Below are 279,045 nucleotides of genomic sequence, written 5' to 3'. Positions count from 1 at the left end.
TACCAATATATGCTACCAAAGGTATGAAATATGTGGAGTGCAAAAAATATATATCCATCATACAGAGTTGGATTTCTGCCCTGTTTTGATACCATCATGTCATTATTTATCCCTCCATGTGTGTTTGTTAACAGGTGAAATGGTCATGTTGTCATAGTTATGGCAGAGAAGACCCTACCTGACCCTGTTCTGTACTCCATTCACAGGAGAGAGACAGCACATGGACTGGTGCTCCCCAGCCAAAAGAAATGGATGGTGAGGATGAGGAGGTGGATGATCATGAAGAGCAAGCAGTGTGGCCAGATGAAGCTGGGATGTTTCCCTTGCAGTCCTCCAGCTCCCCTTCCACAGACCACACCCCCAGGGAGGATGGACCAGGTGAGGGTCCATGTGGTAGTCTGTTCCCACTTCCCATCATAGTGCTAGCGTTGCCACACAAACATCTAAGTGTGTGTTATATAATCTGCCCAAACCTCCCGAGTTGCCAAATGTTTCATCAGAACAGCTTCAGGAAAATCTAAAAGTTACTCTCCATGGCTTCACCAGACTCTTCTCACTCAAAGGCTTTTGTAAAAGGTGGGGCGAACTTCAGATAAGGTTCATAGGATCTAATCCTCAACCACAATCCCAGTATGATCCCTCAGTTGCAGCCTTGTTTTCCTGCCTGCTGGGTGTCTCACAGCTTTGTGCTGTCACCTCCTCTGTTTGGTCCCTGCAGCAGTGTGTGAGATGTGTGGAATAGTCGGCACCAAGGACACCTTCTTCTCCAAGACCAAGCGCTTTTGCAGTGTCTCCTGCTCCCGCTCCTACTCGTCCAACTCCAAGAAGGCCTCCATACTGGCACGGCTACAGGTGAGGGAGGGCCTGCTGAGTCAGGTAGGGCTGTAGTTGGTGCAGTGCTGGATCTGGTACCACTAGGTAGATGCCCATGTGTTGTCTACACCCATATTTGTAATATGATCGTTCATAGTGGGTTACCCTGAAGGTTCCATGTAAGCACTATTAGTGTTGGGCATCTGTTGTTTTGAGACTTGTTGATTTTTTAAATAAAATAGATGACCAGTTAACCTAGTGTTATTATGTCTGCCTTAAGCCTTGCTTCAGAGAGGGATCATGGATGAAGGATAGTCAGGGAAGAGGAGGGGAACCCTTGATGATGATGATGATGATGTATCATTCAGAATGTTAATCCCTGTCTAACCCCATCCTCACAAAGCCCCTCAACCAAACTGGCCAGGGCAGTGGTTCTAAAATGACATTGGCGCCAAACGTTTCTGCTGGATCAAGACTGATGGTTTTTCTGTTGTGGGGTGCATTGACTGTGCCACATGACCACTCCAGGGGAAACCTCCCACCAAGAAGGCCAAGGTGCTGCACAAGGCTGCCTGGTCCTCAAAAATCGGGACATTCCTGTACTCCCAGGGAGTTGGACAGCTGCTGAATGGCACCATGACTGGGCAAGACGGTGAGTGGCCTCTGGGGATGCGACAACGTTCAAATTCAAATGTTGTTGAACTTCAAACGTTTTTGGCAGACCCAAAATCTGTCGAATTGTATCAGTGCTTTTTCGGTGGATGCAAATTTGATGAGGAAAAAAGTAGCCAAAGCAACTGAGCTCATTAAGAGCTTTATTTTATACAGTACTGTACAAAAGTCTTAGGCACTTAGATGTTTCACAAATATGTTTAGACGATTATTTAGTGTCTTCTGCGTTTGTGTCAATGGGAAAGAGCATGTTTTAGATTTCCAAGCATTCTTTTTGCAAAAAGTTACAGTATTACAGTAAGGGTTTTGTGTGTCGTTAAAGAAAGTAAAATAGTAATAAACCACTTTCTAAATAGAGAACTTGAGGTCTTTGTATGGCTCACCAGTTAACTGAAGCAGAAACAACTGTATAGAGGCAATAAAACAGTGAGGGACAAACACGCAGAATATGTGAGGTTTTGTCAGATGTGACCGTTTAACTCTTATATCTTACACCATGGCAAGAGTGACTACAGCAACAAGACACAAGGTGGTCGTCCTCGGGACAAGCGCTTGACGATGGATGGTTACTGAGCTTTGTAGGAAGTTTATTAATAAAGAGCGTTATTTTTGAATCATTCTAACTTTACAGTATGGGTTGCACAGACTAGTCAATTTGTCGGCTTTACTGCTCTGTGATGACACTTTAAACTTAACCTGGACTAGTCGCTGATCACGTGATTATGACACTAACAACATGGACGCCTCCGAGAAAACAACAGGTGAGGAGCCTGGTGGGTCACTGCAGTAAACCAGCAGCGGTTCATCAATTGTGTGGAAATACTTCGCTAAAGATGAAGCCTGTGCTACTGTCACTTGACAGCAGTTAGCGACTTCACCAAACGCCCTGCCGTAATGAAGACAAGACGGCTGCAAGTCATCAAGTTGCTGGTGAATTTCATTGTCAAAGATATTAGACCTTTAGCTGCAGTACATAGATCATGCGTCAGTTTTGTTTTCCTCCCCAAGTTGGTCCGTGTCCAATGCCTTCATTAATTTTTTTTTTTTTTTTTAATACTGAAGGCAGAAAAATGGCTTTTTATTGTTGCTGAGCACACACAAAAAGAAAAGGACTTGGCTATTAATTTTCTTTTTGTTTAATCATGAGGGGGGCACGGTGGCGCAGTGGGTTGGACCAGGTCCTGGTCTCCAGTGGGTCTGGGATTCCAGTCCCGCTTGGGGTGCCTTGCGATGAAGTGGCGTCCCATCCTGGGTGTGTCCCCTCCCCCTCCAGCCTTACGCCCTGAGTTGCCAGGTTAGGCTCCGGTTCCCTGTGACCCTGTATGGGACAAGCGGTTCAGAAAGTGTGTGTGTGTTTAATCATGCAAACTGTAGAAATCAAAATCTCACAATACCAAATATGATGAATATCCTAAAGTGCATAATATTTCCAATCTAACGGCACAGCACTACAACTAGTAGTGCTGCTGTCTCACGGCACCTGGGTGGTATGAGAGAACATGGGTTTGATCCCCACTCAGTCTCTGTGGAGTTTGCATGTTCTCTGGGTGCTCTGGTTTCCTTCCACAATCCAAAGACATGCTGTTCAGGTTCACCATAGTGTGCGAGTGAGAGAGTGAGTTTGTTCCACTGATGTATGGATGAGTGACCCATTGTAAGTAGTGTATCTAGCAGTGTAAGTAACCTTGCTGAATAAGGTGTGTTGGCTGATAACACTACATAGAGTTCATTGGTAGTCGCTTTGGAGAAAAGCATCTGCTAAATAAATGTAAACTAGCAGTTCACCATGCTTTTACCACCTGCGCTTAATAATTAGTAATAAATTTAAGAAGTAGCACGTGAAAAATACTGCCGATTTTCTCAGTGGACATGTCATCGTCCCTCACTGTCACTCTTGCTGCTTTGGAAAAGCACCTAGTGATCCATTATGAACTTATGATCAATAACTTGGAGCGAAGCCAGGATGTTCGATGAAGCTGTGATGCATGATGAGCGGTTTCAATTCGTTTACATGTAGGTTGTTCAAGAATACCACAAAATGAAATAATTCAAAGTCAAAAAACAAGATGGCAAGAAACTATAAATGAGGCATAATTTAAATATTTTACATTTTGAGCAAAAAAATGGTTTTTAAACAACGTTAATTCATAATTTGTTTTTAATTTTTTAACAAAAACGAATGAAGGCATCGTAATTCGCTTTTTCTTTTTCAATTTTGAATAAAAAAACACATGAATGCAACGTACACAGACCCAAGTTTTATAGCGTTACTTATTTTGCATCAGTCATTCTTTTGCACTTAAATGGGAGATGTAGCATAAGCTTATTGTGTTGCTGCTGAGTTGCAACCTGTTTGTTTGTGTGTGTGTGTGTGTATATATATATATATATATATATATATCCTATGTCTGAGCTGTCTGTTGTGAGCATATGAATTCAGTTTGAGAATACAGGTTGTCGATTGTTGCAAAGGGCTGTCACTATTGATTATTTTGGTAATTGAGTAATCAGACAATTTTGGCGAGTACTCGAGTATTTTTTTTTTTTTTTTTTTTTTTTTTTTTTTTTACAATAAAAATAGAATCAAGTGAACAATATGTCATGCTTTGCATTTCAAAATTGAAAATAAAGCCGTGGTTAATTTTTGTAAGGGTTATAATTCCTTGATTTGTGTGATTAGTAACCATCAAACATGCTAACCCAAGCGGGAGTTTGAGTTATGAAATCATGATGAAAAATAATGTGAACATTTGAAACGTGGATATATTCACGCCTTAAACTCCGACAAAATGTGAAGTTATCATCATCTACATTCCATTAAATTGTGTTCTCTGACGGGTGTTTAAGTGGTGAAACTCTTTATAATGCAAATATACATATATCATGTTCGGTCGTGTGTTAAACGGAGTGCAAATTAAGAGTATTCAAAATTATTAAAGTAAAGCACGGCACGGCAAATTGTACTCAAGGATTTTTTTTAAACCGGGTACTCGAAATTAATCGAGTAATCGTGACAGCCCTATTGCAAAGCCTTCACTTCTCATGTGTTTTTATTCATGACGTCATCAGCGATTAGTCGACATCGACTTGACTTTCATCACATAACTGTCGACTCGAAAACAACTCTGAAGTTGTGCAACCTCTACTTTACAGCTTTTTTTCCCAAGTTCCTAAAACTTTTTCACAGTACTGTAAGTATATGCATCACTGTCTGACAGTGTAGGGGCACTTGGGAGAGACTGTGACAATTAATGATTGTATTGTACTACAGAACTGTACTACACCACTATACACATCTATATCTGTAAATGGCTACTCAGTGATTTGTGTATATTTGCATATTGATTGTGCAGTGATAAGTATTACTTTAACGTTTTGCAATCCATGTGTTTCATTGTCTTTTGTGTAATGTAAGATGATTTACGTAAGTTCACATATATGCAGCTTGTTTTGAGATTTTAAGTGGAAATACTCGTACTGATGTTAACGAATGCTTATATTCTTACTAATATTTAATTTGAGCATAAACTGGTTTTTTTTTTTTGTTTCTTTCAAATTGCTGAAAAGAAAAAATTACTCCTGTGTGTAAAGTTTAATGCATATAAGTATTTACACACATTTTCTGAACCGCTTGTCCCATACGGGGTCACGGGGAACCGGAGCCTACCCGGTAACTCAGGGCGTAAGGCCAGAGGGGGAGGGGACACACCCAGGACGGGACGCCAGTCCATCGCAAGGCACCCCAAGCGGGAATCGAACCCCAGACCCACCGGAGAGCAGGACCCGGTCCAACCCACTGCGCCACTGCGCCCCCATATAAGTATTTATTTTCTTTTAATTTATATGTGCATCTGGATTAGTAAAAACATTACTTTCCATTTTAATTTTCATTAAAAAAACCCGCATCTGCTTTCACATCCGTACGGATTTATAAATTTAGATCCGTATTCAGCGGATTTGAATTTTGATCAGCTCCCTCACATCCCTAGCCAGTCTCCTACATGGAAGGAGAAACCCAAACGATGAGTTTGCCTATCGTACTCTGTATTGCCCCACAACCTCCCTTGGACAGGAGGTACATGGTAGGTATGGTCAACAGACTTGGATCCTGAAGATTGCCATGTTACATTTGTGTAAGTGTCTTGCTCTTGTACCCTTGAGAAAGGTGTCTAAATTTTTCCAGTGGAATATTTTGAATGAATCCTACTGAAAACCGGTGGTCAAAACTGAAGAGCATTGTGCGTTATATTTTGCGTTCGAGGTGCATTGCTGCTGTTCGTGGTGTTTCGGGTAAGTGTAGTTGTTTTGCTACCGCTTTTTCCCGTTGCGCATTCGTGTCTTGTAGCTGTGCGGGTTCATAGATACAATCGATTGTGTGTTTGTGTAGCGTTGCATGGCACTGTAATTATTTTGTTTAAATAGTATTTAGTGGCTTGTTAGGACAACCGTTCTCCGGATCATTTCTGTGTCCCGTAGCGGGAGTGGGTGTGACTCTGTGGTTCGATTAATTGCGTCTGGTTGGTTGTTTTGGTCGCCATTGTTGGTGTAGTTTTGGTTTCGATTAGGAAGTCAGCTGATAGGCAGTAGCCCGGTTTAAATAGCAGCTGGTGACCCATAGTGGCAGCGGTTGCGGTAGCCTCTTGGTGCGAAGCCCCGGGGTGCAAAGACAAGGGAGTCTACCTGCGGGAGTTCACCAAGGAAGGCCACCATTACAGCTGTCCTCAAGGGATCATGCATCCAACATGTCGGCCATCAAAGTCTTCCATGGTAAGCAAGCCATGCGATTTCGCCACTGCCAGAGACCTGGGTGCTTTCGCTGCTACAGTAATCTGGTTTATCCTCACGTGTCAAACCTTCCATCTTGCTTGACTTTCTCTATGGGACTCTGGAACTGCCAGTCTTCTGTGAGAAAAGCTGACTTCATACCAGCCTATGTGTCCTATCTCTCACTGGACCTCCTGGCCCCAACTGAAACCTGGATCACCCCAGACAACTCAGCCACACCTGCAGCACTCTCAACTAATTACTACTCCTCTCACACCTCTCGTTCCTCTGGCCGAGGTGGAGGCACAGGCCTGCTCATCTCTCCATGGTGGGAATACGCTATTCTTCCTCTTCACTTGCATGATCTGTCCTCCTTTGAACGGCATGCTGTCTCTATCACCCCCCTAATCACTCTTGTTGTGGTTGTCCTTTATCGTTCTCCTGGCCCTCTTAGCCGCTTCTTGGATGACTTGTTGAGCTCTCTGCCAGGGGACAACTCTCCGCTGATTCTCCTGGGTGACTTCAACCTGCATGTCGATGACATCCATGCAAGCGGCCTTCTGTTGCTCCTACAGTCCTTTGATCTCTCCCTGTCCCAATCCCCTGCTATTCACAAAGAAGACAACTGTCTTGACCTTGTATTTTCCTGCAACTGTGGCTGTCCCGTCACTCCACTGCATGTCTCTGACCACTTCTTCATTTCCTTTCAACCCTCCCTCACCACTAACACCTCGTCTCTTCCTGCACCCATTGTCACCTTTCGCCGCAAGTTAAAATCTCTCTCACCTTCCTGCTTTGCCTCTGCTACTCTGGCCACTCTCCCTTCTGCTGCGCAATCCTCGGCTGTATCTGCAGATGATGCCACTAACACTCTCTGCCCTATCTTCCTCCCTTGACTCTCTCTGTCCTCTGTCTTCTAGACCAGCACACCCCATTGCTACCCCATGGCTATCTGATATGTTACGTGCTAACAGGACCAAACTGCGGGCTGCAGAGCGAAGATGGCGTAAATCCAAAACTCCATCGGACCTGGATGCTTACCAGTCACTCTTAGCTGCTTTTCAGTCTGCCGTCTCTTCAGCTGAAACCTCCTTCTTCCACAACAGAATACAGTCTGCATCCAAAAAAACCACACAGACTCTTTGCCACCTTCTCATCCCTTCTGTGTCCCCCGCCACCTCCTCCTCCCTCTTATCTCATTGCTGAAGACTTTGCTTTGTTTTTCAGAGACAAAGTCAAAGCGATCACTGATAAATTCTCACCGTCAACCTGCCCGGTTCACGCTGGACTTCCCTGCGAAGCTATCCTCTCCAACTTCAAGCTGCTCTCTGAATCTGAAGTCGCTGACCTCCTGATATTGCGCAGAGCCACCACCTGCTCGCTTGATCAGATCCCATCATCACTCTTTCAGAACATTCCCCTGCAACTCTTCTCCTTCATCTCTACAATCATCAGCTCCTCATTCTCCTCTGGCTGTTTCTCAGCTGCCTTCAAGACCGCTCTAATTTCACCTCTGTTAAAAAAAACCCTCCCTGGACCCTAGTCTGATTGAAAATTACAGACCCGTCTCTCTCCTCTCCTTCCTGTCTAAAACCCTAGAGCGGGCAGCCTGTGATCAACTGTCTGATTTCCTCACCTGGAACCATCTCCTCGATGGTTATCAGTCTGGTTTCAAAGTTGGTCACTCCACTGAGACTGCCCTTCTGGCGGTATCTCACACTCTCCAAGCTGCTAGAGCTGCCTCCCTCTCCTCGGTCCTCATCCTTCTTGATCTGTCTGCAGCATTTGATACTGTCAATCATCGGATTCTACTCTCCTCTCTTAGCCAGCTTGGGATCAAAGGTGCAGCACTAAGATGGTTTGAGTCCTACCTCTCTGACAGATCCTATCAAGTGGTATGGCGGAGCTCTCATTCTTCTCCTCTGCCTCTCTCAACCGGTGTTCCGCAGGGCTCAGTATTGGGTCCTCTTTTCTCCATCTACACCTCCTCCCTCGGTCCGGTCATAGCCTCCCATGGATTCAAATACCACTGCTATGGTGATGATACCCAGCTCTTCCTCTCCTTTCCACCTGGTACGTAAGATATCTCCGCACGTGTTGCTGCCTGCCTGTCAGACATCTTTTCATGGATGTATAATCACCACCTCCCACTCAACCTCTTGAAAACAGAGATTCTTTACCTCCCAGCTGGCCTGTCCTCCTGTCATGACCTGTCGATCAAACTGGACAGCTCACTCATTTCGCCTAGCTCCTTCGCTAAGAGTCTGGGAGTAACTATTGATGCGAGTCTGTCATTCTCTCAACATACCGAAACCACAACCCGGACCTGCAGAGACATCTTGCATAATATTCGTAGGATCCGTCCCTACCTCACTATTGACTCCTCCCAACTACTTCTCCAGGCCATGGTGACTTCCCGTCTGGACTACTGCAACTTCCTCCTGTGTGGCCTTCCTGCTAATGCCATCAAACCTCTGCAGCTTCTACAGAATGCTGCTGCATGAGTTGTTTGATTTGCCAAAGTGTTCCCATGTATCTCCTCTACTCTTTTCTCTGCACTGGCTTCCTATAGCTGCCTGAATCAAATTCAAAACCCTGGTTGCTGTGTACAAATGCATCAATAGAACTGCTCCCGGCCATTTACAAGACTTAATAAACCACTACATCCCAGCCAGGCCCCTTCGCTCATCTACTTCTTCTCGCTTGGTGGTCCCATGCACGAAAAATAAAGCTCGGAGGTTCTCAGTTCTGGGTCCGTTGTGGTGGAATGACCTTCCCCTCTCACTCAGAACTGCGGAAACGCTGTCTATATTCAAGAAGGGTCTGAAAACTCACCTTTTCCAGATCTACTTTGTCCAAGATCTCTCCAGCTCATTTACGGTGTAACTGTTCATGCATCGTACGTGACCCCATAAGCATCCCCAGATACAACCTTTATTCAGCCACTACTCTGGCATTGTACTTGCTTATTTGTGTATCTTATAATATTTAAAAAAAAAAAAAAAATAAAGAAAAAATTGGTAGGAGGGTATTGGGATTTGACTGTCCTGTGTTTTGTGCACGTACTTGAACGATGAATCTCTGTGTATCAAGTGGTAGGTAACAAACTTGGTTTGCTTGAGACTTTCATGTCTGCTGCTATGTCTCCTTCTGTTAATGTAATGCATAAATTGTACTTTTACTGAGATATGTCGTTTTGGACAAAAGCATCTGCTAAATGAATAAATGTAAACGTAAATGTAAGAGTGCAGTCCACAAGTGCAAAAGTAGGACTCTCAAAGATCTTGAAATGTTTTGTATGGAGGAGGTATCCAAGAGCCCTCCAAAAGTCCTCTAGCCTCACACTACAGGAAGGGCCTCAGCTCTATTATCTTCTCCAGGGGAGGCTTCACCAAATATTAATTGCAGTGGTGTACATTTTGAGAAGGCATTTTAATCCACAATGAATGAGCTACTGACATGTTGCTTTACCCTTTCAGCGGTGGCTACTGGCTTCGACTGGGGCACCTACCTCACGGAGAATGGCTTCGATGCCGCCCCCGTCACCTGCTTCAGACACGTGAGTCCCTCTGTAGGCTCTGTCTTGGGTACTGGATTGATGCTTTATGTCCGAAGAATACTTAGCTGTGGTGGTGCAAATCTCAATGGAAGCTTGAAACATGACCATCAACATGGTCCTATCTTTAAAAACTTGAGATCTTTCCCTGATATGCCCCAGGTTCCAGTCATGAATTTTTGTGGTCATTTACATACTTTTGAGGTTATATCAGTGATCGTGTACATCTTAGCAGTTTTGCCATGTGATCTTCAAGAAACCCCATATTTGAACAGTGTTGTCCCGCAGGTACCGCTTTACTCCCAGTGGGATGATGTGACGGTGGGGCTGAAGGTGGAAGTCCTGAACAGCGATGCCGTACTGCCCAGCAAGGTCTACTGGATTGCCTCCATCATCTGTCTCGCAGGTTCACCATTGGGGGGTGCCGATGGGCGGAGCCACAGTCATGTATCACAGTCTGGTCCCCCTGTGTGGATTAAAAATATGGGGCACACTGTGTTGAGCCTGTTGAGCTGTGTAAATGACCGAGTGGAGCCCTGAGAGCTCACCACTGTGGCCACTTGCCTTCCTGCCAGGTTACAAGGCCCTCCTGCGCTATGAGGGCTTTGAAGATGATTCCAGCCATGACTTCTGGTGCAACCTGGGCACTGTGGACATTCACCCCATTGGCTGGTGTGCTGTCAACGGCAAACTGCTCGTGCCTCCTCAGTGTGAGTGGCCGGGCTTGCCCTGTCGTAGGCTTTGGGAGTACACATCAGCTTCTGGATGCCAATGTGTTTCTCTGTCCTCTAGCCGTCCACCAACGCATCAAAAACTGGAAGAAGTACCTGATGAACCGGCTGGTGGGAGCGCACACCTTGCCTGTCGACTTCTACATCAAGGTGCTGACCAGACCTGTTCAGACCCCCATGCTGGCCTGACCCAACCTGACTGAATAGAAAGTAGTTAGGCTGTACACTCAATGACCACTTTATTAGGTACACATGCATAGTACCAACCAGGTGTACCTATTAAGTTGGCCAGAGTGTCCGTACAGTCTAGCTGATTGTGTCATGAAGAGGAGCGTTAGGGCTTTACATTGTCCATTCACTGTGTGTTTGTATTGTTGGTCATATTGTTGTATTGGTGCTCAGAACTGTCGAGTCAATTACAGCCATGAGGGTGTAGGAGTAGCAGGGGTGTAGTGGTTAGAGCTGTCACTTTGTAATTGAATTCCCATGTTTGAAACCCCCCCCCCCCCGCCTACACTGTTGTATGTTGGTCTTGGTGTCTACCCTGAATTGATGTATTAAAGCAGTATATATGGGTAAATCGTTGCAAGCAGCTTTGTGTACAACGCTAACATCGTAAGGTGCTGTGTTGTGTGAGCCCCACAGTATTGTGCCCAGTATGGATGCCTCTGTGTTTGATTCTTATTCCCTCTTTTCCCTTGCAGATGGCAGAGAACATGAAGTACCCGTTCCGGCAGGGCATGCGCGTGGAGGTGGTGGACCGCACGCTGGTGAGCCGCACGCGCACTGCTGTGGTGGACACGGTGATCGGCGGCCGTCTGCGGCTGCTCTACGAGGACGCGGGGCTGGAGGCTGGCGGCGAGGCACTTTCCGACTTCTGGTGCCACATGTGGAGCCCGCTGTTGCACCCCGTAGGCTGGTCCCGCAAGGTGGGCCATGTTATCAAGAGCAGCGGTAAGCACTGGCTGTGGGGGGGCCTTGACATCTGTTGTGGGCGAGGAAAAGGAGAGGAAAGGGAAACGTTTGCTCTCTGTTTCAGACAAGCGCGTGGACATGAGCAGCCACCCAACTTTCCGCAAGATCTACTGCGACAGCGTCCCCCACCTCTTCAAAAAGGTCAGGCTGTCCATGTGTGGACCTTGAATGTCTGGGTTCATACAGTGTGTATGTGTGTACGTATATACACACACACACACACACACACACACACACACACACACACACACACACAGGTTTGTGTAGAATGCTGTATTTCTGTTAGTCTATTTCATGGTTTCATATACTGTGTTTATGGTGTCTGTCTGAAATGTCTGTATGTTGTCAGTCGTCGTTCTGTGTGTGTGCTGAGTTATTGCAGTACACTGACTTGAAGATTTGTGTATTTTGCTGTGATATGTATTTGGGTTGACTGTGAGCGGCTGTGCGTTTCAGGTCCGGACTGTGTATATGGAGGGGGGCTTCTTTCAGGAGGGGATGAAGTTGGAGGCCATTGACCCTCTCAACCTGGGCAACATCTGTGTGGCAACTGTGCGCAAGGTGCTCCATCTCTCTTTCTGTCTCACAAACACACTCTGCAGTCACTCTCCTTATCCATTCTGCAGCACCTCAGCATACTCGTCCCACACTAAGTACTGTGTTCCCCAGAGAACATCCACCCTCGGTCTGTTTTACACCCTGCTGCTCCATTGGCTGAAATTTCAGGGATTTTGTGACCTAGAATGTGCCGTGTTACACAGGACATACGTCCACCATCCTCTCTCACCATCTGTCTGTCTCTTAGGTACTGCTGGATGGATACCTGATGGTGGGTCTCGACGGGGTGGAGACAGAGGACGGCTGGTTCTGCTACCATGCATCCTCCCACGCCATACTGCCTGTGGGCTTCTGTGAGAAGAACCAGATCCCCCTCACGCTGCCCGCTGGTATGTCCTGGCTCACCTCCATGTTCCAAACAGACTTGTAACCAAAAGGTTTTGATCTCTGCTGTTATACCCTTGAGAGTGGTGTTGAACCTGAGTTGAACAGGACTTGAACTGGTGTCCTGAAAAAGTCACGTTTTTAAAAACTGCTTTTGTTGTCATGCTCTCTGCAGCATCCCCCAGCATGTCAGTGAGACTTGTTTTGTCAACACTGAACCTCATGCAGGCAGGTGTGTAAATGCCACATGTCTGTGTCACCAACAGGTTATGACCGGGTGACCTTCACCTGGCCCAAATACTTGGAGGAGACTGGAGCCATCGCTGCACCGGCGAGACTTTTCAACACAGTGAGTCCAGTAGAAACACCTGTCCTTGTATACATGGGAACCCTCTGAGACTGCATTCCCAGTCCATATACTACTGGTGCAACTCTGATGGCTGGGTGAGGGTGGGAAGGGCTCAAAAACAGATAATAGATCTTGTTTTACTGTGACGACTCTGTCTTCTCCTGAAGGACTGCCCCGGCCACGGCTTTGCCCCAGGGATGAAGCTGGAGGCGGTGGACCTGATGGAGCCGCGGCTCGTGTGCGTAGCCACCGTGAGGCGCTGTGCCGGCCGCCTGCTTCTGCTGCACTTTGATGGCTGGGAGCCCGAGTTTGACCAATGGGTCGACTACCAGTCCCCCGACATCTACCCCGTGGGCTGGTGTGAAATCACGGGCTACCAGCTACAGCCCCCCATTGCCTCCGGTAAGGGCAGGACTAGTGCAGGAGGAGAGGGGAAGGTGGGGACACCACTGCAGCTTTTCCAGTTAAAATATATACATACAGAATGTGTCAGTGGTTGTGGATAAGGAGGCAGCAGAATGTTTGGGGTAAGTAGATCTGTTGTTGGGGGGTATTCACGTATGTGAATATCAAATGTTAAGTCTTGTCGCCTCCATGTGCTGATGTGGTGTGTTGGTTGGGTTTTGGTTAGTTGGTGGTTAACGGATGGCTGGAGTGGGAGGTTTCTTGGTGGGTGGAGTCACTGGGACTACGCCGCGAGCATGGAGGGGGGTGGGTCTGGGATGCCAGATCTCACAGTTGAGCCTTCTGGAGATGTCGTGGGCTCAATTCAATGAAACATCAACAAAGGAAGGTGCCCACTTTACAACCCCAGCGAAATGCTCGCTGTGGCTCCTAGTGAGGAGGGTAGTACCTGTCCATGATGTGGGCTGATTTGTAGGTGGAGGGAGATATTCTGAGGTTGGTTGGGTGGTATATAGGGTTTTAGGAAGGATGGGGTACTGGTGGCATGGTTGGTTTGTGTCCAGCCCCCTTAATTTTGGCACATGGGTTTGAACATCTTTCCCTGTGTATTATTGTATTGGGTCTACACTGTACTTTGGGTAAGAAGCTATGATTTTTAAATTAATTTTGTCCTCGTTAATCAACGGCAAGGAATAATTGATCTAGTCCTTCAGTACTGGTTCTGGCTTGGAAAAATGCTCAACTTGTTGGTCACAATCCTGTTACTACACTGACATATCCTTTCTCTCCCAATTGCAGAACCTGCACCAAGAGAAGAAGCGCCCAAGAAACCCAAACTCCTGGGTAAAAAAAGTATGTTCGACTATCTCCGACATCGCACATTGCCACTTGCTCTCTTATTGGCTGAGCTTTTGAAGTTCATCTTCGTTCGTGTCCCGATCCTCCGATTCATCCGTCCACTCCTCCCAGCCTCTCATCCTCGTCACCACTCTCATGCCATTCCAGAGAAGAAGATGGTGAAGAAGAAACTGGCTAACCTCATCTCCAAAAACTTACCCCCACCTCGAGCGCGCCAGCGTTCTCCAGGCAGTGACCCGTCTCTCAAAGCAGAGGAACTGGGAGATGACAGTGAGTCACCTTTTCCAGCACCACCTTTTTTTTGCCAGGGTCTGGATGCGCCATCATACCGTAGAAGCAGTACTAAGACCACGTCACAAGATTCTTAAGGAACTGTTCCCTTACCCCTCCGACCACTTTAATAAATAGTGATGAGAACACCAAATCATCATATTTTCTAAAGTGGCACATTTTTCCACTCTGTTTATTTTTAATTGCGATTCCCCCTCCCTTCCACTTACCTGTTTTCTATGATTTCTGCTTGATGCTGCATGAATGCAACCCGTGTTTGTGTCCATGCAGTAGAGGGCAGTAAAGAGCACCAAACAGAGTGATTGTTGTGCCACCTCCAGTTCAGATTCTTCCTACAGTGTTTACAGCTCCTCTTTGGAGTTCTAGGGTACTGGTGATTAATAACAAGCCAAGGGCCATTGCATGTTTATGACATGAACTGGTCAGCAGTGAAGGAATGCCTTTATTCATAATTCTTTATGAATTATGATTTACAAAAAACATATTAGGAATTGTGGAATAATAATACAAACACTTGATGCAAAATAAAGACTGAGAGACCTCCGTTTCGGGTTGAAAATGTCCTGCACTGGCCCCCGCCAGTGGAAACCTGTGCCTGCACTATGTCAGCCCACAGTGACTCTCCGAACGGCGCGAAGCGGCGACCTTTTATTCAGTGTTTTTTACACCCACAATCATGTAATGAAAACAGTTCTTTGTTCTTTCATCGCACCATTTATTAGTTCCTGGGACCTTGGCTGGTACCCTGCTCATCTTAACAACCCACACCTGGTTTTTTCCTTTTTTTTCCTTCTTGTTTTATGCCTCTTGTCTGAGTTTTAACGTATATAGATTACTGCAAGTACTTAGACAGCTCTGCCCTTTGCGCTACATAATATAATATACCAAGATACATTTTACCTAGTAAGCCTAGTAAGTTCAAGGAAAGTTTAAAAGGTAATGTTACATTTAGAAATTCTTCTCTCTTTGATCCCAGATGTTTGTAAGCTGAAGGCTGCCGTACGACACATTCACATGTACGGCAGTCTGTAAATAAATTGATACTGAATAAATTCACCACGGTTTTTCCCCACCAGTCATTGCCGTGAAGGTGAAGGTGGAGGAGGTGGAGGAAGAGATTCCCAGTGGACCTGAGCCGACCGTCGTGGAGACAGAGGGCTTGCAGCGATCTGTGGAGAACCTCAAGCAGGAGGCGGAGTGAGCCTCCCCTTGGAACATATACACACACACACACACACACACACACACACACACACACACACACACACACACCTCCTGGAGTGTATACAGGGGTACAGGACTCTCAGAGGAGGCCACATCAGCTTGGTGTTACTGTAGTAACACAGAAGCATGTTCTGGATCTCCACAGGCTCATGAAAACTGTCGAGAGCTAGACTGACAGCTGACTGTGGAACACGTGTGAATAGCAGTATGAGTCTAGACGGGGTAACTTGGACGGGGTAACTTGGACGTATAGACACCACCTGTGCAGGCATACGCACCCTGTACATCTGTATAAACCTTGTGGATAGATATTTATACATCAAGTAACATTTAGCATCAAATGAAACATCATGTATTGTGATTGTGAAATTCTTACCTGTTCTTGTCCATCATCCATATGTGTCTATGTAGTTTTGAGTTTTTGTCCTGTAATATGCCTGCTGTCAGTTCTCTCAAATGCCAAACACTATCATGGATTCAGAGTGTAAACAACCAGAACTCTTAAAAACCTTTATTTTTGGTCACTAAAGCTTTTATGATTGAAGATGCCTTTTTTAAATAAAACTGAGCTCGAAGCAGAGCTCAGATACAATTTTTTTTTATTTGTGCCAAGGGTATTGATACAACAGTGCTGGAATAGAAAAGAGAGCTGCCCTTGACTGCTGACCAGATCCTCTGTATTTATTTTTCATCAGGTCTTTGACGGTAGAACAGCTTATAATACATCAAAAAACTTTTCAAAATTCAATTACACTTAAACTTTTGTATAATGATGACATTATAGCCTTTCACTCACAGACACCCACAGTTTTACTAGAAGTATGGGTTACTTATGGCTCACCCAGTTTCAATGTTCTTGTTTAGGGTCTTGGAGAAACAAGTTTTGCTGCATTTTCTGTGCTAAGACAGCACAGAAGCACAGATCACAACCCTAATCATTACGTTTATTAATTTAGATGATGCTTTTCTTCAAAAAGGCAATTTTTTACTCATTTTCAGCTGGGTATTTTTTTTACTGGAGCAATTTTAGGGCAAGTACATTGCTCAGGGGTATTGCAGCCAGAGGTGGAGATTGAACCTGCAACCTTTGGATCCAAATGCAGTGACACTAACCATTATGCTACCATCTATCATTATTAATGAATGTGTCGCTTGTGTGCTGGCAAAGCTATGGTGTTACACTGATTTTAGGGGCCGGCTGCTAATTTTACCCATGGCTCTTGTGTGCCTTTGCTTTGGGGGTCTTCAGGTGTGTTGGGTTGGGTTTGGTGGTTTTGGGCACCTTAATTTGTGCTGGTTTGGCTTTAGTAGACTTGGGGGTCTTTGCATGTGTGGATTTGGGTTTGGAGGTCTTGGAAGCCTTTTGTTTGGTGGGGGGCGACCCTTCGCCAGGACAGCTTTTGAAGATCTTGACATCCTTGACCTCTTGACCCCGCAGTTCTGATGGGTGTCCACAGGTGGCGCTCACTGTCAGGTTCACCGTGTCAATCCACCTGGGCCAAGTGAGAGAGGGGAACAGGTCAGAAAGGTTAAATTAAAAAAAAAAAAAAGGGACTTGAAGAACAGCACAGTGCCTACGGGGACTTTGGGGAGGGTAGAGTTCGACAGGAAGGCAAAGAACTGAATCAGAGATTTCTAGAACATTGACTGACAACTGCACGAAACCCCAGTGCATGTATGCACACAGGTATTTGTGTGGAGTCTTCACAGAGGGTAGGGCATTGCGGGAAAAGCACAGTCATGCATTTTTATGGCTGAGATCCAACGAGCCTTTTGTCTAATGTGGCAAAAGGGGGGCCCCCCACCCTCCTACCCTGCGTACAGATCACTACTGTACATCGTAACTGTGCGCCTGCAGGTGTACAGAAGTGTTTGGACTGTGCACAGACAAGGCGCTTGGTATATTAATGTGTGAGGTAGAGGCAGTGCTCTTCCGTCCCCTTACTTGCGCAGGGGCAGTAGTGCACAGTCGCACAGCAGGGGATTCTCAGCCAAGTTGACCACCTTCAGCCCCGTGAGGGGGCTTAGCAAGGGCACCTCCTCCAGCTGATTCTCTTCCAGGAACAAGCTCTGCAGCCCAGGACCCAGGCCTGCCAGGGCCTCCTTGGACATCTGTAGGAGAGCCATGGGATGCACACAAAGTTAATATTTAAAAGTTATTTATTTAGTTATTTATAGTTACTGACTGAACTGGCATCTTTCTCCAAAGCAACTTGTGCCATTAACCTGCCTACAGTTTATACAGCTGGGTAATTTTTACTGAAGGGAAAGGGTAAGTACCTTCCAGAAGGGTACTACAGCAGGAAATAGAGATCGTAGGTTCGAATTCCGAGTCCAAAGGCAGCAGGTACACCAGTAGCCAGTGATTGATTGTTTACCATAATTATTACAGCTGACATTCAACAGATGCTTTCATCTAAAGTGATGTATGCAGGGGACAGTTGTAATTTAACCATGTACAGTCTGAGGTTTACTTGGGATTAAGCACCAAGCTCAAGGGTATAATAGTATAGTTTTTCTTTTGAGCTGTTGCCTTGTTTAGTACCTGCCATGTAGTATACTTATCCTGAACTGATACAAAAACATTACGCATCTGCATGAAAAGTACATTTTAAGTTGGTTAGTGTACAAACCCTACTTTGTAAGTTGTTCTGGAGAAGAGTGTCAGACACATTGAAAAATGTAAAGAGAATTGGGATTTGTACTGGAAATGGTTACCAGCCATGATACCTGCAACCTTGCAGGAAACTAAAGGAATTAACACTGCAGTCGAAAAATTAACTTATCTGCTAAACGAAATGTACAAGGTACAGCCCATCCTCTTACCTTCTCCAAGCCCAATCCATTGAGATACAGATGTTTCAGACTGCCAGCCAATGGCAGAAAAGCACTGGGTCCCACCCAGCGAATGGGGTTCTTCGAGAGGCGGAGCTCAGCCAGGTGAGACAATTTGCCGAGTGCCTCAGCTGGCACCTCTTTCAGCTGGTTCGAGCCCATGTGGAGGGTATCCAGAGCGGAGGCGGAGTCAAAAGCATTGGGGGCCACCATGTTGATGACGTTACCTGTCAGGTAGAGCTCCCTCAGCCTCTTGGCCCCAGCCAGCACTCCCTGCTCCAGCCTGCTGATGGCGTTGTGCTCCAGGTGGAGCGAGAGGAGGTTTGGCAACAGCTTGAAGGCTTCCCAAGGAAACCGGGCAAATTTGTTCTTCTCAAGGTGGAGGTAGGTCAGTTCTGGGGCACCACGGAAGGTCTGGGCACTCAGGGAGGAAAGGTCGTTCTCGGAGAGGTACAGGTAGACCAAGGCCTTCATGCCCGAGAAGGTGGCGCCCTCCAGCTCGTGGATCTTGCAGCGTTGGATGTGCAGGGAGACCACCTGGACCAGGCCACGGAAGCTGTGGCTGGGGATGTAATGGAAGTGGTTATCCCTCAGATCCAGGAAGCGGGTGTCCGGTGAGAAGCCATGGGGCACCTTGGTGTGGCCACGGTTCTCACAGCTGGAGTGGTGGGTCTCACCCTGGTGGAGGTGGAAAAGTAGGTTAGGTTTGATACCAGCTCTATCTGTATGAAGCTTGTATGCCCTCCTGTGTTCACTAGGGATTCCTTCCGGTGCTCCGGTTTCCTCCCACAGTCCAAAGACACTGTCCTCTTCAGGTGATTGGATGCTAAATTGTTCTTTATGTGTGACTATGTCTCTGACTGTGTCTGGTTACCCTGCGATGGACTGGCTCCCTGTCCAGGGTGTACCTCCCCGACCTTGTGCCCCGTGATTCCAAGATTGGCTCTGGATCGCCACGACCCTGACCAGGACAAGCGGTTAACGAAAGTGAGTGAGTTGCTGCACTTATGAACAATTCAAGCTAAGAATAGACTTCCAGTCCAAACTGTGTTTGTAAATCGAGGTCCAAATGTATTTACTGCAACAGCGGATTGGTCAAAGGGCCTTCTATGTTGAGCTGCTCCTGACCTTGAGCGTGAAGCTCCACAAATACCCCATTCTCAGCGGTTTTCCCTCCTGTTTGGTTAAAGGCCAACTGTTCTCACCTCACAGTCGCAATTTGAGGGGCACTGGATCTTGTTACTCGGGACAGGGGTGGTGGTCAAGGTAGCCCTGTTTATTTCCTCCAACTCCGCCTCCAGCATGGCCTCCTGGCTCTGGCACCGCAACTCGGTGGGGTGCAGGGCCTCCAGGTTCTCCCCAGAGAAATGAGGAGGTCTGGCACACGCACCTGCCAAGCGCACGAAGCCGCTGAGAGCCCACTCCCTGAGGGGCCGTAGGTAACAGCTGCAGTGGATTGGGTTGCCTGTCAGATTGAGGCGGGTCAGCTGAGCAGGTCCCACCAGGGGCTGCAGAACACGCAGCTGGTTGTGGCTCAGGTCCAGGTGGACGAGCCGGGGGGAGAAAGCCAGTGCTGCCATGGAGAAATCCTGCAGGGACATGTGGTCCATGAAGAGGTGCGTGAGCTTGGGCATGGATATAGTCTCCTCCCCCAGGTAGGTTATGGGATTGTGGCCTAGATCCAGCCGGGTGACTTGTGGCAGCCTGTAGGAAGAGGAGTCAGCTGCAGAGAGGTGGTGTCCTCACCTGTGTCAAGCACCTGTAGCCATTCAATGGTGCAGCACTCAAGTTTTTGGTTAGCTCATGTTGAGCAGCAAGTCAAAATCTTTCTTGTTGGGAGACTTTGAACCAATAATGAGCCGATGGAGAAAAATGTAGCATGTAGCAAGAGCAGTGCCACTGAAAAGTGCGAGTCCACCTGAGCGACCTGGACAGCAGCTGTGCGGGAGGATCTGGACAGGAGAGTGAAATCCAAACAAGACGCAGGTGTCTTACATCTCAAGGATCTGCTGTAGATGAGCTGGGAGGACACGGTGTCTCATCTGCTCATCACATTTGTTAACTGAATGCCTCACGAGCGAAAACTAGTCTCCAGCAACATGTCCTCGGTCTTTGGACTTGTGCTGGACAATCACGTGATCAGGAGCGATGGGGTGCAGTGGCACACCGGGCTTGGCCGGGTCCTGCTGTGTGGCGGGTCTGGGGTTCGAGCCCCGCTTGGGGTGCCTTGTGATGGACTGGCGTCCCATCCTGGGTGTGTCCCTTGCGCCCTGTGTTAGGCTCTGGTTCCCCACGACCCCGAATGGGACAAGTGGCTTCAGGTGTGTGTGTGTGTGTGTGTGTGTGTGTGTGTGTGTGTGTGTGTGTGGGGCTTCCTGTGTTCTCTTTGCAGTCTTCTGAACCATCCCATGAGTGACCTGAACATGCAGGTGGTGGTGGACTCCTGACTGACTGCAATGGCCACCTACTGCAGAAGTAGACCTTACCTGGTCATGGTCAGGGTGGGGAAGAACTGTAGTTCGTTGTGGTCCAAGCTGAGGCGCGCCAGGGTGAGGAGACTGCCAAAGGCTTCTGGGGCCAGGTTGTTGAGGGAGTTGTGGCTGAGCCGCAGCCACTTGATGTTCTGCAGGCCCTGGAAGGCCATGTTGGGCAGGTAGACCAGCTGGTTGTGAGTGAGGGACAGCAGGTTCAGGAAGCCCAGCTGGCTGAAGGCTCCAGGTTGGATCTCCTCCACACGATTGTGGTCCAGCAGGAGCTGCTTCAGGGAGGAAAGGCCATCGAATGACTCCTGTCCACCAGCAGAGAAGGAAATCAAGCTGTAAGATGTGCCAGTGAAGGGGAACCTACATAAAGCCCTGGACCACCCAGTTATTCAGAGTGGAACACAATGTACTGAACATCTTTAAGTAGCACACCTTGGTACAGGGATAACGTCCATTGTGGGAAAAATGCATTCCAAGATTACTCAAATTAGATTTTTATTATACTGTACGTCTAATGAAAACATGGCACGATTCGTTTTAGAGTGTGTGTGTAACAAGCAGTTGTGGATAATGAATGAATTATTGTTTTCGTGATAATAAAGTTCAACATGGGAATATTTCTTCAGTCATTTTTCACACACCCGTTGCCCAGTGTAGGGTCACGGTGCTATGGAGCCCATCCTGGAAATATACTGCGTGAAGCAGGGAACAGCTTGGATGGGATCAAGTACATTGCAGAACAATCATACACTCATTTGATGACGCATGCAAATATAGAATCACCGGTTCACCTGAGATACGTCTTTGGCCTGTGTGAGGGAACCCACCAAGCATGGGTATAGGATTTGATCTCCACACAAACTAAACTGGATCTGAACCCACAGCCGAGGAGATGTGAGGCACTGGCAGTACCTGCTGTGCCACCATGCCAACCCTACTTGTTTTACTATACACTATTAAAAACGTGAGGGGGTGCTGTAGTGTAGTGGGTTTTTCTGGGTCCTGCTCTCTGGTGGGTCTGGGGTTGGAGTCCTGCTTGGGGCATCTTGTGACGGACTGGCGTCCTGTCCGAGGTGTGTCCTCTCCCCCTCCAGCCTTATGCCCTGTGTTGACGGGTTAGGCTCTGGCTCACCGCGACCCCGCTTGAGACAAGTGGTTTCAGACAATGTGTGTGTGTGTATTAAAAACATTAATGGCACATACGTTTTTGTCTAAACACGTTCCCAATAGAAGAGAGGCAACTCACTTGATATAGAATCTCGATGTTGTTGTTGGCCAAGTCGAGGAACACTAGGCGCCCCAGACTGCGGAAGGCTCCCTCCTGCACCCTTTGGATGGCACAGCGGTGCAAGGACAGGTGGGTGAGGTAAGGGATGTGCCGGAATGCCCCCGTCGGCAGCTCCTGGATGTTGTTGCCCCTCAAGTCCAGCTTCACTGTGATCTGGTAGGGATTGGAACGCGGTGAGTCCGAAGTGTGTGTTTGCATGTGTTGAGGGTGTGGAAGATCAAACAGTGGATGTGGAGACGGATGGATGCCGAAGGTTTATGAAACGCACGCTTGACAAAGGGAACAGAAGCAAAGGTTGAGCGAAGGCTTTGTATTTAGGCAGGTGGGCTGTTATAGAAGCCCCCACACGTGTGTCCTCGTCCCTCACCTCGCTGACAGCGGTGGGAACTCGTGTCAGATTTTTCCTGACGCAGGCCACGGTGAGCTTGACATCGTCACACACGCACGTTCTGGGACATTTTCTGAGATGTACTGCCTGGGTGCTGATGAGGAGGAGCAGCACGACCAGGTCGGACGGAACGGCAAAACCCATAAGACGCACCTGGCGACCAGAAGAGGGATGCAGTTCAACATTTACTTGCAAAATTGCAAGGAAACGGTTTCCTGTATCTAAAGCAGAAGCGAAACGGTCCCTGCATGTCTGAACCCTTCTAGTTGTACTATACTGAGGTGTGTGGGTGAAGGGCTCTGGTGCAAATGGTGGACATTCCACATCTTCATTTACATGTCAGTGACGGCAGTTTCACACACTCGTAAGTTTTGAACAAACTCGCATGGGCTGCTGGGTAACGGAGCCTGCCACACACACAAATATACACACACGACTTGCCTAGATACACACTGGCCCCCTATTTGACAACATACTGCAGTGGTGCAGCCAGCTAACCTTTGTGGACGAGACAAGGGGGGAGACCTTAATTTTGCAACTGAACGAACTCCAGGGACACGATCAGATCACAGCAACATCTCTTCTCAGGAGGCGGACGGAACAATGCAAAGTATAAGAGAAAGACGATTATTAGAAGATGACATATTGAAAACAAAAATGAAACATGAGGGAAGGGTATCGCAACGATGCTTTTTTTTTTTTTTAATTTTTTTAAACGTTCATCGGAAGAGGCTTCTCCTTGGTTGTGCTCGTCTGGCCCACGTGCCCCCTAAAACGAGGCTCTAGGCTCAACAATCGTGACCGACTGCCCTCTTTCAATCCGTTTCATATACAAATTTTTCAGAAACATAATACATTTACATGTATTCATTTAGCAGATGCTTTTCTCCCAAGCGACGTACATCTCATGGAAAATACAATGTGTTCATTAGGAGAAAGACTTGGATGCAGATGCATGATTCTTAAGTTACTTTCCACCACATGAATCAACATTCATCGCACGAGTAGCTGCATAAAACTATCCAAATAGCCACGATTCCAGATCACCTCCCTAGTAATTTTTTTTTTTTAAACATAAAATAATTTCCTTAAAACATTGACAATGCGTTACATGTATTCCTGCATCCCAAACTATGTTTATGTTGCGACACACAAGTTGTGGGATACCAAATGTGAAGATACTGTAGTTCATGCACCAGCTCTCGTCAGTAAGGTGTGGACTGGAGAGTCTTCCGCAGAACAGCCACTTCCACTCACAACCGATCAAAGGCATCCAAATATTAAAAGCAACTTACACGGTATGAAAGATGAGACTATTCGGAAGAATCGGATTTTCTCCTGTCCAGCCAAGGTAGGAAATCGCAAATCTGGCCAGCAAGAATGAATAAATGAGGAGCTCCCCTGGCCGTCAGTCTACCACACAAAGAAGTGTCGTGTTTCCATGTAGACGCTGGCCTCTCAGCTACTAACAGGCTTCTGCAAATAAACGATGAAAAAAACCATCCAGGTCTCTTCCCTTCTTCCCTCCCCCACCTCTCACCGCAGAGTGGAATTCTCACCTTCAACTTCTGGAGTTCAGCAACTGACAGTACCACAATATACTCAAAGCTTCTCAGCAAGAAATACAATCAACTGGAAGAAACACCAGACTCGATGTCCTTGCTGCCCCTGTATGTGTCCATGTAAAATTCACCTCAACCTAAATAAATTCTACAGCTCATCTCCCCAAGACTCCCATCTTCTTCACCCAGTCTATATAAAATGGATCCAAGGTTAAATGAGAAATAGTTACTGCTCCACATGTTCCATAACCACCAGTGTAAAAGGGACATTGAAGTAAGGTGGCCACTGGACAGTTGCACTATGGTGATGCAGGACAGGACTCTATGCATTAACTCTCAAGGGCAAACTCATGGATGCATGGTGAGCAGAAGACCGTGGTCAGCTTGGACACTGGCAGAAACTGTGCAGGTGGGTAAATTAGAACTGTTTAAAAAAAAAAAAGCCACATAAAAAAGGAACATCATTGCTTGGGGTAGTGTGATTTATGAGTAGTTTGTTATGATGGGCATTGAAGCCTTCCTGAAATAAGACCATATATTGTCTGTACATGGTTATGAAAAGAGTGTGCTACATAACCGACATCCCTTCAGTTTTTTTTTTTGCACATGGTTAAGGATCTCTCCAACATTCAGCTTCAGACCTGCAGCTGCATGGAAACCCTAATTCAGCATGAAACAAGTAGAACAAAACTTCACTTTATTCATGTGGGCAGTCATCAAAATTCGCTACAGCTACAAACAATTGTTTTAGATCAATTCAGTAGGTCAACAACATGAACACAAACATCTACAGCGAGAACCAGTGTACATAAACACCAAACTAACTTACATAACCTCATGTTCCCTTTATATCCTGAGGTGTCACATGATCTACAGCAGACCATCATTTTTCCTCTATACAAAACCAAGACATCCACCAAAGCCCGAATGTGCTATTCCTAAATACATTGGTCATTTCTTGTTTTTCCAAGAACACTTTGCTAAGACATTGCCAATCATAGCCTGTGTAGTAACAGTGGAGAAAATGGTGCAGGAAGATCCTGTGCAATGTGGTAGCCTCACTTCTACAGCTGCCTATTCTGCTCTTACATATTCTGTACAGTTTACACCTTTACAACATCATGTATACATATTATTTAAAAACACACAGAAGAAGAAAGATACAAATGAGTAACCACTCTGGTTTTAAGACACGGAGTCTGTTCTGTCCCTTATTTCCCGTGGGGATCTCAATACAGTCTGGTGACCTCTTGTTGTCTGTTCCCAGCAGCGAAGTTCATCAAGATGCAGCCAGTATGGGTCACTGTGTACATACGATGCAGTAAGGTGGCCTGTGTGTCCGTCTGTCCTGAGAAGTCGATACCCTGGAAGGCATATTGGAGCCTTGGTGTGCTGGGAGTGCCAGCAGTCCCAAAACCTGAGCCCATTATTGTTGACTGATCCGTCTTTGCAGGGTGGTGTGTAGGTTGTTTCGAGCGCTGGCACAGGATTCAAAGGCCTGGCTGTGCCTTTTAAAAAAAGAGGGAGGGGAAAAAAAAAACCCATCCATCAAGTGCAGATTTATGATATCCCCAGTCAGTTATGTTCTTATCTCTACAACTGTGTAATTGAGGCAGAGAGAGAGAGTGGGTGGAGACCTCTAACCCCTTACCTGGACACAAGGGCCTCTAACATGCTCATGTGCTCTTGGGGAAAGTAATCCTGTCGCACCGCATGCTCGAGGGCTACCAGATGACCTGGGACCACGGGAACGCTCTTCGTGCCATCCTCAATCTGGTAGAAGTGCAGATAGAAGGAGCAGGGTGTAATGGGAAAAGTAGGAGAAGGGTCAGGGTGGTAATACTGACACCCGCATTCAGCTCATCATGGGGCGGTTAAGGAAGGGCAAGAAGGTATGGGTCTGATATGTTGGTGAAGAACACAGAGAGAGGAGTGAAACATAGCCTTCCAAAATTGTCAGTGTGTATTTGTGCTTGTGGATGTGTATATTCAATGTACCTTGTGGAGGCCCAACATCACCATCAGAGTGGAAATGAAGCTATAGGTCTCAAAGGAGGAACTGGCAAAGGCATTCTTCAGCAAGGCATCTAGATGACAGAGATCATGTCAGGTACCGGTACACAGCTGAGAAGTGATATGGACAGACTGCAAAATAGTGACTATATGGATGTCTGAAGGGAAAATGGGAACTGTTTATTCACTTAGCTCATTCCTTTCTCTAAAGCAACTTACATCATCATGTTTACATAATAACCTACTTCTGTACCTTTGTATACAGAGGTGAAGTTTTTACTGCATCAATTCAGGGTAACGATTCAAACCCAGGTCCTTCGACAGCAATGTGTCAGATGTGAACAGCACACCACCTATTGATTTACCATGTGCATGAAATGTGAAGCACCTGGCTCACTCCAGTAAACATCCATCTGACTGCACAGATAACAGTAACAGCACACGCTGTGCAGGTCGGGACCTGGTAGCTGTGTTGGTCACTCACCAATGCTCTCCAGCACAGCCCTCCTGACCTCTGGCTCCTCCTGGTACACGGATGAGATCTTTAGAAAGGCCACAGCGGTCTTGCTGGTGTCTGACACGTCCACCTGGAGGATGGGAGGAGCGCCGTTAATAGAAGGAAGGCAAACTCCCTGTATAACCCCTTTTTAAGGTTTACTTGTTCTTACATGTTTATAAAAATCTGAACTCACCTGCTGTTCAATAAGCTGTGTCCTCTTGGCCCCAAGGTTGAGCAATCTGTCAGGGGATGGAGCGCTGAAGAAGGAAGCCATATCAAGGGTTCGAGGAGATGAAGGGGGGCTGGGAACCTGCCAGAGAATTGATAGGAGGTACTCCAAATGTTTTTCCATGTGGTACAAAACCAGTGTTCTTTACGGACTTTCTCTTTGAAATGACAAGGTCAGATCATTTCGGTTCTGGTCACCAAAGTCTGAGAATGTGAGTACAGCAGAGCAACCGTGTATGTCAAGGTCCACTTTCACATAAGGGTCTTTCTTGTTCAAAAAGTGCTTTTAGTGGCATTAAGTTCAAAATTATTGTAGCATGAAAACATCTGATCCATTAAATATAAACTTTAGCACTGAAAGGTACATTGATATTAAATCTCATTCTACAGTTCTTAGCTTTCTTACCCCATTCTCCTCTGTCTCATCTGGTTCTCCCGTCTCTTCCTCCTCTGAATCACCACTGTCGTCCTCCTCTGAATCACCACTGTCGTCCTCCCCCTCATCATCACTGCAGACAGTGTAATTCTGGATGTGAGTGTTCCCATATTTCTCTCTGGGACTTCCCTATACACCCTTTGATAGCAGTTGTTTGAGATTTCCAACAGCAGCTCTATATGCTACACCTTTGGTTTTGATGTCTGCAAATGATTTTGACCATGCAGGATGAGCCATTTCTCTCAACTACAAGTCAATGCAATGGGTCAGATCCAACAACTCTGGATTATTTAAATTATTATTTCAGTGACAATATTCCATAATGAACAAACCAGAGCTGCTTCAGAAGATGGTGTTAATTACAACTACATTTCAACAGATGAACCATAAATATTCATTTTTACCATCCAGAGCCAAGCGAAACACAAATCCATACAACTTTAGCACCCCACACTAAGCCAGAGTACCGTAGAATATGAAAGTGGTTGGTACCTGAGAGAGCCCAGCATGTCACCCATGTTCATGGTTTCCATGGCCTCTTTCAGAGCTATGCAGCCATCCTCACCCAGACAGTTACCTAAACACCCAGAAAGATGTATTCAGCACACTACTGCAGGAAAGTTATGCTTATTGTTTATAGCTATTTACACTTATGTTAATCTATTCCGTAGTCAGTAGACATTTTGTAGTGGGAGGGTACCATTGAGGTCAAGTTTCTCCAGCTGGGCCTTGTCCTGTACTGCACGAGCCACCACTAGAGCCGCATCTTCTGTTATCTCTCCAAATGACAGGTTCAGCTCCTGCACACAGCGCAAAGAGGACTAGATCTCCGGCTTATACAAGACACCTGGTTTTTTACGCTACCATAAATATTTCCATTTAACTAGATATACTGATGAATTCACATTAAGCAGCTTCTACATAACTTTGTCTTTTACTCTATGTACCCAATTACAGGTATAAAAGGTGATGCAGGAGCTATTCATTACTATGGATATCCCATAACAAGTGTTCATGAAAGAAATGGAAATGTGCAAATAGAGGGGCATCCAGAGTGGGAACAGAAACAGGCAGTACCTTGAGGATGGGCAGCCCCTCCCTCAAGGCCCCAGCAATAGCCACAGCCCCCTGGGAGCGCACCAAGCAGTCGCCAAAGTTTATCACCTGAACGTTGCGCAAATGCTTTAGGGCCTGACAGTGAGAGGGCATGAAAAAAAGAGGTGTTAACATGGTACAAGACACAAATAACTGTTTGGCTACTTGCTGCATGGTATGTTTGTACAAGTGAGAAACTAAGCTTGAGACCAACAAACCAAAAGGGGGGTTATGCTTATAAAAGTCTGCTGTATATAACGAATTCTGTATCTTTATAAACATCTTTATTTGGAGGATTGTCTTACTGTACTCATGGCTCTTCCTACAGACACAATTAATCACTCTTGACTATGAGCTGTAGCTGCATTGCCCTCCTTGGACTACATTACCTGGGCCATGGCTATGGCACCTTTTTTGGTAAACGTGTTGTCGTTGAGGTTGAGGACACGCAGTTGGGGGTTGTGCCGCATGGCACTGGCCAATGCCGACACCCCAGGATGGTTAATTCCATTCTGAGGCATGTGGATCTCTTCTAAAGTGCCAATGATCTGCATATCAAGAAGAATATCAGAAATGCATGTGCACCATTATATACACTGAAGTAGAAACCTTACGCAACTGGAAAAATCAAATGAAATTTCTCCATGAAACAGCAGCACTTCCCATGATGGGATCTGAACACACCGACTGAAAGCAACACAGTCCATTTGTCATAAAGGATGCAATGACCACCGTCAGGGCCTCAATACCTTGAAAGCCTGAGCCAAGGCCGTGGCCCCCTCATTCTCCAGTCGATTCCGGCCAGCAACAAAAACCTTCAGCTGGAAGAGTGATCCTACCAGCTTGGATTGTCTGTGGCACTCAGTCAGGGCTGCAGCAAGGATCTGTTGGAAAACACATGGGCAACTCTGCAATAACAGACATTGGCACAGCCTCCCACTCCAAGTTACAAATGACAAGCTGGTCAATTCATGTTCCGATCAACTTCTAAAGATGTGGCACAACAAACAGAACGTTACTTTGCCCCCTCCGATGCCCATGCCGCAATTGTTCAACCTCAGTTCCCGCAGGGTGTGACATGCTGTGCTCTTGAGAAGAGCCTCAATACCCCTCACACCGTCAGGTCCAAAGGCGTTGTCACTTAAATCCAGTTCTACCAGCCGGGCCCCTGCTGTCATCAAGGCAGTACCCAGGGACATCTGGAACAAATAGAGAAGAGAACTGGGCTCATAATACTACCATCAAGAAAAGCTCAAACTGATAACACTCCTAATAACTCTTTATGGTAGAGAAATTGTATTTTTCTCTGAGATGTACTTCGCTTTGGAGTAAAGCATCTGCTAAATGAATAAATGTAAGCGTAAATATGCTTCCTCTATATTTAAACAAAAATGACTTACCAAAGCTGCTGGGATCTCGGACCGCAGGCGACCAGTAAACATGTCACTCCAGTAGCAGCACTGAGACAGATTGAGACAGTAAAAACATATTCACACATCATTGCTGTAACATTTAAGCCATTATGGAAGCAGTGGACCAGGGACAGAACCTTTGGTTCTGATAAGGTATGGGCAAGACAGATTGAAACAAATGCAATGGCTTGAAATATGTCAATATTTTAATATTCTTTCATCATAAGATGGCAACCAGTATTCTGAATGCCTTCAAAAATATGATACATTTGTGAGGCTACATTTCAAAAATAATGTCTGCATTGTCACTAAAACAATATTAGCAAGAATATTTGAGCATCTGAACCCATGACAATAATCAAGGTCAACAATTCCAGCAACACCCAAGCAAGCCATGACTGAAATCAATCAAATTAAGGGAATAAAAGCAGTTAAGCTTGGATAATATTTTGACAGATAATCTCATTGTGTGAAAGAAAAAACTGAGTTAAAAAATAATTCCTCCTGCGTCGTTTCCTGCAACAGTTTCATCACTGTGTGACAAAGACCTAATATTTATCACAAACACACATACAAATCAACCGAATGCTTTCACTTATCCATCAATAACTTTCCACAAGCAAGTAAATGTCCTACATTGAAATTAAATGACTAAGCATGCTAATTTCATCAATGCGAGGCTGGGATAACTGATTAGAACAGACCTGAGGGTAGACAAAACCAGAACTTCACACTGAATAAGTTATTGTCCATCCATCCATCCATCTTCCTCCGCTTTTATCCGGGGCCGGGTCGTGGGGGCAGCAGTCCGAGCAGAGTACTCCAGACTTCCCTCTCCCCGCACACCTCCTCCAGTTCCTCTGGGGGAACCCCAAGGCGTTCCCAGGCCAGCCGGGAGACATAGTCTCTCCAACGTGTCCTGGGTCTGCCCCGAGGCCTCCTCCCAGTGGGACAAGCCCGGAGCACCTCCCCAGGGAGGCGTCCAGGAGGCATCCGGAACAGATGCCCGAGCCACCTCAACTGGCTCCTCTCGATGCGGAGGAGCAGCGGCTCTACTCCGAGCTCCTCCCGGGTGACTGAGCTCCTCACCCTATCCCTAAGGGTGCGCCCAGCCACTCTGCGGAGGAAACTCATTTCTGCCGCTTGTATCCGCGATCTCATTCTTTCGGTCATGATCCAGAGTTCATGACCATAGGTGAGGGTAGGAACGTAGATCGACCGGTAAATTGAGAGCTTTGCCTTACGACTCAGCTCCCTCTTCACCACAACAGACCGGTACAATGACCGCATTACTGCGGACGCCGCACCGATCCGTCTGTCGACCTGCCGCTCCATTTTTCCCTCACTCGTGAACAAGACCCCAAGATACTTAAACTCCTCCACTTGAGGGAGCAACTCCCCCCTAACCCGGAGGGAGCAATCCACCTTTTTCCGACTGAGAACCATGGCCTCGGATTTGGAGGTGCTGATTCTCATCTCCGCCGCTTCGCACTCGGCTGCAAACCTCCCCAGTGCACGCTGCAAGTCTTGACTTGATGAAGCCAACAGGACCACATCGTCCGCAAAAAGCAGAGACGAGATCTCGCGGCCACCAAAACAGACACCCTCCGTTCCCTGAGTGCGCCTAGAAATTCTGTCCATAAAAATAATGAACAGAATCGGTGACAAAGGGCAGCCCTGGCGGAGTCCAACATGCACCGGGAACAGGTCTGACTTACTGCCGGCAATGCGAACCAAGCTCCTGCTCCGGTCATACAGGGAACGAACAGCCCGTAGCAACGAGCCCCGAACCCCATAATCCCAAAGCACCCCCCACAGGATGCCACGAGGGACACGGTCGAATGCCTTCTCCAGGTCCACAAAACACATATGGACTGGTTGGGCAAACTCCCACGAACCCTCCAACACCCTAGTGAGGGTATAGAGCTGGTCCAGTGTTCCACGGCCAGGGCGAAAACCGCATTGCTCCTCCTGAATCCGAGGTTCAACTATCGGTCGGATTCTCCTTTCCAGTACCCTGGCATAGACTTTCCCAGGGAGGCTAAGGAGTGTGATCCCCCTGTAGTTGGAACACAATCTCCGGTCCCCCTTCTTAAAAAGAGGGACCACCACCCCGGTCTGCCAGTCCAGAGGCACCGTTCCCGAACTCCACGCGATGCTGCAGAGGCGTGTCAGCCAAGACAGCCCCACAACATCCAGAGACTTGAGAAACTCGGGGCGGATCTCATCCACCCCCGGAGCCTTGCCACCGAGGAGTTTTTTGACTACCTCAGCAACTTCAGCCAGGGTAATGGACGAGTCCCCCTCCGAGTCCCCAGCCTCAGCTTCCTCTACGGAAGGCATGTCGGAGGGATTGAGGAGATCCTCAAAGTACTCCTTCCACCGCCCGAGAACATCCTCAGCTGAGGTCAGCAGCGCACCACTTCCACTGTAAACAGTGTTCGTGGAACACCGCTTCCCCCCTCTGAGTCGCCGGACGGTTTGCCAGAATCTCTTTGAGGCCGACCGAAAGTCTTCCTCCATGGCCTCACCGAACTCCTCCCAAGCCCGAGTTTTTGCCGCGGCGACTGCCAGAGCCGCGTTCCGTTTGGCCCGTCGGTACCTGTCAGCTGCTTCAGGAGTCCCATGAGCCAGCCAGGCCCGATAGAACTCCTTCTTCAGCTTGACGGCATCCCTTACTTCCGGTGTCCACCACCGTGTTCGGGGATTGCCGCCGCGACAGGCACCGGAGACCTTATGGCCGCAGCTCCGAACCGCCGCACCGACAATGGAGGAGCGGAACATAGTCCATTCAGACTCGATGTCCCCCACCTCCCTCGGGACCTGGTTGAAGCTCTGTCGGAGGTGGGAGTTGAAGACCTCTCTGACAGGGGCCTCCGCCAAACGTTCCCAACAGACCCTCACTATGCGTTTGGGCCTGCCAGGTCTGTCCAGCTTTTTCCCCCCGCCATCGAATCCAACTCACCACCAGGTGGTGATCAGTTGACAGCTCAGCCCCTCTCTTCACCCGAGTGTCCAAGACATATGGCCGAAGGTCAGAAGAAACGACTACAAAGTCGATCATCGACCTCCGACCTAGGGTGTCCTGGTGCCAAGTGCACTGATGGACACCCTTATGCATGAATATGGTGTTTGTTATGGACAAACCGTGACTAGCACAGAAATCCAATAACAACTCACCGCTCGGGTTCAGATCAGGGAGGCCGTTCCTCCCAATCACACCCCTCCAGGTGTCACTGTCTCTGCCCACGTGGGCATTAAAGTCCCCCAGTAGAACGACAGAGTCCTCAGTGGGAGCGCTTTCCAGCACGCCCCCCGGGGACTCTAAAAAGGCCGGGTGCTCTACACTGCCACTAGGCGCATAAGCACAAACGACAGTGAGAGACCGTTCCCTGACCCGAAGGCGTAGGGAGACGACCCTCTCATTCACCGGGGTAGACTCCAACACATGGCGGCTGAACTGGGGGGCTATTAATAAGCCCACACCAGCCCGCCGCCTCTCACCTTGGGCAACGCCAGAATAGTGGAGAGTCCACCCTTGATCGAGTAGAGTGGTTCCAGAACCCAAGCTGTGAGTGGAAGTGAGCCCGACTATATCTAGACGGTATCTCTCAACTTCCCGCACCAGCTCAGGCTCCTTCCCCGCCAGTGAGGTGACATTCCAAGTCCCAAAAACCAGAGTTGGCGCCCGAGGTTTGGGTCGGCCGGGCACTCGGCCCCGACCACCGCCCAAATCACAATGCACCGGCCCCTTACGGTTTCTCCGGCAGGTGGTGAGCCCACCGAAGAGCGGCTCCACGTTGTGGCTTCGGGCTGAGCCCGGCCAGGCCCCGTGGGCATAGACCTGGCCACCAGGCGCTCGCCTTATAAGTTATAAGTTAGGAACTTATAAGGAATAAGTTATTGTGTCCATTTCAACAGGCTATGTCAAACCAAGTGACATTTTAATATTAATTCTTTTAAAAAAAAGTTTACATTAAGCCCTTACACAGCACACAGGAAATTACAGAGTATATTAAACATGTAATTCCAATTAGTCTTAATCTGAATTTCTCCATTAAAGATCACTACTACAGTGTGAGTCAAGGATCAATACCTGCAGCTGGTTCTTGGTCTCAAGGGCCCCAGCAATGGCATGCGCTGCCTCCACCCCAACTGTATTCCCCTCCAGCCTCAGGGCCCTCAGCCCTTGGAACTCCTTGATGTCTTGCACCAGCTCTTGCGCTGCACATTCACACATAATTCACATGGCTGACTCTCCCCCCCCCCCACTGCAGTTTATGACACAGGTACAGTAAACAGCTATATGAATATTGAACTGCAAGGAAAAAACAACAGTATTCAGATTAAAAGTCACAGCAAGCTGGTAAATTAATAAACATCCGACTAGTACAAGTACTGTTCAGTATGGTGCAAAAGATAGAGCACAGAATAATGGACAGAAGCAGACAAGAACACAGATCAGCGCTACCAACTATTTACAATGCAAATGACAGCTCTTCAGGACATTGTCCTTGTGCCAATTCAATGGTATTGTGTTTCTTCTTTTCAAAAAAAAAAAAAAAAAAGTGTGTGTTTTTTTTTATGATAGACAGTGATCATTTCCTACATTAAGAGAATTTATTCTCACCAGACTGGGCAGTATCCAGCTTGAGCCCTTGGCCTTTGTAACTCAGCTCACCATCTCCCACCTGGGTCCTGGCCAGAGATTCGGCCAGCTGGGCAATGTCATCCGAAGCCATGGGGTCACCTGAAAAACACCTGCAAGTCCAGTATACTGTTTTAACTGGTTTGCAGAAAGGGAGGGCGATATTCAAAAGTAATAAGCATGCAACATAATTAGTGTATTAATGAGATTAGTAAACAGGTTTACCAGTAACAAGTTAAATCACCAATTACCTCAGTTCAGGGACACAAAGCTGAACTAGCCCAATTAAAACAACCACAAGCTCAATATTACTGTAAGTATTTTAATGTCAATCCAATGTGTGCATCTATATAAAAAGCATATTTATTATATCAAATTGTTAATTAGATGCATTTTTTTGAGCCGGTACAAATTTAACTGAATGGAACTTCATTAACAATGAAAAGCTAAACATTCATTAAAGTGAAATCCATTTCTATTTCTATTTAACATTTGCTATTTCCTCATTTGTAATTAGATTCCACCCAAATGATTAGAAAATTATGTTCAACATTACTCAACAATACTTCTTTTAAAAGATTTCATCCTTCAGGAGCTTGGAAAAAGAGATGCTAATAAAATCTAATTAACCAGATTAGTTTAATTGTTAGGATGAAAATGCAAAATATAGTTTTAAAGTGAATTTTCCTTGATATAAACACACCTATTGGATAAACCAATTTCACAATAAAACCCAACTAAGACCTCACATAAATCAAACAGGACTGTATAATAGGTACTCTAGACAGACAAACTAATAATTTATATAATATATACACACACGTATGTGTGACACAGAAATAAAACAGATTGAAACATTCTTACGTACAAGTTTAACAAGTCCAGGATTTGCATCTGCCTGCTAACTCATGTAACATTTCATTATTATGGATCATTTAATTTTATAACCTCATCAATGGAGATTATGAAATCAGTTTTAAGCAACTTGATTGAATATATTATTTCCTCTTGTAACTAACAGGAGGAAAGCTAACAAATTGACACACAGCACTGATTGAGTCAAGAAACAATTGTTAATAATTAATTGTACTCTGATTAGCGATCAGTTCGGATTTTGACAGAAATATTTCAGTGCCGAGATAGAATTTCAGTATTTAGTTAGTTTTAATTCCAGAGCAGAGGAGTTCGAATCTCAAATCTGTCAACGAGAGACCGGCTACGTCACGTGAATAATCAATAAAAATAAATGTACCGGAACTTTCTTTCACACTCAGAACACACACAGCACATTCCCCACCAAAAAGTCTAAACACAGACTATTTATTTATTTTTTTATTTTTTTTTTTTTACACAGAACTAAAACACAAAAGCTGGAAATTAATGTAAATTAGGCAACGTCGAGCACCTACAGCTCTTTAAACAGCACGGAACCGCAGCCGTCGATTCTGCCGGCGCTCGCGACCGGCTCGGCCTCCCGCGCGCCACGCGCGCTCTCTGCCGCCGGTAGTCAATAACACACGGAACGAGCTATCGACATAAACGTCTTATTTAGGTACCTATAAAAATAACAAAATACTCAGCTTATCAGAAATGGATAATCACCCAAAACAGTCGTTTTTAAAACACTTACTTTTGAATAAGGTTTTCCTTCTCTATTCACGCCGCCACCCGCTCGCTATTGCTCTCTGACGTTGAACCGTTTGAACCCGGCAATAGCAACCCGCCGGAGGCTCACGGGACTTGATGTTTTGTTATGACGTTGTAGGGGGTAGCTTATGGGAGCTGTAGTTCCCTAGATCCTGGGAGATGTAGTCATTCAGATAAAGTTTTACGAAGTCACGCCTTACAATTTTAATTTTGAATCAGTCATTTCGTGACAGTTTTTGTGTGTTTCTGTGAAGTGTAACATGCTGGGCAATTATTATATTATTTAATAACTACTCTAAATCATTTACGATATCCAAAGATAGCTAAATATATAATGAAGTAACTTAAATAATTGTCCTATAAAATATCGCAACGTTAGAAAGGTATTTTAATTAACTTCCAGAGAGTGCCACATCTCAGCATTGTCACATTTTGTCCTTGTGTTAAAATATGTATCTCCATGTACATATCTACAATTTCTTTCTCACTTCTGCTGTTCATTGAAAAGTGTAGATGATAAATGTCACAACTTATTTTGAACTGAAAAAGGGGATGCGGTGGCGCAGTGGGTTGGACCGCAGTCCTGCTCTTTGGTGGGTCTGGGGTTTGAGTCCCGCTTGGGATGCCTTGCGACGGACTGGCGTCCTGTCCTGGGTGTGTCCCCTTCCCCCTCCGGCCTTACGCCCTGTGTTGCCGGGTAGGCTCCGGTTTCCCGTGAGGGACAAGCGGTTCTGAAAATGTGTGTGTGTGTGTGTGTGTGTGTGTGTGTGTGTGTGTGTGTGTGTGTGTGTATTTTGAACTGTACAGGAAAGGTCTGCAGACCACTCTCATATTTTACCCTAGTGTGGGGTACCTTCTAGTGTAGAGGCTGGAGCTGCTGCTTTTGGACTCCAAGGTTGCAATTTTGAATCCCACCTCCGGCTGTAATACCCTTGAGCAAAGTACTTACCCTGTGAACCTGCTGCAGTAAAAATTACGCAGCTGTGTAAATGAGTAAATAACTGTAAGTAGTCTAACATTCTAAGTTGCTTGGGAGAAAAGCATCAGCTGAATGAATAAATCTGTGTTTACTAAATGAGAAAGGTGGCTTTGAAAAGTTGTCATTGAAATCTTCTGTATAATGGGTGTAATACAATACCATGGTTATTCTAAAGCACTTACAGCACATTGGACAAGGAGTTTTTTTCCTCTGATGTCAAAAATTTATTTGTGTAGCGCACTGTTTAAATGTGACCTTTTCCGCTGGTTTTCCACTACCTCCTCTACAGATCCACCCTCAAAGCTGGATAAAGTAGTGCTTGGTGCTGCTTGGTCAAGTCATTTGAGGAAAAACAGGTGGTTGTCTGACCGCTACTATTTTACGCTGATCTAACACTTTTCTCCAAAGTATCTTACAGTGTTAAGCTACTTACAATCATTTACCCATCTGGGTAATTTTACTGGAGCAATTTAGGGTAAATACCTTGTTCAACAGTCCTACAGCTAGAGGTGGGATTCAAGCCTATGACCTTTGGACCCAAAGACAGCAGCAGCACCTCTAACCTTTACAATACAACACACACACACTTGAAGCCCTATAATGTGAGTCCTTGCAGGTTATGGGCTGTTGGAATGCAACCGCAAATTAGTTTGCCAAGAAAAGCCTTAATCGGTCATCATCTGAAAGGTCCTGATTTACAAGCAGTGACACTGGATGCTAGAAGTACACTGTTGGAGTTTGAACTCTGATGAGATAAAGAGGTCTTTTTATTGATGTATAAAAGTTCCTGTTGGGCTGGGTCTATAACAGGAGTAGAAAGTTAAAATGTTCTCTGCTCCGGCATTCACTTTGATTACATGAGCCCCCATATCACCTCAGCTTTTACTGTAGTCTAACTGAGAGCCTGTAAGTTGTGTGGGTCCATCTGTGCACTAACGTGCAATGCTGTCTCTTGATTCCATGAACCATTCTGCCTGTTAAGGAATGAAGCTTGTGGACCTACATGAAGAACAACTGTGACTTCCACCCTTCGCCATTTACCCACTTTTTTCTTTCTGTATCACCCTTTACCATGCGCAGGACTCAATGAATCTATGCCCCTCCCACTTCTAACTGTTCTTGCAATGTAATTTCCTATTTTCTTAGCTGTTTGAGCTATATTAAAAATCCCAAGAATAAGAATACATCTCCACAAACTGATTTAACACCAGTTGTTGATCTATTAATCTCATAAACATGTGTAATGTTCCTCATCTTATTATTGATCAACATTAACAAATGTCTCACATGAGCTGGAAACACCGGCAGTGAGATGAGTTAAGGTGATCTCACGCTCCTGGTCTGTTTTAATAGGAATTACTGATACTGATTGGCTGTCTGAGTACATACAGGTAGCATTTGGTCCACTGCATGCAGAAATTTCACAAATTTATAGATATGAAGAAAAATACACTATGCTACTGTGTGCATGTCTGGATAACCTCTATATGTATCACATGTTAGGATTCTGTATGTAAATGTGCATGTGTGTAAGCATTCTCATCAGGTGGTACTAGTGGCAGTAATACATTTCCTTGGAGAAACACAAAAACCAGGTGTTCTAGAGTGAGTGGGAGGGCACAGCTTTGCTTTCCCACACTCTACATTATTTTCAGCTACGTGTGTCCTGGCATATGGCACTGGTCCACGCTGGGATGCAAGATCCCTACTTATTTTGTCTCCCATTCGAGTCATTTCTCATATTGTAACAAGTGGAAAATTGCAGTTGATCAGTAGCTCCAGCTACTTGCAGCACGGGTGAAATTGAATATGCCATCAAGTCAACCATGACTCTTAGCAATCACTCCCCACACCAAGAAGCAGGTGGCATAGTGGCTAGAGCTGTTACCTTCCAACTGAAGGACCTGTGTTTAAATCTTCACTTCTATATGCTACCCTCAAACCATAAGTACTTACTAGGATAGCTTGTTACCTCATTAGTAGTGACAGCTGGTAGTGTAGTGGTTTGAGCTGCTGCCTTTGGACCCCACAGGTTTGAATCTCACCACAGGCTGTAGTACCCTTGAGCAAATTGCTCCACTGGAAAAACACCCACCTGTACAAATGAGTAATTTTAGGTAGATCAACACTGTAAGTTGCTTTAGAGAAAAGCATCAGTTAAACCCTAACCCTGAACAGATGTAGTAAAATTTCCCAGCAGGAAAAATAGATAAGTTGTTGTAAGTTAATATACAAACCTAATATTAAGTCACTTTTAGCAAAGGCTAAATAATAGTTTGCACCATTAATTTCTGTTGATCACACATTTATTAGAGATCTTGCTGCATCAGATCCAATAATTATCTTTCATATTAAGGACCTTTAAAAAGGTCATCTGTTACCTATGTGTCTCCTCCAGTCATTTTTCTGCCTTTCATGACTCATGAATACATGAGTATATGTTGACTGATGACCTGTTAGATAGCAGCTGTCCAGATGTGGAGACCTCTGATTATATCCACAGCGTGGAGGAACTGGACAAAAATGGAGGGACTTCCTGTGGTGGAAGGTGGCCAGTGCCCTTGATGTCTTGGTGACCTCATGTGCCATCTGCAGCTTTGGGAAGAAGTTCCTCAATGACCAAAACTTTGGCTAAAAAACTGATGGTGTACATGTACCCTGCACCGTGGAAGAGCTGCTTTGCAAGGAGTCAAAAGACACAGTGAATGGGAAATAGAAATCAACTTGTATACAAAACCACATCCCCACAGCAGTGTAGTCTGGTCTCTTCATTTGGACATTATTTCCTCTTAATATACTATATATAACACATTTTTTCTACAACTTCGCAGCATCCGGACTTACAAACGTTCATATACCTCTGGTCTCCTCTCGCAACTTTCAGCAAACACAAAAATGGAAAATACATGAGATGCTGATGCAATTTTACTCCCATCCTGCTCATCTTGACTGCAGGTATGGTGTATCAGGAAGTCTGGACAAAGAGGACAGCGACTGGAGTCTTCTGTGCCTGTTAAGTCCTATTGTGGGATTGTCACATCATCAATGATTTCACCATTCCATGCATGACTTTTGGAGACAGTTCTCATAGCGATGATGGATTAGGATGGTGAAGCTGAAAACCGGAAGGGCTCTGAGGGCATTACAGGCCACAAAACCAGCTTAATTGCTCTGTCTGAATGGTGGAGGTTGAGATATGGTCAGTGTTGTTAGCAGAGAAACCAACAGGCTGTCTCGTTATCAGGCCTTCTCTTAGGAATCACGTAGTAGCACCTTGCTGAGAAGAGTACTCAATGAAAATAAATTGAACTAATGTCACTTTTCCTTGCACACATTGCATATAGATCATTTTGGTGGTATGGCGATGCGGCAGGTTGTACCGGTGCCTCACAGTTCTTGGGCTGTAGGTTCACACTGGGTTTGGAATCCAGGAAACAGGAATAATAATAATAATAATAAAGGTATAAGTAATAGGAAATTAGAACTGGCTAGTTGTGTGCACAAGCAAGTAATGTTTGAAAGCAAAAATAATATTACTCCCACTGTATTCCATTGTTGTTTAAGGTAAAAAGTAAACTGCAGTCAGTGATGGAAGAAGGTGTTTGTGGGTTGCTGGACCAGTTTACCGAGTTAATAAGCTGTCAGTTCTCATTTCAGACCAGGATGCTATCAACTGAAATTCTGGCACTGGTCTAATAACCTGGAGTAAGGTATTTGAGATGTGTTCCTCCAGTAAAAATATCCATATACCTAAAAGTTGGGTGTGAACATCGTAGTTACCGTGGTGTTTCTCTCACATCACCAAGACTGGGAGTGTGACCCTGTGCCATGAACTGTGTTGCAGTGTTTACTGAACATGCCTTGTCACATTTTTTAAATCTCAATGTAATTTACATCTAACTGTCCATGTAGAGTATGCAGCATAGGGCAGCAGGCTGCGTAGCCAGTAAAGTCATAACCTTGTAATTAAATGCCTCGGGTTCAAATCCTGATCATCTGGTATTCAGAAGGACACTCCTTCTTTTGCTATTTCAGCCTTCAAGTGAAGAGTGTTTCCTTCACACCTCGTTTAAACCTCTCTGTTGCACTCTCTTCATAAAATGCTGTTTCTCCAGACCGACATCCAGACTTGTACAAATGAGGTGGAATCTCTTCTGGCAGGGCAAATAGGAGAGGTGTGGTGCAAATGTAGTGTGTTATACACCCATGCTTGCACTGACTATCTTGACTCATACAGATGCGTGCCTTCGCATTCCAGCACAGATCGAGCATTTCAGACTTGCTTGTTCACACTACAATAGAAAACTTAGGTTCATTCAGGAATGCTTTTTAAATATTTCTTGTGTATGTATTTCTTGTTACATATTAGCATCCTGAAGTGCCTGGTATGTAACTCATTGTGTGCAAGCACAAAATGTCAAAAATCATTAACTAACATGTTTAAGCAGCACACCTTAGCCAATTTCTTTACCTAATTAAAGGTTCTTCATCTGTATTAAGTAAAATGAGACCTGAAAGCATTGGGGGGGTGCAGCGGGCTTGGTTGGGTCCTGCTCTCTAGCAGGTCTGGGGTTCGAGTCCCACTTAGGGTGCTTTGTGATGGACTGGCATCCTGTCCTGGGTGTGCCCCCCAGCCCCACACCCTCCGTGCTGTTGGGTTAGGCTCCAGCTCACCGGGACAAGTGGCTTCAGCCAGTGTGTGTGAGAGAGATCTGAACGCGTTCGCTTCTGGCCTGTGTTTGCAGATGTCTGCTGCAATAAATTCCTCTGAAGAACAGCTAGCGAGTGACTCGCCAGAACAGTACTCAGATCCGGCAGTGTTGAAACTCTGGAGGTTTCCAGCACTTTTAAGGAAATTAAAAGTGTTGACAGGCATGAAAATGAGTGTCATCATTGAGTGAAAAACTGTGATTCCCTTTTGTTGCTCCTTGTTTGGTTTGTTTACTTTGGTTGTTATTTATTTATCCAACAGCATTGCCTCAAGTAGCTTCACCTGCCACTGCATTTTTTTCGTATGTTGCAGATAATTGAGGTGATTACATGTAGCACAGATTTATAACCCAAATGCTACAGGTTCGAGTCCATGGACACCTCCTGATGCACTGTGTGGTTAAGGTTGCTATTGGATTTGTACTTAAAATCTATTTTAAACACAAGAAGAGAAAGCAGTCTAATAAAACAACACTTTGATCTTAGCCAAGGCCGAGAAGCGATAAGTTTAAAACCACAAATACGATTAACGCCGATGCTCACAATATATTATTATGTGGCGAATGTGATGATGTGAAATATTTTATTATCCATCTAGGAGGGGAATGATAGTAAATTGCGTTAAACACCTACTTGGTTTGCGTGTGCTTCTTTATTCTACGATAACTTTATATTAAAAAAAAAAAAACTTTAAGAACCCTAAAACACTCCTCAAATAACACACGCACCACTCGTTCCGACCCCGCCGTAATTTCACAATACGCAACATTTATTCGCGTTGGGTAACTGATCACATGACACCGTATCGCTTTCCAGTTGGCTCCTGCTCACCTACTTCACGGCTAGTTTAACCAATAGAAAGTGTGGCTATTTGGATATTAATAAGAAGGCGCATCGAAGGCCTGTGATTGGTCAGTCCCTAGACAATGGGCGTGGCTAGTTGAGTAACTGATTTAGAGCAAACCTTGTGATCGTAAGCATTAGTGACAGAGTGAATTACCACATTTTATGAGGGAAAAGTCACGCGGAAACTGTGTGAGAAAGGGTTGTGACTGTGGGGGCCCATAAGAAACAGTAGTTTTTTTTTTTTTTTTTTTTTTTTTTCCTTTTTGCCACTGCACGACTTGTCGCGAGTTTGACTTTGTGTCACTGGTTGTCGAAGTTTTCCCAAAGTTTTTGGAGATGTCGTCGATAGCGAGCGAGGTTCCCTGCTTCGGAGTGACGAGCGACATCCCGGAGCTGCTGAAAGCGCTGCTCGAGTACCCGTTTCCGGCGGCGCCCGGAGAGGACGACGGTGGGTAAGGAGGTCCGGGCGGAGCTCTGCTCTGCACACTTTCCACTCACCCCCGCTGGAAGCAGACAAAATAATTTGCATTTATTCACTAGAGCGCTAGCAATTTATTTATTTTTTAACCCACTTTATACCGCTGGATAATTTGTAAAGGCAGCTCCTTTAACCACTGCGCCACCTGCTGCCCAGTGAGGTGCTGAACTTCACAATTTACTCCCATTATTATTAACAGCACCCATGCCTGCTTGCTTCTAGTATGTTCATACCTGTATCTCTATGCATATCTAACATTTTGCTGCTTTATTGAGCACATTTGCCAAATGATTTGGTCAAATTGAAACATTTTGATTGCTGAGACTTATAGAGAATTAAAGGTAGAGAAATGTTTTCGGATAAAAATACTGCGTTTAAACAGTCCTGCCGTATCGCTTCTAATAATATGCGTAGTGTCATTTTGTTACTGTTACTTTGCAATATCTAGATTCCGGTTGGGGTAAATTTTTAATCTTACAAGAACTTTTCCTTGTTTCTGTGTATTCGGTGCACTGCTGCAAAGTCAGATTTTTTTTTTTTTTGGCCTTAAGATGATGAGGAAAGGGAATGCTTCTTGTAAACATGTGTGGTAAAATGAATATCACTATTCTGAGGCATTGTTCTTGCTGTTTTCTACGGTTTAATTTCTTGTACTGAGAAAAAAGGGGGGGAAAAAAAAACAGAACATATTCTCGCCGGTTAGAGCTCAGTCTTTCATATGGTAGCATGTATGGACTTGTGTTCTTCATTTAGCTGATGCTTACCTGTTATTTAACGTGTTCCACGTGATGCTCGGCCTCTCATTGGGTCCCCTCGACATCTGAGCAGCAGCTGGTGACGCTTCCATTCCGATACTTGTGCTGTTGAGACCCCAATCCCAGCTGTGGTTGAAGTACCCATGAGTAAGGGAGTAATTCCACTGAATTGCTCCAGTGAAAACATCCAGCTGTTCGGTGCTTAGATTAGACAGGTAAGCGACGTGGTACCTTTTTCCCCCATTAATCTTACTCGCTACACTTGCACCATAGTGTGTCTGCAGAGGTGTGCTGTTCATCCTGTGGTATTTCAAACCCAACACCCACCCTCCACATGGAAAAAACAGTTGACCAGACTGAAAGGCACCAAAGTGATCCACTATGCTGTACAAACATGAGCTTTACAGAATTAGCTCCTCTCTTACCTATGGTAAGGTCCTGCACAATGGTCATGGCATACGCCCCCCACTCAAAAAAAAAAATTACCTACTTGAACAATGAACATCGGTGCAGCAAGTGGAAGGTAACAGACTAGGTTTACTTGAGGGTTACATGTCTGCAGGCATGTCTCTTTCTCTTAATGTAATGCATAAATTGTATTTTTGCTGAGATGTACATCGCTTTGGACAAAAGCGTCTGCTAAATGAATAAATTTAAAAAAAAAAAAAAAAAAAAAATCTCAAATCTGAAAAGTAGAATTGTATATACCCTTCCTGGTATTCTGTTTTTTAAAAAAAAGAAAAAAAAAAAAAAATCCTAACCTGTGGAGGACCATCTATGATCTTATCACTATTCACGCAGCCCGTGTTGGGCAAGTGACTTGTAAGTAGTTCACATTATATTGACATTATACTTACGGTAATCTCATTTGTTTTATTGTTTTTTTTTTTAAATTTGTTACATTTGAGATATGAAAGTTACATTTATCCATTTAGCAGATGTTTTTCTCCATAGCAAAATACAATTATTTACCCTTTTACACAGCTGGGTAATTTTATTGGAGCAATATAGGGTAAATACCTTGTTCATGGGTACTAGAGCCGGAGGTGGGATTCAAACCTGTGACCTTTGGGTCTGAAGGTAGCATCTCTAAGGTCCACTACGCTACCTGCTGTTGTATAGTTACAATATAAGACAACAGAAAAAGCATAAGGAAATGTACTTGACCTTATAGGATAAAGGAATCGATTTAAAAACATCCTGTAGAGAGAAAGTTAATATTGTATCTGAATGGTAAAGTTCTCATAAAGTCAAATAGTGAGTTGAATGGCACTGACTGTTGGACCTTTAACTGGTGAGAGGTGCGCTCTGACGCTGACCGCCAGGTGATGCTGTTCCTGCGTGTACACAGTAGTGCGTTAGGGCGAGAGCATGTAAAGGTACTTTGTTACAGTGGCTTTTAACTTCTCTCTCTAAGCATAGTGGCTCATTTCACTGTTGAAAACATGTTACTTAAAGGATCCAGAAAGAACAGATTGCAATAAAAAGTCCATCAGTATAAACTAATTATAACCGTACAATTTTCAAAAAGGGCACACCATGCTAAATGACAGAATACGTAGGTGTAAGGGTGCATTTCCCCCAGAATTATAACTAATATTACTAATATCTAATTGACATATTTCTTCAGCGTGATTTACAATGTTATGTCTGAGCTACTTACAAAAGTGTACTCATTTATGTATTTACTAGGGCAATGTCAACACCTCTAGATGTTATGGGGCAAAAAAAAAAGTCCAAGGAAAGCTAAGTATGTCTCCACTGAGTACTTCTGCTAAAACATTCTGGTCCCCTCCAATAACTGGAGGGTTTTTGTGCCACGGAGTGATTGATTCAGTTGCTTCGAAGATAAACGCGCCTTACTTTGCACGCACAGACATCGACGAGCATCATGTTTGCAGGAGCTTTGCATGTTCTTAATAAATGTTATGGTCTGAAGAACAGAGTAGCTCACACTGTGCATGCTGACCTAATGCAATGGTCTCATGTCAGTTTACAGAAATGGAAAATGCACACCGAACATATCACTTTATCAATTTCCAATACCATCTATCAAACCAAGCTGGAGATTTTATGATGGAAGGTGAAACATCCCTTTCATATGGCTGAAATGAAGCCAGTTTTAGCAACCAGACTGGCTGTTGATGGAGAGTCGCCACTTGCAAAATATTTACGCCATATTACCGAGTTGAGGGTATGAGTCAGCTGTGGCGTGTTCCTCGGCTGTGCAGAGACTGTTTGGCCCCCTCGGCGGTGCCGCTGATTGGCAGTGCAAACAGAGAGCGGAAGAGGCCCTTTGTATTGCAAGGGCCATAGCATCTTTGTGCGTTTGTACACACAACGAATGGGATCCATCGAACCCTGGGCTTAAAACAGGATGCGAAGCCAGAGAACTTCTAAACACCAGCTTTAAGCCAAAGATTCATCTTCCATTCTTTAAAAAAAAAAAAAAAGAAATAAATAAAAAGAATTAAATTAGATTTTGAATTCCATGAGACCCATAATAAATGTCCAGATAAAAAGTAAAAAATGTGACTGATAAAGTGCATAGACAAAAAAAAAAAAAATTAAAAATAGAAAATAAAGTTAAATAAGTAAACAAAATGACCAGTTTAATGGAACCTAAAATGTACAAGTTTGTCTTCTGAGCTGTTGTTTTTCTTGCTGCAGGGAAATATGAACTTTTACAATATTTTTCAGTGCTCAAAAATAAATATACTGATCATGCATAACCCAAATCTGCATAGTTATTTGTGGGGAAATAACTTTTAGTTTGAAATAAACAACTAAGCAATGGAAGAGAAGAAGCAAGTAAAATGCAAAATAAATGGTCAACGGTCTACAGGAGAGCTCTGCTCCTCGTGTACCAGAGTGAGGAAAGTGAAAACCATGTGTACAGGCATCACTATAGAATCCCTTTGAATCCCGTGGACCGCCCGTGAGGGTCGGTGCCTCGGAACACAAGGCCGACCTGCTTTGTTGCCTTCTGTGGCCCGACTGCCTTTTTCATTGTACTCGGGAAAAGATACGAGGGAGGATTTTAAAAAAAATTTGATTTACTTTTTTTCCCTAGGATGATTTCTTTAGTGTAAATAGAATTTATGTACATCTTTCAAAAAATGCATTATTGTCACATATCACATCTGACATTTCTTCTCGCCATATTCATCTAATTGGAAGCAGCCGGTTAGACTGGGAATGCAGGGCTGTTTGTGTTTTGCCGCATTGTTTTTGGCGTCTCTCACTTCCAGGACAGAAAGAGAAGTGCTGGAATGCGGTCTGGTACACAGTGTTCTCTTGCACTTCCTGCAGAAAACCACAGCAGCATCCCACCGCGCCCCACTGCCCCAGCGCCCTGCTCTGTTACTCTCGCTCTACTCGCTTGAACTCGCTGCTTCGGACATACAGTTTCTGTAGAGCACATGCTTCTCTCTGCACCCATGCATCGTAACTGTGTCATAACTCAAGCACTTCGGTGATGAACGAGCCGGGTACTTGACGCTGTAAAGGTTACGGCTGCTGCCCTTAGACCTAAAGGTTGCAGGTTTGAATCCCTGCTGTACTACCCTTGAGTCAAGCATGCAAGGTCTTTACAGTAATGTTTCCCAGCTGTATGGGTAAATAATTGTAAGTTGCTTTGGAGAAAAGTATCAGTTGAATGAATAAATGTAAATGCATGATGATTAGTATGTGATCCTTCCCCTATCACGGAGTGTTTATATGTCAGATGTCAGACTTTGCACGCATGTGCTAGTGCACGGTGAAGTCTGTCGTGCTGGAACAGAAAGCAGGAAGTATATTCATCTGTACTTCACAGTTTAATAAACTGTTTCCACATAAATTGCCCCGATATTGAAAATAAATGCTGCTGGTCGAGATGCGTGAGAGATGAATAACAACGCTCGGCGGCACCTGTCCCGAGCCACACGTGACGCGCCTCGTCTCATGCGCTGTAGCTCCACCCCACACGTGTGCAGTCTGTACAAGCCCCGCCTCCTCTGCCTCGTCATTGGCTGCGGGGTGTGCTTGAAGCGTGTGCACGAGCACGTGAACCAGTTTACCACTTTCTTCTAAGTCAGGCGCACTCCGAATTTCTCACATTGCGTCTTGTCGCAGGTGTGAACAGCTACAAATATTTCAGGAAACCGGTCTATCAACAGTAATTAATATGTGGCTCGGTGTTAGGTAAAATTCCTTAGGTATTGTACTGACGACATCGAGATGTCTTTCTCCACAGAATTGGGAAATGCATGATGGGATAATGTTTCAGACAAGCTTGAATTTTTTCATCCACCGTAAACCCTAACAAGAGAGTGATTCAATAAAAAGTGTCGTTTCTTATCCACGAGCTTAAAGTACTGGACTTCGAAGTTCATTATTACTTAACATTACAATTATTTACCTTTTTATTTTGCACGCGCGCCAGCTTGTGACAGAAGTGGGCGATACCCATTACCTTCATTGGTTCGCTATACTTATAATATATTCAGTTTGCATGCATAATGAAGGCGTCCTCCAATCGCCTACGGGGGTGTGGAAACAACATCCTCTGTAGGTGGGGTTTATGTTTAATATTCATAATAAATTAGGCACGCTTGTCCAATCACTGAAAAGGAGACGTGTTATCTCATGAATAATAAAATACTGGCGACAATCCGGGATATCGGGTCAAGCGTTGGAGTGGCTGTGCGGTGTCGCTGTCTCAGTTTCGGGAGGTTAATTCGAGCCCAGCAGGCTTTTCAAGGACGCGCTGAAATCAACACTCGGAGAGGCTGTTCACGCATTCCCCACGCGTGTCCTGCCCGCCGGTGGAGCTCGCGCAACCAGGGGAGGGAGTCGTTTCGCAGGTTTACCACGAACCCGTCGCGCCAGCCGATCGGTCCGCGTCCGCGATGTCCGGGGACTCGGCCGTCACCGTGGCGCTCGAGTCCGGCTCCGGGCCGCCGAGCTCCTTTCCTGTCGTGCTCAAGAAGATCATGGAGATCCCGCCGCCCAACATCCTAGAGGAGGGCGACGACGGTAAGTAAGAGCCTGGTGCGCGGCGCCGACATCATGTCATGGCCGTGACAGGCAGGGCCGGGTGCGCTCGGCGGGGCGACGGAGGGAGAGAGAGAGCCGAGCAGCCGACATCTTGGCAACGCAAACAAGTGGAACAGGGAGCGACGCTCGGGCCTTTTAACCGGACACATTCGCGTTTCAGAAAACGCGTGGCAAACGTGTGTTTTCGCGAACCAGCAGCCTGGCTGGTCAAGAAACAGTGTAACCGGCCGCTCTTCCGCACACGATAAATACGATACGCGCTCCCGCTTTGCTTGTGAGCGTGTCGCGTCGCGTCGCGTCGCCGTGAGTCGCGTTGTCCTCGCAGATACGTGGCGAGGCGCGCGGGGACGCGGGAATGTCTCACGCTGGGAGGCCATCTAGAAAGTACGCAAAGTGAAAACTGCACAAACAACAGCCCGTGTTTTACGTTTCACTTCAGGCGCTCTTAATTAGTTAATATCTCACGGTTGTTGGTGTTGTTGTTGTTTGAAGAACTGGTGTTTTTTGTGGAAAATCCAGTTTATTTCACTGTGCTGCCATAATCATGCATCGCTTAGTTTGCTTTTTGTTCTCCTACCCATACAGGCCTTACTAAAAGTGTCCTCCAGCAAAGTTATGACCCCAAAGTAGCTCAGCGCACAAGTGTCTCATTGTAATGCAGTTTGGAAAAGAGTGTAGGTGAAATGCGGAAATAAATACGTTTGCAGTATGAGCATCGCATTGTTTTCTCTCTACCTGATACCCCTCACCCTGTAGAAAAAGAGAAGGAGCTGTTATGCTCGGCAGACGGCGGAGACTGCGGCGGAGGGGGCAGCGGCGGAATGGGTCCCTCGGCCGCCCTCACCCCGGCCATATGGGACAAGACCATCCCGTACGACGGGGAGACCTTCCACCTGGAGTACATGGATCTGGATGAGTTCCTGTTGGAGAACGGTATCCCCGCACCCCTGGAGGAGGAACTGTCTAAGGATGCGAGCAAGGAACTGTCCCCAGAGTTGGCAGAGGTGCCCGCCGCCACCGAAGCGGTCCCTCCTTCCACGGTCGCGCTGCTGCCTGTTGTGGAGCTGGATCAGAGCGAGGAGGATCTGGTGACCGTCGACGTTTCGGAGACCGACGGCACGTCTGCAACCAAGAAGAGTGCAGGTGAGGGACGAACACCTGGACCGGGGTGCAAGTGCCCATCCTGTCCTCGTATCGCTAAACCGGACAGGCGCATGTCCATAATAAACAAGCGGGACACTCGGCTCTGTGGCCAGGAGAGAATCATGGCATTATGAATCGGTAGCTCAGCATCGCTGTTACCTTTTCAGAGGCGGACGCAAATCCGGAGCGAGCAACACCCAGTCCGGTCGACCCCGAGGACATCGAGGTGGAAGTGAACTTCAATCCGGACCCCACCGACCTGGTCCTGTCCAGCGTGCCTGGCGGAGAACTGTTCAACCCACGCAAACACCGTTTCACTGAGGAGGAGCTCAAACCGCAACCCATGATCAAGAAGGCCAAGAAAGTGTTTGTGCCTGAAGAGCAGAAGGTAAATTGTGGTAAAGCGGGTTGTAGCTGTGGGCGAGCGAATCTCGGCACTCGCGTGAAGTGTGTCGGTGCTGTGAGAACGCGGACTTGCGAGTACGCGTCATTTGTGTCACGAAGTCCGTGCGTCGCTTATCAGCTATCAACACTAGCATGAGAGGCACTTTGAGATCGGTTTTCGGTGCAAAACGCGAGCCGTGGTGATGACGAGCGTCAGTCACGCAAGGTGAGAGCGGCCTCCCCTCCCTCCAGGTTGAGCGTGGTTTCCGCTGCACGTCTCAGTTGCTTCGCAGCCACGTACGTGCTCGCAAGTGTAAAACCTTAATTTATCGTAATCGAAATTTTATTGAAAATGCTTAAGAGGTTGAAGAGGCCAAGCAAAGCCTTACCTATCGGTTTACTTGCTGAAATGGTAAAAAAAAAAAAAAAAAAAAAGTACGAGAAAGGTGAGCGAAGCAAAGACAGCTTTCGTTTGTCGAGTTTGTTGGTTAGTATCGTGATATTCTGGACTTGGGTTCGGTTAAATTTTCTCCATGTTTAAAAGAAGAGTTTTGCAGGTTTGGTGGATCTGAAATACATTATTATTCTCTTAAATAAAAGGTAAAGAGGAGAATTGCGCCTTACTAGCAGGATTCCTAGGAGCAAGTTGCACTCGTGCGAGAGAAGTCTGCATCGCTCTTCGGCTAATTGGTACCAAACTGTCTTCCTTCATCCCCCCCGTTGCGCCACTTCAGGATGAGAAGTATTGGCAGAGGAGGAAGAAGAATAACATGGCAGCCAAGCGGTCACGTGATGCCCGGCGGTTGAAGGAGAACCAGATCACGGTGCGGGCGGCCTTCCTGGAACGGGAGAACGCCGCTCTTCGGCAGGAGGTGGCCGAACTGCGGAAGGACTTCGGCCGCTGCAAGAACGTTTTGGCCCGCTACGAGGCCAAATACGGACCGCTGTAAGGGATAACGAACGCGATCTGATGGCCACACACCCAGCACAGACCGATGAGAAGCTGACACTTAGGCTAAGGCAGGCACTGGCACCCTGGATCACTGGTCTCACACACAGACACACACAATGAACGCAAGCCGTTGCCTCGGTCAGCAAGTACAACGGCTGATGTCAGAAGTGGGTGCATTGGGGTCACACCAGAGCTTCGAGTGGTAGCAGAGAGTGAGTGCATGGACATAAAGTGTTTTTTTTTTTTTTTTTTCCATAATAAAAAATAAACATTAATACAGAATATGTAATATATACTGATGCAATTCAGGAAGAATGCTTTTTTAAGTAATATTAAAAAATAGCACGGGCTGCTAAAAAAATGAAAAATCTTCCGTGTCAGAGTGCCAGTTCAGGTCACATCAGTTCCCCAGAGATGAAGTTGGCAAAACAAAATACGCACACATCATCTGAAGCTGCTTGTCCCATACGGGGTCGCGGGGAGCCGGAGCCTAACCCGGCAACACAGGGCGTAAGGCTGGAGGGGGAGGGGGGACACCCAGGACAGGACGCCAGTCCACCGCAAGGCACCCCAAGCGGGACTCGAACCCCAGACCCACCGGAGAGCAGGACCTGGTCCAACCCACTGCGCCACCACACTCACCACAAAAACACCAATGTCAATATTTATTACTTTTGAATACTTGTTTATGGAACAGAATGTTGCCTTTTTTTTTTTTTGTTCCCTTGTTCTATAAAAATGATTTAATACCTTCAGTGATGTGACAAATTAGTGTTGCACCTTAACCCTTTCACTGCCCCGCACCCCTCATTCTAATGATTGACACTCTTGTTTCTCTCCTGTTTAAAGCGCTCCAGTGGAGGCAGAGGTGGAGGACCTGTGAGAGTGTTTATTTATTGATTTATTGATTCATTTATGACAGGGGCGAAGTCAATGAATGAATGAATGAATAAATAAATAAAGACGTGGATTTTAAAAGCCTTGAATGGAAGGTGGAATCAGGGAAAAGAAGAGGATGGAGAAGTGACAGCGTGTGTGAGGAACTGTACGTGTGGATTTTTGTTTTGCTCTCATCTTTGTTGATACTTGTATTTTTCAAATGTTTGCCTTTGGCATTTGTGAGTGCTTATTGAATGAATGTTCATTTTGTTTTTTGTATATAAAATAAGTTTCTTGCCAGACAGCAAATGGGGAAGCGATGCCTTCTGTTCTCATCTACTGTTAATCCCATGAGAGTACTGGTATAGGATGGGGTGTAATTTTTTTTTTAAAAAAAAGTGCATTTTTCACTGTGGGTAGAAGTTGAAAACAGTGTGGCCACAAAGGCAGTTATTTTTATCTTTGCAATAATTTTCCTTCCAAACCTACACTTTTGGTATTTTTGTACAGTTTTTTTTTTTTTTTTTTTTTTTTTTTTTTTTTTTTTTTTAAATGGGGAGCAGGTGGAACTCTGGTCTAAAAATGTTTATTGTTACATATTGTGTAGCAAATTAGTAATTACAGACGGTTCCTGATAACTGATGTTAATACATGGAAGGGAATTGGGCAAATATTTAAAAGTACTACAGAAATTTAGTGCTTTAATATTTCTGTACAACTACATGCAGCCATCTGTTCCAAAACTGTAAATATGTAATTGTTTTTCTTTTTTTTTTTTTTTTTTTTTTAAAAAAAAAAAAAACTTTTTGACTATGATTGTCCACTTAACACTTCCGGTGTGTGGATAATTGCATTTTATGGGAATTGAATCTTAGGTTTGTTTTTTTTTTTTTTCACCCTCCTCTCTTTGCATCACAACTAGTGTAGTTGAGTATTGATCTGAAGCATGTGTCTCAACAAGGTTGCAAAAATGTTTTTAGACTGTTTGGGGGGGGGGAAGAGAGAGATGAACCAGATTATATAAAATAGTAAACTATGCTTTGGAATACGGAGTGCTGCTTTGGCACATGTCGGCACTTAACCAGACTTTTGATCCAGCTGAACTTTAGTATACCTCATTGCACCTCGTTTACCCTTACATTTTATAAGGCGTCTCCAGATCTCAAGCTGTACATATACGCCGGCTCCTCACCCTGTGAACGTTTGAGTAATTTTATTTTTGAAGATACAAATGTTTTCCTGAGTATTTGTAATTGCGCTTTCTTTTCTTAGTTTCCAAAAGCGTTTTCTTCAAATTTCCCCGCACAGCTGGAGAGACCCGTACCTATGTGACCAGCTGGTAGATGTCGGTAAAGAGCATGTGTGTGACTGCGTGGATCCCACTCCCTTCTGGTGTGTACAGCTCCTGTCTTGTGGTCTTGAGTGTCTGTGATCAGTAATGAGATGAATGGTGCACATTGGAATTATTTATTTTTATTTCAGTCATCAGAAATGAGGTTCAATTGTATTGTAACCCCAAGTTAGTCTTGGGAAGTATTATATTAAGTATGTATAATCTTAAGGATTTTGTAGAACCGAGCACATAAGCTGAGAGATGGATATTTTTAAGCTTTTATTGATTTTATGTTTCTTTGGATTTGATGCAGACTAATCGAGTTATGGACAGACTTGTTGTCCCAGTTGTTCGTAAGGTGAGGGGCCAGTGTGCTGTAAAACGGATACATTTGTGGTAACCACAGTATTTGTCTGCTCGAGTTCAGATTAGGACCCATAGATGTCAGTTGAGTTGGATCAAAAGGCGAGAAGCGAGATGCTCAGATTGATTGCTGCCGTGTTGCAGTTGTGCTGGCGCACGGGAAACGGCTCGCTCGCGTGTTAACGTGAACCGGACATCTCGGTTTTACAAAGAACCCCCCCCCCCCCCGGATCCAAACCTTCAAGTGTCTTCAGCCGACATGGCACAGCGCTCCGTTTGCCCGCTAACAAGGGCGACTTGTGTAACATATCGGAAAGCAAGCTCAAGGCGAAATCAGGGCCCCTTTTTGCTGTGTAACCCGTTCTGTGTTTTTTTTTTTCCATCTCACTTCTTGGCCTTTGTTCTGAAACTGTTGTGATCCTCCCTTGTAAATATTTTAGTAATATTCTGCAGTGCTTCCACTTCACATGACGGATGTTTAAGATACATGCTTAGCCATTTAACTTTTTCTATGTATGACTATTAGAATCATAGATTGCGGAAATACAGGTTTGTAATGTAAAATATTTCTTAAAATGACTTTTTATCAGAATTTCTAATTTCCCGTATTTGAAATCTAAATTTCTTTTACTGTAGAGTGAATAAAAGGGCAGCAGGTAGCATAGCTGGAAACAAGACTTGTGACTGCAAGTTGCAGGTTTAAGGCTCAGGAGAAACTGTGCTGTTGTACCCTTGAGCAAGGTACTTAACCGCATTTGCTTCAGTAAATGCCCAGCTGTATAAATGGGTAACCTTGTAAACTGTTTAAGCCGCTTTGGATAAAACATGTCTGATAGGCAACTATAAAATGCTAACTCTATTAATTAAGAAAGCATTAGCAATGTACACAGACAGCTCTTGCAGAAGAGATGTTATATGTGGATTCTTTTGGAGAAGATTGACCATGCTGACCAAAGCCTGTACCAAATTAAAATTCCCGAATGACCCAGTGACATATAATATATATATCTATATATTTTTTTCTGCACAGTTATTTACTACATAAGTAAAGAAATAGCGCATGTTTGATCTCATCAGTTCTAGCGCTGGCATTTTATACTGTACTTGTTATATCCCTGACATTTCATATGTTAAAAGCTGTCGGCAGTTTTTAGCCTATAGTTTTACTCCCGGTACTTCGTGTGTTGAGGCAGCTGTACTTTTGTGTGCCACGAAAATGAACCTTGAATTTATTTTTTTTTAATGTTCCATTGCCCAGCCCCCCCCCCCCCGTATAAGGGTAGTTCTCTCAGTGTGGGTGTGTAATGGGGTCAGGTGTGGTAAATTCACACAGCACTCAAAAGGCCCATGAGTAAAAGCAGAATCGAATAACAAATCCCAGGGTTCTCCCATTACACTTGACACCTCCCAGCGTGTAGCTGTCAGCATTTCTGCATTTTTTCATTCTCTGATAGCTGTATAAAGTTGTACATGTTTACTTAAAACATTCACGTTTCCTTGTTCTATGGTTTTTAAAATGTCTTTCTTCCTGTACAAATCCCTGTTCAATACCGGAGTGTGACAGCAGTATGTACTGACTTGTCTGTGTTATACATATTAATAAAGACTTAGCAAAAAGGATCAAGATGCACTTTGTGGTTTGTCCCCAAACCGGTTAACTATTCAGTTCGGTGCCATTGTTGCATTCATTTCCAGGAAACGTGGACAAGCTGAGACACACACACACACACACACACACAAAGGGTTCCTCCATCAGATTCTAGATGGGGGAAAACGTGGCCACTTCTGCACCCACCAGCGTTACTTGGGAGGGCGAGAATGGAGGGCAGAGTGAATTTTGGGTTTTTGGGATTTTAGGTTTCAAGCCTAAGTAAATGGGAGCATGAGCAGCCAGTAGTCGTCATGTGTCAGAGAGAACCTCTTGCTATGACCAACACAAGTACTGAAAAGACGCAGATAGGCGATGGAATATGAAGAAAAACCATGATTTTAGTGTTAACCCTGCCAGCAGTAGGTGAGCCCAGGCTTGTCCTAAGTGACTTATTTCACTCCATAATACAGCATTTCAGGGTAAGTACCCTGATCAAAGGTACCACACAGTGCTCTTGGTGGGACTAGAACCAACAGCCTTGAGGTTACATACCCATCTCCCCAACCGCTGCACTACCTAGTGGTGGAGTCATCTCCTAGTCCTTCTGGCACAAGTACAGGATGAGGATCTAGATTTTCACTCTATCTACCATGGGACACAACTAAGAACGCAAAGATCAACACACTTTGCATGCTGCAAACAAGACTCTTTCTTCTGTCTTGAGTTAACCAGCGACTCTGTGCTTTATTACTTAGTTCATTTTTCATTCCTTCCTTGTCCTCAATGCCCAAAGACTGAAAGTAGTTATTTAGTACCTGTTAGTCAAACCATGTAACCTATCCTGGAAGGTGACACGTTAACAAACATGCATAGTATTTTTAGCCAAAGTAACACCCAAGGGAAAAATAAATCTCAGATTTGCTAAATGAACTAGGTTATTAATTCCAAAGTGGGCTATGAAAGTGGGCCCGAATACCGGAACTGAGAAGAACTGACATGCTTTCAAAGTATGAGGTCATCACTGGAACACACACTCTCTGTCACTCGCACACTATGGGGGAAAACCCGAACAGCATGTCTTCAGACTGTGAGAGGAAACCAGAGCACCCGGAGGAAACCCACATAGACATGGGGAGAACATACAAACTCCACACAGACTGAGTGGGGATCAAACTCACGTCATCCTGCACCATCTAGGCGCTGTGAGACAGCAGCACTACCCACTATTTCACCGTGCCATAATAACAACAATAATAATAATAAACAAGGAGGAAGAACACGTAAGTCACACAGCCCCATCTGAGTACATCAAAGTGACTGGTTATATATGTTTGACAAAGTGCCCAAACCTAGGAGTCCAAGTGACTGATAGGTACTACGAACATAAGCCTGACAAGGTGACCAACATCAAAGATACTATAATCACTTGGGACTTACTGATAGTCACGTATTGTGTACAATCTGCAAATTGTCCTGCTGCACAATAAGAAAAAGAAGACCAACCAACTGAGCGGGGTCGCAGTGAGCCAAAGCCTTGCCGGGTGGCGTGGGGCTGGAACACACCTGGGGTGGGATGCCAGTCTATCGCGGAGCACCCCGGGGGGGCTCGAACCCCAGGCCCGCCACACAGCGGGCACTGGCCAAGCCTGCCGCACCACCATGCCCCCCCCCCAAAAAAAGAGAAGACTGATATACACTACCGGTCAAAAGTTTTAGAACACCTCCATTTTTCCAGTTTTTATTGAAATTCATGCAGTTTTGTTTATTTGGCTCAATGTACTCTGAAATTAAAGCATAGAACAAATAAACAATTGGACATAAAGAAATCATGGAATCGTTTTGTTTAACGAAATTTAATCTAAATTTTTGACTCATCAAAGTAGCCACCTTTTGCAGATATAACAGCCGAACACACTCGGGGCATTCTTTCTACAACGGAAATCAAGTATCGTTCGGAACGTTCCATCCTTTCGCCCACTCGACGGCGTACAAAAACCCTGCGTGATAAACCGAAGATTTCAAATTTTGATTCATCGGTCCATAAGACCTTCTTCCAGTCTTCAGTAGTCCAGTGGTGGTGCTTCATGGCCCAGGCAAGCCTCTTACTTGCATGCTTTCTTACTGCCACTCGACCTGTCAAACCTGCAGCTCGAAGTCTTCTCTTCACAGCTGAAACTGAGACTTGCTTTCTTCCACCAGTGTTAAGCTGTGCTTGAAGCTGTTGTCCTGTGAGCCGCGTATCACGCGAGCTGTTGACTCTCAGAAACTTTTGTCTTCTGATTCTATTGTGGCTTTGGGTCTGCCAGACCTCCTCCTGTCTGTTTCCTCCAGTTTCCAAGTGCCTTTTGATGGTGTAGGAAACTGTACTCACTGACACCTTGGCTTTCTTTGCAATTTCTCTAAAGGAAAGACCTACACTTTTAAGGGTTATAATGCTGTCTTCCTTTAATTGCCTTTTTCTCGCCATTATGAGAGCAATATACTACTTCCTGCAGTACGATACTGTCCAAATAATGCTTAAGAGGGTGTAATAACACAGTCTGTTCCAACACTGCTTTTATACAGACAGAGGGTTTGTAAGTAATCAACAAAAGCTGTAGGAATTGTTAGCATCAACTTTCAAGGCTTAATTTACTCCCATTGCTGCAGAACAGCTGTAACTTGGTAACCCATTACTTCTTCCCTGAAAAAGGCCTTTTAGTATATCTCTGAAATGCACATTATTTTTCAGTTTTTTGGTAACCTAAACTTTTTTTTTTTTTTTAACCTCTGGCAGTTTACCGCTTACCTTTGTACCATTTCAGGTTATTCACTGGACTTGAACTGCTCAAATTTCAATAAAAACTAGAAAAATGGGGGTGTTCCAAAACGTTTGACTGGTAGTGTAGCTATATTGATCAATATACAGTAGCTATCCCAGATAATGCAAACATGATGTTGAAAAAGAAACTTTGACATTATAACAACCTAGAAAACTGAGGTCAGTAACATGTGGGATGTCAAAATCAGGGTGGTACCAGTAGTGGTGCGCTTCAAGTACCAGTTGAATTGTTTCACTAAGAGGAATGATGAAATATTATAACAATGACTGTGTCCTAAAAGGAAGGGAGACAATGCAGAGGAGTATATACACCAAAAGATATATGATTATATATACTTGTAATATAAAGTCTGTTCTATTGGTATATAATGGATGACAATGTCCTGCAAGTTACTGTATTGATAACTAAAGATTTAGTTTTACATTAGCATATACATAGCTCTTATATATATATATATATAAATAAATAAAACCACAGGCAGCCAGAAAACAAACAGATAGATCTTGGCAGTGACAGTGGACACACCCCTTTCAGCCCTGGTGGCACAAGTGAAGAACAGAACTTTCTGGAAACATTCTATCCATATGGTTACGGAGGTCGATTTGATAGCACTAAACAACTTCATATAAGTTTCTTTGTGTACTATTGCCCATAATACATATTAACACTTACTGACACCTGGCTTGATGTTACTGTGCAGTTTTATCCCACTACAAGGATGAAGGAAGTCAAATTTAATTGATAATCAGATGATGCGATAATTTTAAGTATTTGTCCAGACCATTCTCTTTCAATTGGTCACAATGTTTTGAGCAGAAGAAAAAGTCACATGCAGCACTTCACAAAAAAACAATTTGTAACCTGTATATATCAGGGAATAAACACTGCCTAAGAGAAATAGATCTGCAATCTAACCTAAGAACTGAGTTTTACACCTTAAGGATGCATTATACCTCATCTCTACACAAGAACTGTGATGTTGAGGTTCTTTAGATCTGGGTCAAGGGCACCACACAGGTGCATCAGGCTAAAAAGTTAGTTATATATTTGGGAGGTCCTTTTCTCCAAAGCTGCATGCATTTACAAATATTTATTTATAACCACAAAAAGACATGGGTTATATTTCTCTTGAAAGAGTAAATCTGACAGTAAAGGGAGTGCTGTATATTTTACTACAAAATTTTTTTTAAAAAGCATTGTAAAAAAATTGCCTCTACAGGGTTAGTGGAAATATTAATGTATCTGCTGGGCATAATTTTTTGGTAGCTATCACTATTCAGCAATACTGCAGTATAAAAAAAATAAACTTACTGACAAATTGAGATTGACATATACAGTTAGACAACCCAACTGGGTGAGGCAACAATTTCACTAAGAGTGAATTGCAATCAAAAAAGTATTTTTAAAAATGCCTATTGCTACCACCTTACAAACATACCACAAATATATAACAAAATTGTACCACAAAAATGTTTATTAAATCAAAATCCTTTGCAAATAAGAGTGAAAACAGCTTCAATTCTAAAAGCATAACGGTCAAAATTCAGAGTCCAGTTAATCTGGTCTTCACCTCTTCTTGAAACCGTATTTTTTTCGCTCATAGAAGAGATCAGTTTTAGAGCTTCCCAGGTTCACAATCTTAGGGCAACCATCTCTCTGTGCAACAAAACAGAAAGAGAGAAAAAAGTAAGCAAGCAAAACTCAGAGCATGTAGTTAAAACCAATAAAATGCCACTTAAAGGTTTACTGTTCTGCTCCCTCCCCAGTTTACTTACGTCTTTCTCCTGGATGGTACACTCCTTGCAGTAGTACGCATCAGAGACTCCGGGTCCTCCGCAGATGACACATCGTCCCTGGTATGATCCGTAGTTACACTCGTCGCAGATACGGACTAAGGTGCAAGGCCTCACATACGAGTCACAGATCACACACTTGCCATCACCTGTGAGAGTGGGGATAAGAAGTGCACTTAACTAAAGGGACAAGTTCAGATTTCTGGATCTTTTAGGTAATTCATGCAATTTAAATTTAATAAATAATTCAAAAGACATGCATAACAATCAGGAATTCTAACAAAAAGTAATCAGTAACATAGGCTAGGAAAAATGATCCACGTTTAAATTCGCTATTCTGAGTGCTTGAAACCATGTCACCCAACAATATTTACCAGAATGTAAAACAAAGATTCTGAATACATGGAACACAACTAGTTATTAGGAATTTAACGACATTCACCTTGCATTACATTTGCATGAATTAATGGTTTTACTTACATTTTTCACACAGTCTACCGATGGCTGAAAAAAGAACAATAAAATAAGTCGTTAAAACATTATTTTTACAGTCTTGCAAAACGTAATTGGATACAGCGGTGCCAGTATTGTTGTCCATATTTTAATATCATTGCAAATGTCAATTGTTAACTGTACCTTCTCGTGGATTAGGCTTAGACATAAAATGTCTGGTCTTATTATTTTCACCTAATAGAGTTATAGACCCAAATTACAATTTATTTATTTATCAGATGCTTTTCTCCAGTAACTTCCAATGAACTCTATGAAGTGTTACCAGCCCACACACCTTCACCAAGTGACTTACATTGCGAGATACACTACTTACAATGGGTCACTCATCCATGCATCAGTGAAACACACTCTCTCTATGCCACACAAAGGGTAAACCTGAACAGCTTGTCTTTGGAGTGTGGGAGGAAACCGGAGCACCCAGAGAGTAAACCCACGCAAACTCCGCACAGACTGAGCGGGGATCGAACCCAGACCCTATCATATCACCGAAGCGCTGTGAGACAGCAACGCTTCTCGCTGTACCACCCGTGCGTGCCACGGCAACGAATTAGCTACAGCTAAAACTAAACTGGGATGATGTTAGTTAGTGTTTTCCTTTTTAATCCTCGCTCCTTTGCTCCTTTCTATACAAATATTCAGAATTTGTACAAACTGCTATTTTACCAACAGACACACGGAACCAGCAGTCAGTACAACTCACCAACACCGGCCTGTTTCCTACAAAAGATCAGATCCGGATGATGTTTCGCCATTTTTCACCGTACACAAGTACGCGCAGCCACTCTGACCTTTCACCTTTCAACTTACACTTTCCTGTGAACTTTGAACTAATAATGATTAAACGTTAAAAATATAGATTTAACTACATTAAATACACATCGACAGCGATTGAAGTTTTATCGCAAATATTTTTCATTTAAAGTAAATTTTCGACTCTGTTGCTGAATTTAAGTCGTAAGGTTATATTGCCTGATTGCGCGCGTGATCGTGACTTCGTAATGCGCATGCGCTTGCGCTGAGAGCCGTCGTGATGTCATTCTTTTTCAAGCGGCTTTTGTAGCTCATTGAATCTGCGCAGAACTGAATGCTGCGCCCTATCGTAGGTATCCTGCATAGCACTGTTTTCTCCCACACCAGCACGGATTAATTCCAGAACCCATTTAAACACCTTCCCTTTGGTTCAGAGCAAAATTCTGAACCACAGAAAAAGAAATTCTCATTCACTGAATGATTCAGTGTACAGTACAGTATTGTTCATTGGCACTGACTGCTGTTCTCTGTTGAATCCCAGCTGCTATACTGTATAGCCTTGGTCAAGCTATTCAACCTGAATAAATACTGTATCATTTTTCTGCATGAAGCCAATAGAAAAAATATGGTAGACTAATAAAAGGTAAGTGCACGCTGCTTGTCCGAGCAGGGTCATGGCAAACCGGAGCCTAACCCAGCAACAGAGGGCGTGAGGGGACACACCCAGGATGGGACGGCAGTCCATCACAAGGCACACTAAGCGGGACTCGAACCCCAGACCCACCAGAGAGCAGGACCCAGCCAAACCCGCTGCGCCACCGTGCCCCCATCTAAAAGGAAAATGGTTCATTCATTTTTGACACAGTTAAGTCACAACATGCTGGTATCTGACCATACCTGTGATAATACAGGAGGAAAATCTTGTATTTTATTGACAAACACTGCTCACTTGGAAAAGCAATGGTGAACAGGGAGCATAGTACTTGGAACTACAGCCTTTGATCTGAAACCCATATCCTACTGATCAAAGTACCTAACCTAAATAAACCTAACTTAATAAAATAAAGTTACCCAGCTGTATAAACTGATAAATCATTGTAATCTGCTTTTGAGAAAAGTGTCAGCTAAACAAATATAAAAAGAATCCATCTGCTGAAATACTGATACTTCTCCTGACTCCCGTTTCAGGGATAAATTTACAGTTACATTTATTTATTTAGCAGATGCTTTCTCAAAAGTGATGTACATCTCAAAGAACAATACATAAAGTGCATTACATACACTGGAATAGTTTGAAACAGCACTGATTTCTCTGACCCTTCATTCTGTGCCGTGTCTCAGTAGAAATTGTATAAATTTGTAAAGATAACTGCATGTCTCACCAGGTGTTTTGGCATGTGTCCCTGACTTCCCCTCAGTTTCCCTCAACAGGGGTTCCTCTGGGCTCAGCACTAAGGCCCCTATTTTTTTCAATCTATATCTCTGCCCTCTGTTCTTCCACTTCACAGCTTCTGCCATCACGCTTATGCTGATGGTACCCAGTTCTTCTCTTTTTCTCCTGCAGGTACAGGCCAGTGGTGACACACGAATCCCGTGCTGACAGACAAATCCGTGCTGACAGAGGATGATGTCCATCTGCCATGACGATTGAGACGTTCCATGCCGAGCTGGGGATCCAAGATGCCATTTACCAACATTATCATTATTACTTGTTACACAGTGGCTTATAAATTGTTACTTTCTAGAAAGCCCAGGAGTGGTGGGCAACCACTGGCCCGTGGACCCCCAGAGGTTTTTTTTCTCTCTCAGCCTTCAGTTGGGAGCTTTTGTTCCTTTCCCCAGTGGCCAGTAGGTATACTTATAGCTCTCTAATAAGTTCTTCATTATGGTAGCCATTAGTCGACTGTCTTCTTTCTTTGTAGCTGTTTTTCTTGCTTTATGCCTGTGTTAAAGCGCTCTGTGTCACTGCGTGAGAAGAGCGCTCTATAAAAATGAATTGAATTGAATTGAATTGCCTGTCCTGGGTGTGTCCCCTCCCCCTCCAGCCTTACGCCCTGTGTTGCCAGGTTTGGCTCTGGCTCCCCGCGACCCCGAATGGGACAAGCGGTTCAGAAAATGTGTGTGAATTGAATTGAGGTACAGATGCATTGTCTCGTATCACCACTTGCCTCTCAGACGTGTTAAACAATTATGCCTGGAAGCCCCCAGGTTCTGCTTGTTTGCGAGAGCATATTGTGTACAACACAAAAATACGAAATACAACAGCAAAGAGAACATTATTTATAAAGATACTATAAAAAGAAAAGAGGCAGGATAATAAGAATACAGATTACAGTTTAAATTAAAATCTTGAACAATTTAGAGTGTAATAGTTGTAATTGCTTTTTTTATTAGTGGAGTCTTGGATAGTAGTAATGTACTGTTTGATTTAATTTGAGAGTGCTATAAAATCAGGCTTCATATCAGAGAATGTGTGTTTATGGATATGACATTTGGTTAACAAATAAAATGTGATCAATTAAATAAAATTGTCCTCCTTGCAGGAATCAAAGACACCAAACCGCATATTTTCCTACAATCGTGACAAAGGTTTGCAATGATAAAAATATTCATTTTCCAATGAATATTTACACTGATGACACTTTGCAGTTTTTTTCCAAAGTATTACAGTATAAGAACAAGTCCAGAATAAGTGCAAAACAATTTCAGATTCCTCTTCATAGAATACACAGTTTTTGTTAATGGCTTTTTAAATTTATGAAGACAATGACTTGCTGGATAAATTCTGTAGATCAGTATAAAACATACCTCTCTAACTTTGTTTATAAACAGATACTTCTGTCTGTAAGGATTTTGCTTTGCACTATGAATATGTACTGTTTTGGTGCTTTCATTTTGATAAAAGTACAAAGGAACAAGCATATATCATTAATTTATTGATCATTTTAGCCAAATATCATATACACAGGTCCAAATTTGTTAATAAAAAAAACTGTTTTCGCTTATTCTTGAAGAACTTAAGAAGAACATAAACACTATCAAGGAATGTAATAATAAGGCCATTAAAACTGTACATTATTGTAATATTTTTAAGGTGTTGATGTAATGTCTCTGGTTGTTGGAGTGTTTTGTAATTTTTTGTGTATTTTTTTAAATTTACTTATTTATTTTATTTATTTTTTGTTTATTTCCCCTGGATAGGATTGTTCTGGTTCAATGTTCTTGTATTGTGAGTGTTTGAATTGTTTAATAATTTTTAAAAAATTACATACATTTATTTATTAGAAATTATACATTACACACTACACAACAATTCAGTATGTATGTATAGATATAAAATGAGTTCCTCTAAGCTACTGCGCGTCTTGCCTCAAAACGGATGTCCTTAAAAATTTCCCCCCCTTTTTTTTTTTTTTTTTTTTTTTTTTTTAAAACGAGCTTTATTGCAAAAGCGGTAAGCACAAAGGTTAAGAACCAGCTCCTTAGTGCTTCAATCACGTTACCGCTGCGTCATCTTACCGCGATACATCTTTGTCAGTGCACAAAATGGCAGCGTATTGTCTCACCGCCGCCCGGCTTCAGGTAAGCAAGAGCTTTTTATTTTTTTTATTGTCAGGCGCGGAATACATTTGTATTATCTGGAAATTTTGTTTTTAGACTGAGGGTGTTTGTGCAGAAAAAAAAGGTAGCAGAAAGGTACACGAAGGAGAGTGTGAGAATCGCCTCAGCTGGCCTGTGCACCAGGTCACTGCGCCCCCGTATGTTTCCGCTGCTGAGCTCCTCTTTAGCGCTTTCTCGTAATCATGTGCCGTGGGCAGAGAAGAGAGTAAAAATCTGTGCACACACTTATTGGCATAGGAGGAGGCCGTTGGAATACTATCTTAGAGTAAAAATGAGTGTGTTGAAGGAGACACTGCTCGTTCAAGGTGAAGACAAGGTTACTAACTGACGAGCTTCCCGCTGTCCGCTTACGAGTCTGTCAACCGCGGCAAACTTGACGTAATAAAACGCATTTTTTTTACACACCTTCCGGTTCCTCAGGCACGGATTTGAACACTGATTTTGTACGATTGCTAATTGAGAGCCTTCAATACCTAATACGATTTTATTCTCCATACTCTGCTCTGGTGGACCATGACCCATCATCGCATTATTTATGCTTGTGCCAGACCTGCTAAGTATAAATCATCATGTCATCTTACTGCGATGACAGGGCAAGCTCATGCTCTTCTCATTTTCTTTCTTTGGGCTGCCGCTTCTTCTTCTTATTATTATAATAATATGGGGAAGCTGGTAGTGTAAATGGTTCGAGCTGCTGGTTGCAGATTCAAGTCTCACCACCAGCTGTAGTACCTTAACTTAAGTAAGGTACTTACCCTATTGCTCCAGTTAATTACCCAGCTCTAGTATGGGTAAATAATAAGTAGCTTAACACTGTAAGTTACTTTTGAGAAAGGCATCAGCTGAATGAAGTAACGTAGTTATATGATTGTCATCTGATGCTTTTATCCAAGGTGAACATTGTTAGATAATCAGTTTTACAATTATTTACCTATTTATGCAGAATGGAATTATTACTCTATCGCTACGGGTTATGTGCCTTGATCAGTTCTGGACTCTAAATTCATAGTATTACATTAGTCAACTAAATTCTGAATTGTGCTAAACTAAAGATTTATTATAATTTGTTACATGCATTCTTTGTTACACACATTCTACTCAGACCAAAGTGAGAACAATGTGATGGGAAGGTGGAAGGGAGCTCCTTTATCCTTGTGTAGTTTTTCAGCTTATCAATTTTGCTGCCATTTGGCATGAAAGCCTTCATGTTATGTAGTTAATATTTGCCCATAGTAGCTGTCTTGCATTATGGTTGCATTTTTTTATTTTCATAGACATAATATTTAACCCCCCTTTTTTTTTTTTTGCGCTCACTTGATACTGTTCATTGTGAGCAGTCTGAGTGGAAATATTAAATCTAGAATCCACTGATGATGTTGCTTGTGCTTTATATCATTTTGATTACATCAGATTTATTTTGTCTAAAGGCTAAGGGAGTTATTCATTTACATTTTACAGTTTGTTAGACATTTAGTTTTATGATTTGAGCAGTGTTTCAATGTAATATGAACCATGACCTTCTTAGCATGTAGGGGTAGTTTTATGTGCTTTCACTGAGCATTTTTAAAGCTGTTTTTAATGATTTTGGGTTAAATATTGCATAATCTTAAGCCACTTTATGTACTTTATTTTTGTAGCATGTGTTTTATTTTGATCTTAGTTTTTTTCCTCCTCCAGCTTGCTTTAGGGCATGGGGTGCGGCGGCTCCATGTGTCAGCGGCCCTCTTCGTCAAGGCAAAGGTGGCCATGAGCCGTTATGAGCCCACCACTTGCGTCAACTATCAGAAGCTGCGCAGCAACCTTGACATCGTCCGTAAGCGGTCGGTCTCCTGCTCAGTACAGGTTTTCTGTGTGTGTGTTTGAAGAATTAAATGTTAAAGTAGTAGTAAATGAGCGGAACTTCCTGTTCATTGAACTTGCGTTCCATTATTATGGGCTCGTTGCTGTAAATGGTGCAACAAGGTTGCAAACTGAAAAGGTGCGTGGGGATATTTGAAATGCCCAAAGAAAGGTTGCCTTGTTCTTTTTTCTCCTCAGACCTTGTAATGAATGATGAAATTGTCTTAGAATATAACATTTCAGTGGGTTGGACCACAGTCCTGCTCTCCGGTGGGTCTGGGGTTCAAGTCCCGCTTGGGGTGCCTTGCGACGGACTGGCGTCCCGTCCTGGGTGTGTCCCCTCCCCCTCCGGCCTTACGCCCTGTGTTGCCGGGTAGGCTCCGGTTCCCCGCGACCCCGTATGGGACAAGCGGTTCTGAAAATGTGTGTGTGTGTGTGTGTGTGTGTGTGTATAACATTTCAGGTCGCAGAGTTGCGGTTTGCTTGTTTGTAATGGGTTAGAATCACAAAACGACTAATTCCGACGTGGCACGTTAGTTCTAATGGAACAGCAGCATCTTCATTTGTGTATGCCACATGAGTTGTGGAATTTTTTTAGCTTTTAAATGGTCACTTTATGTACTTCTAATTTTCTGTTTTTGTGGCACCTAATTTTCCCTTCCCAAGCCTGAGTTTTTTTTGTTTTTTGTAGTTTTTATGATTAGTGTTTTGGGCAGCTGAGGGTTTCTGCATAACTCTTACCCTGAATCTTCTAATGACATATGACAATGTAAAGGTTTGAGGTTCTGTAAAAGTGACAGTCAGACACTGACAACCACATTTTATAGAATTTTTTTTGATGAGACAAGAGCATTTAGCTTTGGTATCATCTATAATTTTAAGGCATGTTATTTTAATAAACAACTCCCTTGAAATTTCAGATTTATACACAGTAGGTATTGGACTGGTACAACTTCTGTAACATTTATTTCTACTATGTGGAAATCTAGCCTTGGGAGGGGGGTGACAGTGTAGAGTTTGTACCCTCAATATTTGAACACCTTTTCATGGAAGACACAGGTTAGAGGTATGGAAAGGGTTTTTAAAGGGAAACACATTTTATGTTCTTGTTCTGCTGTTTGTTTATATGTGATCGAAGTTGAAATGAATGAACTAAGTCTTATCAACTTTATTTAGCTCTTTGTTAAAATGTTGTAAGGGATGGCAGGCTATTTTTAACCTATCTGTCCCAGCGTTACCTGTTGCCCGTTTAAGAAATGCTCCTGTGTCTAAGGCTAAGGAGACAGGTAAACAAGAAACTGGAACAGTAGAGCTAATTTAGAGGTTTAAACTCAAATCCACAGCAAATGATGGTTGAGACAGACAAGTGGATGTCCAGGGGTTTTAAAGGAGTATTGTTGAAGGAGCTGTATGTTCCTGATATTGTCTGCTGAAGATGCAAAAGGATGATGACAGCACAGCACCTGTTTTAATAAATGATTTGGGCAAAACTGTACCAGCTAAAATTTAATAATAGCAAATCCCCCCCCGCCCCCCATGGCCATACTACAGACTGGACCGTCCGCTTACTCTGTCTGAGAAGATTGTGTATGGCCACCTGGATGACCCATCAGGGCAGGAGATTGTACGGGGACGAACCTACCTCCGGCTGCGTCCTGACCGCGTCGCCATGCAAGATGCTACAGCTCAGATGGCCATGCTGCAGTTCATCAGCAGTGGGCTTCCGCGTGTAGCTGTGCCCTCCACCATTCATTGTGACCATCTGATTGAGGCGCAGGTTGGGGGCACTCAGGATCTGCAGCGGGCCAAGGTGAGTGCGGGGGGGGGATCAAGGATTGAGGTACAGAGGGGTTTGATATTAAATTTACCACCATAGAAGTAAAATCATGAGGTCAAGTGGACTGGGAAAGCTGTTCTGAATGTATTTATGTCAAAGAAGAACTTGACATATTTGAGCATTTTTTTTCCAACCTCCCACCCCTTTGTGTGATTTAGGAAGTGAATCAAGAGGTCTATAACTTCCTAGCTACTTCTGCAGCCAAATATGGAGTGGGCTTCTGGAAACCTGGCTCTGGAATCATCCATCAGGTACTAAACATAGATGTTGTATTTGGGTGCAGAAATCTCTCAAAACTGAGGTAATGCCGACTAGTTTGTGTTCCGAAACTCCTTGGTTTGGAAGATTTTTGTTCTAGATTGGCACCTGGTTCAGCATACTGTCCTAAATGAACCAATTTTTAAGCCTTTCTGAAAATTTGGTGGATTAAGTGGGGACAGCAGTTGGTGTAATGGTTAGAACCATCACCTTGCCATCATGCAACTAGGTTTTATCTAGGTTTCCTGCTCTTACTATAGTACCCTTGAGAAAGGTACTTACCCTGAACTGCTTCAGTAAAAAGTCTTTGGCTTTATAAATGGGTAAATCGCTGTAAGTAACTGAGTATACAAACCAAATGTTGTAATTTTGATAAGAGAAGTGAGCTTATTAACTAATTAGGCAGCAACAGCTTTATAACCTGTAGTACTTGGCCCTCTAATTTTATAACTGTTTAAGCAGCAAGAAATGTGTCTGGACTTATGTGCCCCTGAAAGTGAGTGCCTTTGCTTTGGATTATTGAGAAAAGTGTAACTTGTTGTATTGATGTGTATGTGGATTTTAGAGTATACCACATGAATCAAGGAACAGTGACAATATGAACTTTAACAGTTTCACAAGTATAAGAACTTTAATTGCATTGACTTTATCACCCTCCTTCCCAGATCATCTTGGAGAACTATGCCTACCCTGGGGTCATGGTTATTGGTACAGACTCGCACACACCCAATGGAGGTGGACTTGGCGGCATCTGCATTGGAGTGGGTGGAGCTGACGCTGTTGACGTTATGGCTGGCATCCCCTGGGAGCTCAAATGTCCCAATGTGAGTAACCCCACAGACCTGCTCCTTGAATCTGCTAACCACTCCTCTTTGGACTAGCCCATGTCCTTCTCTTGTTGCACTCAAATGTTTTCTTTCCTTTGTTTCCTTTTCTTTTTCTGTCCCATGACTGTTTGTTCCTGTCAGTCTCAGTCACCACCTTGTTCACAAGGATGCTCTGCTTCATGTTTCATGATGGTTTAAAATGATGATTCCTACTGCACTCACTACATACTCTTGCCCTCCTCTCAGGTGATTGGTGTAAAGCTGACAGGTTCTCTCTCAGGCTGGACATCTCCAAAGGATGTCATTCTGAAAGTTGCTGGGATCCTAACGGTGAAGGGGGGGACAGGAGCCATTGTGGAGTACCATGGCCCTGGGGTGGATTCAATCTCCTGTACGGGTGAGCACTGCTTTAGATTCCCTTTTCAGTACCATGTTCAAAAGAACACCAGTGCTGGTCTTCCTGCTGTTTGGATCCATGTGTGGTGAACTGCTGCTGGGCTGTAGTTTGCACAAAGATGGGCATACATGTGGCGGAATGAATCTGAAAAACATGTTGCTGCTGCCATTTTTAAGCTTAAACAAAGACCGTGTTTTGCTCTAAATAAGGATTGTGGAAAACAAAGCCACGTAATGTGAGTGTCACAGGAGCTACTCTTAACTACAAATTTTATTTGACAACCTTCAGTTGAGTAAATGTGGAAGATCACACCAGTTTTGCAGAAAGTGATGAACATTCCAGTGTGTGTTTTCAGTGCCTGTCTTCTTTCTGTGTATTTAGGTATGGGCACCATCTGCAACATGGGGGCCGAGATTGGGGCAACCACGTCAGTGTTTCCTTACAACCACCGCATGAAGACCTACCTGGAAAAGACTGGCCGTGGCGGTCAGTACTGTCTCCTTTGCCCACGTCTTGCTCAACCCTGCCAGCTTTAGATATCTTTACTTCCACTTACATACTGTCTTATATTCATTCACTTTACATTCGGTCCTTCCTTGATCCTTCCAGAAATTGCTACCCTGTCAGAGGAGAACAAAGACATTTTGGTACCAGACCCCGGTTGCCACTACGATCAGCTCATTGAGATCAACCTCAGTGAGGTGAGGACTGACTGAGGGGAAAAGCCCCACCACACAAGTGTGCACACACAGCTTACTGTGTTAGGCTCAGTTCCCTTTAAAATATGGAAGCACTGCACCTGTCTAAGCTGGTTATGATGCTGATGTCCTTCTTTCGAACTTTGCTTGACAGCTAAAGCCCCACATCAATGGACCCTTCACCCCTGACCTGGCCCACCCAGTGGCGGAGATTGGGGCAGTGGCTGAGAAAAGTGGCTGGCCCCTTGAGGTCAAAGTGGGTCAGTAAAAGCTAGACCAATGGGGCATTAGCGTGACTGTAGTGATCAGTGTACTCCTTTAAATCATTTTGGCTGCTTAGTGTTGGTACCTCTGAGAGCCACAAACACAGTTAACTGTAACTCCAGTTTGTACTGGAACTGTGCTACCTATTAATTCACTTTTCTGCATAATAGTCATGTGATAGTAGTTCATCTTTTAGTATGGAAAAATACAGGAGGTTTAAAAAGCTGTGTGATGGTTGTTGAATGCAGTGTGTGTACCTTCTTCCCCACCTTCCAGGTCTGATTGGCAGCTGCACCAATTCCAGTTATGAGGACATGGGACGAGCTGCCTCACTGGCCAAGCAGGCTCTGGACCATGGGCTCAAGTGTAAGGCCCAGTTCACAGTTACACCTGGGTCAGAGCAGATCCGTGCCACCATCGAGAGGGACGGATATGTAAGTGGACTCATGGGGGGAGTGGTGTTGAACCAGTAGATCACTGTGCTGTGGGTGAGATGAAGAACTGGCATATTTGTGTCCACGTGCAGGCTAAAATACTGAGGGATGTAGGAGGAGTGGTTCTTGCCAATGCTTGTGGACCCTGCATTGGACAGTGGGACAGGTAACTCCATCCCCAGGTGTCAGGCCTGCTACTCCAACCTGTGTATGCACATTTCATGTACATGATCTCTTCGTTACATGCAGATTATCTAATTTTTTGTTTTTCTTAGGCGTGATGTAAAGAAGGGAGAGAAGAACACAATCGTTACGTCCTTCAACAGGAACTTCACAGCTAGAAATGACGCCAACCCAGCTACACACGCCTTTGTTACTTCCCCCGAGGTGCCATACTCAGCCATGCATTAATTGACCAGTGTGTCACCTCATCCATGCACATTGGACCCCAGGTTTAACCCTCTTCAACCCCCTTTCGCTGGTGCAGATTGTCACAGCCCTGGCCATTGCCGGCACTCTAAAGTTCAACCCTGAGACAGACTACCTGACAGCACCAAATGGGGAGAAGTTCAAGTTGGTACCTCCTACAGGCGATGAGCTGCCAACACGTGACTTTGACCCAGGCCAGGACACCTACCAGCAGCCGCCACCTGATAGCAGCTCTGTGCACGTAGATGTGAACCCCCAGAGCAACCGATTGCAGCTGCTGGAGCCCTTCGAAAAGTGGGACGGGCGTGACCTGGAGGACATGCAAGTCCTCATCAAGGTGGAGGGTTTGGCTGGGCTGTCTGCTGCATGATGCATTGGTAGTACAGGCTGGCATGTGTTAACACACCACATACCAAGTTATGGGTGCTTCCACTCCTTTAGGGCCACCAACCTACAAGTTAGTTACCCTGGTTAAAGACTACTTCAACACCAGGTGAGATAGCATATGGTAATAAAAATTAGTCATAACCACTGAATGCTGATGAAATCCAGCACACGCTTTGGCCCTTGTGATTTGGAAATGTTCAGCCCTAAAGAATTTTTATTATTTTTAATTTGGATGCATTAAAAAAATTAGTTACAGAAAAACTCATTCAGTCAAAATTCTTCCAAGTGTAAATGTTATCTTGATCACTGACACTCATGAACCCCACATGCAACTTGTAAACAGCATGGAAGAAGGCCAAATTCAGGTATCTCCACACTCCTGTTATGTTTCAGTGCATCTATTGTTTGTGTGTATAAATACAGGTCAATCCTGCTGCATAACACAAAGAAAATTCAGAAACCAGATGAGTGAATAGAATGCAATTACAAACATTGCCTGATGTATTCATCTTAAATTTTTAGCTATTTGTAACATCTGAAACCAGTGTACTCTGATGTGCATGGTGCACAACATTTCTCTGAACATGGGTGTATACTTGATTAATTATTTCAATAGCTCCACAGTGTTTTAGGTGACTTTCTGGCACTTTTTTAAAAAAAAAAAAAAAAAAAAAATGTTCTAAAACCTGATGGACACCCCCTGTTTACGCAGTTTCTGCCATGCGGCAATACACTGAGAAATGCTGAAATGGGCCTAATTGCTAATGATGTCATCCATTTTCCACTCTCCGCTGCTGCTGGTCCTCCACACCCCCACTTTCCAGGTGAAGGGCAAGTGCACCACTGATCACATCAGTGCTGCTGGCCCTTGGCTCAAGTTCCGTGGTCACCTAGACAACATCTCCAACAACCTGCTAATTGGTGCAGTCAACATCGAGAATGATGCTGTCAATAAAGTCCGCAACCAGCTGACTGGCGAGTACGGTGGAGTTCCTGATATTGCCCGTTACTACAAAGTAGGTGGTGCACAGATGTTTGGAGTTACTGCTATTAGCTAGGAGTAATGTTACTGTTCATAATCTTTGCATGTTACAGTTTAACTGGGACATTAATTACGTGTGTCAATGAACACATTATTGAATATTGAGTGTCGCAGTGGTGATGTGTGTATTGTCAGCTGTGTTCTTTCAGTGTGTGGTTTCTGTCTGAGAAGCTATGATGCCCAAAACATCAGGTACCTTTTGTAATGGGGCAGCAGGTAGTGGCAAGATACTTGCCCTAAATTGCTCCTGTAAAAATCAGCTGACTGTATAAATAATTGTAGGTGCTGTTTATTTGTAAGTCGTGTTGGGGGAAAAAAGTATCAGTTAAATGAACAAATGTGAACGTAATGGACTCTTGATGTGGTTCAGAATATGCTCAAGTTATTGGGGTGTCACTAGAGCTTTGTGGAGTGTTGACCTGTTCTAGTTGTGTCCTTGCCTCTGCAGAAGAATGGTATTCAGTGGGTGGTGGTTGGAGATGAGAACTATGGCGAAGGCTCCAGCAGGGAGCATGCTGCCCTGGAGCCCCGGCATCTTGGTGGAAGAGTCATCATTGTCAAGAGCTTCGCTAGGATCCATGGTAGGGTGGACAGCTGTGTGTGCGCATCCAAAGCTTTCACTCTTGCTGTTCATTTCAGGATGCTGAGAAAACAGGATTTAGTGTCACAATCAGCACAAAATGGTATATGTGTTGCTTGCCATCACCTGAGCTCCAAAGACTCTGTAATTTTGGTTGCTTAGCAGTAGTAGTTTTGTATGTATCTAGAATGCCACATGGTTGCTTTAGAAGTTTAGAAATGTGCTTCAGGATTTTGCTTACAAACAAGACAACTGTTTTTGTTTTTCCTCACAGAAACTAACCTAAAGAAGCAAGGCCTGCTACCCCTGACCTTCGCTGACCCTCACGATTACGACAAAATCCGCCCTGATGACAAGATTTCCATCATTGGTCTCAAAAAGTTTGCTCCTGGCAAGGCAAGGCATTTGAATTGTCTGCTTACGACGAGAGGTAATACCAGCTCTAGATCTCCGGATTGATCGCCCATTTCCTTTCAGCCGCTGAAGGCAGTGCTCAAGCACAGTGACGGCAGCCAGGACACCATCCAGCTGAACCACACTTTCAACGAGACGCAGATTGAGTGGTTCCAGGCTGGCAGCGCCCTGAACAGGATGAAGGAGCTCCAATGAGTGGGAGGCATTCAGGGAGGAGCTTAAGAGTCAGAGGAAGAACCACACAAGTAGGAAGAGTTGTAAGAATATGGATCGTACATTTGCATACATACATACGTCATAAATATCTGTAGGGATTTCCACTGATTACTGTATAGACGGGAATACACACTGACATGAATCCAAGGTGTATAGATTTGACATACACACAGAAGACAGGTTATTGTGCAATCGTAAAGGTTATATTCAGTTGCTTTTTAAGTGGAGCATATGATTTAAACAGATGCAACACGCCATAAGGATGTGAAGGGAGGGCCCAGACAAGCAAGGAATGGATGTCTGACTATTTCAGGCCAGCACTGGACCTTATGTTCCACATGTTCCTGTAGTGGTTCCCAGTGTGGTGTTGTGTCACACACGTGCGCTGTACTGTACGTTACCTCCCAGTTGTCATTCCCCCGCCTCCGTCACATCTGATCCAGACTGATAGCAGTGTGCTCTGCATTCCTTCCGTTGTTTTCAGAAGTAACAGTATCGCCCAACACACGTGACTATATAGGCAGTCAGGGTGAAGATTTGTCTTTGTACAACAGCTCCTTCCCCCTTGGCCTTCCGTTGGTTTTCGAGTTTCTACTCCAAATGGTTTCCATTGCAAATGTTATTTATTGACATTTCTCTCTACCTCGAACTGTGGACATTGTATCAGTTAGTGTCGCAGTCCTTTGTAGAGGAATCACTCCTTATGGTTAAATATTTGATCCCACATCAGTTAAACCTTGTGCGGATCAGCATTATTGCATTATCCATTCTTCCACCGAAACAAGCTGTAAACATTTATCAAATGCAAGGTTGTTTTAAACTCTTGTATCTGTCCATTAATGCATTTGATCTGGTTATTACCGCAGAGCCCGAGGAACTCTTGAGTTTCTTGCACTCCTTTGTGGTGAGGACTTTGCTGCTGTCTCAGCACACCTACAATGTGCTTCCCTCTCTGTAACCTTTGTGCTCCAAATTGCCCTCCCTTGGCAAGGATTGACATCACTTGAACGTCAATGTGTTGCTTGTCTCCTTTGTTTTATTTTTTTTCCTGTTTTGAATTTGCTATTCAGTTGCCATTAATTATGTCATAAAATGGATATATGATTGAATAGTGGCCTCTGCTTCTTGATGTTTGTTTGCATGTGCACACATACATGTGTATATATACACACACAATTTCAATTAACAAAAGCTGTGGCAAAATGGATTGTTAGATATGTGGTCCTTGAGTTATATGCAACCTGCATTGGGCACCCGATTACTACCTTTTGTTACCTGGTTGTTCTTTATCAGTATTGCGGTGGTCCCGGGCCAGTCCTGGAGTTCTGCATTGAACTGTGGAAGCAGTGCTTTCACTCATCATTTGTACTCAGTTAGTGACAATTATGTTATGAATGCAGACGCCGACAACGGTGAAATGTGATACAGTAACTGGCTAGCAGCTTTTGTCAAAGCTGATTGATGTCTTTCTGAGGTATGATTAAAATACTGGGGAGAAATCATCTGTTTGTCCAGAGAAGGGTTGCGATGGCAGGGCATGAGGTAGGGTACATACGGGATGGGACACCAGTCCATCACAAGGTGTTTGCTCACACACTGAGGACAATTTAGTTACCAAATTACCCAAACACATCTTTTTGCACTATGGGAGGAAATCAGAGCACCCAAAGGAAAAACAAATGTGGTGATGACATGCAAGCTCCACACGGATGGAGCTGGTTTCAACCTACAGTCCAGCAATTGTGAGGCACCAGCACTACTTACTGTGCCACTGGGAGAGACATCTGCTTTGGAAAAAATAGTGTCCTGCTTACAGGATGCCCTACTGAAACAAGTGGACTTCTTACTCTATTCAGGTTTTGAGCGCTGATTATTTACAGGTACATGGTTAAACCTATGTGTTCTCATGGTAACTTGCTGTCCCTGGATCTTCAAGTTTACTTCAAAAGAGTTTAATTTGTTTAGGTTTTTACAAGTACAAACATGGCACACTAATGAAAACTGCTGTACTCAATCTAAAATTAAGCATAATCCACTCCTAGGTCAGTATGACAGAGAATGTATGTTGGGTTATTTTGACTTGCTATGATATACTTTTAACCTTTATTTGCTAGGCTGTTACCCTGTATTGCTCTTTATACCACTACTCACAAATGACTGCATTAAACATCTTTGCATTTATTTATTTAGCAGACCATATCCCTATACAGTAGCTAGTTTTGGCATTGTTTGTGTGATCCAGTACATGGTTTAAGAACATAACCAGTTTTGCAGTGTCATCACTATAACTCATAGATTTGTGAATGTATAGAAGTATCTTCTGTTAAAAAAAAAATATATATATATATATACTTTTAACCAACATTTTTAAAGAGCATGTGATTTCTAGTTTCAGCCTAATTTAGGGAATGGTGCTCAGGATTAGCAGTTAATTATGTAATTATTTTCATCAGTCTGATGTAATTGTGGTTCTGAAATACATCTCAGAAGCAGGATTTGTTGTTTTAAATTAGACAGGGTGAATTATGTGACAGACATGTATCTATAAATGCATTAATATTATGTATAATCATTTTAATCATAAGAATGTCACTTTCATGATAATTTGTACACATGCCATTTAGTCCAAAGACATGGGTTTCATGTGAACTGGTAACTGTAAACTGCCCATTGTGTGTTTTATGCTGCCCTGCAGTATAGATGGGTGAATTATTGTAGGGAGTTTATTGTACTATACTGCACTGCCAGTAACCCTGGATAAAGGTATCAGCTGAATATTATAGTAATATTTGTTTGTTGCTTTGAAAAAAGTTTCTGATAGATGAATATATTGGTAAATGAATGTCTGAAAAGCTTTAAACTTCAGCAAAGCATTTCCCACACAATAGCAAGACTTTGTAAACCTGGAATAAAAGATGCCTATATACATAATGAAAAATGAACCCACAACCTACTGTACAGGAATCTAGTCCTGTGCCTGCTGTGCTGCCTGCTTCCGTGTACCATCAACTGAAGAAGACTGACATTTCACATGTGTGTTTTTATGGTAACAGTCTCAGTCTGTTTACCATCCTTCAGCTAATGAACTTCAGGGTTGAATTAGTCCCCATCAACTGGATGTTCAGTGTGGTGACAGACTGGCCTTCTCTCTTGTCTGACCACTTGTATCTATGATAAAATGGGCCTTCACAATACCCTCAGTTCATATGCTCATGACACAAGCAGGAGATTCCTTCGAGTTCCCTTCATGTCATGACCCTGTGTGTGCTCTTCTCTCTGTCACATCTGACTGCATGGCTCTTCTTTGTACCTTAGGCACACTGGCACCTGGCCATGCCTACTCCCACCCTCCCCCTCGCAATGGGAAAAAACTGACACAGACATCAGGAGAACATGCAAATTCCATACAGACTGAGTGGGGATTGAACCTACATCCACGGAGCTGTGAGGCACCAGTGCTACCCACTGTCTCACCATGTCCACTTAGAAGGAAGAACCAAGCACCAAGTGCAGCCCGTTGAAACTCTTTGAAGAGAAGTGAGAAAAAGACACAGCATAGAAGGAGGAGACTTGTGAGATTTTGGAGTTTGAAATGTGTGCGAACACCCCTACATGGCACATCCCTGCCTGTCTTGTGTCTTTCCATCACTGGAGCAAAACAAATGTCTACAACAGGTGGTCACAATGGCACCTTACTGCTCTGCTGCAGTGGACTTTGCATGTTCTCCAAGGGTGGTGGTTGTAATAACGGGACCATTCGGGAAGACCCCCAGAAAGGGCCTATCTTTGATCTGGAAGCTGACCCCAATGTGAAGAGAGAGGGTGCTTTGGAAGTCATCACCTGCAGTATCTCTTAACTGTAGGAAATACTCCAGGATGGGGGGTGGGGTCCAACTTCCTTGTGCCAAGGGGCACAAGCATGACTGTGAACTGAGGGACACGTGTAAAAATCATAGTAACTGATATCCTGAATCTAAAAATTGGGTTATATTATTTTGTTCTTTTTTCTTCAGAGCTGGTGTGTCTTCAAGTGTGTGTCAAGCTATAACTGAATTATAACACAAATCCATAGAATTTATAGTTTTTATGGTACGTAGCATGCATGAATAATTTTACTAATGTTCTCATGGGCTACATGTTGGACACCCTTGCTCTACGATGTGTCAACCATCCTGGAACGACATGTTACACACAGAAACAGCCAAACACACACACACACACGGATATATTTGCAGAACAGACTTGCAATTGCATATTGGAACAAATGAACATGCTAAGAAATTAAAAACACATGAAATCATTAGAGTGAAACACACAGTTTACAGCCAAGTAGTCTTTTTTTTTTACATTCAGAGGAACACACAAGCCCTTAGTGAGACATACACTTCCTCTCTCTTTCAGCCGCACACAATGGACTCTCTGTGTGTGACGCAGTTTGGCTCTGTGCTGGAGCTGCTCATGGGGAATTTTGATCATCTGAGACCCTCGTGCAGGAAAGACAAGGGAGCAACTTAATGTGAACACTCCAGAAGACAAACACACATGCGCACACACAAATGTAGCAGCACTCCCAACAGCGCGTGTTTTAATCTGCATATTAACCCATCTGGAGTGAGAATAAGAGAGATTAACATAAGAGCTATTAACTGAATAGGGGGCCCAGGAGCCAGAGCACTTTGAGAGAATGGGACCTTTTCTACACCCACCCATCCATTATCCATAACTGCTTGTCCAGTGCAGGATCACGGTGGTCCGGGACCTGTCCAGGAAGCACAGGGTTCGAGGCAGGGTACGGCTTGGACGGGACACCGCTCACGCATACGAAATCTAAGGGCAGTGCAGTCACCAGTCCATCTGAAACTTGTCTCTGACTGCGGGAGGGAAGCCAGGTGGACATGGAGGGAACGTGGAAAGTCCACGCAGACTGAGCAGGAACTGAAACCACGTGCGGTCAGACCCTCAGACCAGGAGCTGTGCCACCCTGCAAATGGACAGCCAGGGGGGAAGAACAAGAAGCGCTCTTTACTGCGTTGTGGGGCCTGGTGGGACAGGAGGACCATCTTTCCCACTGGAGCTCTTCTCCCACTTGACAGAGCTCAATCTTGAACCCCGGGTATGTGCTGACTGGTGACACAGGACTAGTGACTTAGTGACAAAGCCTCAGCACGACACCTGTCTTTCTCACCTCCACCACTGGAGCAACATGACCTGAGGTGTGGGCTACAAAACACACACTGAGGGCTGCTGGACAAAACAAATATAAATAGTAGCATAGTGGCACAATTGTTATAACTGGTGAGAAGTGATTTTCTTGCGCGCGTGTGGAGAGTGAGGCTCCTATTGTGTACATAAATGACCCTCCACGTCCTTTTGTCTTTGGTTTTTCCATATGGGATTTCTCACAGGGAACTGCGCGTGTGTGTTTGCGCGCGCGCGAATCTAATCGAACGGGGACCGGTCTCGCGCAGCGCTGACGCGCGCACGTCTCGCGGTTGCGAGAGGCTTTTTTTTTTTTAACAAGACTCAGAGGAGGCGGTTGGGTCTTCTACAGTGGCGCGCAGGTTCGTGAGACGGTAAGGAGCGGCGCTACAGCGGTGTTTTTGTGGTAATTGCCTGTTGTTTTGAAGCGGCGCGGTGTAGCTGTTTGTTTCTGAGCAAAACCTCACGACCAGTAAAGGAGAGGGTGAAAACACGGGTGAACAGTCAGTGTTAACGGCTCGGCTCTCCGCAGGCTCGTCGCGCGGAGGGGTCACACGGGGAATGTTCTGGAAAGGAGCGGGGTGTGTGTCTCTCGCATCGCGTACGGACACACACCTGCAAAGAAGAGCGGCACCCGTTCAGTCAGTGTTTGTTTTCTCAACGAACATTATTTCTAAAACACGGACTTGTTTCTGCTCAGTAGTTCCTTGTACGTGGAATTTTGTTTTATGTCAGTATTTAAAGATGAAGTGTATATTTTATTAAGTTGACGCCTTAACTTAAGGCTTAAGCGACTTCCATCATGACTTACACACTTGTACACCTAGTAATTTTTACTGTATCAATGCTGGGTAAGTACCTTGGTCAGGAGGATTAGATTAGAACCCACTCCCAGTGCCTTGGCTTTGGATTGCAAGGTAGTATTTCTAACCACTACGCCATCTGTTTTATTTATGTTTATAATTGTAATCTCAGCTCTGGCTGTGTACCCCTTGCTTGGCTTGAGCAAGGTACTTAACTTAAATTGTTGCAGTAAAATTACCCAGGTGTATAAATGGGTAAGTAGGTAGATTAACATTCACACATGATTGTAAGTCGCTTTGGAGAAAAGCATCAGATGAATGAATAAATGTAAATGCTGGCGGTGTGTCCATGCGGGTGGACCTCACACAGGGTCCCGTGGGCACACACTGTTAGCGGTGTGGCTCTACACCCTGTGTGTGAAGTCACATGGCTGATGATGTGTAAATGGATCCCTCCATGGGCCCTTCAGCTCTGCACGCACTGTGTATGTGTGACTTTGCTGGCTGGGAAACGAGTGGAGGAGGATGCTAAAACATCATGTTTCTCTTGAAGGGTTTTACTGTTGGACAGCAGGTAGCATCCTGGCTTGGCTTCTGCTTTGCACTGCTGCTTTCAGGTGCTGTTCTAGTACCCTTACTACGGTTAATTTGGTAAGCTGTCACTTAACAGCTTTAAACTGCTTACAATACGGACCATTTGTACAGCTGGGTGGTTTTACTGTATCAATTCAAGGTTAAAACCTTCTCAAAGATACCGCAGCAGGAGGTGGGATTCAAACCCTGGTCCTTCAGGTGCAGTACAGCAGCTCTAACCACTATGGTTCCCACTTCCCTGAATTGAGGTACTTAACCTGAACTGGTACAGAAAGAATACCCTGCAGTATAAATGGGTAAGTGACTGTAAACTTGCTCATCAAATGCTGTAAGTCACCTTGGACAAACGAGTTGCTTAAATTCAGGCAAATAAGGATATGGACCATTTGGGGTGTGTGCTGCCAGCACAAGAGCTGTGCTATAATCTTATAGATGTATATATGTCAGTGTCTTGCAGCTTGACCCCATTTGTCAATAGAGGACAGCCTCCCACTATGGTGAACTCTATATTTAGATTACTGCGCTTGTTGCATTCAGCCCAAGGACTACGCTGGCCTGATATAAATGCTTGTGTCACCATAAACACACACGTGAACACATCTGTGAGAAGGCATTGCCAGTGTGGGCATGTTGCTGAGAATGACTTAATTCAGTACTGAGGTGAAGGACACTGCAGTATCTGTGTTTATGAATTATTAGAACGAACACTTCCCTCACTAGCTGGAGGGAAACATGTAGCTGAGGTTTTAAAAAGGAAGAATTTGAGAGATGAGAAAGAACAGGACCCCCAGCGGGTGTGACTGCAGTCCTGCCAGATATCTGGTATGTTTCAGCACAATTATACCTGCTGGCCCCTACAGGCTGGAGCCCAAGTGTTCCGTCAGCTCTTCGCATCTGATGTGTAAGAACTTCACACACAGTGTTTCTGTACAATTTTTATGCTTGTGCATTTTTACCTTATGTCGTTTAGATTTAATTTAAAATATTTTTAGCAATGGCAGCACAGCACGTAGCACCGATGCCGCGCAGCTTTTTGGGCTATGGTTTTGAATCCGACTTGGTCTGTGTGGATTTTGCACGTTCTCCCTGTATTCTTGTGGGTTTTGTTCTGGTTTTCTCCCACAATCCAAAGAGGTGTTTCAGGTGAAGTGGTGACTAAATTTCTTTTGGAGTGTATTTTTGTGTGCGATTGCAGTTACCCTGTGATGGGCTGATGTCCCATTCAGGGTGTACCCTCTCTCATGCCCTATGCTTCCAGAATAGGCTCCAGACCACTGCAGCCCTGCAGTAGACAAGCAGTTATTGATAATGGATAAAAATTCAGTTATTACTCATGTTTGTGCTTAGCAAAAACAAAAGACCAGTAGAAACAGTCGTTGTGTCACTGTTATGCTGAGAGGCCCTTATTTTCCATCTCCTCCATCTTTATCTGTTTTTCTTTGATTTTTCAGGACGTTTCATTGCCTTAAAGGACGAGCCAGACAGAAGCAGTCGTCTTTGCTGTGCCGTACAGAGACAGGGCTCTGACATGCAGGCTGACTGAAGGGGGTGGAGTTTGCCGTTATACAGTCATAGTTGGTTCCCCTCTGATCTCCTCTGTATCAGCCTGTGGACTAAGGGAGGTGCTCTCCTGACCACCATGGCGGACCACAACCCAACATGCCCCTCCCCCCAAGAGGCTACACTGCGATCCCCTGGGGCCCCTCTCTCCCTGTCCTTTCCTTTCCTGAGGGAGGGCAGCCGCATATGGGAGCGCAAGCCCCCCCAGGTTGGGGAGCTGCCCAGCCCGCTGCCCACCAAACGCACCCGCACATACTCGGCGTGAGTTGGGGGCCCCCCCGTTTCCTTTCACTCTGTCCATCCATTCCAGTGGGAGAGTTCTGATTAGCTGGCAGGGTTTGTCTGTCAGGGCAATAAGGGTTGGGAGCAATTTCAAAATATCATACACCTTGTAAATTCAAAGAATTTTTGGTCTCTATTACTTTTCATAAGAGAATTTTTGTGCCCACTTTGTCATTCATTTAGTCATGTAGTAATAGTAAATAATTTAACAAGATCCTAAATTCAGATGATTCGCATTGTGAGTTTTGCTGGCCAGAACCCTGGATTCGGCCTTTGCTTTAATGCAGCAAAATGAAGGCTCTGCTGGAGAAGAAAGATCACACACAGATGTATTATTCAGAGATGAAGATGAAAAGCCTTGGAGCGGGTCTGCGTAATTTTTTGGCTGATTATACAGAAAATGTAGCTCTTTGGAGACAGTTGAGAATAGGAGTTATGAGCAATTATTTTTTTATTTTAATGCTCTGCAGTGGTGTGTCTTATTAGGTGCAGTATGAAATGACAGTATTGCACACGTTGCTCCTCCCACAGCTTAGCTTGGCCCTTAGCTTCTGTGGTTTCATTCCCACAACTGGCCTATACGGAGCGGAATGCTTTAGTGTGTATTCAGCTTTTATTCCAGCATTTAGCATTTATCTGAGTTACGGAAAATACAAGATTTGTAAAGAAGGTGTAATGAAGGCAGCTAGTAATCAGGTAAACAATATGTTAAATATTAATTGAAAAGTGAATGTTTCTGCAGGTATTGGGTCACACTATGTGTATGTATGTAGGGACTTCTCTATAAAAAAAAAAAAAGACAGGATTCATGTTGAATGTACTGTGTGTGTACATGTGGAACTTATCTGTTTGCTAACATTAGGGTTCCATTTCTTTAACTCATCTTTTTGTCCTCATGTGTCTTGTCCTGAGTTGGTTCGCTGCAGTGTGTATAACCAGCTATGGTTTTGTGCCCTTTTGTGTGTGTCGACAGTGCGGCTCGGGCCACATCAGGGCCAGTCTTCAAGGGGGTATGCAAAAACTTCTCCAGGTCGCAGGGTCATGGCTTCATACGGCCATCCAGTGGTGGCGAGGACATCTTTGTCCACATCTCTGAGTGAGTGTCCCACGCTATCTGTCCTGTCACTGTGTGTTTAAGAATCTTTATTCAGTAAGTGCTGCTATAACATTACCATGTTGGTATAGTCTTGAACAGCACCAGTGAAAAGTGAGAGTACACTTGGTGGAAATTAGTTGCTTTTCCTGAGGCATTTTATTGCCAAGTTTGAGCAAATGAAGCACTATGTCTTCCCAGCCTTTTTGCAGTAGGTCCTAGAGATGTACAGTACTTGTGTGTGATTTGATCTCACTCTGCTGTCCTGTTCATCTCATACAGGTGTTGCCCAGGTGGACTCATACTTTTTATTTGTGCTTTCTGTTGACATGTCTTCACTTGTGGAGTTTCACTAAAATCAAATTTTACTACTTTGTTGTACCTGGAACCTTGGCTCATTTTTTATTTTTTTTATTTTTTATATGCTTAGTTCAGAATGATACATGTAAGGTCTCTGTTCTTGTGTGTGGTATTTTTGAATTATTAATTCTGCAGAAGATTGTGCACAAGGTCATTTGTATTTCACGGCTGGGGAAGGTGTTTTCTGTTTTGTCCCAAATCCCCCAGTTGGCTGTAAAATGACATATAATCTGTCTCTGTGACCAGTGGGACAATTCATATCCTGGCTTTTTACTCTGCATGTTGACTGGCAGTTGCTTACAGAGAGTCCAAATAGGTTCATTTTCATCTGGGAAGAGTAATTTTCAGGCCCAGTGTATTGGGTGCCTTCAGCTAGCAGTCCCATTGATCTGAGGAATCTTTTCTAATACCTGTATAGCTCTTCACAAGGATACTGGGCATTGTATAGTGGGGGGGGGGGGGGTTAGTGACATACATTTATTCATCTTAGCAGATGCTTTTCTCCAAAGCTACTTCCAGTGAACTTTGTACTGTTATCAGCCCACACACCTTATTTACCAAGGTGGCTTATACTACTTACAAAGGGTCACTCATCCATACATCAGTGGAACATACTCTCTCTGTCACTCACACACTATGGCTGAACCTGAACAGCATGTCTTTGGATTGTGGGAGGAAACCCACACAAACACGGGGAGAACATGCAAACTCCATGCAGGCTGAGCAGGGAACGACCCCACGTCCTCTCATATCACCTAGGTGCTGTGAGACAGTAGTGCTATTCGCTGTGCTGCCATACACACCATATCGACATTACACAGATTGAGTGGATAGACTGAAATGAGACATGAAGGAAATAAACCATATTTAGACAAAAAATAAGGCCATACAGAGGAAACTGTGTGCCACTCTGACAATGAGGCCTGCACCACCTCAAGAGCAATAGGACTTAGTGTCTGATGGCTGTTGGCATGAATGACCTGAGGTGGTGCTCCTTTGAGCAGCGTATCTGGACCGACATGTTGCTGAACGTACACCATGGCTTCTTGTCCTGTAGGGGCCGTGGGTTTCCCAGCTCATAACAATGAATGGCCTCATCACTGAGAGGAGGCACTGGGTTATTTCAAATAGCTTCAGCTAGGGAAGCAATGAGGTGAGCTTAGTTTTGACATGCTTGGGCCAATGTGATAATCTTTGTGAGCTGCAAGGACCATGACGGAAGACCTTGGAACTAAACTGAGGAAATGGGGAATGAATAAATTGGAGGGCAAAACACTGGTTGAGTTTACATGTGTATTCCGTTGATGCTGCTGGGCTGTTGACGTTGGCTTTCTTTCTCTCAGCATTGAGGGGGAATACGTGCCCATGGAGGGGGATGAGGTGACGTACAAAGTGTGCCCCATCCCTCCGAAGAACCTGAAGGTCCAGGCTGTGGAGGTGGTCATCACTCACCTGGTCCCTGGGACAAAACATGAGACCTGGTCTGGCCAGATAATCAGCTCCTAGACTCTGCTTGCTGCCTTGTGATGTCTCAGAGCTGATGGTAGGGTGGGACAGGGTGGGTTTGAGGGGGGTGGTGGGATGTGGCAGCGGGGTGTCTATAGCATTGGGAGCAAAGCAAGAAGAATGTCAAAGGAAACTGAACTGAAGTGAAGGTGAAGGCAGGGAGGTCTGGGGTTTGACACGAGTGGATGCGGAGAAGGGAAGGATGCGAAAGAAAAAGTTCCACTGGATGTTTTTGGTCACGTTGAGGGAATCTTGAAATGGATGGTCTAGGAATGTGTGCTGTGAGAAGGTGGGTAAATACAAAAGAGGTGGGGATCCTGGGAACATGGCTAGGGAGGAAGGGTGGAAGCTTTGGGGAATCTTTCACTCACAAACAAAAATGCAACATATCCTTCTGATTTCCCAAAATTTGTCAGTCCCTGTCTTTATGTTTTGTCCTTATTTATCTATTTATTCATTTATTTATATTTTACTTTTGGATTGCAGGGATTTATTCTGGAGTTGCAGATTTAAGATGAACTTTCTTTGGTTCTACGTCAAAATCTTGACTCCGCTTAGAAATGAATGTTTGCAGGAGGAGGTCAGTCCATGTAATGCTTCCTCACAGGGAATATAGTCTGGGAGATGTACAAATTTTTTACTGTTATGGTACTCTTGGCTGCTTGTATGTTTCTGCATTAGCTAGTAAAACTGAAGTTAATGTCTACCAAGTCTGTAAGGAGTTAGACATAGGAGAATGAACAGGCTACTTACAGTATGAATTTACACAATTAAAAGGAGAGGTGTTCCACTTTTTTTTTTTTTTTTTTTTTTTTTTTTCCCTTTTTATTTTCTTGGACCATGATCACACTGTTCTGGAATCAATAGAAGTGATGCTAGTGAAATATCTCGTTGGAGATATTTTTGGATGTGTAGCTTGTAGAGCACAGTGTGTGGTGACACAGTGGCTATTTCAGTAAGGTGATCTGTGGTACTCTGTAGCATTTTGTTTTTACTCCACATTTTAGCATCTGGGCATTATAAGTGACCAAGTACCTTGGCTGACAATCTGAGCTGTTCAGGGTACATCATGGAATTGCAGTTCAGTCTGATAATGTTGTCCATCAGTAAATGTTATTTGTGAAAAACAAAATGATTATAATTAACAGGGTAAACATTTTTTTTCTAGTACAATAAATGGTTAACTGTTTTTAGGTTTTACATAAAATGCTCAGTCTCTGTAACCGTTTTAATGTGGTGTCATTTAATTTGTCCTTTTTCCCCCTCAGTTTTGTATATAAACTAAAAAAAAAAAAAAAAAAAATAGTATTGGTTTAAGTCAAACCACTACATTAGTAACTACAAGAATATTAATAAAGTTAGTTTTTGACTTACTCACATGTGGTATTTATTGAATTGGATGTGAGATGGCTGTAATCCTGCTGTGATGGGCTCTAACAAAGGCAGCAGGGATGTCTTCAGCAGCACATGGTTTGGACATTATGTACCAGCTGGCAAGAACTCTAGGCCAGAGAGTGACAAGTACACTTTCATTTAGTGGATGCTTTTTTCCAAAGCTACTTGCAGTGTTGTGACTTAGTAATTTACCTGTTTATACAGCTGGGTCATTTTTACAGGAGCAGTTCAGGTTAAGTACCTTACTGAAAGGTACTGTGGATTCAAGCCCAGGTGCTTTTGAGTGCAAGGGCAGCAGCTTTAAACACTGTCACCCGATGCCCCCTACTGTTACATAAACCCATTTTTAAATGTGGTACAATAGTGCTCTCTAGGATTTACAAGATCCTCATCACCTTCACTTGTCCCTAAAATGTTTTTTAAAAAAATCACTGTAAAAGCTGTGCATGATTAGATTTCAAGCTGAGGATGGCTTGCAATACAAATTATGATGGGGTGACCTACATTAATGGGGGTTTTCAATGCATTATTGAAAAGGTGGCTTGTGGAGGAAATGAGTCAAATGCATTCAAAGCAATGATAGTAAAAATAACTTTATTCTTTAGTCACTTGCCAAGTCCAAATACATTTCGTGTCTTTTCACCGTAGAACTGAGTCTATTTGGTCCTTCCTTGTCCAAAGGGACCTGCATAAGTTGTCATTTTAAAACCCTTAAGCCACAGTGGGTTTTTTTTTTTTTTTTTTTTTAACTATGGAAATCCAGGTCAGAACATTGCCTATAGACACAGCAGAAGAGACCCACACAGGACCACCTTCCACAAACTTCTTGTTAAAATAAACTGTCTTAACCACCGGGTTGCTTTCCAGCCAGTCCAGCATAGCCACTCGAAATGAAAATGGGGGTATGTGGCATGGTCACACCCCTACCGGCGTACGGACAGGACTGACGCTCATCAGTCGGAGGGACGAAGGAGCAGATCAAAGCCCTAAGTAATCTGGGAGGCACCAAGGTTCTCATCACTGGTGCTCCAATGCTCAGCGAAAGTTGTGACAATGACTTACATAGTTTATCGTTCAACACATTGGCCATTTATGTGGCAGGATTTTTTTTTTTTAAATTTTAAAAATGACATTCAATTTTTCCTATGCACAAATGTACCTGTAATGTGCATGACAGCTGCAGGTGACACATTTGATGCTACACAGGTATGAGAAGAAATGATTCTTCAAGACAAAAACACTAGATCACTAGTACATAACTGTCCTCAGCACCTGCCTCAAATTATACATCACGTGTAAAACATCCACCAAATTTCACAGGCAATTACCAGTATGGGCCTTGCCATGCAATGCCAACGTTTGCTACATCACATCACCTGCTACTATGTAAACTGCTGTGGCAGCACTGGGTCTATATTCACAATAATGTAGAACCCAATACACCTCTGCTAATGCCACCTGTGCAAAAGGTCCATATTAATCATTTTTAAATGCTAAAACAATTGCTGGTCCTCCTAAGGGTAAAAACATCAGTGAAATTATTTAAAAAAAAATGCTCCATGTTCTCTTTATCAACATTATTAAACTTTTAAAAACAAAAGTGATAAAAGATATACTTTAACACTGCCTTTTCCCCTACAGTCAGTTTTTTTAATACTTAAACTGATTTTGGTACTACAGCGCTCATGATCACCATCATCAATAATTCAGTTAAAAGGGTAGTAGTGGATCAGTAGTAGTGGTGCTTCCAGTTCAGTGAAGGCTATGCCCCGGGGGGGGGGGGTCACAATGTGTGTTCTGTGTGCAATACAACACCCAGCCAACAGGGGGTGGGAGTGTGTTCTGAGAGCAAGGTCACCCCTGTTGCGTGGGTCAGGACTCATCAGCTGGGATGTTGAAAAGTTCTCTGCAGAGTTGGGCCGTGTCGCTGGGGGAACACACTGCAAAGCCTATCGTCCGGGGGTCACTGAAGATTTCGTAGTCATTGCCGCCCTAAAAATAGATACAACTTTATTGTCATTGCATAGTACAGGTACACAGCAACAAAATACAGATAACACAATTCACTGTACTGTTATTGGTTCATTTTGCTGACACTTTTCTGAAATACAACTTACAACGGGGCGTTTGTATACAGCGTTACTTGCAGTTATGTACCCGTTTATACAGCTGAGTAATTTGTGCCGTATCAGTTCAGCATATTGCAACAGGAGGTGAAATTCAAACCCAGGTCCTCTGATTGCTTTAACCACTATGCCATCTGCTGTCCCCTACAACCATTTACTTGGTTAGATACCTCATATAGTTTACAAGTCGGTCTGTTTTTGTTCTGCAAGTAACTTATACTAGTAATTATAATTTAAAATGTTAAGATGTTTTCATTTGTTTAAATATTAGTATATAGTAATCTATTATTACAGTAGTGCTGTATTACTGTGGTAATTCATTCTATGCACTGTGTAAAGACAGTGAGGCAAAAATTAAAAATCTGATGAGTTTACAGACCACATCCTACACCTACGCTGATGGCTCCTGCCTGAGATGCGCTCGTACACAATCTCACTCGCACTCCAGTGTCTGGATGCTTTCATGGTCACTCTGACATTGTTCCCATTGCATATTCTTCATAAAATTTATTCCGATTCCTGTTGGCTTCCAGCATGGCTCCGCCCATTTTAAAACCCAGTCTTCAATCCCAACTGCCATGTGATTCTGACCTTTTGCACTTTAACCCAGAAGAGCACCGTCACACCCCCTTCTCCTCAACCGGCTTTAACATTTTATGGACACCCCGCCCCCAAACTCACAGGCGATGTCTCGTTGCCAAAGAAGTAGATGGCGTCCAGTCCCTCCTGCTCGAGAACGTCCAGGCAGAGGCGCTTGTCCCAACCTTCAGGGAACACATCAAAGCTGATGACGCCCCCTAGATGGCATGGCAACAGGGAAGAGCATAGAGGAGTTACCAAGAACATTTGGTTCAAGTCACTGCAGCTTTGACAGGAAACCACCCAGGCTGCACCGAGGACACGACCAATAACGCTTTTCTTCGACACTCACATTAGACTCCCTATATGGGTTGTGTAATAAAGTGTCCCTTCTCCCTCTGCTTCTCATGTGAAAACTGTTTGTCACCACAGTTAGGCAGGTGAGAGCAGAGGCCAGAGGGAAGGGTTACATGGGGAACAGCCTGATCTGTACCCCTATCCCCTATCCCTGCACACGTCTTACAGGTGTGGGAAATGCCGAGACACAGAGGCACGAACGCACGTGACAAAGAAACAACACAAAATGCTTGAAATTCAGCTGCCAGCTCAAAACAACTGCAATTTGCTGTTTTCAACACACACACACACACACTCTGATTACACTTCACCTAGCTGGCTCCGCTTACAGAACAAACGACGCTTCAGGCAGGAGCTGCTGCCAAGTGTGTGTCACCCTGGCATAGTGCACGAGTACCCACAGCCAGCAAGAGCGCCTCAACGATGAGTTCCCACAGCAAACACAGCGGGGTTGGGGGGCAAGCGGAGTACTAGTGCCAGGCGAACATGCAGCTATTATCTCAGCACGGCCGAGGAAAAGAACCAGGACGGAGTGAAATTTCTGTCATTTGAGAGTCCATGCAGGACAGGCAGGGCAAAAAAGCCTCACAAGGGCACGACTGTTAGGGACACACAAGTACATTTGCAGTATGCCTGCGAGATGTTTGATGAAGCCTAGACGTGAGTAAGATATCTGAATGGATGCAGTCCATGGCATGGCCCATCCCCTCACTCGCACACAAGAGTGACGTGGCCACCCAAGGCAAACATCTGTTTGTTTACGCTGTTATCGAGAGCACTGTGTTTATCTGGTTAACCTTAAGCACAGAGCAGTGAGACAATCAGGGGGTGATGGCCTGCTCTAATCATTAACCCCAAGTGCAAAACATAAACACTGGAGCGCAGCAATAGCGCCTGATGGACTGGACTTTGTCTCGCACCCATTCTGTAACCCTGCCAAATGAGTATCATCAGCGTAGCCTGGGAAAGCTGATGAGCTCATGGCTCATTCATGTCACCGATGGCCTCGGCACTGCGCAAGCAATCATTAGCTGATGGTGGGCTCCCTTTGGACAGCCAACAGGATGAACCTCGCTGCTCAATGGAGGCAAACAGATGGGCCTGGGCAGCTGGGCGACAAACCATTAGGCAGCCAGACGCGTAGGCTGTCTGTAAACAAGCTTTCGCGCGTCAACAGTGTTGACTGCACACGTGCTGTATGAGATGTTGGGGATGTGCGTGTGTGTGTGTGTGTGTGTGTGTGTCTATGTACACCCAGTGTGCAGCATTAGATGAACTACTGGACACCACATAAAAAAAGGTAAATTCAAAGTAAATAAATCACAAAAACGGTTATACAGGTGAGTCAATTAAAGCTGGAGACAAATTGCCAAAAATAACTAAAATGTTAGATATGAGATCTGTTAATGAAAGAGAAAGCAACTTTGTACATCTAACCTTTTCAAAAAGGCTAAAACTTCAATGACTAGAGTGAAATATTGTAAAAATTAGGGTTTCTTCCAGACAAGGAAACCTTGTATTGAGGAATAGGGGTACCACAAGCAGCCTAAAGCTCACCAAGTCAGAGTAGACACCAAAGAGGTCAAAATGTCCTTGAAAAATGACCACAGAGCCTCTGTGATTCAGTCTCATAATTAACCAGGTGTATAAATGGGTAAATAACTAAGTAGTTTAACACTGTAAGTTGCTTTGGAGAAAAGCATCAGCTAATTGAATAAATGTAGACTAAGCTGTGAGTTCACAAAGCAGGCATTTTTATTGAAAATTACATGTATCCGATGCCATTGGGAAGAAGGGAAAAAAATTGATCACTTCCTTACTATTGAGCATGGTGGTTAGATGCATGGAATCTGAAGTGATTGGTGGATGGAACAGCAACGGAATATGAAGCTACTTAATGTGACCAGGTGCACCCCTCTGTCCATGGTAAACTGAGTCAAAGGCAGTTTTGTGGACATTTCCACAGGTTCCATGACCTTACAAATTACATCAACCTTTAATCTTTTAGCAGGTGATTTTCTCCAAAGCATCCAAACTCCAGTGAAGCTTTGCTGGAACTCGGGGAGCACAAAGTGTAGAGCATGTTTCCACCTCCTTCATTCCTCAAAAAACCAGAGAGTTTCGTTCTTGAAGAGCTGTCCAGGATCACAGAGTAAAAATTTCACAACTTGCATGACGGCATTCCAACAAGGACTGAATCTGTTCTGAAAGCAAAACACACATCTAAAGTGGAGGAAAACAAGCCTCGATCCTTTTGAAACCAGTTGACATGAGGTTTTAATCTACAGGGTGAAACCTGACTTGAATTTGGACAGGACTCCCAGAGCATACTTACCACCTTAAGTCAAACACAGCAAGAGAACAACTCAACTTCCACCTCATCAAGTGTCAACACCCATCTTTGATGAAATCTACCAAAACCCCCAGTCATAGTCAAGGTAAATCTATTGAAAATACCACATGAAATTCCTGTTTATTGTTGCATATTCGTTCTATTTTGTGCAAAGACTCATCACTTTAAACACCATTAATGCAGGCTCTGACATGAGACTTAATCTGGTACGCAGCTTGACTCAGCTTTTCTTTAGAGATAAAGACTCCACTCATAGGCTGAAAGTGTCAGTCTGAGCATCCTTATGACTCCCGAGTGTCAACGTATCCACACATGGTCCTTTATCCACCAACCTCTGGTGAACTGCAGCCCCTTCCCAGCAAACTCCTTCTGAAGGGCTTCCACAAACTTCTCACGGATCTTCTCTTTCTGAGGGCAGGAAAGAAGCGCAGCCATCAATGAGGACAGCAATGGGAATGACCTCCAGCAACCATTAGGAAAATCCACTCAGGAAAGCTTAACGTGTGGCATCAACCACATCACCATAGCAACCTGAGTGCTTGGGATCTACCTGTACCTTGTCAATTTCAGAGAACTCGATCCGCTCTTCCTGCGTACAGCTCCGGCCAATCGGAGATATATTGATTGTTCCATTGCGAAACTCAATAAAAGTACCCCTGGAAATGAAAGAAAACAGGGAGAAAGGTTGATATGAAATGATCAGTGAGATCCTGGAGAGGACAGGCTCTGGACTCACGATGAGAAAGGACAAGAAGGGGGAAGAATCTGTCTCTCCAATACAACAAATATAATTCAAATCCTGAAAAATCTAAAGAAATTTATCCCCTTTCTGTGAAAACCAACAAGCAAGTTTGTGGGGGATGAAACACAATCCTCCTGAATGCAGAACGTGGCTGCATGTCATAGCCTGAGGGATTGTGGATGGAATATATTTAAGCTTATTTTGGAAATAAAACAGAACACGAAGACAAAGACTGGCGCAGGCCGTTTCTCTAGCCATGTTTTATCACTGTAAAAGTCCCAGTGTGTCCAAAATGCACTTTGAGCTTCAGTTTGCTTTTACTTCAGATGAGATCGTGAAGGTCTCATTCTGTAAAGCCTTGCAAGTCTTCATAAGCTGACATTTTAAAAAGAATGAATCAAAAGCAAAAAGCACAACTGTGTGTGTGATGGTGTTCTTGTCAGGAGGAGAACCTCACCGTTTCTTCGGCAGTTTGATGAGGCCCATGTACCGAAGACAGAAGTTGATGAGATCCTGCAGCAGTTCCTCTCCTAGGCGATTCTGGATGGCCTGAAACCACAGAGGGCAAGATGATGGATCAAGTACAACATCCTGATAACATGTATCCGAGAAAATGAGAATCCGGCCAGAACGTTATGTTATTTTTGTCATCAGAAACAGCATTACAGAACAGTGACGCCAATCTTGTCGGCAAACTCACAAAGCCACGAAATCGGCCCCCAAGCAGCCTTTTCTTTACACAACACACTCTCACCTGCTTAGAGATGAGCTTCCCGTCTTTGTACTGCACCGTGCCGTTCTCCGCAAACACATAGTCGTACTTGCGTATCACTGCAAGGGATAACAACGTTGGCAGGGATTAAGAATTTAAGAGCCTGAAATCAGACAAGTTTGTGCCAGTCTATGTGTGACTCTATTATTACAGAGCATCAATCACATCACAACATCATTAAAGGTTTCTGAAAGTAAAGTTTAAAAACCACCATGCTGAAATTGTATCAGAGTGGGGGGGGTCACCATTGTGCTTTTTGAGAAAGACTTGTCTAACCATCTATGATGAAACGTGCAGCAAAAGGAGTAAAATAACAATAAACAGCATGCTTGCATAAGGTATGACTCAACTTTTGGTGGGTATTACTGAATCACACAACAAATGCGCAATGCATTAAAAAAAAAAAAACACTGTAAATCAAGCAGAGTATCACATTCCGCCACGTATCGCAAAACATCCTCATGTGTTTTGGTGCATCTATCTACTCATCGTAACACATTTCAAGTTACAGGTGTCTGTACGGAGCAGCCAAGCTAAACCGTCTACTGGATCAACTCACTTTTGGAGGCAGCCAGTGCCTTAATGAATGCATGTTTGACCTGTTGCTATGGAAACCTACCAGCCCTGCCGTGTGACTGCCGCTGCCAACTTCTGAGTTAAAGTGGTGGGAAAGAGGGGCATACATTTGTACTTAAGGGTAGAAGAGTAAAAAGTTACGGAATCAGAGGAGAACTTGGTTTTGCACCTTTTCAATACACTTAAACCCATCACATAAAAATGTAAGCAAATCCATGACAGATTTTAAAGTGTCTGCTCCTCGAGTAACTAGTACAAGTCTCCGTGGGAGAACGTGAGGGCTAAATGAGCATAAAATGCAAATGTAAATGTAGCGTTCAGGTAGTATAACTGTGCTTGCCATAAAACTGCTGAGATAGTGGAAAAGGTTCGAGGCTTTTAGGAGACATCTAGTAAATTATCTGCACAAATAGGATCTCATTTCACCAGGCAGATGAACCACAGCGAATGTGACCATGAGTAACATGTCACCCCGAGGGGAAAAACAACTAATAAAAGCTAAATAATGACTCTGGAACACGCACTACTGGAGCTGGAGAAGAAGACCATTTGCTGGCGGTCACATGCGGTCCATGATGCCGTCTCCACTGTGTTAAGCACAAGTGTAAAACAAGGGGTTTTCGCAGGCTCTTCAACACAGCACATACACATACAATAGTGCTGTTTCTGGACTTAATCATTGTCCAGGCCAAGCTTCAGCGTATCATTTCACTTATCGTGTAACCCATTAAGTCGTGTTGAGTAACACCCTGTTGAGCAACACACTGGAGCGACTGTGGTCTGCAAGGGAACCGGGAAGAAGGTGCGGTCCACTGAACCTGCCACTCTCAGCAAGTCGGGGGGGGACCATGAAGGAAGGGCCAGAGTGTCTGGTGGGGAGCGAGGAAGATGAGCACCCCACCTTCGTCGCCGTCCCCCAGCTGCTCGGCGATCTTGGAGTAGTCAGAACCGCCCACCACACCGATCTTCACCTTCTTCCGCAGGGACTGAAGGAAGCGGTCCAGCTCAGGGTCGATCTTCTATAGGGTGGAAACCGTCCGGCGATCAGCTGAACTTAGTGCGAAGTCTGGATTGCACACATGCGGATGGAACTGGGCATCGAGTGTTTTCAACTTAATTTAAAGTTAATCTTGTTCAATCACATTTTGCCATTTTTCCACAATAAGGGATTGCAGTATTTTAAATGATATTTTAACCAAGAATGTATTGCAGGAACATGGGGGGTGCAGCGGGTTTGACCGGGTCCTGCTCTCTGGTGGGTCCGGAGTTCGAGTCCCGCTTGGGGTGCCTTGCGACGGACTGGCGTCCCATCCTGGGTGTGTCCCCTCCCTTTCCAGCCTTACACCTTGTGTTGCCAGGTTAGGCTCCGGCTCGCCGCGACCCCGCTTGGGACAAGCGGTTTCAGGCAATGTGTGTGTGTGTACTGCAGGAAATCACTAATACAGACAGAAATTATACATGTGGCATCAGAAAATGGATGAAGACATGAAGTTTGGAAAGCTCGCCCATGACCATCCAATAAAATCAGGTGTTGTCCTCGTGTTCTGAAGAAGTACATCATGGTTCTGCATCCTCTTCAAGGAGCAGTCATTTTCTTAAATTATCTGTTCCATTCTACTCTACAGAAACGAGTCTAAACACCCTGTACGTGTCCAGAAGCCACACACTATTATTATGTACATGCCATTTTCCAGCCTCATTAACATGTTACAGTTAAATACCCTGCAGAGGAACTTTGATAAACCATCAACTGAGTCTAGTCCGTGGCATCATGCCAAGACGACTTTCGTTAGTTTGCTGCAGCAGATCTCCTCTTCTTAGATCCACATACCAGATCCAAGTTAGCTGCAGCTGATCCTGACTCCACTTTCTACACTCATCTGAGAGATGATGCTACAGAGGGAAAAATCAGTGTGGTGTCCAGGATGTGGCTGTAACAGTGATGGTGGTCTGTGGGGTCTGAGCTTGGTTAACCGTCTCTTAGGGTCAAACTGGACTGCAGAACTGCAGCACCCAGTGTGAGGAATGTTCCTTAATGACTTGCAGAAACACTTAACGCTGTTCTTGGGCTGGTTTGGAAGAGGAGAGAGAACACCATGTCCCACATGAACTGGCAGAAGATGAATAGCAGCACTACGCTGTACATTGCAAAACTGGACCTGAAAGTGTGTCTTACTGGGAACAGCTGGAGGAACAGCGAAGTAGTGGGAGAAGAGTTGAATAGTGAGGAAAAGCCAAACAATGGGAATAGATGTACTGCAGAAAACAGCCGAGTAGCAGGGGAACAGCCAAATAACGGGGGAACAGCTGAGTAGCGGAGGAAGAGCTAAATAACGGGAAAAGCCAAGTAGTAGGGGAAGAGCCAAATAACAGGGGAAGAGCTGAGCAGTGGGGGAAGAGCCAAATAACATGGGAACAGTCAAGTAGCAGGGGAACAGCTGAGTAGCGGGGGAACAGCCAGATAACAAGGGAAAAGCTGATTAGCAGGGGAAGAGCTGAGCAGTGGGGGAAGAGCCAAATAACAGAGGTAAAGCAGGGTAACAGGGGAACAGTCAAATAACGGGAAAAGCCAAGTAGTAGGGGAAGAGCCAAATAACAGGGGAACAGCCATATAACAGGGGAAGAGCTGAGCAGTGGGGGAAGAGCCAAATAACGGGGGAACAGTCGAGTAGCGGGGGAAGAGCCAAATAGTGGAACAGCCAAGTAGTAGGGGAAGAGCCAAATAACAGGGGAACAGTCGAGTAGCGGGGGAAGAGCCAAATAGTGGAACAGCCAAGTAGTAGGGGAAGAGCCAAATAACAGGGGAACAGTCGAGTAGCGGGGGAAGAGCCAAATAGTGGAACAGCCAAGTAGTAGGGGAAGAGCCAAATAACAGGGGAACAGTCGAGTAGCAGGGGAACAGCTCAGTAGCGGGGGAAGAACCAAATAATGGGGGAAGAGCCGAGCAGTGGGGGAAGAGCCAAATAACAGAGGAAAAGCAGGGTAACAGGGGAACAGCCAAATAACAGGGGAACAGCCATATAAGAAGGGAAGGGCTAAGTAGCAGGGGAAAAGCAGAGTAACAGGGGAACAGCCAAGCAGCATGGGAAGAGCCAAATAACGAGAACCCCAGAGTAGCAGGGGAACAGCCGAGTAGCGGAGGAAGAGCCAAATAACAGGGGAACAGCCGATTAGCAGGGGAACAGCCAAATAGTGGAACATCCGGATAAAAGGAGAAAAGCCGAGCAGCAGGGGAAGAGCCGTATTGTGAGAGAACAGTCGAATAACGGGAGAAGGGCTGAATAGCGAGGAACAGCCAGACAGCGGGAATAGATGTACTGCAAGGGAACAGCCTGCAGCAGGGAACAGCCGAGTCGCAGGGTAACGGCCATATAACAGGTGAACAGCCAGGTAATGGGGAAGCAGTGGAACAGTGAGAGAACAGTGAGGAACAGCCAGACAGCAGGAAGAGCAGAACAGCGGGAAAACAAGCAAATGCTGAATTCTTGGAACCCCCCCTTATCTATAAAGACTGATTACGTCATTCAGATGATTGAGAGGCACACAGGCTCTTCTGTGAAGTTGTTGGGAAAACGATAGGTGAAAGATATAGTTTAAGTGGAGATGTAAATACGAAGAGAATAAAAGATATGATGGAATAGGAATAAATTAAAAGATGAGAAGATATAAAAATTAATGGGTATTTGTGGGAATGGCTCTACGGGATGGACGGTCGTGTGTCGTAATGCATGATGAGATCAAAGGCATGGAATGTGTCGCTGTTTGTCAGGCGGTAGAGTGAGGAGGAGGGAACAGTGCGAAGCGCGAGTTGTGCACGTACTCCGCGTGCTCATCATCAGGAAAGAGTCCAAACAAGAAAACGCAAAACAGAAACAAAAAGTGCTGCTGTTTCTTTTCCTGCGGAATCAGCCGAATGATTAACCGAGCCCAAGAATGCGGCAAAAACGCACGTGCGATCGGTTACTACGTGTCAATACGACATCGATCGCAACGGAAGCAAATTCAAGAAGAACAGCAGCAGCAGCAGCAGCAGCAACGCCGCCGCTGACAAGTCGCGCGCTCGGCGTGGCGGCTCGACCCAGGGTGTCGCGTGCGCTGCGCGGAGCGGCGCCCTCATCGCATGGCACGTGAGGGAGCGACAAAAACAGTGCTGGCGAGCGCGCTGTCAGTCAGATGTGCACACGCGTCCACGAGGCGAAGGAGTCCCGGCCGAGAGCGGGCACGAGTGAAGGGCACTTACTTGTCTCGCGGGCGTCAGCGTGCCGTCCACGTCAAATAAACACAGCACGTTCCTGCTTGACGCTGGGCCATCGCCGCCTTCATCCATTGCAGGAGGCGTGCAAAAAAATGGGCGGTGGGGAACGCAAATCGCACTGTATATTGTGTTTAATGCAGTTAATCGGCCGTGCAGAAGAGCTTTCTAAAACATTGGCAACGAACGGAAGGAGCCCTCAACACTCAAGCATCGAAAACAGTGTAAAACAATGTCAGAATCCACGACCCCGTCGAAATGCGTTTAAAAAGAAGCGAAGCTGCAACACGAAGCCCGCTGCGAGAAGCGGCGGCCCCCCGCCCAGCGCGAGACCACAGAAATCGCAGAGAACGTCCAGTTCCAGCGCCGCGCGCGCCGCAGCCCGGCCACCGTGTCTCGCGGGGGCGCTACCGCAGGCGGCCAATAGGGGCGCTCGCTCCGCCTTCCGAGTGCGTGAGTGGCTGTGACTCCCCCCCGACACGTGCTACACATGTCCTCTGTCCTCTTGAGCGTCGCGCTGCGCATCCGCAGCTGCCGTGTGGGCTGCGTTGCGACCCGAAATGAGAAAAACCTCCCTGATCAAGATCACTGTAAAACAACCTTCTGCAGAAAGGGCTAAATCATTCCAAGCAGCTTAGTCTACACATTTAACACCGTAAAAACAGGTTAATAATAACCTGACCTCCCCATGCACGGACATCAGAGAGCAAAGATCCAAGCCCTCCTTTCTGCCCCTCAAGTTCAGTCACTAGGGGGCAGGGTGGTAAACAATCTTCAGCGCAAACAAGTCTGATGGACAGGGCAGTTGAACTGTGAGGTTTGAAACAAAGCAGAGTACTTTAAGACTCCATGGTACTCACTAGTCACACATATTCCTACATACAGCACAGCAGGTGGTGTAGGGGTTAGAAATGCTGGATCTGAAGGTTGCAGGTTTGATCCCCCTCTCCAGTTGTAAGACCCTTGAGAAAGATACTTACCCAAAGTTGCTCCGGTAAAAATTACCCAGTTGTATTCATGGGTGAATAATTGTGACCTCAACATTGTAGGAAAACATCTCGTAACATTGGAGGAAAAACATCTGCTAAGTAAGTAAATGTAGATATTCGGTGGCCTTCTAGAGGGTGTATCAACTGATGCCGCAATGAAATAATTAAAACCAACCACAGCTTTAAGGGTGAACTGAGACCACAAATGACATAACAGTGTTTATTCATTTATTATTTCTCTTGGTCTGTTACTGAGCTTCAAAATCCAATGTTTGTAGCCAGAGCTGAGGTACCGAGGAGTTTGGTTTGCTGTGTTTTTGTGAAAGCAAAGAATGCTGATGGGTTTTTATATAATGTTTCTTCCAGAAGTGTTTGGTAGAGCTTTATCTTTTGGAATATTTTACAAGACAATAAGATAATCTAACATCATATCATTTATGATATTTATTATAGTATTGATTTATGAGTCTGCTAAATGAATCAATGTAAATGTAGTCTCTTGGACTATATAGGAATATGTTTAATATTATCTCATATATATACCTAATATTTATGTGTCATATCTATAATAAACATTTGTACCTTTAAATATAGATGGATAAGAATTTCATTTATTGTGATCTATATTTGGAAAAACGATACAGGACCATCTAGGGGATATGGACCTCAGAAAGTATAGCACACACACACACATTTTCGGAACTGCTTGTCCCATACAGGGTCGCGAGGAACCGGATCCTACCTGGTAACACAGGGCGTATGGCCAGAAGGGGAGGGGACACACCCAGGACGGGATGCCGGTCCATCGCAAGGCACCCCAAGCGGGACTCGAACCCCAGACCCACCAGAGAGCAGGACCCGGTACAACCCACTGCGCCACTGTGCCACCGCGCCCCCCCATGAAAGTATAGCAATACAGTGGTAAAGAGCAGTAAATCTTTAAAAATATATACGGGTAAGATATATCTGGGTATAAAAAAGCAATTTTAACAAATGTGGTTTTCACATTCCTAGAAGGCCAAGCTGTTACCAATTGCAGCAGATTATTGTAAACAACCAATGCATGATGACACAATAACCTTTTGCCTTTTGGAAATGCAGTGTGACTAGAGTGAGGCTGTCACATGAGCTCTGCAAAAGGTTGCATGGTCAGTTACACTGGGTTTATTCTGTCCTTTGGACTTCTTGGACCCTCAGCTGCATTGAAATGCCGGCCCTCAGTCCTCCAGGGTGGGCCAGGGCCCTTGAACACAGAGCGGGTGCGCCCCCTTGTGCTGCCTTGTGTGTGTGTGTGTGTGTGGTATGTGCCCTCATTTTAGAGGGAGCAGCGGTAGGCAAACAGGGATTTAAATCTGTAGTTCACCACATGCACATGAAGGACCATATCACTGGCAGGCTTGCTGTATATTGAAATGATCATGCAGCTGTTTAGTGCACCGTCCAGGATTGGGGCAGGTCACACATGATCAACTCGATGATACTGTGAAAATTTTTTATATTTGATATTTGGCAGTTAAAAAAAAAAACGGCACCTAAATTATGTGATTTTCTACTTCACTGTAAGGCTCTGTCTCTTTCAAATGATTGAAGGATATTACATTTTTGGCCTCTCCTACTTTTTTTTTTTTTACTTATTTATGATTACAAGATAGCCTGCGGTCTGAAATCTGGGGCTGGAGAGCTGTGTTGGAGTTAAGTATCATTTAGCGCTCAAAGTATGAGGACTTTGAAAGCTGTTCTGTATTGTAGATGAATAACTCATTACCACATGACTATGATGCATGGTTGTGTACGGCCGTATTGTTTTGAAGCCGGGTTATATTTACCATGTTATTCCATTAGTCGGGCTGGGGGGACTTCCGCAGAGGAGTCATACACGTACCTGAAATAAACACCTAACCTCATCCTCCATGGAAATGTTTGGATTCGCATTTTCACAGCTCCGATTATAATTTAAAAGACCAAAAACCATTTTAAGAGCAGCCTTTTCAACTGCAAACCACAGTAGAAAAGACAGTATTATCATCAAAGTGATGGCGAACATGTCTAAATACACAATGTCTTGGAAGCACATTAAAAAGGGTATCTGGCTGAAGATTGCTGTTCACAGGAAGGCACAAATTCTGCTCCAGAATTACAAATACGATCTTCAATATTTGAGCCCTACGATGTTAAATAACGCAGTGAGGATCCAGTGATCCAATGATACAAAGATTAGGCAATGCATTCAAAAAATGACCAGTGTGTTAATGGAAATCAGGAATTTCATATGAGGCACAGCTCATGCATGTGATTTACAAGGCTTTGTGATGCATGGTGGGTCCTTGTTGGGTTCCTACCCCAAGTACGATCCCATAGAAAGCTTGACTGAACCACCACACCTTTCTTCGTGTTGATAAAAAGCTACATTTCAGTGACGGACCTGTGTGCCAGGTCAGCTGTTCAACCTCCAACTGCTGTTAATAGCAAAGGACGTAATAAAGATCAACGCCTCGGGGCACATTCCTCACTGTTTTGGACCAATGTAGAACATGCCCCTTTTTTGTTTAAAGGGCTTAAAATGTTTTCAAATGTTCCCAGATTAGAAACTACTACTGACACTCTTTGTCCAGTTAGAATGTTTCTTACAAAGCCACACTCTCGAATTGAACATTTTAGTGCCAGAATTATTTACTTTTCTTCACATATTGCAAAAAAGGCCCCCCAACAGACACCTCATTCCATGGTAACAGCTTGGGAGAAAGTGTCTAACAGCTGGGCGCACTACTTATGTTGACAGATTTAATTAAATTTTCAAAGCGTGCCACAAATTCTACATGCGCTTGAGTGGTTGGGGCTTTGGCCAGGGCCGTTCCAGGACATTGACATTTTGTTTCCAGCCAACTCCAGTGTTGCTTTGCTCTCCGCTTCGGATCATTGTTTAGAGGAAAGGTGAACTTCCAAGGTTGAGATTTATGCCGCTATCATCATATTTGATTGTACCGCTGTGTTTTTTGAAGCATGGGCAGTGTCACTTTGGCTCCACCCAAAGCCCTATCTTGAGCTCATCAGACCATAACACCCTTATCCATATCTTAGCGTGATCACTTTGGTGCTTTCCGGTGCACGGCTTTCAGATGGTTCTTCCTGAGCACGATCTTCTATCCTGGAGCTCTGCCATTGAGGCCAGCATTGTGTTGAGGTCCTGATACAGTACCCTGATGCACTATTACTCCTCCTTCTGCCACTCGCTTTGTCTCTGCCTTCCTTTGGGTGCTTTCTTCCTATAACAAACCTGTTCTTCCACTCATGCACTTTGGCTTACTGGAGCACAAGGTCCAAGGACTAAAAAAAAAGAAATTTAAAAAAAAGAGCACATTTCAGGTTTTGTCTATGTTTATGACATCTGCAGGGAAATAAATCATTTTGCCTTTCAATATTTTCTCTTTGAGGGTCTGATGTTTTAAAAATACTAATTAGGACAAAGATGTGACGGTTTCATTTGTAATCCACCAACATTTCGAGAACTTTGCTGGCTTTATACAATACTTTTGAAAGGAACTGTGACTGTGAGGAAAGTTTTGAAAGTTTCTTTTAAACAAGTTTTTTTTTTTCCCCCTTTGATTATATGTCACCAAAGTTAAAACTTTGCAATGGTGCGAAAGGTGATTCGTATTTGGCAGAAAAAAAACAGCAAGTTTTTTGTAGTCTGCATCTTAAAATTGGTAACTTAGATTGAGAAAAATTAGTGAAGATGCTCATAGAAAATAAATATTAAAAAGTAAGGTACTGCACATATATATTCTAATATTCTGTTGTGATGTTGATGAAAGAACAGATATGCTGTACTGAAATTTTCTGGCTCTTTCTTTACTAAGCAGGAATTATTCAGGTAAAAACGAAAGAGGACAAATCCCAGATGTACTTCCTCTGGATCGCTTTAGGTGTGTCGCCTTCATGTCGGCTCCTGATGGATTGACCGATTGCCTTTGCGGCAAGCGTGGGAAAACACGCCGCAGTCCGAGATAATGTTTGATGCGAATGCGATTAAGAGTGAGCCTCAGGGATCTACGGACTGGGCTGGAGCTACTGGGACAGCGGGAGGTTGAGTAAACAACAGCAGGGAAATCATGCTGCCGGTGGGTGAGCTGTTGTATGTATGAGTGTGTGCTCATATGTACGCCCTGTGTAAGTGAGTGGCTTTGTGGGAGGGACTTTACGTGTGTGTGTGTGTGTGTGTGTGTGACTCCAGGGAACTTACTGAAGGCCATTGATGAAAAGCATCACTTAGCATCATCTAAAAAGCAGAAAAATGTAGTGAAAGTTTATTTCCCCACTTTTTGAAGAATTACATTCAGCAAAAAATGTTATACATAAACCTATTTATAAGATGTCCAAGATGAAAATCTTTTTTGTTTTAAAATGAGCAAAGGCAAACTATTATTTAAAAGGCTATGAGGGCCCAGCAGGTAGGGTAGTGATAGAATCACAGCCTTCCTCTCAAAGGACCTGTGTTCCAATCCTGCTTCCCACTACTGTAGCCTCGAATGAAATATTTACCCTGAAGTGCACCAGTAGAAACTTACTCAGCTCTACAGATACATAATAGCAAATATTTTAGTGTACAAACAGTAAGAGATGCTTTGGAGGAAAGCCTAGTCTTAATTTATTTGTAATAAAGCTCATAAAAATCAGAAAAATTCACTTACTAGAAAGACATAGAGACAATTACACTGAATCCTCCTTTTAAAAGATGCAAAAATTTCCCAGGTTTGTTGATTTATTTTTGAATTCTATTTTTTCACAAATCTATTTTCCAAAAATTAGCCTGTTGTGGAGCATAAGTGTTAAGCGGGACAGCTGGTGGTGTAGTGGTTACAGCTGCTGCTTTTGGACCAGTGGGTCACAGGGTTGATTCCCCACCACTGGCTGTAGTACCCTTGAGCAAGGTACTTACCCTAAATTGCTCCAGTAAAAAATAGCCCAGCTATGCAAATGGGTAAATAATTGTAGGTACTTTAACATTGTAAGTTGCTTTGTAGAAAAGCATTAGTTACAGGGATAAATGTAAGTGGTGGTAAAGAGCACCCAGACAGAATAAGAATGTGGGACTGGCATGAGTCAGTTTATTTGCATGGTGTTAAGACCTTTCGTCTGGTGTTTGTGAACGTTCATGATCAATAACAAGATGATGGATGCTGAACAGCTGTTACGGGATGAATCAGGGTTAGCTGAATCAGCTTAAAGAGCAGATTGTGAAAAGAAGGTATTTTTGTCATTTTACATGAGTGATTTTTTTATGTTTTCATTTTAATTTAACTCAAAGTAAAAAATGTTAAAAATCTCACAAAGTATTTTTACTTGTTTTAGCCATATTAAAGATTTCTAGTATTAGTAAGCTTTTTCGTTGGGCAGGCAATAAATAAAGTGGAAAGTGGCCGGATGCTGAAGAAAACTATCCACTCTTGTGTGATAAATTGGACAATAGTGTGGGCTGAGTAAGACGTTGCAGAAAAAAAATGTTTGTTTCATTTTCAAGAATTTTAAAAGAATCCAGATATTTTAGTGTGATGTTAAACAAAAAATAATAAGTGTTAAACTGCAATGGACTGGCATCCTGTCCGAGGTGCGCCCTGCCTCGCACCTTGTGCTTCCAGGATAGCCTCCGGACACTGTGACCATCCGTTGGACAACCGGCTATTAATAACGGAAGGATGGATAGACGTATGGATGTATGGAAGTGTTGCACTATACATTTATCATAGGTTTAGCTGAGGCTTTTAACGGACCTGTAACGTCCCTACTTGAACTGGATGTGTGTTACGCTAAAGGGTGACGATCTCACGTGCAGAGTTATGTACAAGAGCCCAGTGAAGATTAGGGAATGAAGTGTAAGGGTGACATGATGGACCCGGGACCAAGACGCACAGGGTGTTCTTAAAAGACCGTAAGCGGAACAGGGGTACGGGACTGGGGCCAGCACACAAAGATGTGATGCATTGAGGACTGGAGGAGGGGACAGGACCGGAGACTGGAGGACTGGTTCAGACAGGACAGTAGCTCAGGAGAGGGACCAAAGCGAAGGGAGATTTTGAAAAACACACAAGTAGACAGCGATTAGGGATCGCGATGTTCTCCCAGGCAAGGCAATAAAGGCTGATTAATAATCCGCAACTTGCTTGCTTCCTGTTCCCTTTTACAGTTTCGCTGGCGTTGGTCATGACAGAACCACACCGGAGCACCAATAGAAAATGTCTTTGTAGCTTTGACTTAATGTGATTCGATGATTCAAATGACTTTAGGGTTACAACCTTTATGGGGCTACAAACAGACATCCAGCCCCGTTTATACTGAAAAGGTCACGACACCAGCACCCCATGCTGACGGAAGCTGGTGACTGCATGACATGATAGATGAGAAGTGCTCATGTGAACTGGGACATCAACATCACACCCAGGATGGGACATCAGTCCATCACAAGGCACCCCAAGCAGGACTCGAACCCCAGACCCACTAGAGAGTGGGAGCCAGCCAAACCCGCCGTGCCACTGTATCTGCTACAAATACTACAGCAGTAAATGTACTGAAAAATCTTTGTTAATCTTGCAGACCCAGGGGTGCTCGGCAGTCACTGGTACTTGGACCCCCAAAACTTTTTTTCTTCACCCTTGTCTTTGGTTTGGGAATTCAGTGGGCTTATTTACAGCTATTGCATAGTTACTGTAGCAATTAAATGTATAGCCAGCCTTTTATTTCTAAATAAATAAAAGCAGCACTGAACATAACTGTCAGGTGGCACAATGAGTAGCGCTGATGTCTCACAGCACCTGGATGGTGTGAGAGGATGTGGGTTTGATCCCCACTCATTCCGTGTGGTGTTTGCATGTTCTCCCTGTATCTGTGTGGGTGCCCTCTGGGTGCTCTGGTTTCCTCCCACACTCCAAAGACATGCTGTTTAGGTTCAGCTATAGCGTGTGAGTGACAGAGAGAGTGTGTTCCACTGATGTATGGATGAGTGACCCAGTGTAAGTCACCACAGTGAATAAGGTGTGTGGGCTGGTAACACTACATAGTATCCATTGTAAGTTGCTTTGGAGAAAAGCATCTGCTAAATATAAAATGTAAATGTATTATACCTCTGATCCTTAGTTCTGTGCCACTGTGAGGAAAAGCTCTGTAAAAATAAATGGAATTGAACTGCTGAACTGAAAAGGCGAGGAGCCAGCGTAGTAGCTTCTCACATCAGCGAAGTGAGAACAAACTCCTGCTGGAAGGTAGAGAGAGACTCCACGCCATGGTGGCTGAAGAGCAGACGGGGACTTTCCTACAGAGGAGAGAAACAGTTGGAGCGGAAAGAGAAAAGCAAACCCGCACAGGAAGTGGAGACCATGAGCAGGAGCATCTCGAACACGCGGGTCCGTTGTGCCGCCGCTCCGAGTACACAGCGGAGGTGCTGAGCAAACACCTTTATTGGAAAGTGTTGTGCTATCGGCCCATTTTTATAACAGTGGACATTTATCAGCGGCACAGAGGCCTTCGTTTTACAGCCTTGACAACCTTTGTTCAGTCCCTGTGTCCTGTTCCTTCCCCCAGTGTGTTTCGGTGTGTCGCACTCCCTACCAGCGTGTGTTCCGGTCCCAGTGGAGACCCAGGACGGCCCCCGATCGCCGTCCCACCGCTTCACACGCTTGTCCCACGTCATCTTTGCGCTCTTCCCGCTTCTCCAAACCTCCTCTCCCTCTTTGCACTTATGTTTGAAGAGAGCAAAGCAAACGCATTGAAACACACACACACACACACCGTCTGAACTGCTTGTCCCATATGGGGTCGCGGGGAGCCAGAGCCTAACCCGGAAGCACAGGGCGCAGGGCTGAAGGGGGAGGGGACGCACCCAGGACAGGACGCCAGTCCATCACAAGGCACCCCAAGCGGGACTTGAACCCCAGACCCACCGGAAAGCAACCCACTGCACCACCGCACCCCCCCCCCCCCCCCGCATTGAAACAGCTCGCACATTTATACGTTTATGCCCTGGCCATAAATCTTCATGGACAATAAACTCCAGTGTGAAAATGGCATGTTTAGAAACTGCAAGTGCAATAAGAAAGAAGGTCTCCCGAGTGCCAGCGGGAGCCGGGAGACCCTCGGCGACAGCCTGCTCTCTCCTCCCACTTTCACAACTGCGCATGCATGTCTTCACCAGAAGGTCCGATTTGTAACGTAGGACGCAACCTGCGCCACGCAGCAGGAAACATTTCTGCTCCTTTCTTAAAGCATTCCTTCTCTTCCTTTATCAATGGTTTGATTTGTTCTGGAGAAACGCAGCCGACAGCAGGGCCGCAAGCTCAGCTGCGTGTGTCCCTGCAGCCGAGCGCAGTTTTTTGTTTTTTTTTGTTTTTTTTTTTTGTTTTTTCCCATGAAGCCCTTGAGAGGCCTGTGAGATGGCCATGAGACGCCCCCCCCCCCCCCCCCCCCCCGCCTTGTCCTTCCCCCATCTCGGTTGTTCATTAACGCACCGAGCGCAGGCGAAAAAGAGCAGGCGAGAGGAGTCGAAGAAAAGGGACGGGGAAACGTACGGCTGAAAAGAGCAGGAGAAGAGCAAGGAAAAGCAGGGAGAGAGAAGAGGAGAGACAGGAAAAGCGCAGGAGAAGAAAGAAAAGCGGAAGAAAGTGAGCGGGGGGGGGGGGGGGATGAACAGGTGACCTGCAAACGGAGAGGAAACCAGAGCTCAGACACGACTCACTTTTACACCCTGTTCACCATGAATTGAGCAGTAATCTGTTCCCTCTGCTTCTGAGGACCAGCCTGGGCTTTGAAATCACCTTGGGGATTTTTAAGAGACTCTTTCGTTGACTTTCAAGAACATCTCTGAAGAACACAACTCGGACCCATGTGCAGCCTGAATTCGTTCCTGGAGCGGGTGACCTTCGTTTCAGGTTTAATCTGCCAAACCTGATTAGTTATAAACCCCTCTGAGGGACAGCAACTCTGAAGAGCAGGGTGGGAAACATTACTGCACGTCCACATCTCAACAACATTGCTGGGGATCTGGGGACGATGTAACTGTGAAGCCTCTTTGGGTTGACCTGCAACACGGGGCTGATTAATAATATAACCAGACGGAGTGGCTGGTGGGATTTATGAAGCGGTAAAGGAGCGGCCGATGCGGTGAACATGAGGTGGCTGAGCGCCTGTGCTGTGCTGGTGGTTGCAACCCAATTTCTACCCGTGAGCCCCTGCCTGGATGGGAAGTACCTGCTCAACGTGATCCTCATGGAGGACGAGGGGTCTCCCTGGAGCCTGTCCTACGTGAAAGGGCCGGTGCTCCGTGCCGTCGATACGGATGCCCAGCTCAACCTGGAAGCAGGTACCGCTTCGCGTGAACGATATCTGACATTCTCCCTAAATACAAAATTACCTAATAAATTCTGTGTGTGTACCCTTGAGCATGATAACTAATGAAAACTCACAAACATTTATTATCTGAAATTATATTTATGTGTGAATGAGTGTATATTTATGTATAAATGTATGAGTGTTGAAAGTGACCCTATAGGGATGGTTATGGGTTCACTATAGGGTTATGGGTTAATATTTTATACAAGAACATGTGAACCCTGTAGGGATGGTTATTATTCTTGTATAGAATCTTAAAATAAACGAACAAAATATAAATCTTAAAATGAACTTATAAAACGAATAAATGACTATAATTTACACGCCTGATTCTTCTTACCTACTCGGCTTAACCAAAGCATGGACTTTTCCGATTTTACACGTGCGCTACTCTGCGTTTCTACTACGCGCACGATTTCCTCTAAAGCGGCACGTGGAACTGGTCGTTACACACCCGTTATGTCACACGAGAGACACCGATTCTCATTAAATAATGATTTCGTGGTGAATCTAAGGGACGCGAGGCACTTTCAGGGCAGCGCTGCATCGCCTTAAATTTTATGTGTCATTCCTGTCGAACCATTTACAACTAGCGACTTAACTGAAGGACACGTTGAGTAACTCCCGGTGATGTTCTTTGTGACTAAAATAGAAGCTTTTTGTGAAACACACAGAAAACACCAAATTTCACTAATGTATTTGTGGGCAAAATATTTAAATATACACTATCTATCTATCTATCTATCTATCTATCTATCTATCTATCTATCTATCTATCTATACTGTAGATATATGTAGAATATGCATCTTGTTTCAAAACAATAAGAATGCACATTTCATTAATTTTTCCCACTTTCACCACCTTTGACTGTGCTAAGGAATAGACCGCAACCTGACAATCAACTTCAACGGGTTTAAAACCAATCTCTACCGGCGCAAGGGCTGTGCCAGCAGTACCTGTGAAGGAGTAGAGAAGCTCAAGGAGCTGACTGTAAGTACAGCCGACCTCCTTCTTTAGGGGCCCGTAAAGGGTTAATCCATCTTAAGCGATAAGTGAAGGGTCAAATGTCTGTCTTGAAATGTACTTTTGTTTTGTCTCTGCCTTCACCCCCCACTACCCGTGTTTCAGAGTAAAAATGAAGTGGGCTGTGCCCTATTGGGACCGACCTGCACATACGCCACCTTCCAGATGGTGGAGTGAGTACAGCACTTTGTTCCATTCATTTACTTCTACTTACTTCAGCCAATGTGTGTGTGTGTGTGTGTGTGTGTGTGTGTGTGTGTGTGTGTGTGTGTTTGTTTTTTTTCAACCTGTCTCCACACCCTTTCTCCATTCCCAATTTGTCAGATCCTATCCTTCTCATTCTTGCCCCGCCTCTGTCCTTCACGACGCTTTGCCTATACACGTCGGTTTAGGTAAGACCGTAACTCAAAAGGGGGGGCCGTGCAGTTGTGCAGCTGTGGCACCTATGACATGTGGCACGTGCCCCATCCGGACCGAGAAGCCAGGTTACACTCTGGCTCTTTTAAAACTTCATCATCGGTAAATTCTCCATACGCTCCCCCTCTTTTTGGGTTTGTCTCTTCCATCAAATCCCACAGTTAAACGAATTCCTGTTGCAAGGGGGTCGAATTACTGTTATTGCTTATGGAAAAAAATTGGTTCCCGTACAAAAAATATGCCGCTTACCCATTAATTGAAATGCTGAAATGCAAGGGTTTTTTTTGTGCATGACAGTGATGACACCAGCATATTTTATATTTGTAACTGAATTATATCTGTAGCCAGTCTAATTATTAAATTAGCCAGTTTTATTACATTAAATTAATAATGAAAAATCGCAAAATTCGTTTATTTTCATTCATTCATTCATTCACACACAGTCCACAACCGCTTGTCCTGAGCGGGGTCGCGGTAAGCCGGAGCCTAACCCGGCAACACAGGACGGGGACACACACCCCAGGTGGGATGCAAGTCCTCCGCAAGGCATCCCAAGAAGGACTCGAACCCCAGACCCACCACACAGCAGGTGCTGGCCAAACCTGCTGCACCACTCCCCCCTTCATTCATTCATTTGCTCATTATCAATAACCCCTTGTCCAATGCAGACTCACAAATGTCCTTCCTTTGGACTTGTAACTGTCAATTAAATTAAAGAATAATAGTAATAGTAATAGTAATTGTATTATCGAATTTGATATTTCATCCATCCATCCATCCATTCACCTGTAATAATCGATTCTCCTGAGCAGGGTTGTGATGAACTGATGCCTATCCTGGTAACATTAGGAGGTGGGGGATTTCAGTCCCAATGGTAGATTTACCTTAGCTGATGTTTGTTACTGGATGAATCTTTTCATTGGTTTTGTCATGGAATATATGATTGTAGTAGTACATTGAAGGAAAACACCAAGATGGACAATACTAAGGGACATCTTTCGGGTTTGTGTAGCTCTGTTTCAGAAAATCTGATCAAAGCGGTTGTGCAGAATAAAACAGCTGCCGAGGAAGTAAAATGACTGCATAATAGGCAGAAATGCCATTGGACTGAATTTAAGGCCGTTGTATGAAGACAGGACATGTATATACTGTATTTTCATAATCCATTACTGGGGTTTTCTGATGCATGGGAACCCATTACATGAAGGCTCAATGTACTTTCATTGCTCTTTGCTCTGCCTACGAACACAGGCGTCAAGAACACAGGAATACAGTTGTCAGGAGAAACAATGATTGGTTTGAACCGATAGGCCACAGTTCTGTAAGCGCACAATGTTAGCGATCAAAACGCTGCTTAACAATGCAACGCGTGTCTTTGCAGACTACGGTGTTGTCATCTCATGTCTTTCTGTGTCTCAGCCTGGAAATCGGACTGACCCTCAGCATGCCGATCATCTCGGCGGGGAGTTTCGGCCTCTCCTGTGACTACAAGGAGAACCTGACCCGCCTTCTGCCCCCGGCACGGAAGGTCTCCAGCTTCTTCATTCACTTCTGGAACTATTCGCACGATGGGCTGAAGTCCACTTGGGAGACGGCCTACGTCTACAAGAAGCCCGAGAACTCCGAGGACTGCTTCTGGTGAGCCTCTGTGTCTAGAGCGTGCGGACCAGGCTATAGTCACACCTGGTGTCTACAAGACTGGAAGGAGAAGTAGAGAATGTGGAGAATGTTTTCAGTTTAAAGATCTGCTTTGAAACAGTGATAATAAATCAATCAATGGAAGAGCATAATAGTAGTAGTAGCAGTGGTGATGTATCCTGTCCTGGGACCACCCTGCTTTGCATCTGGGATAGATTCTGGAACACCATTCTCTACACCGGAGAGGTGGTTGTTGATAAGGGACGGATGGATAACAGTACTCTAGACTCTAGGCTGTTGAGATCACACTGTTGTAACTTGTCCCGTCGCACAGTTGTCCTGGAAGGAAAGGTGCTGTAGGGGCCCTAATGAACCTGACTGGCACCAGTAAAAATATCCAGCTGTATAAAGGGGTAATATTCTGAGTTGCCTAGAATTTTACACGGTTGAATAAAATGATAAAGTCATTGGCTAAGAAACAAAATAAGAGTAAATAACAAGATTGTGTCCCAGGTACATCAATGCTCTTGAGGCGTCTTCTGCTCTTTTCGCGTCCACGATCCAACGGGAGGTACTGCGGCAAGAAGAGGATCTCCGTGAAAAGCTGAACTCCACAAACAGGAAAAGCAACTGTACGTGTCCCTCGCAAGGACCACATCGGTCCACCTTCCAGTGCTGACATCGGGGTTCGCCGTGATCGTAGTCTCATCGACTCAAATGACGTATTTTGTGGGCTGGTGATTTATGAACCCTGGGCATTTATATTGACATATATTCATTTAGCAAACGCCTTTTCTCCAAAGTGATGTACAAGACAGAGTGAATAAAAGCACATTGAACTGCAGTTGAGGAGCTTTAGAAACAGACATGCGACTGTAAAAACACTCCGCTCTTTTTACCAGCCCACATTCCACAGGTAGCTGCCTATAGAATCGGGTCTAGCAGGAAATACAATGGTGATCAGGACAGATGATGTGGTGTAAATTTGTGGAGTTGTTAGGAGATGTGGAGTGAAGTTGGCTCAAAAGAGTTTTTTTTAAAGTCTTCCTGAATGCTGGAGGGATTCAGCAGCTCTGAGGGACAGGGCATTTTCGAGCCTCAGAAAACAAATAACATTATGGGGCACCTGGCAGGTCAGCATTTGCTTTTCGTTGCGTGTTTATGCATTTATTATTCTTTCGAATCACAGCTCGAAGTTGATGTGCAACTTTTTTAAAACCTAGAATAGCTAAGAATAGGCCTCCAGACACTATTGCCAGAATGGCTTGAATTAATTTCTTACCGTAAATACACTTATATAAAAATATTTTTGTTTACATTTGTACATTTTACCTATATATGCCTACATACGCATTGAAAGGGTGCCTGAGGATTCTTGTATTTTAAAAATTACATCCAGATTTTGCAGGGGATGTTTGTAGTGAGGGCTTGCTGTGTGGTGGGTCTGGGGTTCGAGTCCTGCTTGGGGTGCCTTGCAAGGGACTGGCGTCCTGCCCGGGGTGTGTCCCCTCCTCCTCCAGCCTTGCGCCCTGTGTTGCTGGGTTAGGCTCCGGTTCGGCGCGACCCCAATCGGGACAAGCGGCTGTAGACATTATGTGTGTGTACTTGTAGTGATGAGTATGTGCTTCTTGTCTGGAAGTACTGTTGTCCATGGTGACCGATGTTTCCATGTGTTCTGGAGAGTTGTTTTAAAGTGGTGCCATCTGGTCCCCGATTTCTCATTTGCTGATTTGTTAAAAATGACCCACAGCAAATCGTCAGTTATTGTTCAGACTGATATTTGCTTTCAATTCCTCACCGCAGTGTTCATCATCTGCGGGACCCCGGACGACATTGTCCGTCTGAAAAACGGATCGGAGCAGAATCCCAACATCGTCTTCATTCTCATCGACCTTTACAAGTCAGTTTTCTAACAACGTTGCATGAGCTGATCAGACTCCCCGTCCAGCTCCAGTATTCTGCATTCAGTACGAGCTCAGAAAAGTCTTGCTTCTGTGCCTCTTTGACACAACTCGGTACAAACTCTGTCCTGGATGTTGAACGTCAAGGGACTTGCACAACGACAATAATGAAAATTTATAATAATATAATATAATTCCTTGTCCGCAGCACTGGGTATTATACCAACACATCGTCTATACCTGCCATGAGCAATGTGCTCGTGCTCACGATGCCCAACATGAGGAACTACACCCTGGACTCCAGCTTCAACAGCAATAACACTGTGAGACACTCAGCTGTACCGTTTTCCTTTGTGTGCACGTGTCTCCACATCTTTGCCCTTGACCTCAGTCAGCGATTGGAAGTAATCATCATCTGCAGCTCCTGTCCGCGCAGCTGTTCTTCCCTACCTGAGCATTTCTACCCGCAGCTCTATTCGTACTCATGTCCGACACTTTTATCTATTTCCACTGACCTCACTTACGCTTTTGCACTTTTAACCATCCGCACACGAAGACTCTTTAGCGGTGCCCTTCGGGTAGTTTTACTCGAGAGTAAAACAGCAATGCCCCAATTGTGACTTCATCTGCCAACCTTTTGACCTTGCTTCTCTTTGTCTAATGCCTTTAAATGAAGTAAATCATAAAGCAGCCACAGTACAATAGCTACGATTGTAATATCACACCGGGCCTCTCTCTGCCTTGAATTTCCACCCAGGAGGAGATAACTAATGACTATCTGGCTGCGTACCATGATGCGGTTCTGCTTTTCGGCCAGGTGATGAGGAAGCTGTGGAGCGCTACGCCGCTGACCGAACAGAAACGCTTTGTGGACATCCGGTACTTCAGGAACATCTCCTTCAGTGGTAGGAGTCCAAAGGGAACATGACTGAGGAGCTCTGATTTTACCGATTTGGAGTGACACTCACGTGATTTTACAGTATAGTGTCCCTTATTACGAACATCATCTGCGAATTTCACGTACAGTAACTCCTCGTATTATGAACGTTCCGGTTGCGAACGTTCAAAGATACGGACACCTTCCGGTTTGTTTAATCATTTATTTAGTTTAATTTGCTTAATTGCACATTCTTTACTTTTTTTTTTTTCTAAAATATCTCCCGGCTGCAGAGCACAACCTGTATTTATGCGCCGAACAGATAGATGGCGATGAAAACACCCAGTGAGATTACAGCAGTTTCACTGTAGCTCGACGTTAATCGAAAATCTAACAAGGGATTTTTTTTTATTTCTTGTAGACATTTTCACACGGTATAATCAGTGACTAACTCAAGGGACAGTTGTATTAACCTCTTATTGACTGTGACTTAGAAGTACTTTGAAGCTACGAATACGTATGGCTCATGAACATAGTATGAGCGGTGTAGATTATACGGTATGTGTACGCACAGTGCAGTATTTGCGAGGTACAGTGCGTTTTCTGTGTGTCTGTGCACAGACAACACAGCAGGCGGAACCTATGTACTGGACCGGCACGGGGATCGAGATGTGAATTTTTCCATCCTCTACACTACCAAGGACAATCAGGTAGAACCCAGCTCTCCTACAGAGCCAACAGTGCACCATGGTGAAATACAGCATCTCCTTACAAAACATATTAGGTTCGGGCTGCTATTATACTCTTATAGTTAATTTGCATAAGTGTGTTGGTCTGTGTTTTACGTTATCATAAACCCAGAGTGATGATGACCCTTTTTATTTGACTGTCCTGCTTTATCGCATGTGTCACCACTGTGATCTGTGATGGTGCTGTGGTCAGCGTGTTAAATATTTGGCATTAATATTGCAGGAAAACAACCCAAAGAGAGGGATTTGTGCTTCTATGTGCTTTGTGCTTTATCAAGGCATCCAACCTGAGATGAAGGTGTATAAGTAGCAGTGTAGCGCAGTATAACTGTAAAGCCGAATAAACGTATGTGTCGAGTGAATGGGCTACGAAGTGACCACAGTGACCACAGAACCCTCTTTTCCCGCAGTACCAACAGCTGTTTGCATTCAACACAGCAAAGAACAAGACCTACGTCATCGCCCAGAACCCCACTTTGTCCTGGGCTGGTAACCGCCTGCCAGACGACAGTCCCAAAGAGAAGACTGGTAAGGAAGAAACAGGGCTAATTCGCCCATTGGCCCCCTTATCTTCAGCACTAATAACTTGTTAATAATTAGATAGATAGAATAATTAGAAAGAGTGTTCTATACCTTTGACCTCCTACCAGTCAGTTCAGAGTTTGCCCTGAGCAGAATTGCTTTGCACCTGGTCTCAAATGCTTGCATTCTTCCAAAAAATCAAGGTTAAGAGGTTGTAGCTTTGTTTCAGAAATTCCAGAGTAAATCATGTGGGTAAATTATCCCTTCAGCAGAAAAGGACAAAGTCACACTGGCTCTCCGACTGTCAGTTTGATGCTTAGCTGATGCTTTTTTCCAAAGCGACTTACAATATTTGACCCATTCGTACAGCCCGTATTTTTACGGGAACAAGAGTAAGTATTTTGGTCAGGGGTTCTATAGTAGTAGGGAGGGGGTCTTGAACCAGCAACCTTCAGGTTTAGGAGTTGTCATGTGGGAGAGATGGACTGTGTGCCTTGTGTATTTCCAGATCTGCTACAGGACCGTGACATCATCGTTATCATCCTGGGTGTCACAGTGGTGGTGGTGGCTGCCATCGCACTTATCTTCTACAGGTGATGGAACCCTCTTCCACCCCTCAATCTCAGCCATCCTGCGCCATGTCTGGAGATCCTTCACTGCTTCTCTAAGTGTTCATATTCATATTCAACCAAGAATGTGTGGGGGGGGCGGCAGGTTTGGCCTGTGCCTGCTCTCCAGTGGGTCTGGGGTTCAAGTCCTGCTTGGGGTGCCTTGCTATGGACTGGCATCCCCTCCTGGGTGTGTCCCCTCCCCCTCCAGCCCTGTGCCCTGTGTTGCTGGGTTAGGCTCCGGTTCACTGCAACCTCACTTGGGTCAAGTGGTTTCAGACAATGTGTATGTAATCTTTGTTTTACACTCAGTCAGTCATAAAAATTGTGCCAGAGTACAGAAAAAGATATTATAAAATTTTAAAATCTGTGCAAGATAATCTAACTGCAAAATTAAACCCTTTTTTCATTTGCAACGATGAAAGGAAATCTGTGTTTTTAAGTAATACTTTGCTACTTTACCAGGTTATGGACTTGTTATGCAGTTATCCTGTTTTCTCTATAAAGGAAGACCGATATTGTACCTGTCTTGGCATGTTCTGCTGATACCTTTAATGCTCAAAATAATCCTGAACTCAGTTGAACACTATATTATAAACAGTGTCAGGTGACTCCTTTTCTGAAGAATATTAAAACGTAGTAGGATTTTTAAAACTCATAATTTTGGTATGTACATTTATTCATTTAGGAGACGCCTTTCTCCAAAGCGACGTACATCTCATATTTTTCTAAAAATTAAGAATAGGTATTTTGCAAGTAGGGGGTGCGGTGGCACAGTAGGTTTGGCCTGTGCCTGCTCTCAGGTGGGTCTGGGGTTTAAGTCCCGCTTGGGGTACCTTGCGATGGACTGGCGTCCTGTCCTGGGTGTGTTCCCTCCAGCCTTACGCCTGGTGTTGCCAGGCTAGGCTCCGATTTGCCGCGACCCCACTTCGGACAAGAGGTTTCACAGAATGTGTGTGTGTGTACTTTGCAAGTTTAGACCTGAAGATAAGACTGCCATCTATCACTCAACTGGAAGAGTTTTGTAAAGGCATTACCTGAGCAACACAACTAATTGTAGGTATTTACCTTGATAACCGTTCTTGCAACAGACAGAACAGGAAGGGCCGCCAGATCCAGAAGCGATGGTCCCACATCGTCCCAGACCTGATTTCTCCGTTGGACGCCAGTGAAAGAAGCCTTGTCTCTCTGAAGGTATGCTCATCTTCTGCTCACTCCTACTGGTAACCTGGAGGGACCCTGCTCTTGTACCCTTGAGCAAAGTATTACCCTGAAGTTCTTCAGGAAAACATTTAACACTGTAAAAGAAGTAATGACTTTTAACATTTTTTCAATTATTTTAATAATAAAATACAAAACTTCACCTCCTTGTTGCTTAGTTGATAGGGATATTTTTGCCAGAGGGACTTTAGCCACATCTTCTGAAGGCCTAGAGTCTGCGAACAGCTGGTATGTGGTGTACAGTGCATATGAAAGTTTCCACCACCCCCCCTCCAGACTTTCAGATTGCATTGTTCTACGTTACAGTTCCATGCTGTATTTAACTGAATTTTCACCACTCGTCAGCACAAAGTATAACACAACCCTTTTACAGCACATCGTGCTGGGTGAAGCGTGGTGGTGGGAGCTTTGAGGATGCTTTTCTGCTCCAGGGACTGGAGAACCCATAAAGATAGAAGGAAATGGATGGGGTTCATTCTTTAGGAAAACTTCCTGCAATCCACAAGAGCGATGGGATCTGGAAGAAGATTTAACGTCCAACAGGGCAATGATTCAAAGCATACCGCAAAAGCCATTCTGGAGTAGTTTAAAATCAAGAAGGTCATTGTCCTGGAGTGGACCAGTCAAAGCCCAGACCTCATTCCAGTGCACAAATAGTCTCCGTCCAACTTGATGGAGCTTCAGCAATTATAAAGAGCAATGGGCCAAAATTTCGGTGCCAAGATGCGCAATGCTGTTGGACGCTTACTCAAGGAGTCTAACTGCTGCCAAAGGTGGTCCAACTAAGTATTAACTTGGCAACGGGGTGAACAGTTACGCGTTCAGATATTTTTTTGTTTTTTATTTTTACCCAATTTGGTAAAATGTCTGGATTTTTTTTCACTTCGGCATTCTGGAGAATTTTGTTTAGACAAGTGACAAAAATTCTTAGTTAAATACATCATGGTTCTCTGCTATAAAACAATAAAAAGTGAAAAAGTCTAAGGGGAGGTGGAGACCCCTTTGTCCAGTTCACTGTTTGCCTGTTTACTCATGTTCCCCAGATTGACGAAGATCACAGAAAGGACAAGAACGACTTCATTCGCCGCGGCCGCTATGACAAAAAGGTGCTTAATCATTCCGTGATCCATCTTCCTCATTCTGCGGTCTGATACCCTGCTCTCGGTTCCTGTTCAGGCCCACGTCGCTGTCGTTTTAGGGCCTGAGCTCAGGACACCTCTTCACTGTCTCACACGCACGTTGCTGCTGCCGCGCTCCGATGTCACCCCTCTTTTACTTTGCTCTTAGATTGTGATCCTCAAGGAGCTGAAGAACACGGACGGCTACTTCAACGAGAAACAGAGAATCGAGCTCAACGCGGTAAATCGTTCCCTGGTCCCATCGGTGCATGGGCCTCTCCAACATATGCGGCACTTGACGGCGTGTCCCTGCCTTACCCTGTCCCTGTGTGTTGCTCTGCTCCGATCAGCTCCTGCAGATTGACTATTACAACCTGACCAAGTTTTATGGCACGGTCAAGTTTGAGCAAGGTGTGTTCGGAGTGTTCGAGTACTGCGAGAGAGGGTCCCTCAGGGTGAGCTCACGAGTGTTGCAACATTCGCCTGATGTCACTGGGCCGATTGTCTTCCACTCCAAGCGTTTTTATTGCCTAGCGGACGCTAAACATAGAACACTCACTGTCTAGTTCCTGGAACGTCGGATTCCTAACACACACACACACACATACAGACACTCGCACAGAGTGACACACACCAAATAAGCCGTGGGTCTCTCTTTCTGCAGTATGTGCTGAATGATAAGATCTCGTACCCGGAAGAAACGTTCATGGACTGGGAGTTCAAGATTTCGGTCATGTATGACATTGCCAAGGTCAGTTCTACCGTGAATGCCAGCGGAGAACAAAAAAGAGCACACGCATTTCGTCCCAATAAATGGCAGAAATGTGAGCTTGTAAATGAAGGGCGGGACGTGTTGTGTGGTTTAAACTTCACAGAGCTGTGTGAGAGGTAACCGGAGGGCCTCAGTGTGGCCTTGATCGGCCGAACTGAAAAACCTTGCGGCTGGAAAGAAATCAGCCTCAACCCCCTTTGCAAACGTCATGAAGCGGAGCTGAAAGGAGAAAAAAAACGACGAATGGTGTTTGTCATGGCTGGGACACGTGCTCCATTTTGATCCTCAAATTAGTTTATTTTTTGTCTTTAAGGGGAAAGCTGAATGTGAGCAGTATCTGCTAAATACATGTATTCAGTTCAATTTACTTTTACACAGCGCTTTAACACAGGAATATATAAATGTACATGTGTAAAAATGAGGAAAGGAAGCGGTAAAGCGGACGCTCGAACCCGACTCAGCCGGCCATCACCCTGCAGCAAACACGGTTTCGGTCACAGGGGATTGCACATGTCATGTGCAGTTCATCACAAGTTCTCTGAATTCCTTCTTCTCGGAACCTGAAAGGGCTGTTTCACCCCAGCAAATGGTAGAAATGCCCTTCAGTGTGATGGTTGGCGGCGGGGGTGGAGCAGGGCTGGTATAGTGCTTTCTGGAGCCAAACTTTAGTTTCGAATCAGCTGCGCAACGCGACCCTACAGCCTACAGTAGGCAGTTGTCACATGGGAAACAGCCGCTGAACCCTTGGTGCAGGTGCCCTAGGTGTGGCTGTGGAAGTGCGGTATGAAACAGCCTGCAATAAGTCACAGCTGTAATGTAGATAAACTGTAGAGGGACATAAATCCCTTCGGAGCTACGGAGTTGCTTCACGGTGACGCGAGCGGCTGCCGCTGAGCGGGGCGTCTCACCTGTCTCGGCCTCCTTCAGGGCATGTCCTACCTCCACTCCAGCAACATCGAGGTCCACGGCCGCCTCAAGTCCACCAACTGTGTGGTGGACAACCGCATGGTGGTCAAGATCACCGACTTTGGCTGCAACACCATCCTCAACCCGGGAAAAGGTGGGGCAACAGTGTTCCTGTCCCACTTTCCCTGTCCTACTCCTCGTAGGCATTCTCTACTCCTCCAGCTCTTGCTCTCTCTGTTGTCCGTCATTCTCTTCCTCCTTTTCTCCCTTTCTTACTGCCCCTGCTCCCACCTGACCTTTCCCTTGGCCTTCTCCCTGGTCCACTTCTCCTGTCTCACTGACTCTTTGTCCCCCAGACCTGTGGACGGCCCCAGAGCACCTGCGGAAGGAGGGCATCTCCCAGAAGGGCGATGTCTACAGCTTTGCCATCATTGCCCAAGAGATTGTGCTCCGCAAGTGTCCCTTCTACACAGAGACCTGTTCGGATGAAGCGGGTGAGACCCCCGAGACCGACGTCCAAGGGACTCTTTCACACCCTTGGCCTGATTTGACTCTATGGACGACTTCCACCATACATTTGCATCGATTTATTTAGCTGATGCTTCGCTGCATCGCCACCTAGAAGTTTAAGATCGGTCCATCTGAAATGTGTCTTTGGACTGTGTGGGAAAGCTGGCGCACCCAGAGGAAGCAAACACACACAGATGAGGAGAACATACTAAGTCCACCCATAATCAGAATCGAACGCACATGCAAACCCGCAGCACAGAAGCTGTGAGGCGCTAGTGCTACCCGCTGCACCACCGTGCAGCCCTTATTTTACTTCAGATATGCTTAATTTGTGCTTCCGTCATCATGACTGTCCCCTGTCCTTCCATCAGCCATGGCTGAAGTAACATTAGTCTCTTTTTCATCTTTTCAGAAAAGCTGTACAGAGTAGAGTTTCCCAACTGTATTTCGGTCTTCAGACCAGATCTAAACTTTGAGACGGCTGCTGAGCGAGATCTGGAGGTACCAACATTCACTACTTTCTGCTCAGATAGCACTTTGGTGGGCTTGTCTGCAGGGTGCCGCGTGTGTGACCGTAACGTGTGTGTAACTCTTCACGCACGCATGCGGATTTACACGGCACGTAGAGTTTCTGTACCCTGTGAATGTCCAACTTACCTTCAGCTGGTATGTTCTGTGCATCTGTTAACCTTTCTTTATGGGTTTAAGGCCATTTATTTATTTGCACGTGTGTGTGTGAGAGAGAGAGACAGAAGATGTAGCCCCGTTAATCTGTGTGCATTATGTCCTTGATATCATATAATCAGGTGTACATGCTTATTAAAAGCTGCTGGGATGAGGACCCAGAAAGAAGGCCCGACTTCAAGAGGATTGAAGCCTCTCTGGGAAAGATATTCAGGTAGGGTTCCCTCCCTCTTCCGGGGTACTGAGTTAGAGATTTACCCTGGTGTAACACTGTCCGATGTTTCTACTGGAAGGTGTTCCAGCGTTACTGTTACTCGTTCAATGTCGAGCAAAACGCTGAATCCGTGTCGTGTACTGTGTGCCAGCAACCTGCACAACCAGGCCAACGAGAGCTACATGGACAACCTGATCCGGCGGCTGCAGATGTACTCCCGCAACCTGGAGCACTTGGTGGAGGAGAGGACAGCACTGTACAAGGCAGAGAGGGACCGTGCTGACCGCCTCAACTTCATGCTGCTGCCCGGGTCAGTGCTGATAGTGTGTGTGTGTACACTGGGATGTAGACTAAGCCAAGAGAGAGGTGGCCTCAAAAAGCCTGTCGTTAGAATTAATGGTGTACGTGTCCGTGTGCATGAAGGAACTATCCCTAACCCAACCCTAACCCTAACTTTCCATATTCCATAATAAATGAGCTCCACACCTCCTTCTCTTTCTCCTCTTCCTCCTGCTAGTCCTGTGGTGCGCTCTCTGAAAGAGACAGGGCGCGTGGAGCCCGAACTCTTTGAGGAGGTGACCATCTACTTCAGCGACATTGTAGGCTTCACCACGCTCTGCCAGTACAGCACGCCCATGGAGGTGGTAGACATGCTCAACGACATCTACAAGAACTTCGATAGCATTCTGGACAACCATGACGTGTACAAGGTACACAGTGGCGCTATGTCTGATCAAGACTTGTGCATTTGGTGGTACTGCTGGAACCTAAGGGAGGTAGCAGTCAGAAGGTCCTTTCAACCCATGCAGCTGGTTTTTTTTGCACAACAGTTTAGTCAGATGTGTCCTCAACCACATTGCAGGGAAGGCCATGTCAGAACTCATGTGATTCCTAGGGGGAATAAGCAGCTGTTGATAGAAAGTTATTACTCCAGCGCTTTCCAGCACTACCATTCGGCACGTTGCTTTGATGGGGAGTCTGTGAAGGCTTACGCCAAGGTGCAGGTTGGACTAGTTTTACAAAGAATGTGTTCTTGAATGACCCGTCAGTCCCTTGACGAAGATGCGCATCCTGTCAGGTGGAGACAATCGGTGACGCCTACATGGTGGTGTCAGGGCTGCCACGCAGGAATGGGAACCGGCACGCGGTGGACATCTGTCGCATGGCGCTTGACATCCTGGCCTTTATGGGCACCTTCGAGCTGCAACACATGCCAGGCCTGCCTGTCTGGATACGAATCGGGGTCCATTCAGGTGCTTCACTCTCCCACATCCCAACCACGTCCCATCCCTGCTGTATCCACACCACACCTATCCTCCTGTCGCTAGTGTCCTCTGTCTGTCGGAAGCATTGGGAAGCCCATATGGCCTGCTCTTCTGGACTTGAAGGCCTTTTCCTTTGGGAGTTGGCAAACCCATGAATTCATTTGTGTGTGTGTGTACTATGTGTGTAGGTCCATGTGCAGCTGGAGTTGTAGGAATCAAGATGCCGCGGTACTGCCTTTTTGGAGACACTGTAAATACGGCATCTCGGATGGAGTCCACAGGCCAGCGTAAGCATCCTCAATGCTCAACGGGGATAATAAACATCTCTGAACCCATGCCTTCACAACATGTTACATTCAACAATTTTTGGTAGCACGTTTTCACACATCCACGGCACAGAGTCCACACCACAACCCACAGCCACCAGTAAGCCTTGAGGGAGCTAAAATATCACGCATTGCCTTGTCCCCAGCCCTTCGTATCCACGTGAGTCAGCCAACCATCGAGATCCTTCAGAGGACCGACTGCAAATTTGAGTATGAGAAGAGAGGGGAAACCTACTTGAAGGTTGGTGATCAAACCAGCGCTACACACACATGCTGCGGTGACTGGTTTGGAACCAACTCTACTCTGTTTCAGGGCAAAGGCACGGAGACGACATACTGGCTAACCGGTGTAACTGGGGAGAAATACAACTTGCCTACACCTCCGACAGCGTGAGTTCATACTCTTCTCAAACCGCGTTCACACACATTTGCGCCCATTTCCTCATAATACTGGTCAGCACTCTGGCTAAGGGCCTCTAGGCAAGATATTCAAAACGCGTTCATAACACCATGGCCTTCATTTCCTGTGCATTAAGCCCGCATGAACACTACATCAACATTCATAAATTCTTATTGCAGCAACAGTAACCTGCTAGATGCAGTAGATTTTACAGGAAAGCCCCATGCGGAACTGTCATAAGCAAAGTATCAGACCATCACAAATGCTGCATACACATTCTTAAACTATTAACTAGTACTTAACTGACACCTTGGTCCGTGGAGACCTACACATCTAAATAAACTACTTTCGATGATCTACCCATCTGCACAGCAGTCTTGTGAGGCACCAGCACTTGATGACACACAGCGATATGTGAGGCCGTTCATCTGATGAGTTAATCTATTCACTTCTATTCTTCCATTACTGATTATCCCTCTGGATACAGCCTTGATTTTATCACCTTCCCCACAATTTGTTATGTGACAGCCATTCCCTGCCCCTCCAATTCCCTCTGCAGGGAGAACTTCCAGCGCCTGCAGCAGGACTTGGCTGAGATGATTCTCTCCTGCCTGGAGAAACGCTCACTGGAGACAGACGGCAAAGAGATGAGGAAGACGCTCTCCACCAGGCAGAAGAAGAGGGAGAGCGACGAAAGCCAGGGCGACTACCAGCCAGAGTACTTGCACCTGGCCACTGTGGACATTGACGCCATGTACCTGTAGGGTGCCGCGACAGCCAAACAGCAGACGACCCTGGTGGACTTTGGGCATACGCTGTCTGGAAGGAACATTGACCTTTCAGAAGATGAACACAGCCCACGGAGGTCAAAGTGTCTTCAGTTGTGTTAACACAACTAGTCGTAAGCGAAGAACGGCTGGATACACGGCACCAGGGGACAGTGCGAGTCCATTCGGGCACTACCTGTATACCAGGAACTGCACACGAGAGTGGGAGCAAAGCATCACAGAAGTGTCTCGCATCTCTGGAACTTGCGGCAGGAGAGCTGGGAAAACGCGTTGTCTCATTTCCTCATCTAACTTGGTAACAGCATCTCACGAAATATCACCATGTTCCATCAACAGATGCTCACTTTTAATTGGGGCTCTATTCAAGCTTCAAACCCGTTTCTTATGGATAACTGCACTTTACAAAGTTTCAAATCTATACATATATATTATGTAATATTAGCATTCATTAGATGTCGATATACATACATTTCATCCTTTCTTCACATTAATTAATGCTTCCACTTGATCTTTGTATGGAAGACAAACCTATTGGGTCATTCAGCTCGGCTACACCACATCATACTAGGAATGTATTTATTGTTCATATTCCGATAATTTATTTCACTTATGTCTTTGTGTCATTGTAATCTCAGAAAATGTGTACACTTTGTTAGGTGTTCTCATTTAAATGCAGCAAATTTGATAAAAGTATTACATTAACTGTATTTCTCAGAAAACCGAAATTGTAAAACAAAGTTAACACTACAAGTATGCTGCAATGTATTAATGTATGTATTGTGTAGATTTTTACTTTGTGCTTTGAACTATAAAGACTTTTTTTAAACGGATTTTTTTGGCTTCTCTCACTCTGTCTGATGCACCGTACACAAGCGAAACGTACTCCACGTCTACTCCTGTAACATCTTTTGCGTGGAGGAAGTGCGGCCGACAAGCTGGAAACCTTCAAACTGCGATCTTCAAGTCTGTAATACCGTGCATAGTTCAAAGATGCATTTAAATATCCAGACATTTCAAGCCCATCTCATGACGGCTGCTGTACGAGAAACAAAAACAGAACAGCGAACAAGCACTTATGACTATTAAACATAGTCTGCTTACAGACAGGAGGTCCAAGAGCTGGCTGTCTGGTGCAGTCATCACAACCTGGAGCTGAACATGCTCAAAACATTGGAGATGATCGTAGACTTCAGGAGAAACACCTCAGCATTATCCCCACTCACCATCATGAACAACACTGTGGCAACAGTGGAGTCATTCAGGTTCCTGGGCACTACCATCTCACAGGACCTGAAGTGGGAGCCCCACATAGACTCCATTGTGAAGAAGGCCCAGCAGAGGTTGTACTTCCTTCGTCAGCTGAGGAAGTTCAACCTGCCACAAGAGCTACTGCTGCAATTCTACTCTGCAGTCATTGAGTCCGTCCTCTGCACCTCTATAACTGTCTGGTTCGGCTCAGCTACAAAATCAGACATCAGAAGATTACAGCAGATAGTTCGGACTGCTGGAAGAATCATCGGCACATTCCCCCCAGCTCTCCAAGAACTGCACTCGTCCAGAGTCAGTAAAAGGGCGAGCAAAATCATTCTAGACCCCTCACATCCAGGCCACTTCCTCTTCGAACCCTTGCCATCTGGCCGGCGCTACAGAGCACTGAGCACCAGGACAGCCAGGCATAAGAAAAGTTTCTTTCCTCAGGCCATCTACCTCATGAACACCTAAATCTCTCCCCTAGAGAGTAAACCGTGCAATACATAATGCTGTTTATATTTATAACTATTTATCACATCATATCTCTTACTCACACTCCCTTGCATTTGTATCTAGTGACTATTTTTGTATATTGGGTACTTTATATTTTTAAATATTTTTTATCCCTTGCTCACATACTCTATCTTCTCACCTGTCTTGTCACTGTCATTCTGTCTGTGCTGTGGTAGTTCCTGTCACCAAGACAAATTCCTTGTATGTGCGAACATACTTGGCAATAAAGCTCGTTCTGATTCTGATTCTGATTCTGACATAGGGTAACACTTAACGGTCGCCTTCCGGAGTTGTTGCACATAAATTATCAAAATATTATTTAAACAAAAAACTTGACAAACACACGTGCAAAGAGAAATAGACACCATCATTTTTATTTAAAACTAGACTTAAAAAAAAAAAAAAAAAAAAAAAAGTGAGCTGTGCTGAGGTGTTCAGAGCAGCATGAACTCAAAAAAAAAAAAAAAAAAAAAAAACAGTTTTTGCAACTTTGTGTTTCTAACATGACATTTTTGGCCATTATCGTTTTGCAACTGGTACCCAGGAAATATGAACAACGTGCAAATTAAAATGCAAACATAAAAGCTACAGCTTAATAGTCGGTTCAATTTATTGTCATAAGGCGCTCATCACAACAGTGTAATAATATGTCACAATATAAGCTAAAATAAATAACTGCATTTTAAGAATAGTGTTGCAGTAGTGATCATCACACTTGGCTAAGATTCGACTAAGTTGGCAGTGTTAGCAGAGGAAAACCAAGCTCCTTGCCAATGACAGCACTCATTGAAGTGAACCGTGTGTTTTGTCCCTTTCAAACGCTAACCCGTATTGTGTGGAACGTACAAACGTCTGCACGTATGTCTACAGCGGCAGTACATTAATCGGTCAGTTGCCAGAACTGAGCACTAAATAACTCACATTAAAAGTTCACATTTCACACAATAATATGATAAACAGCAGTAGTGGAGAGAAGGAAAATGACAGATAGCTGCACATCCTGTAAAAAAAAAAAGAAGCCCGGTGCCATCTGGGAGAACCACGGATGCTCCAAGACACATCTCTCCTGGACCCTCAAAATTACAGGACCAATCAAAACAGCACTGGAGCAAAAAGTTCTGAGTGCACCTTGAGCAAAAACAACGGGTGTTTGTGTAGAAAGTGCAAATGTAAAGTATTATCTAGTAGAATATAGTACCGTACATGACCCCTACCTACCTATGATGTCTGACAATCCAGGCCACGTTCAGACTGGAGCGGATTTGTTACCACAGCCATGCACATATGAACAGGTAACCTTTCCAAGGTCAAAAATAAATCACATACTATTTCCGCCATTGAGAGAAGTATTTTACACACAATTATTTACGATATACATCTATTTTTTTTTGCTTGATATCAAGGCACCCAATAATCTATATTGCTCGTAAAGAAAACCTCCAAATCCACGGGCTTGATTGTTTCAACGCCTTCTTCATATGTTCAGGTTTCTCCATCTCATAGTGCCTCCATCAGAGAAGTGATCAAGACCGTTCCTATGAGCACCCTGACGGTGGCCACGTTACAGAGAACCACTTACTTGCATCTACCGTTTCAAATAACTGGATGCCTTCCTGTCATGCAGTTGACTCCAAAAAGATATGTTGTATATGTTGAGATAGATGTGGCTGTCAGACTCATTAAAATTGTTTTAAGGAATTGTCTCTTCTAGGCTTGGGGCCACTATGACCCTGCACCGGTCAAGTGGTAATTCATAACGGATAAACGGATGGTCTATTCTGCATTGCTGGCTTTCTCAACTTTATTTTTCCCAGATTTTATAACGGCATAGTGTATGCAATGTCAGTCGCTCGCTGCCATGTGACGACAGCTAGTATTGACTGAAGGAGAAGGGCCTCAGAGTCGGCAGACTGCAACCTGCTGGTGCCACACAGACCTACAAAGGGTCGCTTATGCAGTAGCCAACAGACATAGGGAACAGTGTGGGGAAGAAGGATGCATAGCCCTACTGAGCAGATGACCATTGCCGCAACAGGGAACGCACCACATATATTCCAGAGTCCCAGTCTCTTTGAATCTTCGAAAAGAAATGTCTTTCATACACAACATAATCATTACACCATTACGTCTCGTCTTCGAAAAACACTTTTGGAAGATTGTCTTGACTTTCAGAAAACAAATCTGAGATTGGAAATGAATCTAGACACACACCGGTACCATCCACACGAGATTCTGTGAATTCGAAGCCATATAACCGTTCTCTTCATGTAGCGCACTTCTTTCAAAAAAAAAAAAAAAAAAAAAACTTTCATCAAAAAACAATGCGAAAGAAACAGAGAAGGCCGATCTGTCAACATAAACGTTACATCCATTCCAAAACACCAAAGCAGCCAACTGAATGTTTAACACGACTGACTAATGCAGTAACTATGTAGAATTCCAATGGTCCTATAGCTTACAACAATTTTGGTAACTGAAATTTCATAAATATTTAGAACTCCCAAATATTTAAAAAAAATATTTTGAGGTTTTTGCTGCTGGCGGGAATAGTTGGTGGTTTGAATTGTTTTTTAAAAAAAAAAAAAAAAACAACAAGGTCAGCTATATTTAAATAAAACATAGCAATAACAATAGAAAAATGGGAATGACCCCTTAACAAAATACATACTAATGAAATAACAAAAAATAAAAAATAATTCTCTCTGTGTTCTACATCCGGGATCCGTGGATTTGGAAAAGCTGAAAAACAAGCAACAATATAAAGTGAGGGTGAGACTGAGAACATCATCCACACAGAGGCACTAGCAAATACACACACACAATGTAGGTAATGTAAGCAGCTTAGTTCTGCGGCACACGCATTCTCATTTAGCAAATAAGTGTATTCAAGCTGGTTGTAACTGAAGATGATGATGATGAAGAAATCATGGACAAAGAATCAGTGTATTGGGTTACAGAACACCGAGAATATTCGTAGTGTAGACTGCAAATGTATTTACACTGCTCATCAATTTATGAACACAGGAGGGACCTATTCGCTACGCTAAACTTCATTTTACCACGAAGTCACAACAAATAAAGCCTATGCAATATAGATGCTCTTGAATTTATTTATGAGTTACTAACACTTTCACTCATACATTCTTGGTAAAGGCTTGTGGTGGTCTGGAACCTATTCCAGAAACAAAGGGAGGGAGGCAGAGTAAACCCTGGATACAACATTAGTCCATTAGAGTGTAATACACACACACACACACACACACACACACACACACACACACACACACACACACACACACACACACACACACATTTTCAGAACCGCTTGTCCCATATGGGGTTGCAGGGAGTCGGAGCCTAACCCGGCAACACAGGGCCTAAGGCTGGAGGGGGGAGGGGACACACCCAGGACAGGACGCCAGTCCATTGCAAGGCACCCCAAGCGGGACTCGAACCTCAGACCCACCAGAGAGCAGGACCCGGTCCAACCCACTGCGCCACCGCGCCCCCCTATTATTTTTACATCTTCAAACTATATTAAAATTGAAGTATAACACTTCCACAACCTCATATTCAATCCCAATAGGTTCAAAACACAATCAAGCCCAATGTTGATCATCTTCTGTCCACGTTAAACATTCTTTGTCTACACAATCAGTAAACGGGTAATAAAGCCGGCATGCCGATTTACTTTGTGTTCTGTAAAATTCTTGAATACAGCGATAATAAAAAGAAATGGATTGAAAGACTTTTCGTTTTAACGTTATTGCTGTTGAACGAATTTAAGACCAATTTGAAATGTCTAAAAATAAAGTCCTCTTCAATGCTGACTGTTAACCAATTTGTTCCACTAAAGTGCACTCCTCCTCACCTTGCTATTGATCACCAACACCCGCAGACACCATAGATGAACTGTAAACACTGTGGAAGTGAGCTGAAATAAACTGGTCCCACAATCCTATACTATACGTGTTCTGTTGACAAGTATCGGCTGGGTATGGAAATTTGCACTCCGTAACGGACAAAATTTTAAAAATTTGAATTAAACGTTTAACCTAAAAATTAAAGAAACGGAGCAAAAGTAATGTTCAGAATATTTGTGTATTAAAAACTCACAACTCACATGTTCAAGGCACAAGGAGCCGGTGTATCATCGCTAATATTATTACTATTTATTCACTTGGCTAATGTGTCTTATAATGTTAGTTTTGTACATTAAGCTCCTTACAATCATATACCCATTTATACAGCAGAGTAATTCTGGCTGTATCAGTTCAGGGTCAATACCTTGCTCAAGGGTAGCGGAGCAGGATTTGAACCTGGAACCTTTGAAGGCAACGGCTCTAACCAGTATGCCTCCTGCTGGCCTTGCATCATGTCAGTGGCAAATATCTTCCCTTTCAAAGTCGTCAACTTGAAAAAAAACGTCTCCTTTGCTTTGGAGACCTGGAGAAGCGGCACTGCCGAACATTAAGGCTGTTACTGCGCAGGAGTGTCCTGACGAAGCTCTGCTTGCACGGACACGGTGCTGCGCTCCACAGGTACCAGTGCAGCACGTCAACCAATTCCATCAAGCCATGCTCCAAAGGGCAAGCGGCGCTACTAATGACCGCTCCTTCGGGAAGCCCTCGGTGAAGAACGGCATAGGCTTCTGATGACATACCAGCAATGAATACGCAGTGCTGATCAGTCGGAGAGCCAAGCACCCAGAAGGCCCAGCATTCCCCTCTCAACCACGGCCAAGGAGCAGAACCCTGGCAATTAAGTGTCAGAATGAATACTCTTCATACGGTTATACTCCCTCTACTGGAAACCTTACCCTGTTCCTTCTTCAACTTCCTCCTTCAGCAAAGAAGGTCAACAACACGGTTGAGGTATGGGCCAACAGCAGTTTGGTATCTGTGTCTTTTCATCAAACTATGAGCTTGGGTGGAAAAAGCCTTGGGGCACTGGCTCCCTGCCCTGCCTCCTCTAGAGCCCAGAGCCACCCACCAGCACCTCCACGAGCAACACCATTTCGCCAGGCGCACTCCTCACCCATGGGCACGGCAGGGGCAATCAAACGCCACCGTTAATCTCTAATCCACTCGCTGGGGTGGGCGTGTCCCTCTCCCTCCGCCTCATCTCGCGAGGCGCCATCCTCCTCCTGCACTCCCGCGGCCTTGCCCCGTTGAGCGGAAGGAAGCAGGAGACACGAACGACAGCGACGACGATGACAACAAAAAGAACCAACAGCAGTTGAATGAGAACAGCAGAGAAGTGAATGACTTAAAATGCCTTCATGATTGCTGCATTTTTGCTATGAAATGTCTCTCGCGTGAATGGGGCACGACACAAAAGCCTGCGTTCGTTCACGTATGCATGCACACACACGCACACCAGCAGCACTGCGCTGCTAGCTTTTTGTGTTCATGCTGCCATATTTACACACAATTCTTTTTAAATGGGTCCATCAAAAACAGTACAGGTGGTGCTCAACTTACGATGACGTTACGTTCCAATGACCTTGATGCAAGATGACTTCAAGTCGCAAATATCCCTATGCTCCATTATATAAACCATAAGGTGAACTGGCACAGCTCTAAATTGTATATAGTGTGTGCATGTGTGGCTACCCTGAGGTGGACCGGTGTCCTACCCAGGGTGTAACCCAGTGATTCTGAGATAGGCTCCGGTCCGCTGCGACCCTTACTAGGATAAGTAGTTAATCAAAGTGAGTAAGTCAGAGATAAGGACATATGAACAAGTTCCATGCACAAATGTTATGTTGTATAACAAAGCTTTGTTATATTTTATTTCTTTTACTTATTTCAAATATTCTTGTTAAAATAACTAATACAGAATACCAATAGAAATAGTGTAGTATTAGATTTTCACACTGCTCATTTATTTTCACTTTCATTTTTAATTTCCTTTCTCACATTTTCCCTTGCTTGCCATTCAAAAAAAAAAAAAAGAAAAAAGGGGGGGGGGGTCTAGACCAAAGGCAGGAGCTGTGTGATTAACAGCTCTGAGGGCCACTCCTGCCCTGATAGAATAATTGAACATTTGTATGAGGGCCAGCTGCCAACACTTATGGACTCATTCAAAGGACCATAAAGGCAGCTGGCCTGAAGACTTTGAAGAGAGGTGTTTTGGGTGGTGTTTACGGATGAACGGGCTGAGAGCAGCCTGGAGAAAAAGACTTTTGGTTTAGTTATTGCCTTATGCCCAGAAAGACCCTATTTTTGTTTGTTTTGTCTTATAAATAAACCTTTATTGTTGATTATAAGCCTGGGTCATCGTAAGTCAAACACGTCATGAGTTGAGGACCACCTGTACCAAAACTAAGCACTGCTGATCACCAGGATGGATTAGCCAAGTGACAACTGTTGCAGAGCTGGACAAAGGAAGGAAAGTTAGAAAAAATATGGAACTGGGGTGTGATTCATGCCAGGCCACCACCACTACATCCTATTCTGAGAATTCCCTAGTGCAGCCCCAGCAGTGCGGTGAGAACATGCATGGTGATGTTTGTGGCAGAGCACGGTCTGACCTTGGTCTTGTGGCTCTGCTCGGTGCACGTTCCACTCCCGGGCGTGTGCAGCTCCTTGGAGACCACACAGAGGAACTCAGCCTGGTCCTCCGTGCCGTAGCTGTAGGATGAGCCGATGTTTACCATCTACCACGGAGAGTGGGGTGGGAAACGGGACAGAGTGAGCAAGTGCCCGGCGTCACCACCCGTAACATACTGGGGCAGCTGCCTTGTTCGCGTAGCGTGTAGACAATTATTTCAGCATCCATGGACTGCTTTCTTTTGGAGAACCGTGTTGGTGCGTGTTCAACGTGAACCGTGTTAACATTTCTCGAGGGCACTATTTGGTAGTTACTTTTGGTGTTGCTCCAAAAGCTTTTTGAAAGAGCTGTCCCTCTTATTGGATGCTCCCATCATACTTAGTGCTGGTGACAACTCAACTAGTGCTACAGCAAGATGAACTGACCTGTTCGAACTTCCAGCCATCAGACATGGTGGAGACCATCTGGGTCAGCTCCTCCTCCTGGCACTGCAGCACCCGGTACACGTGCTTCGGAGGGACCTGCTAAGGGTGCGAGTGAGGAGGAAGGCAATGGGAAGCAAGACAGATGAGGACACGCCGTAAAAGGAGGGAAAGAATGGGAAGAAGAGTCAAACTCAAGGTTACGTCAGCAGTGTATTACCTGCGTTGCCTTACAGTCGCGCTCCAAAATCCTCTCTTTAATTAACTTGATCAGCGGAGTGATGTTGTAGAACTCAGCCTCCTCCAAGACACCTAGCTCCACAGAGACAGAAGACAAACACCTATGAGGCGTTAACTAACCATAGGCTAGTGGCCCCCAATCGCTCAGGACACTCACATGTGTTCAACATAAAACCCTATCAAAAGCACCCATCAGAACTCTTCCTCTGGATGGGTTCTGGACCAGGATCAACACTAAGGGGAAAGCAAGAAGGGAGGGATGGGGAAATACTATGCATCTGGGAGGGAAGCTGAGAAAAGAGAGTGAGTGTTTTAATATATTTATTTTGCAGAAATCTTTTTTTCTGTAAACAACTGGGAGTAAACAAAAGTGCACTCCATAAAAAGCAAAGGACGTCAGACAGTTGTTAAAGCGCACCTTGTCTGTTTGACCGTATGACCGTGTCCCTTGGATGTGCTATGGTTGGTACTGCGGTTATATGGGGTGTGACGGGTGCTGATGTGTGCCATCCTAGCTTTGTATGAGCACGGTGTGAGTTTTGTCTGTTTCTTGATAGAGTCGAACATCATGGAATGGGACCACCAAGTAGACAGAGGTGGAGGAATGCAGTCGTCTAGTTGGGGCACTCCCCTAAGGTTGTGTCTTGTCTCTACTTCTGTTTGTGATTTACATGGCAGGATGTTAAGGTGCAGCTGTGGCTTGGAGGATATACGACTGGGAGGGTAAGGGTAGCATCTCTGCTTTTGCGGACAATGTTTTCTTCTTGGCCTCACCTGACTGGGATCTTTGGTGTGCACTTGAATGGTTTTGCTGCTGAGTTTGAAATTCCCGGCATAAACATCAGCACCTCGAAGCCTGAGGTCATGGTCCTCTCACGGATAGGAGCAAATTGCTGTCTCCAGGTGAAGAGGGCACAACTGCCCTTAGTGGAAAAGTTAAAGTATCCTGGGGTCTCGTTCGAGAATGATGGAAGGAGGCAGAGTGAGATCGAAAGGCGGATTCATGCAGCGTCAGCTATTTTGCAGGCACTGTACCGGTCTGCCCCTCCGTGAACCGCCACCTTACCGTGGTGAAGGGTTTGAGTGCCTGAATGAGTCCAGGAGCTATGTTGCCTGGGGCTATATGCCCCTGGTAGGGTCTCCCATGGCAAACAGGTCCTGGATGACAGACGAGACAAAGTGCGGTTCAAAAAACCCCTTATGAAGAAAATAAAATCGAGGCTTTTGTTTACCCCGCCCGGTATGGGGTCACCGGGGCCCCACCCTGGAGCCAGGCCTGGGGGGGGGGGGGGGCTCGCATGCGAGCGCCTGGTGGCCAGGTCTATGCCCACGGGGCCTGGCTGGGCTCAGCCCGAAGCCATAACGTGGAGCCGCTCTTCGGTGGGCTCACCACCTGCCGGAGAGACCATAAGGGGCCGGTGCATTGTGATTTGGGCGGTGGTCGAGGCCGAGTGCCCGGCCGACCCAAACCTCGGGCGCCAACTCTGGTTTTTGGGACTTGGAATGTCACCTCACTGGTGGGGAAGGAGCCTGAGCTGGTGCGGGAAGTTGAGAGATACCGTCTAGATATAGTCGGGCTCACTTCCACTCACAGCTTGGGTTCTGGAACCACTCTTCTCGACCAAGGGTGGACTCTCCACTATTCTGGCGTTGCCCAGGGTGAGAGGCGGCGGGCGGGTGTGGGCTTATTAATAGCCCCCCAGTTTAGCCGCCATGTCTTGGAGTCTACCCCGGTGAATGAGAGGGTCATCTCCCTGCGCCTTCGGGTCAGGGAACGGTCTCTCACTGTTGTTTGTGCTTATACGCCTAATGGCAGTGTAGAGTACCTGGCCTTCTTGGAGTCCCTGGAGGGCGTGCTGGAAAGCGCTCCCACTGGGGACTCTGTCGTTCTACTGGGGGACTTTAACGCCCACGTGGGTAGCGACAGTGACACCTGGAGGGGCGTGATTGGGAGGAACGGCCTCCCTGATCTGAACCCGAGCGGTGAGTTGTTATTGGATTTCTGTGCTAGTCACGGTTTATCCATAACGAACACCATGTTCATGCATAAGGGTGTCCATCAGTGCACTTGGCACCAGGACACCCTAGATCGGAGGTCGATGATCGACTTTATAGTCGTTTCTTCTGACCTTCGGCCATATGTCTTGGACACTCGGGTGAAGAGAGGGGCTGAGCTGTCAACTGATCACCACCTGGTGGTGAGTTGGATTCGATGGCGGGGGAAAAAGCTGGACAGACCTGGCAGGCCCAAACGCATAGTGAGGGTCTGTTGGGAACGTTTGGCGGAGGCCCCTGTCAGAGAGGTCTTCAACTCCCACCTCCGACAGAGCTTCAACCAGGTCCCGAGGGAGGTGGGGGACATCGAGTCTGAATGGACTATGTTCCGCGCCTCCATTGTCGGGGCGGCGGTTCGGAGCTGCGGCCATAAGGTCTCCGGCGCCTGTCGCGGTGGCAATCCCCGAACATGGTGGTGGACACCGGAGGTAAGGGATGCCGTCAAGCTGAAGAAGGAGTTCTTTCAGGCCTGGCTGGCTCATGGAACTCCTGAAGCAGCTGACGGGTACCGACGGGCCAAACGGAACGCGGCTCTGGCAGTCGCCGCGGCAAAAACTCGGGCTTGGGAGGAGTTCGGTGAGGCCATGGAGGAAGACTTTCGGTCGGCCTCAAAGAGATTCTGGCAAACCGTCCGGCGACTCAGAGGGGGGAAGCGGTGTTCCACAAACACTGTTTACAGTGGAAGTGGTGCGCTGCTGACCTCAGCTGAGGATGTCCTCGGGCGGTGGAAGGAGTACTTTGAGGATCTCCTTAATCCCTCCGACACGCCTTCCGTAGTGGAAGCTGAGGCTGGGGACTTGGAGGGGGACTCGTCCATTACCCTGGCTGAAGTTGCTGAGGTAGTCAAAAAACTCCTCGGTGGCAAGGCTCCGGGGGTGGATGAGATCCGCCCCGAGTTTCTCAAGTCTCTGGATGTTGTGGGGCTGTCTTGGCTGACACGCCTCTGCAGCATCGCGTGAAGTTCGGGAACGGTGCCTCTGGACTGGCAGACCGGGGTGGTGGTTCCTCTTTTTAAGAAGGGGGACCGGAGATTGTGTTCCAACTACCGGGGGATCACACTCCTTAGCCTCCCTGGGAAAGTCCATGCCAGGGTACTGGAAAGGAGAATCCGACCAATAGTCGAACCTCGGATTCAGGAGGAGCAATGCGGTTTTGCCCTGGCCGTGGAACACTGAACCAGCTCTATACCCTCACTACGGTGCTGGAGGGTTCGTGGGAGTTTGCCCAACCAGTCCATATGTGTTTTGTGGACCTGGAGAAGGCATTCGACCGTGTCCCTCGTGGCATCCTGTGGGAGGTGCTTCGGGATTATGGGGTTCGGGGCTCGCTGTTACGGGCTGTTCGTTCTCTGTATGACCGGAGCAGGAGCTTGGTTCGCATTGCCGGCAGTAAGTCAGACCTGTTCCCGGTGCATGTTGGACTCCGCCAGGGCTGCCCTTTGTCACCGATTCTGTTCATTATTTTCATGGACAGAATTTCTAGGCGCAGTCAGGGAACGGAGGGTGTCTGTTTTGGTGGCCGCGAGATCTCGTCTCTGCTTTTCGCGGATGATGTGGTCCTGCTGGCTTCATCAAGTCAAGACTTGCAGCGTGCACTGGGGAGGTTTGCAGCCGAGTGCGAAGCGGCGGGGATGAGAATCAGCACCTCCAAATCCGAGGCCATGGTTCTCAGTCGGAAAAAGGTGGATTGCCCCCTCCGGGTTAGGGGGGAGTTGCTCCCTCAAGTGGAGGAGTTTAAGTATCTCGGGGTCTTGTTCACGAGTGAGGGAAAAATGGAGCGGCAGGTTGACAGACGGATAGGTGCGGCGTCTGCAGTAATGCGGTCATTGTACCGGTCTGTTGTGGTGAAGAGGGAGCTGAGTCGTAAGACGAAACTCTCAATTTACCGGTCGATCTACGTTTCTATCCTCACCTATGGTCATGAACTCTGGATCATGACCGAAAGAACTCATTCTCATTCTCAATCGCGGATACAAGCGGCAGAAATGAGTTTCCTCCGCAGAGTGGCTGGGCGCACCCTTAGGGATAGGGTGAGGAGCTCAGTCACCCGGGAGGAGCTCGGAGTAGAGCCGCTGCTCCTCCGCATCGAGAGGAGCCAGTTGAGGTGGCTCGGGCATCTGTTCCGGATGCCTCCTGGACGCCTCCCTGGGGAGGTGTTCCGGGCTTGTCCCACTGGGAGGAGGCCTCGGGGCAGACCCAGGACACGTTGGAGAGACTATGTCTCCCGGCTGGCCTGGGAACGCCTTGGGGTTTCCCCAGAGGAACTGGAGGAGGTGTGCGGGGAGAGGGAAGTCTGGAGGACTCTACTCGGACTGCTGCCCCCACGACCTGGCCCCAGATAGCGGAGGAAGATGAATGAATGAATGTACCGGTCTGTCATGGTGAAGCGGGAGCTAAGTTCTTGGACAAAGCCACTCAATCTACGCTCCCATTCTCAATTGTGGTTATGAAATTTGGGTAATGACCAAAAGGATGACACTGTGGACACATGGGGACGAAATGAGGTTCCTTGGCAGGATTGCTGCGCCCATGCTCCGTGAGGAGTTTGACGATCCAGGAGAGTCTTGGAGTAGAGTCCCTCCTCCTCGAGATCTAGAGGAGCTAGTTGAGGTGGTTCAAGCATGTTGTAAGAATGCCCAATGGGTGCCTCCATCAGGTGCTGTTCCAGGTACGTCCCACTGGGAAGAGCCCACGAGGTAGACCCAGGACATGCTGGAGAGATTATATCTTACAGCTGGTCTGTGAACACCTGGGGATCCCCCAGGAGGAGCTAGAGCGTGTGGCTGGGGATAGGAAGGTTTGGGCCCACTTGTTCCGCCTGCTACAACGAGGACCTTCACCAGGAAAAGCAAAAGGAAACTAACTGACTGACTGGTTTTCTTCATACCATGTTTTCCTAACACATATATTCGAGCAGCTGCCTATAGACGTAAAGTTTAAACAAGAATTCACATTGACAATAGCAACAGATGCCAGAGAACTAACCAACAAAGCTTTCAGAAGGTCATGAAGAAAATGGGTCCAAAGAGATGTTTTGAGACCTTTCTGAATGTTACAAGGGATTCAGCAGCTCTGAGGGACTGAGGGAGCTCATTCCACCATGTCAGGGTAGGTAAAGCAATGCTGCTGTCTTACCTTCCTCCGCCAGCTCCTTGTTGTAGACCAGTTTGCCATGTCGCAGGTAGTTGAGGATGGGGCCGAAGTAGGTGGGGTCTCTGTCTATCACATAGGCTCCAGTCTCATCCTGTCAGAGAAAGAGGAATTGCAGATGAACATCCACAGACTTAGGTCATCATTCAGAACTAATAATGACCATAAAAAATTACACACACACATTGTCTGTCTGAAACCGCATGCGCAAAGCGGAGTTGCAGCAAATCGGAGCCTAGCCCGGCAACACAGGGCGCAAGACTGGAGGAGGAGGGGACACACCCAGGACGAGACGCCAGTCCGTCGCAGGGCACCCCAAATGGGACTAGAACCCAGACCCACTGGAGAGCAGAACCCGGTCAAACCCGCTGAGCCGCAGCACCCGCCTCCATGAAAAATTATTAGTATACAAATGCAGGCATCTGAACTAGTGCAGATGTTTGTAACCATGAACGGAGGAGGAACGGTAGGGGGTGAGGACACAAGGTTTGATCAGCGAGAGAACGCGTGTGGGGGTGTAGGCGTGTAGGATGCAGGCGGAGAAAGATGGAGTGGTGGAGGAAAAGAAAAGAACAAAGCAAGAGAGCGCGTGTTTAAAAAAGAAGGCAGCAGGCACTGATGGCACGGAGACCGGCGCGGCTCGCTTCAAGGAGCTCCATCCCGCGGTGACCGCATGGCCTGAAAAGCGAGAGGATGGGAGGCGGTGAGAGGCGGTTGTATTCACGTTCTTGGACGAGAAATGCGTATTATGTAACGTGCGGCAGGCAGAAGTCTCAAGAGAGACAGAAGAGGGAAGGAAGAGAGAAAGAGCAGGAGTGGGATGGAGAGTTAGGGGATGAAGAGAAGAGGACTCAGATCTTACTACAAAAGCAGACTGATGGGAATAAACAAAGAAAAACATCAGATGCTGAACAGTGGACAACAAAGACAGGTCAGCAGCGATGTTTCTGAACTAGGCAGTGGTAGTAAGGGCTGGTAGTAAAGGGTTAGGGGTGGAGGTATCCTGGGAAACACTTAGGGGACAGTGGTAAAGTTTGGATCAGGATGAACAAAGGCTAGAGGTCCGAAAAAATGACACCGGAGAGCTACATTCGGCTGAATGAAACGGTTGAGAGGAAAAAAGGATGGTGGCTAAGAACTTACAACGATTTACCCGATTATACAGCTGAGTAATTTTTGCTCAGGCAAATATTAAAGCAGGATGTGGGATTCAAAGCGGCAACTGCTGAGTTTAGAGGTGGCAGCTCTAACCGCTACGCCACCAGTTATCTGAAATTTAGAGCTGCCTACAGCACTGAGTCTTATAGGAAATGCAAAGGCGATAGTGAGAGATGTGAATCAAAGTGATTTCTGAAACCCTTCATGAATGCCGGGAAGGATTCAGCAGCTCTGAAGAACAGAGGCAGTTCACTCTACCAAACCAGAGCAAGAACTGAGAACCTATCACCTTCTGACCTTTCATGAACGGACCGCCAAGTAGAGAGAGGTGGAGGAACGCAGCCCTCTTGTTGGGGCACAAGTAATGATCACGTGACCTCCTCTCTGCTGTAACCAGTTCGAGATGTTGCTGCCCGAGGCCTCAGACCCAACAAGATCCATCATGACCGAGGATGCGAGGACACGGGCGCGCTGAAGAGACTCTTGGTAATGTGTGGAGATGCCGACAAGCTGGATACTCTCACGTAGCGCTGAAAACGCATGAGAATTAAGAGAAGTGAACTGAGAATTGACACTGTATGCCACAGGGGAGCATGACGGTTAAGGAACTGAACGCAAAAAGGGTTCAAAGTGCAAATCACACCACAGGCCTGCTCTCCCTCCCCCTTGCGGGGGTACAGCTCTATAAATGGATGAAGCTGAAAACAAGAGACCAAGTCACTTTGGAGAAGCCGCACGTTCTCAGTTCTCACTTCGGTGCAACAAAGCTCTTTCATATTTACATTACGATGGGCTTTGTTGACTCACGTCTCAGGAGAGAGTAGGGTTAGTTATTTCTGTGCCTCGCCAACACTGCTCAGTCACAGTGACAATAGGGCCAAGGAGATAAAATCAACGCAGCATTGAAATATATAAACACGAGCAAATCGCGCGCTGGTGTACACAGAGACGTATAAAACGGACCAGCGCGATAAGACACCCCGGCCTCCGGTCCGTACACAAATCCCGCTTTTCATAAAATTGCAAGAGTCAAATATGTGTAGGCGAACGATTCAGCGGACAAGTCGGGACAAGCGCTGGAATCTCGCTTGGAAATAGGCGTGAAATATCAAGAGATGGATGGTGCAAGATTTAATTTCCACCATCGCGAAAGGCCCTTCTCTTTTGCTGTAGGGTAAACACGAGTCCGTTCAGGGTTCCACACACTCAACAAACAGGCTTTGTCGGGTATTTCTGCACTTCCCTCAACATCACCCCCTCCACGATACACTCTGTAGGACAGTGTCCTCCATTCAATTTGGAAGAAATGCACTATACTTCTGTACATTAAATATTTAGTGTAGGTGTCTCCTGTAGGGCCGTTTGAGAGGACCAGTAAAAGGAAGGTTCAGATCAGGGTGGTACAGCGAGTAGCGCTGCTGTCTCACAGCGCCTGGGTGGTGTGAGAGGATGTGGGTTCGATCCCTGCTCAGTCTGTGTGGAGTTTGCATGTTCTCCCCGTGTCTGTGTGGGTTTCCTCTGGGTGCTCTGGTTTCCTCCCATACTCCAAAGACATGCTGCTTAGGTTCCCCCATAGTGTGTGAGTGACAGAGAGAGAGTGTGTGTTCCACTGATGTATGGATGAGTGACCCAGTGTAAGTAGTGTATCTAGCAGTGTAAATCACTGCGGTGAATAAGGTGTGTGGGCTGATAACACTACATAGTGTTAATTACAAGTCGCTTTGGAGAAAAGCTAAATAAATAAATGTAAATGTAGATCACGAGGAAGGAGCGTCGCACCGTGTGGTGTCACGGGTGCTCGAGGCGGAAGGTGCTGAACTTGCACCAACGTGGCCAACGTGCACATGCACAACTCTCAACAGTTCTGAAGGGCAGAGCCCACAATGCAGGACTGTGGAAAGATGAGGGAAGGTGAGGGACTAGCAGCTGTTCAGACCGAGGTGGGAGAGGGACAGGGATGCGTGAAGCGAGTGTGTCGAGCGTGGAGGAGGCAGAGGGATGGCGTGATGGTAATCCGAGGAGACGGACGGCGCGGCCTCCGCGCTGACGTTGGAATGTGTCCCAGGGCATCGACACTCTGCGTCTGTCTCAGCACTGCCGAACGTGAAGGTCATTCACTCGCGAGCTCCACTATTCACCGACCCTCTGCGCGGGTACTGTCTTACACTCCACCCGACACCCACACACAGCTCCATCCTTTCCATGTACACTTCTTTTTTTTTTTTTTTTTAAATTTGTCTTCACTCTGTGTATAACAGCAGTGACAACGTGAAACACATCTATGGATTGACTGACAGCACAGTGGAGGACTGGGAAGCAGCAGAACTGGGGTTCAATCAATCACCTGTCACCCAACAGGAATCATCCAGCACAGTCCACCGCACATCAACTGTCATCCATCGTCCTCCGTCCTCCTCCTCCTCCGACCATCCACGCACCATCGCCAGTCAGCCACCCAGCCGAGCCCCATCACCTTTCACTCTCCACCCACAGCACAAACCATCCACGATCCGTACCAGTAGATGTCCTGCAGGATCCACTGATCTTCCAACTCCCCCCATCCCATCTCATCCCATCCCATCATCCCCCGCAGCTTGACCACACGGTACCGTGTCGGAATGCAGGTCCTGCTGCTGACACAGGCGGTACAGGAAGGAGGTCTGCTCCTTCAGGAGGGTCTGCCGGGTGGTCAGGAACACGGTGCCGCCCACGTTCAGGCGAACCCACTTGCCGCTGTTGCCCCCCGTGGGGCCGATCCCGGAAGCCGTCCGCAGCGCTCTGGGGCTCGGAGCCCGACTCGCCGGAGGTCGGCGTGGCTGCGGCCGTGCTCTCGCCCGCCTCGCTCTCCTTACTCTTGTTGTTGTTGTTGTTGTTGTTGTTGTTGTTGTTGCTGTTGCTGTTGCTATGAGTGGCTGGCAGGAGGAGGAAGCTCCCTTCCGACATCGCCTCCAGCACCGCTTCCCGTTTGTCCTGAACTGCCATAAAACACAAAAATGGCAGACGGTGGCGGCGAAGAATGACGACAGAAGCAGGCTTTCACCGCGCTGTCTCCTGCAGCGTGTTCGGCGATGCCCAGTTGCCCTGCGATGTGCCTCTCCTCCCCTCTTCTGCAGGACTTCTCCTCGCTTGTTGTAGAAACGCCTCCTGTCGACTGCCGCTCAAAGTGAATCCGAACAGCAGTCGCTGTGCATTGTGGGGTTTGAAGTCTTCTACGAGTCCTTTCGCTCAAAGATGAAAGTGAAGTCCTGTTAGGAGAGCCGCGGAGCATTATGGGGTTTGAAGTTTTCTACCAGTCCTTTCGCTCAAAGCTGACAGTGAAGTCCTGTTAGGAGAGCCGCGGTGCATTGTGGGGTGTGAAGTCACACGCCGCTCTCGCTTCGATAGCTGTCCGGTCCCAGGGAATTAAATCTTAAGACTATAAACTTTTTGTAAGACAGTTAATGGAAATGTTCATGAGGTCACAATCAAGTTGGAATACTGTGTTCCGAGTATTTTTTTGTTAATCAGTGACTGTGATGGAAACTCTTTCAAAATGCAAAATTTAATTATCCGTGCAGTAGTTATAGATGAAAATTGCCAGGCTGTACACTACACAAAGTAACCTGCTTGTACTAGTAAATACATTCAGCAGGCAAATTCTCAGTTGGGATTAGCTTCTTTTTATTCAGCTAACAGGGACTAGTTACAACATAAGATGAGTGCTGGATGAAAGAAAAAATATGCAAATAGTGGGTAACAGAAGGTGATTATTTGCACAAAACATTTCTGTGTTTTCATTTTCAAGCTGTACTGGGGATGTCTCTTTCTCAGTTTACAGCCCCTCCTTCAAAATATCCCCAATGCTTGGAAATTGTATTGACACAAATACAAACCCCATCGGCGCAGTTGAGTTTATGATCACATTACCATTATTCCAATACTATTTCTCATTCTTTAATTTAAGCGTATTTCAACTCCCCTCATAAGCGCTTCGTAAAAACCTTTCGGTCCCACCACCAAACTGTCCGATTGCTCCCTTTCTGATGCTTTCCTCCTCCTTTCTTTTTCACGGGAAAGAGATTGAGGGTCGCATTGTTACAAAGGTGAAGTTGTAGGTCTCGGGCAGTCCTCGGTGTGCTGTGCGACTGAACCGGCTCCAGGAGAAGGCTGGCAGCCCACCCTGTGTCGTTGGCCCATTAACTGCCTCGGATGCGAGTTGCTGTGCCATGTGGAAGTCTGTAACCTGCAGGGTATCCCAGAAGGCAGAAAATGAACAAGAAGAAAGGAGAGAGCGAGTGCACACAAATGCCTTGACATGTTTGCCAAAATAGTATAGTAATAGTAAAGTTACTTTGGTATCGTAACAGCCTCCGGGTTGCGGTCGCTTGTTCCTCAGGTCATTGCGGCAGCATATGGTCTTACATGGATTTCCCTTAGCATAAGGGTCCTTCTTGAAATCTGAAACGCGCATCAAATCTCTTTTGCCATGATCTATTTCACTCAAAGCACAGAGAAATCTGTGCAAACTAATATTAAGCTGTGTACAACTTTACACTCAGACGGACCTAAGAACAGAGAGGCACATACTATTGTATCGCAACATGCGCTTCATAGATGCTAGGTCGGTCACCCCTCCCTGATCCCTGCGGAAGATCTTGGCACGTGGACAAAGGTCGTAGGAGAAGTCCTCTCCATGCTTCTGCCACATGGGGCCATAGCCGCTCAGACTGTAGATCTCTGGGTGAAATGGCACATTGTAGGATGGCCAGTAACCTGGGGGAGAACAAAGATGGAGAACAGGATGCAGACACTGGTTCTTCCTACAGATGGGATTGCTGGTTTCAAGCACTCAACTGTATGGTAAAAGGCAACAACCCTAGTGGAGAGTGTTGCAGAGGAATACCCACATGTCACTAAAGTGACTAAGTAGACCTTGTGGGCACTGCATTTGAGTCTGATATAGAACTGGAATACAATACTGCAAACTGAGAAAATGAAAATAAGTGTTCATTTGCATTCATTGCATGTCAAGGTGATACCTCATGATTTTAAATGTCTTGGGTCCCACCCCCATCCAGAGTGTGCACAATCCATTCACATCAGCTAGTGTCACATGTGTCCCTCAGAGTACCTGGGTACTAAAAAAGCAGTGTATCCATGTTGTTGGTGTCTTGTCTCTCACCTCTGCGCAAGGCTTGCGTCTGGTCCGAGTACATCACAAGCCCAGGAATCTGTTCCACGACAGTCAGCGCCCCATCTTCGATCCTGCTGCCCAGAAACACCTTGCTTAGATCCACCACCATGTACTGGCTGTTGTATGTGCCTGGGAGCAAGAGTGATAGAACAATTCTCTGTCTACCGTGAGCACTGCAATTTTTGGAGTAAGGTCTTTGATAAATTTAAAACAGAGATACACTACAGAGATCATCCATGTAAAGCAGCTGGTTGCACGGTATAACTTTTGGAACAAGTCCATTCACAGCTACAGTATAACAAAGGTATGTCAAAGTGAAAATATGCAAGTTTTAACATGAGCAAAAGTCACTTTGCAAAATCAACACAATGAATAAGTTTTTCTCAGTTTCCAAGATATCTGCAGGTAGTGATCGGTCGCTTCACGTTTCCACACCAATCATCAGTAGCATTCAGAGGCATATCCCTCACCAGAGTTGTGCCTGGAGAAAACTTGGGCCCACTCCTCCCCACTGTGCGCTAGGGCATGTGCCAGCCGCACCCTCTGCCAAGCCAGCAGGCTGTGGGGCGTCACATGAGAGAAGAGCGAGGCATTGTAAACATTGTTGGTGGTCTGGGTCATCAGAAGTTTGCTGCCAAGGATGTAGAAATCATCCAGGGATGCAAGCAAGCCTGCAGCAGAGTGAAAGGAGTGTGACTGTGTTCAGCGTTGGATAGTACGCTCTACCAGTGGATCAGTGCTTCGACAACCACAGAGAGTGTCCAAACTGTTGGGTTTAAAGAGGCCAGACCTGGCAGAGCTAGGATGTGGAGAAAGCTAGAATTTATTATAGACAATGGATCACGCCCCCTCCATGATGTGATTGCTGTGAGCTCAAGTACGTTGCACAAGCACAAACACTTCTTGGTGTCCTTCTTACCAGCTGCCTCCATAATGGCTAGTTCTTTAATACAGAGACACAGGCATGTGACCTGCAGTTGCTGCATTTGTTTAACTGTCCAGTAACTATAATTTGTAATTGTCTATTTGTTTGGGTGTAATTGCATTGCCTTAGGTGTTATGGGCATTTTGTTGGTAGGTGTTATGCATTTAGCTGCTGTGTGTATGAATGAACTTTTTCTCATTTGCTGACCAGGGTAGCTGCTGAAGGACATCCTTCCCATGGCAGTGTGGGGCTCGGCCACCCCGATGTCCCAGTGCTTGTATATGCGCAGGGTGGCGGTGTAAGTGTACCAGGTGGAGTGGGCCAGCAGGATGTTCTCATAGCCAGGCAACATCTGAGATAAGATCAAACAGCTGAAAGCACCTATGATCCTCTATATACTGACAACATATATATTGGCATTCACAAAACAGCAATGGTGACTGGGCACTTGGATAACCAGACCGCTGCTGAGGACAATAATATAACACATGCCAAGTTACAAACAAGGGAACTGAGCTGAAATGAACTCATGGCAACCACAAGGGAATAAGCAATGCATTTATGACCATGGAAATAGCAGACAAAAAGAATGACGTGAGTCTATCATCAGCTAATTAAGTGGAGCATATTAACAGCCTACCATGTCTGTATTAATAGGAGAAAAGTGTACGGCTTTTTGATAAGGTCTATCAGCTCAACATCATCAGAAGACACACCCACACACTGTCTGAAACTGCTTGTCCCGAGCGGGGTTGCGGTGAGCTGGAGCCTAACCTGGTAGTACACGTGCAGGGCTGGGAGGGGGCACACCCAGGGCGGGACACCAGTCCATCGCATGGCACCTCAAGCAGGACTCGAACCCCAGACCCGGCCAAACCCCATGCACCACCGCGCCCCCCTTAAAAAGGGTCCACTATAGTCAAAACCATACTGGAGCCTCTCTTTTCCTATCTGGAACGCTCAGGTCCTGCTATCTTGACTGTATCATTTGGGCAGGAATATTCAGGAAATCCAAGATTTTCTGGTCAACTTCCAACCCCTTCCAAAGTCAGCACTGCAGACCACTGCCAGAGATATCTAAAAGGTGAGTCACCCAAATGAGGCAAGTCTGAGCAACTATACCTGGTAAAATTACCAAGGAACTGTCAGAGGGAAGTAATGGATTTTTTTTAGAAACATCATATTAGCTGACTGTTGAAAATCCCTGGAAACTTGGTGAGGATTTAACTCCCACGCAGGAGAAGGAACCGAGTTGCCTCCTACACGACTTGAGTAATGTCTTTTTCAACACTCTGGCCTGCACTCACTTTTTTTACCCACTCCATCTGCAGCATCCTGTATAACGAGTAACAATTACGCACTCCCACATCTCTACTGCCCACCAGGCGAATATCAAGAAAAGGGGTACAGTGAATGTTTCGCCTAGGCGTGACTCTGAATTCACACATCCCATGAGCAAGACCTATTTTCATGATGATGACTTGAGCAATTAAAGACAATATCTGATGTTGCTGAATAACCCATGATGAGAAGGTAATCCTGCAACCCATATGCACTGATTTACCGTTTTGACCTGACAACGGTGTATCTGCAGGTACTCTTCACTCCAGAAGCCTCAATAAAGTTTTCATCTTGTCCTGCTGTAGTGCCTGCTTAGAAACCTTGAAAAACAAACTAACACAAAACACGTGATGATCTCTGACCTTGATGAGTGCAGAGCAGTGGCCCATGCTTGGTGCTCTAAAGCTAGATGTGGACTTGTTGGTTTGGGGCCTCAATGCTGGCATGAGGTCCAGAAGGTCCCCCACCCCACTTAGGAACTGCACTGCAAACATCGAAAGAGGCTGATAGGAAAAGATGCAGTGGGGCAAGAAAGTAAAAAACAGAAACATCACTTTGACACAGAAAAACTGTCACGGTCATTAATATAACCTCTAGTTAATCATTTTCAAACCTGTATACAAAATAAACAACTAAAAGAGTGGCACAGATGCTGTTTGTTACCGGCCCTTTCTGGAAAAAAAAAAAAAAGAAGATATTTCTGGACAGACCCTGAGGTAAGTTTAGAACAAGCACAGTTGTGTAAGCATAAAAGCTTTAAGCCTGAGAGGCTTTTTCCACATCTCTTAGTCAACAAAGAAAAATGGAGCATAAACAGAGTACTCAGGCGTATATCTATGCCCACACACACACACACACACCTTGCTGTGAAGCCTCTTGGCCCAATGTGCCAGTCCAGCATGCAGCCCATCCAACTGAGCCACAAGCAGACCGGCATGTCGCCAGAAGGGATCGCTGTTCTTATTGAGCTCAACCTGCCTCCTTGTCCAGGTGTCCTGCTCACTGAGAGTGATAAACACAGATAATAAGGCCATGAAGGCACAGAGAGGTTTTCTTAAAATATGTGCTTTGTGCTCTCAGGTTCATTAACTCCAGAGCTAGTGTTACCTCATAAATTCTTTCACTCGCTTTAACACCCTTGGGTCCTTTATCAGCTGGGGATACAGATTGCCAAAATGATTGTGCATTTGCCTAACAGGGAAATAAACAAAAAACATAATCATAAGGAGCTGGACCGGACAATAAAATACCATTGTGTTCTTTCTCCTAACGAAAGTGGTCACTCTCATGACATGACGAGACATTGATGTCAGCCCTGCTTACCGGGCAGTGAGGAAGCCCTCAAGGTACCCTGCCAGGTAGTAGGTGACCTCATCCTCTTGGGGGGTCTCCCCATACCCAGCCTGGAGGTCCAGCACCACCCAACCCGTGTCAGACAGGGTGTCGTTTAGGAGCCCGTAGGCCCCCCCAGACCTGTCCATCACATCATCTTTCAGCTCCACAGTCTTGGAGGATGAGTTCCAGTACACTGTGGCTACATGGACTTCTGACACAATACAGAACGTCATCATTTTCATAACCAATGGTCATAAATTGTGATGAATCATGCAATTGCAGTATGAGAGAAAAACTGCAGTTCTTCATTGTCCCAGAAAGGGACAAGAGTATCATACCTTTGAGAAATTCTGCCACTGACCATGACAAGAAAAACTGTATTTTTTTAACAAAACAGGGGCACATCATTGTACAATCTCCAAACACGAATTCTGCAAACAGCTTCTGCTGAAAATATAATAATAAACTCTAGCTACACTTTGATCTTAGCCAACTTATTTTTTTTCTTTACACGGATCAGAATGGATTACCAGCCCACCAGATCTTAGCCAACATTTTTTTTACTTCAATCCTTCTTACAGTAACAAAACATAGAAGTCCATATTCAGATCTACACAGAACACCAATATCTAAATAAAGCAGCTCAAATGAATAAACCTTAAAAGGGAACCAAGTTGCATCATTCTTTAAAAAAATGAAATATTTCTCAAGGGTATGGTGAATGACAATCATTCTCACAGCTCAGTAAAATGGACAAGAACATTTAACCTCAAAACCCCCAACATTCACAAAAAAAGATCCAACAGCTATATTCTGAAGATGGTAGTGGGTCAAAGGCTCTAAACAGAACCATGCAGCAGGCACTTCACATATTACAGAATTTCTAAGGACAAAAGCCTTTTAAACTGTTGCACAGCTTCCAAGTCCACTTTCAGCCACTTTCCTGACTTCCTGGCTTTGTGTTACTGTGATCCTGTGGGAGGTCAGGGGTGCCTGAACAATAGGATATGGGGCTCTGGCTGATGGATCATGTAGTGCACCCAGCCCTGACTGCTGCACGCCCTGACTGCTGCACACCCAGGTTGCGCCACTCCGTCTCCGACATGAGGTGCATCTTCGGCAGCATCACATGCCTAAACTCGAATTCGTCCTCGTCATATTTGTCGGAGTAGTAACTCCGCTTTGTTGACATGACTGCTAGTTCAGCATCTTGAATGCGGAGCTGAGACTGTTCAAATTTCTTGAAAATATAGACCCATAGCATATATTTAACAAACATTCTCAGAAACAAGCTTGTGTGTCAGTTATAACCGTCAGAGGCCACCTCACTAAACAAAACCACACAGCACCTATACATCACACCTTCTTAACCAACAGGCCAAAAAGTCCAGCTAACCTCACATACAACACAAAGCACTCCCAATACAATTTCTAAGAACGCAGACAGCTCAAGTACTGACGGTGGGCACTCAAAAGTTGCAGAAAAACTGAAAAATATCCCACAAATGACTAACAAATGAAAGCAACAATACACAAAACCAAAGAATTGGCAGTGAACACCAACTTTTATTCAACGTAATTTAAAAACACATCCATGCTACGTCGCAATGGATGATGGGAAAGCTCTCCTCACCCTGGCACCTAGAATGTAATAATTAGTAGCAATGGCGTATCCGTACTGTATCATACATACATACACAGACAATTCTATTATATTACATAGACTGTAATACATTAACGAACAATTATGTAAGTGTCAAAAGCGAATAGTACATAAAATGACGCAGTTTTATATTTAATCAGTGTTTAACTTACTGTCTGCTGCTGTCGGCGCCTCCACTACGCACAGAATGAGAATCGTGTAAATATATAATCCTTTGCCACAAATTACATACATTTACTGCACTCTTTAACTACAAAAACAAAAAAAGAACATGAGGTCTGAGACGTTGCTTGCTAGGCCGTTGAAAGGCTTGTTAATTATCTTGTCAGACTCAGTTTAATCCGTTTACGGAAGGAGTTTACTCGCTTAGAAGCTCATAAATCCGTTTTCTCACTGGCCGTCTGTATTTCATTTCTCTATAAAAACTTACTCATAACCTATTGTTATTTTTCTAAAGTTCATATTTTCGTTTTTAATTCACATTTGATTTCCAGTCTAAAAATTTAATAGCTCACGGGATGAAAAGCCAGAAAAACACGGTACGGTTAATGAGAAATCATGTAGCAATTAAATTAAAGTTAATAATAACGGATTTGAAGTTAATTCAAAGACAAAATTTGTAACGTTTTATGTTGTTTGCGGTTGCTATGCATATTGTTGACTCACTGTCTTTGGAAAGAGTATAAAAAAACACCCACCCCAGATGGGACTCGAACCCACAATCCCTGGCTTAGGAGGCCAGTGCCTTATCCATTAGGCCACTGGGGCTGCTTAGAAGTTGGTGCCATTTTCGTCGTTTTTAAGCATCCATGTTATGGTTTTATTGTAAATTGAGATATTAAATATATACGCTTCATACATGGAACATTATGCATCTTTTGGTTAAAAATTAACCCTCAGACTAGATCAGATTTCTTTTAAATTAATCTACATTGCTTAGGGAGAACAAAAGAAAAACAATGAACAGTCTGTAATCTGTATTTTTTCATTTATAACAATTCTATGAACGCATAATTTCTATCTTTCTTTTTATATTTCTTTTATATGAACTAATTGCACAACAATTCAGAACAAAAACGAAGAGCTAATCGCCATGGAGACCACGCTGTCGGTAGCGTTCGTGGACCATTCTACTTCAATTTCCTAATAGGGGGAATTTCACAACATTTTAATTTTCGACAACTACTTATTAAAATACGTGTCAATACCCCACACTTTCGCGAATATTGCTACTTAAATGATCTGAGAATAGTGTCATTCAGTCGGACGACAGCCTTAACAGCATTGTTATGTTTTCATAAGACTCGTCACCCCCCCCTCGAAAAGTGGTATTTCCGCGCTGAGGTGAACTGCGCTCCATTGCGGTCCATGTTACCAGAGACTCTGGTAAGATGTCTAGTTGTTTATGGACATTTTCCCTAAAAACGAAGAAATCGCAACAAATAAAGTTGTAATTATGTAAAGTGATAAGATGATATTGTTACTTTTATCTTCCGTTGGCTAACTTCTGTGGGATGCAACAGATAAAATGCCAATGTATGTGGCAATTCATCATTGGTTTAAAATTTAATAAACGTGTCGGTACGTACGTCGTAAGTCTTGCGCAGTTTTTCTTAGACGATCGTGGGTGGTTGTGATGCGTTTATTAGTTTAATCACTATGCCCCCCTCAGCATCAGGTTAAAATCCGTAGATACTAGTCGAATTAATCGACTAGTTTCATTGTCAGTAGGCAGATCTGCGCGGATCAGCTGGTTTACTACTACAGCATTTCTACATGATTACTTAATAATTACATTGTCACTCTTCAGATGAAATGTGTACAAATTGCAGTTTTAAACAAGTGTGCGTCAAGCAAAAGCAGTGATCGGCTCTGAATTTGACAGTGTCACCATGATCCACCTGCCCTGTAGAGAAAGAACACATGGATTTGGGGATATGATGGGATACAAGCTTAGTGGTGTGGTGATTCATCAGTTCAGATGTTCTTTACATTTGTTTAGTCATACCAAGCTTTTCTGCAAAGCTACTTACACTGATTTACTGTTTCTAAAGCTGGCCAGATTTTACTGGAGCATTCTAGGTTAGTACCTTGCCCAGAGGTACTACATCAGGAGGTGGGATTTGAACCTGTAACCTCCAAGCCTAGGGGTGGTGACACTAACAACCATGTTGTTACCTTCCATGTTTTTGTGAACCCAGCTTCTGATGCAGTTATGGAACATATATTGATTACTCATATGTTTGGCAGGGGAGTGAATTTCATTGCTATGGCTAACACCAGAATTTCCATGTACACATGTGGTTGGCTCAAGTGTGTAACTTTCAGCGATAAGACCACCTCCACTCTGCCTGAAGGTTATTTTATCCACTTTCATTTCTAAGAGCAGAATGAAATTGTGTTCACTGTACACCATTATGGTAAAATTTTACCATTTCCTGTCTGCAGAGACTCAAATATGCCCTTGTTTGGAAACACGTTCAGCCCCAAGAAGACTCCTCCTCGGAGGTCGGCCTCTTTGTCTAACCTCCACACGGTATGCGGCCTAAAGTCTTCTGCAAGGCTGAAACATAAACAAGACATACGCCTTAAATCACACACACATTCATAGTGAAAATGGTCATCAAATCCACTTGTGCGCTTAAAAACAGTAGCTCTCATGGATACTCTCTCTCTGTCATGTCCAACCCAGTTGGACCGATCCACCAGGGAAATAGAGTTAGGCCTGGAGTATGGAGCCCCTGTGATGAACATTGGAGGACAGAGCTTGAAGTTTGAAGATGGACAATGGATCTCAGGTAAAGGAAATGGTCACAGGTTCTTCCCGAACAGGTTTTGACTAAGTCTTGTTTAATGAAGGCTCTTTTGTTTGCAGGTTTGAAACACATACTTCTATTTCTGCATAGTGAATTTACTTTTTTGTATATCTACCAAAAAACAAGACCTACTGTCTTTATGAGTGAAACATTTACTAATGCAGGTTAGAGTGTTGCTGTGTTCATGTGTGTCTAGGATTAAGCTGGGCATTGCTGTGTCTGAAAGAAGGCACAGGAAATGTTTACTCCAGTTGCCGGCGTGCTTTTCAGACTCAGGAGGAAGCGTGTCAGCAAAGGAGGTACAGAAGCTGAAGAAGAGAAACCTGCAGCTGGAGGAGGAGAATAACCTCCTGAGGCTAAAGATCGATATCCTTCTGGACATGGTAAAACCTTGTGTCTTATTGGTCTCCACTGTAGATTCAGCCATAGTCACTGATCTTATTGTACCACATCCTGTCCGTAGTTATAGTACCAGTCAAAAGTTAAGTTGATTTGTTGGAACAACAAATTTTCCCTTCGTAACTGACACCGTTTTACATCCAGGTTATCAGTTTGTGTTGCCCTTTCCTATTCTTCTTTTTACCAAAGTTCTTATATAACTTTGAGGTGTGCTTTGGGTCATTATCTTGCTGAAAAATTAATGGCTGCTTAACTGGACATAATCCTGGTGATATACCATCCCAGTGAAATGTGGTGTGGTAGTTATGCTGGTTGAGATGCCATGGTCTTGGAAAAGTAGCCCCACATCATTACACTCCCTCCTCCTTGCTGGACAGTGAGAACCACTCAGGCACTCTGTCTAGGTCTTACAAGCAGTTGGTGGTTGGACCCAGATATTTAGCATTTTTACTTGTCTGTTCATAAAACTAATGGGGTGCGGTGGCGCAGTGGGTTGGACCGCAGTCCTGCTCTCCCGTGGGTCTGGGGTTCGAGTCCCGCTTGGGGTGCCTTGCGACGGACTGGCGTCCCGTCCTGGGTGTGTCCCCTCCCCCTCTGGCCTTACGCTCTGTGTTACCGGGTAGGCTCCGGTTCCCCGTGACCCCGTATGGGACAAGCGGTTCTGAAAATGTGTGTGTGTGTGTGTGTGTGTTCATAAAACTGACTTCCATTCCTCAAGTGTCCAGTTTCTGTTTTTTTTGACCCAGCCAGGTCTGGTTTTCTTTAGCAAATGTTAATATCAGACTGGTACTGTACTCTATACTCTATTCTCCTTGATGTTCTGTGTAACAGTAGCCTACATAAGAAAATAATTAATTGCAGTGTGGTTCAGAAAATTGTTTAGTTTTTAAAATGGCACCTTTTTTCAGTTGTCAGAAACAACGGCTGAATCCCATCTAATGGCAAAGGAACTTGAAGAGATGAGAGAAGAAAACCAGACTAAGCGGAAGAAATGAAAGAAGCGTAAGGGTTGCACAGACTAGTCGATTTGTCGGCTTTACTGCTCTGTGATGACACTTTAAACTTGACCTGGACTAGTCGCTGATCACGTGATTATGACACTAACAACATGGACGCCTCCGAGAAAACAACAGGTGAGGAGCCTGGTGGGTCACTGCAGTAAACCAGCAGCGGTTCATCAATTGTGTGGAAATACTTCACTAAGGATGAAGCCTGTGCTACTGTCACTTGCAAGTAATGCAAGTCCGTCCTGATGTACAACAAAAGTACAAGTGCGATGCACACAAAGGCATCCGCTAACACTATGATCCAAATCCTCTCGACAGCAGTTAGCGACTTCACCAAACACCCTGCCGTAATGAAGAAAAGACGGCTGCAAGTCACCAAGTTGCTGGTGAATTTCATTGTCAAAGATATTAGACCTTTAGCTGCACTAGATCGTGTGCGTCAGTTTTGTTTTCCTCCCCAAGTTGGTCCGTGTTCGATGCCTTCATTCATTTTTTTGTTTTAATACTAAAGGCAGAAAAAATGAAAAAAACAGCTTTTTATTGTTTCTGAGCACACGCAAAAAGAAAAGGACTTGGTTATTAGTTTTCTCTTTTCTTTTAATCATACAAAGTGCAGAAATCAAAATGTCACAATACCAAATAGGATGAATACCCTAAAGTACACAATATTTCCAGTCTAACAAGTAGCCTAACCAAGAATGGGTGGAACAGTGCCACAGCAAGTAGTGCTGCTGTCTGTGAGAGGATGTGGGTTTGATCCCCGCTTAGTTTGTGTGGAGTTTGCATGTTTTCCTCATGTCTATGTGGGTTTCCTCAGAGTGCTCTGGTTTCCTCCCACAGTCTGAAGACATGCTGTTCAGGTTCACCTGTAGTGTGTGAGTGACAGAGAGAGTGTGTTCCACTGATGTATGGATGAGTGACCCTTTGTAAGTAGTATATCTAGCAGTGTAAGTCACCTTGGTGAATAAGGTGTGTGGGCTGATAACACTACATAGAGTTTGTTGGAAGTCACTTTGGAGAAAAGCATCTGCTAAAAAATAAACGTCTAACAAGTAGCCTATGTATGAGCTGTCTGTTGTGAGCATATGCATTCAGTTTGAGAATACAGATTGTCAGTTGTTGCAAAGCATTCCCTTCTCCTGTGTTTTTATTTATGACGTCATCAGTGATTAGTCGATGTCGACTTGACTTTCATCACATAACTGTTGACTTTAAAAAATTTGAAGTCGTGCAACCCTTAAAAAAGAGTGGTGGGAATAATTATTAAGGACATCACTACCTACCAAGATTGAAAGATACAATGATGTATATTTTGTATTTTGTACTTGCAGAATTGATCTTTATCGGTACACCTCTTTTAGCAGTAATTGGCCTGAAGTAGATTTAAGTATAAGTAGATTTGTTTAGCTTTTAAAAACATTTTCTTCAGGTTATGGCCCTACACAAAAACAGTACAGGTTCATATAAATGTTCTGTTTCAGAATGAAATTTTTATTGTGTGTTTCCATTTTGTTCTGTATGCAAGGTGTATAGTTGGTTTCTTACACAACATATTTAATGTTGTTATTGTTCTGTCAATGTATCACTGTTAAGTTCTGTACAGTTTCTAAGAGTAAAGTATCCAGAACTGTTTTTAAAACATGCATTTGTTCTTGTCATGTCTTACTTCTTTACGGTGCATTCTGGAACCTGGTTATGTTTGTCTGACCACTGGCGGTCCTCTAAGGATGCCAGTTCTTATGCAGTGTCCTTTTCAGAAATTTCTAGGGACACAGTATAGAAAGTGTGTTGGGCAGCCTGGAATGTGTCGGTTCTGCTCCTGTGAGATTCAGAGGGACCCAGTAAGCGCAATGTAAGGACCTTGCGCCCAGTGCTAAGCTGATGGATGGAAAACATACCCCTTGTCCTCCTCTTCCGTTCAGTGTAGCTTGGCTTTGTCACGTGTCTCTCCTTTCCACGGAGGCAACAAATAATATTTATTGAGTAATCCCGGAAAACCTCGGAACCCTGTTTGTTACATGATGGAGCCTTGGCTTGAAACGCAGAGACAAGTGCAACCAGAGAACAGCTTGGATTTATTTCCTGTGACAAGAAGGGGCTTAGAAAGGATCGACGTGCGGGACCGCTGGTCTGCAAACACAGAATTACAGGGATTACGTCTGCAGAGTAGAACACGTACCGGATCGGGGGTTTGGGTTACTAAAGGTGTTCCCTGAACCTCGTCACTCCTCGATCTCACGTTCTAGAAAACAAAAAAATTAATTCCAACCCATAAACATTTATCCTCTTTCAGAACCGCTTGTCCCTTACAGGGTCACAGGGAACCGGAGCCTACCCGGTAACACAGGGCGTAAGGCCGGAGGGGGAAGGGGACACACCCAGGACAGGATGCCAGGCTGCCGCAAGGCACCCCAAGCGGGACTCGAACCCCAGACCCACCGGAGAGCAGGACTGCGGTCCAACCCACTGCACCACCGCACCCCCTACCTCATAAACATTTACTAAAATAATAAAATATTCTGTTCCTACATTTAAAATTATTAAGCCTTTCACTGATAAAATTGAGCCTGATCATTTATGAATATTAGTAAGATCACATTGATGTAAACATCTAGTTCTCGTTATTTAGAATGTTAAAAAATAATCAGTTAAAGGGAAGGAGTCGACCAAACCGACTGAACACCAGTGTGACACGAGAGCTGTGGATTCACCCACACAGCTGGAAAACTCCTCCAAGCAGCTCATCCACATGAACTGTATGAAGGCTGCTGACTCATTTTGAGGAAAGATACATTTAAAAAATTAATAACAGCAAGCTCATAACGTGTGGAACTTTCATGCTCTCTCGAGGTTCACATGGGATTATTCTACAGTGTGAAGACATGTCTCAGGTGAATTGGAGTCTGTTCCAGAATAGCCTGGAAGCACTAGCAAACCTAAGCAATTGTCTAGTGCTCCAAGTTTTGAGGTCGCCAAATTTTGGTACTGAAATCAAAAAATAAATTATCTTGGAAAAAAATGAGAAAAATTTACTTTGGTTAACAATAAAGAAAGAGGTTCATTGGAAAATTTAAGATCTACTGCATTTAATATGTAAACATATGATGCCACCTCGGGTCTTTGAGATGAACTTTGTAGGTAAACTGTTCCTGTATGCAATACATAGTATCTATCTATTTGTTCCCTTAAACTGCAGTCTTGAAAATAAATTTAGTTTTCAGTTTATTTACAGATGTTAAATTATATATTTTTGGTTTGGACATGAAGGGGGCGCGGTGGCGCAGTGGGTTGGACCATGGTCCTGCTCTCCAGTAGGTCTGGGGTTCGAGTCCTGCTTGGGGTGCCTTGCGATGGACTGGCGTCCTGTCCTGGGTGTGTCCCCTCCCCCTCCGGCCTTACACCCTGTGTTGCCGGGTAGGCTCCGGTTCCCCTGTGACCCTGTATGGGACAAGCGGTTCTGAAAATGTGTGTGTGTGTGTGGTTTGGACATATCCCATGTTCACATACATTTTCATAAATAATTACAAATTCAAATTCTACATTTATTTATTCAGCATATGCTTTTTTCCAAAGCAACTTCCAATGAACTCTATGTAGTGTTAAGAGCCCACACACCTATTCACCAAGGTGACTTACACTGCTAGATGCACTACTTACACTGTGTCACTCATCCATACATCAATGGGACACACACTCTCTATTCTAATTCTGTTTCCCCTTTTCTGATCTTTAAGATTTTTCTCTTCCCTTATATTTTGTATTTATCAGTGTCTAAAATAAAAATTATTTTTTCAAATATATGCATATCTTCATTAATTTAAAGACAAGAATCTAAAGGCTGCCAAGATTTTTGTGTACAGGAGCCAAACACCCCTGGACTAGTCCTGCAAAAGTTCGCAGAAGTGATAGACAGTGGTACCAGTATCAATAAAATCCAAACAACTGTCACGCTGATCCATGACATATATAATATGAACATTTACTATAGTGCTGTGTATTTTTATTTGGGCAACGATCAAATTTTGGTTTGTGTACTACCAGCAATAAAAAGACAGCCTCTTAATCTTTCTTTCAATAAGATTAACTTTCTTTCAATCTTACACAGTTGTAGCCGCCTAAAAGCGGTACGGGAAATAGCTGCAGATTAATGTCAAGTAAACAGTGGTTCCTAGGAAAGTTCTTTGTTATTGACCCCTCCTATGAAGTTCAGAGTGGCTTGGCATCACTATATAAGGGGCAGGACTGAGAGTGGGGACGAAAAATTAGTTTAACAGCTGATAAAGACAAGATTCAGGAGAAAAGAGAGGAGGTATGATTTGCTGAAAAAAGAAGACCTTGGAGACTTGGTGCTTGAATTGCAACAGCTGGAACAGAAACACGGGCAGGATAAGTATGTGTGAGCACAACTTGGGAGAAGAAAGAAGGACGACAAAGCCAGTCTATCACTTTCTCTGATCACTCGCGGTGTGAGATAATGGATGTGAGCCTCATGGAAGCACTGCGGTCCATATGACTCCCAGAAGCACCAGGATTCTGAATAATCACGGTGGAATCCATTTGGGTCATCCCATATCTGCTGTCAACAGGTAACGGTGTACTGCTTTTACCTTTGAATCCGTCGAGATGTGTGTACACAAAGTGCTTGCACAATCGACAGAAATAATTTTAATTTTAAATCACGGGATGTTGTAAAAGCTAGTTAGTCCTAGTCCAATATTGTTCCTAGTCCAATTCTTCCTATTCCTAGTCCAATATTTGTCCTAGTCCAATTTTCTTATGTTGAGATGTTTCACCTAAAAATGTTGTCTCATTGCTCAAACTCATTACAACAAATGAAACTCAATGATGCCTACAAGAATATGTTGGTATTTACTGAGCCCCTTTCCCCAGGAAATATGTTTTATATGAAACTGGAAGGTCAGGGCTTAGATCAGGTGTACATGAATGTGAAAATTGCACAGAGCATCACAGATGAGTGCCAGAATATATAAATATTGTATCAAAGTGAAACTACAGTGATGCAAATGTCTGTGATTCAAAAACAAATTGCTGAATGAACGAAAGCTTGTAACTGTGTTCATGTCCATCACCAGATTGGTTTTTTGAGCAATGAAGCCATGCAAACATTCAGGCAGGCTGAGTTTCATGACAAATCTGGAAAGAGTCAATCCAAGGGCATGACAAATGGCACACGAAGCATAAGAATTCCTGTTAGTGTGATAATTAGAGACGTTTCAGAGGAGGTTTATATTGTGACGGACAGTAATTGACAGGTGAGTGGGTGGGGCCAAAGGATCTAGCTACTTAAGGATGTTTGGCTGGGAAAAATAAGATGGTATCCCTATTATGAGCAAGACAATTTCACTAATAAACTCAATGATAATGCCTACGTTTCTGGATTCCAGACCCAAATTTTAGGTCAATAAATAAAATAAAGTAAGAATTTATTTATTTATTTATTTATTTATTTATTTATTTATTAGGGGGTGCGGTGGCGCAGTGGATTGGACCGCAGTCCTGCTGTCCAGTGGGTCTGGGGTTCAAGTCCCGCTTGGGGTACCTTGCGACGGACTGGCGTCCCGTCCTGGGTGTGTCCCCTTCCCCCTCCGGCCTTACGCCCTGTGTTGCCGGGTAGGCTCCGGTTCCCCGTGACCCTGTAAGGGACAAGCGGTTCTGATAATGTGTGTGTGTGTGTGTATTTATTTATTTATTTAAACGGGGGATGCCGTGGCGCAGCGGGTTTGGCTGGCTCCTGCTTTCTGGTGGATCTGGGGTTCAAGTCCTGCTTGGGGTGTCTTGCGATGGACTGGCGTCCTGTTCTGGGTGTGTCCCCTCCCCCTTCGACCTTACGCCCTGTGTTGCCGGGTGGGCTCCGGTTCCCCGCAACCCCGTCTGGGACAAGCGGTTTAGACAATGTGTGTGTGTGTATTTTCATCACCTTCCACACTGTTTTATGTCTACAAGCATAAGCAAAAAATGGTTTGAGCAGATTATTCCTTTAAAATAATTTCATGAGGATTACTGAGAATTAAATATGGAGCTTTTATTTAAGGAAATATTTCAGGGGATTTATAGCTGAGAAACCATGTATCGACACTGCCTGGATTAGAGGCGAAATAGCCAAATAAAGCCAACCAAAAAGCCAATAAAAATTTTATGTGATGAGTAGGAATAAACCAGCCAGTAAGGCAGTGATAACAGACAGTGAAATGTTTACCTCTCTTGAGCTGTAGAGCAGCAGGTTCCATAAACAAAGAAGTAAACTTTCTAGAGTTTTAGAATGTGAAAAGGATATTGTCATGAAAGATAAAACAAGGGTAAGACAAAAAATAGAGACCTTAGCCTGACAGAGATAATGTGAAGTAATGCTTGTCAAACAAAGTGTTGGGAAGTTAATCAGTGATAATGGAGTCTACCAGTGGGTGGTAAGTGGCATTATGGTTAAGGAACTGAGAGCGCAGAAGGCAAGCTCACAATACAAGAACAGATCACCTTTCACTAGTGCAAGTCATCTACTAGATGAAGTATTGATCACAATAATAAGGGCACATAATTCCGTTCAATGGTTAAGACATAATTGTTACTACATGTTGAGGTATGGTTGTAATGTATGGGCATATTGACACATCCTGAAAGATGACTTCCATTTTAATCCACAGTAGTTCAGAGGAGCTGAGAGGGTCACGTCACTGATTCTCCGAGGACTTCACCACCATCCCATTGTTGACTAGACCCAGAATCCTGAGAGAGCATGGGGGTCCGCATGGGTCAGGGCAGAGGACCGCCAGCCCCCGATGGTGGCTGGGGCTGGGCTGTACTGCTGAGCTGCTTCGTGGTCACTGGTTTCTCCTACGCCTTCCCCAAGGCTGTCAGCATTTATTTCAAGGAACTGATGCGAGACTTCGGGGTGGGTTACAGTGATACAGCCTGGATTTCCTCCATCATGCTTGCAATGCTCTATGGCAGTGGTGAGCTTTGTTTTTTTATTAAAAATGTTTCTTTTCTAAAATTGTTTATTAATTTTAAAAATTAATAAATACAACATATTCATGAACCAAAGACTGTAGAAATAATCACACCCTGCAATTCTGTATACTTCCTGGCCAGGCCCTGTGTCCAGTATAATGGTGAACAAGTTTGGCTGTCGACCAGTGATGCTGTTTGGGGGCTTGCTGGCATCGGCAGGCATGGTGGCTGCATCCTTCACCACCAACATTGTCCAGCTTTATCTGACTGCTGGCGTTGCCACAGGTTGCTCATCCAATGCTATTCTTTAACTGCATTTACTGCATTTCTGCCATCAAATGCTTCACGCTCTCTTTGTGTTATTCATTATTCGTTTTCTTTACCACAAAACTCACACAACTATCATCTTTGTCCCAGCTTCACGTTATCCGTTCATCCATCCATTACCATTAACTTCTCACCCAGTGCAAGTGTTCCTGTGGTCGAAGCCTATCCCAAAAGGGCGTGAACCAGGGTACACCTGGACAGGTGCAGGGCATTACATTATTGACTTGCTTTGAAAATAATACTTAAAGCCCACTGCCTTCAAAAGCTTACAGTGATTCACCATATCACTTTTCATATGAATGGCTGAATATTTGAACCATTCCTTTGTGCCATTCTCAGCAACAGTTGCACTCTAGGGACTGAACATGCACCCTGACTGATCACAAGGTCTATACATTATTCCATTATCCCCCCTGCTGACCCCTATATTTTATCCGGAGGCTCATAAAGCTGTGTTGCACAATTGGTATGTGTATGCCTGTTCCTTGGTTTTAGCATGTAATCCTTGCACTTTCCTTTGCAGTCCAGTGCTTATGCGGCCTCTGTTTTAACTGACTCACTGTGTTGTACTTCCTCCCTGACTTACGCAAACGCTGTCTTTCCAGGTATGGGCCTAGCGCTGAATTTCCAGCCATCACTCATCATGCTCGGCTGCTACTTTGACCGTCGGAGGCCATTGGCCAACGGACTCGCAGCAGCCGGGAGCCCAGTCTTCCTCTCTGCTCTCTCCCCACTTGGCCAAGTCCTGGTGGACCATTTTGGATGGAGAGGAGGCTTCCTCATCATGGGTGGGTTGCTGCTAAACTGCTGCACTTGCGGAGCTGTCATGAGACCCCTGGAGCAGAAGCAGAACAAGGAAGTCAGAGGAGAGGCTAGTGCCCAAGAGCTGAAGGAGATGATAACTTCAAAAACAGGACAGGACGACAGTAGTAAGAGTGAGGATTGCACGGAGCAATCTGAGAAAACCAACATGAAGAACAGGAAGAAACTTCTGGACTTTAGTGTACTCCGCAATAAGGGCCTTGTAATCTACATTATCACCAAGTTTGTTGCTATCCTTGGCCTTTTTGTTCCCACCATCCTACTGGTGAACTACGCCAAGGACCAGGGCATACCAGATCATGAGGCTGCTTTCCTGCTCTCCATCATCGGCTTCGTCGATATCTTTGCCCGGCCCACATGTGGCCTGGTTGCTGGGCTAAAGCGTGTGCGACCAAGGATGGCTTACTTCTTCAGCCTGGCTTTGCTCTTCAACGGGCTGACGGACGTGTGCTCTGCTAGAAGCACAAGCTACATTGGCCTTGTGGTCTTCTGCGTCTTCTTCGGGCTGTCCTATGGAATGGTGGGTGCCCTTCAGTTTGAGATGCTGATGGGCATCGTGGGGACAAGGGGTTTCTCCAGTGCCCTGGGCCTGGTGCTGCTCATCGAGGCTGTGGCTGTGCTCATCGGACCCCCCTCGGCTGGTGAGAGAAGTGGGAGACACGGGAGAGCTAGACGTGAGGAGCTCTGTAACCTGTGGAAGTTCCTTATCAAGAGGAAAGTGAGGAAAGAAAAAGAAGGGCAGATCATTGCGAGGACTGAGATATGTGCTAAAAGAAATGATTGATTTTACTTATTCATTTATTTTGTAATTATGTAATTAATAACTGTCCACATTTGTATTTCTACATTCTTCAATATATTCTCCTTTAAACAGTGCCGTTGAAAATAGTGAGTTTAGTTCACTAGGAAGACACCAGAACAGAGTACAGTGGGTCCCCTACTTACAAACTTAATACGAAACAAGTTAGTTTGTTACTCGAAAAGTTTGTCAACTGAATGTGATATGGAGTGGGCCAGGGGCTTCACTTCAGTTCTTTACTGTAATTCTATTCTGTTCTAATTCTATACGCAGATAGTTGTGTAATGTGTGTTTCAAAAACTGTGGTTTGGGACTTGGTGATTGTACCCAAAGAATTGTTCTGTGTCTGTATCTCTCTGTCTGTTGGTAAAATGCAGTTTTGTTATCTCAGAGGGGGGCGGGGTGGTGCAGTGGGTTGGATCGGGTCCTGCTCTCCGGTGGATCTGGGGTTCCAGTCCCGCTTGGGGTGCCTTGCGACGGAGTGGTGCCCTGTCCTGGGTGTGCCCCCCCCCAGCCTTACGCCCTGTGTTGCCAGGTTAGGCTCTGGCTCTCCGCAACCCTCTATGGGACAAGCGGTTCAGACAATGTGTGTGTGTGTGTGTGTGTGTGTGTTATCTCAGAGTGATACGTCGCTTGGGGAAAAGCGTCTATTAAATTAGTAAATATAGATGTAAATATTGGCAACCTGGATAGTTGCTGATGGAGACCAGGCAGGAATAGCACCTCTCCTGATGGTGAGCCAGGACACCTCGTGCACGAGCCTGTGTGTTCTGAGTTCCCTGGGAGCAGTTTTCACGACTCACAAAAGCACAATAAAGAAAAGAGGTAGAGCAGTGGAGGGGCGCAGCGGGTTTGGCCGGGGCCTGCTCTCTGGTGGATCTGGGGTTCCAGTCCTGCTTAGGGTGCCTTGCGACGGACTGGCGTCCCGTCTGGGGTGTGTCCCCTCCCCCTTCAGCCTTGCGCCCTGTGTTGTCAGGTTAGGCTCTGGATTGCCATGACCCTGCTTGGGACAAGCAGTTGTAAACATTTTGTGTGTGTGTGTGTGTGTGTTGACAAACTTAAGGCAGCGCTTTCTATTTCTGATCCCTCTCTGTTGAAAAATTGAGTGAAGCTTAAGCGTGCAACTCCAATTGGTACGTTAGATGAATTTATGAAAAAATGAATACAAAATACATCTCAAAAACTTTAACAACTGCAAAAAGTCCTTTGCTAAAAAAACTTTTAAGTTGGGCACCCAGTGTTTTAAGACGGAGGAATACAAGTGAAAGAATTGTTCATCTTACTGCTATACTGTATGATGATTCTGTTTACATACAGTATAATTCTGCTTTAAATGTATTCTCTTACATGTAGTTTCTGTACACTGATGATAACCTGCATTCTTTTGTCTGTCTTACAGGTCGTTTAGTGGATGCATACAAGAGCTATGAGCTCATATTCTACATGGCCGGGGGAGAGTTAATAGCTGCAGGTGTGTGTCTGTGTGTGGCATCGTACTGTTGTGTTGGACGGAGTAAGAAACATAATCCACACAAGGAGGCAGAGCGGGATGTGGAGAAGGATCTGCCAGTGGCTGATGGCACCCACACAGATCACAACAGCGAACAGTCCCGTGGAGCAGCTTGAGAGCACGACAGGCCCGAGAAGAGCACAGTGGACATAGACTGCTTCTGACTTCGAGAATCCCACCAAAAACCAAAATGTTATGACTGAGTGATCAGCCACATGGACACGACCTCACAGAAAGGCAGAAAAAGAAAACACCGCCTTGTGCAAAAGTTTAAACTCCTGCAGGCATTTGACTCTGTAGTACAGTTTAAGGTTAAATTGTTAAATGTATGTGTGTACAGCGACATCTCTTTGAATTTCAGTTATCAAGTTCTGATTGAGTTGTACTCTTAATCAAACACATTCATTTAAACTGCTGATGATTCTCTCTGGATTGTACATACTTACAGTGGTTATAAAGCTGCACCTCAGCATGTTTCATAGTTTATTTTCTTATATTGAGGAATCAAAACCCATTGTAGGTAGTGTATCTAGGAGGTAAGTCCCCTAGGTGAATATGGGGTTGGCTGGTAACACTACATAGAGTTCATTGGAAGTCGCTTTGGAGAAAAGAGTCTGCTAAATAAATAAATTTAAATGTAAAACGGATTTATTTGAGAATAATAAATGTACTGTACCTATGCATCCGCACAGGTTGCACAAACTATTATGCCAGAACTACCTGTGACAAAACTGTACCAAAAGATGCTATCAGGTTTGAGTATCGTTGTGTCTTTTTTATGGTAATAAATGACTGACAAAATATATCAGTGTACATTTATACCAGGGGTGTCCAAACTACGGCCCGCGGGCCAACTGCGGCCCGCGGGTCAGTTTTTATTGGCCCGCAGCAAATTCTGAAAATATAATTGAATATGGCCCGCACATGGCGCTTGAGCTCAACTCTGTTGCACTTCTCAGTTTCAACACTAGATGGAGCCAGTCACAGAAAAGGTGCTTCTCCACTAAACAAAATTAAGCAAAGAAAAATATTTACCACGAGTCACCAGAAATGGCAGCACCGAAGAAACGCAAGATAGCAAGTGAGTGTAGAAGATTTCAAACACGGTGGGAAAATGAATATTTCTTTAAAGAAATCAACGGAAAGTGTGTCTGTTTGATTTGCAATGAAGATGTTGCCGTGATGAAAGAGTATAATGTCCGTCGGCACTATGAGACCAAGCATCAGACATCCCAGCCATCCTTCAATCCAAAGGACAGCATCACTGCTCCCACTGAGAGCAATGTTCTTCACATTATAGGTGAGTTAGAAATACACACAGTAATCATGTGTCAATATGTCACCTCTTGTGTGTGGCCCGGGCCTTTGCTTATTTTTCTGTATTTGGCCCTCACCAAAAAAACTTTGGACACCCCTGATTTATACTATCATGACAGTCTCTTTCTTAAAAAGTTTATGAAATATTTATCTTAAATTTTTTAATATAATTAATAGAGAAGGGGATAAATAACAGTTATTCATTTGTTTTTTAAGTCCTCAGGGTGAACACTGATAATTGATGCGGAGGTCTGCAGTATTCATCAGTTCATGCACTCTCAACAGACTTACTGAGTTGTGATTGGGGCAATTTGCTAAAATGCTGTTAATTGAAAACTTTAATTACATTGAATATGTGTGCTGGTAATACAGTATTTACTAAACTTCAGCTAGTTATCCTAACACTACAATAACTTTTTTCAGATGGCTTGGAGAAAAATACCAGAGGAAAAACTGTAATAAGAAAATTCCGGTAGTTGACTGTGTTCACGAGTTCAAGACCCTACAACCAGTTACTAATGGCCAAGTGATTTCATCACCACCTGAGACACTTCCAAACTCCATCCATTCATCTATCCAATCCAAAAAAGAGCTTTTCATAGTGAAACAATGTAAAATGATTTGTTACTTTGCCTTAAAGAAGCTACCAGTGTTCAACACCATTTTGTCATGTCCACACCCGCACCATAATCGACAGCACCTGACACCAATCAGAGCACACACACACACACACACATTTTCAGAACCGCTTGTCCCCCACGGGGTCACGGGAAACCGGAGCCTACCCGGCAACACAGGGCGTAAGGCCGGAGGGGGAAGGGGACACACCCAGGACGGGACGCCAGTCCGTCGCAAGGCACCCCAAGCGGGACTCGAACCCCAGACCCACTAATGAGCAGGACTGCGGTCCAACCCACTGCGCCACCGCATCCCCCCAATCAGAGCACTTGCCTTTAAAAGACCCTCCTCAGCTCCCTTGCATTTGTGGAATCTCACTGAGAGAACTGTCTTGTCCTGTGTCCTGTGTCCTGTGTCCTGTGTCCTGTGTCCTGTGTCCTGTGTCCTGTGTCCGGCCTCCGGCTTTTGACCATTCGCTTTGTCCTCTGACTACATCCATGGATTCTCACCCTGATGGCAGATCAGCCAACTCTTTGCCCATGATATCACGTTACGGGTTAAGGTGCTCGATGGGCAACCACTCGGGACAGGAGTGGTGGAGTCCCAAACAGCGGAGATCCTCCTTCAGATGGAGGTATGTCATAAGGAGCCCATCTCCTTTTTTCTTATCAAATCCCCTGACACCCCGGTAATTTTGGGGTACACCTGACTGGCTTTGCATGATCTAATGGGGAACTGATATCATGGAGAGAATAGTGCGCTTCCTCTTGCCTTTCTTTCTCTTGGAGATCCACGTCGGTCAAAAGCCCTGACTCTACACAGCCTCTGACTGTGCCAGAGGAGTATGCGGACCTCCCTGAGGTCTTTAGTAAATCGCACGCGTCTGTCCTACCTCTATACCATCTGTGGGACTGTGCCATCAACCTCCTCTCCAAGGGGCCGGGTTACCCACTTTCTTTACCTGAACAGAAGGCCATGGAGGAATACATGATGGAGACCCTATCCTTGAGTATTATTAGGCCAGCCACCTCACCGGTCTCAGCAGGGTTTTTCTTTGTGGGGGTTGGGGGGGAGGACGGTGGTCTATGCCCCTGCATTGACTACAGAAATCTCAATGAGATCAGTGAAATACCCTAATCCCCTGTCACTGATCCCGGCCACGCTTGAACGGGTCCATGGTGCACAGGTCTTTACCAAATTAGACCTTCACAGTGCGTATAATCTCATCCAGATAAGAGAGGGGGACGAGTGGAAAACTGCATTTAGCATCACCCTAGATCACTATGAATACCTGGTTATGCCTTTCGGGTTAGCTAACGCCCCCTCTGTATTCCAGGCTTTTGTTAATCATGTGCTAGGAGATTTGGTGAATAAGTATGTACTTGTGTATCTCGATGACATCCTGGTGTTCTCACCTTCTATGGCCGTGCATGTGACACACGTAAGACAGGTGCTCAGCCGCTTATTAGCTAATAGCCTCTTTGTTAAGGGTGAAAAATGTCTGTTTTACCAGGAGCGTGTGTCTTTCCTGGGTTTCATCCTTGGTCCAGATGGAGTGGCAATGGACTCCACTAAGGTCCAGGCAGTGCTGGACTGGCCCCGTCCAACCTCTGGGAAGGCTCTACAACGGTTTTTGGGGTTTGCGAACTTTCACCGCCGGTTTATTCATGAATTCAGTAGCCTAGCTGCTCCCCTCACCTTCTTCTCAAGGGTAAAAGATCCAAGCTCTCCTGGCAGCCAGAGGCCCTTGAGGCATTCCAGGATCTCAAACGGCATTTCACAACCACTTCGATCCTTAAGCACCCCGATCCATCGTTACCTTTTGTTGTTGAGGTAGATGCCTCGACTGTGGGTGTCGGTGCGGTTTTATTGCAGAGACAGGGAACCCCAGCCAATCTCCATCCGTGTGCATATTTTTCATGTAAGCTGTCGCCCATCAAATGCAATTATGACATCGCTAACAGGGAATTGTTAGCGATCAAGCTGGCTCTGGAGGAGTGGAGACACTGGTTGGAGGAGGCTACTCACCCGTTCTTGGTCTTTACGGACCATCGAAACCTGGAGTACCTGAAGACAGCTCGTTGGGCTCTTTTCTCTACCAAGTTCCAGTTCAGTCTCCTACCATCCTGGTTCCAAGAACACCAAGGCTGACGCCCTGTCCCGGCTGTATGACAAGGACCCGACCCCCAGAAGCGCCCGAGACCACCCTTCCCAGCACTTACATTGTGGTTCCTGTACGTTGGCAGTTCACGCAGGACCTCCAGAGGGCCCAAAATGAGGAACCCAGTCCAGTTGACACCCCAGAAGGCAAGGAGTATGTCCCTGCCAGGATGCGCCCACAGCTACTCCACTGGGTGCATGACGCCCCAGCCGCTGGCCACCCAGCGTGTCAATGAATTCTGGCCCTGCTCAAAAAGAAGTACTGGTGGCCCTCCCTTAGAGAGGATGTACAGGAGTTTGTGGAGGCATGTGAGGTTATGTGCTCAGGCTAGGACCCCAAACCAGAAACCTGCAGGGCTGTTGGAGTCCCTTCCAGGTCCATTCAGGCCTTAGTCACATGTAGCGGTGGACTTCCTGACAGACTTACTGCCCTTCAAGGGTAATACAGTGACCCTAGTGGTGTTGGACAGGTTTTCTAAGTCCTGTCATCTTCTTCCTTTGTTTCAACTTCCCACTGCCCTGGCCACGGCCAAGCTTCTCTTTCAGAATGTATTCCGGATCTTTGGGTTACCCGAGGACATTGTCTCCGACCGAGGTCCTCAGTTCATGTCCAGGGTGTGGAGAGTGTTCTGGCAGAGGCTTGGAGTATCCATTAGCCTTACTTCCAAATACTATCTTCACGCTGACAGACAAGTGTAGCGACTGAACCAAGACCTCAGTCACTTTCTAAGAAGCTACTGCAGACAAGACCAGGACCAGTGGTCACATTTCCTGCCCTGAGCCAAATATGCCTATAACTCCTTGTCACAGTCCTCCACAGGCCTGTCCCTTTTCCAGTGTGTCCTTGGTTACCAGCCTCTCTTGTTCCTCTGAGTTCCCTGCTGTGGATTCCTGGTTCCTGAACAGTGAGGTGGCCTGGCAAGCAGTGCAGGAACATCTTCAACAAAGTGCTCAGCGGTACAAACAGACCAACCGACACCACCGCACCTTGCTTTTTCAGTCTGGGCAATGGGTTGGCTATCCACAAGGGACATCTGCCTGAAACTGCCCTCCAAGAAACTCAGCCCCCAGTTTATAGGCCCATACAAAATCCTTTGGATCGCCCCAGTCACCTACCTGTTACAGTTGCCTCCTCATTTAACACATCTGCCCCACATTTCATGTCTCCCTTCTCAAGCCCTACAGTACTCCAAGCCACCCGGCGCAACCTGATACACCCTCCAGGGGATATAGCCTAGTGTTCGCACCCTTCTGGATTCCAAGCGCCGGTGTGGGGGTCTGTACTACCTAGTGGACTGGGAGGGGTACTGTCCCCAGGAACGCAGCTTGGTGCCGGCTCACAATATCCGCGCTCCATCCCTCATCACCGATTTACATCTGGACTGTCCAGATAAGCTGGCACCTCGTCCCAGAGGCCACCCCCCTTCCAGGTGTCACAGGTCGGATGGAGTGGCTTGTAGGGGTGAGGGTACTGTCACGTCCATGCCCGCACCACAATTGATAGCACCTGACACCAATCGGAGCACTTGCCTTTAAAAGACCCTCCTCAGCTCCCATGCACTTGCGGAATCTCACTGAGACAACCGTCCTGTCTGCGCCTATGTCCTGTCCTTCCTCGTCCCTAGCTTCCTATTTCTGTTCCCTGGCTTTTGACCATTTCCCCGTCCCCTGACTACGTCCATGTATCCTCGCTCTCACTCAGACCGCTGATCAACTGACTCTTTGCCCGTCCCTGACAACAAGAACTCGCCTGACCCCTTGGTTCCTGACGAACGATCCTGCACTTGGATCCAGCCGTCCCTGCGCCCTTGGTTTGCGTGACACATTTGAAAAATTAGGTATTTAAATTGTCTCTTTGCATTTTTAGTGACAAATTTTACTGTATCAAATTTTTTTTATTATATACTGTATATTGTAACATTTTTTTTACAAAAAATCTCCTTAACATAATGCATCTGCATTTAAAATACTTATAATGGAATGTATAATTTTTTTTTACATTAACTTATTTAGCTGATGCTTTCCTCCAAAGCAACTTAGTGTGAAGATTACAGTTATTTAGCCATTTATACAGCTGGGTAATTCTTAGAGAAGCAATTTAGGGTAAGTACCTTGTTCAAAGGTATTACAGCCAGGGGTGGGGATCAAACCTGCCACCTTTGGATCTAAAGGCAGTAGTTCTAACTACTACACTACTAGCTCTTTTAATAACTTTTCTGAGGAACCTGACTTAAAATCTTCTTAAAAATCTGAAATAATGCAAAAATATTGTTACAAATCTGAATACAGTATAATAATGATTACGTTGCACACGATGACGGACTCAAGTGCATAAGTCCTCAGAACAATCTTTATTTTAGCAGGCAGACGAAAGCCAAAAGAGCAGTCGGGGACAGGCGAAGGTCGGGCGATCGGCAAACATAATACACAGGACAAGGAGATAATCGTGGTCAAAGAACAAACAGGCGGAGGTCGAGGTCGGAAGGAGTTACAGGATACACAATCAGGAAGGCAAGAGAAGTCGCTGAACAAGGTCCCACACGGTCTCCTCCTCGGCGTCCCTTTTTAGCTTCTGTTCCATCAGGGAACAGCAGGTGTCGCCGATGTGCTGGCTGATGGAGACGTGACACCGACAAACTACATATTCATGGTTACTGCAGGATCTGTCTCTTAATGGTAGAATATTAGCTAAAACAGAAGCCTAATCTTGTCTTGTGTACATTACAACCCACAATCTATTATTAAAGGTGATGATAGTGAAATGTTCAATTTCATAGGGAGAAACAGAACACACTATCTAAAAAAGGATCATTTATACAACCCTGTAGACAAGGGCGGTCTTATTGTATTTGATTTGGATAATTGACAATTTGGTCAAAAATTTCTTTAATTATGAAGATAAAATTCTGAATATTATCTCTCACACACACACACACACACACACACACACACACACACACACACACACACACAGGGTTACAGGGAACCGGAGCCTACCCAGCAACGCAGGGCGTAAGGCCGGAGGGGGAGGGGACACACCCAGGACGGGACGCCAGTCCATCGCAAGGCACCCCAAGCGGGACTCGAACCCCAGACCCACTGGAGAACAGGACTGTGCCACCACACCCCCTTTTTAAAACACTGTATGACAAAAATGTTGTATTTGTGAGACAGTTATTTGACAACAAGGGCCAATTATTGTGTTACTCTGAATTCCTACAGAAGTATGGCATGTCTACCACAGGTAAAGAACTCCCCATTGTTCTGAACACTATTACCAAAGGGCTCTCACCTAAACACTAGGAAGTTGAGGTAATATGTATAGAACTAATCATATTCAGATGATCCATCATTGCACAGTATCCACACTTCTGATAAGAAATTCAATAATTCCTTCTTGAGGTCACAGTGTAGAGAAAATACCATTCAAAGCCAAAGTCAATTTTATTGTCATTCCACCTATAGGTGAGTTACATACTGTATATAGGGGAACGAAATCATATCACTATGCATCATCAAGAAGTTAAGGTTAAGACAGGGCAGTTGGTAGTATAGTGGTTAGAGCTACTGCCTTTGGATCCAAAGGTGGCAGATTTGATTTCCCACACCTAGCTGTACTACCCTTGAGCAAGGTACTTACCCTAAATTTCTCCAGTAAAAATTACTTAGCTGTATAAATGGGTATATAATTGTAACCTTAAGATTGTAAGTTGCTTTGATGAAAAGCATCAGCTAAATAAATGTAAGATGAATTTATCTTGTGCTTTTCATGCCAAATGCCACTGTTTTTTTCTGTAACACCTTGGGTTCTCATTACTGCAACAATAATGACACGGCTATGAAGGACTGTCAGCTGTTACCACCCGTAGACTAACCGTAATAATAACGAAAAAACGTATTTATTGTGAAAACGATTTCAACGGGTCAGTGTCTTATGAACATATTAGAATAAAATGAAAAAAATAGGGTAAACTTACGGCTGCATGTGTTTTTGTGTTGAGTTTTATCAAGTTTTTCTTATTATTTTATGTTTTAGCGGCTTTTGTAATGATTTACTTCGTATTTTTGACAAAGTAGTATTGTAACGACCCGCGTTACTGATGCAAGTATGTGATATAGACTAAAGTCAAGAGGTTTAAGTAAATGATACAGTTTAATTTAAATAACGTTATTCTCCTTAATCAATTATGAATAATTATATAATACTGAAACAGAACGAATTTTTTACCAAAAACCCGCAGCACCCATATTTTACGTCTTTGCCCAAATTTGTAAAGTTTTGTAAACGAATACACACACACACACACATTTTCAGAACCGCTTGTCCCATAGGGGGTCACGGGGAACCGGAGCCTACCCGGCAACACAGGGCGTAAGGCCGGAGGGGGAGGGGACACACCCAGGACGGGACGCCAGTCCGTCGCAAGGCACCCCAAGCGGGACTTGAACCCCAGACCCACCAGAGAGCAGGACTGTGGTCCAACCCACTGCGCCACCGCACCCCTGTAAACGAATAAAACCGCATATTATTCGTTATTGAAGCCACACGTCATAATAGTTGCTCTGTGATTGGTCGTATACATATCAGTACAAATTACTTTTTCTTTACTGTATTGGGTGAAAAAGAAGGCGTACAGAAGGGTTACTCTTCCTTCCCGCTCTAGACCACAGGAAACGGAAGCAGCTCGAGCGCGGCGGGCGCTGTAATATTATAAAAGGCCTTCCAGTGAAACGAAACTAAACCGGCCCTGAGCCCCAGTGAGAGAATAGGTTGTGCTGACAGGTTATGGTTTAACGGTCTCCCTGCGCTTTCCTCGTTTCCTGTTTTTGTCGGATATTTTAATTTAGGATATTTAAAAATGCCGAGAAGCGGTAAGTATTGAACAGAGAGTCGCTTAGCTAACAGTTGAAAACTGTCTGTTCTAGTAAGTATTTGTCCTTAAGTTTAACGTATGACGTACTGCACGATTCTAGTACCGCCATTCACGTGTTGATTGCCCTGTCATACAACAATACGACCCTGCTTTCGGTAAATGATCTCCATGGCATTTGTGTACCTCTTCAGCCTTTTTTTTTAAAAAATAACGTCAAGTTATTAAAAAATATTTTCTGTCACAACTGTTACCTCACACAAGAATGGAACACAACAGCTTGTTCTGTCGGAGTCTTTCGTCCACGTGGCTGGAAACCCTCGTAGTCGGTAGTGTGTTGTGTTGGAACTGCTAGTTGAGGGGTTTAAAAGAAGACACGGAGATGCTGGTGAAGCTCAGACTCTTGCTTATCTATAATCCTCTAACTGTATATCACTCCCACTTGGGCCCTCAGGAAAGAAGGGCTACAAGGGCAGGAGGAAGCAGTTCTCCAACCCTGAGGAGATTGACCGACAGATGAGAGCCGAAAAGGAGAAGGTATGAAAGGGCTCTTCTCCACATCTGTTAATTTAGAAGCTAGTTTATGATCCAAAGCAATGCACACTCAGAGTAAACAATTGAATTCATCTTCATCTGATGGTATGGATGGAATTCTGGTTCCTTGATCTGTTAATGTCCCAAGTTACTGTATTGTAATGCTTGTCTTTTCTAAAGCTGTCTGCTGGTAAGGAAAAATGCGGCGATACTAAAGTAAACAAATTTGTCCATCCTCAAGGAAGATGACGCAGATTCAGACCCCGAGAGCACATCAGAGTCTGAAGAAAGCAGTGATGATGAAGTGAGTGAGACACTTTGGGAGAGAGGTTGTCAGTTGGTACTGGAAATCCATTGTTGCCCCCTGCATATATTCCTGGGTCAAGAGTCCTTCATCTGGTATCATTTGTATTGTTCTCACATAGTGAACTCAAGCTGGATGTTAGTAGTTTTTTTTTTAAATTTAATTTGGGAACTTTTAAGATAATGGGATGTTATCTTTCGAGTGAAGGGATGTCATGCTGTTGCTTTCTCTGTTGGGGCATTTAGCAGCAGAGGAGGAAAGGAGTGGAAGGGCTCATAGAAATTGAGAATCCCAACCGCATCACCCAGAACAGCAAGAAGGTGACAGACCTGGATGTCAGTGTCCCCAAAGAGCTGAGTCGTCGAGAGAGGGGAGTCTGCTGCAGATTGTCACAATAAGTTGAAAAAATTCAGCTGCATATTGTTGGGGGAGGGATAATGAAGAAAAGACTTTTGCTAAATGTCTTGGTTTGAGATCTCCCATGATATTTTGCACTGGGCTCTGAGTCTTTGATGACCATGGTGCTCTCACCCTTGACAAGGTGGGAACTGAGGAGGTCTTTTGTAAAAACACAGATTATTTGAAGACCTTATTGCCTTTCATACACACTGTTCTTAAGTTTTGTCAATTTTAACATCTGTGTTAAGCTTTGCATCCATTTAATCTTGGCATGGTGAAGATATAGGGTGTATGGTTTTCTCAAGGTCTACAAGGGTGATATACTTAATGTTCTTCTTTTTGGACAGGGAGGAGATTGAGAAGCAGCGTGCTAAGGACCACTATATGAAGCTGCATTTAGAGGGGAAGACGGAGCAAGCACAGGCAGACCTCGCACGGCTAGCCATCATCAAGAAGCAGCGGGAAGAAGCTGCTAGGAAGAGGGAAGAGCTCAGGAAAGGTGAAGGGAAGGGTGTGCAAGTACTTAGATTGGATCATTCACTCTGCACAAGTTGGCTGCATGCTACGTGCAAGAGTATTTAAAAACATTTTGGTTTTGATGGACTTGAATGCACACTTTTACCTGCATGGAACTTCCATCCATCCTTTTTGGAGACACTGGTTCCCATAAGGGGGGCACAGCAGTGCAGCTGGCTTGTCCAGGTCCTGCTCTCTGGTGGGTCTGGAGTTCGAGTCCCGCTTGGGGTGCCCTACAACAGACTGGCATCCTGATCTGGGTGTGTCCACCTCCCCCTCCAGCCTTGCGCCCTGTGTTGCTGGGTTAGGCTCCAGTTTGCCGCGACCCACTTGGGACAAGTGGTTTCAGACTGTGTGTGTCTGTGTCTGTGTGTGGTTCTCATACCTGAATTCAAGGAAAATGAGCACATACTTAAACTCATGGCTTTGCTGTAAATGCATACCCTAATACTAATGTCCATCACCACTCAAAAGTGAGTACAATTGGTGGGAACTAGTTTTAAAAAAAAAAAACTGATAATTTAGCTGACATGTCTCCAAATTGACTTAATGTGCTTACAATGATTTACCCATTTATACATTAGATATTTTTTTTTTTACTGGAGCAATTTTGGGGTAAGTACCTTTCTTAAGGTTACTACAGAAGTAGGTATGACACAAACTGATGACCTTCAGATCAAAAGGCAGCAGTTCTAACCACTGTGCTTCCTGCTGCCCCTTTTTTCATAAGCTGCTCAGTTAATTACCAAATAAGGCACAATGTTTTCCCAGGTCTTCTGCAGCAGTTTCCAGAAATGTAGGATACTCATGTATTGCTTTGTTTTTACCCTTCTGTCCAGTTCTGCCCCATGTGGGTGTTTCCCAAATGTATTCACACTTTTCACTTGTACTCTATACTACAGTCAGTTGTCAAACTGTGACCAACACAACAAATATCTCACAGTTACATCATCTCTTTCAGAAAAAGAAGAGGCTGCAAAGTATAAACGCTAGTGGTCCCTTCCCAGAATGTCTTGCTGGGGTTGGGTACAAACAGCTGTATAACAGAAAGACATGGATGCCATTAGACTTTACATGGAGAAGATGAGACCGGTGGACCTGTGAAAGATGAATCAAGAAGAACATTCTAGTCTGGGGTTCTATCATCAGCTCTACTCAACCTCTGTCAAACATGCTTTTCCAAACTACTTCTCTACTGTTTTAATGTTTCTGGAGTTTGTCCATTCCTTAATTTTAACTCTGTTGCTTACCTATGGGAAGGGTGTGCCCTCACCTTTAAATAAGAGCCAAGATTGGGGCAGGTGATTGGCAGAGGGGCAGTATCAGAAGCAATTCTACGATTGCTTGTCCTTCCGTCTTTCTCTCCCTGCTGCCTCTTCACTTGTGTCTCAGTCTTTGGGTGTGTTCATGGTTTTTTGGTGGAAAATGCCATTAGTTTTTTTGTGGCATTTCTCTTCTATTTTAGGACCAATAGGCTGTTTATGCCTTTTGCAGTTTACAGAACCATTGTCTCCTGTTGCCGAAACCATTCAGTTTTAGCTGGATGGGGATATTTGTGGTGCTTTGAGCAACAGCTGCCAGCTCATATATTGGAAGGATGGATTCACTAAAATGTGTACAGTGTTTACAGTTGAGGTGGGGGGAAGATAATCCATGTTATGAAGGTCTTAATTTTGTGTGTTTGATTTGATTTAAAATAAATGCATACACAAACTTGGATCTTTTCTTTAGTGGTCTTATTATATTAATACAGCTGCTTTAAATTGGGTAATTTCACCAAGGTTGTCTAGAAGGGGTGTTGATGTGTGATATCTGTTCTAGTGGCTGTGGGGAGACTAGTGAAAGTTTTGTAAGGCTCTCTCATGGCATGTTTTCTTTTGAAGCTGAAAGGTGGATGTTACTGTTACTAGCAGGTTGAATAACAAATCACTTTGGAGTATCTTATTTGGAAAATTATATCTGTAAACAAAAATCTTCAGTAATGTTGCAGGACCTCAGTGAGTACAGGGTAGAAATCATATGATCAGGTAGCATGGTGCCACGGCAAGTAGCGCTGTTGTCTCACAGCACCTGGGTGGTGTGAGAGGATGTGAGTTCAAGCCTCACTCAGCCTGTGAGGAGTTTGCATGTTCTCCCCATGTGTGTGTGGGTTTCTGCTGGGTGCTCTGGTTTCCTCCCACAGTCTAAAGATATACTGTTCAGGATCACCCATAGTGTGTGTGACAGAGGGAGTGTGTTCCACTGATGTATGGATGAGTGACCCAGTGCAAGTCAGCTTGGTGAATAAGGTGTGTGGGCTGATTACACTACCAAGTACAATGGGAGATGCTTTGGAGAAAAGTGTCTGCTAAATAAGTAAATGTAATGTTTGACTGAACTTTGCAGGAGTAAACTATTTAAAAGCAATTCCTGACCCCCTCCATTGGGTGGTGCTGCTTTGCACAAAGTACTGCACTGAACTTTCGTTCATGTTGATGCCTCAAAGCCTTTGTACAACTTGTGTCCCTTTTTTACTTAAAGCTCTGCAGTTCACTTTGAAATTTGTCTTGTTTTTAAGAACTGCTATGGGCTAACCTGCAATTTGGAGGAGACAGGATTCCTCCTCTCCCCGGGTAACTGCATTACCTCTTAAACTCTGAGGGTGGTGTCCACATAGCTATAATTCCCCTTTTTCTCTTGCAACACTGCAAGGTAATTTCCTCAGCAGCAGGGTTAGTCACTGCTTGCAGAAGCTTTAGTGAGAGCTGCTTGTGTGTGGCGTCATTCAAATCACACTGCCTGTGCGTGTGGGTTTTGCTGTGACCTGCCTTATCAGTTCACAAGGACTTCTGGTTTAACCCCATGTTTTACTGTGCTAAGTAGTAACCCTTTTTAACCAAAGTCAGTTGTGCCTAATTGTGGTGTGGAGGTGCTCTCAAGAGGGAGTGTAAACCAGTTGTTAACCAGATTTAAAAGTGAATGACCATAGCAGCTGAAATGTACACAACATCACCATATGCATGATCAAACATCCATCTCCACCCTCTGTTAATCACCCAACATGTTTTCTTGCTTGTCACATTAGTTACTTCATTAACTGGAAAAAAAACAAGCAAAGGTCTAGTGACAAGGGGCTGTCCATCAAAAGTTGCTACATCCCTGAGCCCTAGTTCTAGTGGTTGCGTACTCATAGACACAACAGCAGAGCTAAAGCCTTGATCTTAAAAATCACTGTTGATCATCAAGTTTCTGCCCGCTTGTCTGTGCCACTTCTCTTTCTGCAGGCAAGTCCACTACTGTCAGCTCTCTGACGGAAGAGCGCTGGACCTGAACTGCCTATAGGCTGACCTCTGCTTAATGGGAAGTTACTCAAAAGCTAAAACTAGCTTATTTTTCTTTTTAAATCGTTAGCTAAAATGACCCAAATTACTCCATCATACTCCTGTACACATTCTTTTACTGATTAAAAAACATTAAGTGCCCAACTGTAAATAATAACCTGTTTACAGCTTCTGAAGCAGTGTAACAAAATACAATAGCCCAATAGATGGGTCACCACTATAAAGCAGTTTACAATAAATGTATAAAAGTGTGCACACAAAGACAGCATACACCAAAACAGAAAATACTAAATGATGAGGAAAAGAGGGGATAGGAAAAAAGGTCCAGGGAAAATAGCATATTTCCTATATGTTGCATACATGTGAGTTTGAACAAGGTGGTCTTAAGCCTGGATTTAAAGGTAGGCAGGGCAGGAGAATGTATGCTTACCACAGTGAATTTCCCTCTCTGCGTGGTTCCCTTTGTCTACCTTGGACCATCTCGTCCACAGCAAATCGTCCCCTCAGTGGTACCAGTTCTCTATGCATCCTTTCTGGTAGAGCTCAGGGTTTTGCCAACTAATTCTTACACTTGTCATATTAATGGAGCACCTAACTGTCCGTGTTAGACCCCGTGTATCTCTACTGCATTTGAATAAGCATGTTCTCTCAAAAAGGTGTTCTCTTTTTAAATTAACTGCAGAATAGTACTCAGCTGTCATATACTGTATATATATCCATTATTATATATATATATATATATATATACATGTATGTCCACTGTATCTTCTGCCTTAATTTTTAATGTTTAAGCATCCCAGTTGACTGTGAGTCCATGTCTATGTTGGCTGTAATCTCTCATTGCCAGGTTTGTATGTACGTATGTGTATATAAATATATGTGTGTATGTACATATAAATAATTAGAGCAGCATGTTTGTGGATGGTTAGAGGAACTATAAATACCCTGAGCCACAAGAGCCCACAGAACTGCTATCGAAGTGGAACACAAACACAGAAAAGGTTTAACACAGCCAGTAATGTGCCTTTCAAGTAGTCTTGCACATGTAGAAAAATAACTAGCCTCATTCGACCAGAGTTGAGACACCTCATAAAGTGATTCTGGGTGGTGCATCTGTGTAAGATGATAACTCCTTTGCGGTTTATGATACTCTGTGCATTATCTCTGCGTATGCCGGTACACTGAATGTGATGTTACTGAGTTTCATGTGACAGTAGTGTAAACCTCTGGCCACAAAGCAGCCCTGCCTGCTTGGGGAACACCTACCTGCTGCAAATAAACTGCAGGTCTGAGCTATGGTTCAAGGGTAATGTGAACCCATACCAGCCTGCATATCTGATTTAGGTCAGTGGCTTTCATCTAAATTAGCCAGCAATGGGTGATGGCAGCTGGTGTTGCATGCCATCGCTGCATGTTTTCACCCTCTTTTGTCAACATGCTTCCACCGTATCACATTTTATATTTATGTTACTTACATTGCAGAATATTTGACACAAGGGTCAATTAAAAGCTTGAAACACATTTATTTAGTGCTGCATGGTGGCCTGTTGGATTGTTCTGGTTCTTCACTTTCCTGGGCTGTGGGTTTGAATCGTACTCGGTCTGTCTGGAGTTTGCATTTCTGCCGTGTTTGTGCGAATTTTCCGAGTGCTCCTGTTTCCTTCCACAGTCCAAAGATGTGTGTTTCAGGTGAACTGGTGACTATAAATTGCCCATAGTGTGTGAACATGTGAGTGAATGAGTGTGTGATTGCCCTGCGGTGGGCTCATATCCTGTCCACAGGGTACCTGGTCTCACATCCTATGCTTCCAGGATAGGTTCCAGACCACCAGGACCCTACACTGGGCAAAAGATTACCGGTAACAAAAAGATGGAGTAATGTTAAAGATCATTTGCTCAGGACAGGTCTCTTCAGCGCCTAGAACCAGCATATTTTTGATCTTTAACCACTTCCTTGCTGTACCCACTGTTCAGACCCATGTGAATAACAGCCGTTCGTCTTTCTTAAACCTCGGTCTGTTCACCTTCAACAAAGTAATCTCTGCATCAGAAATCATACTTTTTTTTTTTTTTTTTTTTAAAAAATCAAAGTATTTCCGAACAATTTTCTATCTATTTCTATTTCCCCTCCTTTTCTCCCCTACGTGGGGGTTGCCTTGATACATATTTGGCAATGTGAAAGTCAAAACATGTCTTTTCCTCCAGTGCAGAGGCAACTTCCTTTTTCTGACCCACTGCAGCTTTCGTGTTTGCCTGCGCGCGCCGTGTGTGTGTGCGTGTGTGTGTGTATGCGCACACGCTTGCTAAGCTCAGAGCGCCTCTGAAAACCAGAAGTGAACTGCAGGCTTGCAAAACATATCGGGGTGTCTACGGGAAACTAGGAAAGGAGAAGGCGCCAGCGTGTGCCTAATGAAACGGTACCCAAATCGCACCAGCTGCGCCAGTCTGCAAGCTCCAGGGGGTGGGAACACGCTCCACATCAGTGTCCGCTGTGACCATGCTGAACCTGCTCAAACAGCTGGGATCTGCGGGCAGGTAAGGACTTTTATAAATGTGCGTATTCCTTCGTACTTGGAAAAAGTACAGTAAAAAAAAAAAAAATAGACTTCAGTCGCTTATGGAAAAAATTGCACTATTAGACTCTGTCTGTCCGTTTTGAGGTGTAGTGCTCAAAATTGAGTTTTTCGCCCAGTTTGAAATGACCACCTAGACACAAACACACACTCACGGGGGTTTACTTGTTAAAATGTGACATTCTTGCGCTGATCTTATTATTATAAGTCTTCCCACGGGAAAGACAAAGTAATATTTTGATTTTATAAGCTGCCCGTTGGTGTGGTGATGCTGATGCCTGACGGTGATGGATGCTTTTCGCAGATGATGGTGTCACTGGTGGTCGGGGGCAGGGGGGATTAGATCCGTTTCCCTAAAAAGCGTAGCTACGAAGCGTAGCGTCACAGTTACAGTGATTGTGAATTTAGACGTTCGAGGTACTGTACTGTACTTCAGGAAATGTACAGCCGGTGAGATTGCCACCCTCCCATTTATCATGTAAAGCGGAATGGGAACTGAAGGTACGAGCTGACTCAGTACCCTGCAACGCAGTCGGAGCGCTGCGGAAGCTGGGCAGGAGATCAAGTCCCCCGGCCACATCAGTTCAGCTTTTACTCTGGTGAAATGAAAGCGTCACAGGCTTGACTTTGTGTTTTTGTTCCTTCTCGATGCCTTGAACACAGGTGTGTGAGTCACACTGGCTTCGCATGACACCTTCACATGAGGCCCGCAGTCAGTGGAAGCCAATGCTTCCCCAGCATTTGCAGCATTTGCTACCCAGCACTTTGGCTCTGTAACCCGGGCTTTCGGTGCACTGGGTTGCTGCTGCTGCTCTTGGCGCCTGCGATTTATTAATAAGCAAAGCCACAAGTCTCACACACGCACAGAGATCATAAAAGCGTGAGGAGCTAAGGCTATGTGTGAAACATGACCGTAACCGTTGCTGTCGACTGCGACCGCAGCTCAGGCTGACCAAGCTCCCTACGTCAGTGAGAGCTGTTATAGAGCTCTGATGGAAACACCGCAACCCTAATATTGTAACATTGTGCGAAGTGTCTGCTGAAGAAAAGATCTTTGTACGATAATGGCAGCGTCGTAGGGGGACGGTATGAAGCATGCGATGCCATCGCGCAAAGATACCCCTACAATACTGTTGCTTCTGTCATTAATACATTTATGTGCCTATGAGGGGTGGGCAGCTGGTTTATTTTTCTCCAACATCCTTGGCCTGGGAGTTTTTTGTTTTCCTCTCCTCAAATGTCGAAGGGCTTTTTTTCAGTATAATTTCATAGCAGGTGCCATCAGTGTTTATTTGGCTTCGCTTTCTGTTATTTATCGTCAGCAGTATGTGCTCCATTGGGAAGAGTAGCGACTTCAGTTCGGGAAATGTAAATATGGTAACAACCCTAACCCCAGGCAACACAGCACTTGACGCCATATTATAAAGTTATTATAGTTTCACATTTACTTTCGTGCATTCGACTTGCACTTTCCTCCAAAGCAACCTGCAGCTCAGACAATAGAAGTGCATCAACAACAATGCTGCAATACTGCACTTTTCACAGCACATATTCCAGTAGATACCTAATGTTTGTGTACCTTATTTAAAAAAAAAAAAAAAAAATTGTAGGAAGGTTATCAGGATTCATCTATCCTGCATTTTATTCAAGATTCAAGTTTATTGTCATATGTACAGTAAACAGTTTGTTACACCATACAATGAAATCCCTACTCTGTGAATCCTCCCAGCAGCCTGTGACATAAATTATAAGGACATAAGGAAGGAAAACACAAGGCGTAAATTACAAATTTACAAAATTACTATTAGTGCACCTACTCGAGCGATGAACATCGGTGCATCAAGTGGACGGTAACAAACTAGGTTCGCTTAAGAATCACGTATCCGCAGCCATGTCTCTTTCTTTTAATGTAATGCACAAATTGTATTTTTGCTGAGATGTACGTCGCTTTGGAAAAAAGTGTCTGCTTAATGAATAAATGTAAATGTAATGAAGTGACATATGAACCAGAAGTATCTGCAGGTATCATTGATGGCATTCATGTCGCTCCTGTTCCTTTTGTGATGTCAGTAACGTTCCAGTTCTGGGGTGCCCATAGGTTCAGTTTAAAAAGGAAGGTGGAAGTGTGTCTGCCCACAGGGTTCTACAACTAACCGTGGATCGTCACAGTGCTGCGAATGTCACAATGTGTGTTTTATGGTCTTCAGGTTGGTTGTGTATTGCTGTGTATTGGCTGCACATTGCACCTCTCAGCACTGTTCGTAGACTGGTCTCAAGTGATCTCGTTGCACCGATGGTTGTGATACAATATAGCACAATGTAAGTGGGGCACATTACACGAGGTTTTATACCTTTGGTGCCGCCGTTCAGTCATCTTTGGAATTTATGTTCAACTCTAGGTCGCAAGATGCCACTCTCCTTTTGTCTGAGGATCTGGTGTTGGTGAGTGTTGCTTTTGTCTCCTTTTCACTAACCGAAGGCTGAAGGATGAATTGAAGACTTGGGCGAGTCAGCAGGGAGCAAAGAGCATACCTTTAAACTGGTCATCATTGTAACACTCTGTATTGGTTCTCAGCACTGTTACATCACTGAGAGTGTTAATATGGGAAACCGCTGCACTTTAAAATTGTGATTTCAATCAAACAACACGTGAACAGCACTGCACACCCATAACTCACACGATGGGGTTCGCTCGTTCCACAGAAATGACCATTTCATTGATTCCTAGAGTGAGAGTGTCTACATTACCTTTATGTGAAAACCTTTACTGCCTTTGCCAATGCACTTTGCACTTTTTTTTTCCAAACTTTAAAGGAGACATTGTGATAATTTCTTACAGATGAAAGACATGGAAATACAGTATAATAATACAGTATATTCTTTATTATACAAAGAAATATGGTTCGCAGCATTGCTGCCTGACACCAGATGATTTTCATTTAATTTGTTTACTTTAGTGGTCTTTGTTCTGAGTTTACTTAGAGCTTCATACATTAGTTTTAGCCAAACATCACTGAGCAACAAACGCCACAAACCTGGGTTTGACGCACCAAGTTTATCTGATACGAGTCATTGTGCAGAATAAAATACCCATGGCGAAAGTAAAATGACCACATTATGAACAAAAAATGGGGTTGTAAATGAGCTTGTTTTTTCAGTAAAAGGATATATATATTTGCATAAGTTGTTGCGCCGGATTTTTGAAATTCTTTGGGATCCCGTTATTTTGTTTTTTACGAGAGTTTTAAGCCTTCCAACATACATTCTGAGTAATATATCAATCTGCCTGAAGAATTTCCCTCAAAATGTTATTTAGCTGCTGCGCACGCCCTGCCATTTGCTGCGATCACTGTGCCCGAAAATTGTGAAAATCTTTTGAAGGTGGAGCAGAGGGTGGAACCGGCCAAGAAGGCGGCTCAGATCATTTACAAGAAGCTGTGCGGTTGCCTTCAGAGCCAGCAGGGCCTCGACGCGGAGCGGCGCATGGTAGCCTCTCGCCCGCCTCAGCCTGTCCGCCACCCCCGACACCTTGTTCGTAGACGTGCAGAAGGGCCGCACGTCCTTTGCGGGCGTCTCGTCCTGCTCCTGTTCTTCTCGGCTGCTTTTATTTATTCCTGAACGAAAGCGCCTCTAGTACCTAGAACAAGTTAAGGCCCCGCCATGGACAAGCTAGCGACAAGCTAGCTAATTTTCCTTTAGCTAGCGCAGGAAATATGCAGCTGTGCATGTTTGGTTCTAACTAAAAAAATAATTTTCTGTGAAGCGTCGCTGCTGAGCTGCTGAAATCATGCAATGCAACATGCCGGAGACCACTCTCTCCATCTTCTTTCATAGAAAAAGCTTCCCTTGATGATGCTCTCGGTCAGCACGGCGGAAAGCCTGAAGGATTTTGATCCAGATTCTTCTATTAGGTGAGGAGGTCCACGATGCGGTACGTCGCGTTGTGGTGCCGTGCTGACGCGCTCCTGCTCGCCCGTCGTGCTGGGCACGCGCTCGGGGTGGTGGTTTGGGGCTCTTCTGCACAGCGAAGCTTTACCTGGGTGTCGTGGTGCTTTGTGACAGAAAGGCGCTGGAAATGTGCTGCTTCATGGAGAACTTTCTGGCGAGAACGCTGGCTGACTTCGAGGTGCAGCTGGAGAAGGAGGTTTTGGAGCCCCTCAATAAGCTCAGCGAGGTGAGAGCTTCACAGGATAACCACCCTCAGCCATATCTCTGGTGGATGTCACCAGCCGGCCATCGGTTTTACGGTGATTTACCACCACTTTTTAAGACGTTTTAAAAAGTAATCCGATCACGGAGCGGAAGTGGCTGCGGCGAAGGCACACCCTGCTTCCACTCACAGACGCCACCGAAAAGCCCAAGCGAAAATCCAGAAACTCGATGTGATGGCGCACTGAAGTAATTTAAACTTTCGCTCCTCAAATGTCACGCCGCATTAAGAGATTAAAACTGGCTGAAATGTTAAAACGACCGTCACCTCTGTGTAACGTTCGCCACCTACGTGCGCGAATTGTGCCTTTACTTCACACCTTCTGCTGCGCTCCTTCATGCAACACCTGCAGCTCCAGAGCAACGCTGTCCACTTCCTCTTTTGTTTCAGCGTGTTCGTATCAATGATTACATCATTACAAAAGCTTTTTTTTCTTTTCTTTTATTTATTCACTCGCGCTCTTTCGTTGGGGTGTTGCTGTGTGTCACTGGGGCTTCACGGAGGTCTGCTGACCGTGCTGCTGCTGTAACCGATCGCAGGAGGACCTGCCGGAGATCCTGAGGAACAAGAAGCAGTTTGCCCGGCTCACGATGGAGTGGCACAACGCGCGCAGCAGGTCACACGCCTTCCCACAATGCACGTGTGCTTTACAGCCTCTGAGGCGCATATTTTTACCATTGATCCTGTCCCCTGCCCTCCATTATTTCCGTCTTCATGTCAATTTCTGTGGGTAACCCTCTCGCCGTCTCTGCGTCCGTCCACCCAGGGCCCAGGCGAGCACCGGGCCGCAGGCCAAGCAGGACGGACTAAGGGAAGAGGTGGAGGAGGCCTGGAGGAGACTGGAGAACATCAAGGTCAGCCAGCATCAAAGTGACTTCTGGAACCATGATTTTAGCAGCTGACGGGAGGTTTGCTGTTGCTGTGGATGGAGAAGAGCACCCAAAAAAGTAACGCGCGTCTCTTAGTAGGAATACCAGCAGAAGAGCACCCATGAAGTGACAGCTGAGCCACAGTAGGAAAGATACAAGAGTAGAAACAGGTGTTATGGGAACTACTGCTGGATCAGCATGTGGCGTAATAGGTGGAGTTGCGCCCATGCAATTGGAGGGCCTGTGTTTGAATCCTGTTGTTGCTGTTGCAGCCTTGATCAAGCGATTTACCCTGGATTGATAAAGTATAAATTCATCCGTTCATTTTCATGAAGCGCTGGTCCTGATCAAGGTCGCGGCAGTCCGGAGCCTATCTCATAATGACTGGGCGCAAGGCTGGGGGAGTACACTCTGGGTGGGACGTCAGTCCATCGCAGGGTAGCCGCACACAGTCACTCACCCAATCGCACACTAAGGGCAAGTTATAGTCACCAGTTCACCTGAACTGCATGTCTTTGGGCTGTGGGAGGAAACCAGAGCACCTGGAGATACCAGTACTATTAAATGGATGCTGCTTAGTAATACTGATGTCCACTGCTGAATGCATATGAATGGCTGTTCTCACATGTTGCTTTCAGGACCAGTATTCAGCAGATCTCTATCACTTTGCAACGAAAGAGGACACCTACGCCAACTACTTCATTCGAGTGAGTCTGCCGCCGCTGTCTCCTTTCGTCTTGCGCAGGAGGTGTGTTTTGAGCCGAGACGTCTGTGCTCACCGCGAATGTGCCCTTAGCTTTTAGAACTCCAGGTTGGGTACCACAAGACAGCTCTGGGCTTTCTGGAGAAGAACATACAGGAGCTCAAGGAGAACCACAAAAAATCTGGTGAGAAAGTGGGATTTGCATGAGTGTGTGCGTATGTGTTTGACATGACATGGTCTGTGAACTGTGTGTGTGTGTGTAAGTGGCTGTTTCCAGCATGTGAACACACTCTGTACCTGCGTCCACAGAGCCCCAGCTGGACAACCCGTCAGGGAAGGTGTATGGCGTGCCGCTGCTCGCTCACCTCACGGAGAGCGGGAGAGACATCGCTGTGCCCATCCAAGAGTGTGTCCGCATGCTGCTCCACAAGGGCATGAGGGAGGAGGTGTGAACTGCGCCGCTCCTGTCCTCTCTAGCATCCCAGGCCCACTGTGGATGGCTTTGCTAACTGAGAAGGCTGCATACGCTGTCCAGGCAGCTGGTAGCGTAGTGGTTAGAGCTTCTCCCTTTGGCTCCAGAGGTTGTAGGTTTGATCCCCACCAACTGCTGTTGTACCCTTAAGTAAGGTACTTACCCTAAGTTGTTCCAGTAAAATTACCTAGCTGTATAAATGAATTGTATACAGCTTTGGAGAAAAATGAATAAATGCAACTAACCTGCAGTGGACCTGGTGTAAGAGCCTGTCAATTTGAGTAGCTGACTGCTTTTTCACTTCTGAAATTGCTAATAATCAATCTGATTAGTGCAATTACAGTTGGTCTGCATGTGATCACATCACAGGTGACTGGATATTGGAATGACATCACAACATTATTTTTCAATATATTTTCAGAAAAAATCGGCTGGTTAATTGGCAAAATTCAACTAAAATTGTGACAAAAAAATCACAGTTTAAATATTTCACGTTTTATCAGCCATACAACTCTTAGTGCATAACATAAAATTCTTTGGAAATGCTGAACAGGAAGGAACTGTTTTATACTTTACACCAGCCTCCTCTCTCTGAAAAGTATTTTACATAATTTTTCTTGCTGGTAGTAAAAGAAATGACACACACTTTGTAACTTTATTTCAATATTTCAAGTAATCTGCAAGCATGCGACTCAATGCGTAACACAAAAGACAAATATTAAAGATTGTTAATTTGAAACATTCAAAGAATAACGAGATTACTATCATGTAAAAATAACCCTCCCCATTAGTCTGGTCATGCGAGGACAAACTGTATGTCATAACTTTAGTGAGCATTTTAATTTCGATCGTAATCCACGATGCACGATGTATAGTGGGCTGTTTTCCATCATTAATAGACGCGTCACTGAAAAGGTTCTTTCATCTTCTCTTTCTCAGGGTCTGTTCCGGCTAGCGGCCGCAGCTTCTGTGGTGAAGAAGCTGAAGAAAAGTCTGGATCATGGAAATGCGGACCCCAGCGAGTTCAGCACAGACCCACATGCGGTGGCAGGTCAGAGAGGGGGCTGTGATCTGAGTCGGCCTGGGATGAGCTCAGGATGCAGTCAGGGAGGAGCGCGACGGGGTCGGAATGGTGATGAAGTTAGGGAAGGGTGAAGGAACTGTCCCTGCACGAGGTGAAGGGCATGGATAAGAAATAGCCAAGCCCTGTATTGCATCCTCTCTGGCAGCAGTGGAATTTTTAGATTGTGGCGTTGATCACATTGAAACGGTTTGTTGGCTTCCTGCGGCTGCCCTGTATCAAATTCAAAATACTGTTTCTGGTCTACAAGACGGCAAAAGGGTCTGCACCCTAGTACCTCCAGGGCTGATCAGTCCTTGAACTCCACCAGAAGCACCTCACTCCTCCACCCCTGGTTGCTGGCTCTCAGTTTTGGACCTGATGTGAGCTCCCTCTCTCCCTCAGAACTGCGGAATCCCTTTCAGTATTGAAGAAGGGTCTCGACACCCGTTTCTTTCTACCCTTTCTGTCCTCATCTCCAAACAGCTACATAAATTTGCATCGCACAATCTGTCCCAATCGCTTTTGTATTTCCTATCACGTTCAGTTCTGTAGGCAGCAGTACTTGTGCAATGTGCATCAGCAAAAGCGATAGTATCAGACAAGCTAAATGTGCGTAGATAATCATACGTCCGTATCTAAAGCTCTCCTCCCGATGCACTTTGCTGCCCTGACCCGAACGTAACTTTGGAGAAAAGCATTTGGTAAACGAATCACTGTAAGTGCAAGGTTCACGTTCTATCGCTCCCTTTGCCTGACAGGAGCTCTGAAGTCTTATCTCAGAGAGCTTCCAGAACCCCTCATGACATTTGAACTCTACGATGAGTGGTTCGAAGCTGCAGGGTAAACTTCTAAACCAACTCAACGCTTTTCACGCGTTTTTTACTCATTTTTTTTTCTCCTTGACACAATGTGTATACGTGCGTTGCATGTCGTTTTACCGCCTCCTCTCTGGCACTTTCCCTGGACAGCGAGAAGGAGGTTTCAGACCGGCTGGAGCAGCTGAAAGGGGTCTTGAAGAAACTTCCCAGGGAAAACTACAACAACCTCAGGTGAGAATTGTTCACTGTCACACACTCAGCACAAATCAGAGGTTTGCACTGAAAAGTGGAAGTGAAAACAGCCTTATGTTTGTTGATTATTTAGCTGACTCTTGCGTGCTGTGTATGTAACGCTCTTTACCACGATTTACCCGTTTGTGCAGCTGGGTAACTTTTACTCTATCAGTTCACAGTAAGTGCAGTACCTTTAGCAGGGGTACTAAAGCAGAAGCAGTAATTTGAACTCATGTCCTTCAACCGCAAGGCAACATCTGTAACTACTACGCCACCTGGCGTCTCCTTCCTGCATTCTCATGTTTTCTGTGCTAAATGTTGTATTTGAAGCCTGTCATTCCTCGCTCTGTGTCAGGTACCTGGTGCAGTTCCTCGCACACCTTTCCAAGCAACAGGCTGTGAACCGGATGACCCCCAGCAACATCGCCATCGTGCTGGGACCCAACCTGCTGTGGCCCAGGACTGAGGGGTGGGAAAGGGGGATGGGAGCCCACCGTTCATCAGGGAGAACGCCTTCCACACCGAGTAACACCGTCTCCTCCTCCTCCTCCTTCTCTTCTAGCAGCGGGGAGTCCCTGATTGACATGGCATCCGCCTCCTCGGTGCAGGTGGTCACTGTGATCGAGCCCCTCATACAGTACGCCCAGAGCCTGTTCCCTGAAGGTACGTCGTCATAGCGATTGTTTACTTGTCACCACCCTTCATCTGCTCACTGGAATCACTTCATGGCGTCACTGGAATCACCGATTTCATTAAAGCGATTGCAGCGTTAGCTCCACGTAAGGAGTGTACAAGTGTGTAAGAAAGGAAGAGTGAGATTATGGATGAGAAAAGTGGAAATTGCGGTCATCCAGCTGCAGCTGAGCGAGTCCATTCCTCTTCGCTGTCTGTCTCTTAATTTAGCCTGAGCAACGCATCCACATTCTCATGCTATTTCTGTACACAAGCGCGTGCAATGTGACAAACTGCCGAGCCATCGTGTTCTCCTTTCGATCTCCAGCGGAGGATTTTGAGGTTCCCGAACTTCCAGTCAGCCCCAACCTGAAGCAGGCCCCATTAAAGTTGCTGAAGCCTGAGGCCGAAAATCCCACAACCCCCAGTCCGTCCTCACCTCCCTCCTGTCCTGACAGGTACCAAGCTGCCAATTCTGCACTTGCCACTGAAATCGTTCAGCTTCAAATCCTGGGAGGGGAAGTAGTGTCATACCCTTCAGAAAGGAAATTACAAATTATTGCAGTAAATGTAAAATATAAGTGGGAAAGGTATAAAATTGCCCACTCTGTAGGCTCCTTTGGATGATGCTCTCTGCTCAGCCAATAAGCAGAGTAGGACCTTCAAATTGTTACGTTTTCTTTTAACTGCTTTGTTGATGCATTCATGGAAAAAACTTACATTTTCACCACTTATACAGCTGAATATTTTACTGGAGGAATGATTTAGGACCCATCTCAGAAGAATGGGGCTATGACCCCTTCCTGGAACTTCAACAAACCACTATCCTCATTAGCAACTTCCTGTTGCTCTGTCCACTGTCTTCACTCAGTGTTGTAATACGTGCTGTATGTTTACAAGGTCTTCCCATCATACTCCATTTCTCTTACTCCAGCTGTACCGTGCCCAAAGAAGAAAACAAGCCAGCCTTGGTCAAGACAAAATCTGGGTCCAACTGTACCATTTCATGGGAGAACCCCTATGAAACCAGTGTCCAGAAACCTACCCGGGCCCAGAATCCAGCACCCAACCGGGACCAGAATCAGAAAACAGAGTCCAGTCACGGCCAAAACCAGCCCCCCAGCCTGCCAGTGTCTATTGCGGACAAGCTCCATGGTGCCATCCCTGTTGTTTCTCTTCCTGAAGGTATAACTGCTTCTCTGAAGGGATATTAGATTCCTTTTTGAACTAATGTGCCTGTGACATACGTATTATCATTGCAATAAGATACCTATCTGCTCTGTGATGGACTGGCATCCTCTACAAGGTGTACCTTGAATCACAACCTATGCTTCCAGCGTAGGCTTTAGACAACTTCAACCCTGAACTGGACTGGGGGCTATTGATAATTGCTGGATGGATGGTTGGCTGAAGTACCTACCTATTGAAAAATCCCTCATTGTAAAACTCTGTTAGTGTAGTTCTATTATAGCCTGGTACTTGTATTAATTTATTTCTGCTTTAACCTGAGTGTTATTGTTTAAGAAAGGTTTTTATGAAGATTATGCTAACCTATGCATCTTTTCCTCTTCACTACCACATAGTGGACAGAGAGTCGTGCTAACAGCTGAAGTCCCGGACATGAATGAGATTGTTTTCTTTTCTTTGTTGTTTAATACAGACAGGAGTCCCATCCAGCAACATCATTCTCCGTCACCCAACCTGGACAAAGAGCAGGGGGTCTCTGGCCTTTCCAAGCCCACAACCCCAGTCTCTCCACCTGCCCAGCCTGCAGGTCCCAAGTCACAGCAGCAACCCCATGTCAAGTCGCTGAACAAGAAGCCCGTGAGCAAAAAGGGTGCAATCAGACCGCCCAACTTCCCGCCCCCAGAGCCCCCTCCATTAGTCAGCAGGCAGGTGCCGCCTGCCACTCAATGAACTGCCATGACATTTTCTTCTGCAAAGCATCAGTATTCACCTGTCAGTTGACCTTATGAAACAATTATTTACCATTGTGCATTACCACAAGCAAGATGAACGTGGACTTTCCGGCAGGATTTAAGTAAAGAAAACTGGAAACCCTGTGTGTGTGTGTGTGTGTGTGTGTGTGTGTGTGTGTGTGTGTGAAAACGGAACATTTCTCTGTGGCGTAATTTTAAGAAGGCAATAAAGAAAAAGAATGAACAGGAATTTAAACTCTATGACCAAAGATCCAAGGCAAAGAAGACACATCACCGTGAGAAATTAGGAGGCTGATGGTCAACTGTAGCCCAACACACCTTAAAGATATGGACATGTGTCTTAACAGTGTTTCAGCACTGACTGGTTGCCTCATGAAACACCTTATTGCCTTATTGTCAGCATCAGTCTTCTGCTCATTACCGTTAACTACAGGGCAGAGAGTCCTCAACGGTAGCAGGTGGGTTAGTGAGCAGGTGAATAAGGTGCCTCTTCACACCCTTTGAGTATCAGAGATACAGATTAGTAAAAGACATGAGTGACACATCATTTGAAGGCTTTAAGTTTAAATTCTGAGTGCCAGTGAACCCAGTGCTAAAAAGCTGCTGCCTGCTGGTTCCAAAATCAAATATTTTTTCTTTCTATCTCATATAGTTCTGTTCCTCATTGAAACAGTGGGTAGCGCTGCTGCCGCACAGTTCCTGGGCTGTGAGGTCAGACATTGGTTTGAATCGAGCTCAGTCTGTGAAGAGTTTGTGCGTTCTCCCCATGTTCGCATGGTCTTCCTGAGTGCTCTGGTTTCCTCCCACAGTCCAGAGACTTGTGTTTCAGGTGAATTTCAGGTGAACTGGTGACTCTAAATTGCCCATTGCATGCATGTGTGAAAGAATGAGTGCGTGATTGCCCTCTGATGGACTCATGTCCCATCCAGGGTGTCCCTGCCTCATACCCAATGCCTACAGCACAGGTTCTGGACCAGCAAGACCCTGCACTGGAGAAGCAGTTACTGATACTGCATGGATAGTTAAGAACTGTTGACTGATGACACAATATGGTGTGAACCTGTGGCTCCCACTCCACTCTGGTACTCAGTCATTTTTTTTTCCATTTTGGTGTCATGCTGCCCTCCATCAATTTGAGCTTGTTCCTTCTACTATAATGTGGATTGTGCACATTCACTGTTATGTAGTACAATCTGTAGGTGCAGTGCGTTTGGATCCACGACACATGCGGGTAAAGCAGAGGCCAGTACCTGCTTGTAAATTACTTATTCAACCTTATTAAAAATATTTGTTTATTATGCTTGTCATTAAGACTGTTGTTGTTACTTTCATTTGTGAGAGCAAACATACATTTGTATTGTATATGTACATATACTGAATACATATTTCTACAGTCCACATTGGTCATGTGACATGAACGAGAATACAACATTTTGTCATAATGTAAAATATTTTGGTTTTTTGCCCTTGATTACTGAAAGTTTAACCACTATTATCAAAATGATGATTAACTGAATTACCTGAAAACTACCCATATGCATAAATGTAAGCTTAAGTTTTTTTAAAATAAAAACATAATCACACTCATGTAATTGATTAAACATGAAAGGTATTTGAAAGAATACTTTTGCTATAATACCTCTATTTAAACAGTATTAAGGAAGTTACATTGTTCATTTTAGGTACTGCGTAGAACAAACAGAAAATCAGCTTTTTGATTTGGTCACCATGGTAACCATGTGTCTCACATTACTGAATTAAATCATCATTTTAAAACACCCCTGTGTTGTACTGTATCCATTTTGTGTTTCATAGAATGAGACTATAGGGTCATTCTGCAACTAATGTATAGTGTCAGTATCAGTCAATAGTTTGAGTACACCATCTTAAAACCAGACCTGCCTGCCCAAAAAACACCGAAACTGGACACTTGAGGAGTAGTCAGTCTTAAGCACCGATGAGACCGCTGTGCAACATGTAGGTCCTGAATGTGAAATATTTGGGTCCAACTACCTAGTATCTGTAGGACGCAGAGGGTGCAGGCGCATGAGTTGTGCCGGTGTCATTCCCACTGTCCAGAATGAAGATGGCAGTATGATGGTGTGGGGCTGCTTTCCTGGTCGCTGCATTGTTGATCTTTACCAAGTCCATGGCACCCTCAACCAGCATGGCCACCAGAGGATAATTTATAGGCATGTCACTCCCTTAAGATTACAGCAAGCTGGGCAGTCCTTCATTCTTCCCTAAGACAACAACCCAAAACACTCCTCAAAGCTGTGTAAGAAGTAGCTGGCTAAGAAAAAAGTGCAGCCCTCAAATTACTGACCAGGATGTAAAATATAATTTTGAAAAAAAAAAACACTAGTTCCCAGTAAGCGTACTCAAACTTTTGACTGGTATGTTGCAAGAATTATAGAAACCCTAACCCTAACCCTTTAGTCATAATAAAGGTAGTACTCCCATCTAGGGACAGGCAAACAGAGTATAACGCTTTCACGTGTTTTACTTTCAGTTTGCAATCTTTCAAGGGAAATTAGTTTTGTTGTGTGTGGTGTGTGTGTGTGTGTGTGTGTGTGTGTGTGTGTGTGTGTGTGTGTAAAAGAAGCAGGAGAGTATTGCACTTTCCCCAAAAACCTTTTTTCTTTAGACAAGGATTAGAATTGTGTGCTTTCCCTTTGGTTCCAGAGCACTTTTTGCACATTTGACATTTGTGGGTTCATAAAAAACAAGTTTTCATAAACATCTCAGGAAATACTTTGTAACTGAGAGCTTTAGAGAACCTCCAGCGAGCCTGAATAATGACGATACACATGTTAAGAGTAGTAACAATGTTACAGAGAAGCCATCATGTCAGAGAGCTCTAAAAGGAGCTTTCTCTCCCTTTTCCCTGTGGGTTATGTCAGTTGGGTTTGAACATGGTCAAGGTATGATCAGCCTCCCACACTCACCATGCTCCCACACTTAGGCCCCGGACGTCTGTGGACCACTGGGTCGCCATAGAGACACAGAGTGTCTGCGTACGTTCCCACCACAGCTCCACCATTCGGCCCAGCATGCACTTCCCCGAACGCTTTTCCTCAGCCTCCGTTTCTGCTGCCCTTAAAGGAAGCCTCAAAACCCGTTGGCGCTGTGTTGCTCCTCGACAATCCGGTTACGAGAGCAAAAGTGAAAAACATGGGTCCTTATGGGCAGAGTGGAACAAATGAAGTCCAGTCAGTGTCCAGCATGACTGACCCCCTGCGGGGGGCATTTCTACAGTCTCACCACTGCTTTCCGAGCCTTTCTTCAACTTCGCCATTAACATTAAGAGGACCTGGAAGTGTACTACAAAGTGTGCGACAACAAATCCCTATTTATTTCATGAGTACAAACTCATACTGTTTCTATCCAACAGATGGCAGTAGTTAAGGTGTTAATAGTGAACCGCTGGAGTTGTGCTTTACTGAGTTAAGGATGAAGTCCTCCAACCTGAACTCAGGGCCAAGTACTGCTGCACACCTGGGAGACACGGCTGCCACAGCATTACATAAACATGTTCATGCTTACAGGGCAATGTAGCCAAAAAAGTTAGAGTACGTACTTTGAAAAGGCCGAAGTCTATCATATTAAATTTAGACTTTGATTTCGTCTTCCTCGTCAGGGTAGGAGCAAGGCGCTCTCCTCTGAGTGCTCTGAGTGCAGCTGTTAATGGGGCCGAGGTGCTGCAGGGGGCCACGACCATTGGTGTGCCGTTCGCCTTTTAGGGGCACGCCGCCCCCATAGTGGCGCGCAAGCATGTCCGCAGCCCTCTGGAAGCGCTCGGCCTCCATTCCTGGCTCAACTCTTGCAGGGGAGCTCTTTGCCGCATCTGGAACTGCTGTTTTAAATACATCGCCACTCTCCTGCTCCCCCCACGGATCCAAAGTCATCCTGCCGTTCACATTTCCATTGACGGCGGCTGCAGAGGCTGGTGTCGAATGCAGTGCAGAGCTGCGGGTGTCCATGCCTTCTTCCTCGCCCTCCTCGTTCCACATGTGAGTGGTGTCGCGGCAGCTAGCCGAGCCGTCGATCAGGCCGAGCACCTCGCTCATGAGAGAGGGCCCGAGGTCCACTGTGAAGGAGGTCATGGAGTCGGCACGCACCAGGTAGTCGAAGTCCTGCTCGTGGGGCAAGTCGTGGTGCAGCTCTGCGGAGCCAAAATCAGAGGCGTCCTGTAGCTGCCGCTCAGAGCGTGAGAGGCGTGGAAGGGTGGCGAAGCCGGACTCAACACCTGCACCCAGAGAAGGGGCGACACAAAGTCACCTGTAGCTGTTATCTGGTCGCTCAGTTACACAATGTCACAACGCGCTTTTTGTCTTTCTCTCTGCAAAAGATTTCAGCAGCACTTTTTCTGAAAGAGCATCTGCCACTCTATGAGAAGAAACTGACAGTATATTGTCAACCTTATTTATTTACAGTATATACAATATATTTAGCCAATATAATACACTAGTCAGCAAGCAACAAAGTTTGGAAGATAAAATTACACACACACACACTTTCTGAAACTGCTTGTCCCATGCAGGGTCGCAGGGAGCCGGAGCCTAACCCAGTAACACAGGTCACGGGGCTGGAGGGGGAGGGGACACACCCAGGACGGGACACCAGTCTGTCGCAAGGCACCCCAATAAGGATTCAAACCCCAGACAGACCAGAGAGCAGGACCCAGGCAAACCCACTGCACCACTGTGCCCCCCAAGATAAAATTAAGAAGAAAAATATATTTTAAGATTAACTACACACACATGTTTTCAGAACCGCTTGTCCCATACAGGGTCGCGGGGAACCAGAGCCTACCCAGTAACACAGGACGTAAGGCCAGAGGGGGAGGGGACACACCCAGGACGGGACGCCAGTCTGTCGCAAGGCACCCCAAGCGGGACTCAAACCCCCGACCCACCAGAGAGCAGGACTGTGGTTCAACCCACCGTGCCACCACACCCCCTTAGATTAACTACTTTAGTGTAATTAAATCTACAGTTTGTTCTGAAGTGGTGCAAAAGTGGTGCTGGTACTTTGTAAATCCTGGACTGTGGGTTCGAATCTGACTCATTAAACATACCAGTTGTTATCTTATCTGCTTGCTTTCCATTTCATCATCATTTATCTCAGTATTATCTTGTTTTGGCTGCTCTGTGGTACATCACTCCTTCTGTGCTGTGCATTTGGATGTAGGTTTGAATCTGGTGCTGCCTGTGGGGAGTCGGCGTGTTCTCTCTGTGTTTGTGTGGATTTCCTCCCATAGTCCAAAGAGAAAAGACTCTGCTAAATGAAGTGTGTGTGTGTGTGTGTGTGTGTGTGTGTGTGTGTGTGTGTGTGTGTGTGTGAGATTGCTCTATGATGGACTGGCATTCCTTCCAGGGTGAACCCTCACTTCCTATCCTTGTTGGGATAGGCTCTGGAGCACCATGACCCTACATTAGACATGTGGTTACTGGTAATGGATGGATAGAATGTACTCAGTAACATGCAGGACAGTAGCCCCCTCCTACTCCCCATCCTGCTAAGGTGTAGCTACGGTCCTCACACCTTTGGCCAGCAGGTGGCAGTATAGCCCACCCACTGGTACACAGACATGCCTATACTCGCCCCCCTTCATCCCACTGCGCTATGACCTCACTGCCTCTAAATGCAGACCTCAGGGGGATCCGGGTCTTTAAAGTAACAAGCAGCACAGGGGGAGGGAGACAGTTACCGGCCTTAAACAGTACCTTTGGGACACAGATTTTTTACACTTAGTACATTATGTATTACATCCATCCATCCATCCTGTTTCAATAAACTGCCTGTCCTGAGCAGGGTTGTAGTGAGCTGGAGCCTATCCTGGAAGCATTGGGTATAAGGCTGTGAGGGTACACCCTGGGTGGGATGTTGGCAGTATAGTGGTTAGAGCTGCTGCCTTTGGCTCTAAAGGTTGCAGGTTTAATTCCTGTCTCTAGGTGCAGCACCCTTGAGCAAGATACTTGCCTTAAATTGCTCCAATAAAATTACTTATATGGATAAATAACTGCAGGTAACTTAACACTGCAAGTTGCTTCAGAAAAGGTGCTAAGTAGCTATGCAATACTGTGTAATAACTTTTTAAACCTCATATATGTACTGTACATATCAATATATCAAACCTCTGTGGCACTATGCTGCAGCTTTAGAAATGGAAGATGGCAAATTCTGGTATAAGTAACCGAATTTATCAAAACGATACCTCAGAATTCTTTGCTTTGGTCCCTAACAGACACAACTCATCTCAGTTATGGTGCAGACAGTCCCAGGTCACGATGGTGAGGCCTTTAGGGAAGTATCATGTGAAACCCGAGAGCTCTGAGAGTAAACCAGTGCCAGGTTACACTCTGCAGGGCACTCACTCTTACCACTGAGATCCAGGGTCCTTCTCTCTCTACGAACAACAGTTAAGACAGCCAGCTGAGCTTAGCACTTTACTACGTTTCGATAAGAGATATGAAAGAGCAGCAAAAAAAGTTCGATGGTGGAAGGGCTGTGGCTGGAGGGTAGACCTGTCTGTTCTGCTGTGTGGACATGGACCCAACCGACTGAGGGAGTGTGTTTTCTGGATGCCGTTTCAGCACCTCTGGCTCGGGGCGATTCCAGCTGGCCCCAGGTCTCAAATAGCGGATGGTGCCGCAGTGAGGTAACACTGTTATTGCGGTAACACTGATAAGAGTTCTTTCACTCAGTCTCACAGCGCCTGGGTGGTGTGAGAGAATGTGGGCTCGACCCCTACTCATTCTGTGTGGAGTTTGCATGTTCTCCCCGTGTCTGTGTGGGTTTCCTCTCATAGTCCAAGGACATGCTGCTCAGGTTCCCCATAGTGTGTGAGTGACAGGGAGAGTGTGTTCCACTGGCGTGTGGATGAGTGACCCATTGTAGTGTATCTAGCAGTGTAAGTCACCTTGGTGAACAGGGTGTGTGGATTGATAACACTAAACAGAGTTCATTGATAGTCTCTGTGGAGAAAAGCATCTGCTAAATAAATAAATGTGTGAAATGTCTGCTGTCTTTGTGAACAAAGTGAGTGAGAGTCACAGGAAACCAGGTTTTGATCCTTGCATTTATTCACTTTTCTCTAAAGCAGCTTACAATGGATACTATGTAGTGTTACCAGCCCACACACCTTATTCACCAAGATGACTTACACTACTAGATACACAACTTACTCATCCATACATCAGTGAAACACACTCTCTCTCTCTCTCACTCACACACTAGGGGGGAAACTGAACAGCATGTCTTTGGACTGTGGGAGGAAACCAGAGCAAACCCACACAGACAGAACATGCAAATGGACTGAGCAGGGATCAAACCCATGTTCTCTCACACCACCCAGGCACTAGGAGACAGCAGCACTACTCGCTGTGCCACCATGCCACCCATCTTGGCATATCCACTATATCACTGGGTCATGCTATGAGCTGTAGATTTAGTACTGACACACTGCTGTATATAGGGGAAGAGTACTTTGTAAATACTGTGTATAGATACATTTGATGAAGACAAACCACCTCGCATATATTGTCAAGTTTCTCACCATAGGAGTACGTGGAGGTCTCGGGGCAGCTGGGCGAGTTAGGGAAGAGCGTCCTCTTCGGGCAGCCATTGGGAGGGTCGACATCCAGCCGGGGCAGCGAGATGGCGTTCTTGATGATGGGCGAGATGGCCGGTGGGGGTGGAGAGAGCTCGCTGGAGTCGACGCCAGAGAGGGGCGGAGCCTTGCGGACATGCCGCAGGGTCCGGGAGAAGAACCCTGGTCCCTTCTCGGGGGTGCTGTCAGCATCTCCTGTCCCACCGTGGTTGCTGAGGAAGGAGGTATCACCAAAGACGTCCCCACCGCGGCCCACATGCATGGTGTGACGGAAGTCCCCCAGCGGGGGGCTTATCATGTCCGCCGTGAGCTCGCCCCTGAAGCGGCGCTTCCCGTGGGAGTTGGACACCAGGCCTTTAATCCCTGATAGTTTGCCCAGATTCATGGTGGCAGTCAAAAAACAAAGCTTTCGGTTTTAAACAAAGTTGGTCGAAATATTTTCTAGAAAATATTTTTTAAAAACAGTTCATTTGGACTTTTATAGGCCAAAAGTTCACCCTCCAGTTGCTGACAGATGGTTGTTTCGAGCGTACTTTTGTTTGTTGGTTTTGGACACTCTCCTTGGTAACAATATTGAGAAATTGTTCAAAATATGAGCCTTTTTACCAAACAAAAAATATTCACACATGGTACATGTCTCAAAACTCCACTGGCTCTTTATGACAGAAGTGGAAGAAACTGTAAATGTTATTTATTGCGATCCTCTTTTAGCAAATAGGCTCCTTCAGTCTCATTTTGTTGTTGTTTGTCCAAATCCAGCAGATTTCGGCCATGATGGTTGAGTATAAATTATACATCCCAGTTCCTGGAAATCTCCACTTGTGGTCTGAGAATTTAAGTCTCACAGTTGTTTTGGGCTTTGGTTATAAAATGTCCGTTCAGAAAATAAATCCTGGTTCAGCTGCATAGATCCTTGTGGTCACAGACTGCAACCATTTATCCTTTATTTAGTAAAGAGAGAAGAGAAGAAAAGTGAGTTTCCAATCTGTGATGACTTAAAATTAAAATAATTTTACATATAAAATCCCAGCGCAAGCTGTGCGCTTGGTATAGTAAAACCAGGTAAAGCTCCTATCCTTGTCCTGAAATCAGCTTCAGGATCATCTCCTGCTTGTTATGTGACTCCCTCTGATAGGCCATTTGTGTACATCAGTTCATCGCAACACAGATTTCTGCCCTCAAATCAGTTTTTCCTCAGAAAACACCGATTGTACCATTGTGACATGAGCGCAGCGTTAACCATGCAGAACTAGTGAAACGCGTGAGTCCGCCTGGGAAACGTGGTCAACACCTGTGTGGGACAAACAGGACAAAAGAGAGAAAGCAAAGCGATGCCCAAATGTCCTACATGACTGGGACCTGCTGCAGAAGTGTCCAGAACTCATGGCGCCTCCTTTCCTGGTCACACTTGCTAACCAGATGCCTCCTGAAGTAACACCAGTTTCCACCATGTGTACTCAAACTTTCAACTGGCGCTGCGCATCTCAGTGACGGATCTGAAAGCCAAGCCATATGTCCTAGTTTTTAACCCGAATGCTTTTCCACTAAAAGTCTGGGCCCTTGCTTTATAAACATTCGGAGACTGTGCCAAAACAGATAAAACCTTGTTTTATTTTTATCCAAAAGCTCACAAGCTACTTAAAATGTTAAGATAAGGAAAGCAGTCATTGCACAGTGAGGGGAGATGCCGTGCGGCTCAATCCTACACCACAGGCCAGGAAAAAAGCCGTTTCTCCATGTGGGCATGGCACCAGGTGTCTCTAACACTCTTGCACCGCGTCATGAACATTTACTCGTTTAAACGCTATTCCTTCTTTCCTTCTGCAGTTAGCATGCGACTGTAAAACATTTTTCAACAGATTTCCAGATGGTTTAAACCGAATTTTAATTTACTGTTTCCTCTGGCACAAAACTTTCCTCTCCATTTGCGTCAAGATCGGAAGAGAATGCTGCTCCGCCAAGTCACACGTCCCTCTAAATACACACTTTGATACCTATTTGTGCTCAATCGTCTCTGGTTTCGGGTATTAAAAGCAGTCCGTGCCGCACCGCTGGGGACTGTTTCCATCCACTGAACCCTCCAGTGGGGTCAAGATTCGGTTTTCACTTACATGGCCATGAGGTGTCAGCTGAGAAAAAGCCGCACCTAGTGCCTACCCTGCTGTGGCGAACATGTGGTCCGACTCCCACGGTCCAGCCCGGCTGTCCGACTCGCCTATCTCAGCAATCCCAGCATGGCCACGGGTCGTTTACATGGGTCCGGTGGGGGCCAAGCAGAGCTCTGTGAAAGAACTCAGCAGGCACGATGCCTCGTTTCCTTGGCAACTGAAGCGCGGCAGACTCTATCGAAGCGTGACGCATCGGGCCCCATGATGCCCCAGTGTCTCGCCGTTTCTCCACCGTCCTCCTTGGCGGACAGCTCTACCTTTCACTTCTACTTTTTGGAGCTCGGTGGCTTGAATGTTGGGTGTTAGAAAGAATGACCCCACATAAACCCAGGGGGACCTCAGCGCTTCTGAGCCAAGGAATCAACGTAATAATCCATGCAGCTGGTTGTCTTGTGCCCTGGGAACAAAAATCAGGAGTACTTACTGACTAAAGTGCTGGATTAGTCTCTAATCCCCCACATCTTCCCCTCCCCTACAGCCCCGTGGCCTGTTGACTCTTAGCGTCCTGGGTAGAGGAAATCGGCTCCAGAAGCCATTCAGTCTTCCAAGATGGATAGCCCTGGACGTGGGAGAGACGGGAGCAAGACGCAGTTATCAGACAAATAATAACATGCTTTTCGACGCAGAACACACATGCAGATGAGTTAGTTAATATTGGGCAGCAGGTGGTGCTGCGGTTAGAGCAGTCACCTTGCTCTTGAAGACACAGGTTTGAATCCCAGCTCCTGCTGTAGTACCCTTGAACAAGGTACTTAGCCTCAATTGCTCCGGTAAAAATTAGCAGCTGTCTAAATAGTAAATATCTGCAAGTTGTTTAACATTGCAAGCTGCATCAGAGAAAAGCATCAGCTAAATAAATAAGCATATACGTATAAAAAGCATGCATGTTTGAAAATACAGTCTGAGGGGGTTAGGTCACGTGATCGGAACTTGAGGTCATGATCAATAAGAAATGCCACATGTTCTCACTGGGTGATTGTAGTTAATGGGATGGAGTAACTGGTGAGTTAGTTTGTTATTTTCTTTTTAACTAGTGAATTAATTTGTTACTTTCGTTGTACATTTTTGCACGAGAGAGAGAAGGCTTTTTAAAGACATGCAGACTATTTGGTTGCAGTCAGTTTCCATGATTTGCGCCAATTTCTCTTTGCACATTTACACACATTTAGTTTGACTCCTAACCAGCCTTTTGCATCAGACAGAAAATATGTAAGCCCCAAAATATTTGGGGATTCTCCTGCGATCCAAACCCGAGTTCGTGCCTGACCATTACTTCGGATAATGATAGGTTGTGTAGGAGAAGAAAATGCCGTCAAAGATAAATCACTTCTCAAGATGTTCCATGGCCCCTGGTGCGATCACTCCAAGTTCAGCAGCCGTGACTGTGCCTCAACTGCACTACCAGTTGCTCAGCCCTCCAGGGGCATTTGTGTGATGCCACGGAGGTAGTTACCTACCATTGCTTGCTAGTTGAGACTCATTGCCACTTGCAAACACAAATTAATTAAAGACTTATCAGACCATACAGTAGGAGATGATGGTGCACCCTGGGGGGCATTTGATTATCTGCTCTAGTTACTCATTATCACTGCACTGGAGGGCATTTTTTTTCGTATGAGGCTTAATGTGATTTGCTTCTGCCTTCCTTGAATACCAAGCGTTTACAACTTTGTTCTCGGTTATTGCTATTGGATTGCTCAGCAGATGTTTCATCCTAACCAGTTCAGGGTTTTCAGAGCTTGAGGGTGGATAACTGGTAGTGTAGCAGTTAGGACTGCTGCCTGTGGACCCAAAGGCTCCAGGTTTAGATCCCACCTCCAGCTGTAGTAACCCTAAGCAAGGTATTTACCCTAAATCACTCCAATGAAATTATTAAGCTGTACACATGGGTAAATAGTTGTAAGTTGCTTTGGAGAAAAGTGTCAGCAAAGTGATTAAGTGTATAATTACTAGGGTTCAGTGACTCCTCTTGGCCTTTGGTTTCTGTCCAGACAATAATAATATTACACATGGTGAGAGGTCAAACAGAATAATGTTGCAGGGGACCAGAGCACTGTTAATGTGTGCCATTCTTTTTCACACCAGATTGCCAGCAACCACAGCTTTTCAAAGTCAGCCCGGTTCATTTCTATCTTTACAAATTCTTTCTCCTTCATTTCTCTTTCTGTTCCACCTTTGCTCACTCTGGCTGCTTTTCAGGCTGCTAATCTATAACTAAATTAACCACATGGACAAACACAAGATAAGGCCTCATTTCTCATCAGCACAACTGTTTCACTTGAACTACTCTTTCAGAAAAGACCTTCTCTTTCTAACAACTGCCCAGATTTGCCCTCCATCCTCTATCTCCACCCACACGTGTGCTTATGATGCAGATGGGATCAAGAACGGGAATCCCTGGGTTGACAGAAAACGAATAAGTGAAACGTTCCCACTCAGGCACTTTCCTTCGTGGTCAACCACAGCACTCCCATCCCTCAAACAAACAAGGTGTTTCACCAGGTGGTGTGTATCACCTCACCAAGCTGCCGTACCTGAATCAACAAAGCAAAATGGCACAAGGTTGAACTGGAATGAAGTGAAACTCAAACAGGAAAAAGTCCCACCAAAAAACCCTTAACCAGTGTGTTAAACCTTCTTCATTCATTCTCAAAATGCCTTTGAGGGACTTAACTTCAGCCTCACCTGAGAGTGGAGCATGTCTGGGTTGTATGATCAATGGATAACCAGGTTAATCAAAGTGTATGTAGTCCATTAGTTGTGTTGCCCATGTATAGACTATATATATAGTGTAGTCCATAATCCATATATATTTTCACGTATAGATCCTACAACCCAAACTTTATTTTATATACACACACACACACACACACACACTTTCTGAACCACTTGTCCCATACAGGGTCGCGCGGAACCGGAGCCTACCCGGCAACACAGCGCGTAAGGCCGGAGGGGGAGGGGACACACCCAGGACAGGACGCCAGTCCATCACAAGACACCCCAAGCGGGACTCAAACCCCAGACTCACTGGAGAGCAGGACCCGGTCCAACCCACTGCGCTGCCGCACCCCCATTATTTTGTATACAGTACTGTGCAAAAGTTTTAGGCACTTGGGAGAAAAAGCTGTAAAGTGAGAATGCTTCCAAAAATAATGCTCTTAATTAATAAACTTTGCACGGTGGGCTTGGCTGGGTCCCGCTCTCTGGCGGGTCTGAGGTTCAAATCCTGCTTGGGGTGCCTTGCAATGGACTGGCATCTCATCCTGGGTGTGTCCTCCTCCCCCTCCAGCCTTGCGCCCTGTGCTGCCAGGTTAGGCTTCGGTTCACCGCCACCCCACTTGGGATGAGTGGTTTCAGACAGTGTGTATGTGTGTGTGTGTGTGTGTGTGTGTGTGTGTGTGTGTACTTTCTTTCTTCAATGACTGTAATACTGTGACTTTTTGCAAAAGGAATGCTTGGAAATCTAAAATATGCTCTTTCCCATTGACACTAATGCAGAAGACATTAAATAACCATCTAAAACAAATATTTTTGTGAAATAACTGTCTAAGACTTTTGCACAGTACTGTATATATGTGTATATATAATACATAATCGATATAAGATATATGATACATAATTATCACATATTTATATCTATACATATATAATTGTGACCAGCTTAACATTGTAAGTTGCTTTGTTTGGAAAAAAGCGTCAGATAAATAAATAAATGTAAATGTATATAAAATGTTAGAGTGATAAATAATGTTCCAGAGCTGAAATAGCAACATGAAGAGTAAGGACTGACAGTATTGTTGCGATTCGACTTCCAGCTGAGCATCAGAATATATTAATACATATAAAGAACAGCGACATAATTCATTCAGAGCGAAGTAACAGTTTTGAAAAGAAAAGAAAAGAAAAGAAAAAAGAAAAGAAAAAGAAAAGCAGTTGTTTTACCCTGTTTAAATGGTCACTGCTTGGCCCAGTGATGCTGACGAGAAAACTCCAGAGAGGAGGGTGAATTTAGAAAAAATGTGATGACACAAACATACCTAAATATACTTTTTTTTCTAAATATACTCCTACACCGCCTGAACTCTGTTTCCCGCACAGTAACTTAGTAAAACGCGGCATTTCTGTCACTTTTTTTAAAATAAATAGCTGGAAAAGCTACCTTTTTTTTCGTCATTCATAGAAATAACGTCGTAGAGTTCATGATGAAAAATCCCGCGCGCTTTTCTCGTTATGACAAGTCCGAGTTTTACGAGTAAATGTTGCGCCTCACTGAATAATCCAAAACGGACGCAAGAACGTGTCTTTCCCGAAAAGCAACACGGACATTTACCGCTGCTGATACCAGAGTACAATACTGCAAATCCCTCCGAGACCAATTCTTTTCTCGCCACCTTCGTTCCCTTCGCGTCAACTTAAAGAAAAGTCCGTCTTACCAGAGAGCTCGCGGTCAGTCAGTGCGGGCGGGGGGGGCAGAACCTCGCGGAGATTCGGCGCACTTGTGATCCCAGGTGAGAGAGGAGAAGCGCGGGGCGCCGTCGCTGTGAGGAGGGAGAGGCGCCGCGAGCCCCCGAGGTGCTGCCAGCCGCGCGGCTGCGCGCTCGCGACCGTTAGCGGGACGGGGCAGAGCTGGGGGAAGAGCGGGGCGGGCGCGCGGTGTCCCAGCGCCCACACTGCGTGTCAAATGTGCCCTGGGGAGCTCGGCCACACAGTACACGCAGCACACGCAGCACACGCAGCACACACCGGCACCCCCTGCGAGCTGCGGTCGTTGCCAAAATACATATTTCATTGAAGTTCTCAGAATATATACTCAGACTGTATGTATTGACTCGTGAACGCAGGGCGAACGAAGAGCGTGTGTGAACAGAAGAAGGTCACACATTAATACCCTGCAATTCATTCCTGAAAGTCCACATTTCATGTATTTGTTCATAGTAAATATACATTATATACCCATACCCCGCTATACGAACTCATGATTCCTGAATATTCCTCTGTATATTAATGTTTCCGCAGTAGGCCTACGCACGTTCAGTTGTCATGGGGCCACAAGGGCTGTGACCTCGTCACGCGTGTATTTTACACCGGCGCCCCGGTATTCGAACACAGTCGACTCCCTCTTTTCACGCCTGTTTTCGTGACGTCTGTTCATTGTGTCCCACGTGCCCACAGTTGATGGGAATGAGATGAACTTTTGGGTTTATTCATATTGATACAGGTGTACAGTGTGGAAAGGAAGGCCGCTGTGGTGGTGAATGTGCCTTTTGCCATAAATTCGGTTACTCACTGACACTCCCGTGTGCTGTGAAATCTGTCTTCTCGGGCTGAGTGCGGGAATGCACGGATGTGCTCATGTGGATCAGAACGGAAGAGAAAGGAGCAAAGTGCGTGTAGGCTGCGCGAGGTCGTGGCAGATACACCTGAGACACGCTCGTCCGCTCGCGTCCGCCGAGCGTTCGTACGCTCCACCTGCAGATTTACCCAAACACCCTCATAACTGCCCATTGCTCCGTTTCGTTTTGTTAAATTTTGCTGTCGTTGGCAGTGCTGTATTCAACAGTGTTTATCAATGAAAGCGGACGTCCACAGGAAGGTACGAAAATGTGCGCGAAGCTTCTCGATTGTGTCCCATGAACCGTGGAACAATGAAAAGTATTGTTTTTTTCTCTTGTTCACATTTACATATAAAGGCTCCCGATGCCAGTGTCAGGGCCCATGGTGTGTGACCGGAATGATCGGTGCCCCAGAAGCCTGGGTGGAACGAGAACCGTAGAGTCCAGACAGCATGGGGGGTGCGAGCAGCTCCTCGGGAATCCATGGGTGCACACTGACAGTGACAGCGTGTTGGTAAACAACGACCATCCTGGGTCGATCAGGGCTCCGGTTACGCTCTAAAAACACGGCTGCACTCCACGTGATCCCCGTTTCACACACCCCTGTGAGACAAAGACCTCGGGGTCATCTCACACCCAACATGCTCCTTCTTCAGAGGAGCTTTGGCTGAGTCCACAGTGAGGACATCGCGTGTGGAAACAGCTGGGCCTTCTGACCGTCAGTGAGAGTCTGATGGGAATGGGCACGACCTCACGGTCACACACACGGTTGTCATACACCGAACTAGGACAGCTGGCCTTGTTGAACCCGATTCCACGGGCAAGATCAATAGTGAACACTGGGATTGTTCAGCAGCTCGATACCACGATTGCTCTTCGCCACAAGAAACCGTTGTCACTTTTAATTTACAATCTGTGTAAAATACGGGTTCGGTGGGGTCAAGTGTAGCAGTGAGATACGTTCAAGATTGTGAACGTGCTCTACGAATAACTGCATGGGGCTGTTGTGTTTTAAATGAATCGGTTTTATATTAAATAACTGAGTGATTGTACCTCTCGGAAGAGAATCATCAATACTCAGCCCGCGGCCTTTCGCACCGCAGCTCCAACTCTGGCTTTTAATAAACAAGCTGAGCCAGTTTGGGTACTGAAGAGGACCGCTGACTGCAGTGACTCAACGCAGACGCCCGAATTCGCGCGCTGTGACAAACGTTTCGCAAATATTATACCTGCTCATTAGTGTGATTGGCAATAGAGTCTTAGCAACATTATTCTTTCCATTCTTTTTCTCAAATTGTTTCTTTATTTTGCTCCTGTTTCCTCGCACGTTCTCTCTCTCCCCCATCTCTGTCTCCCCTGTTCCATCCCAAGGTAAACAATCCCTGACCGAAGCATGCCAGCTATTTAGTTTCTGCAGTTTTTGGAGGCTGTTCAGCAGGACTGGCTCCCTAAGGGGAGACGTGCTTCACGTTTTCATCCAACCAGCACCCTCCCCCAGCCTAACCCCGGCCCCGTTGCTCCGACGAGCTCCCCGGCAGAAGGAATTCCTCTGCGGTCACCAGCATCTCTGAAGGCTTCCAGCTTTGAGATCTCCAACATGCTCCTCCTGTCCACTTTCATGATTGAACCTTTTATAGAAAAAGGCTGGTTCTATTCAAGGCAGTGAACTTCTCAGCCAGATCTCAAAGATCCTTTACACACACACACACACACACACACACACACACACACTTGTCCCAAGTTAGGTTACAGCAAGCCAGAGCCTAACCCAGCAGTACAGGGCACACGGCTGGAGGGGGAGGGGACACACCCAGGATAGGACACCAGTCCATCACAAGGCACCCCAAGCAGGACTCAAACCCCAGACCCACCAAAGAGCAGGACCCAGCCAAAGCCGCTGCACCACCATGCCTACATGGTGACAGTCCCTTCCAATACTGCACATAAACAAAAGCAGAGATCTATGAACAGTGCACTTACCATCTGAACTGCCCCTGACCCCCTCTTTGGCAAAACCCTGCCCCACTTCCCCAGCAGAGCTGTGCTTATCGTGCAAACGTTGAGCAAGTTTGAGATTAATTTCCTGAGGCCGGCTTTCCTCTTAGGACATAACTTTTTGATGAACTGTTTAAAAACCTGAAGGTTGGTGTGATGTCAAATGCCAGAATTCCATCTTGAAAAGGTTAGCGTAATTTACCGGCACACCACAGGGGTATTTCGCCTGAAACAGGTGACTCTGTTTTAACTAAGTTGGAATATTTCCGAGAAGTTTTAATTGGTTTCAAATACCTTTGATTATTTTCATGCACATGACTTGTAGCTGTTTCAGAGCTGCTGTAAATTATCGAACTTTTCTGAGTTTTGAATGAAGGCTTCAGCAGAAGAATAACACTTCTGGCCCGTCAGCACTGAGGTATCAGCTTTTCACTGTATTTATTTCTATTACTTGTTCACTCACCTCATGTTTTTCAGCAAGGCAAATTACAACGCTAGGTTTGTACACTAAGGTACTGATGATTATTCATTTATATAGCTGGGTCACTTTTACTGGAGCTATTCAGCGTAAGCACCTTGATCCGGGAGACTACAGGAGAAGCTGGAATTTGAACCTGGGCCTTTCAACTGCAAGGTAGCAACTTTAAGCACTACGCCCCCTGCTGTCTATACCTCATTATTGCTATTATTACATTTACATTTACAATTATTAAAGGGGGGGCGCGGTGGGTTGGACCGGGTCCTGCTCTCCGGTGGGTCTGGGGTTCGAGTCCCGCTTGGGGTGCCTTGCTACGGACTGGCGTCCCGTCCTGGGTGTGTCCCCTCCCCCTCCGGCCCTACGCCCTGTGTTGCCGGGTAGGCTCCGGTTCCCCGCGACCTCGTAGGGGACAAGCGGTTCAGAAAGTGTGTGTGTGCGTGTGCGTGTGTGTGTGTACAATTATTAATTTAGCAGATGCTTTTCTCCAAAGTGACATACATGTCATAGAAAATACAATGTGTACGTTACGTTAACAGAAAGAGACAGCTGCAGATGTGCGATTCTTAAGTACAGCTAGTTTGTTTCCTTCCCCATGTGCTCCGGTGTTCATCACACCAGTAGCTGCATAAAATTTTACCAGAATATTCCCGATTCCTAATCACTTTCCTAGTATTTTTTTTTGAGATACATATTAACATTTATGATACATTGCAGGAGTGGCTCTCTAAAGGATTGATCTGAGCATGATATGAACATGTATACCTTACGGGCATGAACATTTATACCTTACGTGATCTTAGGAGATCATGGGCAAAGTGAGTTCGGAAGAGATGAGTTTTAAGACTCTTTTTAAATGAGGACAAAGATTCAACAGTTCTGAGTGAGAGGGGGAGGTCGTTCCACCACAATGGAGCCAGAACCAAGAACCTTCGTGGTTTACCTTTTGTGCCCAAGACCACCAAGCAGGCAGATATGGAAGAGCGTAGCAGTCTGGTTGGCCTGTTGCGAATGATCAAGTCCTGTAGATAGCTGGGAGCAGTTTCATTGATGCATTTGAAGGCCATAGCCAGGGTCTTAAATTTGATCTGGGCAGCTATAGGAAGCCAGTGCAGAGAAACGAGTAGAGGAGATACATGCAAACACTTTGGCAAGTCAAACACAACTTGGGCAGCAGCATTCTGTATCAGCTGCAGAGGTTTGATGGCAGTAGCAGGAAGGTCCACACAGGAGAGAGTTGCAGTATCCAGATGGGATGTCACCATGGCCTGGACAAGTAGTTGGGCAGAGTTGTTTGTGAAGTAAGTACAGATCCTGTGGATATTATGCAGGATGTTTCAGCAGGTCCAGATTGTGGCGTCAATGTGCTGAGAGAAAGATAGACTTGAGTCAATCGTTACTCCCAGACTTTTAGCCGAGGAGGTAGGCGAAATGAGTGAGTCATTCAGTTTGATCCATAGATCATGACAGGAGGACAGGCCAGCTGGGAGGTGAAGAATCTCTGTTTCGGAGAGGCTGAGTTGGAGGTGGTGATCAGACATCCAGGCAGAGATGTCTGACAGGCAGGCAGCGATGTGTGCAGAAATGTCTGATGCTCTAGGTGGAAAGGAGAGGAAGAGCTGGGTATCATCAGCGTAGCAGTGGTAGTTGAATCCATGGGAAGCTATGACCGAGCCGAGGGTGGAGGTTTAGATCGAGAAGAGCAGAGGACCCAGTACTGAGCCCTGCGGGACACCGCTTGAGAGAGGCAGAGGAGAAGAACAGGAGCTCCGCCAGACCAATTGATAGGATCTGTCAGAGAGGTAGGACTCAAACCATCTTACTGCCGCTCCTTCGATCCAAAGCTGACTAAGAGAGGAGAGTAGAATCTGATGATTGACAGTGTCGAACACTGCAAACAGGTCAAGGAGGACCGAGGAAAGGGACGCCGCTCTAGCCGACTGGAGAGCATCAGACACTGCCAGGAGCGCCGTCTCCATGGAGTGACCAACTTTAAATCCAGACTGATATCCATCAATCGTTAATTGACTTGACAGTTCTGAGCCCCAACACAACGGCATGACCAACAGTGCACAACACACACACGGTAAATGAACAATGTAATGAACAACAGCTGGTAGTGGAGTGGTTGGAGTCACTGGCTTTGGATCCAAAAGTTCCAGGTTTGATCCCCACCTCTGGCTGTAGTACCCTTGAGCAAGGTACTTACCGTGAATTACCATACCATCTTCCTCCGCTATCTGGGGCTGGGTTGCGGGGGCAGCAGTCTGAGCAGAGTCCTCCAGACTTCCCTCTCCCCGCACACCTCCTCCAGTTCCCCTGGGGAAACCCCAAGGCATTCCCAGGCCAGCTGGGAGACATAGTCTCTCCAACGTGTTCTGGGTCTCCCCCAAGGCCTCCTCCCAGTGGGACATGCCCGGAACACCTCACCAGGGAGGTGTCCAGGAGGCATCTGGAACAGATGCTCGAGCCACCTCAACTGGCTCCTCTTGATGCGGAGGAGCAGCGACTCTACTCCGAGCTCCTCCCGGGTGACTGAGCTCCTCACCCTATCCCTAAGGGTGTGCCCAGCCACTCTGCAGAGGAAACTCATTTCTGCCACTTGTATCCGCGATCTCATTCTTTCGGTCATGATCCAGAGTTCATGACCATAGGTGAGGGTAGGAACGTAGATTGACTGGTAAATTGAGAGCTTCGCCTTACGGCTCAGCTCCCTCTTCACCACAACAGACCGGTACAATGACCGCATTACTGCGGATGCCGCACCGATCCGTCTGTCAACCTGCCGCTCCATTTTTCCCTCACTCGTGAACAAGACCCCGAGATACTTAAACTCCTCCACTTGAGGGAGTGGCTCCCCCCTAACCCGGAGGAGGCAATCCACCTTTTTCCGACTGAGAACCATGGCCTCGGATTTGGAGGTGCTGATTCTCATCCCTGCCGCTTCGCACTCGGCTGCAAACCTCCTCAGTGCACGCTTCAAGTCTTGATTTGATGAAGCCAACAGGACCACATCGTCCGCGAAAAGCAGAGACGAGATCTCGCGGCCACCAAAACAGACACCCTCCGTTCCCTGGCTGCACCTAGAAATTCTGTCCATGAAAATAATGAACAGAATCAGTGACAAAGGGCAGCCCTGGCGGAGTCCAACATGCACCGGGAACAGGTCTGACTTACTGCCGGCAATGCGAACCAAACTCCTGCTCCGGTCATACAGGGAACGAACAGCCCGTAACAGCGAGCCCCGAACCCCATAATCCCGAAGCACCTCCCACAGGATGCCACGAGGGACACGGTCGAATGCCTTCTCCAGGTCCACAAAACACATATGGACTGGTTGGGCAAACTCCCACAAACCCTCCAGCACCCTAGTGAGGGTATAGAGCTGGTCCAGTGTTCCATGGCCAGGGCGAAAACCGCATTGCTCCTCCTGAATCCGAGGTTCGACTATCGGTCGGATTCTTCTTTCCAGTACCCTGGCATAGACTTTCCCAGGGAGGCTAAGGAGTGTGACCCCCTATAGTTGGAACACAATCTCCGGTCCCCTTTCTTATAAAGAGGGACCACCACCCCGGTCTGCAAGTCCAGAGGCACGGTTCCCGAGCTCCACGCAATGCTGCAGAGACGTGTCAGCCAAGACAGCCCCACAACATCCAGAGACTTGAGAAACTCGGGGCGGATCTCATCCACCCCCAGAGCCTTGCCACCGAGGAGTTTTTTGACTACCTCAGCAACTTCAGCCAGGGTAATGGACGAGTCCCCCTCCAAGTCCCCAGCCTCAGCTTCTTCTACGGAAGGCGTTCTCGGAGGGATTGAGGAGATCCTCAAAGTACTCTTTCCACCGCCCGAGGACATCCTCAGCTGAGGTCAGCAACGCACAACTTCCACTGTAAACAGTGTTTGTGGAACACCGCTTCCCCCTTCTGAGTCGCCGGACGTTTGCCAGAATTTCTTTGAGGCCGACCGAAAGTCTTCCTCCATGGCCTCACCGAACTCCTCCCAAGCCCGAGTTTTTGCCGTGGCAACTGCCAGAGCCGCGTTCCGTTTGGCCCGTCGGTACCCGTCAGCTGCTTCAGGAGTCCCATAAGCCAGCCAGGCCTGATAGAACTCCTTCTTCAGCTTGACGGCATCCCTTACCTCCGGTGTCCACCACCGTGTTCGGGGATTGCCGCCGCGACAGGCACCGGAGACCTTATGGCCGCAGCTCCGAACCGCCGCCCCGACAATGGAGGCGTGGAACATAGTCCATTCAGACTCGATGTCCCCCACCTCCCTCGGGACCTGGTTGAAGCTCTGTCGGAGGTGGGAGTTGAAGACCTCTCTGACAGGGGCCTCCGCCAAACGTTCCCAACAGACCCTCACTATGCGTTTGGGCCTGCCAGGTCTGTCCAGCTTTTTCCCCCGCCATCGAATCCAACTCACCACCAGGTGGTGATCAGTTGACAGCTCAGCCCCTCTCTTCACCCGAGTGTCCAAGACATATGGCCGAAGATCAGAAGAAACGACTACAAAGTCGATCATCGACCTCCGACCTAGGGTGTCCTGGTGCCAAGTGCACTGATCGACACCCTTATGCATGAACATGGTGTTCGTTATGGATAAACCGTGACTAGCACAGAAATCCAATAACAACTCACCGCTCGGGTTCAGATCAGGGAGGCCGTTCCTCCCAATCACACCCCTCCAGGTGTCACTGTCTCTGCCCACGTGGGCATTAAAGTCCCCCAGTAGAACGACAGAGTCCTCAGTGGGAGCGCTTTCCAGCACGCCCTCCAGGGACTCCAAAAAGGCCAGGTCCTCTACACTGTCGCTAGGCGCATAAGCACAAACAACAGTGAGAGACCATTCCCTGACCCGAAGGCGCAGGGAGATGACCCTCTCATTCACCGGGGTAGACTCCAAGACATGGCGGCTAAACTGGGGGGCTACTAATAAGCCCACACCCGCCCGCCGCCTCTCACCCTGGGCAACACCAGAATAGTGGAGAGTCCACCCTTGGTCGAGAAGAGTGGTTCCAGAACCCAAGCTGTGAGTGGAAGTGAGCCCGACTATATCTAGACGGTATCTCTCAACCTCCCGCATCAGCTCAGGCTCCTTCCCCGCCAGTGAGGTGACATTCCAAGTCCCAAAAACCAGAGTTGGCGCCCGAGGTTTGGGTCGGCCAGGCACTCGTCCCCGACCACCGCCCAAATCACAATGCACCGGCCCCTTACAGTCTCTCCGGCAGGTGGTGAGCCCACCAAACAGCGGCTCCACGTCATGGCTTCGGGCTGAGCCCGACCAGGCCCCGTGGGCATAGACCTGGCCACCAGGCGCTCATATGCAAGCCCCCCCCCCAGGCCTGGCTCCAGGGTGGGGCCCCAGTGACCCCATACTGGGCGGGGTAAACGAAAGCCTTGGTTTTATTTTCTTCATAAGGGGCTTTTGAACCACACTTTGTCTCATCTGTCATCCAGGACCTGTTTGCCATGGGAGACCCTACCTGGGGCATATAGCCCCAGGCAACATAGCTCCTGGACTCATTCAGACACTCAAACCCCTCCACCACGGTAAGGTGGCGGTTCACGGAGGGGACATACCCTAAATTGCTCTACTAAAATTACCCAGCTATATAAATGGGTAAATGATTGTAAGTTGCTTTGCAGAAAAGTGTCGGCTAAATTAATGAATGTAAAGCCCTAACACTCCTCTTCCTGATGCAGTGATCCAGACTGCATCACTTGCCAGCACTATGGCCACTTTATTAGGTATACCTGGCTAGTGCTAGTGTCCGCTGAGAGTAAAGCCTTGACTAGTTCCCACCATGCCGCTCTGTTCAGCTGCACAGCTCTGCATCTTCACTGCACGGCCCTCGATCTCACTGCATGGCGCTTTGTCGTGTTCCAGCGTGCAGCCAAGCAGCTGCTTAGTGTGTCATCCGACAACAAGGCAGGGTGCAGTCAGTGAGGAACGGCTGCCCTCACCCCCTCATGCGCCCTTGTTTAGGCTGGGCCATCATCATCACAAAGGGGTGCATACCAGCTTCCTGGCTATGATGAGAGGAAATGACCATAATCAGAGAGGAGCTGAGGAGGCCTATCGTGCTTTCTTGTTTCTGATGTTGGTAGTTTTTCCTTTTTGTTCGTGTGAGTGGAAATACGGGCCCAGCCTAGCACACACCTCCCTCCGTATTTGAACTGTGTGTGGCGATAGAATCTCATACTGGAAAGTGTGTTCTTTACCCTGACGAGAGGACGTTTCTGATGGAAATCTGAAAAGCTTGCCTGCTCACTTAGTAATTGACACCAACGCAACGTCCATGGAGTCAATTATGAGACGCATGACAGAGTCCAGGACTGGGAACATGTGAGTGAGTGACACATTAAAGGCCCACAGACTGTTGTCCGGTTTGGGACCGACAGGGGAAGGTCTTTGATGGATCTGGGTTTACAGATGTGAAGGTTCCTGCTGCTGTCCTACCGTGTGCATAGTCAAAGCACTCAGAATCAGGATCAGTATCAGAACGAGCTTTATTGCCAAGTATGTTCACACATACAAGGAATTTGTCTTGTTGACAGAAACTTCCACAGCACAGACAGGATGACAGTGACAAGACAGATGAGAAGATAGAATATGTGAATAAGGGATAAAAAATATATAAAAAATATAAAGTACACAATATACAAAAAAATGTTATTGATACCAGTTGTGGTGTCAGTTTATTAGACTGCTTATTATTATCTGTTTAGTTCTCTACTGTGTTTGTATGTATTTATTTTAATGTATATATATATACATATATATATATATGTATTAGGGGGGTGCGGTGGCGCAATGGGTTGGACCCGGTCCTCCTCTCCGGTGGGTCTGCGGTTCGAGTCCCGCTTGGGGTGCCTTGAGACGGACTGGCATCCCGTCCTGGGTGTGTCCCCTCCCCTTCCGGCCCTACGCCCTGTGTTGCTGGGTAGGCTCCGGTTCCCTGGGACCCCGTATGGGACAAGCAGTTCAGAAAGTGTGTGTGTGTGTGTGTGTATACACACACACACTTTCTGAACTGCTTGTCCCATACGGGGTCCCAGGGAACCGGAGCCTACCCAGCAACACAGGGCGTAGGGCCGGGAGGGGACACACCCAGGACGGGATGCCAGTCCGTCACAAGGCACCCCAAGCGGGACTAGAACCCCAGACCCACCGGAGAGCAGGACTGCGGTCCAACCCGCTGCGCCACCGCACCCCCGTGTGTATATATATTTATTATATATTTATTAACTTACTGCTATTAATATTCTTATTCATGAAATTGTTCAGCCATTGTTTTGGCAATACAAATGTCTCACAGCGCCTGGTTGGTGTGAGAGGATGTGGGTTCAATCCCCACTCAGTCTGTGTGGAGTTTGCATGTTCTCCCCATGTCTGCGTGGGTTTCCTCTAGGTGCTCTGGTTTCCTCCCACAGTCCAAAGACATTTCTGCTCAGGTTCACCCATAGTGTGTGAGTGACACAGAGAGTGTGTTTCGCCGATGTGTGGATGAGTGACCCCTTGTAAGCAGTGTATCTAGCAGTGTAAGTCACCTTGGTGAATAAGGTGTGTGGGCTGATAACACTACATAGAGTTCATTGGAAGTCGCTTTGGAGAAAAGTGTCTGTTAAATGAACAAATGTAAATACCCAGATCACCCAGCTATTTCAGCACACACACACACACACACAGAGTTTCTGCTCTATAATAACTTGCAGATGCCAAACTGGTTCAAGCAATATTTTATATTTGCTTCTCTCGACTGGGGTAATTTTAAAGTCTGAATTGAGTATAAACAGGTCTCATATGTAATTTCTCCTGGTGTTCGGTTCAGAGCGAACCATTTGTTAGATGAAATTGTTTGGCTGCACAGTTGTCAGCGTGTGTGTTCATGCGAAAGGACACTTTGTGGGGACATTAAGAATCCAAGAAGGTTCATTAAAATTCCATGGAGACCAAGAATGTACTGTAGGCTCAATGGCCTTTAGTTGGAACAGCCCGTTCAATAACTTAAACGTAAGTGCCCTTCTGTGCTCTTAGGTTTGCGTGTGATGAAGCATCCTTTCAGTGTGGCCGGTGGGGAGCCTGCGTATCTTAAACATTTTATTTAACTGTAAAAAATTTGCCTCTTGTGCAGCACAGTGGTGCAGCAGGTAGTATTATCACCACCCCAGGCTGTTTGGCTATAGATTTGAATCCAGTTCTGTCTTTGTGGAGTTTACATGTTCTTCCTTTGTCTGTGTGGGTTTCCTCCAGGTGCTCTGGTTTCCTCTCACATTCGTAAGATGTGTTTTAAGTTAATCGGTGATTCTAAATGGCCCATAGTATGGGAGCGCATGTGTTGCTACCCTGTGATGGACTGGCATCCCATCCAGGGTGTAGCCCTCCTAGTCTTGTGCAAACCTATATGTTCTTGAGTTTCAACACTTCTTTGTGTTGGATTTTTATTACTTCATACTAGCACAATATTAATTTTTTTTAATAGTTTTATATTACGTTTAAAAATAATACAGTATCTGAATGTACGTTTTTTTTACTGTTCTTAGCCTTTACTGAAACTAGAGAGAGGCTTTGTTGTTTTGTTGTGTTGGTGTGCATGTATATAGGAGTCTCTCTCTCCATTGACTCCTATAGCTGGTCGCTTCAACTTAAACTCTCTGGTTACGGCCTACAAAACCATCAATGAATCTGCCCCCATTATTATTTACAAGATCAGACTGCTATGCTCCTCCACCTCTGCTCGCTTGGTGGTCCCACGTACAGGAGATCCAAAATCAAAAGCACAAAGGCTTTCGGTTCTGGCTGCAATGCGGTGGAATGACATCCCCCTCTCACTCAGAACTGCTGAATCTCTCAACATTCAAGGAGGGTTTCAAAATATCTCTCAGCTAAATCTCTTTCAGACTCACTTCTCCCCGATCTCCTATGTGCTTCATGAACATACAAGATCTGTTTAGAAAAAAAACTTGTGTAATGTATACCGGCCTATGCGATGGTATTACTCAAGAATCAGGTGTCTGCGTCCAGATCTCGCCATCTGTTGATGTGATGTACTGTTGTATTGCTCTCTGAGATGTACGTTTCCTTGGAGAAAAGTGTCTGCGAGATGAATAAATGTCAACATACGTGTCTGCATGTGTATCGCTGTGCTGTGCACGGTGTGTATATGCACAAGGGGCCGTGTCACCACATGCGAATGTGTAATGCGTGTGGGATTGCGTGCACGGCAGTGACACCAGGAATACAGCAAACACACAAACACACATTGCAGTAGAGGTTAATGGTCCACCACCTTGCCTCACTGAAAGCACCAGTTACACGCTTTCCTGGTCCCACAGTTTCCCAGCCCTTAGCGTTCCTCGGTGCATGGAGCACACCGAGTCACTACACACACTCACACTCCCCTCCCTCCTAAACACAGCTGTCTGACCACTGGACTGGGGCCACCATTTGGTGCCAGTGGACAAGTACTCTACACCAAATGATCCCTTAAATGGCCATGACTCCCGGGTGACCCGCTGACCCCTGACTACAGGTGCCATGGATTCTTCAGCAGCTATTGCAGTGTATGCTGCCTCCTAGAGCAGAGCCCCCCCCCCATACGGTGGCGTGCAAAGCAGGAGCGTGAAAGAGGACTAAACAACATCAGTGATTGCGGAACACTGATCAGTCAGAGTAAATAAAACAGCGCCAATCAACTAATTGAAGAATCAGAGTGCAGACTCTCAAAGCTATACTTAGTCCAGGTTAGTAAACACTGTGGTAAATTACAGCGCCTTGCTGTGTCACTGAAGTGTAATTTCCTGTTTAAGGACTGCAGGAGGCCAAGACTCGGCTACACAATAGTCCATTGTCTTTGGGTCGAGCCACACTTCCTGACAAGTCAGAATTCACGGAAAGAGGGACGCAGTCCAAACAAATACCTCGGACGGGACCTACCCGGGCCCTCGGCACCGCACCCCTCCAGAGGAACTGGGCGTCCCGATGAGATCCCGTTTCCGACGGGAAGCTCATTGCTGCCGCATCTTTAAGGCTGCGAAAGTTGGGGAGCTTACAGAGGGAGCAGGCGACGTGGGAGCACACGCTACCGTCACCGTTTGGGTGACACCGAAGGGATGTTTCGGCTCCTAGCCAAGAAACGTACAGCGTGACCCTCCATGGGACAGGTGCTTATTGATAATGGGTGGAATGCAATGACAGATGGATGTCAGCATGCCAGCGTTATCCTTTCGAGAAGGGCGAAATCCTCTTTCCCTGCTGATATTACAGACATGTCAAATCCTAGACACACGTAATATAAGGCATTTTTTTGTACTTGCAGTGTTAATGTTTGCTTTGGGCTGACTCTCTTTTCTATTTTTTTGTTATAATGACAGCCTGTTACACGGAGGCTTTAATTTGTTTTATCCCGTGGGTTTTAAAAGAGAACTGAGATGGCCGGCGCTGCGGAGCACGGACCCCGGCATTCGAGCCTTCTCCTGGGCCCCGGCGCCCCGCCCACAGCAGCCGACATCTGGGTTCCATAACTCGGGCCCCAAGCTCCTTCCAGCCCTTAATAGACTTCAAACAGCAGGCTTGGCCACAGAACTCGGCCTGCTCCCTGGCCACACATTCACATAAATATTTTCTCTTTGGGGGAAAAATGAGCGAGAGAAATAGAAAGGATAAATTGGTTTGAATGTTAACTGTTAGCGTTCCCTACCTTCACAAGTGAGGAAAAATGAAAAACCAGCTTTTATTTACAGGCAAAGTCACTTTGCAGTCGTGAAAAACTCGGTGTGCAAGTGTGTGTAAAAAGCTGGGTAATAATTTAAGCTTGTGCCTATTATTGATTCATTTAGTTTCTCATTTTTCCCAAAGTGACTTGCAGTGATTTAACCATTTATGCAGAAGTGTAATTTTTACTGGAGCAACCTGGGGTATGTACTTCGCTCAAGGGTACCACAGCAGGAACTGAGGATTCAAACCTGGGGCATTGTAAAGCAAAGCAGTGGCTCCAGCTGCTACACTATCTACTGTACAGTGTGATGTCACAAAAAATACTTGTAAAAATATCCCATCACACACACCTTCAGAGCCGCTTGTCCCATATGGGGTCATGGGGGAACCGAAGCCTAACCCGGGAACACAGGGCGTAAGGCCGGAGGGGGAGGGGACACACCCAGGACGGGACGCCAGGCCGTCGCAAGGTACCCCAAGCGGGACTCGAACCCCAGACCCACCGGACAGCAGGACTGCGGTCCAACCCACTGCGCCACCGCACCCCCATGTTATCCCATCACTATTACATTAATAAAAAACAGTATTCGCAGCTGAACCCTAATTCTTGTAAGGGGTCCAGGTACAATGTAATAAAGTATAAAAGTATATTTCTAACATGCACTGTTCTTTCCTTCTCCTTGAGATTCTCTCAGATCCTCCCTTACACACACACACACACGCACACACTAAATTAAGAGTAGAACAAATCTTGGCAACCCTCTCAAATATCAGGAAACGGACTCCATAAAAATAAGACTTCAGGGATTTTCAGAAATCCTGAAACATGTAGATCTGTGGCCATTCCAACAGATCTCTTTCAGCACTAGACCCGAGGTGTAAAATCCCTTATCCTGGGGAAAAGGCGAACGTGCCAGAAGTTCTCTCTAATGAGGCGAGAGGAACGGTAGCTCCGGTTACGTCTGGTGTCTGAGTGCCGCAAAGCTATACTTCATTGTCCGTTTAGACGCTTAACCGGATTAATATACAATGCCTCGTTCACACCAAACTGCCTACCTGGGAATTTTCAATCTTAAGACCTGGTAAAGAACACATACATTTATCTGGTGGAGTTCTGTAGAGGTCAGATTCATATTGGAAGGGGCCCATCACAAGAGCTCAAGAAAGATGACAGCTTTTCCCATCAGCCATTGCTTCACTGACTTCTAACACTGTGCTACAGCTGAGACGCGGGTTGCTCCGCTGCCTCAGCATTTAAATCGGGGAAAAGATTAAAATAACACAGCAAATTTTCTAAACTAATCAGTTCTGAATCAGCAATGTTTTCATTAATATGTGATCAAACCTGACCAAACCAGCATGAAAGGATCTCACATGGTGAAAAAAAACATCTGCAAAGGATTTCCGTGTCAATGGAGTCTCTAGAAGAGCTTTTGACACTAGTCTGGTGTGAGAAAGATGTTAGTGCATCCCTGGATACATCCATTTACAGGAACCAGTTATCGTGCTGTGGTCAGAAAGGTCCAGGAAACAAGGGTGTAAGATGGGGTACAAGATGGGTGGGATTCTGGTCCATCATAAGATGGTCACTCAAAGTGTGTGTGTTTGCCCTGCGAGGGTGTACCCTGCCTTGTGTCCTATGCTATGTAGGTTCTCCCAAGTTCAAAATCCTGTATTGAACAAGCAGTTATTGATAATGGATGGGTGGATGGATGGATGGATGGATGGATATTTACTCACAGAGTCATACACTAAGGCTAAAATCAATAAAGAAAATGTATTTATTCTGAGGTAAAAAAATTAACTCTTGAAGGAAACCTGGGGCTACGAAGAGGCACCGACCATAATGTATCAGGCATACTTATATGACCGGACTCATTGCTATGGCCATGAACTGTTGGTTCACAGCTAGTGACATTGTAAACCACACTCCAGGTCAGGCTTCCTATTTAATCCTCTCCAAAGATTTAACCATCACTTGAGCAATTACCATCCACTTCATCTCTATTTACAAGAAAAATGTAATCAAACAAAACTTCAGGATCCAATGCACAGAAAAGGCAGTGTCCAGACACGGTTGGGTTAACATTTTAATTTTTTAAAATTTAGTGTGCTGTTTGCTGTGCTTTACTGTCACGACCAAATTGTATACATTTGTGCATTTACATTTATTTATTTAGCAGATGCTTTTCTCCAAAGTGACTTCCAGTGAACTCACACACACACACACACACACAAAGGGCAATGTAGAGTCACCATTTCACTTGAAAGGATATCTTTGGACTGTGGGAGGAAACTAGAGTACCCAGAGGAAACCCATGCAAACTCTACACAGACTGACCTGGGGTCGAACCCACGTGTTCTCCCACAACCCTACTTTTGCGTTCTTTTTGTTCTACCAGGCCTGCAGGAGAACAGACAAGAGGTGCTGGAGTAAAGGGGATAAGAAGAGTCGCTGAAACCAGCTGCCTCGTTGGTGACAGTTTTGCACATGCTTTCTGGATTCCGGTCCACTCAGAAACTTGGGGTTCCAGAACCGGCCGGGAGCCCCAGCATGGAGAGACGACGACGACGGCACGTCTGGCCGTGGCTCGGCGCCCAGCTCGGAATGCCGCATTCCATGGTCTGGAGCAGCGCAGCAATAGCGCCAATGCCTTAAAGGGCCTCGAACCACTGAGCACAAAGTGGCCGCTTTTCAGAGGAGCTGCTGGGATGGAACCTCCAAGTTGCCGTAGGAGAGGCTGCAAGATGATGATCGATACGTGGGAACAATGCTGGTGCGCAGAAGGTTCGCCGTGTGAATTCAGCGTGCGATTTGACAGGAATCGTGCACATCTTCGCTTGGCCTGCGAAGCCCTACCTCACGCTCGGCTCAGCTGTGTCACCCAGATGTAGCCACAAACAGATGTACATTAGCGTCGGTTACGCTGTATATGACTTAATGTGGACATTTTTATGTTTCACACTCCTGAACAGGAGCATTAAACGCAAACCCAAACATATGTTCTCCCACGGCGACAATATATTACAGTAAGTAACAGAGGCTGTCAGCGCAGACACACACAAATCGCTTTCTTCAAGATACATGCGTGCACACACGCGCGCGCACAGGCAAAGATCCTGGAGGGTTTCGTAGCGACTGGATGACGGATAAGGTCTGCAGTCAAGGGGAACGGACAGACAGCAGCTGGCAGGCGCGGCGCTCCTCGGCGCACACTTTCCACTCCCACAATCCAACGGGGTACTCTTGATTTGGGATGGCATTTCAGTGCATGCCTTCACGGCCCGCTGCTGGTTTGCGTGTGTGTGCATGCGTGTGTGTGTGTGTGTGTGTGGGTTTAGTGTCTCCAATAGGAGCTCTGGCCTGTGTAAATGGAGGGAGAGGCTGGAATTGTGCACTTGGCTCTGGTTCGAGGGCCTCAGTTAACCAAGGAATCACATACGCAGTTCGCACTAAGTTCTCCTAGGTCTCTGCTGCTGCCGGCTCCTTGTGCAGCCTGAGCAGCGTGGGCTAGCAAAGCTCCTTGTGTTCCGGAAAGTTCCGACTTGGTACTCTGCCCCAGTTATGCCATAAAGATGATTCCAAATGCACAGCCATGTCGACTTCTGTTAATGACAACAGTTACACGCTACAAAACGAGATCTCACACACGCACGCACGCACTTTCTGAACCGCTTGTCCCATACAGGGTCGCAGGGAACCAGAGCCTAACCCAGCAACTCAGGGTGTAAGGCTGGAGGGGGAGGGGACACACCCAGGATGGGACACCAGTCCATCGCAAGGCACCCCAAGCGGGACTTGAACCCCAGACCCACCACAGAGCAGGACCCAGTCCAACCCACTGCGCCACCGCACCCCCTCAAAACAAGATCAGCGGCTAAGAAATGCTTCTTAAACAAAATTCCTTCAAGCCAGCTCGGGAAGCTTTTTTAGAACATTGATTGGAAGCAGGTACACACCGAGGCACAACGTCAAATTTTCGAGCGGCAAATGCACCAGCCAAGTTTCCATTAAGGATTTCCTTTTTAGCCATAGCTGGGGGCTCGGCCGGTGCGGGGGGGGTTAAGGGGAGCCGGGGACGATCATTCAGGCTGTGGCTCACAATGGAGCCCGGGGAAAAAAGGTACAAATCTAATCGGAAATGCGTGGGGTGTCTTTGTGGCTGCGGTGCACTGTGTTCCTTTCAACATCAAATGGTTGCATCTTGAACCTCTCAGTTGCGGATATTGAGTCTTGAGTGTGGATAAAGGTCTTGCCTCTGATCTTACAATCTAATAAGGACTAAAGTATATACCGAGGCATCTTTACAGGATCCTGCCACGACCACAATGTACCTGGAGCCATGTGGGAAACAGGATGCCGTTGCTGGTTTTGATGAGACGCCACCAGTGTCCCAGCACTGTGTCCAACATGCATCTGGAGGGACTGACACAGATCGTTGGACAATACAGCAAAATGACTCTTCATGCCTAGTAGGTAGCGCACAGGTGAGAGCTGTCACCTGACGGCTTGAATTTCACCTCATGCCGATGCACTCCTGAGCGAGGTACTTACCTTGGATTGTTACAGTAAAAATTACTGAGCCGGAGAAATCATAGAAAGTATCTTAGCATACAACCCTTACAAGTTGCTTTGGAGAAAAGCACCAGATCCAGAATAATTAAATAATATTTGTGTGTCATAACATGTTGATTTTCCATTGATCGGATGCGGTCAACATCTTTAAGTACCGTTCAACGCCATCTCGGTCTGCAAGGCCCCTCCCGCCCCAGGAGATAAAAAGAAGAATTATTTGGTAGGACAAAAGGCCGATTCTGCGGGGTGCCATCCTGTTGCTGTGACAGGGACGGGGACACAAGGCCGGTTGACAAGAGGCTGGTGCTTTTATTGTTGTCGTGAAGACTGGGATGGGACACTATGGGGGGTCCACCTCGGGACAGCGAGATGCATCAGTGCTCTCAGTGCCACTGCCGCCTCTGCAACAGCACAAACAAGACTGGCATGAGTGGTGTAGCCAGACAGGAGGAGAGGAAGTAAAAACTAAAGCATAAAAGAAACGCCTGTTGGCAAGAGAGACAGCAAATTAACCACAGCGGTACATTCAGCTAAACGGCTGTTGTTCTCAAACGCTGTGATGACAGCGATTATCATGAGGTGAAGGAAATGAATCCATGACCCATTTCAAAGACGGGCAGCAACACCTGGAGATGGCTCGCTAATGGCGAACATGTCGCAAACGTTCGAGTTATGAATTTATTCATTTTTAATTATATTTTCTTCAATTGTCTATTTTCAAAAATTTGTTGTGGAGCATGCGCCACCTGCATTTCCACATCTAGCCGTTAGGAAGCAGTAAAACACATCCAAGCAGAGCATGACTGTGGGACTGGATTAATTTCACTCACTTCCAGGGTTTATGACTCGTGTCTGGTGTTAGTGAGGGCTGGTGATCAAAAATAGGAGGATGAACGTTGAATGTTTATGTGATATAGCCATCAACAATCAGCGTCAATTGTAGTTTCTGGAGACAACATATTTTTAATTTCATTCTGTGTAGTTTTAATCTTCATATTGCTTTATCTGAGTTTTTTTTTTTTTTTTTTTTTTTTTACAAAACCTGGGCCTGCGAACAAATCATGGCACGTCTGTAGTATTCAGCTTTTGTTCATTGCAGTTCGGATTTCTGAAAAGACTTCCACTTTGTAAATTGAGGATCCAGTGTAGCAGGTGCAGCCAGGTTTTCAATTATAAAACTATTTAAATGGAGCAGACTTTATGAGAGCGATTGTTAATAAGATGTGTTTTTACTTCGGAGAAGATGAAGCGCATGAATGAATGAATGAAGGAATGAATGAAGTGTTAGCTATATATACGACTTTCTTAGTTATGTACACATTAAATTTTCAGTTTGAATTTCATGCTGATTGTTTGCTTTCCAGCTGAATGCTTGGTAATACTTTCCTTTTCACTTGTTTCATTGGCACTAGAGCCATGAGTCCATTCCCATTGGATTTCTTTAAAGATTTTTTTGCTTTATTTGGATTTAGATTGAGATGTTCAATAAGATCACCTGGAAGTCTGCACAATGTCGCACCATGTCTATTCACTGCCTGGACTAGACACACACTGGTGTGTCACAAAATGCTATATACATCACGTTACCTTCAGATGCAAAGTATTGTTCTGCCTGCCCTGCTGTAACCCCTGTAATTCTTACCCAACTTGTATGGAACCCGTGTGGTCATTCATCCAGGAGCGGAAACGGTCTTAGAGCAGACTGGCATTTCCTCTCGCCTGGTCGAGAGCGAGACGTTCTGATGTTCTTGCTTCCTATCTCTTTCTGCGCTTTGCCAATTTTTGTTATTATAACAGACTTCCTGTCTCACCCTTCATGTGGCATTGCATTGGAGAGCACCTGTCTCTCGCTCTGGAGGGTGCGTGGCACTCACTGTGCAACCGTCTTGAGTTTGTGACATGAGACCCAGAGTTCGCTTCCAGCCACATAGCTGATGTGACACGTGAAGGTGACTGTGATTGCGTACTTGAGGAAAAACACCCACTGTGTTCTCAACATTTTTGGGTACGGTGTAAATTTAAACATACTACTATTTTGATACAGCAAGTGTATTAGTTACTGATATTGGCAGCTAGAAAAGACTCCATTTATCCAATATAAATAACCACTTGTCTGATGCAGGGTGATGGTGGTCTGGCACCTATCCTGGAAGAACAGGCCAGGAGGCAGGATACACCTTGGTGGGGACACAAGCCGTTCTCAAGGACAGTGACATGAACCACGTGCCTTTCGGCCCACATGCTTAAGTGGCGCTCTACCCATTGCTCCGCATTACTCATCTCCTTCAAGGCACAAGGAAGTCAGCGTGTGGTCCTTTATGGATGACGAGTTCCACTCCAGGAGTCACAATAGATGCCTGAACAGATGTCATCACTGGAGATTTTGATTCTAAGCTAATTATGGTGGAAGAGTCAAAACAGATATCCAGATTCATGTCTGGAACTGCAGCATACATGACCATAAAGATGTTTTCCGCAATTTCCCGAACCCCTCCAGAATGGGTGTGGACAGACAAGCCCGTGCAGCGCGTCACCTCCAGCATCCTTCTGGCACAGGGAGTGTGAGCGTCGCACTGGGCATGGGGCATGAAGCCTTGCGTGCCCCCACTAATCCGAGCCACTGAATTACATGGAACTCACTGATCCTGCATTATGTGTGGTGGCGTGCCTCTGAGCTGAGTTTTCGCACCCACCTGTAAAAAAAAAAAACAGACACAATGACACTTGCAATGGGGTGAAGGTGTAAAGGTCAGTGACTGCGTGCAAACGTTTTACTGGGTGTGAACCTACCTTTCTCACGAGGACCGAGAGCTGAACACACACCATTATTTGTGCCTGAAATTACCCAGAGTAGCAGATTTCCTACATGCTGTGACAACTCCTAGGAAAATACATCGACTTAACACGATCTTGTCAACAATAAGCCAGCGGCGGTACATTCATAAAAGTACAGTAGTAAAATGACACTTGATACCATGCACATCGCCTTGGAAAAAGGTAGCAAAGAAACACATAAACATAAAATAATAAACAGCAGAGAAGCAAAGACACTAGTAGATCAAATGTCCTGAGATTTGGAGCAACTTTTTGGTCACAGATCCGGTTTATAAGCAAATGCAACGTGTTCACACCACGTATGTTCTGGGTATGCCTTTGGCATGACTCAATAACATGCAGGACAATGGCTCTTGAAAGCAACATACTGTACTGGACAGTAGGTGGCATAGTAATTAAACACTTGGATCTGTAACCTGAAGGTAGCTTGTTCAAGACCTAGGAAAGACCCTGCTGTAGTTCTCTTGGGTACTTGGACTATTCCAGCAACAAAAAAGGTGAAGTCGTTGGACAGACATTTTGCCAAGTAACAAAATCATAATAATTTGCTACTCTCAGCTAAGCGGAGGAATTAAAAATCCATTGCGCCAAAAACATTGTCAATTTGCTGACTACTTTCTCTATTTTGGGCACCTCTCTAGAATTACCCCTTCATTCCACGGGCCACTTCCTCCGCCTGACTCCTGCCAGTCAGGGCAGCTGAGACAGCCTGGAGCAGCTGCAGGACTCAGGGAGAAAATGACTAACAGAAGAGGGTAATCAGAGGGGCCCGGCATCCAAACTCCTTTCTACTTGGTCTCACACACACACAAACTTCATGCACAATTGCTGGATTTTAACACGAGTGTCTGGAAACGCCACGTTATTCTGCTTGCTACAGGATGCGACAATAATGGACATGATCACGAGTCCTTTGAATCTGCATCTGAACACAGACTACTATGCATACCAACTAATGACCCATTGCTTCTGTAGCAACAACATATTTCATGTTATTTACTGTACTGCAAAATGCTTTCCATGCCTATTAATGTCGTGACTAATATTGGGGTTGTTATACATTTACCAAAAGAATGAGCAGTTTACACTCATCTTTCTATGCCTTGGTCACTGGCGACCCCCACAGGCTGAGATGATGGACTTTCACATAGATAGTGAGGTGTGTATAGAAAACAGAAAACACCATACACCTGCTACCCTTTTGCTATCTACTTGGTAATGTGGCAAAAGGGGAAGGAAAAAAAAAAAAAAAGCAAGGCCGTAGTTTTTTTAAATTAGTTTTACAAACTGGCTGAATAGTGACTGAACTAAAATCTCAAACTGCCCCTTACTGTGATGAATAATACAAAGGTTAGTTTGAACATGCAGTTGTGACTGCAGCAAGACAAATAAGCGAAGCCAGATGCAAGGTCATGGAATATTGAAAGTGCTTCTGCCCATGTGCTGGACCTTCCTGTTCAAGCACCAATCAGAAAGTTTCTCTCATTCCATTTTATTGCTTTTTCAATAAAACTTCAACTACAAAATCACTTAGCAAAGACTACTGTAGTGTAACCAAACACATTAGTACAACAAGGTGGAGAAAAGTTCTCAAAGAGTAAACCTGAACTTCTCCATTAAATTATTAAACACAAGTTACAGGTTGGTTCTGAAGACATTGTGACAAGATGTGGTTCTCTAGTTCTCACAGAGGGAGTACAGCAGTGCTATCTGTTCTGCATACTCGAACCCCGGCCTGCAGAAAAACAGAAAAAAGCACTTACTACATTACATGTCCCTTAAACATTCCTACACACCTGAAACCAGACTGCATGCCAATCCCATAGTAATTAGCAGCAGGTGTTTAGCGGAAACAGGGAGACAGACACTACATGAAATCTAAAATCATGTGTCAACAGTTTGCCTTATAAAGCTTTTACCAATCTGAAAAGATTTGTTCAACCTCTAGGCAGCATGACAGCACAACCAGTAGCGCTGCCACCTCAAAGCACCTAGGCTGTTCAGGTGTAGCTTTGAGTCCAGGTCAGTGTGTGTAGAGTTTGCATGTTCTCCCCCATCTGTGTAGGTTTCCTCCCACAATCCAAAGACATGTGGTTCAGGTGAACTGGCAATGCTAAATTGCTCTGTGTGTGTGTGTGTGCGTGTGTGCGTTTCCGGCTACCCTGTGATGGACTAGCATCTGGCTCAATGTGTACTCCCCCACCCTTGAGCCCAGTCTGTCTGGGATAGGCTCCAGATTGCCACAGCCCTGAACAGGGAAAGTGGTTAGCAAAAGAGAGTGATCAACCTCTATTTAAGAACACACACAGACATGCTGACTGAAACCGCTTGTCCCAAGCGGGGTCGCGGCGAGCCGGAATCGAACCCGGCAGCACAAGGCGCAAGGCTGGAGGGGGACACACCCAGGAGAGGACTATTTAAGAGCACAAAAAAATGAAAATCTGTTTTTGTGGTCAATATATTCTTCCTATAACCAAAGGTTGATGACACCTTTCTTCACTACTCTTACCATCCCTTTGATAAGTGAAAATCTTAAATTATTAATATTCTTGGTTATTTAGCCATCGGTCCTCACCGGCCAGGTGTTTCTAGGATCAAAGGAATGTTGTCCAGCCGTGGTTCATTCACAACGTCCCGGAAAGCAGACAGTCCAATTTTTCCATGTCCAATGTCCTCATGACGATCGAGGTGACAGCCGAGTTTTCCTGCAGGGCAGATCCACAAGGCAACCAGTCAACAGTTAGCGTACAGCAAAACACACAGGAGCAGTTACCAAAAGCCATTTTGTGTCACTATACAGTATAGTCACTGCCCAGTTAATGTCAGGGTTAGTGAACAAAACCTCTTAAATCCCTTTTAAACAGGTGGGAAATGGCAAAATATAGCAATATCTATTGCCAATAAATAGTAATATATAGGATATTACAATATATAGTAATATAACTAAATTTTTTATGCCGCACAAGAGTGTAGCCATGTCCCCTTCCTGAATTTGTGGTCAAAGCAACAAACGTAATGGGCTGACGTAAAACAGGAGTCATTGCAGTGCGGACCTCAGACCGGTGTTAATGTAGTTCCTCCTGAAAGCTCCTGTTTTGTTTTTTTTTTTGTGTGTGCATTGCATGATTGGTTTTCTGTTTTACACTCTGTGTAAGCCTAGAGAGAGGCAAATATTATTTGTAGGTTGCAACATTTCAGTCAAAGATATGATTTTTAATCGGGGGAAAAAAAAAAAATTCACTAAAGCGCTCACTAGCAAACTTGATCCAAAAAAGACACAGTCGTGAAAGTGAGCTATCATTGAACACATGTGACATTAAGGGGGCAATGACTGTATTATGGAAATGTTTTCTAGAATAACAAAGAGGCAAAGAGAACTGTGTGGTGCACTGAAAGGTGCACAGAGATCAGTAACAGCGGGAAAGGTGCCACTGCGGACACAAGCCATGTTGTGTTAGTCAGAGTGTTAGACAGCTGGTATAAAGCCTACTTTGGGGATATTCAGTTTTGTCACAGCACGGAAAGCTACACAACGTTTTGGCATCTGGTGGAGGCTGAAGTCATGGCTGGAGGTACAATTTCGCCATTGGCGTTCATGATGGCAATGGAAGTTATAAGGCCTTCCAAATGCGTTGTTGGCGGCAAAGGGTTGCAGGATGGGGCACGTCTATCCCCTATTAAGAGCTTTCATGGGCGACATGATGACAGTTACACCTACGGCTGTCATTTGTTGTCTAAATCAAATGATAACTATCAGCTTAGCCCACTTCATATTAAGTTGAGGAGTCTCTCGATTATGGGTGGAAAGGTGGTGCAGGAAAGGTGTATTAATGAGGAGGTAATTCCATCTACTGTGGAAAAGACAGTTAAAAGCCTGGGTAGGTGGTATAATTCTGTGTTGAGTGATAAGGTGCAGGTTTTGGCACTAAGGGAGGTGGTTGTGCAGGGTATTAAGAACATTGATGTGTCCCTCCTGCCTGGGAAATTAAAGTTGTGTGTCTGGTGCCATAGCCAGACAAGCACTTAGTCCAAACTCAAGGTGGCATCAAAACATGGCTCAGAAGTGTCAGACCCTGGTGCACATTCCAAAACTGAGATACTAGTAGAACAGCAGGATTTTTACACTGTATATAAAGAGTACCTTTGGAATCATTGAGGTGGATAGCACGAAGGTAATGGAGGCCCACAACCTGGTCAAACTCATCCAACATTGACTTCACTCCTCCTTTAGCAGACAGGTCATACCCTGAGTGAACATAAAAAAAGGAATGTGGTCAGCACTACTTCTTCCACAATCACTACAAATATCCTGCATGCAGAACACTTTATGGTGTGTCTGATATACGTGTTAAACTATTGTATATTAGAAATTAGGCTTTAAACACAATATTTGTTTTCTAGGAGACAAGGAAAACATACAACCACGTGAGTGAAAAGACAAATACTTTCAACCGTTTACACACCAGCAGCAAAGGCATGGCATGTGTCCAGGCAGACCCCAACGCGACTCTGGTCACGCACCCTGTCGATGATGGTTCGCAGCTCGCTGAACTGGCCACCCACTGTGCTTCCCTGCCCACTCATGTTCTCCAGCACTGATGACAGAGAAAGGCATTGTCCATTCTGAGACTACAGTCCAGTAAGAATGTAGAATCAAAAGAATGGAGAATAAAGTGTTAGACATGGACTATAGCTGGATGGGCGAGAGGGAGTAGGGGGACGCGGAACAGGATGAAGAAAGCTCAGATGGGGAGGGGGGGGTGGATTTAACATACAATGAAGAAAGAATTTAATTCCAGGAACAGCAGTGCATGCAGTGGCTAGAGCTGTTACTTTGAATTCAAAGGACCTAGGTTCAAGTCCCACCTCCTGCTTTAATACCCTTGATCAAGGTACTGACCCTAACTTGATACAGAAAAAAAAACTCGGCTGTATAAGTTGGCAAATAATTGTAAGTAGTTTGACATACAAACCTAACATTGTAAGTTGCTTTGGAAAAAGGTGTTGGCTAGATAATTAAAATTTAATAAAAGAGAAAGGGTGGTAGTGGACTCTGTGTCTGGAAGAAGCTTGAGTCCACCTGTGATCACGGATGATGTTTGCTGGTGAGCATGGTTGATGGCTTGGGCTATCTTCTCCAAGCACTGCTCTGTGGTGATGGAACCCAGAGAGGACCCTGGGTGTAGGTTAAACTGGTTGAGGCCCAGGGCACTGCAGCGATTCAGCTCATCCACCAGCATGGCTTGGCTCTTCTCAAAGATATCTGACATAGAAGCATTAGATGAGAAACTTTGCAGTTGTCCACAATGGCTCTCCTAACAGCACAGGATGGAAATGAATGCTACGGAATCCCAAGAGGGCCAGAAACTTGTTTTAAAATCACTAACAGCAATATTTTACTTCTTCTTAGTTATGGCTCCCGCTATTATTCCATGATTCTACAATATTTTTCCTGTCCAGGGAAGCCACATTAAGACAATTAAACAAAAAAGCTATTGCCAATTCAGTACGACAGTTGTGAGATGAAAATGATTAAAGAGACTCACATGTTCTGGATAAATGAGTATTTAACTAAATTTTACTAATTCAGTTGTGTATTTAGCTGAATGAAGTTTTTACTAATTTACCTTGTTCCAGTTCTGATACAACTTTCTAAACAAGACCCAGAACAAAACCGTTGCATTTGCTTATAAACCGGATCTGTGACCAAAAACTAGATCCAGTTAATTAAGACAAAAACCTAGGCTTTTTTAAAGAAGGAAGATTACTTATGTTTGCATCTAAGCATTTGTCTCTATACTATATGCCAACCTTGTTTGGGGGAGCCACAGTTCATGAGGTAGGACCCATGTGGGAGGATGTATGTTGGTTCAAACCCATGCTCAGCACATGCCTCGCGAAACTTCTCTGCCGCTTTGCTGTCAAGTGGGGGTCTTTGCCAGGAGCGCTGGGAACCAAGAAACATGGCAAAACTGCGGCCCCCGATGTCCACGCTGTCCTTCACTGCCTTCCATATCCCACCTGTACACAGATGGTTGCCGAAACAATCCCCTTGAGTATCTCCGTCCTCTGCTATTCAAAAAAGTAGTCTGTAAACTAAGCTTGTCATGCTATAAAACAGATTTAAGGCTGTGTGGGTCAAAAATGTGCATTAATTATTAGTGCAGAAAGAAACAGAATGAGTGTCACAGAGTGACAAATGATGCCTCCACAAACAAAAGAATGTACTACTTCTATGGCACTGGGTTTTATGATGATTAGAGCCATGACCTTGCTCCCTGGAGGCTGTTGGTTCAAATCCCACTCCTGCTGCTATACCCTGGGTCAAGGTACTTACTCTGAACTGATACAGTAAAAATACCCCACTCTATATATGGGTAAATCACAAAATGTACTACAATGACAAAGTATCTTACCACTGTAAAGTCGAATATCTCACTCTATAAGTTTCCTTGGACAAAGGCATCAACTAAAAAGAAGTCAATAGAAATAAGAAATCATGTTTAACTACCTGATATGGACACATGAGCACCAATGTACTTTGCTTTTCCTCTCATCTTGCGTTTCCCCTGTCCCTTCCTCGGAGGAACCTTTTCTTTGAGCCCTTCTCCATGTGCAGGTCCTCCTCCTTTCCCTTCTCTGGTGTCGTCCTCCACTTTCCTCTTTCTCTGGCCTCTCTTCTTCGTGCTCATCTTGTCAACCGTTAGTCTAAGGGGAGAGATAGACAGTGTGAGGGGACTCGAAGCCTGGGACAAAGAGCCAAACAGTGAGGCCCCAGCCCAGCATCACAATCAAATGGCACCAGGTCACACTCCACACCAGCAAGGAGGGCACCTTGCTGCAGCCCTTCATCAAAACCTCTTCTTCCTTCAGGTACAACACCTTCAGCTTGGGAAATAACCTCCAAAATTACATCCACCTACCTAATTAAGTGGTTACCTAACTAAATAGCTGGCATGCTTTAAAGGATCTATCTGTCTGTCAAGTGTGTGGGAGCACGCGCGCACACACACACAGCCCAGCTAACAGGAATTTCCTGTGGGCAAATGTTCAGACGCGGCTTAGACAAAGAAGAAAACGCGATGATGTCTGAGTTTTTGAGAATATTTTGCCATTTACGCCAATATAACTCTGGGAAGGGGCTGATAAAAGAGACTAAGCGTTCGCTAGTTTGTTTATAAACACGCCGAGGCCAAAACGAAAGTTAAACACCCACAGTCTCGGACCAACGAGACGCCGATCCGTCCAAAGCCAGACGTGGAAATGTAAGAGCGCCTCTTGCGGCTGCACTACGCAATGACAGGTTGCGTTTTCCGTTTACCCGCCAAAATGGAAGCGTAGAAGCGCGCCACCTGTGGTGACACTGCGAAACGACAGCTCGGCTTTTCTGCTGCATTAGGCGACAAGGTGACGGCTGTCAGTCCGTCAGCAGCGCCTGAAAGTTTATTATTATTATTATTACAAAGTATCGCCAGCCGGATACACAACTACTTTCGAGAAAGTATTAAAAAGTGATTTGAGCTGCAGTTTCAACATGACATCATTTACAAGGGAAAAAAGAACAAGATGTTAGACGTGCGAGTGCTTAAGTACTTTGCCTTGGATATTAAATGTAATGTGGGTTTAGAAAACTCAATTTTTAGTCGTTCATATAAAAATTAAATGCGAGTGCCGTTGTAGAATTAGTACGATTAAAACGTTTCTGACTGTAAAAGCGTTTAATCATCTCACGGTGGTGTCATGATACTGGGTTTAAGAATAGTTTTCAGACCTGAAAGTGAAGGTCAAAAAGCTGTCTCTCCGCTCTCACACACACACACATACACATACAGCGACACACGATCTCACACACACACACGGACACACAGACACACATACACACACCGAGCAGCAAAATGGCCGACCGTCAGCCGACTGACTTTCCACCGCTTTAAGGAAAAACGAAGAGATTCTGCATATTTAGTTTACGATATCATACTGCATTCATCAGAATCAAGAGATTTTTTTTTTCTAAACAAAGGGTATTTTTCGTTACTGAATCCTACTCGCCTTTGGGGAATATTGTTATTTCATTTTTTTTTTTTTTTTTTTTTTTTTTGCCTCGAATGCCTCGAAACGCCACTCCAGCACTTTACTCCATGTGTGATTCCTGAGGTGAGTCGCCGCTCCGCGCTCACCCGACCGCCGCTCGCGGGAAGCGGGCTGCCCGCATTGGCTCGAGACTCCAGGAGCGGGCAGCCCGCGTCTCCGAAAATACTAGTGCGGTAGACTAGTCGGTGTCGGAGCGGGCTCGCTTCACCTCCGTTTCTACACCAACTACAGCCCTGTATGTTCTCCCGCCCCCTTGTTTTTGCATTTCTATGTAAAAATAAGTGGTCGGCTTGTTACTGTGCAGCTTATCATAGCTCGCTGCAGGTACTGGGGATATATTATATATCGCTACATCCAGCTAACTAATGCTGTGTCTACAGCCTTGCTTACTCTCTTTAAGACTGAGCGTGCAGCTGTAGCGCTGGCTAATTGGCTACACCGGTGCGCCCTGCGGACAGGGAGGCGGTGCCCCGCTCTTACAGGCGCAGTGTCCCGCCACCGAAGCGCTCAGTCCGCCGAGGCCCCCGGAGGCGGGTCGCTACTCGGCTCCGAGGCTCGGCTCCCCCGCAGGCCGGGTGTCACCACCGGGACTCAGTCATGACGGTGCTTCGTGTGCGTGCATCTAAAACTGTAGCAGTACTGCCTGGCAAGAGTAAAGCGTCCGTGACTGAAGGGGACATTTTGAGAAGGAGACGAGCAGTTAGCTCGCCCTGCTAGCAGCCCCTAAATCCCAGGTGTCCTGGATTAACACCTGAACCCATTTAATACGTAGTCTGTCTTTACTTAGTTCCGCTAGGAAGCGCCACTTAGCTAATTAACGTTCATTAACGTCGAACGAACTCACTTAGTTGCCGCGTTATCGCCACTGAGGCAATGACTGACGGCGGATAGTCGAGCCGTGTCTGTTTCTGAGTATAGCAAGCGTTGCTTTGCATTGCAAAAGCAGTAACGTGTCCGAAAGGTTCGGAAATATAATAAACGAAACCTTTCAGACCGGTTTAATCATTAATATTTAGTTTTATGTGAGTGTGTTCATCATGGCTACATGTTACTTCTGCTCTGCCTCTCTGGTCCTTAAGTAAATAAATAAACATGCATGGAGGGCGGGGATGATGTTTGTATTTGATGTGTTGCATGTTTAATTTTAATATTTTTGTGTTAATATTTAGCCAGCATAATGAATTAGTCTAACAGTGTTGCGGTGCGGTTACAAGACGAAAATGGTACGAAAAGTTTTGTGAAGTGTCTGTCTTGGGTTGAGGGCCTCGCGCCTCAGCTGTTCGCATCCTAATAAATAACTGTTTTAAACCTCCGAACGTGGCAATATCGCTGCATTAACTGTTTGGGATGTTTTTTGGTTAATTTAATTGCTCAGGGTGTAATAAAGTGTCAGGTATTGCTTGACCAAAATATTGTCAGTGGAGCAGGCTGGAGCTACACAAGAACCGACACACTGGAGGAACCAGAAACATGATGAGTACAGTATTACTAAGTGATGGGGTGCAAATTCTGTTTGCTTCAGTGTTCGCTGGGGACTCGTACCCCCCATTTTACACCTACGTCTTAAGAAGATGTATGAACGCCTGGGGACTTGGCGCAAAAATGACTTGTGGAGGTCAGCACTCACCACAAACCAGACTCCAGAGTCCTCTGCCTTGATGCCTTCGCTGACATACTGAACATCACTTACATTTATTCATTTAGCTGATGCTTTTCTCCAAAGCAACTTATGACATTAAGGTACTTCACAGTTATTTACCCATTTATACAACTGGGTAATTCAAGGTAAGTACCTTCAGCAGTGGAGATCAAACCTGCGAACTTTGGGTCAAAAGGCAGCAGCTCTAACCACTACATTACTAGCTGCCCCCACCTACCGCAAAGCAAGTATGATCAGCAGTATTATTCAGCTTGCGATCAAAATATCCCTTCCAGCTGTAGCACCTTTGAGCAAGGTACTCACTAGGAGTTGCACAGACTAGTCGATTTGTCAACTTTACTGCTCTGTGATTACAGTTTAAACTTGACCTGGACTAGTCGCTGATCACGTGATTATGAGACTAACAACATGGACGCCTCCGAGAAAACAACAGGTGAGGAGCCTGGTGGGTCACTGCAGCAAACCAGCAGCGGTTCATCAATTGTGTGGAAATACTTCACTAAGGATGAAGCCTGTGCTACTGTCACTTGCAAGTAATGCAAGTCCGTCCTGATGTACAACAAAAGTACAAGTGCGATGCACACAAAGGCATCCGCTAACACTATGATCCAAATCCTCTCGACAGCAGTTAGCGACTTCACCAAACGCCTTGTCGTAATGAAGAAAAGACGGCTGCAAGTCACCAAGTTGCTGGTGAATTTCATTGTCAAAGATATTAGACCTTTAGCTGCAGTACCATAGATCGTGCGTCAGTTTTGTTTTCCTCCCCAAGTTGTTCCGTGTTCGATGCCTTCATTCATTTTTTTTGTTTTAATACTAAAGGCAGAAAAAATGAAAAAAATGGCTTTTTTATTGTTGCTGAGCACACGCAAAAAGAAAAGGACATGGTTATTAATTTTCTCTTTTCATTTAATCATATGAAGTGTAGAAATCAAAATCTCACAATACCAAATATGATGAATAGCCTGTAGTGCATAATATTTCCGGCACAGCCAGTAGCACTTATGTCTTACAGCACCTGGGTTGTGCGAGAGGACATAGGTTTGATCCCCGCTTTAGTTTTTGTGGAGTTTGCGTGTTTTCTGGGTGCTCTGGTTTCCTCCCACAGTCTAAAGACTTGCTCTTTAGGTTCACTCATAGTGTGTGAGTGACAGAGAGAGAGAGTGTGTTCCACCGATGTATGGATGAGTGACCCATTGTAAGTAGTGTATCTAGCAGTGTAAGTCACCGCGGTGAATAAGGTGTGTGGGCTGATAACACTACATAGAGTTCATTGGAAGTTGCTTTGGAGAAAACCGTCTGCTAAACAAATAAATGTAAATTAGCAATCACTGTGTTTTTAACACCTGCACTTAATAATTAGTAATAAGATTCTTAAGAAATAGCACCTGAAAAATAATGCCGATTTTCTCAGTGGACATGTCATCGTCCCTTAGTGTCACTCTTGCTGCTTTGGAAAAGCACCTAGTGATCCATTATGAACTTATGATCAATAGCTCGGAGCGAAGCCACTGATGGATGATGAGCGGTTTCAATTCGTTTACATGCGGGTTGTTCAAGAATACCACAAAACGAAATAACTCAAAGTCAAAAAACAAGACGACAAGAAACTAGAAATGAGGCATCTTTAAAATATTTTACATTTTGAGCAAAAAATGGTTTTTAAACATAGTTAATTCATAATTTGTTTTTCATTTTTAAAAAAAAACAAGAAAAAGCTGCATTTTTTTGAACCTGGCTACGATGTCCCATCTTACCTGTTATATAGCCTGTGTATAAACAGTCTGTTCATTCAGTTTGAGAATATAGATTGTCGGTTGTTGCAAAGCATTCCCTTCTCCTCTGTTTTCATTCATGACGTCATCAGCAAATAGTTGATATCGACTCGACTTTCGTTACATCATTTTTGAATTGAAAAAATCTGAAGTCGTGCAACCCCTAGTACTCACCGTGAATTGGTACAGTAAGACTACCCAGCTCTAAATGTGTAAACCATTGTAAGGTAACACAGTGTACAAACAACACTGAACGAGACCTTGGAGAAAGGTATCAGTTACATGGGTCAATAATAAGCAACAATTTGGCGGACACTTCACGCTTTATACATAGACTGTTAAATGGCTTCATGCAAAATTATGATTCATGGTGAGATGAAACTTGTCGCTTTGCCTGCTGCTTCTGCATTGGGTAATGTCGTAAAAGCAGATTACGGTAACCTGACATCACCCGAAGGCAAGGGACCTTCGTGTCTGGCACGTCCCCTACAAGCCATTCAGACCCTCAGTGGCTCAGATTGCATCCCAATTGTGTTTGTGAAACTTAAAATATAAATAATTCACTTGATGGAATAATCAACAATCAAAAAAAAAAAAAGAAAGGTCGCTCTGATCACTCATTAGCTTATGCATGTAGAAGTGATTGAGGTAATTTCATGATGCTCCAAAGTTTTAGCAGTTTCCTTTTCTGTTCCACGTTTTCTTGGTTGATCTCAGAAAGGATTATCAGGAAAGGGAACAGCGGTTCATGGAAGACAAGAAAAGGAAGAAAGAAGATAAACGGAAAAGGGAAGCTTCCCAGAAGGTGTGGCTCTTTTGTTTTTTTTTAATTCATATAAACGTTGGCAAATACACACAAGTGGTCATGTCAGCAGAGGTCCTGCAGTGTTAAATGTTGTTTTTGTTTTTTTTTTTTTTTTCTCCATTCGGTGTTAGTGGTTCGCATGTCTCATGTACAAATCAAAATCAAGTTGAAACGTAGCTTAAAAAGCAGTAGGATTCACGCCCCTGGCGGACTGGCATTTCCCAGATCTTGTGTGACCCACTGAAATAGTAGGTGTCTTCACTGGAGCTCTTTTCTCGATCTTAGCAGGGGTTTGATCCCATAGCCCTCTGGTGACAGAGCACCTAAACCACATCGTATCCCCTTTTAAGTTGGGTTAATCTCTCGTAGTTAAATGATAGCCGACCGATCAATCAGCTCTGGCGGATTGATGTTACATCCAGGAGGCCGAGCACCGACCGTAGGGTGCTTGTCTGGTCTTCAGCTGAACCGTGTTTGGGGGGTGAGCTTTATGCTGCAGCCAGAGGGATGCAGCGTATGCAGATTTGTCACCTCACTGCTAATACATAAGGTTAAATGAGTTAAATTAGGGAAATAATTAGTTCAGTGAAGCTCAACTGGTATAGAAATGACACTCTCCATCCCTCCTGGTCTAGGAAAGGACACTTTCAATTTATGGGACCGTGAAGGACTTGACAATAAAATACATAAAGTGGGTCCTCTTTGTATGACGATTTGGTTATCTGATGGCTCACGCATCAATAATTAAAAATTATCCAACGGATTCACCTTTCCAACAGACGCTGAAAAATCCACAGTGCATGTTAGTACTGTGCAGTTGTATTGTCATTGTAAGAATATTTTATTTATTGGAATAATTTGCTAATTATGGATTTTTTTTTAGATTATGTTGATCCTGTTGTTACATTCAGTAAATGCATTTTTTGGACTGAGTACTTACCAGTAGGACTATGTTTATTGTATTTCTAATACATTAATACAGTAGTATAGTGCATTTACAGTGTTGCACAGTACAGTTTAGTTACATACATGGTAACCGACCATACATTATATGGTACTGATAGTACTCTAGGTAGTTGGGCATGTTATCTGATGGGTACTGTACATTACTGAACCTGGTTTCAGGAACAAATGGAGATCGGATAAAGATGGGCCACCTTTTTTTGTTTATCTGCATTGTTGTACGATCGGGTTCTGTAATTGGTTGTTGATCTCCCCTAGCTTTGTTTTTGACTTTGAGTATTTGAATTACACTGTGTTTGATTAAGGGGCTCGATGGCGGCTGACTGACTTGTATCTCATTTCAGGTCGCAGAACAAAAAAACAAAGGTAAGCTGTTTTCCCTGCCCGATTCTCCGTGCTTGGCCTGCTCAAGTGCCGCACCCACGAGGCACCTGTCTCTCTGCGATGTGTTTCTAGAAAGCGTGTTGTTTAATTTAAATCTTTAAGTTTGTGTTTTAAAGGGAAGAATCCCGAACCAGAATTATTCCCGCAGTCTGTTTCCATCTGTTCATGTAGCAGACACTTCTCTCGAGTGACGGACAAGTCGGTGTAATCAAAAGTGCGTTTCACAACAAGTGAAGAGCTTTTGATACACACGCGCACACACACACACACACACACACACACACACACACACACACACATTGTCTGAAACCGCTTGTCCCAAGTGGGGTCGCGGCAAACCAGAGCCTAACCTGGCAACACAGGCGCAAGGCTGGAGGGGGAGGGGACACACCCAGGACGGGACGCCAGTCCATCACAAGGGCTTTTGATACAGACACGTAGTTATCCAAATAGTTAGTCAGGTTGATCCACTTTTTCCTGGCACACAATACTCAAGTATCTCCCTATAGAATTGAGTGCAATAGGAAATACAAAGGTCAGCGTGACAAATAGGATGCAGCAAATTTATGGAGCTGTTTGGAGATCTGAAAGAAACGAGTTTTGAGCCCCTCCTTTAATTCCGGATTCAGAAGCTGATGAGGGGGAGAGGGAACGGATCACTTTTTTTCCCTCGCGCGTTTCTTCACGAATAGCAAAGTTACCGTGTTTGTAGCCACCGTTTCCGTGCAGACGTGGTGCGTTCAACTTTTGACGGCTGTTTTTGGTTATTTTTTTCCAAATTCCGGATATTGGTCATTTTTTAAAGCGTGGCTTAAACAACGGGAAAACCTACGTGAATTTAACTCCTTTTGTACCGGACTACTGTTTTAAATCAGCGCAGCGTGCACTTCATGTTCGTGGTTTTCCTCAAGTATCCTTGTTTTTCCCTCACACACAGTGCCAGAATTGACCAAGCCCACATCTGCACAGTCTTTGGCCACCCCTGGCGCTGCATCCCCCAGCCCTGGCCCCGGTCCCTCATCCTCCCCCTCTCCTGCCGCTGCGGCCGCTGGTGCCCCGTCCCAGGGTGGGAACAATGCTAAGCGGCCAGCAGTGGCCAACGGACAGCCCCCCGCCGGAGCCCAGGCCACCCAGCGCTACATGCCCCGCGAAGTGCCCCCCCGATTCCGCTCCCAGCAGGACCACAAAGTGCTACTGAAGAGGGGCCAGCCACCACTATCCTGCATGCTGCTGGCAGGGGGTAACAGTGGGAGTGCCACGTCCCCTCTCTCACTTGGGGACAACCCGAGTACAACAGTAGCTGCTGCCTCAGGTCAGTTGACAGCGAATTAGGATGCATTTAGGTATCTCTGTTCAGTTTTTTTTTTTTCAGTTTATGAAAGGGCTGTTGCTGTTTCAGGACAACATGGTTGCTCAGTGCATAGCACTGGTGCCTCACATCTCCCGGGTTGTTGTTATCTCACAGGGGGGGGGGGTTTGAATACAGCTTTGTGTGTGTGGAGTTTGCATGTTCTTCCCATGTTCACCTGGCTTTCTTCCGGTTTCCCGCCGCAGTCCAAAGATGCGTTTCTGGTGATCTGGTGATTCTAAATCGCCTTGTGTGTCTGCTTGTCTTTATGTGGGGAATGAGCGTGTGTGATTGCCCTGTCATGGACTGGTGTCCCTACCGGGGTGTACTGTGCCTTGCACCATTTGCTTTCCGGGTAGGCTCCAGACCTGTGCACCGTGAGCCTGCATTGGGCAGGTGCTTACTGACTTTGAGTGATTGAGCGAGATCTGTGCGGTGTCTATAGTAACAGTAGTAGTGCTATCACCAGTTTCTGTTGGCTTATAGCTGCTGTGACTCATAGCGCAAGGTGTTTAATTCTTCACAGTCCCACGGCGTGTGCTGTCAAACCCTGGCAGTGATGAGCTGAAGAGGAACAAGTTTGAAAACATGCTTAATAGTGAGAACATGTACTCATCGCTGTTATGGTTCTCTCGATATCTGATTGCTTATACCACTTTTAATGGGTCCAGATTTTCCCGTATCTAGTCTGAGACATTTGGTCAGGCTGGATAAACTGAGACTGCGTTTGAAAATTGTGCCAAGCAGCTGTGTCAGAGAGATGCTGCGTCACGCCGCATTGTGGGAACCAGTACCCCCCGCTCTCAGCCGTGTTCCGTCACGCCGCGGTTTTGCTTGGGTACTTGCGTTTCTGTTTGCATTCTCTGTTTTGCACCATTGTGCTTTAATTTTCTATTTATTGGTTACAATTGATTTAAAAGTGACGTTTAAAGTAACATTTCACACATACAGTCGGGCTAAGTTTACTTTATGAAATCATTTTATTATATATGCACTACAGATTTCCCCAGATTGCTCTTCTTTACTTTTTAGAGCAATTAAAAAAATACACATACGCACATTTGCTGAAGCCACTTGTCCTGAGCAGGGTCGCGGTGAGCCGGAGTCTAACCCGTCAACACAGGGCGTAAGGCTGGAGGGGGAGGGGAAACACCCAGGACAGGATGCCAGTCCATTGCAATGCACCCCAAGCGGGACTCGAACCCCAGACCCATCAGAGAGCAGGACCCAGCGAAGCCCGCTGCACCACCGCACCCCCTAATTAAAAATAGCAACTATAATATAACAAATCTTTATTTTTACATTTATTTATAGAGCAGAAGAAAAATAAATGAAATATGAAGTAACAATAAAATTTATCTATCTTAATTTCTATTCCAAAAGTAGATGTAAAAAAGAAAAACACTTCCAAGTGTAGAACAGTGAAGAAGCTTTTTATATTGTACAAATTTTGTTTGCTAATACCTCTGTGCTCGCAATTCTCAAGCAGAAACAAGTATGTAACACAACGCAACAAAATCCGTTCTTAGTTATGTCGATGTTTGTGTTGATTGTGATTAGTTGAAGTTTACTGATTATAGAAGTACCACTAGTTCTTGTAGAGTGTCAGTTTTAGTTTGGTAGTTTACAGCCATTGTAAGATTCCAGAAGGCACCAGAACATTCTAGAAAGCATCGGGTCCTAACCCATATTAAAATACTCGGTGCTTGGAACCCGGTACCAAAATTCGCCGAAAATTTGCAAATTTCAAGAATGTGGAATATTTTTCAAAAAACTGACATATAGTACGAACTAGTGCCACAAGTATTTTTAGTCTAACAAAACTGAATGGAAAATGCAAAAAAATAAATAAATTTTGCCACATTGTGTAATAATTATTTCTACATGATTAACTTGTTTAATTTCTCCCCGTCCAGAGTCTGGTCCTGGGTCATCAGGTTCGGCTGCTTCCTCGCTGCATCCCTCTTCCTCCTCATCGTCATCATCAGTCGCTGCTTCTTGTACTATTTCTTCTTCAAATTATGCAAATTCCACGTGGGGGGCGAGCTCTGGCAGCCAGCCCCTCTCTCAGGGCTGGGAGAAGGTGATAGTGGATGGGTCTGACCTTGAGGAATGGCCCAGCATTGGAGCTGGGGCTGCAGCGGGCGACGGGGCAGGGGCCACCAGCAGGGCCCCCTGGAGCGACAGACACCTGCACCACAGGGCAGGGAAAAGCGGGCGCCCAGGCACCCCCTCTCCACCATCATCCTCCTCTTCACCCAATGAATGTGCACAGCTCGGCAGCTCTGCGTGGGGTGGGCTCTCATCCCAGGCCGTAGTCGGAGGAAGCGTGGCGGGAGTGGGGTCTGTGCCCCCCAGGTCCAAAGCCTCAGCTCATACTGGGAATCCTGGTGCCAACTTCAACCCTAACGCCAACCCTTCCGCCTGGCCAGCCCTGGTGCAAGACGGGGCAGCTGCAGCGGATGGCGGCTCCTCCCCACTTTCAAATTCATCATCTCTGTCTGCTAACCCCTCCCTCGGTCAAACCCCTCCCTCTGGGAATACAGTTAGTCATCAGCACCAAGTGAGGGACAGGGAGCCCCTCTGTGGAGACTGGGGTGGCACAAGACTGGAGCAAAGCTTGGGACCAAAAAAAGCTGGGCTGGGGGCAGGAGATGAAACTGACTGTGGCGGGGGAGGAGGAGGGGATTTCTCTACCTCTTCATCGTCCTCTTCGGCTTCCTCTTCGTGCAGAGTCCTTGCACTGTCCTCTAATCCTAAAACGGGTGCCTCAAGGACTGATGCTTGGGAGGATGGGGAAGGAGGTGCTGCAGCTCCTGGGGAGGGTGGAAATTTGTCTGGTTACAGCAGTCAGGATGGCAAGGGGGGTGTTGGAGTGGCAGGGGGCAAAGCCTGGGAAGCGGGTCCTGGGAGCAGTTGTAAGGTCTCCGGGGTATCTCAGGGAGAGTGGGGTGAGGGGGAAGGGGCAGAGCTTTCAATCGGGGAGTGGGGCAGTTCAGCAGGGGAGGCGGCCACAGGGGGGTCTGGCAATCTGGTCACAGGGGGCGGCTGCGGTAGCAGCACTAGTGGCAGCAGTAGCGGCGGGAGCATCGGCAACCCGGCCACCCCTTCTCCCGCTGTAGCTGCGGCGGGAAATTTTGACAATCAGAAAGGGGCGGGGGATGGGGCCTTGTCGGGCGAATGGGGAGGCCAGGGGAAGCCAGGGGGTAGCGGTACCTCATCCTCATGCAGCGGTGGACACTCCAGAGCCAGGGGTGGCACTCAAGGTCAGCACCATGGCCACACCCACAACCGCTCCCACCAGCCCTCCAAACCCGAAGTGGCCTTACAGAACTTGCTCAGCCGGACTGACTTAGACCCCCGAGTGCTGTCCAACAGCGGGTGGGGCCAGACACAGATCCGGCAGAATGTGGCATGGGACTTGGAAGGAGGCACTGGTGTCGGCTCCACAGGTGGGAACGCTACTGGCCTGGCTGCCACATACCCTGCGACTACTGATCCGTCAGCTGCCTCTCGCCTACTGAGTGGACCTCAGAACGCTGGCCTGAATTCTAATGTTGCCGCTCTGTCCAATGGAGATGGCTGGGACAGTGGTGACAGCAACACCTCTGCCCTTCCGGCCCGGGTTCCCCCGCCCTCCTCTTCCGGATCACGGAATCCAAGTGCTGTGCAGAGTGTTTCTTCCGGAGGCAGTGCAGGGGCCTCTGGGAACACAGCCAGCAGCCAGGGAAAGCTCCCTGGGACCTGGGGCGGGGTTGGCCCACCTGAAAGCTTTGGGAAGGGGTGGGGCAGTGAGGGGCAGGACTGGAGGGAGCGTAAAGGAGCGGAGCCAGGCGGCTGGGGCGACTTTGGGCAACAGGGTACTGCGGCGGGTGGAGGGGGCGGTGCCTGGGGAGGCAGTCAGGACGAAAAAGGCACCGGAGGCTGGAAGGACAAGGGAAAGGAAACGGGAGGCTGGGGGCCAAGAGGTGGAGGGGATTGGGAGAAGCGAGAGGCCAAAGCAGGAAGTGGGGGCTGGGGGGAGGGTAAGGGTAGCGGGTGTGGGGATTCAGATGTGGGTATGTGGAGCAACTGGGATGAGGGTGGCTCTAGGAGGGGTTGGGAAGTTGGGAGCGGGAACGCACAACCACCTCAGTTGCCAAACAGCCAAGCCTCGGTGCAGCAGCAACAATCACAAATCCAGCTGCAGGACACGGGGGCCATGCTGGGGGGCTGGGGCCGCCCAGGGGGTCTGCCCTCTCAGAACCAGAACCAAAGCCCAGGCTGGACCTCAGGCCCCGTCCCCCAAGCGCCCGGTGGTCCTTCTGAGGTCCCTGAGCCCAGCGGGTGGGAGGAGCCCTCGCCGCAGTCGCTGAGCCGCAGGATGGAGATTGACGACGGCACCTCCGCCTGGGGTGATCCCAGCCACTACAACTACAAGAGCGTCAACCTTTGGGACAAGAATGGCGCCACCCCTGGCCTTTCGCAGCCTCTGAATTCCTCCGCTTCAGCACAGTCCAATCCTCAGCAGCAGCAGCAGCAGCAGCAGCAGCAGCAGCAGGCAACAGGAAGACCCACCAACCAACCTGCAGTCACAGCCAGCAGGGACTCAAACGCAGGACCCGGCAGGAACTCTGGGATGGGTAAGAAATTAGCCATTATTCAGTTATGTGTGCGTGCCACCTTGGATATTGGTCATTATGACGTATTAATCGAAATGTTTTTCTCAAGAGCAACTTACAGCGTTAGGTTTGTACACTAAACCACTTAGAAATTTGTCCGTTGATAGGCCTAAGCAGTTTTTACTGTATCAGTTCAGGGTAAATACCTTGCTCAAGGGTACTACTGTAGGAAGGAGGGATTTGGACCCAAGTCCTTTGATGACTCTAACCACAACTCTACCTGCTGAGTTTCTTGCCATTCATTTTGTAACTTAATATAATGAATGTCACTATTCTGTGACTGTTGTGTGTTACTGTACTGGGTTTCGGGGCATTGAGTGAAGGTTCAGTCAGTGGGAAATGACTGTACTACTCAGGTTGTGTTGTTGCAGTGTTGGATCTTGGCTGAGGGTGTACAGCTTACCCTTATAGGGTTTCTTCTTGGCTCAACGTGCCCGTGAGTGTGTCTCAAGCTCCGTAGCCTCTACCCAAAGACTTCATTCCGAATTTGTTGTGAAATCTGAGCTACCGATGGAAAAAGTTGATTGCATTGCCTTAATAGACCGAACAAAGAAATAATTACGAGTCTAATCTTGGGTAATTTAAGAGAAGCATTCACATTATGTGCAATTTAAGAAAGGCACCTTAAGAATAGAAATGTCACGTTAACAATAAGGGAACTGACTAGCAGACAGTATTACGTTACCATTTATTCGTTTAACAGATACGTTTCTTCTAAGAAACGTACAAATCAGAGTAAACCAAAGTACCATTTCACAATAGATGAAGAGCTTTAGATACAGATGCGATTATCTAAGCAAGGTTTGTTTGTTTGATACTGCTGTTTTATTGAAACACACTATTTGAGGAGCTGCCTGTAAACATTAAAAGGAAATACAGAGGTAAATTGTGACCGATGGGGTGATGCAATTTTATGCAGCTGTTAGGAGATCAGGAGAAAAGTACCCTAGGAGAAAAGTACCCTCCTTGAATGCTAGAAGGGATTCAGGAATTCTGAGGAAAGAGGGAGCACATTCCACCACATCAGAGCTAAAACTAAGAACTTATGGACTTGTCATTGTGGGTTTAGATGGGGCGAAAAAGAACACGGAGACAGCATTCATGACAAATGATTTATTTGAACAACTACACCAGGGAGATAATGCTCTCGGTCCGAGGACCCCGTTTCCTCTAGGACCTGCACCTGCAACCAACCTTCCCAGCTTGCCTAGCACCTCCAGGTTCTCTCCGACAGGCTGGGAAACACAGTCATCCCATCATTTTCCCCTTAAGTGGCCCCAGTGGTTACACACGTTATTTACAGTTTTCCCATAATGCAACTATTTACAGAAAACCAGTAACACAGGTCGTTACAGTATATTTGCTGGTGAGTGGGAAGGGATCAGGTCTTCTAGATATTGGGGTAAAGATCCTTTGACCGTCTTGTAGGCCTTAATCAGAGTCTTGAAGTTGATATGGCCAAGTAAAGGAACCCAATGGAGAGAGACAATGCATGGAGAAACATGAGGGCATGTAGATGCATGAAAAATGTGTAGTATCTCGTATACAAGCCCATAAGGTGGTCTTGACGTTTACCAGACATCGGCTTAGCCGACACTGACTAGCTTACTGGTATAGTCAAGCTAAATATCTTAAATCTTTCATAATCTTCTGAAGGTGGTTCAGTGGTATATGCATTGTTGGAAGTTTTTTGAGCAGTGCTATAATTTTTTGATGCTTTGGAGAAGCTGTTTCTTATCAGCATGGTGAAATTGAAAAGCCCACTTCTCACAGTTTTTCTTTGGAAAATAAAAATTTAGAACTTGGGACAGATTTCAGTAATTAATATTGCTATTCCAGCAGATTCCTTAATGTTTATTTATGTATCTGATTGAACTCTTTTAAGAGTTTCTTTTGAAACCTGTATTCACCTGCAGGGTGGGCCAGTGGCGGCACCCCCTCCAGCCCCTCTGTGGACAATGGTACAGCTGCCTGGGGTAAGCCCACAGATGCGCCCAGCGGCTGGGGTGACCTTGAGGATGCTGGGAAGCCCACGGGATGGGGAAACTCCTCGGCCAGTACCGGTAAGAGATTTGGACTTTTCTTGTCATTGTCCTCTCTAGGTTTGCAGACCAACACCAGCGATTTATCAAAGCAGGGCCTTTGAACCTCACATGGTCTCATTTGATGAATTTTTGGTGCATCTTTAGCGCCCAAAAATGAATGCGACTCAGTGTCAGTGAGGCTTCTTGTTCCGGATATCCACAGGTTCAAAGTCTATGCAAGACGGCTGGGGTGAAGGGGACCGCTCGGTCAGTGCATCCCGACACTCCAGCTGGGAGGAGGAAGAGGAGCCCGGTGGGGTGTGGAGCAGCACTGGCTCCCAGGGCAGCAACTCTTCGTATAACTCTGGAGGCTGGGGACAGGGCCACGGGGGCAAGAAGGGCAACAGCAAGGTAGGACAGGTGGGGGGGGGGTAGTACAATGCGTCTCTGTATAGACCTTAGTTTTTTATGTATTGAAATGTACTGATTCCTGTTTCTGAGTCATTTTGACATCTGTTTCACGCTAGTGTGGCTTTTTCGGATTTAAAGTTCAGTTTATTTCACATGGGGCAGCATGAAGGCATAGTTGCTTTGAATCTGGCTTTTTCTGTTTGGAGCTTCCATGTCCTCCCCGTGTTTGTGGATTTCTTCCCAAGGTCCAAAGACACGTGTTTCAGGTGAACTGATCTCTGTAAATTGCCCGGAGTATATATGTGTGCCAAAGGTCGAGTTACAGTAATACCTCGCCCTACGTCGTGAATTGGTTCCAAAGGGCGCGGCTTAAGTCGAAAAACGACGGAAAACAAAATAACCCCTAAAAAACCGATTTAGACCCCCTATAAACCCCTAATAAGCATTCCTCTTAAGTGTATACACTTCAATTAATGCTAAAGTAAAGAAGAACCAAAAAAAAAAAAATTCCAAAAAAATTTTACTTGAGTGATGTCTCTGTTGCTTTTCACTGTTTTCATGACGTTTTATCATAGCCACTTTATCTTCCAATGATGTAGCATGATGCTTACCACTACTACTAGCACTAGGAACTTTCTTCGTAGCCATGGGGGCAAATATTAAAGTCACAAATGCAACGCAAACGAGACAGTGTGAATAGCACAAACAAAAGTTTGAATCGACTGGCGGCAAACAACGACGCCACGCGGCGAAACTCGACGTTATCGGCGCTGAACGGCAGGTAAAAAGACAATTTTTTTTATTTTTAAGCTTTTAATTGATTATATAGATGACAACATATTATTTTATATACTTTAACGTTTTTTATTGTTTTTAAGTGATTTTTAAGTTTTTCACAATTTTTAATATTTTCAGCTGACCGACGTAAAGTCGCATCAGCCAGCTGAAGACAAATTGTATTTTTTCATATATATTTAACAAAAAACCGATGTAAAGTCGAAATTGACGCAATACGAAATGACGTAGGGTGAGGTATTACTGTATGTATATAATAATAATAATAATAATAATAATAATAATTGACTTGTCATGGACTGGTGTCTCATCCAAAGTGTATCCCGTGTGGTTCTGCCCTTCGTTGACATCACTGCCTCACATAATTCAATTAAACTTTATGATGGATACAAAAGTGTGTGTAAACGGGAGTATATCACTCCCTTCCCCTGATGGGCTGCAGTCTGATATGTTTAACCTTTGGAATTAAATTTTGAAGGTTAGGCTCTACTTTTTTTCTGAATTTCTGAAAATATGTTTCACAAGATATTGTTTTTATTTGTTGGAAGTGTGAGTTTGTATTCTCTTGTGGCAAGGTTCTGATGTTTACCTGGTATTCATAGGGTAATATAACGTTTTATGAACGTTTTACTGCCGGGGAACACCTGGTAATAATGTGGCCAGTGATTTCACACACGCACACGCACACGCACACACACACACACATTATCTGAAGCCGCTTGTCCCATGTGGGGTTGCGGGGAGCCAGAGCCTAACCCGGCAACACAGGGCGTAGGGCTGGAGGGGGAGGGGACACACCCAGGACGGAACACCAGTTCGTTGCAAGGCACCCCAAGCGGGACTCGAACCCCAGCCCCACCAAAGAGCAGGACCCGGTCAAACTCACTGCGCCACTGCATCCCCCCAGTGATTTTATAAATTTTAAAAAGTATTTTTCAGGATCCTCCTTTTTACATTCGAATCGTCTGGTAACATTTCGTTTCAGAATGAAAACGCTCGCAAAAGGCAAGTTTTTTACCAATGGAGTTTTCACTCTGCAAGGTACTTGTCGGTGTGTTCATCACGTGAAAATGCATCATCTGTTGTGTTGGTTAACACCTCTGTGTACAGTGGCAGACTACGGACGGTTTTAGGTTTCAGTCATGGATTTGTGCCATTTTTCCTGTTTTACCCTTCAGCTGTTGAGCTACAGTCCTATTGCAGAGTGTTTCCCTGCATTTATGAAAACACGTGCCAGCTGTCATGGGTTTAATTCCCATGTTATGCACCGGTGCGGTCCTTACCCTGTCTCTTCATTCTGCCAAGCACGCAGCGGCCGCAAAACTGCTGAGCACTATGGCAGCTTGTTGAGAAGATGGTGTGGAGGGAAGGTGAAAGAGGAGAATGGTGGCACATGACCAGCGGGCAGCATGACCTCCAGCCTGTGGTGTATAGACAGATAAGAGGCTCTGAATGTGTGTAAATGTAAGACAGCTTTAATGAGAATTTTTTTTCTCTTTTTTTATTAGAAGGATCAGAGTTGTTAGCAGGTTTGGATCAGGTAGTAGGTGGATGAACACTGGAGAGGGACGTTTACTGCCAGCTACATCAGAGAAGGAAGTAAGCAATTTGACACAAGGAGGCAAAGTTGAAGAAGGAGTGTTAAGTTAGTGTAACGAAGAAGCTTGCAGTCATTGTTGGTATAAATCCCATCTGGTGTCCTCACTGCTGCTTCAGAGTCATTTGGGTGCAATGGGAATTCCCTGTTGTCTTTTGGGGACTCGTATCTATTTGTACAGCAACGTGATGATGAACGCAAAGCATGCTGCTGATCGGTGCCCATTCCTGGGGAAGGGACGTCAGGTCATCCTCTGGCATTTTCCTCGAAAGCAAGCCTTTGAGGTGGGATCTCTCAGAGCCATGTGACACCTCTTCCCATGCTTTGTGGAGAAGCATCTGCAGTACGCGGTTATCTGAGTGTGTGTGTTTGTTTGTGGAGAGGGGTGTCATTGCAGAGTGGAAAGGAACGGCCTTACCCTTGTAGCTGGGCTTACCCTGTGGACTGGGCCTTCTCACCTCCTGCCGTTTTAGTACAAAACACAAAGAGTTGGAAGTCTCAACACATTTCCCTTGTATGGGCAGTAGAGAATAAATACACACACCGTCTGAAACCGCTTGTCCGGAGCGGGGTCGCGGCAAATCGGAGCCTAACCCAGCAACACAGGGTGCAAGGCTGGAGGGGGAGGGGACACACCCAGGATGGGACACCAGTCCATCGAAAGGCACCCCAAGCAGGACTCGAATCCCAGACCCACCAGAGAGCAGGACCCGGTCAAACCCACTGCGCCACCGAGAATAAACAGGCCCTCGTATTTTAAAACATCATTTCCCAGGTAAATAGGAATATTTTGATTGCATATTAATGCAGCTTTGGATCATGTGAGCCTTCTGTGAAAGAGAGAGAGAGAGAGAGAGAGAGAGAGAGAGACCTAGGTGTTCATCAGCTGACATGGCCTACATTCTGCTCAGGTTTGTTTGTTTGTTTGCGCCGCAGGGTGCCCTGAAGGGCGGCAGTGCAGACTCCTGGATGAACCCCATGACCAGGCAGTTCTCCAACATGGGGCTCCTGGTAAGCACCTTCTCTGCAGTAATGGACTACTGATGATGCTTGCGATGATGGTGATTTTGCTGATGGCCTCTGCTGGTACTAGGGTGAAGATCCTGGCAGTAGAACCCTTGATCTTGCCCCAGGACCTCCCCAGGACAAGAAACTGGATGGGGAGAAGCGAGGGATGAGTATGAACGACTACAATGGAGAGATGCGCAAAGGTGGGAGAGGAGGTGGTGGAGGAGGGGGGACCGTCTTCCGTTCATCCAGTTCCAAAGAAGTCGGCCCCAGTGAACCTGGGCCTTATTATGATAAGGTAATGAGTGCAGTCACCCTTTTGGAATGCGAGCTGAGCTTTTCCTTGACAAACCCGTTATTTATCATTTTTACAGCTCTTTTTTCTTTTCTTGCTCTTATCTTTTCATGCTTACGCTTTTGATCCGCTATCTGAACCTTCACTTGGGGCCTCACTGAGCCCATATTCGGTCACTCTGTTTTGACTAGCTGTTTCAGTCAGCTGCACCCCTTTGATCAGTCAGGACCGGTGGTGAAAAAAGAGCATAGTTCTGTTCATTACTTCTGCTCCCCTGTAGTTGTCTCTTCCCCCCATAGACAAGTAAGGCTTTATCATCCTCTGCTGTACCACAGAGCAGCAGTAATCAAAGGCACAACTTTGTTTCCCTTCTAATTTTTCAATGCTGCTCAACCTTTCTGTTTCTCCCAATATATTTTTGTTCTCTTTTTATCCAGTGTTGAAATTGGCATTCCTTTAAGTCCCACCCCTCTCTCTTACTCTGCCAGATGGGTGGACACAACGTCTTTGGCAGCAGTGGAGGGATGGCCCAGTCACGAGGGGCACACCAGCCTGGTGTGTCACCTATAAACCTGTCCCCAGGCATACGAGCGCAAGTGCCTCAACAGTTCCTGTCACCACAGGTATCTAATCATTGGTCCACATTGCCGTTACTTTGGCCGTATAGACTTTATGGGCATGATTTCAAACAACTTATTTCAGTTTTACTCAGTTCTCTTGTTAAAGATATGATCTTTGCACTTAGGCAAATTTGTGAATAGGTAGGTGCACGGAAAGGACTACTCATCGCAAACTATGAAGTTAACTGTAGAGAATCTCAGCATTTTGCCGGGTGAAAAGCAAGTTTTAGCTTTATGTAGCTTTTTTTGCCTCCGTTGCGTTTACTCGTTTAGTCGGTGCTTTTCTCCAAACTGACTTACAGTGTTAATCTACCTACAATTATTCACCCATTTAAGCAAGTTTAAGGTACATATCTTATTCAAGGGTACTACATTTACATTTATTCATTTAGCAGACACTTTTCTCCAAAGCAGCATATGTCTTATACTACAGCTGAAGGTGGGATTCAAACCTGCAATATTTGGGTCCAACAGCAGAAGCGTTGACCACTACGCTACCTGCCTTAATCACAAAGTTTTGGTTCAATGTGTCCCATTTCAAACTGCTGTATTTCCTTGTAGTTCTGTCTCGTCCTGTTCATCACGGTGTTGCAATGCTGCCTTCCAGGTGCCAGGTTCTGTGCTAAAGCAGATGCCCCCTACTAGCAACAATGTGGGTGGAGTTGGAGGGATTGGGAGTGGGGTCTTCCCTGCCCACCTCTCTCCACAGCATATTGCCATGCTCAGCAGCATCTATCCCCATCAGATCCAGTTCCAGCTAGTAAGCATCACTGGAATCAATGGTGGGGGTGAAGATTTTCACTGAGATCCACACACATTATATGTCCTTTCACTACATATGTTTAACTTGCACTCAAAACTTAAGGCTGGGCTCTTGATCCATGCTAGTAGACCAAACCTACCAGTAATTACACTGTTGTTGCACTGTGCATATTCTGCAAAAGCCCTACAGCAACTGTTATGTTCTGCATGTAGGTTTTTATTCCCAGGTGGTGTTTTCTCCCGTGGAAGAAGCACGCCTGCCTTACTTTGTCATTGTCTCTTGTTCCTCAGGCCTGTCAGCTCCTGTTGCAGCAGCAATCGCAACAGCCCCAGCAGCAACAGCAGCAGCAGCAGTTTCTGCAGAACCAGAGGAAGTTCCCGCAGAATATACGTCAGCAGCCGGACCCCCAACAGGTAGCTGCCTGGCGACGCGCTGTGGGGGAGCCTGCAGTGATGAGTGTCCTGTGGCATCATTCTCATCAGTTGTGCTCCATCCTCAGCTGGCCAGGATCATGGCTGTTTTCCAGCAGCAGAGGCAGCAGCAGGTCGGGCTTCCCAGTGGCAGCTCCAAACTGTCCCCCTCACATCTGGGAGGGGGTCATTCAAAACAGCCAGTGGCTGACTCTCTGCCCCATCCTGGTCTGGGGGGCTCCTTGGTTGACCAACTCAATCCAAAAACACAGGGGGGGTACCCTGGTGAGTCTCCATTTCAGTGTTAGTGTTTCATCACTGAATGCATGTACCGATCATCTCTTCTTTTGCTACGGTGAGGAGTATGTGCACTGTACACAGTACAATTTGATGAATTAGAAATGACTAATAGGGCTGTCAGTCACTGTTGACTGTGACTGGTTAGGCATTTCCAGACTTCCAGACTTGTTCCTGAAAATCTGCCGGCAAGGCGAATTCTCATAAAAGAAACAACTACCAGTCATTTAAACAGAAAAATGAACTCGTAACACTTGTATCCCCTCTCTGCTCAGCTATTCGTGTAGGTTTTTTTGTCCAGACAGGAAACAAGGACCAGATCCAGCCATTTTCTGCAAGTTTGGATTCAGATATACCAGAAATGGTGTTATGTATTCTTTTTTGAATTCATAGCTTTTTTTGGCTTCTAGTAAATTTTGGCAATATTAGAATTTTATATTGTAGAGTAAAATAAAAACTCCTGGCAAATGTCTTTTAATGGAGCAATCGCAGAGTGCTGTACGTGTGATGTTAAGTCCGTCTTTCCCAGGATTTGGCTCGGGAGTAAACATTCCTGGGATGGAGATGGGCTTGATGGCAGGGGGTTCAGCAGGGGCAAAGGAAGGAGGGCAGCAGTCTCGCTTCAAATGGATGATGGAGGGGCACTCTCCAGCCCCTTCCCCTCCAGAGAGTGGGCTGCACAAGAACGGTAAGACACTGCTGTGACCGAATTGAACACGAAACCGCTATGAGGGGTGATGTATGGTCAAAAACTGTGCTCAAATTGTGAGTAAAAAGAAATGCACTTGCATGGTAATGTAATCATAGCCTGGAGGAGGAAGCATATGTGCACTATTCTGTAGGAGATGTGGTTCTCAACTCCGTTTGTGCGCCTGTCCTTTTTACTTCCTGTTTCTAGTTTTACACCATGTTTTTGTAGCTCCTTCCTGTCTTTACCAGACGTGTTTTGTGGGTGCTGCAGATTTCGCCTCTCTTTGCATCTGTTTTAGGTCCCATCTCAGCCCCAGTAAAGCTGAGGGAAAGCTCTCCATATTCACAATTTGAGTCAATGGGGAATGATGGTTTGGCAGTGCCTTCCCAAGGCCCCTCCGATAACTGGCACCGAACCCCTGGGAAGATGGGCAACAAGACCGGCACCTCCAGCTGGCCACCAGGTACCTTGAGTCTGACCCCAACCTGTGGTGATCATGCCGGTGTTGAACACACAACATACAGGAGTAGTTTGCTCAAAGTCAGTGTCAGTACTCTACACAGTCCTTGTCCCAAGTGAGGGATTGCTTGTTTTTTCTCCTAGTTAAAAGGCTTTACAAATTAACTTAACCTCTGTGAATAATGTTGCTGCAATATAGAAAATTCAGTTAGCTGCAATTTTTAGTTTTTTTTTTTCCTCCTAGATTTATCTCTTTTCTGTCGACTAATTAAATGCTGTAAAATTAAGGTGTGTTTTATCATTTGTTTGGTCTTTTGTTCTTTCTAAATCTTTGTGGAGTGTCCCAAAGCTGTAACGATTTCCTAACTCTTGCCACGGAGGACGTTGGAGGTCTAACCTGCTGTTTCTCCGGCCACGCTGCTGATAGAGTTCCAGCCCGGAGTGCCCTGGAAGGGATTCCAGAGCGCCGACCCAGAGTCTGACCCCTACGTGACCCCAGGCAGTGTCCTGGGCTCCTCGGTGGCCTCCAGCCTCAATGACACAGAGCACCAGTTGCTCCGAGACAACACAGGTACTGGTGCTCGGGATCCTGGCGCTACCATGCCAGTAATCGTATTCGTTTCTCAGTGAATTCTCCTGCTTCTGCAGACGTCCTAGTGCAGGCTTGTCTTTTGTGACTATTTCATCCTGTTTAAGTAGAAATGAATTGATAACATATTGATATATTTTAAAGTATTCTCCAGGGCCTCGCACTAATAGGCGACCCCCCCCCCCCCCCCCCCCCCGATCTCTTTGGTTTTCAGAGCCCAACCCCTCCCTGAACACCTTGCTGCCTTCACATGGTGCCTGGCCTTACAGTGCCTCCTCAGACAGCCCCCAGAACAGCGCACACAGCCCAGGTACTGCGCTGCTTCGCTTGACCCAACAGGGACGTGCTGTGGGGGACGTCTCATATTTGTGGCTGTCTGTCTTTAACTGCTTTTTTTCTTCTTATTCTGAGAGCATAAGAGGAGCTGGTCTTGGACGCTGGAAATGCGAATCTTTGGAGCCCTATTGACTGTATACCCAATTTACAAATTGAGGTTAACATTGACTGCCAGTGAATTAATGTCTTTCCAGTTGAGTTTATTTGGGCAAATTAAGCTTATATACAGATGTATATAACCTATATTTATATTAGCTTACGTTCCAAAACCGCAGGGATTGGGTTAGTGACTGTAACCTGAGAGCCTGAACCGCTCCAGGTCTACTAAGGCCATTCTGAGAAGCTAAAGAGCTTATGTCAAATATCTTGAGTTTAAACTGCACTCTGTTTGTCACTCCTTCTTGTATTTATGTTAAGGGACAGCTGATACCATAGTGGTTAGAGCTGCTACTGTAGCGTCCGAACAGGAATCCGACACGGATGCGCATTGCTATTCCGTCTGAACACAGACGAAAAGTAAAATGACCCCACGTGCAGAGTGATACTAGAAGTGCGCGGTGCAGACTGTAAAGCACTCGGTGGAAGTGAAACAGGAAACGTGGGACAAGGAAACACACACTGTTCGAACTAAGGTGAACAGTGAAACGCTACTCTGTGAGAATGACTGGAACTCAGAGACGTGACAAAATACCGGACTGGAACGCTGGACCAGGACTGGAGAACAAGAGGCAGGAGCTGACAGAACGGGCACTCGGGACTGGAACGTAAACACCTACGAAACAAACAGGAAACAAGAGACTGCTGATCGCCAGAAAAGCACAATGGAACTGCTGATTAAGAATCCACAATTGGTCTTGCTACGCTTGCTCCTTTTATACCTCCGTGATCTTAATAAGACTGTGAACTAGTACATGGGTGTTGACTAGCGGCACTGAGTGGCGCCGCCTCTGGCCGGGAGGGGCATTACCCCCGTGGGCCGTGACAGCTACCTTTTGATTCAGATCTAGTGCTATATTGTCCTTGAGCAAGGTACTTACCGTAAACTGCTCAAGTAAAGATTACCCAAAAGTATAAATGGGTTATTCATTGTATATAGCTTAATATTGGGTGTTGCTTTGTAGAAAAGCGTCAGCTAAGTGAATAAATGTAAATGACACAAACTTCATTTTTATTAGTTTTATTAGGTTTAATTTTGGTTCTACTGTTTACATTTCTCAGGGAATTCAGATATTGCAGGTACCAAAGGTGAAACAGAAGATCTCACATGTTTACCAAAGGCAGAGGAAAAGATTTCCGAGAATAGTAAAAAAGAAATAAAAATGACTGCGCTGAAATAGCAGGGCAAATAAATGTACATATCAGCAACCAAGAAAAGATGTCCTTATCGTATGGTCAGACCCACTACTCTTCAACCGAGTTATCTGTCAATATCAGATTGGTCGGTGATCACTTGCTCATTGATGGAAACAGGATAGAAACACTGCTATGCTTGTGGAGTAGCAAACTCCAGTACAGAAGCTTATACAGTTTTAATTTCATATTAATTTATAATTATGGTACTTTAAAGTCGATGGTGGTGATTTCAGTTAATGGAGCGAAACCAAGACTTGCTTTACATCTTGAAACCATTTAAAACTACTCCTTGTCTCTGATTGTTTACCTTGTCAACGGACGTTGCAAACTGTCCCCGATATGCTCTTTGTGTAGTATTACTGACCCTTGGCATAGTTGCTGGGTGTTGTTCATTTACCCCGTTGGGTACTTTGCTAAAAGAGCTTTTCGCAGTAACAAAGGATTACCTAGGATTGCTCTTTAAATCGGGTTGATGCAGCCAGTGAGCCAGTCTGTCTCATCTGTCTGGTGTCCTCTGCATAAACCGACAGGCACTTCCACCAAGCTGCTCCGCTTTCTTGGCATCATTGTTGAAGAATATCGTTCTGGCGTGGTACTGAAAAAAATCTGATGTTTTCAAAAGACTGCCTTCTGACAAGGAACAGAAGTTCTTGTTTTAGGGTTACGCTCCTGGCTAACAGTGTTTCCCAGCAGACCGGAAAATATCACGCTGTTTCGGCAGGTCTGGTTTCTCCGCAGGGAGCTGTAATTGAACTCCTTTCCCCCCCAGCAAAGTACACTGAATACAAGCCCAGCTGGCCGCCTGACCCGATTGGACACAACAAGCTGTGGAAGGCCACTCGCAACAGCTCTCAGCTGCCACGCCCACCGCCCGGACTTACCCACCAGAAGCAGCCGTCTCTATCCCCGTGGTCGGGTGGAGGCCCCCGACTGGCCAGGGGCTGGGGAGGCTCTAGTGGCAGCCAGGAAACCAGATATGGGCCAGGTAGTGTTATAAATGGAGAGCACGTATGTCCTTCATGTACTGTACTATGAAAACATGTTAAATGTTGTTAGGGAGTCATGGGAAGAAATGCCTTCTCGAAATTGAACCTTTTCACATTTTGTATCCAGTACCGGTGAAAGTGTGAGTACGCATGGTCGAATCTAATTTTTTTTCCCCAAAAAGCATTTGTTTAACAAGTTTGATCAGGAAATAAGGCACTGTGTCTTCACAGCTCTTCTGCAGCAGTTCCCAGAGACGCAGGGCACTTCGGGGTTGTTTTGCATTTACTCGTCTGTCCACTTCCTCCCATACATGTTTTTCCTAGATTTCCCGTGTGTACTCACACTTGTCAGTGCTACTGTACCTGCCGTTGCTATATTTTTCAGAAGGGTTTAATTAAGATCTGTATGGATTTTCCATTAATAAGCTGCTTATGAACCCTTGGCTGTGTTTATGTGTCTTTTCAACAGGCTCCGCTTGGAGTGACGGCGGGACATCCAGGAACAGCTGCTGGCTGCTGCTTAGCAACCTGACTCCACAGGTACGCAAAGGGGCAAAAAAAAAACATGGAGGGGTAAGGAGTCTGGTTTATGAGAGAGCATCTGAAAATCAATGCGGTGGGAGAAGGAGAAAGGTCAGAGACGACTAATTACAGAAAGTCACCACTGGGATGTTGAAAGTTAAAACACTTCTTTTTGTCTTAGTTTTCCTCTTTCACTGTAGAACCCTTACAGGTATAACTAACTAAATTACCATCAGCACCCAGGCTTGAACCCAGTTATGCAGATTGCGCACTCTGCATGCGCCCTGGCATCTGGTCGCATGCTTGGCTCTGACAAAGTGGGACAACACTCACATTTGTTGCCCAGCGTGATGGCACATGTTTCTCAGAAGCACGCCTAGAAAGCAGTGTGATGCTGGCTCACGGACAGTAATTTATAGTCAGGTTCTGCTGGGTTCTGGTGGAGCAAAACTGACATTCCTGAAATGAAGGAGCCTATAATCTGTTTAATCTGTGACTTTAATATTTCTTGCTATGATTGAAATAATAACACTTACTGTTCTCGGAGTGGGGGATTGCCAGTTGGCTCCATAGCTTTTATTCATTCATCTTTTAATCTGTTTTTGATGAAATAATAAAAATGGCTCTTCATGGGTTTTGACATCATTGCATTAATTGTCACAACTGCTGTTTTTAACGAGTTAATTATTTGTCCTGAATATTATTTCTGAATAGTTCAATACAGAGCACAAAATGGGGCTTTCTACCTGATTAGCAGTTGTATAGCAGTGTCATTTTAACAGCATTTCCTATATATTCCCACTTCAGATTGATGGCTCCACTCTGCGTACCATTTGTATGCAGCACGGCCCACTGTTGACCTTTCACCTTGGCCTGACACAAGGCAGCGCCCTCATTCGCTACAACTCCCGACAGGAAGCAGCCAAGGCCCAGAGTGCACTGCACATGTAAGGCGTTCCCCTGCTGGTTTAGACGCCACTGCCACTTGTTTGAGAACTCTACGTTAAAATGAATTAAATCCACATTTTTCTGCGTTTTGAGACTTAAGTTACCGAATAGATTTGGTGTTAGTAAGTCGCAGTGATGAATGATTAACACCCTGCTGTTGAAACTCCTTGCACCTTTCCTCCAGGTGCGTGCTGGGCAACACAACGATCTTGGCTGAGTTTGTAAGCGAGGAGGAAGTCAGTCGGTACTTTGCACATTCCCAAGTGGGCGGGTCTGGGGGTACCAGTGGAGCTGGAGTGACCACCCCGAGCACTGGAGGAGGCCAGGGGCCACCAGGAACTGGCACAGTGGGGGCCAACAGTGGTGGCAGCAGCTCAGGCAACGACAGGGAGCGGGAAAGGCCTGTGGCTGGAGGAGGAGGGACAGCTGGAGGAAGCAACAGCAGCGGAGGGGGAGTGGGGAGCATTGGGCCTCCCTGCACCAGTTGGCAGGGTCTGGATGGAACAGGCAGTTCTCCGGACCCATCTCCAGCCCAAGGACAGGGGCTAAGCATGTTCGTCCAGTGGAGCAGCAACGGTGGCGGAGGAGGAGGAGGAGGAGGAGGAGGAGTGGGTGCTGGGGGTGTCGGAAGCATGGAGCCTGGAAGACAGGTGCTGTGGGGGGGCATGACCCCAGGATACCCCAGCAGCAACCTTTGGGGGGCATCTCCCATGGAGGACCAGCATCAGATGGGCAGCCCAGCAGCACTGCTGCCTGGGGATCTGCTGGGAGGGGGGACTGACTCAATATAAGTGACGCACAACTTTACACACACTCAGACAGCAGCTCTCTTACATAGACAACGGCAGACAGTTCATGCCAGGATGTATAAACAAATAGATATGCAGAGAGGTGCGTGCGTGCGTACACACTCATCATACACATGGACACACACACACTCTCATAAATTCATACTATATTTTTCCTTAAATGAAGACTTCAGCATTCAAACTTGAAGAGGTGGAGTACAATCCATTGGACTCAAGAGTCACAAGCTCAACTGCATAACACTGAACTGCTTAGTACTTGTTTCTTAAACTGCAGGAAACCATGCAAAAACACGCTGACCAATTGAAAGATACTGGCATTCAGCCACTAAAGAAGCATGGTATGCATCGCGTAGATCTTCATGAGTGTTGGACAACATGCAGCGTTAGTATTGATGTAACTATCTGGCATTCAAACACACACACTCACATACTCAGAGCCCACACTCTTAACAATGCTCTGATATTTGACAAGCGAACTGCGTTCTTACCATGCTTTGCGTTTGGTTCATTTTGGACAGTGAAATCCTGAAACATCTGTCTTGTTCCTCTTCCATAGCTGTCCTCCTGATTGTTTTTCTTCCTCGGTCGTTCATTGTTCTTATGACTATGATTGTTTGTTTTATTTAGATGTATGAGATGTCGTCAGGTTCCACAGGTGTAACGGAAGAATTATAACAGGGAAACAGTATCAGAGTTTGTGTGTTTTGGGAGAATACGTGAAAAAGAGTATCATGAATGTTTCCGTGAGTGCGTGCGTGCATGTGAGTGTGTGTGTGTGTGTGTGTGTGTGTGAGAGAGAGAGAGAGAGAGAGCATAACCACCTGATTTGGTCAAGAACATTGGCACTAATGCATATTTTTATGAGTTGTGTTTTTAGTAGCCTTTATTGTTTTATATTGTTCGAACTGCAATAATTAAGTGACTTTCAAAGAAACAACCAACTGACGGCATACACACTGTGAGATGCCAAACCTGTCATACCAAGTCGAAGGGGTTGCGTGAAAACACACCAAGGAGGTGTTTTTAGTTATGTTGTTGATGATGATCCTTTTAAACTGTCAGGCTTTAACACTCCTGTCTCCTGCTAGGTTGTTGTTTGCAAATTTTTTGGAAAGAATTTTTTTTTTTTTATTTAAATGAGAGAAAAGTATAAAATGAAAGGCCATGCGTGTTATGTTGCTTCAGGTGTCGGCCAGGTTTGCATTCGCATCTTATCGCCTCCCTCCCAAGACGAGGCTCACGCCGTTTGTACTGTTCACGTACTCAAAATGCATATACCCAAAATGTGATGTCTCATTTTAATCTGCTTCCATGTGTTAAACCTTCATTTCTATCAGTCAGTTTATTTTTCCCTCCCTTTTTTCACATTTTCGTTGACAAATACGACCTCAAGGTACGAACGTTTTCCATGCCACATGCACAAGTAGCCATCTGGAGGGGCCAGCAGCCTGCTCTTGTTTCCCTCGTACTGTATGGCTGACGGGGCCCTTTCAGAGAGTGCAGCGTTATGTTGCGCGGCCCCTCACTTCGCAGCTTGGTGAACCCTCGTGAGGCTGTCGGATAACCAGTTCCCACTGCTCTCTTTCCCTCAAAACTGATTCAGGAAGGGTTTTTTTCCACCCGCTTCTTTCAAGTGCAGAATACACTTGGCCTCTTTGAACTTCCTCCTCCAGAACTCTAAGGCCCTCAAGTACTGTGTGAGGTCAAGCGGCTGCATTCAGTTATCAGTGTTCAGTTAATTTCTATTGTTCATTGTTTGTTTTTTGCTAAGCACATCGGAGCTATTAACTGGCCAAGGTGGAACTGCGGCAAAATGCTGAATGAACTCATGATTCTTTTTTTTGGGACAAGTCACTGGGGTTTAGATTCCTACAATTGTAGCTGGAAACTTCTCTGCTGACTTTGAGTTTTTGGTATTGACATTAACATTTTCTACATTTAATTTCTGTTTTGTCTTTTTTTAGGTTGCTTTGTCAGGGAATAGTTTACAGTTGCATAAATATATACAGAAAACATACAAAGGTTACTACTGGAGTTCCTCAATGTGTGATGCTTATATTTTTTTTAATCAAACAGGGACATTTTTATGTCAATGCTGTGTATAAGTATATATGTACAATGTAATGTACACAAAAGGAACATTTTTGGGGGGGTTTGTATGGGAGTGCAGCGCAGACCCCAGTCACCCCGTTCAAAATCTTTAATAAACAGCTTGTTTCCATTCAAGAGCATGCTGTCCTTTTGTTTGTTTTTTTTTTTTTGTTTTCTTACAGGATATGTCACCAGGTTCATGTTTTCTATTAATTGTGTACCATCTTGGTGGCCTTGTGAAGGTTAGCGCTGTGATTCTTTTGAAGTGGTCGTCAGGAATCATCAGGATGTTTTGTGTTGTCAGTCAAGTCATAGGATTTCTTTCCAGTCATTCGATCATCACTCCATCAGTCTATTCCTCCATCCGTCCATTCATCCATCACTCTTTCAGTCAGCCGATGCTTTTCTCCAAAAGTGACTTGCAGTGTCAGGTTTGTACCCTAAGCTACTTACAAGGATTGACCCATTTATGCAGCAGTGCAATATTTTCTGTTTTCAATCCAGGGTCAGTACCTTGACCAAGTGTAGTACAGCAGGTGGGATTTGAGCGTGGGCCTGAGTGGAAAGACACCACGCTGTCCCTTTTCATTAGTTTCCAGTAACCACTTGTCCAAGACGGGGTCGCCATGGAATGGTCTGGTGTCCTGTCATTCCTGGGAAGTACAGGGTGCGAGGCAAGTCCATCAGTATGATCTCACTCACACACATACACAAAGAGCAAGGTTACATTCATCATTTCACTGGAAACACCTCTCCTGACCATGAAAATGTGTTTCTTACATTTCGTGGCACAGCCTCCTCCTGCTGCTGCTGCACTGTGTCTTTAAGGCGATCCGGGTGCTGTCGGGGTCCTGATGATGTCACCGGTGTTGTCAGGGGTCCGCTGAGAGAAACAGGCCGGGGAGGGGGGCGGAGGAGGAGGAGGAGGCAGATCTCCGGCCATAGGCGCGCGCGCGGCGGACGAGCCGTGCGTATCTGCGATTGTCAGAAAGGCGGAGGAGAGGAAGAGAGGGGCATGAGAGGCGCGAGACGACGCTCCAGTCCATCATTCCGCGCCGCTCAGTCGGACTGACCCTCCTCTCTCTCCAGAGACAGTCGGAGTCGCTCCAGAGAACCCGCTTCGGGTACGAAGGGGGCCCGGGGGCTGCGGGGGGGGGGTTCGTGTGGATGTCTCCACGGGGGGTCCCGGTGCAAAAGGGCGCGGCTCTCAGCGTGATCTTGTCAGAATAAAGGGAGAAAACGGGGAGCGGCGGCGCGAGCGGAGCGCGCGGACTGCCAGGGCTGCGGACGCGCTGCTGTCTGGCGGCTCTGGCGGGAGGGTCAGGGTGCCGCCGCAGAGCTGCAGGACCCTGCTGGTGGTGACGGACGGCCTTTTGTCCCGGAGGATGACTCTCCGTCTCGGGTGGGTCGGTGGGTCCGCCAGCCCACACTTGCGTGTTGTGCTCCAGTCAGCGCGCGCGCTGCTCTGCTCGAGTGGAGACGGAGCGCGTTCAGAACCACACCCGGTCTCGCCGAACCCGGCCGAGCCGAGGCGAGGGTCCAGCAGCAGCAGCAGCAGCAGCTCCGGGCCGCTCGAACCTGCGGACGCAGCAGACACTGACTGAGCCAGCGGCCAGTGGTGCCAGTGAGTGGTGGCCGGGGCGAATCGGGGATCAGAATCAGGTTCGGTCCGGTCCTCTCTGGTCCGGTGCCGCGCGGCCCCACACACTGGGGACATTGGCCTGAGCCGTTTACTGATGAGCACCGTCCGCTTAGCGGTTGTATCGCGCCACACACACAGAGTGGATGTTTTGCAGTTTCTGTTCATTCGCACGTCACTCGTATGTGCTGGAGAGCAATGCGGTCCAGTGTGTGTAGCACCTCTTCTCCTGCGCTCACTCTGCCAGGTCAGGTGTGTGTCGGGTTTCCCGACCCCTTTATTAACCGCCCTGTTACACACACACACACACACACACAACAACGGGGAAACAACACGGAACACCTGAACCTGACAACTTCCGTGCTCTGTAAACATGAAATACACGGTCGAAGCGTGTAAGAATGTTCCACTCTCCCGGTACCTCGCGCGTGTCCGTCCCCTGGTACCGAGTACTGTACTGTGTGTGTGTGTGTGTGTGTGTGTGTGTGTGCGCGCGCGTGCATTGTGTCCTAGTACCGAGTACTCTGTGTGTTTGTGATTATGTTGTGTCCTGGTACCGAGTACTGTCTGTGTTCCCCACCACTATGGGGGACTTTTGCAAATTGCAGGCTGCGTTCCCAGAGTGTCGAGTGCTTTTCCAGATCGATTGACATCCACAGTCCCCCATTTGAGCTGCGCTGGCGCACAACAATGTCGACGGGACGCCGTTTCGTTTCCCGTCAGCTCACGCCGAGCACACACTTGTCTTGTGTCACTAGTGTGTTTACCACAGTGAACGCACTGCTCGGGTGAACATGCGGTACCAGTGCTGTAGCAGTTCACTTGCAGTTGACATGTCAGAGATCCCTCTCTGTAGGATAGTAGGTGGCGTCGTGGTCAGACCCCCTCCTTCCTGCTCTCGTACTGCTCGTCGAAGTATTTAACCTGCGCTTACCCCACGGTACAAAATAAGGACAGTGCAAAAAGGGCGTTCGCTGCATGGAAGCTGTATATGCGTTCGGTGAACGTGTGCGAAGATGTAGCGGTGGTGTGAAAACGCTCTGAAGTGTATTAATGAGTGTCAGGACCTGGAGTGGATTTCAATGGACCTTCAGGTGCAAATGGCTGGAAGTGTTAAAATATTCATGTGCACTTTTGCTGAGAAGAACACGGCGTTCCTCTGCTGGCCCCCCATCTTCAGTGGCTCGAGCGCTGCTTTCCGAAGATCGGCCATCTGGCCACGTTGTCCCTGCTCCACCCCTTACTAAACTGCCCCGCTCCAGCGGATCTGCATGTACTCGGAGTAGGTGGGCTGCCGCGGGCTCCCGCAGCTGTTCTTCGCGCCGATCGGCGCTCGGCTGTGGCGCAGTTTGCTCTCTGTGCCGTTTCACATTCGATTACTTCTTGTTTTCTTTTTCTTCCCTCACTCCACCCCTCTGCCCATCTGACCTTGCTCGTGCTTATTACCTTCTTCCTGTCTGCCTTTTTTCCCCTCCTCCTCCTCAGCCTGAGACCTCCTCCCAGCATTTGCTCTATTTGTTTACGTGCTGCTTTGTGATGGGAACCGCGATATAAGGCAGAGCGGTGGGCCAGCTCGGCTCGGCCCACTAATAGATACCTGCCGCTGACTGATGGCGTGTCCTTGTTTTTGGGCATTTATGGTGCCTCTTCCCAGGCAGGCACCATGGAGTTGAGAGTGGGGAATAAATACCGGCTCGGCAGGAAGATCGGTAGCGGCTCCTTCGGCGACATCTATCTAGGTGAGACTGCAGGCCGTTAATCTCTGTTCCGACGACGGCTGGCTGCCCAGATCTCCCCCCTCCCACCCGCCTCTTGCACATGCTGGTGTGTTTGTTCTTGTTTATTTGCTTAGTTAAGCTGGTCACAGTAACACTGACACAGTTGGTTAGAACTAGTCCACATGTGTTTGCCTTGGTTAACATCAGTGAGGAAGTTCCCTATACTTGTATTGCTTAGCAGCTGCTTTTACAATGAATGATTCTTTGATTTTAATAATCGCACTCCTATGGGGAGGCGATTTGGCCAACACAAGTTAGCAATCCACTGGGTACATGTCAATCTGTCAACCCTGTCCTATAAGTTTGGTAACTCACAACCATCAGCTGACTCTGGTGTATGTCTCTTTCTCCTAATGTAATGCACAAATTGTATTTTCTCTGAGATGTTCGTCACTTTGGAGAAAAGCATCTGCTAAATGAATAAATGTATCTGTAGGGGCCAATATCGCCACAGGGGAAGAGGTGGCCATCAAACTGGAGTGTGTGAAGACCAAACACCCGCAGCTGCACATTGAGAGCAAGTTCTATAAGATGATGCAGGGAGGAGGTGAGGAAGAACAACGGAGAAGCTGTATTTCTTTAGAGGTCGGGTGTCGGTGCGGTATATCTTTTGCGGCATATCCCCTGGTGCCTGGAGAGGTTCATTGGCACTATGATTGGGTTTATTTAAGACAATGTCAAAGATGTAACTACAGATAGTTAACGTTTGTAGTTTGCATTGAATGCATTGTGCTTCTGTCCTGCTTACAGTGGGAATCACGTCTTCAGTGTGGTGTTGGGCCAAGTGCTGCTACACCAAGGGAGCACTGAGCTTGGATGAAATTTCTTGTGGGTGTGATTGCACATGACTGTTGTCGTTATAGTGGGGATCCCCTCTATAAAGTGGTGCGGGGCCGAGGGTGACTACAACGTGATGGTGATGGAGCTGCTGGGACCCAGCCTAGAAGACCTCTTCAACTTCTGCTCCCGCAAGTTCAGTCTGAAGACCGTGCTGCTGCTAGCGGACCAAATGGTGCTGCACCACCTCCGTTTCCTGCTTGCATTTATGGCAGCCAGCCTTTTTCTCGATGCTGTTTGGGTTACACAATCTTGTTTCTGGTACTTTGGTTGAACTTTAAAGTTGTTTCTTAATTTAGGTGAAAAACTGTGCCTGTCCTCCTTACAAAAGAATTATGATTATATGTGTTAAGTAACTACCTGCCGCACCCCGATGATGTGTGTTTGAGTGAATTGGTGGCTCTGACTTGCCATGTGGTTGCGAGGGAATAAGAGTGTGTGTGATTGCCCTTTGATGGACTGATGTACCCTCTCTCACACCTTATCCTTCTGGGTTAGATTCTGGACTACGGGATGAATAGCGCTCTTCCATTTCAGTCTGCAGTTTTGAGAAGTCACTGAACAAGTTTTACGTAATATTTTTGTCTGTTGTGTGCATCTTGGTCATATTTTAAGACGGTTACATTTTAATTTGCACATCTGAAATCTCTCCACATCCCACTTTCCATCCTAAACCTCTGTACCATGTTTCCTTTTTCCCTTTGTGTTGTCACCCCAGATTAGTCGGATTGAATACATCCATTCGAAGAACTTCATTCATAGAGACGTGAAGCCTGACAACTTCCTGATGGGCCTGGGCAAGAAAGGCAACCTGGTCTACATCATCGACTTTGGCCTGGCCAAGAAGTACCGCGATGCCCGCACACACCAGCACATCCCGTACCGGGAGAACAAGAACCTGACGGGCACAGCTCGCTATGCCTCTATCAACACCCACCTGGGCATCGGTAATGGAATGAGCAGGGTGTTATATTCTCCATTTCTCCAATGGAGAAAACTCCATTAAATTTGATTTTGGTTAGCAGCCTGTCTGTCCACCATATTTCTTGCTATAAGACAGAGGGAAAAAAAAAAAAAAAGCACAGAGTGGCATGAAAGTAGCATTAACAATAATAATAATAGCAATGTGCTGTTAAGAGCAAGTGTATTGAAGGACCAGAAGACAAGAAAAATGAAAATCCTTGAGACTTTTACAGGAGGAAAACCTCTGGAGGCCAACAGGCTTGCTATTATCCTTCTTGTGCATGCTAACGTGATACAATTAAAAATATATTTATATTTTAAGCACACTTTGGAGTCCCGAGTACCCCTATCCTAGTTAGCAGGAGGCTGCTCTAGGTGTGCTCTTTACGAGAGTGCCATAGTTCCTCAGATAACATGGTGTAAACTGTGGTCCTTCTCTTCTCCCACAGAACAGTCCCGCCGTGACGACCTGGAGTCCCTGGGCTATGTGCTGATGTACTTCAACCTGGGCTCACTGCCCTGGCAGGGACTCAAGGCCGCTACCAAGAGGCAGAAGTATGAGCGCATCAGTGAGAAGAAGATGTCCACCCCCATTGAGGTCCTCTGTAAAGGCTACCCCTGTGAGTTGTGGGTGACAAGCTCCAATTAATGGTTCTCAAAATAGAAGTTTTAATATACTTCAGTCCTTTGCATATTTATCCACAAATATATTTCAATCCTGCTGTCTGTGCTTCATATCTCCTGGGCTATAGGTTAGTATATAGGTTTGAATCTTGCTCAGCCTGTGTGGAGTTTGGATGTTCGTTCTCGAGTTGCATGGATTTTCTTAAGGTGCTCTGATTTCCTCCTATAGTCCATAGATGTGTGTTTGAGGTGAACTGGTGACTCTAAATTTTGTGTATACGTAAGTGAATGTGTGTGTGTGTGAGAGAGATTCCACTTTTATGGACTGGCATCCCATCCAGGGTGTGTCCAGCTTCATGCCCTAGGCTTCTGGGACTGTTTTTGGACCACCACAACCCTGTACTGCTGGACAACTTGTTATTGATAATCGGTGGCTAGATGAATGTATCCAGGGGTGTTTTTCTCTTGCTCACATCCCTTTAAAAAAATGGTCACCCTCGTTTGTTCTTTTGTAGGACAGCATACTTCTTGTTCCGCATGAGCATTTAACTAATTATGTCCTTAGCATAATTTATCCTTATGTTTCATTGCGAAGTTGGCTGCTAAAAGTCAAGCTCTAAGTCTACACACCTCTGGCATTAGGAATTGGGCACCTTGGCCAGTGTCATCCATCTCCACACTTCCTCCTTCCATGCTAATTTCCCCTAAACACTGTATTGGCTGTCTCTGTCCCTTATCTCTGCAGCTGAGTTTTCCACCTACCTGAACTTCTGCCGCTCACTGCGGTTTGATGACAAGCCAGACTATTCATACCTGCGGCAGCTTTTCAGGAATCTGTTCCACCGGCAGGGCTTCTCCTATGACTACGTCTTTGACTGGAACATGCTCAAATTTGTAAGTGTCACCATATGGCATACGTATACCATTTGACACCATTCAGTAGAAACAAGTGCGTTCATACCTAACTTGTATTCTTGAACGGCTGATCTGAATGCATACTGTGCACTGTTGAGTGCTTTTTTTCTACAGGAAACAAAATTTGTCTTTTAGCGGAAAACCAAGTTTAAAGCTGAGTTTCTCAGCACTTAAAAATTAGTGCTTTAAAATAGGCTTGTGAATATAAACGTGAACCTCAAAGTTAGGTATCAATAATGAACTGAGGAGTACAAGATATGGAATAATTACAGTTCCATCAACTGAAACAGTTTGTAATGCTTTAGTAGGAGAAATCTTTAAATTGTGCTTAACCCAATGGCTGAAACTCATGTATTGTTTTTTAATGAAAATCGCCTTTCATCATAAAATGCACAGCTTCACTTTGATCAGAGGTGGTCCACTGCGTTATTCCTAATGTCATTGGTACAGGGCATAGCTGGTATCGTAGCGGTTAGAGCTGATGCCATTCGACCCAAGGGTTGCAAGCTCGATTCTCACCTCCAGCTGTAGTACCCTTTACGAGGTGCTTTCCTTAGTTAATTAGTCCTTAATTAGTCTTGACCCATTCCATATTTCTGTGTCCCTTCTAAACACAACACACACTAAAAAAGGGTGAACACAGGGACGTTCGTCCTCTAATGAACATACTGTCAGTCGCCTGTATCTTTTCACTGTATGCTGTAAATCCATTGGATGACACAGCACATCTCGCTGGTTAGCCCAAATCTCTAGGCACCCAGTAGAATGTAGATGTTGCTGTTAAGCACCCAAGGCACTTAGGCCATTTTCCTCCCACAAGAGTATGTGTTTGTTTAACCGTGATGGTTGGACCAATTTGTTTTGGGTCTCCTCTCATAAAATGGCCCGTGTCAGTAATTTATGACTTGTGAGAAAACATTTATTGCTGCGTTACTGAGAAAGCTCATTCATTTGGAATTTGTTAGATATCCTAGTTTCGATGTTCTATATTCAATATTTATAATTGTAACTGACACGATGCTGACAAAGAAATCAATGTATGTTAGAAAACCTGGAAGGTGTTACATTGCAGTAAAAAGCACCTTAAAGTAAAGTAGTATTACATGAATTACTGGGTCCCAACACTGACTGCAGAGAATTGTAGGATACTATATGACTGAAGAACATAAATTAAATGTTATTAATGTATGTATAAAAATCCGTCATGCGTCTGCAGATGGATGAGGTGAAAAAACTCAAGATTTGGAAGCATTACAATTTATGCTGTTATTAAGTGGTTACAATGATAATCTTTATATAGCACCTTTAAAAACAGCTTCTCAAAAGTAATTTACAATAAATATCAGCAGTTTAAAAAAAATGACCACAACAAAAGTATAGAAAATAAGCAAGATAATTGAGAGGGAAAGGGGATGGGAAAAGGGAGCATGCAATGTTGAAGTGATTTTTGAACATGTGGTTCTTAAGCCTGGATTTAAAGGTGTTCAGAGTAGGAGAGTCCTTGGTATACTTAAGGAATTCCATGGTTTAAGAGAAATTCTGATATATCATTGAGTGTAGGCAAGCTTGAGGGGCATGCATAAGACTAGAGTTAGATGAACAAAGACTGTAAGATGAGGAATGGACTCATAAAAGGTCAGCCCAGTGAGCAGCCCCTCCTGTGTACCCCAGGGTGCCAGCAGGACAGCAGAAGACGGCGAGAGGGAGCGCAGGGCAGTCGACGACAGGGACGAGCGTATAGTGAGCGGACCCAGGGCATCTGCAGCTCGTGCGCCTGCCCCTGGCCCCAACCCGCCTGCCCCTGGCAGGGTCCGCAATGGCTCCGAAGCAGCTGTTGCCAACCCTGCTTCACGGGTGCCCCAAACAGGTGAGTCTGGAAGCAAGTTTGGAGTGGGTAGTCATATTTGTACCCTTGAAGACATAATAGTAGGCAACAATATGTCACCTGCATTTCTGCCACGTGTTTTTGTTTGCAAATCTATAAAAATCAATTGAAATAACAATGAATGGCAACACAATCCCTCCCCCCCTTAATAAACTTATTTGGAAGACTTGCTGAATTATCTTTTTTTTTTTTTTTTTTTTTTTTTGAAATTTGTTTTAACACTACATTCTCAGTGAAGGTGCTCTTCGAAAACATGAGATCTTGCTGTTTTGGCAATATAGTCGCTTCACAGGAGTTCATAGGCTTTTATTTCACTCCATCTCATATGTTTAATGGTACAAATGTTTTACAAGCGCAGTATACTACCATGTACAGTTATACCTGAAGTTGTCAAGTTGTGTTCTGAGCTGACCCCTCATTTCCCCCAGGGAATGCGTCTCCACGTGCCATCTCACGGGTAGAGCGGGACAGGAAAGTGAGCATGCGGCTACACCGGGGTGCCCCCGCCAACCTGGCCTCTTCAGACCTCCCTGGCCGACATGACCCATCCCGCATCACTGTCCCCCAGGTATACCCCCAGTCCCTCCTAAACAACCATGTTTCACACAGGCTATTCCACAAAAAAATTATGATAATGTCTAGAGCTGGGGTTCCTGCTCCTAGTGGGCGGCACGGTGGCACAGTGAGTAGCGCTGTTGTCTCACAGAGCCTGGGTGATGTGAGAGAATGTGGGTTCAGTCCCCTCTCAGTCTGTATGGAGTTTGCATGTTCTCCCCGTGTCTGCGTGGGTTTCCTCCCACAGTCCAAAGACATGCTGTTCAGGTTCCCCCATAGTGTGTGAGTGTCACGGAGTGAGTATGTTTCACTGATGCATGGATGAGTAACCCCTTGTAAGTAATGTATCTAGCAGTGTAGTCACCTTGGTGAATAAGGTGTGTGGGCTAGTAACACTACATAGTATCCATTGTAAGTCGCTTCTGCTAAGTGAATAAATGCAAATGTACTGCTGTAGCTGTGCAACAGACTGTAATGTTTTCTCCAAACCTTTAAGGCAATGTAAACGATGTCATGGCATTTCCTCACATCCTCAAATACCATTGTAACTCCCTGTGCTTTTTTCTAGGTCAGTGTGCCATTTGAGCACCTTGGGAAGTGAGGCCTGCTCTCCTCTCACCTGCCAGACCTGTCCAGGTGAGGGGCATCCCCACAGTAACTCCATTTCACACCTGGCTGAAGTCAGCGCCTTGTCAAACCCACAGCAGGAAGGCATGCTTTTGCTTCGGCCGAGAGGAACTAGTCAGTTCCTACTCTTAACTGACCGTTTAATTCTGCCAGGTACTGAAACTCTGATGGCTTAATTTAATTCTGTCTTCACTTTGACACCAGCAAGTAAAGCACTGTGGTGTGGAAGTGTGCCATTGGATATATAGAAAGGTGAGTCGTCAAGGCGGCCTTCGAGAGACACCTTGTTTGTTTTTGTTGAGGATAACAATGGCCAGTGGGACTAATCGGAGAGACGAGAATGAAGATGGAACAGGATGTTAAATGTCACAAATGGAAGTGGTTCTCAACCAAGAGAACCTCAATCTCAGCCCATACCCGAATGTACCAGAATGAAGAATTCAACTCCTCCAGTCCTTCCAGCCACTACAGTATCAAGGACCACCAGCACACTCCATCCGTCATCAGCCACCACCAGAACACCGGCAAGGACATTCATAGTCTGAAGCTTAATGGATCTGCTCGTTGATACAGAGGGAAAAACTGAGTGGTGATTGGATTATTTCAGGTGCTAATGAAGACTTAAAGTAGAATTTGGTCATTTTAGGTTTATGTACACATTACAGTAACCTTTGGCTTTTTTTTTTTTAAAACATCTGCATAAGTTGTCCGCTTATGCTAATATTTTGTAGCATTTTTATATTGATTTCTCTTTAATTGTTAAATCTTCTGTTCGTTTTGTACGAGTAACATTTCTTCAGAACTTGCTTCTGGGTTTGGACGGGTCTTGGAAAGGATGATTTAGGCTTTATGCATAGCTGTTTGAAGGGATCAAGTGAGCATGAGAATGAAGGGCAGAAGGCTGAGGGTGGCAAAGCTGCGAAGGGTACTGTAAGTGAACACGAGCGATGTTGTGATGGTTCGACAGCGGCTGGATGTCTCTTCCCACGGCGCCTTGAAGGAATATCTCACCTGCGTTTCTTCCATGTCCGTGTTTTTGTTTGCAGAGTGTCCCAGGGAATATGGTATTCATAAGCTAAAGACATAACCAACAGTTGAGAGAGATGGACTTGATCCCTTCCCCTGCAGCCTCCCTTGTCAATCCACTGTTGGAACTTTTTCCCTTCATTCGTCTTGTCCTCTCCTCTCTCTCATCATTTGAACATTCCTCAGTTTTAATAACGGGTACGTTTTGCAGGGACGGTCTATGGAGTTATGTGTTGTAGGCTTCTTAACAAAAGCCATATGAATATGACATTGCTCCATGAGTTAGATTGCTCTTGTTAACCATGGCTTTTAATTATTCATTTTATTGTTTTTTTTTATTAATGAGGGCTGAAATGTTTGAGGGGTGGCTATTTTGGACACTGTAAATATTTTTTTTTCTTTTCTGTAAAGCTAAAATGTGTTAAGGTGTGATCTAGAAAACAAGGGGGATGAGGGAGAGTAATATTAAAAAAAATGAACAGGTGGGGTTTAGCCATAGTTACACTGCCAACTGGGTCATATTTTGGTTCCCCTTTCTGTGTAGAATCTGTACTGTGTATCCTTTGCAAACGGTAATGTGTGTTTACCCTTCAGTGTCTATCGTTTTGGCAGACTTATTTTTAGCCAGAGGATCAGTAGATCTTCTGAATCATTGTTGTGTGCCGTCAGCCCAAGTTGAGGGGACGCAGTTTGTTTTTGCAGCACACTGGCATCTTTAATGAATTCTTTTCCCCATCACGTGTGTAGACCAGGGCATGGAAGAGCTTACACTCCCCTTTTTTTCTTTTTAATTATTCTTTGGGAAGCGTAGGAATCCCTCTTGGCACATCCTAAGAGTTAACGCACGTGCTGGTGGTTCGTTGTGCCGTTATTGCTGAAATATTTCGGCTTGGTCAGTCTGGTCTTTGAATATTTTGTCCTCAAGAATCTGCATCTCATCACTTTGAACTGCTTGGCTATCAGTCCGTAGCACCTGTTTTCTCACCTTACTCTTTTCGTCTCAGGCTGCACTGACCACTCTTGACTGTGTGCCAGGAGTACATATTGACTTGGTTGGGTGTTTTTTTTTTTAGGGAAGGGGATGTTCATGAAATGCTGGGATTGATTCATGGGCTGACATCATCCACCAAATGGGCTCATGTCACAGATTTTTTCCCCCCCTGCAGCAACCCTTCTAAATTTTGCAAATGTATGTTGTTTTAAATTTTTCTTGTGAAATGACTGTGGCAGTGTGACATATGGAAGAGGGGTGGACTCACGCTCTGTGTTGTGTGCTGATATCTTGTACAGTTCTTTAACACGCTTAACTTTATTTACAACAGTATTGTGTATATTTTATGAAGTAATGATAATAAAACATTTTTAAAAATTGACACATTATGCTGCGAATGATTTCGTGATCCTGCAAAGTATGTGTCCCAGAAGTTCTGTGCACAGGAGAAAGTCCCTGGGGTGTTTGTGTGGCATCACGCAAGTGGTCATGACCATGTGTCGCTGCACTACAGATAGTTTAATTCACCAGTACACATGTAATATTGAACCCGTTTCCATCTTTGCAGCAGGGAGCCCATTAAAAAGGCCGCAGTTCCATTACAGCAGTGAAGTAGGTCTAAGGTGCAGCGCCAGAGAAGAATGACACAATGCGCTTATCCAAAAATTAAAAACTCAGTTGTGATTTTAAAAAAAAAAAAACTTTTGAGGAAACCACCATCTAGGACAAGTTCAGCAGATGGTAAGACAGTCAGTTCTTTACTGCATCGTGATTGTGACAAACCTCGGAACAGTAACGGGACACATTATTTGATCCTGATTCCTACCCCTAACTAGAGCTGTTAATCAAATTCCTTCAGTATCAACTCAGTGTTCAAATCTGTCGGTTTTAAAGGACGAATACAGTTAAGTTTCTGTATGTTCAAAAACATCCGGAGTGTGAAGTTGTATTTTCTGCACAAGGTTGTTATTTATTCTTTAATATGACACTTTCTCCAGCCTACTTACAATGTTAAGTTTGTTTACCAATCTCTTTACAGTAATTCATCTGGTTGTACAGCTGAGTAATTTTTACCGGAACAATTCAGTCTGTACCATGCTCAAGGGTCCCACAGCCGACACTGGGAATCAAAGAAAGATCCTTTGAGGACAAGGTGTGACTGGTAAGTTGTCCAGGTCACATTTCAGTGCCTCTGAACCAGTTGCTCTTACTATCTTAAATGGTCTTTTTGCAAGACTGTG

At 45.5% G+C, this 279,045-nt stretch overlaps 19 protein-coding genes and 2 non-coding genes across 48 annotated transcripts in view; 12 read left to right on the top strand and 9 right to left on the bottom strand.

Moving 5' to 3' along the window:
- Positions 1-16,573, top strand: part of l3mbtl2 (L3MBTL histone methyl-lysine binding protein 2) — a 20,494-nt gene extending 3,921 nt beyond the window's left edge. For 4 of the 5 annotated variants that reach the window (XM_029246769.1, XM_029246767.1, XM_029246770.1 and 1 more), the window contains 17 exons: positions 207-378; positions 719-852; positions 1,342-1,465; positions 9,729-9,808; positions 10,094-10,211; positions 10,381-10,515; positions 10,598-10,686; positions 11,241-11,490; positions 11,576-11,652; positions 11,968-12,072; positions 12,317-12,458; positions 12,720-12,802; positions 12,970-13,204; positions 14,006-14,059; positions 14,177-14,335; positions 15,433-15,574; positions 15,613-16,573. In XM_029246769.1, the coding sequence (XP_029102602.1) occupies positions 207-378; positions 719-852; positions 1,342-1,465; positions 9,729-9,808; positions 10,094-10,211; positions 10,381-10,515; positions 10,598-10,686; positions 11,241-11,490; positions 11,576-11,652; positions 11,968-12,072; positions 12,317-12,458; positions 12,720-12,802; positions 12,970-13,204; positions 14,006-14,059; positions 14,177-14,335; positions 15,433-15,557 (2,082 nt within the window). In that variant the 3' untranslated portion in view covers positions 15,558-15,574; positions 15,613-16,573. The remainder of the gene's footprint in view (positions 1-206; positions 379-718; positions 853-1,341; positions 1,466-9,728; positions 9,809-10,093; positions 10,212-10,380; positions 10,516-10,597; positions 10,687-11,240; positions 11,491-11,575; positions 11,653-11,967; positions 12,073-12,316; positions 12,459-12,719; positions 12,803-12,969; positions 13,205-14,005; positions 14,060-14,176; positions 14,336-15,432; positions 15,575-15,612) is intronic. The other variant, XM_029246768.1, reaches the window with a different exon arrangement.
- Positions 16,574-16,659: 86 nt separating this feature from the next.
- chadlb (chondroadherin-like b) lies at positions 16,660-22,718 on the bottom strand. The gene is made up of 7 exons (XM_029247001.1): positions 22,554-22,718; positions 22,145-22,339; positions 20,902-21,278; positions 19,621-20,119; positions 18,407-19,093; positions 17,526-17,692; positions 16,660-17,073 (listed from the first exon to the last, which is right to left on the bottom strand). The coding sequence occupies exons 1-7, from the start codon at positions 22,716-22,718 to the stop codon at positions 16,788-16,790; spliced, it is 2,376 nt and encodes a 791-aa protein (XP_029102834.1). The 3' UTR covers positions 16,660-16,787.
- A 2,128-nt stretch (positions 22,719-24,846) lies between these two features.
- LOC108939769 (ran GTPase-activating protein 1-like) lies at positions 24,847-36,174 on the bottom strand. Of its 2 annotated transcripts, none has more exons than XM_018761370.2 (16): positions 36,098-36,174; positions 34,450-34,580; positions 33,916-34,043; positions 29,808-29,867; positions 29,427-29,606; positions 29,157-29,291; positions 28,797-28,955; positions 28,390-28,503; positions 28,013-28,112; positions 27,805-27,889; positions 27,283-27,385; positions 26,842-26,958; positions 26,634-26,736; positions 26,135-26,223; positions 25,788-25,909; positions 24,847-25,644 (listed from the first exon to the last, which is right to left on the bottom strand). In XM_018761370.2, the coding sequence occupies exons 2-16, from the start codon at positions 34,559-34,561 to the stop codon at positions 25,563-25,565; spliced, it is 1,689 nt and encodes a 562-aa protein (XP_018616886.2). In that variant the 5' UTR covers positions 34,562-34,580; positions 36,098-36,174; the 3' UTR covers positions 24,847-25,562. The 2 variants fall into 2 exon arrangements, with proteins under 2 accessions (XP_018616886.2, XP_029102367.1); XM_029246534.1 differs by having other exon boundaries at positions 34,450-34,569; positions 36,098-36,169.
- Positions 36,175-42,772: 6,598 nt separating this feature from the next.
- On the top strand, positions 42,773-52,809 carry tefa (TEF transcription factor, PAR bZIP family member a). 2 transcript variants are annotated; one of them, XM_018761983.2, is made up of 5 exons: positions 42,773-43,097; positions 49,679-50,065; positions 50,233-50,453; positions 51,184-51,395; positions 52,251-52,809. In XM_018761983.2, exons 1-5 carry the CDS (start codon positions 42,986-42,988, stop codon positions 52,282-52,284), a joined length of 966 nt encoding a protein of 321 aa, XP_018617499.1. In that variant the 5' UTR covers positions 42,773-42,985; the 3' UTR covers positions 52,285-52,809. The 2 variants fall into 2 exon arrangements, with proteins under 2 accessions (XP_018617499.1, XP_018617498.1); XM_018761982.2 differs by lacking the exon at positions 42,773-43,097 and adding an exon at positions 46,563-48,901 and having other exon boundaries at positions 52,251-52,808.
- A 7,036-nt stretch (positions 52,810-59,845) lies between these two features.
- phf5a (PHD finger protein 5A) lies at positions 59,846-61,501 on the bottom strand. Its single transcript, XM_018761735.1, has 4 exons — positions 61,396-61,501; positions 60,663-60,686; positions 60,165-60,331; positions 59,846-60,045 (listed from the first exon to the last, which is right to left on the bottom strand). The coding sequence occupies exons 1-4, from the start codon at positions 61,445-61,447 to the stop codon at positions 59,956-59,958; spliced, it is 333 nt and encodes a 110-aa protein (XP_018617251.1). The 5' UTR covers positions 61,448-61,501; the 3' UTR covers positions 59,846-59,955.
- Positions 61,502-64,929: 3,428 nt separating this feature from the next.
- aco2 (aconitase 2, mitochondrial) lies at positions 64,930-75,703 on the top strand. Its single transcript, XM_018762120.2, has 17 exons — positions 64,930-65,027; positions 66,744-66,886; positions 68,457-68,715; positions 68,901-68,993; positions 69,666-69,824; positions 70,074-70,224; positions 70,606-70,710; positions 70,834-70,925; positions 71,077-71,182; positions 71,463-71,620; positions 71,713-71,786; positions 71,896-72,007; positions 72,108-72,386; positions 73,261-73,452; positions 73,927-74,059; positions 74,333-74,454; positions 74,536-75,703. Exons 1-17 carry the CDS (start codon positions 64,992-64,994, stop codon positions 74,665-74,667), a joined length of 2,346 nt encoding a protein of 781 aa, XP_018617636.1. The 5' UTR covers positions 64,930-64,991; the 3' UTR covers positions 74,668-75,703.
- Positions 75,704-80,131: 4,428 nt separating this feature from the next.
- csdc2a (cold shock domain containing C2, RNA binding a) lies at positions 80,132-87,344 on the top strand. 4 transcript variants are annotated; one of them, XM_018761471.2, is made up of 4 exons: positions 80,132-80,249; positions 82,736-83,105; positions 84,100-84,222; positions 85,923-87,344. In XM_018761471.2, exons 2-4 carry the CDS (start codon positions 82,924-82,926, stop codon positions 86,083-86,085), a joined length of 468 nt encoding a protein of 155 aa, XP_018616987.1. In that variant the 5' UTR covers positions 80,132-80,249; positions 82,736-82,923; the 3' UTR covers positions 86,086-87,344. The 4 variants fall into 4 exon arrangements, with proteins under 4 accessions (XP_018616987.1, XP_018616985.1, XP_018616986.1 ...); XM_018761469.2 differs by having other exon boundaries at positions 80,132-80,261; XM_018761470.2 differs by having other exon boundaries at positions 80,132-80,293.
- Positions 87,345-88,057: 713 nt separating this feature from the next.
- On the bottom strand, positions 88,058-100,119 carry pmm1 (phosphomannomutase 1). 2 transcript variants are annotated; one of them, XM_018762123.2, is made up of 8 exons: positions 99,226-100,119; positions 95,887-96,004; positions 94,392-94,468; positions 94,095-94,186; positions 93,452-93,551; positions 93,228-93,303; positions 90,288-90,370; positions 88,058-89,472 (listed from the first exon to the last, which is right to left on the bottom strand). In XM_018762123.2, the coding sequence occupies exons 1-8, from the start codon at positions 99,310-99,312 to the stop codon at positions 89,353-89,355; spliced, it is 753 nt and encodes a 250-aa protein (XP_018617639.1). In that variant the 5' UTR covers positions 99,313-100,119; the 3' UTR covers positions 88,058-89,352. The 2 variants fall into 2 exon arrangements, with proteins under 2 accessions (XP_018617639.1, XP_018617638.1); XM_018762122.2 differs by having other exon boundaries at positions 90,288-90,403; positions 99,226-100,118.
- Positions 100,120-108,892: 8,773 nt separating this feature from the next.
- Positions 108,893-126,268, top strand: LOC108940087 (heat-stable enterotoxin receptor-like). Of its 3 annotated transcripts, XM_018761944.2 has the most exons (27): positions 108,893-109,572; positions 110,480-110,592; positions 110,731-110,798; positions 112,462-112,680; positions 113,194-113,312; positions 114,484-114,580; positions 114,790-114,904; positions 115,339-115,486; positions 116,080-116,168; positions 116,618-116,735; positions 117,238-117,322; positions 118,429-118,531; positions 119,602-119,664; positions 119,846-119,917; positions 120,027-120,131; positions 120,341-120,427; positions 121,376-121,508; positions 121,711-121,848; positions 122,277-122,365; positions 122,671-122,762; positions 122,914-123,072; positions 123,280-123,472; positions 123,841-124,015; positions 124,216-124,314; positions 124,500-124,594; positions 124,667-124,743; positions 125,313-126,268. In XM_018761944.2, the coding sequence occupies exons 1-27, from the start codon at positions 109,380-109,382 to the stop codon at positions 125,515-125,517; spliced, it is 3,249 nt and encodes a 1,082-aa protein (XP_018617460.2). In that variant the 5' UTR covers positions 108,893-109,379; the 3' UTR covers positions 125,518-126,268. The 3 variants fall into 3 exon arrangements, with proteins under 3 accessions (XP_018617460.2, XP_018617462.2, XP_018617463.2); XM_018761946.2 differs by lacking the exons at positions 120,027-120,131; positions 120,341-120,427; XM_018761947.2 differs by lacking the exons at positions 119,846-119,917; positions 120,027-120,131; positions 120,341-120,427.
- Positions 126,269-127,797: 1,529 nt separating this feature from the next.
- LOC108939895 (BTB/POZ domain-containing protein KCTD5) lies at positions 127,798-143,937 on the bottom strand. The gene is given in 8 exon segments (XM_074559682.1): positions 127,798-130,044; positions 132,343-132,466; positions 133,841-133,966; positions 134,286-134,381; positions 134,503-134,594; positions 139,712-139,820; positions 143,494-143,646; positions 143,648-143,937. Coding segments are annotated over 7 exon segments (885 nt in total). The 5' UTR covers positions 143,867-143,937; the 3' UTR covers positions 127,798-130,044; positions 132,343-132,376.
- Positions 143,938-144,469: 532 nt separating this feature from the next.
- On the bottom strand, positions 144,470-150,850 carry plbd1b (phospholipase B domain containing 1b). The gene is made up of 11 exons (XM_018761548.1): positions 150,736-150,850; positions 149,647-149,869; positions 149,431-149,514; positions 149,184-149,325; positions 148,686-148,826; positions 147,190-147,334; positions 146,528-146,728; positions 146,046-146,186; positions 145,451-145,636; positions 145,215-145,321; positions 144,470-145,106 (listed from the first exon to the last, which is right to left on the bottom strand). The coding sequence occupies exons 1-11, from the start codon at positions 150,848-150,850 to the stop codon at positions 144,930-144,932; spliced, it is 1,662 nt and encodes a 553-aa protein (XP_018617064.1). The 3' UTR covers positions 144,470-144,929.
- Positions 150,851-152,016: 1,166 nt separating this feature from the next.
- Positions 152,017-152,089, bottom strand: trnar-ccu (transfer RNA arginine (anticodon CCU)). The gene has a single exon. It is a non-coding gene; the product is annotated as a tRNA-Arg (tRNA).
- A 575-nt stretch (positions 152,090-152,664) lies between these two features.
- Positions 152,665-155,876, top strand: cby1 (chibby 1, beta catenin antagonist). Of its 3 annotated transcripts, none has more exons than XM_018761418.2 (5): positions 152,665-152,707; positions 153,770-153,857; positions 154,014-154,119; positions 154,408-154,520; positions 155,445-155,876. In XM_018761418.2, exons 2-5 carry the CDS (start codon positions 153,780-153,782, stop codon positions 155,529-155,531), a joined length of 384 nt encoding a protein of 127 aa, XP_018616934.1. In that variant the 5' UTR covers positions 152,665-152,707; positions 153,770-153,779; the 3' UTR covers positions 155,532-155,876. The 3 variants fall into 3 exon arrangements, with proteins under 3 accessions (XP_018616934.1, XP_018616933.1, XP_018616935.1); XM_018761417.2 differs by lacking the exon at positions 152,665-152,707 and adding an exon at positions 152,721-152,857; XM_018761419.2 differs by lacking the exon at positions 152,665-152,707 and adding an exon at positions 152,721-152,902.
- Positions 155,877-162,294: 6,418 nt separating this feature from the next.
- Positions 162,295-166,083, top strand: slc16a8 (solute carrier family 16 member 8). The gene is made up of 5 exons (XM_029247000.1): positions 162,295-162,511; positions 162,651-162,794; positions 163,442-163,695; positions 163,756-164,299; positions 165,857-166,083. The coding sequence occupies exons 1-5, from the start codon at positions 162,295-162,297 to the stop codon at positions 166,081-166,083; spliced, it is 1,386 nt and encodes a 461-aa protein (XP_029102833.1).
- Positions 166,084-174,733: 8,650 nt separating this feature from the next.
- On the top strand, positions 174,734-178,403 carry pdap1a (pdgfa associated protein 1a). Of its 2 annotated transcripts, none has more exons than XM_018761584.1 (6): positions 174,734-174,934; positions 175,388-175,470; positions 175,709-175,771; positions 176,020-176,141; positions 176,518-176,669; positions 177,648-178,403. In XM_018761584.1, the coding sequence occupies exons 1-6, from the start codon at positions 174,922-174,924 to the stop codon at positions 177,677-177,679; spliced, it is 465 nt and encodes a 154-aa protein (XP_018617100.1). In that variant the 5' UTR covers positions 174,734-174,921; the 3' UTR covers positions 177,680-178,403. The 2 variants fall into 2 exon arrangements, with proteins under 2 accessions (XP_018617100.1, XP_018617099.1); XM_018761583.1 differs by having other exon boundaries at positions 176,017-176,141.
- Positions 176,245-176,330, top strand: LOC114909240 (small nucleolar RNA SNORD88). The gene has a single exon (XR_003797181.1). It is a non-coding gene; the product is annotated as a small nucleolar RNA SNORD88 (small nucleolar RNA).
- A 3,884-nt stretch (positions 178,404-182,287) lies between the features above and the next one.
- Positions 182,288-193,719, top strand: sh3bp1 (SH3-domain binding protein 1). Of its 2 annotated transcripts, none has more exons than XM_018761742.2 (18): positions 182,288-182,541; positions 184,979-185,021; positions 185,961-186,065; positions 186,414-186,490; positions 186,642-186,753; positions 187,329-187,405; positions 187,556-187,643; positions 188,297-188,365; positions 188,455-188,545; positions 188,671-188,807; positions 189,773-189,884; positions 190,655-190,736; positions 190,865-190,945; positions 191,304-191,417; positions 191,511-191,611; positions 191,949-192,078; positions 192,555-192,805; positions 193,281-193,719. In XM_018761742.2, the coding sequence occupies exons 1-18, from the start codon at positions 182,504-182,506 to the stop codon at positions 193,535-193,537; spliced, it is 1,965 nt and encodes a 654-aa protein (XP_018617258.1). In that variant the 5' UTR covers positions 182,288-182,503; the 3' UTR covers positions 193,538-193,719. The 2 variants fall into 2 exon arrangements, with proteins under 2 accessions (XP_018617258.1, XP_018617259.1); XM_018761743.2 differs by having other exon boundaries at positions 182,289-182,541; positions 191,514-191,611.
- Positions 193,720-196,112: 2,393 nt separating this feature from the next.
- Positions 196,113-208,060, bottom strand: cdc42ep1a (CDC42 effector protein (Rho GTPase binding) 1a). 7 transcript variants are annotated; one of them, XM_018761754.2, is made up of 5 exons: positions 207,286-207,755; positions 203,768-203,902; positions 201,122-202,116; positions 197,141-197,809; positions 196,113-196,741 (listed from the first exon to the last, which is right to left on the bottom strand). In XM_018761754.2, the coding sequence occupies exons 3-4, from the start codon at positions 201,558-201,560 to the stop codon at positions 197,172-197,174; spliced, it is 1,077 nt and encodes a 358-aa protein (XP_018617270.2). In that variant the 5' UTR covers positions 201,561-202,116; positions 203,768-203,902; positions 207,286-207,755; the 3' UTR covers positions 196,113-196,741; positions 197,141-197,171. The 7 variants fall into 7 exon arrangements, with proteins under 7 accessions (XP_018617270.2, XP_018617265.2, XP_018617264.2 ...); XM_018761749.2 differs by lacking the exon at positions 207,286-207,755 and adding an exon at positions 207,777-208,060 and having other exon boundaries at positions 196,113-197,809; XM_018761748.2 differs by having other exon boundaries at positions 196,113-197,809.
- Positions 208,061-230,749: 22,689 nt separating this feature from the next.
- On the bottom strand, positions 230,750-236,518 carry LOC108940012 (probable endonuclease 4). Of its 4 annotated transcripts, none has more exons than XM_018761757.2 (8): positions 236,093-236,518; positions 235,785-235,981; positions 235,085-235,345; positions 234,354-234,536; positions 233,737-233,868; positions 233,415-233,519; positions 231,849-231,978; positions 230,750-231,008 (listed from the first exon to the last, which is right to left on the bottom strand). In XM_018761757.2, the coding sequence occupies exons 2-8, from the start codon at positions 235,963-235,965 to the stop codon at positions 230,951-230,953; spliced, it is 1,050 nt and encodes a 349-aa protein (XP_018617273.1). In that variant the 5' UTR covers positions 235,966-235,981; positions 236,093-236,518; the 3' UTR covers positions 230,750-230,950. The 4 variants fall into 4 exon arrangements, with proteins under 4 accessions (XP_018617273.1, XP_018617271.1, XP_018617274.1 ...); XM_018761755.2 differs by having other exon boundaries at positions 236,108-236,518; XM_018761758.2 differs by having other exon boundaries at positions 236,197-236,518.
- A 596-nt stretch (positions 236,519-237,114) lies between these two features.
- On the top strand, positions 237,115-266,413 carry tnrc6ba (trinucleotide repeat containing adaptor 6Ba). The gene is made up of 21 exons (XM_029246578.1): positions 237,115-237,427; positions 241,517-241,604; positions 242,912-242,933; positions 243,889-244,263; positions 246,216-248,921; positions 250,877-251,023; positions 251,208-251,395; positions 254,724-254,798; positions 254,881-255,093; positions 255,579-255,713; positions 256,318-256,470; positions 256,764-256,886; positions 256,973-257,168; positions 257,710-257,868; positions 258,170-258,334; positions 258,758-258,901; positions 259,134-259,229; positions 261,378-261,593; positions 262,064-262,134; positions 262,924-263,063; positions 263,249-266,413. Exons 2-21 carry the CDS (start codon positions 241,548-241,550, stop codon positions 263,853-263,855), a joined length of 5,988 nt encoding a protein of 1,995 aa, XP_029102411.1. The 5' UTR covers positions 237,115-237,427; positions 241,517-241,547; the 3' UTR covers positions 263,856-266,413.
- Positions 266,414-266,859: 446 nt separating this feature from the next.
- LOC108940010 (casein kinase I-like) lies at positions 266,860-278,122 on the top strand. Of its 3 annotated transcripts, none has more exons than XM_018761745.2 (10): positions 266,860-267,088; positions 269,258-269,342; positions 269,818-269,928; positions 270,245-270,393; positions 270,937-271,165; positions 271,631-271,801; positions 272,551-272,699; positions 274,392-274,587; positions 275,034-275,173; positions 275,729-278,122. In XM_018761745.2, exons 2-10 carry the CDS (start codon positions 269,267-269,269, stop codon positions 275,759-275,761), a joined length of 1,254 nt encoding a protein of 417 aa, XP_018617261.1. In that variant the 5' UTR covers positions 266,860-267,088; positions 269,258-269,266; the 3' UTR covers positions 275,762-278,122. The 3 variants fall into 3 exon arrangements, with proteins under 3 accessions (XP_018617261.1, XP_018617263.1, XP_029102412.1); XM_018761747.2 differs by having other exon boundaries at positions 266,900-267,088; positions 269,262-269,342; XM_029246579.1 differs by lacking the exon at positions 266,860-267,088 and adding an exon at positions 267,100-267,366.
- The last annotated feature ends 923 nt before the right edge of the window (positions 278,123-279,045 follow it).

The sequence above is a fragment of the Scleropages formosus genome, chromosome 20 (genome assembly GCF_900964775.1).
Source record: "Scleropages formosus chromosome 20, fSclFor1.1, whole genome shotgun sequence".
NCBI classification, from domain to species: Eukaryota; Metazoa; Chordata; class Actinopteri; order Osteoglossiformes; family Osteoglossidae; genus Scleropages; species Scleropages formosus.
This window is presented reverse-complemented; position numbering and strand designations above follow the sequence as displayed.

What these genes read in the sequence shown, in the direction of transcription:
- chadlb (XM_029247001.1), bottom strand. Translation starts at nt 22,718, where the DNA reads ATGGGTTTTGCCGTTCCGTCCGACCTGGTCGTGCTGCTCCTCCTCATC. An exon ending in ACATCGAGATTCTATATCAA is followed by an intron (nt 21,279 to 22,144) that starts GTGAGTTGCCTC and finishes TGAATAACTGGG; the next exon opens with TGGTCCAGGGCTTTATGTAG. An exon ending in ATGGATTGGGCTTGGAGAAG is followed by an intron (nt 17,693 to 18,406) that starts GTAAGAGGATGG and finishes GCTCTCCTACAG; the next exon opens with ATGTCCAAGGAGGCCCTGGC.
- LOC108939769 (XM_018761370.2), bottom strand. Translation starts at nt 34,561, where the DNA reads ATGGCTTCGGATGACATTGCCCAGCTGGCCGAATCTCTGGCCAGGACC. An exon ending in GTGCCATAGCCATGGCCCAG is followed by an intron (nt 28,504 to 28,796) that starts GTAATGTAGTCC and finishes TCTCACTGTCAG; the next exon opens with GCCCTAAAGCATTTGCGCAA. An exon ending in TGATGTTGGGCCTCCACAAG is followed by an intron (nt 25,910 to 26,134) that starts GTACATTGAATA and finishes CACTTCTACCAG; the next exon opens with ATTGAGGATGGCACGAAGAG.
- tefa (XM_018761982.2), top strand. Translation starts at nt 48,775, where the DNA reads ATGTCCGGGGACTCGGCCGTCACCGTGGCGCTCGAGTCCGGCTCCGGG. An exon ending in TGCAACCAAGAAGAGTGCAG is followed by an intron (nt 50,066 to 50,232) that starts GTGAGGGACGAA and finishes TTACCTTTTCAG; the next exon opens with AGGCGGACGCAAATCCGGAG. An exon ending in TTGTGCCTGAAGAGCAGAAG is followed by an intron (nt 50,454 to 51,183) that starts GTAAATTGTGGT and finishes GCGCCACTTCAG; the next exon opens with GATGAGAAGTATTGGCAGAG.
- phf5a (XM_018761735.1), bottom strand. Translation starts at nt 61,447, where the DNA reads ATGGCGAAACATCATCCGGATCTGATCTTTTGTAGGAAACAGGCCGGT. An exon ending in CGGTAGACTGTGTGAAAAAT is followed by an intron (nt 60,332 to 60,662) that starts GTAAGTAAAACC and finishes CCACTCTCACAG; the next exon opens with GTGATGGCAAGTGTGTGATC. An exon ending in GTACCATCCAGGAGAAAGAC is followed by an intron (nt 60,046 to 60,164) that starts GTAAGTAAACTG and finishes TTTGTTGCACAG; the next exon opens with AGAGATGGTTGCCCTAAGAT.
- aco2 (XM_018762120.2), top strand. Translation starts at nt 64,992, where the DNA reads ATGGCAGCGTATTGTCTCACCGCCGCCCGGCTTCAG. An exon ending in TTGAGATCAACCTCAGTGAG is followed by an intron (nt 70,926 to 71,076) that starts GTGAGGACTGAC and finishes TTTGCTTGACAG; the next exon opens with CTAAAGCCCCACATCAATGG. An exon ending in CCTTTGTTACTTCCCCCGAG is followed by an intron (nt 72,008 to 72,107) that starts GTGCCATACTCA and finishes TCGCTGGTGCAG; the next exon opens with ATTGTCACAGCCCTGGCCAT.
- csdc2a (XM_018761471.2), top strand. Translation starts at nt 82,924, where the DNA reads ATGGCGGACCACAACCCAACATGCCCCTCCCCCCAAGAGGCTACACTG. An exon ending in CGCACCCGCACATACTCGGC is followed by an intron (nt 83,106 to 84,099) that starts GTGAGTTGGGGG and finishes GTGTGTCGACAG; the next exon opens with TGCGGCTCGGGCCACATCAG. An exon ending in ATCTTTGTCCACATCTCTGA is followed by an intron (nt 84,223 to 85,922) that starts GTGAGTGTCCCA and finishes TCTTTCTCTCAG; the next exon opens with CATTGAGGGGGAATACGTGC.
- pmm1 (XM_018762122.2), bottom strand. Translation starts at nt 99,312, where the DNA reads ATGGATGAAGGCGGCGATGGCCCAGCGTCAAGCAGGAACGTGCTGTGT. An exon ending in CGCTGACGCCCGCGAGACAA is followed by an intron (nt 96,005 to 99,225) that starts GTAAGTGCCCTT and finishes TCCACCCTATAG; the next exon opens with AAGATCGACCCTGAGCTGGA. An exon ending in GCTGGGGGACGGCGACGAAG is followed by an intron (nt 94,469 to 95,886) that starts GTGGGGTGCTCA and finishes TATCCCTTGCAG; the next exon opens with TGATACGCAAGTACGACTAT.
- LOC108940087 (XM_018761944.2), top strand. Translation starts at nt 109,380, where the DNA reads ATGAGGTGGCTGAGCGCCTGTGCTGTGCTGGTGGTTGCAACCCAATTT. An exon ending in GAAGCCTTGTCTCTCTGAAG is followed by an intron (nt 118,532 to 119,601) that starts GTATGCTCATCT and finishes CATGTTCCCCAG; the next exon opens with ATTGACGAAGATCACAGAAA. An exon ending in GAGGGGAAACCTACTTGAAG is followed by an intron (nt 124,595 to 124,666) that starts GTTGGTGATCAA and finishes ACTCTGTTTCAG; the next exon opens with GGCAAAGGCACGGAGACGAC.
- plbd1b (XM_018761548.1), bottom strand. Translation starts at nt 150,850, where the DNA reads ATGTCAACAAAGCGGAGTTACTACTCCGACAAATATGACGAGGACGAA. An exon ending in GACGGAGTGGCGCAACCTGG is followed by an intron (nt 149,870 to 150,735) that starts GTGTGCAGCAGT and finishes GTATTGTGTCAG; the next exon opens with AAGTCCATGTAGCCACAGTG. An exon ending in GAGGCTGTTACGATACCAAA is followed by an intron (nt 145,107 to 145,214) that starts GTAACTTTACTA and finishes GATACCCTGCAG; the next exon opens with GTTACAGACTTCCACATGGC.
- cby1 (XM_018761417.2), top strand. An exon ending in AGATGGACAATGGATCTCAG is followed by an intron (nt 154,120 to 154,407) that starts GTAAAGGAAATG and finishes CGTGCTTTTCAG; the next exon opens with ACTCAGGAGGAAGCGTGTCA. An exon ending in TCGATATCCTTCTGGACATG is followed by an intron (nt 154,521 to 155,444) that starts GTAAAACCTTGT and finishes ACCTTTTTTCAG; the next exon opens with TTGTCAGAAACAACGGCTGA.
- slc16a8 (XM_029247000.1), top strand. Translation starts at nt 162,295, where the DNA reads ATGGGGGTCCGCATGGGTCAGGGCAGAGGACCGCCAGCCCCCGATGGT. An exon ending in TGCAATGCTCTATGGCAGTG is followed by an intron (nt 162,512 to 162,650) that starts GTGAGCTTTGTT and finishes CTTCCTGGCCAG; the next exon opens with GCCCTGTGTCCAGTATAATG. An exon ending in GACTGCTGGCGTTGCCACAG is followed by an intron (nt 162,795 to 163,441) that starts GTTGCTCATCCA and finishes CTGTCTTTCCAG; the next exon opens with GTATGGGCCTAGCGCTGAAT.
- pdap1a (XM_018761583.1), top strand. An exon ending in AAGAAAGCAGTGATGATGAA is followed by an intron (nt 175,772 to 176,016) that starts GTGAGTGAGACA and finishes TGGGGCATTTAG; the next exon opens with CAGCAGAGGAGGAAAGGAGT. An exon ending in GAGGGAAGAGCTCAGGAAAG is followed by an intron (nt 176,670 to 177,647) that starts GTGAAGGGAAGG and finishes CATCTCTTTCAG; the next exon opens with AAAAAGAAGAGGCTGCAAAG.
- sh3bp1 (XM_018761742.2), top strand. Translation starts at nt 182,504, where the DNA reads ATGCTGAACCTGCTCAAACAGCTGGGATCTGCGGGCAG. An exon ending in AGACCCACATGCGGTGGCAG is followed by an intron (nt 189,885 to 190,654) that starts GTCAGAGAGGGG and finishes TTTGCCTGACAG; the next exon opens with GAGCTCTGAAGTCTTATCTC. An exon ending in GAGTGGTTCGAAGCTGCAGG is followed by an intron (nt 190,737 to 190,864) that starts GTAAACTTCTAA and finishes TTCCCTGGACAG; the next exon opens with CGAGAAGGAGGTTTCAGACC.
- cdc42ep1a (XM_018761749.2), bottom strand. Translation starts at nt 201,560, where the DNA reads ATGAATCTGGGCAAACTATCAGGGATTAAAGGCCTGGTGTCCAACTCC. An exon ending in GACCTCCACGTACTCCTATG is followed by an intron (nt 197,810 to 201,121) that starts GTGAGAAACTTG and finishes CTCTGGGTGCAG; the next exon opens with GTGTTGAGTCCGGCTTCGCC.
- LOC108940012 (XM_018761757.2), bottom strand. Translation starts at nt 235,965, where the DNA reads ATGAGCACGAAGAAGAGAGGCCAGAGAAAGAGGAAAGTGGAGGACGAC. An exon ending in AACATCATCCGTGATCACAG is followed by an intron (nt 233,869 to 234,353) that starts GTGGACTCAAGC and finishes CTCTGTCATCAG; the next exon opens with TGCTGGAGAACATGAGTGGG. An exon ending in ATCCTAGAAACACCTGGCCG is followed by an intron (nt 231,009 to 231,848) that starts GTGAGGACCGAT and finishes GTTTTTCTGCAG; the next exon opens with GCCGGGGTTCGAGTATGCAG.
- tnrc6ba (XM_029246578.1), top strand. Translation starts at nt 241,548, where the DNA reads ATGGAAGACAAGAAAAGGAAGAAAGAAGATAAACGGAAAAGGGAAGCT. An exon ending in CTGGGCCTTATTATGATAAG is followed by an intron (nt 255,094 to 255,578) that starts GTAATGAGTGCA and finishes TTACTCTGCCAG; the next exon opens with ATGGGTGGACACAACGTCTT. An exon ending in CACCTCCAGCTGGCCACCAG is followed by an intron (nt 258,335 to 258,757) that starts GTACCTTGAGTC and finishes CGCTGCTGATAG; the next exon opens with AGTTCCAGCCCGGAGTGCCC.
- LOC108940010 (XM_018761745.2), top strand. Translation starts at nt 269,267, where the DNA reads ATGGAGTTGAGAGTGGGGAATAAATACCGGCTCGGCAGGAAGATCGGT. An exon ending in TGCTGCTAGCGGACCAAATG is followed by an intron (nt 270,394 to 270,936) that starts GTGCTGCACCAC and finishes TTGTCACCCCAG; the next exon opens with ATTAGTCGGATTGAATACAT. An exon ending in TTCACGGGTGCCCCAAACAG is followed by an intron (nt 274,588 to 275,033) that starts GTGAGTCTGGAA and finishes CATTTCCCCCAG; the next exon opens with GGAATGCGTCTCCACGTGCC.